At 38.7% G+C, this 277,360-nt stretch overlaps 2 protein-coding genes and 1 long non-coding RNA gene across 3 annotated transcripts; 1 reads left to right on the top strand and 2 right to left on the bottom strand.

The window, feature by feature from the left end:
- Positions 1-1,984: 1,984 nt before the first annotated feature.
- fgfr4 (fibroblast growth factor receptor 4) lies at positions 1,985-29,409 on the bottom strand. Its single transcript, XM_028812887.2, has 20 exons — positions 28,514-29,409; positions 22,709-22,884; positions 18,784-18,974; positions 18,124-18,268; positions 15,797-16,051; positions 15,434-15,523; positions 14,625-14,791; positions 14,058-14,181; positions 12,325-12,515; positions 12,068-12,206; positions 11,588-11,781; positions 11,278-11,423; positions 11,071-11,192; positions 10,859-10,969; positions 10,587-10,777; positions 6,890-7,012; positions 6,005-6,075; positions 5,377-5,514; positions 5,184-5,289; positions 1,985-4,300 (listed from the first exon to the last, which is right to left on the bottom strand). The coding sequence occupies exons 2-20, from the start codon at positions 22,791-22,793 to the stop codon at positions 4,139-4,141; spliced, it is 2,751 nt and encodes a 916-aa protein (XP_028668720.2). The 5' UTR covers positions 22,794-22,884; positions 28,514-29,409; the 3' UTR covers positions 1,985-4,138.
- On the top strand, positions 27,235-69,897 carry LOC127529638 (uncharacterized). Its single transcript, XR_007936259.1, has 3 exons — positions 27,235-27,533; positions 35,256-35,322; positions 69,494-69,897. It is a non-coding gene; the product is annotated as an uncharacterized LOC127529638 (long non-coding RNA).
- LOC127529636 (uncharacterized) lies at positions 56,199-228,188 on the bottom strand. The gene is made up of 2 exons (XM_051933848.1): positions 227,560-228,188; positions 56,199-56,404 (listed from the first exon to the last, which is right to left on the bottom strand). Exons 1-2 carry the CDS (start codon positions 228,067-228,069, stop codon positions 56,216-56,218), a joined length of 699 nt encoding a protein of 232 aa, XP_051789808.1. The 5' UTR covers positions 228,070-228,188; the 3' UTR covers positions 56,199-56,215.
- Positions 228,189-277,360: the final 49,172 nt, after the last annotated feature.

Genomic DNA, 277,360 nt, shown 5'->3' on the forward strand with positions numbered 1-277,360 from the left:
AAAGACGAAAACAAAGACTAATGTCTGCGTTTTTAAAGAAAAAACTACTAGTGTGGACATTGTGGATGCAAAGTCCAAGAGGCGGCAATGCTATTCATTGTATGTAAATAAATTAATAAAATACTTGAATCTTATTTGTGAATAAACAAGACTCCAACACCTGGCTAGGCTATAACATGAATACTAAGGTGCACCATGCGTCTCGTTATAGAAGTCTTTCTATTATCAGAAAGTTATCAAAAACATACAAGAAACTAACCACTAGGAATGTCATATAGTGGCAAAAGCCAAAAAACAGGAAAAGTAACTTCTGTAAGCTAAAAAAAAGACAGACAAACTAAAACAGCACCATTCGCTTTGAGACCTCTCTTACATGTACCTGTGTCACACTGATCCTTACAGAGCCAACATGGAGGCATGTGGCCTACTAATGTTATCCCCTTTAGACATTCTTCTCACTTACTAAAATTCTTCATATCCATTTGCTGCTGTGAAAAAAATACATTTTGATGGTGTTAGTTCAGCTAAACGTTTTTTAAGACGGACCTAAACACAGAGGAATTCTCTTTCTTGAAAGAGATTACTTTAAAATTTATACTAAAGCAATACATCAAGTTATCACATTGGATTCAATTGTTATTGCCTTCTCAGGCTCATAGAGGATTAACTTTACCAATTAAATATGCAGTTTTAGAGAGAGAGACAGAGATTTCACATTAAAAGGGATTCAAAATAGAACCATATATTTATATTTAGTAATAATTAAAAAATGAAAAGAAAGGCATTTACACTCTTCTTGTGAGAGCAGCTCACCCTATTATGTGCTTAGGGAACACAATTCACTTTTTTAAGATAAAAGCAGCTCAACAGCTGCAACACCATTTTATTTATTTTGCTCAGTAACAGGGGGTAGTGAGGACTCAAAAGATTAAAATTGAATAGCATGCATTCACTTCCTAGCCTAAAGCACAGGAACTATTCAGTTACTTGGCAAATTTGCTCAATGATCTAGTTCTAAAAAGAACTGTGAGACCTCAAACACAATTCAAGGAACACTGAAAATCGACAAACAACTCGTGTCAAATTACTATATGCCTGATAGTGAAGATTGAATGATATTAAGTAAAAATATCCTGCACTAAAAAGCAACCACATACCAAAACTAAACAGCATTAATTATAAATCTTCTATAACGGGGTCATAATCAAAATTTTAAACATGATGAAAATAATATAGACAGGAGAGCTTTTTTGCAGCGTATTAAAAACTTTTAATAACCAAGTCCATCAAAAATCTGACCACGGTCTAAAGTAACAAAGTTGTATAACTCAAAGCAAAGCTCTTTTATATATGGAATATTTACATGAGGACTTATAATGACTACAGCAGCACCACAGCTCCAGACTCCTCGCTCTGAGCCCTGGGTCTTCATGGGTTTTCTCGAAGTATTCCTAAATACGTGTGTGTTAACTGACAACTATAAATTGATCCATTGTGTGTGAATGTGAGCAAGTCCTGTGAAGGAGGGCCTCACTATGATACTGGAATGAAAAAGGGCTTAATAATGGATTTATACCCCCCCCCCATACCTTAGTAATGCAATATAAACTGTGCACCAATGGCTGACATACTGTAGATAGATACTGTAAAAGAAAAACTTAATTTCAATTCAAATCACTTTACATTCAATATATACCTAAACTTTGTTAATTTACTTCTAGAACATTCTTGTTATAGATGTATTTGTACCTTGTTAGCATACTTAAGTCTATAAAAATTCTTGTTACATGTGTAATTTGTGCCATTTTTTTGTCTCCTACTGTTACATTGAAATTTCTTTCAGGATTAATACAGTTTCTATCTAGCTTGTATTTTTGTCATTTTAACTTAAAAAAGTTTTTTTTTTTTTTTAATAAATTACATTTGCCGAAGAAGGAAAAAAACACAGACATTGAATTATGAAATAAAATTCAACTACAATATATTATATATATTTTTTTATCAAAACAAATAAATTAGGTATAACTCTAGAAATCATTTTAACAATATTCTCAAAAGCACAAACAGAGCATTAAGAATATTCATTAAACTCAAACATGGAATGTCATTTGGGACAAATTTAGCTTTAAACATTCTGAAACAGATGCATAAAAAAACGAAATAAAAAATCAGGCACTGACCATCTAACAGTTAACAAGTAAAATATGATAATACATACAGTATTACAAAACAAAATAGCATGAGTTAATGAAATTACAGCTTCATACCTATAACAATGCTTGTTTACAGTATCTGTCAGAATTTTTATACTTTAACAAAATAAGTAAATTTGGTTCACAAATAAAAAGTGGCACAGAATGAGTGAGCCCAACTCACACAACTTACACTAACAAGTCAGACTAAAAGCACTGTTGTATCAACTGATGATAGAATGGTAGAAAATTGCAAACTGGGAGGGTGTTTTACCTCAACTTTTATAATCTAACAGAATATCCTGGTTTAACAAAGACCCACTGTGTGATTTAACACTGTGGCCACTGGCAATATGTAAGTAGGGCTGAGTGCTTGCTTAAAAATGTCTATCCTAAAGAAATTAAATGCTTTATCATTTGTATGTTAAACAGGTGGATAAATATAATGGCAAGCTGTGTTTTTAAATTGCATATTAAGGTCAGAGCATTAGCATACAAGTACTGCAAAGCCCCAGTTGAGACGACACGCCCAGAAAAGCTTTTGCATTCAATTGTTTGTAGGCACCATTTTCACCTGGAGCACAAACTCCATTGGGAGAAAGATTACATGAAAACAAAAGATTTACATTTTAAACACAAAAATAACAAAGCTCCCTGATTGATTTAATCGGTTTTGGTAATGCTATCAGTTGATCATACCTGATCCTGAAAGAAAATAAAAGGTAATTCTTGCTTGGGTCATGTAATGTATTAAAAAATACATACACTTTGGCACTTTTGCAAAGGAAATAGGGTTACATTCAAATGAACTGCATTTAGAAAAACATGTGACTGTTACTTTAGCAATAAAATGCAATGTTTCCCATTCATTATAAATTCACAAGCTGACAAAACTGAACACTGTGAGCTTTGTATATGGTGAAAAGTTATGGTGTCAAAATATTTTGGCAATATCTGCATATTTTCTCATGCTAACATAATATGAACTAAGTAATTGACAAGGCTGGTGAAATATGTAAAAATATTTACTTGTATTTCTCAGCATTAATGATAAATGGGAGAAGAATTTTGGTCAAAATGTATACTGTTGCATTGCATATAGTATTTCTGTTGAAAAATATCTCCTTTCAAAATGTCGCTGACGCACACTAAATGCAAGCTTTATTTTGTTGCTGCAAAGTTAAAGCTAAGTTTTGTCATATTACAATCTCTGCACTTATTTTCAGATTCTTCAATTTAATAACACCTTCTTCATTTAATTTCATTCAAAAATAATTTAGAAAAGGATACAATTGAGTCTTTTTTAAACATATGTACATAAGAAACATTTATATTTGCTATTCACAAAAAAGTTTAAAAATCAGGCACTTTGCTGCCACAACAGCAACTTACAAAAGAGTCCTGAGAGAAGATGATCTTTAAAACATCATACTGTAAAATACAAGTATAAAAATTCATAAGGACTTCCATCTTACATCAAATATGATTTCTTTTTCCTTCTGTTGGTATTTTCAGCAAGACAGTAAAATGGCTACCAAATGTGACCTCCATTTTTGGCAAAGTCTTCCATTTTCTTAGTCATGTTACTCCACTGGGCAAGAGCCAGGTGACTTTATAATTAAAGGACATCTTCTTCAGGCTGATCCTTCACAAGAACATTCCAGAGACAATGCCCCAAAAGAACTTTCCAAACTCAAGACAACCATATTTGTAATGTTGCATTGAGAAGATAAAAAAACAATGTGATATTTTGCTGAAGCTTGTAGGGGCAGAAAGTTTTGCTTTCCACATCTTTTATGGCGCACCATTTTGCATTCCATATTTTTCACTTTGAAAAGGGTTGTGCAATATTTTTGTTTGAAATGTTCAAATTTATACATTTTTATATATTTTTATATATAAATATTTAAAACATATTTACATTCACACAGTAAATAAGATTATAATTAAGGCCTTATTCCAGAGCTGACATTGTGATATCCAAGAAGACAAGGATCTGTGGACATTGTATCATGGGTAAATACAGAGTCATTGTCCGAAGAGCAGGTGCTTGAAGTATCCTCACAGGAGGGCGAATATTGCTCAAATGGTGTGGACAAGTCCAGGTACTGTTGGTATAAATGAACAAATAAATAAATAAATACCCTATAATAAACACAGTTAGATTTAAGTATTCTGTGATTTACAAAATGAATCTGCAATTGTTAGCACAAAATCTATACATATTTAAAATAATATATAAATATGGGAAGTGATTCAAATTTAATTAAGAGCAGAAAAGTGCAATACTCATTTATGAACTTTCCTTTCCCAATATTACTGTTACTGTTATTCAAAACAGTTACTGTTTTGAGGTCGGAACATAATATTGATTCAGTGAGAATTAACCTCCCTGGGATTCACAGCTCTAAATTCAACCCATGTGACAAGATTGCAGTACAAGACTATATGTGGTATCATTAAAGAATTATTATCCTCTTGGTCACATATGTGTGAATACAATAGTATTTTGCATGTTCTGACAGCTGAAATATGTGCAATGTGAGGTCTATAAAAGAGACTACTTCTAGTGCTATAACTGTGTAAAAGAGTGAACATCTGCTGCCAAAGCAGTGGATAGAGGAAGTTTAGGGACTATGAATATTTTTTTGTTGTTGTTGCTCTAAGATTCTTTACACTACTTTTTTGCTGTCTGGAAGGTTGTAGGTTTTCTGCGTGAAAAGATAGCCAGTACATGCATTAAAGATTGTTTCATATTAGTTTTGAACATTTTTTTATTCTCTGAGGAGATATTTAAGATGTTTTCAGAAACTCTTATAAAGCATCCAATGCCACCTCTAATTTCTATGATGATTCCTACCTCCAGTTACTCTGCCTGCAGACAAGAGGTCACATTATATTGCAAGATTAAAGAGCAAGCCTGCGTTCTTATTTTGGCTTTTTGTCTAAAGTTTACAATTGTAGTACATTTTTAACAGCTATGATTCATACCTCATCAGAAACAGAGGCAAGTACTCGGTCAAGCTCTTCCACAAGGCGTTTGAATGTTGGCCTCTGTAAAGGTACTGCATGCCAGCATTCAGTCATCAGCATGTACCTTTAAGTAAAACAAAAATGGTAAGACTGTTCAACTTCAGGTCTATTAGCAAGTACTATACTTCAAAATAATTAGGAATGTACTCACAGCTCATGTGTGCAATTTGATGGCTTATCCATTCGATGTCCTTCTTTTAGGAGTTTAAATAGTTCTTCAACTGGGATTCCTGGGTATGGAGAGCCCCCAAGTGTGAAAATCTCCCACATCAAAACTCCAAAAGACCACCTGTTGATGGAAAAAAAAATAAGCAATTTTATTCATACAAACATATTTTGAAATTTACTGTAGGTGAGGATACAGAACATCATTTAGCTTCATTGATTGATTCCTGTTATAGTCTGAAAGGGTACAAAGGAAAAATTCATGGAGGTTTTTCTAGGTTTTCAAAAGGCTGAAGATGGATGCACTGGGCACCCATAAATTACTGTGAACTGTATATGCTAAGGAAAAAATCAGTAAGTGAGAAAAAACTAAAAACATGATTGTTTGCTTGTAATTGATGAAAGACAGAATTGTTAGTAAGGGCATTAAACTATTAACTAAATAAATTAGCAAATTATTACTTTTTTACATCCTGTGCTGTGATGTCTCTGCTAATAAAAGACAATCAGGGACTTTATGACATGATTAATTCTGTATAAGTGGAACAGAAGGTTGTGTTATAGTACTAGATGGTGAACACTTTCAGCCTTCCAGAATGATTAGCTTTACTTACACGTCACTCTGGTGTGTGTAGACTCTGTCAAACAAAGCTTCTGGTGCCATCCATTTCACCGGCAAGCGTCCCTGCAATTAGCAGAACAGAAAAAGATTTTGAACAGACAGTTAATAATGGGAGTCGACAGCCCCCCCATTTAATGCAGACTATGCCAATTAAATCGTATCAAACATCTTGTCAATCACTGGCGAAACATCAAACGGCTGTTTTTAAAAACGTTAAAGCTGCAAATCCCACTGGCATTAGATAATGTCATCTTGTCTTTGCCATGCCAATCTGCTTTCAAAGGAATCAAAAACTGGGTAAAATGTGCCCAATTTAGCCATCTTCCCTTCTTGTCTCCAAACCGAGCTTTCAAACAGCCAGGCTTCTAAGATCTTTTTTCATTTCGTCTTTTTTATTCCAGTTTTAACACACTGCTGCTGTTTCAGCCTGCTATTCAAAATATACCAGTTGGTGATCTTTGTGTTATGTTTTTGTCCCAAATAGTTCCTGAATTACTCTTAAAGCTCTGATAACGAAGAAACTGGCAGAAATAAACATGCAAGGACAAACTAGAGGTCACTGCTTTGTAATCATGGACTTCTGGAGATTCAATATCTTTTTGTGGAAATATTTTAAATTAACAACAAAATCCATTCACTACATTATAATAATGCTAGTTATTTTCTATTGATGTTTTATTTTCATGTTTATAAACAAAAAATGGTAGGTTTTCATTATTCTTACAATTAACCTAAAGGGCACTGACTAATTGAAAAAATCATGTTCTAAATTATTACATGCTCAATAGTAGTTTAAAATAAGCAAACATCTTTTCATTCAAAACATGAAGAATAGCATATATCGCTGAATTTTCCCAGGTCTGACAGGAGCACTTACATTAGTGGTTTTTTTGTAGTAATCAATCTGATGGACCCCTCGTGCTAGGCCAAAATCTGCAATCTTCATTACATTATCCTCTGTTACCAAGACATTTCTGGCAGCTAAATCTCGGTGAATACACTGAGAGACAGAGAGAGAGAGAGAGAGAGATGATAAGAAACATTACACAAATAAACCAAAATCATGAATAAACTCATAGTCAATATTTTCTTGATAACATATTTCTTTTTGGACAGAATGGATGTCATTTACTTTTTCTATCATAAACGTCTTTTAGAGCTAAATAATTATTTATTATCATGGCAAAGAAATAGTGGCTGTGGCTTCCTGCACTAAATGTGACCAATCTCAAGTACTCTACTAAATTATCACAGGAGTAATGGAAAGGTTCTAACTCCCAAATAAGCTTTACTTCAGAATGGAAATGAAAACCACAAATGGGAGGAAAAGCACACACACAAAAACAACACAAATACAGAGATGAAAGCGATCCCCAACCCCAAAAACATATCATGTTACAGAGATTAACTGAAGATATGATTCTGAGTCAGACTTAGGTTCGATGAGAGAAAATGAAACACTGCTTGAATACTTAAAATAGAATTACAGTGTAACCTCGGTTCATGACCATAATTCGTTCCAAAACTCTGGTCGTAAACCAATTTGGTCGTGAACCAAAGCAATTTCCCCCATAGGATTGTATGTAAATACAATTAATCCGTTCCAGATCATACGAACTGTATGTAAATATATATATTTAAGTTTTTAAGAACAAATATAGTTAATAAAACCATTGAATGCACAGCGTAATAGTAAACTAAATGTAAAAACATTGAATAACACTGAGAAAACCTTGAACAACAGAGAAAACTAACACTGCAATAGTTCGCACTGTAGCGCTACCAACCACTGGCTAAAAACACTTTTTTTTAATGAGTTTTAAGCACAGGGAAAAAAAATGAACATTTAAAAAAAATCCGTAATTTAATAAACTACCAAGAAAAGTAACATTGCAACAATGCAAACTACGAACCGATCGCTGTAAACAGAAGTGAAAACAAAATCAAGCCCAGTGCATTCTTTAACTGCCTTCCTACCTTATGCGTCCAGCTCTCTCTCTCTCGCGCTGCCTGTGTGTGTGCGTCTCTCTCTCTCGCGCTGCCTGTGTGTGTGCGTCTCTCTCTCGCGCTACCTGTGTCTGTGTGTATGTCTCTCTCTCTCGCTCTGCCTGTGTGTGTGCATCTCTCTCTCGCGCTACCTGTGTCTGTGTGTGTGTCTCTCTCTCTCTCGCTCTCTCTCTCTCTTGCTCGCTGCACAGGAAATGCACAGGGAGAGACTGAACATGTACAAACCGAAAGGGAAACTGGCTTGTTCGTATACCGAGTGTGTGGTCATGAACCAAGGCAAAAGTTTGGCGAACTTTTTGGTCGTAAACCAATTTGTACATATACCGAGATGTTCGTGAACCGAGGTTCCACTGTACAGGAAATCACATAAAGAATTGTTATCAAGAAATGTAATTTACTGTACGTTTCAGCACAAAAACATTCATTGTGCTACCTCAACTACTTCAAGCTCAAGACTGGACTTTCAGGCAGATGATTCCTTAGAAATGTTTTCTCAAGCAGTTACACACTACACTTCATAGCATGATCTACCTGGTCCACGGTTTTTGAAAACAAATATTTAATCCCTCATATTTCAGTTAGTTATTGAAATAGTCATATACCATGAAACTCAGTCTGACACAGCCACTCATACTGGCAAAGAAAATAAATATTTACATATTTGTAGGTCTGAACCGCAGTCTGATTATTTGGATGGTTACCTCGCCTCAGGCGCTGACATCCCTTAAGGGGAAGCAAAGGTGTGTACACCTGATGAGCCCCAATTAGGGCAAAACATGTGTTATGTACTCTTTGTATTATATAGCAGGTACTGTATGTCATACACACACACGCACACACACACACACACACACACACACACACATATATATTACATTCATTGTATGATGCTGTACTCAATCTTTCTGCTTCTTGTTGGTTGTGTATTACTGTCACTGCTGATACTCTGAGAAAGACTTTTATTGTATTGTATACACTTTGCAATAAGCTTGAATTTAAATGAGTTGGCATGTGAATCTCTTACTTTCATAATATAAAGTGGATACTGTTCTTCATAAAATGGAATAAATGCTCTCCATAGATTGATACTCTGTAACAACGACACACAGTCCAGAGCAGATTTGAGGATAACAAAATATAAATGGACATATCTTGGGTACAACATATCTTGTTTGTCTCAACAAAAATACAAAGGCCATCACTTCACAGTTGAACTACTTAAAATAAAAACTGAGGCTGGATTTGTGGCTTTTACTTCAAACACAATGTCTTTTTCAGAAGTAATCTCAACAAGCTTACACTCTATTAATTTTTGATTATCTTTTAAAATATATTTAATCTCTCCTTACTGTACCTGACAACTTTCAAGGTACATTTTCATCCTTTGCAATAAAAAAAGAAAAAGTGCCAGCTACATAATGCTTCTAGTTCATTAGTTGTCTGCCTTGGGGGAAAGGGGAATTATGTTATGTTAATAGCATTATAAGATGATCTGAAATAATGAGACTGATATTAAGGTGAATTTTACTGTAAAAACTATTATGTTATTACATGTTGGTCCTTCTGCCACTAGAAATGTTTTTGAAAAAACTGTCTTTTGTGATGTCTGTCAGTAGAGTAGTTATGGCTCTTTGGATGTGTCGTTAATTTCATGATAGATGTTGTATGACTTCATAACCACCTTATTTTCTCCAAACTGAACAAACATTTCATAACTGTATGCAAGATGCAAAGAAAATGACATAAAGGTCAAACACAACTGCAGCAGAAAAAACAAAAAAAGAGGGGTTTTACCTAAAATGTTTCCCCATGTATTACATGTTAATGTCTATTTTGTCCCCTTTAAGTTCTATACAAAGGAAAATTTACACAATAAGATTTTTGCTGTTTTATATAGGTCCTGTTGTTGCAAAAAGAAAACACTGTGCTCACTGTTTAATAAAACTGGTCAATGTTTAGCTAAATAATGTTGTTAATTTTGCGTGTGTGTGTGTGTGTTTATGGTATGCAGTTTTTCTTTTAATGCCATATTTAGAGAAAGGATTAACCCTGTGTCTTATAATGCTAGTTTTCAACCATGTCACGTGAAACTACCAATTGTATGAGAAAAAACCTTCCGAGCTTTTTGAAGATTATTGATCAGGGTTGGCAGGCAAAGCAAGTACAGCCTAAGACCCTGGTAATTATCTAAGTACTAGTAGTTTAAAATCCTCTAGAAAATATGCCCCTACACTGTTGAGAGAAAAATAACATCTTTATGGAACACAAAAATGAAAGCTTGTTTTGTCTCCTAATAAGTACAACGATTTACATTGTGCTTATAACATTGCATTTTTAAAATATTTTTGTTTTAATTAAAACCTTTTACATAAAGATAAGCAAGGCTCAGTTTTCTGTTGGTGGTTTTATTCTTAACATGTGCACCGGATCAAATTTTATGTAATGGGATTATGCAGTATATAGTTGGGCAGATAATAATGATACAGTAAATAAAATTCACATAGGCATTTATCTGCTTATCGTTAATGGGTGGTATTTACAAAACACTCAGCTAAACAAGTACTTACCCTTTTGGATGCCAGATACTCCATTCCCCTAGCCACTTGGTAAGCACAAGACAGAAGGTCTTTGAAAGTGAGTTGTTCTTCAGGGACTTTGGTGATATCGAATGTATAATCCATACCAGGGGGACGGCGTGCCCGAAGATACTCACGCAGACTGCCTTTTGAGGCATATTCAACAATAACATATAGAGGACCTGCAACACATTGAAAATGGGTTAATTTTAATTAGACCACAAAAAGAACAAATCTAAAAAATAATAATGTGCTTGACTTACCATCTTGTGTGCAAACCCCAAGGAGATTAATGATATTTTTGTGCTTGTCCATGATTTTCATCAGCTCCATTTCGGATATCAAGTCTGCTAAATCTTTATCTGTTGCATCATCTATGCAAAAAAAAAAAAAAAAAAAAATTAAAAAATTAATCAAAAACAAACATCACAAAAAAATAAAATAAATAACTAGCTTTTTTTTTTTTTTTTAATACCTTTCAGCATTTTGACTGCTACAGTACATGCGTGATCAAGATTTTCCTTGTTCATTCCATAGGCTTCTGCTCTGACCACTTGACCAAAGCATCCCTCACCAAGTGGCTTACCAAGTACTAAACTAAAATAAAAAAAAATGGTTAAAGTGAATATTAAACAAGTACTATAACAATACTTTAGGTACAGAAAGCAAAGAGAATACTTACTTGTCCCGTGAAAACTCCCAGTTTGGGTCAAGAGGCAGTTCAAGCTCCATGACTCCCGGTAACATAGGTGTACAGCTGGAGGAAAGACGTGCAACTCTCATCAGTGAGGCACTTGACTTTCCAGATGAATTTGAATCCAGAGAGTACTGTAGAGAATAAGAACAAACAGAAAATAATTCATATTTAACATAAGATGCACTTAACATGTTTAGAGAAACAAAATGTGAAAGAAATTAAATACATTAAGTTAGTTTAATAAAATTTCTGTTAAATGTATGAATTCCAAGTTATTTTTCAATTCCAAACATACCTGTCTACGAAGAGGGAACTTAGACAATTTTTGAACAGGCAAGACATCAAAGGGCTCCTTGGTAGGTGGGGACTGCATACGACAAAGCACGACAATAACAATTGCCATCACAATGGCAAGTGAGCCAGAGGCATATATGATAATATCTGTATACTTTGTTTCATTGATGTCTGCATCACGGACCAGATCTTCTTCTGAAAGTAAATACAGAAAACATTCTAAGTTTTATGAATTTCTCCTCCAAAATCTATATAGGATAACATGAGGCATCCTCAAAAGCAATATATCAGCATGATATCACCTCTAACCTCTAGGCTTTCTTGTAATGATTCAAAGGTTCAGAAAAAAAATTACAACTGGAATAATAAACTATATATAACTTTTAAGGATACAAGCATACAAGACACTGAACAATTTGACAGTAAATTACATCAGCACATTAATACGTCATAATGCTGTGAGATGACCAATGTGTCTTACCCGGAATAACAGTAAGCCAGGCAGACTGAAAGGAGATTCCAATGGAATTCCCAGCAAGACAAGTATACTCCCCAGCATCTTCAAATTTTACATTTGGCAAGTACAAGACCTCTATTTCTGATACATTAATACTAGCCGTCTGTTGAGAAAAAGGAAAATAAATGAATGAATGAAATGCATATTCATTTGGGAAAAAGTTATTTAGTATAGATAACAGCAGCAGAAAATGCTTTATACACTTGGCATCATCATCTAACCTTGAGTACTTGTACATAAGGAACACCATCTGGCCCATAACGGCTGCCATTCTTTTCAATGTGTTTGAGCCACTGGATGTGCGGCTGGGCATCACTGTAGACTTTGCAGTACAGCTCCACATCACTGCCGATCACTGCTGTTGTGTTTGCTGGCAAACCTGCTTGCAGGATTGGACGATGTGGAGAACGTTCTGTAGCAGGAGAAATAAATAAATAAACAATGCCGTTTAAAAAGATCTGCTGAGACAGATAATGGTGTTAAAATAATAATAATAATTCTTTGCATTTATATAGCGCTTTTCTCACTACTCAAAGCACTCAGCAATTGCAGGTTAAGGGCCTTGCTCAAGGGCCCAACAGAGCAGAGTCCCTATCGGCATTTACAGAAATTGAACCGGCAACCTTCCGACACATTATAGCCAAATATAAAGTCACTGAAATCTATTTTACAACAACCTAATTAAAAAGGTTGGCTCAGTTATAGGACCCAAACTCGATCCTCTGGGGGTAGTAGTGAAAAACATAATAAAAACAAAAGTAAGTACTGTTATGAACAACCCTGTACATTCTCTTTCTGACACACCAACATTGATGACTTTTAGCCAACAAACTATTCAGCAGAAGTGTGTCAAGAAACACTACTGGGGCTCCTTTATACCAATGGCATTATATGCTCCTCAGTGAAACTGTTCTTTTATTCTTTAATCAAGTCAGAAATTGTCTTTTTCTTTTCAATAGTTTTGGTGTGTATTTGAGGAGGATTGTTGTTTGTTATATTTATTTATTGAGATTCTCTAAAAAGCTAACAAATTCCCTCTCGGGACAAATAAAATTCTATCTATCCACAAACCTTGATAATGCATTATTTTTATGATTATAGCTATTGCATCTACTAACTTTAACTATGTCTCCATGAAGCTCTGTTCGTCAAACATATTTATTTGTGGCATATAAGAGACAACCTGTTAGCAGATGATAGTCAAAGCAACAGTAGAGTTCTTTCCAGTAAGATAGTGGTTCTATAATACTACTATAGTCTCAGGTGCACTGCTAAGAAGCTTATGTAGGTGGTAAGACATTTTGGGTCTGTTGAACATATGCTAGAACCAGTAGGCCAACAAAATGCTGTTTTTCTGCAGTTTTAAGTAATACTGGAGTTTGTATTCATCTTCTTTAGTGCCCTCAAACCCTTAACGTTATGTTGTGTATTCATAAACCAGGACTTTTTTTTTTTTTTTTTAACACGGTTTTCTTTTTATGCCAAATTATAGTTTTAATGCTTGTGGTATGGCCAGTGTTCTACCCCATACAATATAGGTAAAAAAAAATATTTAAAATTAAATTCTAAAAATAAAAAGAACACACATTATTACATTACTGCATTATTCTATTTATTTTACTGTTAAGCACTGAGTAATATTTCAGGCTGTCTTAGGTTATAAGTAACTGATATAGTTTCACTTCAAAATGACTAATAAATTCTAAGAAAACTAAACCAGCCAATAATTACCTTTTATATAGTTTCATTTGACAAAGAAATAATGTAAGCTGTATTTAAAAGCTGCCGTTCTTTCATGCACTATTTCAGCCCTGTGCAGTTGTATTGATTTTTTTTATTATTTTAAATGTAATTTTATTTGGTCTTTAAAGTGTCTAGTGGTGGTTATTTATAAAATAAAAATCAATTAAGTGACAAAAAACTCACTCAAGTTAAAAGAATAAATTAGTCTTACCCAATACATCAAGAAGATAAGTGTGGCTGATAATGCCATATTTATTTTCCACCAAACATGTATAGTTTCCCCGATCTGATGGCACCACACTTTCCATGACTAGACTCCAATGTTGATGTCTCAACTAAATAAATGAAAAAGATATTAATAACGCTAGATTACTCATTTCATATTCTATCCATTTTTATCAGTGTTATCCATTATGTGGTCATAGGAATGTTTTATAAAACAAGGTTGAAATCATTTAATAAAACTTTAATTCAAAGAAACTTTTCTACTAATCAATTTTTGACCAGTTCAATAACAAACACTACAACTAAGTGATTGAGGCAAAACAAATTAAGTGTTAGCTCTAGAAAAGTCATTACAAAAATGTTTCTAGTCAAATTTTCAGTATGTCTTTCTTAATATATTCAGATCTATACAAAATAAAAAAATTGTGACACATCTCCTTAACTCTACTAGGTTAGTAAAACAAGGGAACAAATAGTAAGTACTGAGTTACATTTTAGAAAATCAATGTATGTTATTTAAAGATAGTAAGAATGTATATAAATGCTCAGCTACCTTGATACCACCAATGCGGTGCTCTCCCCTGAACTCACGCCCATTTTTCAGCCAGCGGATAGTGGGTAAGGGACTACCCATGGCAGGGCAACGAAATTTGACTGTGTTTCCTGCTGGCACAGCATATAATTTCTTCTCCATTCGCTGAGTATGAGTCCAGTAAGGTGCTGTCATGAAAAATAGCGTAAGGAGTTTAAGAATGTAATATTAAAATTACTAAGGTAATTGCCTTTAAAATATCTAGCTTTAAAATGTTTAAAAAGCAATCCTACTATAAGAAAATAAGGCACTTTACCTAATTTAAATGTTAATACTTAACTAAAGAGCACAACAATACAACTTTAATATCTCACAACTTTGGCTTTTTATAGTTGCTTTGGGGTAGGTGGTATGAAAGACAGAGAAAGAACTTTTATAATATCAAAAATAGTATTTTACAAGGAAGACCCAAGTATACAACTTCAGAAACAAATATAGTTTACTAAGAAAAAAGGAGAAAATAAATGATAAAAGAATGCTGACACAACATCAAGTAAGGTCAAAATAATAACTAAATGTTTACTTGCACAGTGAGGAAAATATAGCTCAATGTAGCTGCTTTAAAGCCATTTAAACAAAATGCTGACCTAGGGACACTTATTAATTATTATTAACTGCATCCTATTGGTTCAGTAAAGATGTATTCAATATATAATTACTATTTACTAAATCAAACAGACAAAAATGGGACAGAAAATATCTAAATGTTCTCAAGTATCAATAATGTAAATCTTAATTCGTTGGGAAAAGGAAAGTGGCAATAGGTATACCTCTTGTGAAATAAACTCTTTCATCTTCCACTTCAGATGTTGTACCATCTCCTCCACTATCTTCATCATCATCTCCTGAAGCTAATGAATCTAAACAAAAAATGATTAAATGATTTTCCTTGTTTACACACAATCCTTTAAATCCACATGAAATTAACATTGACCAACAATGCTAAGAGAAGACTGAGGCAACTTGCTACACACTATTACCCAAATTTCAAGGGAACTGGATACTCGACATTTTCTTTTTCCAAATTTTATACTGTGCCTTAACGTACAGCACATTAGCCAAGGTATTTATTTATAAGCAATATTATACATATCTATTGAATGATTAATTTTGGAAATATAGTAATGACTCACCTACAACAGTAATTGTAAAGTTCCGAAGTATCTCTCCTGTACCCTGAACTACACACAAGTAGAGACCAGAGTCCTCATATGTCATGTCAGAGATTTCCAGAACATTGTGTCGAATTTGCACCCGTGTGCCAGACAAAATTCTGTTTGCCTCTTTATACCAATTAATTCCAGAAGTGCGGTTGGTGTCACAGGTTAATTTAAGCACATCACCAGGATCCAAAAGAAGATGTTCTGTTGTCTCTTCAAATTGATCTTCTATAAAAAAAAAAAAAGAAGAACCATGCAGTAATACTATAAAATTAAGAAAAAATTATTCTCAAAACAGTTTACATATAATTATAGAAAAAGAATATATACAGGATACTCATACAAACATATATAAAATAAAGGAAAGTGAAGTGATGAGAGAGGGGGATTAAGAGAAAGCCATGCTATGTTTGACATCACCCCACCCCCCATTCTTTCTCCACAATTCTCCACTCTTAAGTATAGGACAAACAGCTATTCTCAGTGTTATGGACACTCCTTCTCTTAGCCACTGCCCTCTGTGGGGGAGCTAAGGATTTAGATACTAGTGATAAAAAAAAAAAGGCCGACAAGCTAACAAAAGACATAATGAACATATCACAGCATGATAGGACTCCAAACATTTAAAATAAAACTCCCTTCTCTTTGCCATTGTTACCCCTGCCAATTTCCCTAGCCTTTGTTAAAGGACGAAAGAAACTTTTCAATTGTGGTTTGTTTTTTCCCTTTTTTTGGTGAGGAGATTGATCAGGATGATGATCACCAAACAGAATGATAAGAAACAGCTTTATTTTTGCCCTTCTAAACAGATTCTGTGGGAAAGAAAAGGTTTATCTTGCGTAATATATTATGAAAAATAAATTAGGTGAATATAGCAAGTAGGTTACTTTGTATGGTCTGTTCGTTTATTGATATATCCTGTCAATTTGTCTTTACTTAATAAAGAGTTGGCAAGTTCACATTGTTTTTAGTTGGAAAAAAAAGGCAAATCCGACAAGATTTAATTTAATATTTAAGAAGAGAAGAGTTTGCCTGATTTAGCAGCGCCTTATTTTTGCAATCTGAAGTATGTACTAAAAGTAACTACATGGGTATCTGATCTGATCTAGTAAAACACAGTACTGTAATTCTTATGGATATATAAATTTAATCCATGTAATTCAGTCTTTAAAATCTCTACAACATATGTAACTTTGTGTGGTTCTTCCAAAATGCACTGTTTACACATGTAAAATTTGCAACACCACAATTTGTTTTACATTGAACTTAATGAAGATTTTTGTCTGTATGCTATAAGCAATATGTTTTTATCACTATAAGGAATACAATACAATTTATTTTTATATAGCCCAAAATCACACAAGAAGTGCCGCAATGGGCTTTAACAGGCCCTGCCTCCTGACAGCCCCCCAACCTATGACTCTCTAAGAAGACAAGGAAAAACTCCCAAAATAAACCTTGTAGGGAAAAATGGAAGAAACATTGGGAAAGGCAGTTCAAAGAGAGACCCCTTTCCAGGTAGGTTGGGCGTGCAGTGGAATCATTTTATCCATTGTTTTTTAAATGTAGGGCAGTTTTAAATACCATATTTACCATACACAGGAAAGTAAAATTATTACACTAAACAATATTTGAATTAAAAAAAGAAAAATCTTATTTTGTTGTTTCAGACTTTTCCTCACAGATTTATTTCTTAACAATATTATAACCTCACTTTGTAATTATTGTCAGACACGCAAGCCTGGGGAGCAGGCATTGGTTTGGGGAGACAAGGAGGGGAAGGACGAGGGTGAAATACTTTTACTAACATGGTTTCTGTTTCCTGTAGAATGTACAGAAGTATTTGGAAGCCAACTGACATCACTTGCTGCACAAATGCGGCAAGACCTGCCCTTTCTGCTCACAAGCATATTAAAACCTCCGCTTACCCAGAAGTCTCATTGACTCTTAGACCTATTTTGCTCAGAATCTGAAAGTGTCTTTTTGTTCAATTGTCAGCTCAGAGGAGTAGCATTAACTTCAACAGATGTCAAGGTTTTGGTTTCACTTTAATTTACTGGACATTACATGCCATGTCCAGATGGAGCCCCAACTCTTTCCTTGTTCTAGTCCTGTTTGACATTATCTTTTTAACCACTTCCATTTTTGTACATGCTCTTATTTGGTGTGACTTGAAATTAAAACAGACAAGTATAAGAAAATGCTATAAGCTGAACATGAGTATTTCAGAAAAAACAGACCTGATTTTAGACTGTATTAGACAACTCTAGAACTGTATGCTCCAACACACTTATATATACCTGGCAGAACTGTCAGCCATGCCGTACCAACGCTGTTTCCAGCTCTGCAGCTATACTGCCCAGAATCCTCAAGGGAAACATTGGATAAAAGGAAGACATCAACTTTAGAATTTCCAAAGTCGCCAGAAAACTTTAGTACATTCACCTACAAGAAGAAGTATAAAATGCAAGTTTAGCATCCGATACAATACTTTATTACTAGTCTTAAATATTAAGTCCACAAGACAGCACATTTATAATTTGTTTGTAAACAAAATGACCCTTTCTTTATATACTGTAATAATCCCTGAGGGAAAATTCTCATTTTTGCATACCCCAACTTACTCAAGAGTTTTAAGGGCAGAGAGCGGGGTTAGCTATTTGTAAAGTGCTCTGGGAGCACTTGCAGATTAAGGGTCTTGCTCAAGGGCCCAACAGAGTAGCATTCCTTCTGTAACCGCTGGGATTCGAACTGGCAACCTTCAAGTTACCAGCCCAGATCCTTTAGCCACAGAGTCACCACTCTGGCCAAATACATTGATTCCTGCCACAAACTAATTTTTTAAGAAGTTGTTATCATGTGTCACTTGCTGAATTAAATGAATGTATTTACAATGATTATATCAACAGATACAGCGTGCAATTGTTATTTCCACCAAGGTCAGAAACAGACTTGCCTACCTTTAGTACATGAATGTATGGTTTCCCATCTGTCTTATGATGGCTGCCATTGACTTCTATATGCTTAAGCCATTGTACATGAGTGTCAGCTGAAGCGTAGATCTTACAGTAGAGTTCCACTTTGCTGCCCACAACTGCGGTAGTGTTTGATGGGAGGACAGACTGTACAACAGCTTGGGAACCAGAATGATCTAAAAATAATGAAAAAACAAAATATTAAGCTGTATTTACACATTGTTTAGGCAAGTATTTTCAGCATAACTGGCAGTCTCTTCATTGTATTTGCATAAACAGAACATTACCATAAAAGACATCTTCCTACATAAAAGTACACTTTGAATCAATTTCCTTGCAAATTGCTTCCTGTAGGTTTTCCAATTAGATGCAATCAAAGTTCTCTAACCAGAGACAAGACCTCACTCTCCCTTCCTGTCCAAATTAATAAGTAAATAAACAAACAAATTCACTTTTACAAGTCCTATGCTCTTTTTTAAATCCTAATATAACAGATCAAAAGTAAAGAGCATAATGCTTTAATGATGCAGTGTATAGGCAATAAGAAGCTAAAAGGTAAATAAGGACACTGGAAAGGTTTTAAGTAGCGCTGGACAAAAGCAGTACAAAGAAAAACTATATATAACTTTTACATTAGCTGTTCTATTAAAAACAAACATTCGGTCACAAAATACTCAAAAAGATTGTCACCCAAAATGCTCGAAGGCATGAAAAACAGTTGCGCAGCTCTTCACAAACACTTTAATGAATCTGTCAAGTCCTAGAATGGAGCGTAACCTGCCTATGACCTTTAAGAAATTTGTTATTTCTCAGCATATGTGGAAATTATAATCACGCATTTGGGGAAAGTCAGGTTTAACACTGAGCACAAAACTAAGACTTTTATTTTCAATATAATTTTTTTTTCAAGATACAAATATCAAATGTATTGTATACTCAAACAAATCACTCTAAAATATCATTTAAAACTCTTTGTCAAACTAAGCACTGACCACTGGCTCCCACCAAAAACATTGCCAAAAAAGATTTTCTTTTTCCCTTGTAATATACCTTACATGTATTGGGTCCCATAACATTCCACATATCTCGTAAAGCAAAAATGGTGCTTCGACAAAATAGCACATTTGTTTGATCGCAGACAACATTGCTCCTCAATGGAATCTCTAACACATACTATATTTCACAGCAGTAATTAATGATACCTCACATGTGTGCTAAACAACTTCAGTTTTTACAATACAATATAAAGATGACAACTAAATTGATCTTAAACATTTCCTGTTTTTCAGTCCAAAAAAAAAAAACAGTTTAGTTTCAGAAGGGCCATTAAATACCACATTATTTGAAAACGGGAGAAAAAAAAATGAACCTGTATAAGTTGTTCTGCCTTTACAATTATTACCGTCCCCAAATTGCTTTAATTTCTTTTGGCAAAAGTTCAATGGCACATTGTTTTTCCTCCTGCTGTTACTTGAAACCTCCCTGGCTCCTTATGCTTCATAACAGTGGAGCCAAGTTTAATACTCTTGATTAAAGAAAAATTATAATAAGAAAAAGCACTACAAAAGGCTTTTGTTAAACCAACAACTACCTTATCAAATTTGTCCTTGCACTTATATTATAAAAAAGGAGGGTCCTTTCATCAACAAAGTTTTGAATTTCTAACTTATTATGTTTTTCCCTTTCCAAACATTGACAAAAAGGGTACGAGAATAAAAAAAGGAAAGGTCTCCCCCAGCTATACCAGAAGTACTATTATTAAGTGTCACTAAAGGGTGACAATATCTGGCTCAGTTATTCTGAACCCCCTTCACCTGGTAAGCGTTTATGTGGCTAGAGTTTTGCTATTAGAGGTATTGAGAACTGGAGATCCTAAGCGAATGAGCTACATCATTTTTCTTATAGCTCAGTCACCATCTACATCTGTAAAGAAGCCAATATGCCTTAAAAGAATTTTCCAACAAACGTTTCTGGCACCTCGTGCAGAGGATGGTATTAACATTCCCAAACAATCATGATGCTTGTTTGAAGTCAAAGAAATACTTGCACAATGGTGGTTATGTGGCATATTATTTTAAATGTAATATATATACACACACACAATACATCCACATGTTCAATAAAAGGCAACTCTTTCCATTATATGCAACCAGTTTCTCACTCCTGACCTAGCCACTCTCCTTGCTCAGTCTGTTATGTTTCTAATCTCAGCCTATGCATTTAAATTAAGCTATAAAATAAAATGTAGCATATACTATTGGGGCACTTTGGTTTATAAGAGTACATTCACTCTCTAACTGGATATTTTTCCATTTTTATACTTCCAGCTGTTTTTAGTACTCTTGTCTTTAACTGGCACCAATTAAACTGTTCAGCAAAATCTGATATAACAACACTTCAAGGCCAAGAATCATTTCTGGCTTAGACTCCTTGTAGCTGGGCAAACTTCTGACAACCTACAACTATGATAAGGAAGAAATGGGTCCAGAAAATGGATGAATGAACACCATGCTATGCACCTTTCCAGATCACTTTACAAGAGGCAATATAAACATTAACAAATTTAAGAAAAATGTTACAAATGCGAACTGTATCCTTAAGCTAAGATAACAGAAATCATTACAGAATTCAACAATTACACCAAATTAGCTCATCAATCTATGGTTCCTCTCTGGCAAATTATCAAAACATATACATACAATATCAGTGTTATGTAGTATGATTCAAGACTAGACATGAAGGGAGACAACTGAACACATCATATACTTCCTTTACTGGCTTTTTCTTCTATTAATTTCACAAGAAGCTAGAGTCTATAACAATAGCAATAATCAACTCAGCCTGAGGAAGACAATCATCCACATTAGCATAAACTCTTGGTCCAGGAGAACTCCACAAGTTGGGGAGCAGCTTTCAAGGGTATGAGAATGTATATAGTAATTATAATGTCGGCTTTGATCAATCAATTGGAACTGCCATGAAATTTATTTTGGGGGCAGGTGTGTGTTCAGGTAGTTTAAGCTCAAAATCCCTTACCCCCTTCAGCTTCACCTATGCCTGAGGCAAACCTGCAACTAAGAGACACACTAAATGCCAAGTAAGCATTATTTAAAAAATGACAAACAATATCTGCCTCTGATTAGTGTAACTACCTGGCAAACCATCCCACCTTGCAGCTCGTAATGCTAGGACTAGCTGTAATACCTAAAAACTGACAAAAAGATTGCACATAATTAATGGATAGATGGATATTAACAGAAGTAAAACAGTCACATTTAGGAACTATTTACCATAAACAGCATTTGACAAGCTTTAAAGAGACCAGATACAGCTATTCTTGAACATTAATTGTGTTTTATAAAATGTCTAATAAAAGACAAAACACACTGTGGGGTGATTCACATTTATACAAAACAGTGCAAAAACTGGAAAATAATTGATCTAATTAAACAAGGAGATTAATCAAAACAGTTGCTTATTAAAATACAGTACCGGTAGTTACTTATTGATAGATTAAAGAACTAGTTGCAAACAAGCAATTTGAAACCCTAGTTAAATAGTTGTGAACAAAATCATTAATAATAAATCATAAATTGTTCATTTTTCTCAATATTTCAAAATACCTGTAAGATCAGGATCATTTTTCACAGGAGAATCATTATTTATATAAAAGGAATAAAGGGTTTACAGATCAGTTTAAAATATATATTACAAATTAGTCTGCACTGAATTCGTACACAGAGATTTAAAAATAAAATATCCTGTTTTACACAAATCTCACTCTTTTGCATATTCAGACCAATCAAACTGCCTTCGGCATGATTTACAATATGTAAGTGGGTATAAATATACCACATCAGGCAATTATTACACACATTTTGACATAAAGGTAATCTCTGCTAAAACGTACCTTTAATTGTGTCATCTTCTGCCACCACTATCGAGATAACAAACAAAAACAAATGAAAGATGTTTGCCTTGCAAATGTGCTTCATCTTCAAAAAAGGATGGTTGCTAAACTGTTAAAAAGGTGTCTTCAGTTAAGACACGCAGACATGGACACACTTCCAGTAATCCTCAAGAAACCTAGAAAAAACAGAAAAAATATAAGAACTGCTCATTAAATATGGGAACAACTTTAAACTGTATTATAAAATTAGTATGAATTATTTTTAAACATCAAGTAAAAGAATGGATATAGTAAACACCAAAAGTAAGACTGAAACCAAAACTGTGTGGAAATGTACTTTATGGTATCTAACATGCCATACCCATCAAGTGATCCTCAGATGGATCAATGTGAATGATTATATAGCCAAGCACTTGTTTGACATGAGATTTAAGGCAGAAAAGCACTTTAAAAAGGTGGATCTCACCCTAGATTCTTTTAGCATTGAAAAGTTCATCCCCAATCCAAACACAGAATTCCTCAGGCTCAACCAGAACAAACACAAGCGAAAAAAATGCAAGCACATGCTTAAATGATCTCAACAAATTATCTGGTGTGAACAAATACAAAAACAGGCTATGAAATCCACAGATCATATCTACAAAAATGCAATTTTAATTTCCTGGAATATAACTTAACTAGGAGGTTTAATTGTGATAAGCTTTGTTAATTTCTTAAATGAGATTAACACTTGAAATTCCATTTTGATACATTTTTTTTTACTTTTATATGTGAATAGTCAGAGGTTTCCATGAAATTCTGTTCTTAACTATTTAAAATAATTTCAAAAACCCAATTAACTCACTATCAATAAAATAAAATGGAGCACATTACACCTTTCCAAATATGGTACAGAGATTCAAAAGGGGGTGGGGGTGGCACAACTACTAACTTATCTTTCTTTTTTGCAACACCAGTGTCAACCCTAATTCGCTTGTGGCAATCACCATCTGTTTCCATCTCTCCTCAATTCCCTCTGCCACCCCACTGCCTTCAACAAAGACCCTCTTACTTTCTTCCATTAGCTAAGCCCAGCCCCCCACTCAAAGAAAAAAATTTAGATTGGCCTTGTCAGGCTTGTTTACATCGTTCAGTTGTCTCCAGACCTCTCAGCGTACATATTGTCGCCTTTGACTTTTGATGGCTAAAAGCAGCAAGAATGAGGATCTGATGAACCTAGAGTTGTTTAAAATTTTCTTGTAGGTTTACTGGGACATCAAGATTAAGCAGGCTTTAAAAAATGGTATGGTATGGTACTTAATGGAGCATGCATGAAAATCTAACACTCCACAACATTCACAGGGAATTAAACCTGGATTGCATATGGCAGGGATTGTTAACATAAAAGTGCACACAAAACACAACATTTAGAATGAATCCCAAAGGGTAAGATTTTAAAGATCTTGATAACAAGAGGGTAAAGGGCCAGAAAAATGACTAAGCCTTTTAGGTTAAAGGTAAAAAAAAATGTAATATCTAATCTGTGCATTTCTCTGTAATTTGTCTATGATTCATCGCATTAGGAAAAATTAATTACCAGTACAACTTCTTCCAAAATAAGTAAAAAAGTCTTACGGTTCTGGAATAGGAAGTATCAGGGGGAAAAAAATAATGCCATTAATATACTTAGTGGTATTTTGTGTACAAAGTCCAAAATTTAGTCATCCAAAAAGCATACCTCAACAAAAAGTATGAAAAATGTTTTGTGCAATTATCAAAAATCCCAATAAATGAAGACAAATACATGAAAAATAACAATGGGTAGAATTTTTAACACACACCTTATCCTTTCACACATTTTTTTGAATATACCATTTCTATTCCTGAAGCATGATGGTATTAAATGAACCAACCCTGCCACAGACTGGAGCAGTTTAGAGCTGCTGATGAGCCAAACAACTCACCTTTAGGGTTTGAGAAAACCAATATGCAAATTCTGCGCAGGCTAGTCTAGGACATGAACCCATGCCAGGGGCATGACACTGCAGTTGTGCTAATGATGCTTTATAAATTGTAAAAACTAATCCAATAATTTAATTACATTTTAACATATGCTCTGTCTTACATTGCTTTACTAGAACTACTAAAAATAATTTAACATTTAACAGAAAATTACATTCTGTTAGGGTCTGGTTTCCCTACACTGATACAAATTCTGGATTCCCCATAACCATGGTGAAAGAAGATGGATGAATGGATGGATGGATGGACACTCTCACAAGGCTCTTTAATACAGGAGAAAGTAGGATGAAATTACACCTTTTATTGGCTAACTAAATAGATTACAAATGCAACACTCTACTGCTAAGGCTCTTTAATGACAGACCCATAATATTCAATAAAGCCCCTTGCTACCACTACACCCTCAAATAGTTAACTAACGTTAAGAGAAGTCAATGCAGACTAAAGAACATACACCAGCCTTTGGTTGATACTTTTATATCATCATACTTATATTTATCTGTGAGTGCACAGATGCAGGGTACAGGACTACAAATCATCCTCTTTGCATAAATGCTTCTTTCTGATTGGGCACACAAATCATCCATTCATTTGCCACTTGAACTAGGGGATTAAAATCTGGTTGGGATGCCAATTCATGACTAGGTCCAATGTTTATTTTAGCAGTAACTGGATCAAGGTTTTGAACCATGCTGGATGAAACATCAATCCAACATAGCCAACATTAACAGACCAGGTAAACTGAAAGCCACCGATGTTAGATAATGTTACTAAAACTGCCTTTGGACTGTGGAAGGTACAAGACAAAACTCACACAAAGAAAGAAGGAAGCAATGTTAGGGGTGCAAAACCATGACACTCCATCCATCCATCCATCCATCCATTTTCCAACCCGCTGAATCCGAACACAGGGTCACGGGGGTCTGCCGGAGCCAATCCCAGCCAACACAGGGCACAAGGCAGGAAACAATCCTGGGCAGGGTGCCAACCCACCGCAGGACACACACAAACACACAGCAAGCACACACTAGGGCCAATTTAGAATCGCCAATCCACCTAACCTGCATGTCTTTGGACTGTGGGAGGAAACCGGAGCGCCCGGAGGAAACCCACGCAGACACGGGGAGAACATGCAAACTCCACGCAGGGAGGGCCCGGGAATCGAACCCAGGTCCCCAGATCTCCCAACTGCGAGGCAGCAGCGCTACCCACTGCGCCACCGTGCCGCCACCATGACACTCTTTTATCTAAATAAATTTGATTGGTATTCACCATGAATGTTACTATACATAGCATTACAAAGTATAGTTTAGTATGGCACAGCACAATTTACATACTTGAGCTGAAGTGCAGGATGGGTCTCAAACTTATCTGATTAGGGTTGATGAGGGGGAAAATGTATTGGGATCTGAACTTGCAACTATGTAGCCTCAAGTCCATCTACACTACTTTACACTGCTTATTCCAAAAAAGAATATTTTTCAGAACACATGAACAAATTGTAACAGAAAATGTTTGCGACTATGAAAATTAAAATTCTAACAAATCACGTAGATGTAAATATGTAGCTGTTTCATTTCTATCCACTTAAAAGGCACTGTTAAAAAAAAGTTTAATTTCTGATTGTGCTTGTTTCCATAGATCCAATGTGAGTTAGAGCCAATCCCAGGAACCACAAGTGCATCTTTATTGAGCACACATAAATGCCCACCCCTGTTAAATTAAGAGTACTTAGTTAATTATCTCTCACCTTTCCATGGATGCTGATGTGGTTTGAAGGCAAACATGCAACCTCCAACCAGCTGTCAAATATGAAATATGGACCAGTGTAATGTATACTTTCATACTTTGCTAGAATCTGTTTTTTCACCTTTCTTTAAAACACTGAGCACATGAGCCATTCTGAATGGAACAAAACACTGGACCATCATTTGCTGACATTATTTATAGTCCTCAATTAACATAAACGTTAGCCTTTGGTGTAAAAATTGACCTACGCTAGAAACAGCATAACATACAAACTCCACACAAAAGGTCATCCAACTAGCAAAATGAAACTATGACCCAAATGCGATGCATCATTCCATCCATCCCTTTCCTGGGCACAAAATTGTCATGGGTATAATTACAGTTTGAACTGACAGTCCCATGCAACACTACAAGAATCTCCAACAAGACTAAAATTGCATTCAGTACCTGAAAAATTAAGTACTTAAAAGTCTTAGACGATATCAGGAACTACACCCCAATACCAATCCCACCAGTTCAATATTTGCATTAGTGAAGAAAGTACCGGTCGGGATGCCAATTCAAGAGTGGGTGCAATGCCACATGCCACTTATCCTTATACCTAAACAGCTTATCTGTGCGATCTGGGAGAAAAGCCGCCTGTCTTAAACAGTAGCGTTTTACATACATCATGCTGTATGTGTCTCCACCTAAACGTGGGACAGTTCTGAACATTTTTACTAACGGATTTTTACACCGAACCAAAACAGAATTTCGCAGGATCCACCGTGAAAGCATTTCGTATCTCGCGCACGTTAACGTCGCTATTCTGATAATTAAAAGACGGCCACACTCTTCGTGTTTTCTGTCAGCGGAATATTAATTCCAACAACATACGGAACGAAGACGGGCAGGCTTCTCGTTTTATTTCACTTGGTGGGCAAACTCTTCATCACGGTGGAGTCGAGTCTTTCCACGTCTCGCGAGGCCGTGGCGTCACCAGTGGGGTACGAGGGCGAGCACGAGCGCGGGAAGTGAAGACACGCACCTGTTCGGTACAAGGTCACGTGTGTCAAATTTTAGACGCGAATTGCTTGTATATAGAGTATGAGAAACGCAGCATTTGTTCAACTGACAAGTATTCATTCTATGCGCAGTTTGACAGTCACTTGAAGGGTCGGATGCATTAATGCATATTCTAGACTTAAGAATGTTTAAAATGAATATTTTTAAATATGTCTTAACACTCTAGCCCGTAAGATTCAAAAGCAATTTAATGAAGAAAAAAATCAAAACTTTGCGCGTTATGGGGGGCGATCCATGACTATTTCCAGGTAAAACATTTTTTCATCCTCCATGCATAATGGTTTTATTATGCTGACGTTTGATGTAAATTGCAGTTCTGTGCACAACAAACGAAGGACAAAAAGCTGCTACGGTAGGTGTGTTTCTGGCGTAAATAAATAGTATGCAATATAAAGCTACATGAATGTTTGGTACACCAAGTGACAGAAACACGCCAGCCGGGAGAGATGACCTTTCACCGGGACTGCCAGCGTCGCCACAGAAAAAGGAATCACCTTCACGGCTTTGGCTAGCAACATAAATCAAAGTCGAGTCCAGTTGAGTTACACTTTAAACAGTGCTTCAGTTACAGTTTAACTTCACCATAAAGAAGTCAAGGGCCGCCAGCGACTAGGGGAAGTGGACATGGATATCCCCTACCGCTAGCTTGAGAAATTAATGGGAGACTATGTCGCTGAAAATGCTATAACGTTTAGTGTTACAATAATAACTAAGAAATATACATCATTAAAGTAGCTATCACTCGATTAAACCATCGAACAGCGAAACGTCTGAGCTTTTGTGAAGCGTTCAGAAGGGGCGAATAGGACACTGGGCTTTCCTTGGAACTATACAAATCGTCCACAGTGATTTGGAATTTAAGATACGATATATCTACGTGACGGCTTACCAGTTCAGGCACACGTCGTTGTAAATACCCAGAGTTTTGCAGATGGTGTTAATAATAATAATAATCATCACATTCACAGCGCAAAACATATGTGGACTTACCTAATACTCCAAACGCAGATCTAAATCAATAAAAAATTAGAAGAGCCGCTTTCCCCATTCGTGTTCACGCACACCATTTAAGACGGAGATGAAGGAAAACTTAATTTGCAGCGGTTCCTTATTTGTATCTTCGGTGCACCCTTGTTTCCGATAAATAATACACAATTTCGCTTCACTGAAGTAGCGGACACTTGAATGAAAAAAGCAATATTATTGTGAGGATGAACACTCGGATCCCCCGTATAAAAGAATAGTAAACAGTGCTGAAAAGTAAATCGGGCGCAGACTCATCCACAACAATAGCTCACGGCCCCTGCGTGGTGTCTCCAAGGAAGCCCGGGGGGTGTTTTGCTGGTTGGAAAGGAGCAGCGCAAAGTCCACTTTTGTCCTATTGTCCGCTGTTTCTGTTTCTCGAGAACATGTACAAAATATTTCCGTAAGTGCTTTTCTTTTATTGTATTTAATGTTGCTTTCCTTATTAGTCGTAGTAATCGACCGCAGTGCCACAATAATTACAATAAATCCAGTTTTGATCCAGACTAAATAATTGTGCGTCTTTTCTATTCACTCGTAAGTAAATAACAGAATTCCATCGTGTTGAGTCCCAAAAAACATAATATACTTTGTCCACGGCTGTTGTTGTACTTGTCAGCTTTACACATATATAGATGTGCTTTTTTTCATTTTGGTTAATTTGTAGAAATAGTCCGGTGCTGGTGACTGACTCTCTCTCGTTCGATGTCTCGTCCTGCTTGCTCGCTAATGGCTTGTCCTCCAAGGAACCTGAAGCATTTACAAGTCTCAATTAGCGGCTCTCTAGTTACACTGAAAAGCTGCCGCGAAGCTTTTACTGCTGATTTTAGCCCGGGGCTGTGAGTAGTGAAGCAATAACAATAGCCTAAAAGAGAGAGAAGGAGAGAGAGAGGACGGTCAGGGATGATGCTCCTCCCTCTTCCAAATAAAACCATTCTGCCTCGCAGATCATTCCACCCACTGCCCCCACTCTTTCTTACTGTTAGCGCCAAATCCAAATCAGGATTTCTTATACCTTCTGGGATCATTTCACACCGATTAAATGCTTTTCGTTCAGGCTGTTCTTGTAAAGACAGAAAACACTGAAGTCGCTGTTTTCTCGAGCCAGATAATTCCAAGTAGTTCTGCAAATTACCCCAACCAACCATCAAACCTTCGTCCTCTTTATGAATCTGAGTCTAACAGTAGTTAACAACGGACGCAAAGCAGAAGCATCTGGCACAGATATATTTTTAAGTAGTTAATTTCTTTAGAGAATATGTTTTACATCTGTACATACTTATAAACATTACACTTGCCTGCACATAGCAACCTTCAGTCGCAGTATATCTTTTTTTTGGGAGGAATTTCCCCAAGCTGAGTTTAAACGATTTTAAGCGACTCTGCTTTAGTTAGTCAAAACATCAAACAATCAATAGTTTATCTTATATAGCACCTTGTATTAACTGAGCCATTGCAGAGAGTGTTACAAAGTTTATAAGAATCCATTTCATCTTTGGAAGGTAACAAGATGCAATATTATGACCACTATAATATTATACTATTATTATAATATATTTCTTCAAATATTGAAGGAAATAAGCACTAAGAGCCCTACAAGTCTAGACATAAAGTTAAAAAACTTATAGTACATAAAATAAAAGTGCATTGACAGTAGAGTCAACATCATTTTTATAGATACAGAAGAGCCAACTGGAAAACAGAAATGGCCAAAGAAAATTTAAAATGAGAAAGGTGTTTTGATTTTATCTGGAATTGTATTATATTTTTATTTTATATTTGGGTGATACCTTTATCCAAGGCAAAGATTTTTGGCAGTTACAGCACACGTGGTTAAAGTGATTTTCTGTAGTTTACACAATAAGTCAAATACAGTAATTGAACTGGCAGCCTTGCATTTTTAAATGTAACATCTCAGCTACCACATACATCTATACTTACATCATAAAGGAATCTTCAGAAACAGATCTAAAGAGAGTACCATAGAATACGAGCCACAAATATTGCATAAGAAGTAGATGGACCTGAAATAATGTAAAGTTAGTTCCGAACTGCTGTGTTCAAAAATGGTATGAAAACACAAGTTCTGTTTTTTAAAAATATTATTGTCATATGGTAAACAATTTAATTCTTTAACAGCCACACACAACATATGTTAACATTTGCTTTTTGAAATTTGGCAGTTATCTTTTTAGGGTTCTCCTATTATACTATCCTTGCTATATTTTTTTATTTTTGTATTTGTTATGTTGATGGTATTATCCATATCAGTCTTTGTATTTGGAAGTGTACTGTAATGGTGTTAACTCTGGAGAGAACGTAGTGATGGTATGTATGGTTAATAGTGCTATATAAAGATAGAGTTAAGGGACTGAGGCTACTTGTTTTAAGATTTTTAAACAAAAGTGAATATATATATATATATACTGAATACAGTATATTAGATTTTAATCCCTAAAATATTTACTATTGATTATAATTCAGTAATATTCCATGAGGCTGTACCAAGTTACTTAACAATTAAGACCTTCACCATGACACCATTTAAGCTCAAGCCTAATGTGCCCTCATAAAACAATTCACGTCCGTAGCTTCCATGCTGTTCTCAGTCCAACACTTGGTCACACTTAACACTGATGTAGTGCTGTAATCACTGACTTCTCCCATTGTAGTTAATTTAGGTGATTATAACCTTTTGCTTAATTTTATGTGTGTGTGTGTAATTAAAAAATAAAATAAAAGAACTGTGCCTGAGTGGCTTAAGGTTTTGAAAGAAGCACTGACATACGGAATTTGAAACCTTCCTTTATTAAGAACAGAAGAAAATTAAAAGAAAAGATAAGCCTAAAATGAATTTTTAGCCAAGCCAAGTACTCGAGACAGTCCAATAAGTAGGGATTATGTTGCCAAGATCATGAATGTTGTTTAATAAATTGAGTTTTTTTCCCTTCAGTAGTGCTGAAAAGTGTCTTGTCTGCCACAGAAAAGAAAGCTTCTACATCTCAGCTGGAATGTATTGCTGTGAAAAATGCACACTACTCCTAGTCTTTCTTAAGTTCTTCTTAATGGCACTATAAGCTGAGGCCTGGTCTAATGCTCAGGCAATTGTTCAGTGTGATTGGCAGCAATGTAGTGACTCTTGTTACTGTATACATTAACATCACATTAATTTATTTAGCTGACAATTTTATCCAAAGCATCTTACAAATTACAAATGCTGACGAGTGTGGAGTTGCTAGTTATGTGGCTTAGTATGGTTCACATCATAGGTCAGTGGGTTTCGGAATTTAGTAGCAGCATTGTATTGTATAAAGAAAGAATTTAGCCACCCACAATGAATCTGCCAGTACAAAAAAAAGAGTAAGAATATGATTTCTTTCCAAATCTGCCACTATTGCAATACATTGAAAAAGAGTTTGCTATGCATACCATATAAAGCAAAATCTAAACTACTAATTTATTGTGTATTTATACCAAAAGGCTTTTGCCTTTATTATCTTTAACTGAGTAACTTTAAACTCTATTAAGTCATTCAAGACACACTTTAAAATTGGATTTCTATATCACACAAATCAGCAGGTACTGCAATTGATAAAAGGTGTTGTTTATTGAACTAATGTTGAAAGATCCAGCCAACATTTGGAGGATATATAATCCTCTTCAATAAGTATATTTTAACGTGATAAAATTCTGTAACGAGCAATTTAGACAAAGGCAGCTAGTTCAGCTATTGGCAAATAAAATCAATACATCCATTCATCAATTATCTAACACACTTGGCCAGTTAAACATCATGGGGATTCAAATCATATATTTGAAGTTCAAGGTGCAAGGTGGAAACTAATGCAGGGTAGGGTGCCAGTCCATTGTAAGACAAAAATATTTACATGATTATGAAAATAGTCATAAGTATAAGATTGTTTATTGAGCCTGTGATTTACACAAGATAGCTGGCTCTGCAAATGGCAAAAGATTCTAGTTATATTTAGAGACTCTGGTGCTTTTCTTGCTTAATATCATCACAAGTGTAAAAGTTCTCAGTCAACCTTCAATTCATAAAGAAAGAGACTGATCACAAAACATGTAAGAGATTGTATATTGCCTTTTATCATGGTCACCATTACAATGGTAAAATGGTTCCTTCATCCTCTGATTTGCACAAAGTGTGTGCCTGGGGTAATGATGAAAGGTGATCTTTACAGATTCTAGAGTACTTTCATCAGGAACACTTTCACAAAGGTAAAATTGTTCAGCCTCCAGCTTACACAAAGGCAAGAGGTCAGAATAATCACAAAAGATACAAGAGATTATATGATGCCGCAGAGGTAAAAGTGGTCCACCACTCTTTGATTTAATGCTTCTTTAAACCAATCATTAAAATTCAAGAGCAGTATTTTGATTTAGTGTAAAAGACTTTCCTTGCATCCTTGCTATTCCCTCATTATTGTCACCCACATTTTGAGATCAGAAGTGCCATGAAATTATCACCTTTTCTTTGTCTAATCCTTTAGGTTTTTGAAGACTGCTTTGATCTGCCAGAACTTTATTTAGCTTTTTTTGTTCCGTTGTGCATTCTTAAATAATCATTTGACTCGTGCTATTGTTTTTCTGTAATAATATCATCTATACAAATTAACCTGCTGCAAAAGGCCCATGTAAAGATCATAGCTCTGTTTTATTTATCTTTTCTTATTACTTCATTATGCCTTGTGGCATTTGTTGTACTGGAGGAAAGGCTTCTGGGCTAGAAGAAAACAAAACATTTGAAACAGTAAATAAATGATACTGAAAAGACTGCATCATTCATATAGTTTACCATCATTTAAAAGACTGTAAAATCATAAAATGCTCACAGAAGACCAAGGTCTGGATGTAATATCTGTCATATTTCATAATTACATAATGAAGTATTATGCTGTGAGCATGCACATTCAAAATTGTGTTTGCAAAAAATAGTCAATTCTCTGCTGTGCTGTACTTAATTTTTTCAGTTTTGCTTAAGGCCTTATTTGTTGGTGCCTGGGGCAAGAGTAATTTCAGTAGTCCTCTCAGAATATTATGTTGCTAGGTGTCTAGCTGATATTAAAAAATTAGCACATAACTTTTTCACCTGTCCTTGTGTATCAGATATTCTTCAAAGTTGAGTGCACACATCGTGCTGGAAAGAATCTGAAATTTCAAACTGATGACAGGAGAGGAAGACCTCACCCAGCTATGTGAAATGCAGTGATATGCAAAACTAAGGGCTCAAAGTCAAGGGAGCAAGAGAGCAAGGCATAAAATTAGTGTTGTTGAAGGTGGAGAATTTTTTTCTTTTATGAACTGACACAAAACTGTTTAATTTGCTTATGATTATTTTCATACTGCAGTGAAAATGACCACCAAGCCACAAGTATATTAATCTTTTTTGTGTATAGCAGCATACATCATGTTCTAAAGTTTTCTCTACTTTTTCTTCTTTGTGTTAAATAGCAATGTGACAGTCTTTCTAGTGCAATTAATAAGCATTTTAAATAAACAAGAGTGTAGGGTTTTTAAAAATAATGAGGCTAGTAATGTAATGGGTATATGGAAAAATAAAAAAGGTATGCTCTAGTAGTAGAAATTACTTGTTTTTGTGGTACCTTACAGTGATGGATTAACATTCACTATCTTACTAGTACCCTGATTTTCCTGATTAGATTCAAGGAGAGCACTTTAACTATTTTGAAATAATTAACATTTTAAAGATAGAAAAAGAAAAAAAAATAGAAATACAAGAGTGATAAAAAACAAAAGCTAAGTAATTATGCGCGCACCAGTAAAAGAGAAATCATATTGTCTTTCAGATGTACAGTATACGTGACAGTGATACCAAGTTTATAAGTTTCAAGTATATTGTGTTTACTGTTTATCAAGTACAGATAAAAATAATCAAAACAGCAACATTCCTCTATAGCTGATAAAAGAAATAGGTCTGAGGTGATGGTGATAGGCATTGTTCCCTGTTTGCTTTGAAAATTCTATTATGTTCAGTTGTTAAGTGTTCTTGAAGTAGATGTTCTTCAGCCAAGAGGTGACCAGCCGCCATGTTGATAATGACCCTTTTGATATTACCTTAAAGGATATAAACAATAACGTTGACAATTTAATTGATTGTAGTGTACTTTTTGAAATGCCAATTTTCATCCATCCATCCATCCATTTTCCAACCCTCTGAATCCGAACACAGGGTCACGGGGGTCTGCTGGAGCCAATCCCAGCCAACACAGGGCACAAGGCAGGAACCAATCCCGGGCAGGGTGCCAACCCACTGCAGGACACACACAAACATACCCACACACCAAGCACACACTAGGGCCAATTTAGAATCGCCAATCCACCTAGCCTGCATGTCTTTGGACTGTGGGAGGAAACCAGAGCACCCGGAGGAAACCCACGCAGACACGGGGAGAACATGCAAACTCCACGCAGGAAGGACCCGGGAAGCGAATCCAGGTCCCCAGGTCTCCCAACTGTGAGGCAGCAGCAGCGCTACCCACTGCGCCACCGTGCCACCCACGAAATGCCAATTTTTTTAAAATTTAATATTGGTAAATATAATCAACTCCAGGCTTTGCAGTAAGTTTTACAAATGTCCTCTGTCAACTATATAACTAGTTTAGGTATGCTATAAACTAATATTCATGGCTTGTTACAAGTTGCAATCACTTTTTTTTATTATTTACAGCATAGGTTTTGTGAAATGAGTGGCTGATAAAATATTACAAAATCCTGGGACAGTCTCTGCCTGAAAGGTATTGCATCTTTTATTTATTTCCATTTTTTATTCAGGTGTCATACTGTACATAAAGTATATGGCCAAGTAAGTCACTAAAGTTCGATCAAAAATTTACCTGTTTAGGTAATGCCCTTTAGGATGCAAGAACTCCTGTTTAGCCATATCATATACTGTAGTGGTAAAATAGCTTCAGTTTTAAAATGGCTTTAAATATATTTCTTCACCACAGACAGCCTCACATTTTTGTATGCATTTAGCTTGCTTAAAATTGCAAATGGCAAATATGTAGAAATGTATGATTGTTGTTGCAATCAGAATGTGAGATAACAGCAGACATCCTATGTGTTTTAAGAGAAAATGGGATGGGAGAGGATGTAGCAGTGACATCAGCAAAGGGATATGGAGCATAACTTGGGTGTACTCCTTAAGGTGGTCCTCATGAAGTCAAGGACAAATACTGCTTTGGGAACTTCTATGGACCCCATTTCTCCAATTTGTGTGAACCTACACCTACATTCACTGCACATTCAAAAACAGTACTGGCCTGCACTCTTTGTGAAGTATGGCAGTTAAGTCCTCACTTTAGTTTGGTCTGATAAGTTGATCTCAAACTTTAAGTTAAAGAGAATGAAAATAGTGAATAAATTAGCAATGTATATTCTAGTTTACAAAGTTGGCTTATAATATGTCCAGCTTTTAAATTTAGCTAATCTATGGATGCTATCTGAAAAAAACAGAATATGAAATATTGAGTAAATATTAAAATAAATTAAGTAAAGCATATATAAATTTTATAAGCAACAGTAGAAATGTATTTATGAACACCCTGTTTTTTTTTAATACTTTTGAATCACAGGGATTCTTCTAAGACTTTGCTCAAAGTTGTTAACAAACACAACATAAAATAATATGAGAGTAAATCAAAAAGTATTGGTAATTTGAAAATTACATGGTAACCGCAACAGTTAGAAGCTGATGCAATACAACATGTTCGAGATGGCTCATTGGTAGTTCAAACACTAAAAACGCAGAGCTCTGCCATTAATCTTAGTTGAAGCCAAGGTCAAATGAACATGGATGCTCTGGTATGAGATTGCACCATTGTTGAACAATCCGCCATAGTAAGATTTCTTTGGGCAGATAGAATGAAACCTGCTGAAATTCACTGAAAAATGTTGGCTCAGTAAGGAAGTGAAAACAGCTTGACTCACTGAAAAGTTTATGAATGGGGTTAATGGTTTAAAGTGGGAAGAACAAGTGTAGCTGACACAGCTTGATCTGGTTGGCCATCAACATTGCGCACACAAGCGTACATCGGCATGGCAATCTGACATCTGTTGATTTACCCTCATAAATAAATGAGGCTCATGCTACTCCAACACATATCATAGTCAGTTATACCAGAACTTTGAGCCACCTCATCTGTGGAATCCTGGACAATTGTGCAGTTTGTCAGTTTGTCCACCCATAATGTGTTGTTTGTTGCAGGATGACCAAAACCGCACAAAGGAATCTAATCTAATCTAACTAAGGATGTAGCTCAATATAACCCATAATAACCTTTTCAAATCTTGCTTTCTATAGGTCAGTGTCACTCATGTTTTGTTTATAAATAATATTCCTTTTACTTTCATGTAGTACTTTGAACTTTTTTTATATGATAATGCATATTCTGTTGACCCTTTTTTGAGGATTGTCAGGGTGTTTTTAAGTTATTTTTGGCACCTCCTTAAATTTAGGCAGCCATCAGTTTTGTTGTCAACTACCAGGTCTTACAGCTATACTCACTAGATGAAAATAAATCTCATTAATATTACTTAGAAGGCATAATCAGTCCAAAGATCCTGCTCTGGCCTCACCCCTCTTGAAGAGTATTCTCTCTCCTCTTGTATATTTCATTTGTCTCTTATCTATTAAGTCATCTTGAAATTTTTTTAAGTTTTCTTTGCTGCCAAAGTCTTATACTTTCAGAAATGATCTTCAATAAGTAAATGTCAAATTAAAAGAATGAATAAATTAACATGTTTGCTTATTCTGCTACTTTAATTGCTTAGTGAAAAATGTTTAATAGATTGGTTTATATTGTGGATATATATACAATAGCAGATACATGCATACATGTGTATTGTATATAATAATAACTGTGACAGCATTCTGTCTGCCTGATTTGTACTGAGCAGATTCAGATGAGGAAAGAATATGTAATATCATGTCATGTGATAATGTGTTTTAATGTTTACCATATAGTTTAAGCTTATGTAGCTTATATTTATTTAAGTTATTAACATATTTTTTACTTTTAAATATTTTTCAAGAAATATGTCAAAAAACACTACTGGGGCTCATTTATATCTACAGTGGTACATTATTATAGTGCCTGTGACTGCTCTGTTATCATTTGTCAAGGCAGATATTTTTCTGCAATTCTTATGTGTGTTTGAGAAGGACTGTTGTAATTGTTTGTTAGAGGTTATATTTATTGAGCTTCTGTAAAAACTACTGTAGATTTCCCCCTGGGAGAAATATCTATCTATCTATCTATCTATCTATCTATCTATCTATCTATCTATCTATCTATCTATCTATCTATCTATCTATCTATCTATCTATCTATCTATCTATCTATCTATCTATCTATCTATCTATCTATCTATCTATCTATCTATCTATCTATCTAAACCCGTATTGGAAAACTCTTATTTAAATGTTTTTGGTAAAAAGCATGCTGTCCTTAAATGATTTTCTAACACTCTCATGTTAGAGATTTGTAGATTTGCAAAACATCTGATAATAGCTTTTGCAGTTCTTTTTTTATATTTTTTAAGGAAATTTTCCTTTTTTAACATATTTGAGGGAAAAGGCAATTGTTTTGAATGCTTTAAAAATTAACTGAGCATAGCTCGAAGTGAAGAAACAAACAAAGCCTTGGCAGTTAATCCAGGTATGCAGCTCATCTTTACAGCCAAATCTCCTCCAGCTGGGTACACAATGGGCAATGATTAATGACACATTTACACAGAAGAACCTGACTGCCAAACCATAATGTGGTGGTACTGTAGAATGTCAGAATCATTGAATCTTTAGTGGACTTTTTTTTCTTGATCTTGCTAAGTCTAATCAAACAAACCTGCTTAGGAACCTGATAAGGCAGTGAGGCCATCCAACAAGCCATGTTTCTTGTTATAGGGTGAAGCTAGAAAGTGAAATAAACTTCAGGAATTAATATTTATACTATTGTTTACAGTTAGGTTTATGCATTCAAGGAAGAGCTTTAGTTATCCAATTTTGTATTTTACATATTTTTTTTTAATTTCCAATATTTTATAAGCTGAAGCATGAAGACTGATGAATGCACAAAGTCTTCCAGCTGTTATCAGTTTATTTTCCTATTATTATCCTCTATTAAAAGGCTTGAGGGTGTTATAATTCTGCCATTAGACACCAGATAGCCAAAGGGTAAACATGACAGTCCATACTAATGACTAATGACATACCAAGCCCAAAGCAATACAACTGAGCATAAACTTAAATCCATACAGATTTAGTGTGCTCTTACAGGACTGCTCCTATTAATACACCACATCTTTGAGAGACTGTAATTGCTAGTTTGGACAATGTATGGGAGGGTATCCGTGTCTCACTGTGCCTGTGTGATTCTCTTTCCGGGGTTCTCACTGTCCAGACACTGCAGGAAGCCCTTGATTAAGTCTTCTGTGTTCGATGCGCTCTGCTTCAAAACAAGCTTGCATTCCAGTCCTGCTTCTGTCCAGCAAGATTTGCCCCGCTAGCATTAACACACCATGCTGTTGACACCCACAGTCTTACCCGCTGCTAAATCTAAAGGCCTGCCTTTTGTTCCAGATGCCTGAATCTGAATGCCCCATTAAAGCCTATTATCAGTGTCTCTTTTGTTACCTCCATCCCTCCCACCCATTTCTTTCTCAAAGGCTCCATATATCTCATTCTTACTGCCAGCTAAATTGGGGACCAGGTTTCATTCTGTTTCCATAAGTGGTCCCCCACCCTCCCCCCAGCAGTCAGCTGCCTATGTCCATATTAGTCTGACTCTTGCCATTGTCCACAATGTTTTTCCGATGTTTCAATCAGACTGCGCTCATAATCTTTTTACAAGATAAGGACATCAGTTTTATCTAGAATTATTATTCTTTCTATTTTATGTTATTTTTCATCACCCTCTGATTAGTAGTTGTTTACTATCTGAATATTAATGAGAGGTGTATGTTCTGAAAATTGTATCTGTGTAGACCATCTCTCGTATATTGACAGAAATATAGCCACCAATCAACAATATAATACAATTTCATATTTTGCCTTAAAACTGAAAATTTGCCTTAGAAATTTTAAATTTGATCTCTGAATTGTACAAATTGAGTAACCTTTCATCATTTAAAGTACACATATGCAAGAAACCTCAAACATTACTTTTAGATAGACTGCAGAAACAACATTTTATTTATCTTAATCTGATGGAATGTACTTTTCAGTTACTGGGGCAGTCACATATAAAGTACTTACATTTTTTCAACAATTGTTTATGCATATGTTAAATAGGGTTAAATTATTTATGCATAAATGTGTATAAATGTGTAAATATGTACGTATATATGTATATATATATATATATATATATATATATATATGTATATATGTATGTATTGTTTACATTATATTGTATTGTAATACTTTACATTATATTGTATTATATTGTACAATATTACATTGTCTATATTGTATATATTATGTATAAATATTGTATCCATATAGTGCAATATCACAATCACTGTGAAACGATGTGCAATGTTTTCTTTCATATTATATTTCACCCACTGACTGGCTTACATTTATATATAGATTTTGTTTTTATTGTTTGTACTGTGCTGCCTTGTGCTGTCTTACCTACTTTCTGTGTAAGAAGTGAAATGTTTGTAATGTCTGTATGTTGTCTTGCGTGCACTTGTCTTTTATGCACCTGTCTTTTATGTCTGCACATTGAGCCTGGAGAAACGCAATTTCGTTTAGCTATGCATCCGTTGTTGTACTGTTGTATGGTATGAATGACAATAAAGTTCACTTACTTACTTACACTTACTTATAAATACATTAATGCAATGCCAATGCAGTCATTATTTATAGTATATTACCTTTCATAATTACTTTAACAATAATGCATTTAATTAAAAAAATAGACTACAATGCGGGCGGCACGGTGGCGCAGTGGGTAGCGCTGCTGCCTCGCAGTTGGGAGATCTGGGGACCTGGGTTCGATTCCCGGGTCCTCCCTGCGTGGAGTTTGCATGTTCTCCCCGTGTCTGTGTGGGTTTCCTCTGGGTGCTCCGGTTTCGTCCCACATTCCAAAGACATGCAGGTTAGGTGGATTGGCAATTCTAAATTGGCCCTAGTGTGTGCTTGGTGTGTGGGTGTGTTTGTGTGTGTCCTGCGGTGGGTTGGCACCCTGCCCAGGATTGTTTCCTGCCTTGTGCCCTGTGTTGGCTGGGATTGGCTCCAGCAGACCCCCGTGACCCTGTGTTCGGATTCAGCGGGTTGGAAAATGGATGGATGGACTACAATGCCAGACATACATGTGGGCACTCATTCATATCTGCAGGGTTGTTCTGAAAACGAGTGGATGTCAGTTGCTAATACAGAGTTGTATGTAAAGATACAAGAGTGATGGATATTGTATCTCATTTTTTCTTTCCTAACAAACTTTTATCTACATGCTTTGTTTCTTTATTTTTTTTCCTATATATTATATCATTAAATATGCCATTGCATTGCCCTTTTCTCTTTGTTTTTCCATCCACCCATCCATTATCCAACCCGTTATATCCTATCTACAGGGTCACGGGGGTCTGCTGGAGCCAATCCCAGCCAACACAGGGTGCAAGGCAGGAAACAAACCCCGGGCAGGGTGCCAGCCCACCGCAATCTTTGTTTTTCCTATCATAGTATTCACTATGCATGCAGTATGGGCTAGTAGTTAAGGACCAATGTTTTGAACTCTGGATTTTCTGGATAATGGCAACCACCGACTTACTGTGTCACCCTTGGCAAGTCACCGCTCCTGCCAGAATGAACACAATAGAAAAACACGTTTGTAACAGACAGAGTTCTGGTGAACCAGAGATCTGAGCAAGTGATTCGAGTAAGGAGTGTGACAAAGCTTCAGTTGATCTCATATGTCCCATATGGTAAATTTATATAAAATTACAATTTCAGCAGACGGATGAAGTCTAACTGTTTTAAGGCATTGCAAGTGAGCAGCACACTCAAAGCACCTTGAAATAAGCAAAGTGACAGTGCAGTAGTGTGACTACATAATTACATAATTTACTTAATTTGAAGCAGATAGATAGTGTATAGATGTTTTTGCCTTACTTTACACTGTTTTTTTCCATAATATTATGTAACAAATGTTTAGGAGATAGAAGTATAAGATTAACCTGATGAATCGAATAATTGAACATACGTTACTCTATTTATGAAAGAATTCATTTTTGGTGAATTGATGTACAAATAACTCACTTGCAGACTGTGACCAAGTTTTAACATAGTATGGGTTAGTCCATAAGCTTCTTTTGTTTTTGAGAAAAACATCTACTTATGCAAGTATATAGAGAGAAGTGTTAATTTTTTACTGAGGCACACACTGAATTAGACAGTGCATTTAACTTTCTGGGTGTAATGAAGAAGGGATAAACATCAACAAATAGTGTAACACTGCTGTTATTCAGAATATGTTTTGGCAAAGAGAGCTGGTGTTAGTGAGAAACAGGGTGCTTATTGTTAAAAGGCAGCTGAAAATATCCAGAATAAAACCAATTTGGGGTATATATCTGAATATTTTTCCTCCTGTGCAGCAGATGAAATGTTTGGGCTTCTTCAAGTATGTTGTGAATAAATGTATCACAGTGTTTTTTTTAAGGTTTATTTTTTATTTATTTAGTTTTCTGTTTTTATTACCAAATAGCTTATTTGAAATAGTGCATTAGATTCGCATTTAATGTATAGATACAGAAATGGTCACAAGCTGATATCTGTCAACACAGATTATGATGACATAATCTATTTATCTAGAGTGGACTCAAAAATTATTTGCAGCAATCGATACTTACATCCATCCATCCATGTTCAAATCCTCTCAGGTTTGTGGAGCCTGGAACCTTTGAAGTTAACTGTTAACTTCAAGGCACCATTTTGTGACAGGACACACAATTGTAGAATTGTCACACACCTATCTATGGGATATGGAAGGAAAACCAAAAGAAATATAAATAACACTGATAATATGTTATGATTCAGTTCCCAAAAATGGGAAACATACAATCTGTTATTATAATAGTTGTTTCAAACAGTAGTTTTAAATGAGATTTTTTTCTTAAAACTATAAGTATCAAAATTGTTGGTTCTCTTGAGTCAAGTAGATGGTGAGATTTAATATGGCATTTTGACCAACAAGAATGTGTTCTTAAATGACAGCAAATTAGTGGTAGTTAGTGGGAAAAGTTTGGGCATAAACAAGAGTCGTAACCATTGATCAAAAGATGGTTGATCAATTTAGGTGAACTTTCATACATGGGAAAAAAATAAAAAACATAGAGAGCGGGATTCAGAACATGTAAGCTAAAGTAAATCTGTACCTAATTATTTCCTTTTGCATAAAACCTTTCCTTCAGTTTTTAGATAAAGTTATTCAATCCTTCAATCATGAACAACATGACGTCAGATGCATTTTCAGTTGTCATATGTGCAATTGAAAGCAGCAGGAAAGCATTCATAGAGGGAAAGTCCCATAATAAATTGACACAAAAGACATAAATAATAAACATTAATAAAAAAATCAAAGCAAAAAATACTAAAATCCAAAAAATTAGCCCAAAATTATTAGACTTCTTGATATTATGACAGACATAGATTTTACTTTAAATAATGGATCAGGAAAAAAAACAGGCCATGTTTGCATCAAAAAGAAAATCAAGATGCCAAAACCCAGAAACACAACTGAAAGTCTTAGTTAGAAGTACACTAGCAAGGAATCATTAACGGAGCAAAATTAGCAAGGAAAACCTTTGAAAAAAAAAGTCATTTGATTCAAATCTCAGACAACAGACTTATCTCTGAGTTATCTGAGACAATAGCAACACCATGGAAGCTGACAAAAAAGACAGAGTTGTAGGAAGATAAATAGATACATTAAAAGATAAATTAATAACCTTAAAGCAATATTAGAAAAAAATATAAATGAAAGAAATGCATATTCCATACTTAAAAATCCCTTAATGGTTTAGTAATGTGTTCCCAACAACCAGGAGAAAGGCTGAAAAAAAAATTAAAACAAGCTTATCATAACAAATGACATTTATAAGTAACAGCTCAAAATTTATGGCAGGAGTCTCAACAACACCCCCAAAAATGATGAAGAAACACTGGACCTTTTAGACTTCAAAAATAAAATGTACTGCATGATGTCACAATAATGTTAAGAACACCACCATGGTAAAGCTGAGACCCAGAAGGTGGTCCAAGGCCAAATGAAAGAGCGAAAAGCCAAGGGGACATACTATCTTGCTTATCATTACACTATGTAGATTTCCTTCTAGAATGTGAAAAACTAATGTAGGCTGTGTTGAAATGGTCCCACCTGTCACCAGCTCAAAGAGGGGAATCGTTCAGAAAGGTGATGCTGCTATTTTGCAACACCAGAAGAAGCACTTAAAACACCTGCCAACTGAAAATCCATGGTGACAGATGAGGCATTCGGGCAATTACTCAGGCAAAGTTGTTTAACAATTTTATGAGTTCACTAGCAAAGTGTGGACAAGAATGACACCTGGCCTACATTGTTTGACCAGGCTCTTTGCCAGAAGGCTCTCAGGAAAATTCTTCCTAGCATAAATGACCTACAAAACTCATCACTGTTCGGAGACTCCTGCATCACTGAATGACTTCAGCTGTGCCTTTGTAATAAGATCCACATTTTTAAATCATTATTCTGCTCCATTTTCAGTTCACTGGTCATTCTTCAAACTTCCTTGTTCTAGTCCAGAGTCATTGGGAACTAGAGGCATTCTAGGAAACATCAATTTAAAAAAAAGGACTAGTCTAGGACAAGCCAATAGACTTTTGCACCACTCACACTCACTCATTCAACCAACCTAACCTGTACAAATCTAAATATTGTTAAAATAAAACATAATTGCTTGGGAGACAAAAATTGCACATAACATAACATGTACACAGAATTTTTAAGGGCAAATACAAGCTTCTCAAGTTGCTGTTCCTCTTACTCTTTATCTTGACTAAGATCTTGCAGCTTTAATATAACCCTTGTAACCACCTCTTATAGAGAAATACTAAATGTTGCTGACTAGGAACCTTTGAGAAGGTGAGCCAACCATAAATTAGTTGTGTCAGCATCTCCTTTGAGGAACCTGTGCTGCCAGGTCTTCGAGAACTGAAATCATGGTCTTTAAAGCCATTTCTCTGACTACTATGACACTGGTTAGTTCCTGTCAATATCTGAATGCTCTTGAAAGATATTACTGCCATATTGCTTCTGTAACAAATGAGAGGACTGCTGTATCAATTTTAGTGTCCCTACCAAGGTAAAATGATCAGTAGTGAAAGAGTGATTACCCAGAACAATTTCCAGTGAAAGATCTACTCCATAAGATTGTCCAACTTTTGTCTCCCCCAACAAATCCAGTACTCCCATGAAGTAGTTTAAACACACCTTCAAGTCATGCCTTAAAAACAGAAATCATTTTTTTATCTAGAAATTTTAGGCCAAAATAGAGGAAGCAGCAGCAGCTTTCTCTGGGAGCAAGCAAACTCCACAAAATAATGAAAAGGCTTAGACTAGGCTGGACTAGACTAGCGAGTCAGCACTAACCACTGTACATTTTGCTAGTGATATGTCTTAAACATGGACTGAAGCAGCAAGTTAGCATGTATTGCTAATAGTTTCTGTTTAAACATTACAAATGCATTCTATTACAGGCTGAAAAGACTTCCTGTCCCATCCCTATTTTTATATAACAGATGTCTTTCTTTGTTTTGAGGATATTCTTTTTCTAGCATATTGGCTCTATTTTAATCCGTGATTTCTTCAGATCTGTCGTCTTCCACCAATCTTGTTCAGTTTAAAAAAAAAAGAATACAGCCATTGACGATGATCAAACCTACTTAATCTTGTTAAAGTTAACTGGAGACTATCCTGGCAGAACTGGACACAAAGCAGAAACTATTCAGAAATCGCACCTGTCCAGGGACTTGAAAAACTGTAGCGACTGGTAAATTATTTGCCTTTTACACATGTATGCAACAAAACATAATTTGGATGCATATGGGTAAGCAACACAACCAGTTCCATGGAAAGCAACTCCTGTATGTCCGCTATGTTGGAATATGCCTTTATTTCATGAAGGGTGACTAATCAGGTAATGAGACATTGTGATGAGCAGGACCCAATCAGGGAAGTTCCAATAGTAAGTGCAAACCAATCAGAGCGTGATCTCAGTGTGTGTTTTTCAGCCCTCCACATGCAGTGCTGAGGCTGCATTTTCAGTATATGGCTCTGGGGAACATTTTCAAAAGTATCCATTTACTTGGTTTTAGAACACAGGGGTTGTATGGATGAAAGGCAAAAACTGAAATTAATGTCTGCGTTTTTAAATAAAAAAGTAGTTTGAACAGGGCCATAGTGTGGGACTGCATATCATATCTACAGCTGAGAGACAACAGCCCTAACCACTGAGCCTCTGTTCCACCCTGTTTATGAGCAATTATCTGAAAACACTGTGAGCTTCAAGTCCACAGATAAGAAACACTGCATTGCTTTATTTGGGCTATGCAAAGAGTTCTGCCAAGGCCACAGTGTTATGATAAGAAAGAAAGCTTCAGTACTACAGTGTTATTATAGGTAATTGTTGTGTTAATCAGCTGCAGATGGGTCAGCATTTTAAACCATGAGAAGATGATGAGCTAGTCAATGAGGCACATTGACCGCCAGAAACAGTGTTGCTAAATGCATATGAATGAACTGGGGGTGAGGTTTCTTTACTCAGTTGTTTACAATATAAATTAAAAAGGCAAATTGAGAACTAAAATCTTTACACAGAAGTTTGATAATATGTGAAGGTAAGTCAAACCTTAGATGAAACATATCAGAAGTAATACAAATGAAATTTAATATAAGCGGTTATACGCCACAAAGATGCTAATTCAGCTGAATGTATGATCCTGAGCAAAACAGTAGTTTTAAGTATGAAAACATCTGGTCACTTCAGAAAGGCAGTATATACAAGCATAGGTTTGCCATTTTTGTACTTACCGTCTCATTTTGGGACCCTGGCAGAGACACTAAGTCAGAACACTGAATACAGAATTTTCAAACTGTTAGACTGCACATGTTAAAAGAAAAAAAAACTTGAGAATGGTGCTCATTATAGAATGTTGATATATAAAATGAACTACTGAAGGCCGTGTGGCCAACTAGTTAACATACTGTGCTGAACACCACAAAGAATCAATCCCTAGCACGGTAAGGCCCTGAGAAAAACACTTAACCCTTAGGTGCTTGTGTTGTCGTTATATGAAAAACAGCTGCAATGTATGTATAAAATGCTCAATACAGAAATTTTGTCCTATCAAAGAACATTTTGTGACCCTGAACAAGTCACTTAATGTGCAAAAGCTCACTTTGTAGAAATACATGAACAGCTGTAATGCTAAGCTGTAGACACCTTTACCTAAGGCAATGCTCAAGGTTAGGATGATTTGCTTATGGCAGCAGACTCTGGACAAACTAGCATATTAATTCTGTTAGACCTCAGTGCAGCATTTGACACAGTCAGACATGACATCCTACTGTCCAGAATGGAGAACATGCTGGGTATCTCTGGCACTGCCCTCCAGTGGTTCAAGTCCTATCTGACTGATAGGCAAGAGTTTGTTAGTCTTGGCAACAGCAGATCCAACTCTGTGCCAGTCACACAAGGAGTCCCTCAGGGCTCTGTCCTTGGTCCTCTGCTTTTCTGTATTTATATGCTTCCCCTTGGCCATATTATCCGTAGTTATGGATTGGGTTATCATTTTTATGCAGATGATACCCAGCTCTACTTCAATGTTAAAAGTGGAACTTCATCAGAGCTTTCTCAGCTCACAACCTGCCTTAGTGAAATTAAAACCTGGATGGAGCAGAACTCTTTAAAATTAAATTGCAATAAAACTGAACTCCTGCAAATTGGGACTAAAATGCAACTTAATAAAATGAGCTCCTTCCCAGTCCATCTTGGCAGTGATCTCATCAGACCTGCCTCTACTGTAAAAAATCTTGGTGTCATTTTTGATTCCTCCCTCACTTATTCCACCCACATAAATCACATTAAGAAACTTTCTTACTTTCACCTCCGTAACATATCCCGTGTTCGCTCCTTCCTCTCCTTCTCTAATGCTGAGAAACTTGTCCATGCTTTTATCACATCCCGCATCGATTATTGTAATTCCCTACTGGCAGGTGCCCCTTCTAATCTTATATCACAGCTCCAGCTTATTCAAAACTCAGCTGCAAGAGTCCTTACTCGAACCAGCAGCAGCGAGCACATCACACCCATCCTGCTCCGTCTTCACTGGCTCCCTGTGTCCTACAGAATCGAATATAAAATCCTACTAATAACCTACAAAGCTTTAAATAACCTCGCACCAAACTACATCAGTGACCTCCTCCATCACAATGTGCCTGCCTGCCCACTAAGGTCCTCTGATTCTGGTAATCTTGTTGTGCCCCTCACTAATCTACACTCTATGGGTGACAGGGCCTTCAGCTGTATAGTGCCCAGACTCTGGAATGACCTACCGAAATTAATCAGGTCAGCTGACTCCATGAATTCTTTTAAAAAACAACTCAAAACTCATCTGTTCAGGAAGGGTTTTAGCTCTACTTGACTTTATTACCTTTCTCTCAGTTTACTTCTCTGTCAAGATGCTAATGTAACCTGTGTGTGTGTGCTAGACCATTAATTATGTTGTCTGTTTTTTTCAGAATTTACTGTCTTAATCTTCTTTATTTATTTATCTGGTTTGTACAATGCTATATACTGTATATTCTGCCGTTCTTTATTATATTCTGTAAGTGCCTTGAGCATGGGAAAGGCGCTATATAAATAAAATGTATTATTATTATTATTATTATTATTAGGATCCATTACTATATTCAGTATACTGTATATTTCTACCATTGGAACATGGGCAGTTTGAATGACTTCCTTAAAATCACAAAATTATCTGACATGGGGAATAAACCGTCAGTCCTCTGGTTTAAAACCTATTGCCCTAAGCACTACACTGAATTACCTACGGTGGATTTACCTTCACTTTCTGCACACTTAATTATACTATCCATTTTAGGTGGATAAATTTACCATTTTTTCCCTATCAGTCTAGCAATCGTGACAACTTGAAAACATGCTTTCAGAAAGAATTGCAAATTTATTAAAAATTAAAAACTGAAATCTTTCATTCATAGATGCAAATTTATTAAAATTAAAAACTGAAATCTCTTATTCATAGACGTATTCAGCCAGCCATGAAGTCTAACATATTCTCTGTAGAACCCTGCAATCAATTTGTGGTGAGGTATACAGTATAAGTCAGGGCAATCAGATAAAACCATTTCTAAAGTTTTGAGTGTTCCCAGGAGCACAGTGGCCTCAATAGTTGTGAAATGGAAGAAGTTTGAAACTACCGTGACTCTTCCTACAGTTGGCCGTCTGGCCAAACTTAGTAACTGGGCAAGAAGGGCCTTGGTCAGGGAGGCGATCAAGAACTGATTGGTCACTCTAACAGAGCTCTAGAAGTCTTTTGCTGAGATGACAGAACCTGTTGGAAGAACAACCATCTTAGCAGAACTTCATCAATCAAACGTATATGATAGAGTTGCTAATTCTGAACCCTTTGGGCACAACTCCAAGAAGTATGTCTGGCAAAGACCAGGAACTGCTCACTGCCGACCCAATAAACATCATTATGGTGAAGTGTGATGGTGGCAGCATCATGCTATGAGGGTGTTTCTCAGCAACAGGGACAGGGAGGGAAACAGGGAGACTTGTCAGGTGGAGGGAAGGGAAGGGTGAATGTAGTCAAATACAGAGCAGTCCTTGATCCTACTCCAGAGTGCATGTAGCCTCAAAATGAGGAAATAGTTTACCTTTCAACACATCAATGACCCAAAGCATACAGGAAAGACAATGTTGGCATTAGGACAAGTTTCTGACTGTTCTTGAGTTTCCCAACCAAAGCCCAGACTTAAACCCATAGAACATCTGTGGAGGAAGTTTCTTCTTCTTTCAATATAATGATGCTTGAGAGGATCTGCCAGGGAGAATGAGATAAAACGCCCAAATTCAGATGTGCAAAGCTTGTGGAGACTTGCCCACAAAGACTCAAATTTGGAATACTGACAAAGGAGCTTCTACAAAATATTTGAATGCGAGATTTCAGTTTTTGATTTTTAATAAATTTGCAAACCTGCTTTTCACTTTCATCATAGATTATTGAGTCTAGATTGATGAACAAACATTGAAAATGTATTTATTTAAAATTAAACCTACAACAGAGTAAAGTGTGCAGAAAGTGAAGGGGTCTAAATACTTTCTGAATCCACTGTATATGTCATATTAAATCTTTCTTCAATCCAATATCACATCTGCTTAATATAGCTGATGCTTGTGGGGCATCAGGCACAAAGATGGAAGCAAAAGCAGATGGCTGAGCATTTTAATTATTTTAATACACTAAATCATTTCATCCATCCATTATCCAACCCGCTATATCCTAACTACAGGGTCATGTGGGTCTGCTGGAGCCAATCCCAGAGCGCAAGGCAGGAAACAAACCCCAGGCAGGGCACAGACACCCACTAGGGACAAGTTAGAATTGCCAGTGCACCTATCCTGTATGTCTTTGGACTGTGGCAGGAAACCGGAGTACCCGGAGGAAACCCATGGGGAGAACATGCAAACTCCACACAGGGAGGATCCAGGAAGTGAAACCGGGTCTCCTAACTGAAAGGCAGCAACGCTATCCACTGCACCACCATGCCGCCCTAACTCATTTCAGGTTTGTTTAATTTAATTTTTTTGGTTTGCTTCTTAATGTGAAGTGTTTTTGAGTTCCTTGAAGTGCTCCACAATTGAAATATTAATTTTAACATTTAAAACGTTTTTATTTAAAGGAAACTGACGAATATAAATGATCAAGGTTTAGCTTTTAAAAGTGAAGATGCAGTGCACAGAAAAAAAGCATAGCTGTATATTAATATAAGTAAACACATGACAAAAAATGCAAGAAGAGGATTCTACAAGCAAAAAAGAATACAAATACCATCCATAGGGAAAAAAATGGTTTGGGCTATACGCTTTCAGGATCTGAAGCTCTTTTTAACATAGACTTATTCATTTCTAAATGTTTTATTTTCAAATGCATTTTGACCCCTTGACCAAATATTGGTTGGATGCAGAGATGAGTAAAGGGATAGATAATATAACAATACAGGTCTTGACTGTAAAGAAATCAGGCTTCTTTAGTGGTATAAAGAAAAATTAAACACTATAAGAAGTTTCAAAAGATTGCTTTCCCCACTTAAATATGTCTTTTTTCGGTTAATATTTAAAAAGACGTTCCTACAATAAATTAATTTCTGAATCTTGTTAATGGCAATCATTTTTTCATTCTGTTTCTTTATTGTTTTTGTTCTTTAAGCTTTATTAGTAAAATAAGAGATGTCTATATCGTGTGCTTAATGTCCTAGGGTTAGGCCTCATTTGTCACAGTCTGAAAATGCTTGAGAAACCCTAAATACCAGGGGAATGCTCATGTTATGCATCTATTAATCTGCTAACAACAAGGTAGATCATTAGCTCGGTAAATTATTGTTCATTCCCTTAATCTTCTGAAGATGTGCTGTTCCCCTTTGGATGAGCTGGTGTGAATACAAGGTGGGGCAGCTCACACGTTAACCACTGTGGCTTATTTGCTCAAGCCCATTTTTCTCTCCATAGTGTTAATAATTAGTTTGACCAGGTTGTGTTTCAGGGCCACGGCTTTGTAATGCAAGAAGAGACGCCACTTGAAAGCAAGGCTCTCTTTAAACCCAGCAGCTTCAGTAAAATTGATCAGTATCTTTAGCTGATTCATCTGGTAATGGTTTGAAGGTGGGGGGGCAGGGCTTCATCCAACAGTCCAGTCAAATTCATTTGAAACAATCAGTGATTTGCAATGGAGGGGGTGAGTGGGGAGCCTCACAATAGAAGCACATTTACACCACTATGCCATATGGAAAGTTCAGAGGGCAAGTATTGAAAAAGTCAGTCCTGAGGTCAGAAAAGTTAGTTGAAAGAAAAAAAAAAAGACAAAAAAGAAAAGTTCCATGCTGTTCCTGCGCAATCTGTCACAGGATTAAAGGCAACAAGTTCAGAATTTGTTGTTTTGTGATTTGTTTTTTTTTTTCATCATTGCATTTGAAGATATTTCTGGCTTGTTTTATATTAAATAAAAGATGGATCAATTTATTGTGGATTTGCATTGTGTGATCTTTGACCTATACAGATTGCACTTGCCACAATTCCAGTCTTAGTATCACAGGGATCAGTAATTTAAATCACCAAACAAAAACTACTATATATCTGTTAAAATGGTAAGGTAAATTAATTCAGTGATTCTGCTGGCTTCTGCTTTTTTGCAGATTTGTTCTAGCCTATCCAGCCAGTCATTAGCTACAGATAACCACATTTTAAGTAACCACCTGAACCAGTCCTCAAGCAATGGGAGCAATGCAGAAATTATCCAAGTACAAAACATTGCTCCATTATAGTTTACACTCACATCTCGTCATATTTCCTCTGGTGTTAGTAGTAGAAGGAACAAAAGACTTCCACGGCTAACTTGGGCTAAATGTAGCCATCACCTGACACATCAGCTGAATGAACTGACTGATTCTCTGTCACATATAGAATCATGTAGAAAATGTATGTATAAAAGTGTAAAGTTGTCATGTTCAGGACTTTAAAAGAACCTGTAAGTCATAGGCAGTAAGGAGGCAATTCTACCTTTAAAGAAAAAAAGCACATGTGGGCAAGCAAGCTTGAAGTTGCACTAAAGCACATAAGATGTTTGACAAACAGCATAAGTCCATTTAGTCCATCAGACTTGTTTGACTAGGTAATACCTGATTTGTTCCAACATTTCATCCTCATTCATTTTAAAAAATTAACAAGGTTTGTACTTCAACTACATTGTTCCATAATTACTGTGACCCTTTACAAAAAAAAATAAACATTCCTAATTTCTGTGTTGAATGCACTGCCCCTTAATTATTATGGGTGTTCTCATATATGTTATAGTATAGTAGATACTTTTAGAGCAACAACAGGTAAGAATAAGCAGTATAGAAGGAGATGTAACTTATCAATTATAGAGAGATCATTCTTGATATACTATAGAGCTTCATCCCTACTGTGATGAGTTGAAATCCATAGTGGAAAGTTTCAAAGAAAGGATTAGCAGAGAGGTGTGGAATCAGATGTGATGAAATAATGACAAGACAGGGAAAGAAGATGAAAGGGGAGGTAAAAGTTGGACAGGACCTATGGTTTGAGGTTTGGTTTAGTCAGAACTCTGTGGATTATGGACTGAACCTGAATGAAAAGAGAGATTGAGAGTGTGTAAGCGTAAGGGTTGTGGACAGGTAGATCAAATAGTGGACTTACAATTAGAAAGAAGGCTGGAGGCATTAGACTAGACCAAGTTACAGGAGAGGGAAGGGGATGAAGCAAAGAGATCTACAGTTGGAAATTAATGAACAGAGAGCACTGATCTTGGCTTACAAAATGGAGGTGGTCATTTTGGGTTAGAGAAGATAAAGGAACTATCATTTGTCTTGGGTATAGGATATTGGATATGTAGGCAGCAAGACTTGTGGAGAGGGCCTAAAGATCTAGTGATTGCTTTCACAAGCTTAATATGACAAGTCTTATTATAAAACTATTAAAGGTCTAGTGTCTAGCAAGTTGAACTGACTCCTTAGCTTTAAATTGATATGCATAATTCTTTTACATGTGTACTACCCTTCACCCAGTCCTTCTGGGGCAGACTGTGGCCCCGGTGAACATGAATTGGATTATGATTGATTGAGAATATTGCATTATGTTATGTCAATTACAATTACAAGTTAATGTTAGAGCACCTTTATAAAGCAGCACATATAAAAATATGGAATGGGAATTGATATAAAATACATTCTAAAAAAAATAAAAGTTGAGACCAACTTGTAAAATTTTATTCTGCCTATATGGTGCATAAATTAATATGATGTAAATTCCTAAGCACATACAGGTTGAGCCCAACTTCTAGAGCCATGTTCTGTCTATTGGGGAACTTGTTGTATCATCAGTACTAGTTGTCAAAAAGTAAATGAATCCACCAGGAACTATGTTCCTGATCTGTATTTCTTTAGACTTTTTTTTTCTAATGCTGTATTCAGTCACTCAGCTGAGTCCATCTCACTTAACTCCTACAGATGTGCCATATTAATTCTCAACAATCCTAATTTGCAACAGTAGAACATTTTTGTTGCTCTTTCCGGAGGTGCACTTAAAGCCGGTTATTAGGGGGCAGAGGCAGTGTCTACTTAGGGGCTGGCCATCCCAAAGGCAAGCCATTTCTGAATACAGGGTTTTGATCCCATTTCCATACTAACGGAGTAGGAGATAAACATCAGCCTACCCCCACTGAGATCTTCTCTGGGGTTTCAAAGACCAGGAGCCAGCTTTAATTTAACCACATTAATCCCTCGGTTAATTAAGGGTTTTGTCTGCACACCAGACTCCCAGCTGAGCTGCAGTATCTGAAACAAACTGCCGTACCTGCTAGCCAATACCAAGACCTTACCTTCCATTAATCCCCTTGACCAAACAAGGGATCAGGAACAGCATTGTTTGAGCAGATTAAAAGGTTTTAATACTATCCAATCCTTAAAGAAAGAAAAGAAGAATTGAAGACCCCTCCTTTCTTAAAGGCAAATTGATAGATCATGGATATTAGATTTGTTAGAGTAATGCTTCATATTTTAAATTGCAAGTTTTAGCCTTTGGCAGCACAAGTGATTATTACAACTGCCCCAGAGCTCAAGAAACCTGGGTTCAAGTTTTGGCTAGGCCACCGTATGTGGAGTTTGCACATTCTCCATGCATGTATTTGTTAGGCTGATTGGTAGGTGTATACATGAGCATGTTCTGCAATGGATATGTGTCAAATTTAGGGTTGATTCCTGCCTTCTGTCCAATGCTGCTGGGAAAGGCTCATGCTCCTCATGAGTGTGTAATGTAAAGGTTCTGGAACTGATGAATAGAAGGTTTAACTTTTTTATAGTCATATAAGTATTTTTTTTGGCCTCTAAAATGGCATAACCAATGCATAGAAGTGTACTAAAAGTCTTAGGCACTTGTAAAAAATACTGTAAAGCAGGTGTGCTTTCCAAAATAATGCCATAAATAGTTTCAATTAATCAATAAACTTTGTAAAAAAATGCAGTAAAAAAGAAAAAAACATAAATTAAATCAATAGTTGATGTAACCATCCTTTGCCATAAAATCATCAGCAATTTCCTTAGGTCCACTGTCATACAGTTTCTGAAGGTCCTCATGTAGTCTGTTGTTCGAAGCCTTGTGAAGAACCTGCTACACTGCAGACTTTGGCTGCTTTACTTGTAAACCCAGACTGTCTTGGTGATGTTGAAATCAGGTCTCTGTTGAGGCCATACCATCTGTTCTTCTTTTTAATGTATATAGTTTTTTATGATTTTGGCCATGTGTTTGTGGTCATTGTCATGTGGTAGAATGATGCTGGGAGTGATCAGATGGTGCTGCATGATGAAAAAATGGCTGTGCTTCTCATCAGTGAGGAGAGCATCAATTTTGATGAAATCACCAACTCAGTCTGTGGAAATATAGCCTCAAACCTACAGATGACCTTCAATGTGTTACATTGTTACTTGAAGACATTCATCCATGTACCGTTCTCTAGCCCTTGGCAGACAAACTGCCTTCTGTTACAACCACACTTTTTAAATTTTGATTCATCAGTCCTGAGCACCTGCTGCCATAACTCTGTACCCCAATACTTTTTTGTTTTCTTGTGTAAGTGAATCATTGGGCTTTATTTTCACCTCGGAGTAATTGGTTTTTAGAATCAACTCTTGCATGAAGACTATTTTTGATAATACTTCTCTACACTGTAGATGGGTGTACAAGAGTCCCAATGGTTTATGCCTGTTGTGAGCTGATAGTGGTGCTAAACATCTTCCAAACTTGAAGGGAAGTAAGGATGATGCATTTCACCCTTTCTTTGGGCGTCTGAAGCAGAGCTTGAAAAGCACATCAGGAAACATTGGTCTGACATGACATTTCTGCCTGGGAGGACTTTAATGATACAGGTGGATCACCTTTTGTCTTGTTGCTATGCATACATTGCCATGGCATATAATTCACTGGTTAAACTGTCACATCTTAGTATGGTTATCCCTTGGACAGTTTTCTTCTTTCTACACTGCTGTTTATGTTTCAGTTATTAATCACTTTGGTTCAACATACACATTATGTCACTGATTATTAGCACCAGTTTGTTTATTCTGTGTAATCAAGCAATGCCTGCAAAGAGGTCACATTTTTCAACTAGGAAGTGGTCCATTACTATGTTAGTTTCTTTTTTAAAAAAACATTCAAATATCGTATTGTGCTGCTTAACTTTTTGCAAAAGATTGTTTGGAACTACAAAATATGACTTACTAATCCAGAAAGCATAAAATTATTATCCATCCATCCATCCTCTTCCGCTTATCCAAGGTTGGGTCGCGGGGGCAGCAGCTTGAGCAGAGATGCCCAGACTTCCCTCTCCCCGGCCACTTCTTCTAGCTCTTCCGGGAGAATCCCAAGGCGTTCCCAGGCCAGCCGGGAGACATAGTCCCTCCAGTGTGTCCTGGGTCTTCCCCAGGGCCTCCTCCCGGTTGGACGTGCCCGGAACACCTCACCAGGAAGGCGTCCAGGAGGCATCCTGATCAGATGCCCGAGCCACCTCATCTGACTCCTCTCAATGCGGAGGAGCAGCGGCTCTACTCTGAGCCCCTCCCGGATGACTGAGCTTCTCACCCTGTCTTTAAGGGAGAGCCCAGACACCCTGCGGAGAAAACTCATTTCAGCCGCTTGTATTCGCGATCTCGTTCTTTCGGTCACTACCCATAGCTCATGACCATAGGTGAGGGTAGGAACATAGATCGACTGGTAAATTGAGAGCTTTGCCTTATGGCTCAGCTCCTTTTTCACCACGACAGACCGATGCAGCGCCCGCATCACTGCGGACGCCGCACTGATCCGCCTGTCGATCTCACGCTCCATTCTTCCCTCACTTGTGAACAAGACCCCGAGATACTTGAACTCCTCCACTTGGGGCAGGATCTCGCTACCAACCCTGAGAGGGCACTCCACCCTTTTCCGGCTGAGGACCATGGTCTCGGATTTGGAGGTGCTGATTCCCATCCCAGCCGCTTCACACTCAGCTGCAAACCGATCCAGAGAGAGCTGAAGATCACGGCCTGATGAAGCAAACAGGACAACATTATCTGCAAAAAGCAGTGACCCAATCCTGAGTCTACCAAGCCGGACCCCCTCAACACCCTGGCTGCGCCTAGAAATTCTGTCCATAAAAGTTATGGAGGGGGTGCTAGAGGGCATACCTTCTGGGGACTCCCTCGTACTGCTGGGAGACTTCAATGCTCACGTGGGCAATGACAGTGAGACCTGGAAGGGCGTGATTGGGAGGAATGGCCCCCCCGATCTGAACCTGAGTGGTGTTTTGTTATTGGACTTCTGTGCTCGTCACGGATTGTCCATAACAAACACCATGTTCAAGCATAGGGGTGTTCATATGTGCACTTGGCACCAGGACACCCTAGGCCTCAGTTCGATGATCGACTTTGTGGTCGTGTCGTCGGACCTGCGGCCACATGTCTTGGACACTCGGGTGAAGAGAGGGGCGGAGCTGTCAACTGATCACCACCTGGTGGTGAGTTGGCTTCGATGGTGGAGGAGGATGCTGGTCAGGCCTGGTAGGCCCAAACGTGTTGTGAGGGTCTGCTGGGAACGTCTGGCAGAGCCCCCTGTCAGAAGTAGCTTCAACTCCCACCCCCGGCAGAACTTCGACCATGTCCCGAGGGAGGTGGGGGACATTGAGTCCGAATGGACCATGTTCCATGCCTCTATTGTTGAGGCGGCTGATCGGAGCTGTGGCCGTAAGGTAGTCGGTGCCTGTTGTGGCGGCAATCCCCGAACCCGTTGGTGGACACCGGTGGTGAGGGATGCCGTCAAGCTGAAGAAGGAGTCCTACCGGTCCCTTTTGTCCTGTGGGACTCTGGAGGCAGCTGATAGGTACCGGCAGGCCAAGCGGAATGCAGCTTCGGTGGTTGCTGAGGCAAAAACTTGGGCATGGGAGGAGTTTGGGGAGGCCATGGAAAACGACTTTCGGACAGGTTCGACAGCTTCGAGGAGATTCTGGTCCACTGTCCGGCGTCTCAGGAGGGGAAAGCAGTGCAGTGTCAACACTGTGTATGGTGGGGATGGTGCGCTGCTGACCTCGACTCGGGTCGGTGGGGGGAGTACTTCGAAGACCTCCTCAATCCCACTAACATGCCTTCCAATGGGGAAGCAGAGCCTGGGGACTTGGAGGTGGGCTCCCCCATCTCTGGGACTGAGGTCACCGAGGTGGTCAAAAAACTCCTTGGTGGCAGGGCCCCGGGGGTGGATAAGATACGCCCGGAGTTCCTCAAGGCTCTGGATGTTGTAGGGCTGTCTTGGTTGACATGTCTCTGCAACATCGCATGGACATCAGGGACAGTGCCTCTGGATTGGCAGACCGGGGTGGTGGTCCCACTCTTTAAGAAGGGGGACCGGAGGGTGTGTTCCAACTACAGAGGAATCACACTCCTCGGCCTCCCTGGAAAAGTCTATTCGGGGGTTCTGGAGAGGAGGGTCCGTCGGATAGTCGAACCTCGGATTCAGGAGGAACAGTGTGGTTTTCGTCCTGGTCGTGGAACAGTGGACCAGCTCTACACCCTTAGCAGGGTCCTGGAGGGTGCATGGGAGTTCGCCCAACCAGTCTACATGTGTTTTGTGGACTTGGAAAAGGCGTTCGACCGTGTCCCTCGGGGAATCCTGTGGGGGGTACTCCGAGAGTATGGGGTACCGGACCCCCTGATAAGAGCTGTTCGGTCCCTGTACGATCGGTGTCAGAGCTTGGTCCACATTGCCGGCAGTAAGTCGAACCCATTTCCAGTGAGAGTTGGACTCCACCTGGGCTGCCCTTTGTCACCGATTCTGTTCATAACTTTTATGTTCATAAAATTATTATCTAAGACAATTTGTTTGTGTATTTTCTAAAGTGCCTAATACTTTTGCACAGTACTTTGTTTATGTGACATTGTGAGAGAGTGGCAAGTGCCAAGGACATTAGCGTGTCACATTCTGAAGGCAGCCTGCACATTTTACCCTTGTATTATATATGTTGGTTTCCTCCAGATGTTCTGGTTTAAAATATTCCAGTTTTTGAAACAGAAATTATTGTTGAGGTGGAAACATTGACATCCTAGCAGATAGATGAGCTTGAATTGACTCCTCTTGTTAATCAAAAATCTTAAATTTTTGTGTTTTCTTCCATATGTCATACACATGCAGTGTTAGTTTAATTGGCAGTTCTAAAACTATCCTAGCATAAATCAGTATATGTAGGTGCATGAGTATGTCCTCTGGTGGACTGGTTTCATATCAAGGGATTGCTCTTGCCTAGCATCGAGTTCAAAGTTTCAGCTCCCTGTGATCCTGCGAAAATAGCGAATTCAGAACATGGGTGTAAATATGCAAATATAGGCTATAAAGTGGGACAGTGATTTGTGAATTGACCTCACACATTAAAAGACTTGAGTTCACTTCATAGCCTGGTCAATTACTGTTCAGACATTCTTCCATTTTCATGTGGGATTTCCCTGCATACTCCAGTTTTCTTTGGAGTGAGCAAGCATGGGAATGTGTGTTCAAGGATGCTGTTGCATCAACTAATATCCTTTTCTTGTTTGGCTCCACCTTTACGTCTAATTATCAAGGGAGAGGCTCCCATCTAAACTCTAAATGGTTGATGAATTGATGGATGGATGGATGTGGATCTAAAATTTGTGTATACAGTATGTATTGTATATGCAATCCTGCATAATCAACCTGGAGATAAAATAGTTTAGTTATGTAGTCAGAAATAAAGGTTGTTTAAACAATGAACACTAATGTTAGGGAAAGTTAAAATTAACAGAAGAAATTGAGACATATAGTAAGTGTTGAAGATGCTGTAACACATCCACAAATTGAAGGATATCCTCACTGACAGAAATATTTTGCAGGCTATTCAAAGAGATGGGAATATCTACATGTTATATAACTTACACCAACCTGAATTAAAAATAGCTGACAAACAAACACTATGATGCAAATGCACCTTGTTTCCTGGCTGGTTACTTCTGGGATAGGTTCCATCTGCCACCAATTACCAAATACTGGAAAAGCAGGGTTAGAAAATAGAGAAATGAATTAACCAAAAGACACAGCATGTGGGAGGGATAAATAAACAGAGTAAACAAACAAAAGACTACACTGGCCCACTGAGCCTCACCACACAAGTTTTTGTTGTGGTCCAACAGGTAGAGTGGCTAACTCACTTCCAATAATACTGGCAAAGTACTTCCACTCACCTCCCATTCTTTTGCTTTCAGTCTTTCCCAAATAATGCTGGCAGCTCCACCTTACTGCTAGTGATCCTTCACTGAAATCCTAAATGAGCCTTTGCAGTAGACAACTATTTACATCTGCCCCAATCAATTACTTCCTGGCCAGCCACTGAATCTTTTCTGAATACACGAGAATCAAGAAACTGTTCATTTCCATACCACAGTAGATGTTGTCAACATTGCAGATTGTAGGGAAAGTCCTTGTAAGTTCACAGAGTGATGTTGTGTGATGAAGGTGATGTTAACATGTACTTCACGATTTTCAGACTCCTACTGCATGCAACTGCCCAGTACAATTACAGCCAATCACAACACCTATTGCAATACCCTCCATCTTTGCTTTAATGCATTATTTTACACCACTGATTTAAATTTGATTTCATCTTTACTTTTCCTGTGTGGACTTTCCCACCACACCCCAAAGACATGCAGTTTAGTCTACCGGTACTAGTGAGTCTACTAGTGTGAGTAGCTTAGTGTATTTGTATGTATATGTGAATGTGCCCTGCAAATTGACTGCTACCTTATCCTGTATTACCTTTGCCTTGCATGGAATTCTACACAGGTAGCCTCCAGGTTTCTCCCACATAACCCTAAATTTGATTGAGTGAGTTTGAAAATTGATAACTGGGGAGTTTAATATTAACAAAAATGGAGCCAATCTGCCTGTCCCTTTTAGGGTTTTTACCCTTAAAAAATAAAATCTTACTAATATAACCCTGGCTGTATAGCAGGAATAAATTGTGGTGTAAATTAATATATTCTCTGTAACACTGGAGGATGATATTAATATAGCAACTAGCAATATTTTCTTTAGGTAGAATAGTTGCGCTTTTGGCTCTCATTATGGCACCTCATCCATTCTTATTCATCAGAACATTTCAGGTCTTAGTATTGAACCCTTATGTAAGTGATGTCTGAGTTCTTCAAAGAGTGACAGAAATATGAGGGTTGTGATGGTATATATTGTTAGTAAGGGAATTTGGCATCAGCCATGCTGCTAGTACAGGTAATTGGATCTCCATCTTCCTCCAGAATCAGAGTAAAACTTTCAGAAGGCACTAAACACATAATAGGAGAGTAGGGATAACTAGATAAATGAAACCATGTGTAAACTTGAGATCCTTTGATGGTAGTTACAGGCTCCAGGAACTAGAGCCCAAAGTGACCTAAACTATGGACAGGCATTTGACAAGAGGCAACATAGTGCTTCTTCCTGGGAACAGGGAGAAAGGCAAAATACTGCTCAATCCTGAGAACATAACATTGGGCAACTGATAAACTGCCTCTTTGTAGTAGTTTTGTGGCAGCTCGTCAGACACTTTCAGAGGAGCGGCAGCAACTTTGGACAAGTTTGGAAGCTCATCCTCACTCTCAGAAGACTTTCGAGTACTGTTGTCCATTTCCAGAGGCTTTCTGTTTGTGGCACATTTGGGCAGTGAAAATATGTCTTCATTGAGCCGACTGCTGGAAACTACAGGCACAAGTTCAATTAAAGCAGTTATGGTTGATCAAAAATAAATAAATACGTAACAGCAGGGATCAGAGTTGGTGAGTGGATGGTAGCAGTTACAGTGGGTTGAAATGAAAAGTCAGTGCTTATAGGGATGATTTGGTCTTTGAAAGTAGCAGCAGAGATCAGAATGAAATAATCAAAATATGATAATGGAATACCTTGAAATGGGTGGATTGATTGTAGGCATAGCGAGAACTGCAGGAGGTGAAAGGGTTAAAGCTGCAGCTGCAGGTTTACTGGTGCGGCGGTGCCAATTTCCAGTTTGGCTTTTCGTCGGCTCTTGATGGCTCTGTGAGCATATTGCATTAATAGGTACTGTATATTTGTCTGACAAATTCGTACACATTCTTCCAAATCAGAAAAGGGTCATCATTTTCCATATCCAGAATTCTCTCCGGGAATACTGAGGCTGCAAACAGTTTGTCTTTGTTATCTTTAGATGGTTGTAAGTCTGAAGGCATACACTCAGGTACAAAAATACTTTCCAGGCAAAACAGTAATCTCAGAAGTAATCATTCACTGAGCCGAGAGATTTTTTCAAAAATTGCAGCACTGCAAAGGGAATATTTTCTTTATATTTCTAGAGGTTCATTCTGTTTTGAACTTGGGAGAACCTTAGAATAAAGTCCTAAAAAGTTCCAAAAAGCAGAAGGATTTGTCAACTTTGAGCTTGTAGACCTTAAAGGCAGATGAAGGTTATTTATAAATAAAAATATTTATTCCACAAATGTCTTTCTTAACAAAAAACAACAAGGAGCACGATTGGCATTTCAGCAGTTGCCTGAAAGGCAATCCTAAAGTAAACAAAGTCCCACAACCACAAATCCAGCAAGAATGGTTGAAAAAATAGAATATGAAGCCCCCCAAAAAAGAACAATAAATCTTTAGAACTCACCACAACCACCAAGCGAATCCACCAAACCAAATTTGACCAGTGGGTCTTCTCAGTTCTTTATTAGGGTGGTGTGTTCCAGTCAGAAACAGACGGGTGACCCCGCCTGTTGGGGGACCACCCACAAAACACCAAGACCATAACAGAGCATGTGACAAATAGACATAGACACTAATTAACACAATAATGAAAAATTATAAACAAAACTAAAAATATGCATGATAAACATATGAAACACACTTTAAATTACACAAGGTAGACACAAAAAAGGAACTGAAATGATGAAAACCACAAATAGAATCATGAAATTAACAGTCTTTGAGTTATAGTTACAAAAACTTTAAAGATCTGTTCAATTTCACTTTTTGCAAAATCGTGGAAAACCTCAAAATGAATGCTGTTAAATTAAAATTGTCTCTAAGTTCACATATCTTTTTTAGAGCATCCATATTTGCTAATTCTTTTTCCAAAGAATTACAGTTATTACTTTGTTCATTTAGAACACAAAAGATCTATATGTAAAAGGGACAATTTTGAAAAAACCTAAACCAGAGAGGAGCATGGCACTGTCTAATTTCTAATTTAGTTACTGGGTTGGAACCCCTAGAATGCAATACTGTACTCTGATCTTCACCCTACCACATAAGCGAACCAGCTACCGTGGCGCAACATCAGAGGCTTCGAGTCAGACGCTGAAGTCTGAGGTTCAATCCCTGCAAGGGGATGCAAAAGTGCGTAAACCTGATGAGCCCTGATAGGGACAAAACATGTGCACTTTGTATTATTTGGCAGATAATGTATCACATACCTATGAGCTGCTTCTTGTTTGCAGACTGGCCAATCAACTTCATGTTAACCTGGTAGGTAACCACCTAAATTATCATATTGTGATTCACAATTAAGAATGTAATGCTGTACTCCGATCTTTACCCTGTCAAATAAACAAACCAGCCACCATGGCACAATGTCAGAGGCTTTGCCTCAGGTGCTGATGTCTGAAGTTGTGCAGAAATGTGTATACCTGACAAGCCCCAATAAGGGCAAAACACATGTTATGTAGTCTTTATATTATTTGGCAGACACTGTATCATCTATATGTATACTATATGTCTTTCTCTGTACTCTTGCTATTACTAATTATTACCAGTCTGCCTGGATCAAGTAGTGCAACTAGGACATATATTTTTGGAATGCCCCACACCCAAGTAATATTGGGAAAAAATCTTTGTTTGTTTGTCAGAGAGTTTGGAATTTATAATGTTTTTATAATTTTGGAATAACACCAGATGAAACAACATTCTGTCTTACACTACACTACTCACTTAGTATTTTATATTACAAACTGAACAAATACTGTTCTTCCCTCCATAATGCATTGGGTCAAGGAGGTCTTATTTTACTTAGAAAAAAATTTAATGTTCTCTGTGAGAAACAGTCCAAAGAATTTGTTGATACTGTGCTAATTTAAAAGAATTGTGCTTCTGTTAAGTTTTTTGATATCTCCAACAATATAGTATAATATAGTATATGAAAGCTTCTACATATTGGGACTTTTGTTAACATAGTTATCCAAACTGGGTATGGAAGATTTGCTGGTATTGATGTAATTTAATTTGATATGGAACAAAAATGTAAAGAAAGTAGTATTGATGGTATCTTTGATTGTTGTATGCATCACTCAAGTAAATGTGATTCATAGAAAGAAAGCAAGCCCAGGCCAAACCATAGCACATGCAAATATGAAAATGAAACTTACATGATCCAAAAAAAGTACAAAGCCTTTAGATCTTGATACTTGCAAGTAGCCGCCACAAGCTATGACCTTTCGTTATCTTACTGGACAGATAATGTTGTTTAAATGGCAGAACTCCAAAAATATTTATTTGTCTCCATACTAAGGCAGAGTGCATCAGATCCATCCTCAGGGACAATATTCCATTTCTTGGAGTCCTTTGGCCTAGATTGTTTCTAAAAGAAGAAGAATATTTGGGTAATTATCTCTGCCCTTAGAGGTCAAACACTTGAAGATCAAAAACTGTAATGATGTAGTGATGATGCCATGACTCATATAAACACTCCTGTAACACGATCTCAAATAAATGCCCACTTGGTCTATTCAGTCATATTGGAGCCATACATCATTGAATGAACATCAAGCAACCCCTACTGTAAGGGATATCTAATGATGACAAAGCTTTGTTGGGACCCATTGGTTTCTTGAATGTCCTTAACATAGACCAGAAAGGTTAGCAAAACATAGTATACACCAAGATGGAATCATTTTCTAAATCACCATGCCATTCAGTCAAAGGCAGGGTTAATTTGTGTTTCTTACCTGATATGGCTGGCCCTTGCAACCTTGAACTGGATTAAGTGAGTGCGATAATTGATTGATTTGACTTTTCTTTTAAAAGTTTCAACGCCAGGCTTCAGCTTTTACTGAATACTGCATTGCCTTTGTCTGTCCTGCCAAGATGTCTTTGGAGTCCCAATTTCAAATCACCAAGTATCTACTCGATCAGGTGGATGGCTAACAACAATATGGAAAACAATATGCCTTCAATAAATAATTCAAAACAAAAACATTCCCACCTGGACGGGGGTGTGGAAAGATAAAAACTTTATTTGGAAAGAGGTGTTGAAAACACTCTGTCTGCATATTTAGAGAGTCATACCTGAATTTCACAAGCATGAAAGACTCTGCTTTTTTTTTTCTTTTTAAATAAAATGGAAAACAAAGCTTTGCCGTGGAAAACAAGCTTCCTTCCTCAATTACTATGGAAAAACAAAATAAAGCAAAACGATTGAGACCCATTTGTTTTTGTTTCATTCAAGGGCAATCTAACAAAAGACTAAAATAGGACAGAGTCTGCCTGCTGGAATCTCTCACTCTTCAAACTGGATTGCAGATCATAGAGCCACCTGTATGGAGCAATCGGAGTAGTAATCATGTAAAATGGTCTTCATTCATCAACCAGCAGTCTTGGGTGGAAAGTGTGAGGGAGTCTTTTGTGTAAACAGAGCATGAATCCAAAAATATTTTAATTATAAATACTCTTATGGTGTGACCAGCCCAGAAGGTGAGACCAGAGTGCAAAGGTGTACAATGGCCCTAGATGGTTCAGTAAAAGTGAAAAGAAAAGGTTAGTACCGTTATTAGAGTTAGGCTAAGGTCTTATAAGAGCAAATCACAAATGTAATGCAGATAGAGCAGACAAAAGGTCTAAGAAATTAACAAACCAAAACAAATGACTAGGTAATTTGGAAGTAATAAATAAAACAAGTGAAACCAAAAAATCTAAAGAAGATCTTCCATTTGACACAAAGGTCAGTGTTTTGCCACAAAATGAAATAGAACAGACAGTAAGTTAAAGGTTAGGACTAGGGAGTCATTTGTAGCCAATAACAAAAAACGAGGTAAAAACCAGGAAGACAAACTATTTTTCAAACAAATCCAGTATGTAAACCAAGTCAAAATTAACCCTAGGCAGATGTCAAAATCCAAAGGAACATTGAAAAAACACACACAAGTAGTCTTTGAACTAGTATCTACAATCATGAATGGTGTGCTAACAGCAACGACAACCTTTATACTGTTGCACATATGACATCACCAGATGTGACCTCCAAGAACATGTGTGTTATAGCAAGTATTGTCCAAAATGGCAGTACCCACCAAAAAAAATAGGCCAAAACTAAATAAATAACTCTTAAACAAAAATATAATTATCAAATACAGGGTGAGTCAAAATTATGTTAACACTAATGGATTATTTTTATCTCGACCACACCTTTCCAGGTTAGGGTGGACCATTGCCATGGCCTCCACACTCCCCTGATTTGACACCCTGTGATTTCTGGTTATGGGGTATGGTGAAGGAGATCGTGCATACTTTGAAAGTTTGTGATATCAATGACCTGAATGACAGAATACTAAATGTGTGCCTGGGCTTTAAATGCTACTATTGCTCGTTGGTTTTGTGTGTTGAACATGATGGTGAACATGTTGAGACATTCCTGTAAATCATCTTGCACATATGAAGCATGTTTTGTGAATAAATTGTTTCCGCCATTCAAATGTTAACATAATTTTGACTCACCCTGTAATATTAAATGAATAATTTATTTTTCCAGGTATTAGGAAAAGAATAACAATGATCCTAAGAAAAATATATATAGTTCAAAATAAATTTAAGTAGTGAACATGCTCATTACCAGATCATACCAGGTGGAGAATGATTTTGCATGCATGCACATTTGACCACTCTCCTTAACAACACGTGGCATCATCAAAACCAAGATGACAAAACAAGGACATCCTCATTATGTGTCACTCAAATGGCAAAAAAGCAAACACAAAAGTTACACTTTCTATTACACTTGAAACAATCATGATAGACCATGTAGAAACTGCATGCAAAGTCATGCTACATCTGTTTTATCGCCTGAGGATCAAAGGGTAGGGAAAGACGAAGAGGAACACCATAGATTGGCAAGGTCTGCTCTGCATACAATGCAAACCCATGGAAGCCCATATGAACTGTTCTTGCTATAGTATAGGCCTGGTGGCAAGGCAGTACTTATGAGTGACTGGTCTTATAAATTCAGGACTGCATATTTAAACTTACACTGAAATGTGATGGTTGACCAAACCTGACTGATGATTTGAAATAACCTTTAGGTGAAAGAAGAGACGTCATCATATAGACAAAGGTTATTAAACAGAATCAACATACAGTACATGACAAAACAAGATCTAAGGCAACAAAGGTCAAAACCAGTAGAAGGCCTCTTGACAATACATGACACTTGAAAACTGGAGAAGAAAATAACATCAGGAAAACATAAACATTTCCAGCTTGTTTTAAAATCTCTGGAACGCAGACTTCAAGTGACAGAATAACTAGAATGCAGCATAAAATTATTCCCTTGCAACCCGTAGCTGCTGAGAAAAGGAGAACAGCTTGTACGCCACACACCTGGAGCAGTAACAGGGTTCTCTGTTAACATTTTTCCAGGACTATGTAAGGTACCCTTTTGACCCAAAAGTAAATGTCAGCATGGGAAATAAATACTCACTCCCTGCATGTCAGGATCTGCAGCTGTTTAACTTAATTTTAGTGTGTTTTGAATGTTTCTGTCTTCTTTTTCTTCTTTGGAATGAATTTTTATTTATATTTCACGTTCTTTCCATTGTGTCATTGATGATGTAATTTAATGCTGCTGGGGATGGCTTCCCGTTACAGGGCTGCTGGTGCATACATGTGTTCATTTGTGACATTGTAGGTACCAGGTTATTTAAGAACAAGGGTCTGCCTTTAGCATATTTTTGTGAAAATAAAGGAAAAAGTAATATTTAAATCAAATAAAAAATTTCAGTTTCTAACTTTGTTGGTTCTTGTTAACTCCTGTATACATTTACAAACGTTTGCCTGATCATTTTGACTCACGTTTAATGTGTATGATTTCTGGTTAGCGATTTCAAAACTCTGCCACTTGGTTCACTATCAGCAAATACTGTTTTTTAACACTAGTCTCACTACCAGAATGCTTGTGGCTTGGAGTTGGGAAGTCAAATCTATACGAGGAGCAATTGACATGGTGTTGATAGGAAAAGGGAGCTTATTTTGCATTAATACCTTTACAAGTATTTGAAGATTCTTTGGGGCAAGTTAGCTAGCTGCCAAAGAATGTCGACAAAATAGATGAGAATGTATATTAATCTATTTGTTATCACTGTCCAAAGGTTGTAAAACTGATAAATTAAACATTATTCCTTTCTTAAATTTTTTAAAGTTGATTAAAGTGAGGGTACACATAGCTAAAATCTTTTAAAAGGTATTTAAGTGCCCAGTACAAAGGTAATGTATGTCCTTAAACAATACTGTAGAATACAGCCTATTGTTATTACTTGTGTGGCTTATGCACGCTCTCCTGATGTTTACATTTTAGTTGTCACCCAACAGATGTGCATATTAGGTGTATTTCTAATTCTAAACAAGATTCAGTGTGCGAGTGTGCCCAGTGATGGACTAGTTCCTCTGGGGTTGACTCTTGCCTTATACTGTACCTAATGTCGATAGGCACCGGTGGCTGTGATCTAGAACTGGATTAAGTGGGCTTAAAAAGGAACAGATGATGGTTAGTAATTAAGGTAGACCCATTGACTGATTTATAGGTAGTTTGAAATATATTTGAACTTATTGCTATCTTGAAATCTTATCCCAAATAGATACCAATCCTTGTTGTTTGGTGAAACTCCCAAGGCCCTTATTGGAACCTATTGTTTTAGTGTAGATAGATAGATAGATCTTTATTTGTCCCCAAAGTGGAAATATATCTTTTTACATAAGATCTTTAAATAAATAAATATATACAGTATACACACTATGGTCTGAACACACAACAGAATGACTGAAAAGGAAGAAAATTTATAAAGAAAGAAAACTTTTGACTTGGCAGTCCCAGCCCCAGTAAGGCATTATTTAGGAGTATTGCTGTTGGTATAAAGGAGCCCTGGTGTGTTTCTGCTTCTGCTGAATAATCAGTTGGCTGAAAGTTCTCAGTGTTTGTGTGTCAGCGAGAGGATGTGTGTTCAAATTGGAAAAGATGTAAATAATGCAATAATTTTTCTGTTTAAAGTGGGCTGGAAAGATGTTCTTAAGTTTCCTTGCTAAACCAAAACTAGACTAATAGGAGTCCTGATCCTTAATTTTTGGTTAGTTGCTAGATTAATTACATTTACATGGTTTCCTCTTTAATGGTCTAAAACCTGTGGGTGTTGCTGTCTTAATTTTTGGTTAATTGCTAGAGTAACTACATCTACATGGTTTCCTCTTTAATGGTCTAAAACTTCTGGGTGTTTCTGCCTTTTATCTGCACAGGTGATGATGTCATGCTAAGAAGAGTGCCAAAAGTAAGCAGCCAGCATTGAGTACCATTATAAACAACAAAATGGCAGTGTCCATGAAAACAGCATCCAAAATGGTGGCACCATGAGAAAACAGCCATACAAAATAACAATACAACGACATCACTTTAATAATAATGAAATATGTTAAAAATAAAAATAAAATGAATAACTTTTAGAAAATAACAGGCTTGTGTCTAACATGTTCCTAATAGTAGGAAGGAAAGAAAGGAAAAAAGGTTGCTGTTGAAAATGTAGTCTGTCACTGGCTTTAATTACCTGTCATCCTGAGGAGTTATAGTTCAAATCATGAGAGAAAGAAAAAGAAGAAAAGCATGTAAAAAAAGCAATGTGGAGTGAAAAAACTCAACTGTTGTACATCACACCACCCATGTCTAAATTCACATGTCTTTGTTGGTATGCCATCACTTTTCTTGTTATTAAAAATTCAAATACTAGTGTTCAGTATTGAGCCAAAACTAAGTGCATGCATTGGCTTGATGTGAGGCTTAGGAAGTGTTTTATGCCTTTTAGTAGTAAAGATAGAAATATTTTTAAATGGGGACCAGAAGATGAAATGTAAGTCTAAACTGAGCAAAAGTTCATAACCAAAAATCAATCGTATCTTTCATCAAAGCCCAATCAGACCAAAAATCATTTCTAAGAAAATTAAAGCAAGACATCTACATTTTGGAAAGTCAATGTGAGCATAAAGCAAAGCACATGACATGTAAAGTATTTTTATCTATCACAGATAATTAAAAAATACATAACCCTTTACCTTTTTACCCATCTACTGTATTCAGTGATATCATGGGCTGTGACCACTGGTTGTCTTTCATAGCAATGTGGCTAGCTACCGTGCACAAGTCCAAAATGGTGGCACCCATCAAAAAAGTCATCATAGCCTTGGAATAATTGAATTGAAAAGTTATGTATCAGATTGGATGGTCCAGAACAGACTCTACTATAGAATTCCCAAGGATGGTGTGCGGCTAGTTAGCTAAGATTTCTAAGGCTCTTCCTTTGTCTGACTTTGTCTTTTATAACTGACTGTGGACGCTCCAGAGGTTTTGTTTTCCACTCCTCTGTTGTCAACAGGCCATAGCTTTAAAATCATTTAATGGGTAGATATTGTTAAGTTCCATTAATACTTCTCAGTTTTGATCTACTTTGATTTAGTATGTGGTTAAAAAAAAGTCTGTGTCTTTATGTGTTTGAATTCTGTATTTAGGGATTTGTAAAATTTTTCCTTGCATTTTACCTAAGAACTTCTCCCTTCGCTTTGTGCCTGCACTCAGTGAAGAGCACTATACAAAAAATATAAACAAAAGGAACAAGATGGTATAATGATAAAACATTAAAATTAATATACATCATTAAACATGTTTCAAATACATTTTTAAAGATCATAATCATATTCAGCACATGTCAAAACTCTTACAGTAATAAACACATTTCAAATAAAGATGCATAATAAGCCAGCAAAAAAAAAAATAGAAGGAAACCAGATCATAATAGGAACTACTTATCTTTCTTCATTTGTCATCTTAAGATTTTGAAAAAAGTGTGTATTTTTAAATTTGTATATTGTTCCCATATAAAACCCAACCTTCATTTTGAGCTGGTTGCAAGCCTGGATAAATGTGGAAGGTTGGTATTAAGAGAGGTATCCAGCTGTAAAAAGGACAATGAAATTTATTAAACATCAAGAAGTGGGAAAAGATGAGGAGGAAGAAGAATAAGATATTGTTGCCATATAAGCAAATGTGTGACTATGTATGACCATGTACTATGTATGCTGCAAACCTCAAATGAATTAATTTTGTTTGTTAATGGATTAGCAACACAGGGAAAGAGCTAAGGGTTCTAGAACAGAAAATCATGTTAAAGTTCTTTGATAAGTAGGGCATGCAAATACACCTCCAGCATTGCAATTTCACACAAATAGCTTAAGGTTGGGAATATGCACTGATAACATGTTGCCGCGCCTGCTACACAATGAACTACCTGGATTGGGACCTGAGTGCAGCGGGTAACACCTTAGCACCACACTGGAAAAGTGTGAGGTTTTTTATGAATGTCTGGAGTGCCAATCCGGCCATCAACCCCCAAATTTTCCACCAAAGAATAGTTATCTGTTAGTGGTCACAGAGGACTTCCGAGTTCTCTGGCTCTCCTTTAAAAAGGCAGTTGATGTGCGGAAAGAACACAGGTAGACAGAGTGGTTGAGGTGTCATGGTTTTCTTCTAGGTTGGTTTCTTTAGAACTAGCCAGAAAACAGATAGATATGTCAGACCTTTGGTATTTTCAATAACCCTCTGCCATGATCACAACGAACCCACCCGGTGGGTCTATACAAAAAATTATGTCCTTAGCAACAAATAATAAAATAATTCATTTAAAGAAGTCTAATTAAATTTCCAACAAGTCTCATTTATGCAATGTAAACTATTTTGGAATGAAAATTAAACATAATTTGTACTCTATCCTTCCCCAACTCCCAATAGCCCAATACTGAACTAAGCAGATTCAGAAAACAAACGGGATAGAGCGAGCACCACATTTACTTTTACACTTTTGAACATAACAGTAGTCATTTGTTATCAGATTATTCTGATACAGAATGAAGTGTTTCTTTTACTTAAACATGAAAACTTAGGCACCAAAACAAGTATTGAATACAACTCATCTCATTCTCACAAATGCAGCCGTATTAGATACACCCGGTTTTCACTTTATTGTTTTTCTTTCCATGCCAAAGAAAATTCAAAGTGCTATCACATTCACGTTCAATCCCAATGGCAGTTGTCAGTGCAGATGCGCTGTGTTTTTGCTTTTCATCCCATCAGTGATGTTTGGCATTTCAGAATTGCAGGCGGGATCAAGTTACATGACATTAGTGGTTCTGAGAGCAACACCTTCTCATAGCATACAATAGCATGTAAGGATTAAGTTTCAAGAGGTGCTAATAAGTAGAGCAAGATTCTTCTAAATAGCTGACAGTCACTGACAGTTTCTGTCTTGCTGTAGGCGAGGCATCCATATTTTATAGAGAGGCCCAGCTGGCTGGTGTAATGCATGCTTGAATGTAAAGTATAATAGCACATAAAATGACAAATTAAAAAATGAATGGCTTCACTTAAGATAAAAAAAGGCAAACAAATCGGCTGTGTTGAAACTATGCCAGAAAACAATACCACAGAAGTACAAGAAGATGTCTCACTGGTATTCAAATAAAAGGTTTCAGTTCCAGAAATTGAGGTGTTAATTTTTTTATATTTTTAAATTTTTATTTAGGTAAAAAATATATTATAAAAAAATAAGAATACCACATTTAGTTATGAAAGCCCTTAAATATTTAAAATTGTATTTCATGAAGACTTGTTAGTGTTTTTGTTATGAAGCTTCCATGATCTAAGTATTACATGATATTAAATCTTTGCTGCTAGAAAGTTTCATTAGGATATAAAATTATTTTTTTGTCAAAACATTATTGATTCTGTTACTATTGTCTTTGTGAAATTTTAAACATTCAGATGCAAAAACTTAACTTTATATAGCACCTTTCTGAAATGTAGGCCACATCAAAACTCTTTTCAGGTAAAGTATAATCCAAATACTCACATATTTTACAGTATGAGCTCTTCTAGGGTAAGTAATTGAATTGGCAAGTTTATTGTTTGCAATCAAATCTCTTAGCCATTAGCCAGCAGCATTAGTGAAATAAGCAAACAACAGTGCAAACTTTTACTTTATCTTTTTTGTTCTGAATTTTGTAGTCTATACCAGCATCTGACATCTCTGCTAATGACAATCCAAAAAATCTGCAGTCTTTGCACTCCAAGTGAGCTTTTTCAGCATATTCAAAAAAGCTTTAATTAAAATTGATCAAAATCTGTCCAAGAGCTTATACATTCTCGTTACATCTACGTGGATTTTTTTTTACTGGGTACTCAGACCTCCCCAGAAATATGCAAGAGAAGTTAATTACCTCTTTCAAATTGTCCAGAGTGATTGTGATTGTGGGTGTGTGCATGACTGAGTCCTACATTGGACTGGCACATTGTCTATGGCAGGAACCTTGAAACCCTGAAATGAATTGACCATGTTTGAGAATGTTATGCTGTATTAAAATTCAGCCAACCATCTGAAATCCCCTTAATCCAAGCAGAATCATGCACAGGTCAGGAAGCAACTCCAGACAGTATTCCAGTCCTTCACAGGGCACAGTCACACATACACACACTGAGGGATTTAGAAGGGAAAGTACAGTATCTTGAGAAGGAATTTCACAGACACCTGGGTAACAAACATTGAATGGGAGTCGGCTGCTAATCTAATTCGGGAATGTTTGACTTAGTGGGACCAGCAATATTGATATACCCTTCCTATATTCTTGTATCACATTTAACTAATGCTATTAAATCACTAAACCTTGAGTGTGAGCTGGAGCAGCTCCACCAAACCTAAACTGCAACACTGGTAGCAAAGATATAAAAGTAATATCATTGGGTAAATTAATATTCATTCATTTCTGAAAAAACAAATTCAATTTTCACAGTAGCAGAAAGCCAGAGTATATCTTGGCAATGTCTGGTGAGAAGCAGGAACCGGGCTTGCAGTTGATTATAAAGTAATGAACGTCTGTCCTAAAGGTCCAATAATTATAGGTGGCAAGGGCTTTTTCTTTTCCTAATCAGATTTACCTGTTGGTGCAGTAAATCAGTCTAATCCTTCACCAAATTGCCCCATAAGAAAAATTAAAAGGCTAAGCAAAGTCATTGTAAATGTTCAAGCCAGATATCAGTAACCAGTAGTTTGGTAAAATATTATAAATGTTTTTACTATCAGGTAGTGGTGGCAGGTGAAAAAAAATTTGAGGGAACAAACTAAAGCAGCACATATCTATTATATAGTGCCTTTCATATCTATCTATCTATCTATCTATCTATCTATCTATCTATCTATCTATCTATCTATCTATCTATCTATCTATCTATCTATCTATCTATCTATCTATCTATCTATCTATCTATCTATCTATCTATCTATCTATCGTGCATCCGGAAAGTATTCACAGCGCATCACTTTTTCCACATTTTGTTATGTTACAGCCTTATTCCAAAATGGATTAAATTCATTTTTTTCCTCAGAATTCTACACACAACACCCTATAATGACAATGTGAAAAAAAGTTTACTTGAGGTTTTTGCAAATTTATTAAAAATAAAAAAAATTTTGGAATAAGGATGTAACATAACAAAATGTGGAAAAAGTGATGCACTGTGAATACTTTCCGGATGCACTCTATCTATCTATCTGTCTATCTATCTATCTAACTATCTGGTCATTCCACATGCTCTCATGGTCCTCATCATCTGTCAATGCACATATTGGCATGTCCAGTACCACATCCATCGGATAAATCCAGACTAAAATATATTATTCCTTTTCCATCATGCTGCCCAATCTGATGCCAGCTTTCCCATTTCTTTTATGCTCTAAGACTTAAGTCCGCAACATCTGTAGTCCCCTTGTCCTACCCATAATTTGCCCTATAGATGTGGAAAGTAACAGGTGCACCTGCCACACAAACTATATACTACACCTGTCTCTAAATTGGCAAATCCTCTTCCAACTTGTCTAATTCCCCATTTTGCCAAAAACACACACCATAATGCCCACACCCCCACCTCCGTAATCTTCTAATAGCGTGGCCTATAACACTTCCTAGCATAAATCCAATCCAAATGTTATTCTGCCTCTTCTAATAGAGTACCTACCCAGTCCTTGGCCATTTCCACTGTTTTCCACCAAATCAACATCATGCAATCACTAGTCCTCTAATTTTTGTGATGTCTTACATCCCAGTTTATCATTTACCATATCCACAGAGTCATTCCTACACTAATTTTATTCTGCACTTGCTGCCAGCCTGCCCAGTCCAATGCAAGTTTGCCAGGCTTACCTCACCTGGACACAAATTCACATTGTATGATCCACAGACCCTATCTTAAGACATAACTTGCTCCCCAACCTGTCTTGTACTACACCCATGGGACAAGTCCAACCTAAATCTTATTCTGCCTTTACAACCAGAATACCTGTATTTCCTTGAATATGAATTTTGCCCTGCTCTCCTTCAGGCCTGAAAATTTCTCAGTTACTTTCTGATTAAATTGAGTCATTTCACTAAGTCTGCCAAAATAATTAGCCACATACTATTGTCTAGAGCAGTGCTTCCCAACCTTTTTTTCTGTAGTGGCATACTTTTTATTACCAAAATCATCAAAAGGCACAGCACTATTGTATTAACCACAAACACATATATACAGTATCTCATTTGTTATTCTGGACAGGATGTGTTGATTTGTAGTCACCTCTTTATTGTGCCTTCTAATGTCAATACTGTAACCATTCATTTAGCTGTTCAGCAATGCTAAGCGTGCCAAAAAAATTAACCTCATGCTATTATCTAGATGACTGATGCTACATTAATGCCTTTTGCATTTTTCAGAAAGATGTTTTAGATCTTATACCCGCGTCACTGTCCACACTGTTTCAGTACCAACACTTTGAAACAGCAAACATGGAAAGCAAAAAAAAGGCATTACTTACACCACACCCAGTTAGCCAACTCAGTTTGTCACAACAACAGCTGGTATAAGTCTGCGTCTGAGCTCATCCTTGAATTCTTAAGTCAAGTCAGTCCGGTCCATGCTCCTTTATCTTCTTTTTTTTCTTCAAGTGAACAATTTATGAAGGTGTGTTTCGTTAAAGAAATAACTGAGTTTTTTTTTTTAATTTTTGATGTTCCACTTGAAGTGGCCATCAAAGTCTCATTCACTCATCTGTAATTATGTAACATTAAAAGTGGGTGTGAACTGTGAACCATTGACTTCAATATGAAATAGTGTGTCGATGATTGTCCAATCACAATAGATTATAAAAACATAAACAAATACTAATTCATTACCAATTGAGTGTCTGTGGCACAGAGAGCTGCATCCCTGGAAAAATCTGAAAGCAACTAATTAAAGAGCAGCCTCAGGTCACCTGATTGCCAAAACATCAAGGACTTACATAGACACTTATTTGGCCAGTGCCCTTCACTCCGGAAATATAGTTATTCACACAAAATTTTTTTTATTCACACAGAAATTAAACAAATACAAGTGTGAAATAATTTTTAATGGATGTTAACATGTGCTGACTCTAGGCACGTTGATGCTAATAAACAAGCTTATTTCATGATTATTTCACATTACCTAATTATTTTAAGTATAGTTTTTAAAATAACTGGGGGGTGGGCAGCACCCAAGCACCCCGCATTACAAACCGCCACTGCTATCAAGGTTGATGAAGTTTAAGCACATCTTTTTGGAAAACTGCACACGCAAACCAAAAGGTCTCTTCCTGACCATGTACCAGCATACACATGACACCACATACAACACAATAGTCATGTCATTAAATTATGATTAATACACCACAAAATGTAAACAAATGTTAAGATTAATTAAAAAATCATTACAGCATCTGATTTTATTTAAATTACTTGGTCTTTTAAACCAAAAAGTGGGTAGCCCCACTAGACATTTTACCATCTGAATTGTTCTGATTTAATAAGCCTATTATCATGTTTTTATGCTGGTGGAAAAAGGGGAAATAGGAGCTCCTTGGTAGAAAATTTCATGTAATAGCTCTCAGTAAACTTTTTCCTTATAATATGTTTATATATGTACAGTGTATATATTTAAAATCACTGCTCAGCCAGGTTGTGTTGTATATGGATTGAAGTGATATCAACATTCCATGCTTCATTTTCTTTTTTATTTTCATGAAAAAAATAAAGCTAGTTTTTTATTTTTTTTGTGTGGATGGAGAAACAAATTAACAATGAACTTGGCATTTATCCCAAATAGCTGACTGGAAAGGCATGTGAACAAAATTAAGTGAAAATGTGTAATGCTGCATATTTTAAGCTCTGAAATTTGCTGTAACAATATTAATCCCCAGTACTATTACGCAATTAAAATAAGCAGAAAAGTAAGATCAATAAACTGTTTTTCTATTCATCTGACAGAAAATCTGGATAAATTACAGCTATACAATTCCAAAAAGCAGCTTCTCAAATTTAACTCTGATCATACCTTGAGCTTACACATTTCTTACTTCCAGTAAGAACTGCAGTTCAGAATTGCATTTATTCCTACAATTCCAAGCAAGATCCACAAAACTATCGGTCACTTTATAGATCTATCTATCAATCTGGTCATTCCACATGCTCTCATGGTCCTCATCATCTTGCACATTTTGGCGTGTCCAGTACCACACCAATTGGACAAATCCAAGCTAAAATGTATTATTCCTTTTTCACCATGCTGCCCTATCTGATGCCAGCTTTCCCATTTCTTTTGTGCTCCAAGACCCCTTGTCCTACCCATAACTTGCTCTATACATGTGGAAAGGAACAGGTGGCACCTGGCACACAAATTTTATACTACACCTGTCTCTAAATTGCCAAATCCTCTGCCAAGTTGCCTAATTTCCCATTTTGCCAAAACCCACACCAAATTCTACTTCTGTGCTGACAGAAATAAGCCAGAGGAACAGTAATGGCCATTAGTGTGGTGGTCCCAGCAGTAATTAAAAAAAAAACTTATCAAGACAAGAGTGGAGAAGAAAAGGAGAGAAGGAGAAACCTACCCTTCTCAAACTCATTAAATTCATACTCAAATTACAGGAGCTTAACAAATCAGCACTGTCTACAGAGCAAGAACCAAATCATTCCAGTGCCAGTTTAGCATTATAATTATAATTATCCAGATAGACACGAACAAGAAACACATACAGAAACATTTGCATCATTCAAAAATCTTAGTCTTGATGACTGCTTCTGACAATAGGAGTTTTCTTAGACATATTCACCTTACATATGAAGACACTCTTCATCCTTTAAACTTTACAGCTTCTGATATTTTTGCCAAATATCTCTTTGGTTTGGCACTGCGGAAGTTGGTGTGGTCTTAAAGTCCACTGTTCTTCCTTATTTACTGAAGACAAGTGCTACATTTGATGACTATCTGTCATCAGCTGGAATGATTTCCAGTTTCTTCCCCGTCATGTTGTGACACATACTTATCAAGTTATTCACATCTGCTCCAATAATCCTGGATGCATGTTTAATAACTTTTTAGAACTTTTTAAAATTTCAATTGTTTGAAGCTGACAGTGATAGCTGACTGGATCACACTGGGTTACAAGGACAGTGTGAGGCCCCAGTCCACTTTTAAGTGTCAAGAGTTTACACAAGAGAATATATTATTTGCACTGATATTCAAAATTAGATTATTATTATCAATGTACGTTCCTTGAAGTTTATATTCAGTCATCTCTCCTAGAAAGACAAGCGGTGAACATATATATATATCGCTGCCTACTAAAGTCAAAAATCAATTTATTATTCTTTTTGAAACTCAGAAAAAGATAGTTATTATTCTGATGGTCTTACGAAAAGCCCACCCGAAGTCACAGCCACATAAAGCAAGGCAGATGTTAGAGGAAAACCAGTAAGAATGGGTGAGGAGATTACTAAGCATCTGAGGACAGGAGGCGCCTGGCTGCCACTGATGCTGAGCTCAAGGCAAACCTACTAAATGAGGCAGAGTAGAGTGGAGTGAACAGAGTCCAAGCAGTCTGCATCTGTTGTGTTTCAAATCAGCCTTTGACTTTGTAGTGTATGATGGCCTCTGTTTGTTTGTTTGCCTCTGTGGTTTTCTAGGCTTTCATTTGAAGTTTTCTTTAATGATTTGCACATTTTCTCAAATAATGTCCAATTGCTGTAATTAACACAACAATCAGCCACAACAGCTTGGCATCGGCCTAGAGGATTTCAAATGAGACCACAGTTTGATGGAGGGCCATAGGCCCTTCTTATTAATTAAAGTTAACGTCTGTGGACTTTTGCTAGTGCAGGATGACTTCAGGATGATAAAAAATCAGTAAAGATACTCTGCTTTATTCAATTAATAAATAAACCAACATTAATTAAGTATTATGGGGCAGAATAGAATATGTACAGTGTAATCACTTGTACAGAAACACTTTAAATGCATCGGAGAAAAAATTAACATGAAGCCAATAAACAGATGTATGACAAGTGGTGGGTAGTCACTCCACTTTTTGTTATTATCAGGTTGTCAGTGCTCTTATGAACTGATCCAACAGTGATCACTGGCATGGCCTTGAATATTTCTCTGTCAAGCGTGATACTATTGGCCCCTTCTAAATCTTGGCTTGTGGTCCATTACTGGTACATACAGGTAGGTGTGAAGGACAGTAGTTATCCCCTAGTGGATTAGTGTAAAATGCTGCACCTCAAGATCTTGACGACAAAGGATGTTGAAAGAAATTGTGAGACTGACTGTCAAAATGGCAGCACTGCTACAGTGGTGGGTCTGTTATAACAGATCACGATGGCACACTGGGTACTGAATTCAAGGAATGCCTCCAATGTAACCTTTGGTCATGAATTATGTATAATGTTAGAAAGAATTATAAGTTGTAGCAATGCATCTGTTATGAATGGATAATGTTTTCAGATTTTTTCCTTGCTATGAGTAACTTATTTTTAGGATTTTTTGATATTTACAAACTGTTTTATGGCATTTGTTTTTATTTTTGTTTTGTTTTACTATAGGTAAAAATATTGTGAGTTTTCTATGGATGCCACCATTTTGTGATGTTGCTACCACAAAATGACAGTGTTGAAAATCAGTTGGGAGTGTGCAGCAAATTACTTCATCACAGCTCCATGCCATACACTCCTTGATCATCTGAGATTGCAGATATTCAAAGGCTTTGCGCATGTTTTCATACTTAAGGTATTCCTGGTTAAAGACTCTTTTTCTCTGTTTTTCCAATCTACAGTTCTATTGTTTTGACTTCATTGTTAGATTTTTTTGTCCATTATTTAAGAATGCACTTTGTCCATTTTTTTAGACTTCTATTCTGATCTTCCACTCCCTCCTCACTCTAAAGTATTTCTTTACACCTTTAAGCAGTATAGTATCTTTTCCTTTGAACTGCATTTTTGGCATAGGAGGATCCTGTAAATGTTATGTATTTCTGCCAAAATAGTAAAATAATAATTAATTTTATTTATGTAATGTGTTTCTAGCTACTCAAAGCACTCTAGCTACTCATGCACTACCAATGTATAGCATCACCTGGATGACGCAACAGCAGCCACTATTGCACGAGTACACTTCACCACTGTCAGGTGGTGAAGGGGTGAAATAGATAGTTGGCCAGTTAGAGATGGGGGGTGTTTAGGGGCACATTGTTTGAATGTCCTGGAAGTGTCTGGATATAACCCATAAATCTCTGGAGAAAGTCGCCACTACATGGCACTACATTTGTACCGCAACTATCACTAAGAGATGAAAGAAAATAATCCATCCATCCATTATCCAACCCGCTATATCCTAACTACAGGGTCACGGGGGTCTGCTGGAGCCAATCCCAGCCAACACGGGGCGCAAGACAGGAAACAAACCCTGGGCAGGGCGCCAGCCCACTGCAGGGCATGCACACACACACACGCCCACACACCAAACACACACTAGGGACAATTTAGGATCTCCAATGCACCTAACCTGCATGTCTTTGGACGAAAGAAAATAATGATGATGATAAATTAGATCACCAGAAAAAGAAAGAAAATGATGATTCCCAGTTCATGTTAAAGTAGAACATTCACTTTACTCCCACGATACTCTTCTCCTTGCCTGAAGTTAAAATGTTTCTTTGTATTCTGGCAAAAGTATACCAGATTTGGCCTTAGTGTCATTTTATACAGTTTGAGTATAATGCCTCTTGTAATTGTTAAGTTTTTTACTCATTTTTTCCAGTGCAAAATGGCAGAAAAACAATATAACCATTTTGTTTTTCAATTTTCTTCCACATTGCTTCCCATTTTATGTAGAATGACCTCATATTTGCTTCTTATTTTATCTTCTACTCATTTTAATTGCTGTTTCTTTATGATTTGTGAGACATAATCCCCAAATGTTCAAATTAATTAAAGCTAATTGCATATGTACATTTTTATACAAAAGCTGTATAGTAAAGTTTGCTGAAGGGAAGTCATCTTTGGCATCAAGTACGCTTAACATCAACAACAAACCTCAGGTTCACATGTTCCATATCATTCACTCATAAACACCTCTTATTCATTTAAATCCTAGCAACACAATACAAGGCCATGATATTTTGTCTCTTATTAAGCAGCTGATATCAGTAATATTATCAAACACTTAAAGCCAATATAGGCCCTTAACATAATGAACAGACACAAGTGGTCAGCTGGGGCTGTAAAAGTCTTTGCTGCATTACACATTTCCTTGACCCTCCTGTTTTTCAGTTTCACTGATGAAAGATATTTTTCATATTTAAAAGTGCTTCACTGTAAAATAGACAGATTTCAATAAGTATGAGTATGTGAGTAAGTGTGCCCTGCAGTGTGCTGAGTCCAGATCCAGGGCTGGTGCTGGCCTTGTGTCCACTGCTGCCAGAATAGGCAGTGTAAATGAGGCACATGTGCATGAGCGAACACATGGACGTGCCTGAGTATGTCTCAGTTCGGGACCCATGGGATTCCGTTCACTTTAATTGCTACCTTTACTTTCTGCAGGTATTTCCCCTGTAGGCTGATATGAGTGACAGGTGGTAACAGTGTCAACAGAGCAGTGATCTGAAAATCAAGATGTGGTCCATTTACTCTACAGATTCTGAAAAACAGATAAATTCAGGAAATTGGATAATTTATTTTTAATGATGATTAAATTACAGATTCTTTAATTACAGCTGCAATATAAATTAAGACACACTGTGTTACAGCAGTGCAGCTCCAGTAGTTAATGAGACTTTCAAAATTGTGAGCACATAAGAGCAGAATTGAATGCTTCTTTTTTGGTAGAGCTTTATGCATTTTATTGGCCATCCCAGCTGTATAGAGAAATTACAATTCTTTGTAGCTCAGACCTGGCCTTTTCACCCAAAGTGGAGTGCTGCAGGCAGAAGGGTGACTGACATGCAATTACTCTCTGAGGAGAATGGCAGTTGTACCAAACTCTGCTCTAGAGCTTCGCCTGAGGTGCAAGATGTCTATGTGGTGTATTTTCAGAAATTATGAGTCATTATCACTTTTAATGACCTGTGAAATGGCTCCAAATGAGGGTTCAGAGGGCATAAGTACAAAACGAAGGTCATTGACTATTTTTGCTATTAATTTTTTCTTTGAACATACAAAGAATTGAACATTTTGTAGATGATATTTTTTAACGTCTTTAGAACAGACCATTCAAATATATTCTCATTAAAAAATCAAATCTCACACTAGGTGAGGTACATATAACGCTGGTCTGCACCAAAATCCTCTGTGAGATATTGGATTCAGTAACAAACACTACTTTGAAAAAAAAAAGTTAATTGTTTAAAACACATTACATTTGTTTTATGGCATGAGTATTTTTCATTCCTTGAATATTATTTAAAGTATATTTTAAGCTGAAAAATAGCAATTTTTCTCATTTTTAATGTTAGTTAAGGTGGAAACAATGCAAAATCAAATATTTGCTACATTTTCTCTATTCTTATTCCTTTAAAATGGCTAAGAATTTATATTTACAAAATTAGAAAGATGCCCTTTTTATAGTCCAGATGAGAGAAAGCTGTTGTTAAAATGGTTCCAGAAATATGTGAGGTTAGGTTGATCCATTCATTGTCCTGACGAGATAAAAAAAAATACACAGCATTCCATTATGTAAAATACAAGCATGTGCCACAATTTTCTTTAGAACAAAATGGCAGAGGAACTACTTGAGGAGTTTCTCTTTTCTTAGCTAGCAACATGCTGGACGGATTACATTGGGTGCAACGTGTCTTTAAAAATCCATTTCCTACATTCTCATTTGGTTGAAAATAGGGAGAGAATCCAACAGGACATTGCTCAGATGGAGAGATATTAGAGTGGAAAGTGGAGTGGGTCAATGTTAGTAGGCATCTGATGGTCATTCCACCAAGAAACACCTTCAGTGTATTATAAGAGAAAAAAAAAACACCACATGACTAATTTCTGTTATAGTTACTGTATATTTGAAACAAATAATTGTGTAGTTTATCATTTTATGAAGTATAAACTAGTTTTAAAAATATTAGAATTTTTCCTCTAAAATAGTGTTTGTTTCATTTTAAACTTTCATCTCTCAAAAACTGGAAATGATAAGAGAAATTATGTCAGATATGGATTCAGCAACCTCAAATCTATAACAAACACATAAAATGTTTGATACGAGTGAAGAAAATGTCTTTTTTAAAGTAATTTAAGCCAATATTATTATTTTTCTGTGCGTGTTAGTTATGTAAAAATCGGCCTATTTTCTGATTTCCAGTTATAATAAACTGTTAGGGCTGAGAAAATGTGGTACAGTGGTTAGTGCTGAAGTTCAAAGCTTCAGAGTTCTGATCAGTATGGTGTTTGTATTTTCTCCTCATTTACATGTCAGTTTTGTGCAGGTTCTCTGGTTTCCTCACACATTATTTAATTATTTATAGATTTGGTTGAATCCATAATCCAATGTGATTTATGCAGGGTGGTCCAGATGTAATTATGCAACTGTCTCCCCGCCATTTTGGAATGCAGGGCAGGTGCTGCCATCTATCAGCAACAAAAAGAATTTTAAGTGAAATCTCTATGTGCAGGGCAGGTGCTGTGAATTCTCTATGTAATAAACTTAATAAGTTATAGCGTAATGAAAATTGCATAATTAGATCTGGACCACCCTATAGGTTTGTACATAGAGCATTTTTTACAATTAAAGAACAAGCAGGTTAAGTGACATACTCAGGGTCACACAGTGAGTCAGAGACAAGAATTGTACTTTGGGTTTGTATTTCAATGTCTTAGCCACTACACTGGACTGCTGAGACGACAGCATGAAGTTTAGGTTGACTCAACATTGACTCAGTATAGGTGATTATTGAATGTGAGAGTGAATAAGTCTTGAAAGGGACAGGCATCCCATCCAGTGTTGGTGTTTACTGTGCATCAAGTAACGCCAACATATCTTCAGGCCCCTAGAACCTAGAATTAGAATAGGTTGGTTTGCAAAATAAAACAGTAAATGAGTGCTAAAAGGGTCATGTGCTGCCCTCAGAAATTGCTTATTGTAAATGTAACATATAAGTCAAAGTCAGAGGAGAATGTCTTGCCCACATAGGCTTGGCCAGTTTTTATTGTCTGAATTTGTTGGTTTGGAGGTATTCTTCAACATCACAAAGACATACATGTTAAGTTAAATGATGCCTTCCTGATTTTATAGTTTCATTTTGTCCTGCCAGGATGAACCCCAAAAGCAAACAAAGCCTAAAGTATATCCAGAAAATGTCTGGATGTTTTTTCCTTAATTATAGTAAGTAATGCTGCAGTTTAATCATAGCAAATCGTGTAAAACAGCATGTTAAGTGTTCTCCAGAAAACACTCTCACATTTGAAATTGCAATAAATAATAAAATATTACTTTCTGGAGTGACTAATAATACAGTATTTATGTGAATAAATTTTCTTGGCACTTGATTTGAAAGGACTATTACCACCAAGGAAAAAAAAAGTTGTTTTGATAAGGTAAAGTAGATAAGCTTATGTTTCAGTACAAATTACAGATTTGGCATCAACCCACACCATGGTAAGGAATTTAATAAGCATATCAGAACAGTTTTGAGGAGCTGAAGATCCCCAAAGCTCCCCTATCCACTGCTTAACTTAATGAACACTGTTGTCATAAAGGGGGAATTCCCAGTCTACTAATTTATTGTTAATCTTGTTTAATCCATTTCAGTTTTTCACAGGGCACATTCATACCTCTAACATAAAATGAACACAAACAAACAGAAAATGTAAGAACTATATACAGATGGTGATTAGGCCACAAATTGAACCAAACGGCAGTATAGTCAACCACAGCACTACAATGCCACCAATAAGCATACTTAAATATGTGAATCTGAAAACAAAGAAGCTGATTAAGGAATCAGTATTCCATAAAATGTGCATCTAGTTTGTCTTGACTATAGAAGCTTTCCTTTTCTATTAAGAGGGATGCCCCATATCAGTAACCCAGGTGGCACACTTTTCATTGCCGATCAGCCTTGAAGACAAATAACTCAATTCCTCTGCATTTCAAAACACTGCTCAGTGAACAATACAGATGCTTCCGTGAAAGCCCTCTTCTTCCACTTTGCTGCAGGACTGTCAACAGTAAGTCTTTATGACAGTTATACAAAAGGGGAAAGGGAGAGTTGTGCTGGAGCTTGTGGCAAATCGCTCATCGAACCTTTAAAATCCCGTAGAAATTCCTGAAATAAAAAAGAGAGCACGAGCCGATACAGACACATACATCCCCTCCCTTCATCCGAGCTGTTTTATAAAAAAGGTGATGAGAAACTCCATGTAACTTTAGAAGAAACCTCCTTCACCACCCACCCCAAATATATCCCAAAGCTCCGCTGCTGGCGAGCAGTGTTGGGCTGCCACATGAGGAGGATTAAGCTGACAAGGTCTGACATGCAGTTACACCTCAGAGCTGAAACTGCCACTCATTTGGCATCACTTCAAGTTTTGTAAAGAATGCTGGCACTTAAAACTTTTTTTTTAGCTAACCGTTCTCTTTTGAGTGCTTTTGTATTATACAATGGGCTTCTCTGGTGTGTATTCTCTATCTCTCTCCCTCTCTTTCTGTGTATATATATATATATATATATATATATATATATATATATATATATATATATACATATACTGTATATATATATTTATAAATATATATACATTTTTCTGTTATACAACATTGAATCACAATGAATTCAACTTTGACATTGATCAACAGAAAGTGGCTCTTTAATGTCAAACGAAAAACAAATTTATACAAAGTGGGTCTAAATAAATTTCAAATTTAAAACAAAAAATAATTGATTACTTTAGTATTCACCCACTTAACACTGCAATTTTTCTCCCCAGATTTCTTTGCTAAGCTACTCAAGCTCTGTCGGAATGCATGGGGAGCATGAGTAAACAGCTTTTTCATGTCCAGCCATAAATTCTCAACTGGGTTCAGATCTGGACTGTGACCCAGCCACTCCAGGACATTAATGTTGTTGTTTTTAAACCACAGGATCTACAGAAGTGCCCAGTTTGTGAATTCTGACCACAGACTTGTTGTTGCTAATCTGAAGATCTAGCTTAGGTCCAGTAGGCTACCACCTACTATGAGAATGAGGCTGGACCTGGCCAGACTCCAAGATCAGCCTGTTTCTAAAGAGTTTGCATGCAGTTTGTGGGTGTGACTGTCGATCCTAATGTGATGTGGGAGACCTTCCGTGACAACACCCTGATGGTTGCTGATGTTTGTGTTGGTGTTGCCGGTGTTCCCAGAAGGAATTGGTTCATCTCACAAGGCACCCTGGATATCTTTGAGAGGAGTAGCAATGCGCGGCTTGATGGCAACTCCGGTCTGTACCTGAAACTGAGAAGGACAGCTCCGAGGGATTTGAGGGCATTAAAGGAGGCGCTTGTTAGAGGAATCTGAGAGCAAGTGACCACCATCTGTAGTCTAGTGACCCATATCCTGCTTACAGAGGAATCGAAGCATTACGCACATCCAAATTTGTTCCTTGGAGAGTCGCAGTCAAGGCAGGTGATTTAGTGGTCCTTATGAATGACACTGCAGCTTTGGCCCACTGGTCTGGCTACTTTGAGCAGCTGTCTAAAGCTGAATCTCTGGCTAGGACGTTGAACATCTTTGGGTCCACAGTTCTTGTGGCTGATCTTCCAATTAGCTGTGAACCTCCCAGTTTCACTGAGATTGCACAGGATGTGTACCAGCTTGAGGGTAGGGAAGGCTGCAAGGATCTGTGGTAATCGGGGTGAACTTTTCCAGGATGGTGGTAAGGGTATGCTCCTTGCATTGCAAGCAATCTTTGCTTCCATTTGGGAGATGGGCATCATCCCAACTGACTAGAAAACAGGACTTGTTGTCCCTATCTGAAAATTGAAGGGTAATCACCTGGATTGCGGCAGCTACAGGGGGATAACACTGCTGTCTGTGCTGAGTAAGGTCCTTGCTAAGGTCATCCTCAATAGGATCCGTGATCGTTCACCTACCAGTGACCAGAGCAGTCTGGTTTTACACATAAGAAGTCTACCATCGACTGCATCCTGGCATTGAGGGTCCTCATGGAGTGCAAATGTGCACATCGACAGAGTTCCTTTGCAGCCTCTCTCAATTTTCGTAAAGTGTTCGACTCAGTTGTTTGATCTGCCCTGTGGGACATACTGAGACTTTGCAGGTTCCCTCCAAAGTTGCTGACCAGCCTGTATACTGGTTCTGTGAGTGCTGTGCGGAGTAGAGGCAGAACCTCATGAGGTTGTTGGAAAGGGGTATGGGGCACTCCTGATATATTTGCAAAAGGACGAAGGTCCAAGTCTTTAGAACCCTGTTTTGCTATATGGTTGCAAGACATGAATGCTATCCAGTGACCTGAGATGAAGAGTGAACTCCTTTGGTGCTGTGTCTATTAGGAAAATCCTTGGATTGCACTTTTTTGACTTTGTTGTGAACAAGCAGTTGCTTACAGTCCCAGATGAGGCACATTACCTGCATTGCCTGAGCTGTTTTGTCGTGTGGTGAGTTTGTACCAGTGCACGCTCCCTGACGTAACCCGAGTGTCAAAAAAGCCAAATTAAATCAACTGTGCTTCAATTTTACACTTGAGTCTAAAGTTTGTGGTCAATAAAATATCTCAAATGAGTCCATGAGAATTGGACAAAACTTCATTTCCCGGAGAACTCGAACAACAAAACAGTTTTGCAAATCCTAGTAATGGTGCTTTAGGACACCAGGCACTCCATGAAGCAGTGCGTCTTGTACGATTCAGTCTCACCATCCTCAGAACGAGTATTGGGAAAACTGGCTAAATGCAAAACCCACTGTATTTTGAAAGAGAAGTGTCTCGTAAAAATTATTCCTCCTTGTGAGCACAATAAAATAAAGCAACCATTAATTAAAGCAAGCAGGTGCTACTGAATTTATTTATTGTGAGAACCTGGTGATCCACAGCAGAGTAACTTTATTTCCAATTACAGTATAACTATTAACAGAACTTATCAGTTAGGTATTTGGCTTTTTGGTGAGAAACCTTATATTGTGGTGCTCATTCCTTTAGGATGAACCAAGCAAGTGTCCATCCTTTTTGTTGCCATTTCTATCTATCTAGAGATGTACTTTTAAAAAAGAATATAATCATTTATTACTTTAAATGGGTGCTTAGTAGAGATGGGGCACTCTTATATTTTTAATCTTTACACCTGTCCAGTCTCTTAGTCAGAGTTCCTTACTTGACGCTGCCACAATTAGGAAAACTATTTCTGTCTGTTCTTGTGTCTTTTTTGTGACTTTTAGTTGCATAACCTATAAGGGGAGGTTCCAGTTTCTGGTCGTAACCTCAGCTCCTTGGAAGTTACTGTTCCCTCTGAGACATTTCCTCCTTTAGACTCTAGGTTCTATACTGAAAAGGGTGAAGAGTGTACTTCCTTGTTTTACATCTTATGGTTCTTTCTGTGTTTCCAACTTAGTTCTTGCATGGAAATGGAGTGATATAGAGTTGAGTTTTCCTCCAGGTAGTTCTGATTTCCTCTACATCCCCAAAGATGAGCAGTTTAGGTTGACTGGCAATTCCAAATTTTAGGGCTGTTTCCTGCATTGCACCCAGTGTAGAGGGTATGTTAGCCTCTATCAAGTGAACCTGTATTAAGTGGACTTGAGAATTTATGTTATTTTGTAAAAAAAAAAAAAATAATAATAATAATAAAGCTGCATGGTTATAATTTTTTTTCTGTATGGGAAACTTTGAGGCAGGAGCAATTTTAAATTTTGTACCTAATTTATAATAATGTTGCCTTTTTTTCAAAATGCTGTTATCCTGAAATACACATAATCTCGGAAACATCAGATCCAAGCTAGTAATGGGTAGCCAGTCCATCATAGCACACATCCATATGCCCATAGTCATTCACAATGGGTCAACAGAATCATCAAACAACGAAAAATGCATGATTCTGGGATGGAGAGAGCAGAATGCCTGAAAATAAAAATACAACAAAGTAAACACCTGATCGGCATGCCATAACCACAGAGATTGTGACTGGGCTAAGATTTGAACCCTTTTCTGAGGAGCTGTAAGGCAGAAGCAGTAAGCAATACATCATTGTGCCACACCTAAGTAGTAAGAAATAATTGGAGTTTTATTCAAAGGACTTGTGATGTGTGTGAGCACAAAATAATGTGAAACAATTGCTGAATGACAAGAGACATGAAGTGCACTGTTGCCCCATCTGATGCTTTCCTTATATTTGTGTCATATTTCCTATGTTTATTAGAGGCCAGGGAACATTATGCATTTGGTTCAGTTTTATATCATGGAAACCGAAGTAGTGCTGTGATAGTAGGCTACAGGTATCTGACTGAACCTTAACTAAAAATCTTCTTTTTGTGACAAATGTCCCAAGTTTTTTCCTTTGCATCTCATCAGTTCATGGGATTGTCGTGCTGTAATGAGTAGACTGTTATATAACCAGGACACTACTCCATGAGCCTAATGTACACTACCTATCTTGGCTTTCTTATATTCTTATAAAGAAGAGAATCTTGGCTGCTTTCCAGAATAAAAAGCTTATCTGGATATTTGATTGCAGAATTTAAAGTGTGACCAGCAGGCTTTTCAAGATTGCTCTGTAATTGATAGTGAACCAGTGAATTGAAGATAAATATGGCGTTTGTCACCATGGTCAGCATAAATATGTCACCATCAAAATTTCCATGTTCCTCTTGGGCAAATCACAAGAGAAAACTGAAATGAAGTCATCCCATTGAGAAGTAATTAATCACACCCATGAAATTATTGCCACTTACAAGTGACTATAAAGATCAGAACCAGGCATTTCAGAGGCTTCACAATGATAGTAGATATTTAGATAATAGGAGACTTGCTTTTGTAACTAAGTTCTTTTAATACAGGAAGCTCTGCTGAAGTGAGATAATAAGCAAGTTGTCCCGCTAAGAAAAAAATTAAACAATGTAAAGCACAAAATGTGTGTTTCACATTATCTATATATTCATTTGACTGTGACTTGTGAACAAAGCAGATTAAAAATCATTTCTTCCCAGAGCTCTTACTATGACAGATTTTTATCAAACAGATTGGAATCCTCAATATTTTGATTTAGAGTCTAATAACAAATAAGTTACAAAATGAAAAAAAAAAACAGTTTCATCAAGTAAACTGCATTACTGTATGCCACTTTGCCACATAAACCCAGGAATGGGAAGAAATGATTGCATGCTTAAGGAATGAATGGTTAGGGTTCATAATGCAGGTTTAACACCCATCCTACAAATAAAAAGTAATCCTTCATCCAGAGCAGCTGGAATCTGAAAGGAGGCAAATGTTTAATGTGTGCATACGTGTGTGTGTGTGTGTGCGCCTTTGTGTTTTTTTCTCTCCATGTGGTGTGAAATTCCAAGGCTCTTGTTGAGGCATGGAACCTGAAACAATGAATGGGGTGGTCAGTAACCACTGCATGCGAGCAGAGAGAGAAATATAATTGTTCTGTCTTGAGTGTATTGGTGTATGATGGTTTAATGCTGAGTAGACTTCAGTTTCCTCTGGTCCTGTATTATTGCAACATTCAGAAGAGGCTCAAAAATAGAGAGACGAGATTATCAAAACAATTTAAAATAGTCTATATGTATTGGAGAGATGTACCTCATTTTATGTCTGAAGCCATCTAAGCCATGTTTAAAGCCATTAAGTAAACACATTGTAATTTACAGCATACACACTGTGTACTTAGATTACCAGACTGTATTTCTTTTTCCTGAAATGTGACCTCCAAATGATACATAGCTTACCCATATTATACATCTTTATCATGAAGTTTGAATATCTTGTATGTCACCTTGGATATAGGCATCTGCCAGAGATAATGTAATATTATTATTATTATATAACAATAGTAACACTAACATCCTGGAGAAAATGCTTTGTATCATCTATTTAAAAAAAATGTGATGAGACCGTTCATTGCATTTTCAGTGCTTGTGAAACATTGACCAGTGCTTACTTTTCTATGATGTCACAATAATTTGCTAAAATATATTCTCTAGACCCTAGTCAATGACAATAATTTCCAAGTGCCAAGGCAGTGATGGAGAGGGAACATGGAGGAGCATAAAATTCTGGAAGATCCCTGTGCAAACCTATGTCATGGTTAATGCCAGCCAGCCAGATGTAATCTATATCAACCCATCAACTAATAAAACTTACCTAGTAGATATATCAATGCTGTCAGACTGTTTATCGGTCCAAAAGAAGAACATAAAGAGCACTAATGAGATTTAAAGAATCTGGGAAATAGATGCTGAAGTAATACACAGTGTATGTGCTACTAGAGTTACTGCTAAGTTCCTCAAGTAATATGCTGAAAAGATCTTGCCAAATATCAACATCTCTGTTCTAGAAAATCAAGTCGCAGTATGCACAGCATCTATTGTTAGCAGAGTCCTTGACATGGTTAGTAGTATTTAATACAAGACATTTTCCTTTGAGCTAGCATTGATCAACTGCCCCTTACCCTGAATTGACCTAAACTGTGAAATAAACTCCTACAGTCCATTTTAGGGCTCCCTCCTAGGACCAGCTTGGAATTGCCAGTAATCTTAACCTGCAAGATTTTAGGGATGTGAGAGGAAAACCAGGGAACCCAGAAGAAAAGTTATGTACAAGTTAAGTACAGCAGAAGAGTATGCAAACTGTACACAAAGTCCAGTCATGGAAATCAAACCCAGTATGCTGCATCGGTGAAGCGTCAATACTAACCACTACACCACCACACCACTCCAGAAAATTAAATCAGTGCATTTTTATGTCAATAAATGGCATAAAGGGCAGAATGATAGTGCAGTGTTTAGGACTGTTGTTTCACTGCTCCTGGTGACTGGGTTTGAAACTCAACACAGATACCATTTGAGTGTACTTACTGTACGTGTCTGTTTGGGTTTCTTCCATTTTCCTCCTGTATCTCAGACAGGTTTCAGATTGGTGTGGTTCATAAATCTAAAATAGCCCACATATGTGAATGTGGCTCTATTAATGAGTATATCCTGTAATAGACTAGTTTTCCACTCCAGTGACCATACTGTATAGTTGAATTAAGCAGGTTCAGTAAACAGATAGACAGAGAAGACATTAAATCAAAAGCAGTCATTGACCTTCCTTATAACCCCATCTAGAAGTTTCTGAGAGTCACTTTAACTTTAGTCTGTATTGACCAAGTCTTTAGCATGGGTGTTTTTGTCTTCTGTTGGCTATGACTAAAAAAAAGATGGAAAAGAATGATACAGCCACATATAAGGAAATATCTTTTTTATGGTGTGGCCAGAGTGCTTTTGAGAAGCCTCGGATGGAATGTTTTAGCTCCGCGATCTGCACAGATCCATTAGGGTCCTCCATACAGCCAAACTTCAGATGCTCATTCCAAGCGAGCAGTTTCTTGAAAATTACTGCTTCTCAATTCTTTGCTTAGAGCAATTTCGGTCATTCTGAAAAGCTCACTCTATTTTCTTTAACTGGTCAGCTTCCAGACAGAGAGCTACAGTGTAACTGAACCCTTAGAGGGATAAATGGCACCATTGTTTGCTCAACAGTGTCTTTCTATTAAGTGTGTGGGGCAGAGAGGCAAATAAATAAATATTGAGTCGTTATGTATATAAATTATACACAACTGGAAACTGAACAAAAAATAGAAATGTCTTTGGTACAGAAATGCATTGAAAGAGGCTAGCATATATGAGATGTCATTGGGATAAAGGGTCAGTTGTACAGTTCTGTATTTATACTACTATTTTTAATACACAGATGTGGCTTTAGTAGCAGATGGTTTCTAAGAAAGGCTTCTTTACAGACAGAGAGTACTTTAGAGGAAAAAGAAAGAAAGAAAGAAAGAAAGAAAGAAAGAAAGAAAGAAAGAAAGAAAGAAAGAAAGAAAGAAAGAGAAAGAAAGAAAGAAAGAAAGTTTAATTTGTTTGTTTTATGACTTTTTTATGTACTAAACAGTATATAGTGGATTGCCATTCATTCATTCATTTTCTCAACCCGTTTACTCTAAATTATATTTATGCATAAATGCAGCATGAGGCACAGAGTAGAGCTCAAGCCTGCGTGAGTCACTAGTCCATTGCAAGGAACAATCACATACACATGCATGCTGTCAATGCTAGGTTAACACCCATCCATCTATCATTTACTGAATCAAGTTATTTCGGTTCAGAATTGAAGGGGCCTAACGGGAACATTGGACCAAAATTAGCCCTAAATCCACCACACATACACTCACACTCACCAAATACAGAACTTCGAAATAGTTGCCTATGAACCAGAGAACATAACATGGACATATCTGAGGTATAGTAGAAACCCACTGTTCTTGGGGAAAATCTACACAGTCATAGAGAAAGAGTTGACTAAAAGAAGATTAACTTTGTTAATCAAAAGTCAATTTATGATATTCTATGATAAATACAGTAATACCAAACAAGCACAAATTAGACAACCATAAATACAAATTTCATGTCAAATCTTAGATAAGAAAAGCACGTTTACCTTCAGTAATTGTGCAAATTTCCTTATTGATGATGCAACCATTTCAAAAGTATCCAAAAGACAGATCAGTTTATAAAAATGTAATCCAGGTATAATCAGCTCACAGTTCTTTATCTGATGTAATTTTTTAGTTTTGTTTGTTTATTATAATATTTATATATTTTCTTGAACTTCTTGAAAATTGTAATTTCCCCTTGGGGACAAAAATCTGTCTATCTATCCATCCATCCATTTTCCAACCCGCTGAATCCAAACACAGGGTCACAGGGGTCTGCTGGAGCCAATCCCAGCCAACACAGGGCACAAGGCAGGAACCAATCCCGGGCAGGGTGCCAACCCACCGCAGGACTCACACAAACACACCCACACACCAAGCATACACTAGGGCCAATTTAGAATTGCCAATCCACCTAACCTGCATGTCTTTGGACTGTGGGATGAAACCCACGCAGACACGAGGAGAACATGCAAACTCCACGCAGGGAGGACCCGGGAAGCGAACCCAGATCTCCTAACTGCGAGGCAGCTCACCTACATGTTTTATAACATCAGTTACATCACCATCATAAATAAATCCATAATTATTAAGAACAGATTAAGAACATTAAAAAATAGATACTGTATAAAAAAACCTAAAACTGGCACCATTCAAAAATAAAAATTATATCCATGAAAAGTTGTTTCTCTGTCCTTACAAAATGGGAATTTGTCAGAAGCTGAAGGACTAGATTGAGTGAAGACATAATCATTAACAACAGCAATGCCATGGAGTGACACACCATTGCAGATCACCATTCCTTTTAATAAATAGTGGCTTAAAGAAACTTTTCCAGGCAGGGGTCATTCTCTCTCCAAGTATAGAGTTTTTGGTCAGTTTGTCCAGTAGCATGTCAGCACACACGCTCGATACTGGGTTTTTCCTGAAGCACCATCTAACTAAATCAATCAACAGTTGTTAAACCCTGGCGGACCTGGTTCCAGCAAAGCCTGCAAAACTGCATTCTCTAGAGCCTAAAAAAGAGTGACTGATCTCCAGTTAATACGGGACTCCTGCAGATTCCACAGCCTCAACAAGCTGTAACTGAAAAAAGCAATGTTAAAAACAGAATGGCCAATCAGCCATTAAAAAGACCACCATGTCACGTTGCAATGAATCCACTCTTCCTAGAAAAACACAAGCCAGTGACTTCCAGGACAGAGCCATTGAACCATACAGTAGCTTTTGGAGTGCTTGTATCTGAAAAGCATTCTGTCAAGCTGCACACATTAATAAGCCCCTGTCTTCCATCTTCTACTGGTGGATACAGCGCACATTGTCGTAGCCATTGGACTTAACATTGAAACACTCAAGTTAATATTGGTTGTCAGTTTTATTTGCATACTTATATCAAAGAAAATGTGAGCATTCAACCAATGAACTATTTATTTAAGTATTAAATAAAGAAATTAAGCTCAGCATTGTTGTAAGGAAAAATATAATTGACTATAAGTACAAAACTAGTACAAACTATGTTTAAATTATGTTAATTAATATAAATTAACTTATTTTGAGAAAAATTGTTTTTACATTTACTGGAAATTCTTGCTTGCTCACAATTCAAATCTCTTCTAAATTCTACTTGGTAACACTTCATTGCAATTAGACCTCATAGGGATTTTAGCAAAACTGTGGTTTAGTACCACATCCTCTCTGAAATTAACACTGGCGCTATGCTGGCCACTTGGCTGAAGGACTACCACAGTGTGCTTTCAGCTCAAAGTGAGTCGAGCAGCAGTCGCTACTGCCAAATGTTATTAGGTGGCACATGTCTAGTTACATGGAGGCCTTAAATGTTATGGTAAAACAAATGAAGTGAACCTGTTCTTGACCAGATGATGAAATAACTACACCCAGAATAAATGGAAGAGAAAGGAGAAAAAATCATCTATTCCTTCTCAAATCTGCTCAGTCCAATTCAGGGTCATTTGGTGGAGTGGGGCAGTCTATCCTAGGTGCACGTTACACAAAGTAATATTCAACCCTGGACAGAGCAGCAGTGGAAGAAGAAAAATTAAAGAAGGACCCTTGAGTGACATGGATTACTCTAATTGTTTTGGACCCTCATTTAAATGAAGTGTCATCACCATGGCCAAATTAGTTTCAGTAAATTTTCTGGAATTTATAATATGCTTTAAATTTACTTATGGCAACATCAGGTTTTAAGCCCAGGTTCCAGGAGCTTTTAGAAAGCAACACCAACCACTGAATAACCTTCAATACCCTTCTCATATTATGAACAAGGCCTTCAATCAAGCCAAGAGTATGCCTCCTAACATAAACTCTAAGAGGAGATCCAATAATGAAACCCAAATCCATGTAGTCCTCTCATGTCACTCTTACACTCTATCCCTCTCACAGGTCATCAAACAAAATTATCCCATTTTGCAGACTGATCCTTTCACAGGAGCTTTTTTCCTTCATTCTCTCATGACCACCTAACCCATGCAAACTTGTCTGCAGATTTCTTCACAGAGGAGAGCCACAACACTCACCAGGGGTTAAATTTATAAAACTTGCAAACATACTTTTCAGGCCACTTTTTGTGCCTACACAACTTTTCACACCAAAATCGGGATAAATGAAAGAAAACCTGATGGGAAAACATACAGTGCATCCGGAAAGTATTCACAGCGCATCACTTTTTCCACATTTTGTTATGTTACAGCCTTATTCCAAAATGGATTAAATTAAATTTTTTCCTAAGAATTCTACACACAACACCCCATAATGACAACATGAAAGAAGTTTACTTGAGATTTTTGCAAATTTATTAAAAATAAAAAAATTGAGAAAGCACATGTACATAAGTATTCACAGCCTTTGCCATGAAGCTCAAAATTGAGCTCAGGTGCATCCTATTTCGCCTGATCATCCTTGAGATGTTTCTGCAGCTTAATTGGAGTCCACCTGTGGGAAATTCAGTTGATTAGACATGATTTGGAAAGGCACACACCTGTCTATATAAGGTCCCACAGTTGACAGTTCATGTCAGAGCACAAACCAAGCATGAAGTCAAAGGAATTGTCTGTAGACCTCCGAGACAGGATTGTCAAGAGGCACAAATCTGGGGAAGGTTACAGAAAAATTTCTGCTGCTTTGAAGGTCCCAATGAGCACAGTGGCCTCCATCATCCGTAAGTGGAAGTAGTTCGAAACCACCAGGACTCTTCCTAGAGCTGGCCGGCCATCTAAACTGAGCGATCTGGGGAGAAGGGCCTTAGTCAGGGAGGTGACCAAGAACCCAATGGTCACTCTGTCAGAGCTCCAGAGGTCCTCTGTGGAGAGAGGCGAACCTTCCAGAAGGACAACCATCTCTGCAGCAATCCCACCAATCAGGCCTGTATGGTAGAGTGGCCAGACGGAAGCCACTCCTTACTAAAAGGCACATGGCAGCCCACCTGGAGTTTGCCAAAAGGCACCTGAAGGACTCTCAGACCATGAGAAAGAAAATTCTCTGGTCTGATGAGACAAAGATTGAACTCTTTGGTGTGAATGCCAGGTGTCACGTTTGGAGGAAACCAGGCACCGCTCATCACCAGGCCAATACCATCCCTACAGTGAAGCATGGTGGTGGCAGCATCATGCTGTGGGGATGTTTTTCAGTGGCAGGGACTGGGAGACTAGTCAGGATAAAGGGAAAGATGACTGCAGCAATGTACAGAGACATCCTGAATGAAAACCTGCTCCAGAGCGCTCTTGACCTCAAACTGGGGCGACGGTTCATCTGTCATCAGGACAACTACCCTAAGCACAAAGCCAAGATATCAAAGGAGTGGCTTCAGGACAACTCTGTGAATGTCCTTGAGTGGCCTAGCCAGAGCCCAGACTTGAATCCGATTGAACATCTCTGGAGAGATCTTAAAATGGCTGCGTACCGACGCTTCCCATCCAACGTGATGGAGCTTGAAAGGTGCTGCAAAGAGGAATGGGCGAAACTGGCCAAGGATAGGTGTGCCAAGCTTGTGGCATCATATTCAAAAAGACTTGAGGCTGTAATTGCTGCCAAAGGTGCAGCAACAAAGTTTTGAGCAAAGGCTGTGAATACTTATGTACATGTGATTTCTCAGTTTTTTTATTTTTAACTAGCCAACCCGTGGTGTAGCATAAGCCGCATAATTATGTATTGATGGGGGAACACTTCCTGAAAGACACAGTTGTCCAAATGGGGTTGGTTTGAGGATACGACTGTAGGTGAATGAAAAGATGTAACTCTGGAGAGGGCAACATACAATACAGCGTTTTACACGCTGCATACAGCGATTCACATCGAAGTATAGACACTGCTAAGACCATGGAATACCCCTCACAAACTGTTTTACACGCTGCATACAGCGATTCACATCTGCGACAAACAAACTGTTTTACACGCTGCATACAGCGATTCACAACCGCGACAAACAAACTGTTTTACACGCTGCATACAGCGATTCACAACCGCGACATGATTTTCTTAGATGGTCTTGTCACGTCCACCCTCGCACTCGAAGCATACACACTGCCTGGTCATGTGCCCGGTCGCAAGAGCAACTGACAGAGACCCGCCCACCAACTCTAAGACCATGGGATACCCCTCGGAAACTGTTTTACACGCTGCATACAGCGATTCACATCCGCGACAAACATGCCTCTTCTTAGATAGTCCTGCCGCGTCCACCCTCGTTCTCAAAGCTTACACACCACCTGGTCATGTGCCCGCTCGCAAGAGAAACTCACGGAGACCCGCTCACCAACTCTAAGACCATGGCGTGTAAAACAGTTTGCGATGGTGGACGCGATTGTGTGTCATAACCGAAAAGAATACAGTGGAACCTTTGGTTCACAACCATAATTCGTTCCAAAACCGATTTGGTCGTGAACCGAAGCAATTTCTCCCATAGGATTGTATGTAAATACAATTAATCCGTTCCAGACTGTACAAACTGTATGTAAATATATATTTTAAGTTTTTAAGCACAAATATAGTTAATTAAACCATAGAATGCACAGCGTAATAGTAAACTAAATGTAAAAACATTGAATAACACTGAGAAAACCTTGAACAACAGAGAAAACTAACACTGCAATAGTTTGCACTATAGCGCTACCAACTGCTGGCTAAAAACACTTTTTTTTTAATGAGTTTTAAGCACAGGGAAAAAAATGAACATTTGAAAAAATCCGTAATTTAATAAACCAAAAAGAAAAGTAACATTGCAACAATGCACACTACGAACTGATCGCTGTAAACAGAAGTGAAAACAAAATCAAGCCCAGTGCATTCTTTAACTGCCTTCCTACCTTATGAGTCCAGCCCCCCCCTCTCTTGCGCTGCCTGTGTGTGTGCGTCTGTCTCTCTCTGGCACTGCCTGTGTGTGTGTGCGCGTCTCTCTCTTGCGCTGCCTGTGTGTGTGCCTCTGTCTCTCTCTAGCGCTGCCTGTGTGTGTGCCTCTGTTTCTTTCTGGCGCTGCCTGTGTGTGTGCACGGCTGTCTCTCGCGCTGCCTGTGTGTGTGCCTCTGTCTCTCTCTGGCGCTGCCTGTGTGTGTGCACGGCTCTCTCTCGCGCTGCCTGTGTGTGCCTCTGTCTCTCTCTGGCACTGCCTGTGTGTGTGCACATCTCTCTCTCGCGCTGCCTGTGTGTGTGCCTCTGTCTCTCTCTAGCGCTGCCTGTGTGTGTGCCTCTGTCTCTCTCTGGCGCTGCCTGTGTGTGTGCACGGCTCTCTCTTGCGCTGCCTGTGTGTGTGCCTCTGTCTCTCTCTGGTGCTGCCTGTGTGTGTGCGCGGCTCTCTCTCTCGCTCTGCCTGTGTGTGTGCGTCTGTCTCTCTCTGGCGCTGCCTGTGTGTGTGCGCGGCTCTCTCTCTCGCACTGCCTGTGTGTGTGCGCGGCTCTCTCTCGCGCTGCCTCTGTGTGAACCGAGGTTCTACTGAGGTTGACTAATGAAAAGTCAACGTGGCTCAGAGGTGCATGTGGAGTCTAGCAGAGACGAACGTGAATGACGCCCGGTGTTGTGATTTGCTGCGTCCGAGTTGGTGGGCGTGGCTCTGCGAGTTGTCGTCGTATCCAATGGTCTTAGAGTTGGTGGGTGTGGCTGTCTTGCGTGCTTTCCATGGGTGGCTACTTGTCGGCGGCTTAGTGAATTATATACGGTGGGCGTGGCTATCTTGCGTGCTTTCCATGGGTGGCTACTTGTCGGTTCGTGCTTTCCATGGGTGGCTACTTGTCGGCGGCTTAGTGAATTATATATATAGATAAATTTGCAAAAACCTCAAGTAAACTTTTTTCACGTTGTCATTATAGGGTATTGTGTGTAGAATTCTGAGGAAAAAAATGAATTTAATCCATTTTGGAATAAGGCTGTAACATAACAAAATGTGAAAAAAGTGATGCGCTGTGAATACTTTATATATTTATGGTATCTCTGACCCATGCATACTCAACATTTTAGAGAAACTGGGAAATGACATCCTCCTTCTTGTAGGGAAATCCAGTCAAACCAGCTAAATGACAACGCACATGCACAATTATTCGTATCAATGACCTGGGGCCTCATGTATAACGCTGTGCATAGAACTCACACTATAACATGGCGTAAGTACAAAAGCGCAAATGTTCGTACACACAAAATAATCCAGATGCATAAATCTGTGTGAACACCAACTTCCACGTTCTTCCGCTTTATAAATCCTGGTCAGTGTGAAAAGTAACGCACGTGCACGCACCTGCTGTCCCGCCCCAACTCCTCCCAGAATTACGCCTCTTTGAATATGCAAATCAATATAAATAGCCCTTAAGATCAGCCTTCTGTGAAAAGATAATGGCAAAAGCACAAGGGAAAATAGAAGAATTTCAGCGAATACCAAGTGGAGGCAAGGAAAAACGTACTATTTGTTGGTTTAAACAGTGGTATAAACAACAAAAGGAAGTTGATCGAGTGACATAGCGTGTCGGAGAAACTCGAAAGGTCAAGTTCACAAAGTCACACAGTGCCTGAAAAAAATGTAAAAATTGGCAACATAAAAAGGCAAGTGTAAGCTTTTCTGAATTGACTGCACTCATGTTGTAATAAGGCCACATAGCGGGAATGAAGCTTCTTTTGTTAATCATAAGCATTGACACTCTTATTAATGGACAAATCATCTGTGATGCAAGATGAGACTGACAAACATTGTGGCTCACTGGCCTGGGTCAACCTGTGATTCATTTATTTTGAGGCAAAGTAGCATTGGCAGATGACTTTCTTGTGATGCTGTACATGATGACTGGCTTGTCAGTAACATTACTGGCTGAAAACTCAGTTTTTCATATGGCCTGTACTATTCATTGAAACAGCAATTATGTCATTATATGTGCCAGGTGATAATGACTACCCACTCAGACACTGGTACCTTGCACTTTTCCCCAATTGTAGAAAACAGGCACTGTAATGCTTCTGGCTTTATATTTTTTATTTTATTCTTGTACCAAATGACTTGTTTGGTTCCATTTATTTGGTATTATGCATTTTTAATGCTTTTTTGTTTACCATAGGCATCATCATTTTGTCTTTTATTGACAGAAACAGGACTCAGTTGCAACCATGTCAATGCTGCATCTTGAGACATCCTCTTCTGGCAGGTATTTAAGGTGGTGGTGCTGTACAGTCAGTGTCCAATATTCTGGACTCAGTAACAAACATTGTTTGCGGTATTGGCTAGCACAAGTGAGATCTTTAGGTAACAAGACTTGCATGTGTTTTTTGACTTTCATTTTGGCTTGCATATTGGACTTAGTTATTTTGGTACTTTGGATCTCTCAGTTTTGACTGTTGCACATCATTTTCACAATGCCCTTTCTCTTTTTGTTCCCCTTGTTTATTTCAAACATTCTTTCTGCCCTTTTCTCACCTACAGTTAGATAAATTTGGACTGACATCTAACCAGCTTTGCCCTCAATGCTGTTGAACCCTCTACCAGGACACTGAGTTTGATTAAGCAGGTTTGAAAATATTATGTTAGAATACAAAAGCATTAATAAAACATTGATCCTGCCTTAACGTCTTAATTAACATTTTCGTTTTAAGAGGACCATATTTGTATGACCATTTAGGGTTAACAAGTTGATTTTAAAGATAAGAACACATGAGCAGATTCCACAAATGGCATAACTGAAATGGATGGTGGCTATAAAGTGAACATCTGATGATGGCTGTTATTTATCTTTGTCATTTTTACCCATCAACTTAATGATAAGGGCTTAATGACTTGATGAGTAATTCTGAGAGTTAAAAGCCACAGAATTCCCAGAATAAAAGCAAAGAAAACATAATACAATTATCAAGATTTTTTATGTGATCAACAAAAGTATCACAAGTATAATATATACAGTAAATGCGGTAACACTTTAGTTTAGGTGCAAATAAATGCATCTATTTCTCATTTACTATTATGTAATAAGACCTTAACAAGGCTTCTTTTGGCCGTCATAGCACTTATAAAGCATCAGTAAAGTGTTTATTCATTTCTGCAATATGATCTACTAATGATCTACTAATAAAACTTCACTTTGGGTGGTCTGAGCTGTCTTTACTGAGACATGTTTCTGTTGAAATTACATATTTAGTATACGACCTGTGAAACCTTCATATTAACAGGTAATTTGACCATCATGTCAACATGCCATACTGCAAAGAGATGAATAACCGGTCTATTGACGTTATATTAGTGTTATAAAGACCAAAAGATGCGTTTGTTAAGGTCTTGTTACAAAAGAGTAAATGAGTAATAAATGCTTTTTTATAGTACCAAGTGTTACCACACAGTAAATACAAATGCTTATAGGCCTTGGAGATCCACAACTAGAGTTACAAACTTACATAAGTACATACTGTAATTAATTATAAAATAGGTAAGATCAAGTTTTCCCAGAACCCAAGTTTGTCATTCATCTTTTCAAAGGCAAATCTTGCTTCCGTCTTGCTGGTTAACATTATACAGTAGCTGAAAACAAGACGAGCGCTGTTCCTCTTGTGAATTAACATCTGAGAGCAGGTAGAAGAATGCTGTCCCACAGTCCTATGGCGAATGAGATGATGTTACAAGTTGATGCTGCCAGTTAGCTGAAAATAGACACAACTGTCAGCGTGTGCCTTCCTTGTTGAAAATTCCACACCCGAATCTGTTTCCTTTTTAGCTAATTCACAATGTGTGGGATTTTTTTATTTATTTCTCTTGCCAGGAAAATGAAAAAAAAATACAAATTATAGTTCAGTTTAAGTCATGTTGTTGACTTTAGGCTTATCCAGAAAACAGCTTCAAACCACGAGTTTCAGGGATTTGGCCTCCCTTGTGTACATCTGCAACTAACTCGGTTGATGAAAAATGCAAGGAGATGAGAAAGGAGTTTTCAGACAAAGACTGTTGACTTTGTTGAGGATGAGTTTGTTCTCAAAGTGGATTGACATTTAATTTTCAATAAAGCTGTATAAGTATACCAGGAAAGAAACACGTAGTGATCCTATGTTCCTAACAAGGGGTGTTACACTGTGGACATGGAGCTTTATGACATCCATCCATCCATCCATTTTCCAACCTGCCGAATCCGAAACACAGGGTCACGGGGGTCTGCTGGAGCCAATCCAGCCAACACAGGGCACAAGGCAGGAACCAATCCCAGGCAGGGTGCCAACCCACCGCAGGACACACACAAACACACCCACACACCAAGCACACACTAGGGCCAATTTAGAATCGCCAATCCACCTAACTTGCATGTCTTTGGACTGTGGGAGGAAACCGGAGCGCTGGAGGAAACCCACGCAGACACAGGGAGAACATGCAAACTCCATGCAGGGAGGACCCGGGAAGCGAACCCGGGTCTCCTAACTGCGAGGCAGCAGCGCTACCACTGCGCCATCGTGCTGCTCGCTTTATGACATCCATCCATCCATTTTCCAACCCACTGAATCCAAACACAGGGTCACGGGGGTCTGCTGGAGCCAATCCCAGCCAACACAGGGCACAAGGCAGGAACCAATCCCGGGCAGGGTGCCAACCCACCGCAGGACCACTTTATGACACCTTACATTAAATTATTCATTGCAATGGGAAACTCCTGTAGAAGTATTAGGCTGTACCTAGAAGCAGTAATGGATCAGGGCTTAGTGAACCAAGAGGAAAAAAAAGCAGAGATAAGGTGATTTGTGAATGGGGTGTCAGGCCATTGTAGGACACGCTCACTCAAAAATACCTACACTCACTTGCAGTATATTGGGTCACTGATGAACCTAACCTGCTTATCTTCGGGGTTTAAGAGGAAGACAGAGGTACATTGAGAAAGCCTATGTAAATATGGCCCATAGGTAGACTCTAAAGCAGGGGTCTCCAACTCCAGCCTTGGAGAGTTACTGTGGCTGCAGGTTTTCATTCTAACCCATTTCTTAATTAGTGACCAGATTTTGCTGCTAATTAACTCTTTGCCTTAATTTTAATTAATGCACAACTTAAGACTCAGCCCCCTTAATTATTTCTTTTTTCCTTAATTAGCAACCAAACAATATTAAGACACAAAATGTACCAACACATAAACAACTACCTGCGTCCATCACGCAATAACTGAAAATAAAGAAAGGTGAAGGCCTCAGTAATGTTGATCTGCTGAGGTCCACAAAACATTTTGACAGCACTCTTAAAAAAGAAAATCAACAGTTTTGGAAATGTCTGCCATGGCAGAATGAGTGCCATGGAATTAAATAATGGGTTTAATTAGCAACGAGAATTGGCTTCAAATTAAGAAACTGAATGAAGTGAAGTTGGTTGGAGTTTGAGGCCCCAACTTAGTTGCTCATCTGTTGGCTCACTTTACATCAAATTGATGTTTAGGTGCTGTTTAAGGAAAAAAAGAATCAATTCAGCAGTCAGAGTCTAAAGAAAAGTCAATTAAAATAAAGGGAAATAATTAATTAGCAGCAAAAATTGGTCACTAATTACGAAAAGAGTTAGAATGAAAACTTGCAGCCACAGTAGCTTTCCGTGACTGGAGTTGGAGACCCCTGCTACTAAAGCAACATGATTAAGCACTCTTCCACCTCATAACCAAACTGTAAAATAGATTAACAATAAAGGTCAATGATTAAATATTATGTCTTAAAATTATGTCAATGTCTATTTTTCTTCAGCACCTTGTGCAAAGCACAGTCATGGTGGTTTCAAAGTTGCCAGGAGAGAACAGAGTTTCTTGTCCCTGGCAACAGTTCACATTTTGTGCTCAGATAACTAGCAGTAATCAGTAATTGAACATAGCCTTTACCCTGAAATTTTTATTGTCTAAAAATACATAGCAATCAAGATTAAAGCAGGCCTGAATGCTTACATCACTTTGATTGCCAAATGTTGTTCAGACACTAGTACTTTTGAAAAAGCCCTTACTTACCAACCATTTCAACAATAAAATGTTGTGGGATATGTTGTGAGTGTGGGATAATCTGCCATATACACTATGGAAAAATGTCAGTTTGGTAAGCATTGTCTAGTTTGACTGTAAAAAAAGGGGGAGCAGAAAGAACTATCTTTAATAAACTGGAGAATTTGGCCACAATGTAAACCCCAATTAAATGTTTTTGTAATAACGAAAGGAAATCACAAATTTGGAGTGTTAAACAATTTATAAAATGACATAGTGGGTTTGTCCCCAGTCCTGTCAGTGTCTTGTGGCGTTTGCACATTTCCCCACATCTGTGTGGGTTTTTTATCATAAATGTATCTGAAAGTTGAAGGAGAATAATTATAATCAATGGTGAGCTCTTTTACTGGATGGCACATAGGTGTGTTGCCACTTAAGCGATCCTGCAGCTTTCATCAGAATATCATCTGTGTGGAGGTTTCAATTCCTCCCCATGTTTGTTTGAATTGACCAGTTTTCATCCTAAATTCCCAAAGAAGTAAATGTTGGGTTAAATTATATTTCCTATTTGAGTGTGACTGTGAGTGCTTGTGTTTTTGGGCCCTGTGCTAGGTTGGAGCCCTCCCCAGGATTCTTTTTGGTCTTTCATCCAGTGCCCTTCAGCTAGGCTCCAGTCTCCCATGACCCTGAATTGGATTAAGCAAGATTCAGTGTGTTATGGACCATTTTGTTTCTACAGTCTCTGTTCAACAGATTGTACTTTACCATTGAGTAGCAGAATAAGGGAACAAATTAAAGAGAATTCAACCTGTAGCTTTAAGAGAGTGAAATAACCTGTAGCATTAAGACTGTGTAGTGAAGTGGGGGCACAGGACTTTTTTACAAGGATGATGGGAGTAAGGGAATAGAGTTTACAAGTGAAGCAGATTGGCACACTCTGCTATTTCCCACAAGCCAGGAAATGCAGGCGTCCATAAATTGCACTTGTGGCTTCTCTTCTGTATGATGATCTGCAAAACCAGTTCCGTTTTTGGAAATAGGATAAAGAGCTTTGTGATGGCGTGAACATTGAATGTATAAAGGGAAAGAAATGAACACATGGCAAGGACCACAGCTGAAATGAGGAAAACAGGGGAAATGGGAGGATGTGCAGAGGAATATAAAATTTTATTTCAGATTTATTTTTGGCTTAACTGGAAAAGTGCACAGCAACTTTACTTAACAGGCCCATTTCTCAATTATAATTTTGCAATCCAGGCAAACTGAATCTGTCATCATGCCAGTACCACATTTTAGGAGATTTTGTATACAGGATGACTGTATGCTGCATGGCCTGTAATGATCTCATACCAAAAAAGTAACTAATGCAAAAGCAGATTTTTAGTAATTATCTGGAATAACAAGGAAGCTATAAAGAAAGGAAAGCACTGGTTGAATTTGGTCTTGGGGTATAGGCTGGTGATTAGCTCTTGAGAGTTTTCCCCAACTGCCATTAGTACCAAAGGTTGTACACATTCTTGACTTCTTGGTCTTCATGGTACAACTTCTATCAAACCCTCTAGACCAGAAGTGGGAAAACTCTTAGCTGGTGGGCATAATTGCCAATAATGACTCATTGACAAGAGAACAACTACAAAGTAAATTGATTTCTCTATGACATTGTTCTAGTCATGAACATGAAAACTACTTGCACTTGAACTAACTTAATATCAGCTGAGATGCTAAATGTTGAAACAGTGAATTAATTATTAGTTTGCTTCTATACTTGCTTTTTGTCATTTTCATTTGTGAAAATAACCTGCCTGCAACTGTATGAGCTTCCAAATCATTACACCATGTGCTCTGCACTCTTGCAAAGCCTTGGAAGCAAATCCTGAGTAATGTACAGTCTGTGAAAGTCAAACAAAGTTACTTCTGTAAACTTATTTTTAAGTTCACTATTGTACTGGAGTTTAATTACTTCCAGTTGAAAAGCCAATGCCCACATTAAAAGCCAAAAAAAAAAAGAAAAAAACTGTGTTACATATCCCCAAAAGTGAGATTTGAATTCACAATTAAGGATGGCAACCTGAGCTGCATATGTGGCAAAGTCTTCACTTCTGTCTGAACACTGATCCTTAAAATTGAGAAAATGAGCACGTTTTACTTGTTTGACTCATGTTATTGCAAGGTTTGAAGAATTATGAGCTCCCCTGGAAAACTGTAAGTACCCTCTTTTTCTGACTGAAAAGGATGATAAACAACTTGAAAAATGTATGAAATAGCCCAAAAGTACAGTTGGTATACTGCTGCCAATAAGGAAATTTTAGTCTTTGTTTCATCAAGAATAACAGAAGCACATGCACTGTCCATTTTGGCTGATCTGCCATGAGAAAATAATTCAACTTTTTTCACATTTGCAAATGATGCTCTTTATACTGGTCTGTGCATGGACCCAGAGTCACTCCCAAAGTTCTGCCTTCAGGGATGCAGCTGCCATATTTACCCAGGATATCATGTGCATTGATTCTCTTTGACACTCTTCATTTAAGCTCCAACCGGCAAAGCACCCAGACAACAATTATTGTCTGCATAGACTCTCCTGTCTCAATCACTGTAACTTGTCACTCCTTTAAAATTCTCATAGGTCTCTTGGTGACCTCCCACACTAGTCTTTTTCTTGCATGATCATTCAGCTTTTTTGAATAAAAAACTGCTTTAGACAGATTTCCAGCTGTGCTGTACTATTTCCATTTCTTAACAATTGATGTAACTAGGAAAATGAGACTGGACTTGGCCAGACTCCAAGATCAGTCTGTGTCTAATGAGTTTGCACGCAGTTTATGTGAAAAACTTGCGTGATTTGGGTGCGACTGCCCATCCTAATGTGATGTGGGAGACCATCTGTGACAAGACCCTGAAGGTTGCTGAGGATTGTGTTGGTGTTACTGGTGTTCCCAGAAGGAGGTGTTTCATCTTGCAGGGCACCCTGGATATCATCGAGAGGAGTCACAGTGCACAGCTTGATGGCAGGTACGGTTTGTACCGGGAACTGAGAAGGATGGCTACGAGGGCTCTGAGAGCAGATAATGATACGTTTGTTAGAGGAATCTGTGAGCAAATGACACACCATCTGTAGTCTAGCGACCCACGTCCTACTTACAGTGGAGTCGAAGCATTATGCACATCTGAATCTGTTCCTCGGAGAGTCTGCAGTTGTGTACCTCCTGGGCTGGCTACTTTGAGTAGCTGTTCAAAGTTGATCCTCCTGCTAGGATGTTGGATATCTCTGGGTCTACGATTCTTGTGGCTGATCCTCCAATTAGCTGTGAACCACACAGTCTCACTGAGTTTGCACAGGTGGTGAACCAGCTGAGGGAAAGGCAGGCTGCAGGGATCTGTGGTATCCGGGGTGAGCTTCTCCAGGCCGGTGGTAAGGCTGTCCTTCTTGCATTACAAGCAGTCTTTGCTTCCAATTGAGAGACTGGCGTCATCCCAACTGACTGGAAAACAGGACTTATCGTCCCTATCTGGAAAAGGAAGGGTGATCGTCTGGATTGCGGCAACTACAGGAGCATAACACTGCTCTCAGTGCCGGGTAAGGTCCTTGCTAGGATCGTCCTCAATAGGATTTGTGATCACTTGCTCACCTACCAGCGACCGGAGCATTCTGGTTTTATGCCTAAAAAGTCTACAATTGACCGCATCCTGGGATTGAGGGTACAAACGTGAATATCAACAGAGTATCTTGGCAACCTTTGTCGATTTTCATAAAACGTCCGAAGGTCTGTGGGACTTCCTGAGGGTTCGCAGGATCCTCTCAAGGTTGCTGGTTGTTAGTGCTGTGCAGATTGGAGGCAGAACTTCTGTGTTTTTCCCAGTTGATTCTGGGGTTCATCAGGGATGTGTGTTTGATCCTACTCTGTTCAATGCTTGTATGGACTCGGTATTGGGCAAAGTTGTGGGGTCCAGTGGCTGTGGGGCATCTGTTGCTGAAGAAAGATTCACTGATCTTGACTTTGCTGACGATGCTGTGATCTTTGCGGAGTCAATGGAGGCACTGATTGGGGCTCTAGAGAGACTGAGCTAGGAGTCTGAGTGTCTGGGCTTGAGAGTGTCTTGGACAAAAACCAAGATCCAGGCCTTTAATGACCTCTTGGGCACACCCATCAGCAGTGTATTTGTCTGTGGAGAGAGTGCCGACTTTGTCGAGAGGTTTATTTATCTCAGCAGTGACATTCATGTCTCTGATGACTCTTACTATGAAGTCAGAAGACGGATTGGGAGAGCATAGGTGTCATGAGGTTGTTGGAAAGGGGTGTATGGCGCTCCCCATATCTATGCAAAAAGACGAAGGTCCAAGTCTTTAGAGTCCTGGTGCTTCCTGTCTTCTTATATGGCTCCAAGACATGGATGCTATCCAGTGACCTGAGACAAAGACTGGACTCCTTCAGTATTGTGTCTCTTTGGAGAATCCTTGGGTACCGCTGGTTTGACTTTGTGTCAAATGAGCGGTTACTCATGGGGTCCCGAATGAGGCACATTACTTGCATTGTGAGGGAGCGTCAGTTACGGCACTATGGTCATGTGGTGTGATTCCTCAAGGGTGATCCAGCTCGCAGGATCCTCATTGTTGAGGACCCGAATGGCTGGACCTGGCCAAGGGGAAACCCACGTAACACCTGGCTGTGAAGATAGATGGTCATTTCCAGAGGGTGGGACTGGACTGTGTGTCTGCCTGGGGAGTTGCCAAACAGGATCCCGAGCTGTTTCGTTGTGTGGTGGGTGCAGCAACGCACTGTACCAGTGCATGCTCCCCAACCTGACCTGAATTGATGTAACTAGACTCTAATGGATATTTAGTGACTTGGATATTTTCATTTTCCATCCCATGACTTGAGCTGTTTAATCCCCTTTTCAAAGAGCTGTTTAGAGTGTTTTTTGTCTTTATTGTGTAAGTTAGGCCACCATACTGACTCGCCACAAGTTGGCTCTTCCACAATCAGGTGAATTAACACTACAGTTAACTGAAACCTAGACAGGTGATATTCATTGAACTATTTAGGTGCATTCTAAAACCAACTGGGAGCAGCAGTGGTGATGATTTAAGTGTGTCATATTGAAGGAGGTGAATACTTATTGATTAGTTATTTTGTGTTTTCACTTTTCACTTTGACATTAAAGAGTCATGATCAGATCAGAAAAGTCAAATTAAATCCAATATGATTCAATATTGTATAACAGTAAAATTTTAAAACTTACAAGATGATGAATACTTTTTAAAGGCACTGTAGATAGATAGATAGATATGAAAGCAATCTATAATAGATAGATAGATAGATAGATAGATAGATAGATAGATAGATAGATAGATAGATAGATAGATAGATAGATAGTAGTGAAAAGCACAATATAATACAGAGCTATGAAAGGCACTGTATAAGTAGATGTGAAAGGCATATAAAATAAATATTCCTTTGATTTCAAATTAACATCTACGGTTCCTCTATATTAACCTAGTGTGTATGCATGTGTGACCTGGTATAAAAATGTCTTTGAATGTTTGCCATTATGTATCTTGTTGTACTGGAATTGCCTCTGCATTCACAGCACCAGCTATTCCTTTAAAAGGAAAACCACCAGGCAAAAAAAAAGAGATAATGATCCTGCAGGGCCATAATAAGAAAGTCATTTGAGTTTATGGTGTTATAATTTGGGTGTAAAGACAAGACTGCCTGTAGTTCTTTAAGAATGGAGCCGCTGATTCTGTCTCAGTGGCTGCCAGCTAACAGGATGAATGTTATTGGGAGAGTTTGGTGGTGATTAAGCTATAAAAACATCTGGCAGTGTAATGGCAGCTGCTGTGTGTGCGTGTGTGTGTGTATGTTTATATGTGTTTTAAAGAGGGGGGATGATTTAGTGAAATAACCATAAATTATATTTTAACGCACTTAGCTGGCAAGGACTGATAGAGAACATACCACTCCTTTCAGTTTTAAATAAAGCTGAGAAAAGAAAACATTGGGCACCTTGCTCTGTCCTCATGGACTTAAGAAATTTGGGCCATGAAGACAAATTATTAAAATGATTTTTTTAAGTTAAGATACATTCAAGTAAAAGTGGAGCAAATGTTAACAATTAAACACAACACAACAGTCAAACACGTAATACAGTTGTCCATATTTTTTTTAATTCTTGAAACATAAAATCACGTTGCCTTTAATAAAACTTCTTATGAGTTATAAACCATTTGAGAAGTAATGGAACTGAGTGTCTATAAAGGAACATCATGTTGATGAAGTGATTAAGGCCACTGTCTCAAAGCTCCAGAACTGAAGGTGCAGATTCAGGTTCATTGTTACTTGCACAGATCTTACTTGCACATCTGAGCAACATGTCACCACTTTCAGTGCCTTGATGACCAAATATTACTAATCACAGGAAAAGACCATTTTAAAGCATGAGTCTTAGTTCAGATACCATTTTGGGATATGTGCTCCTGTGGTGTGCATTTTATGTAAATTGGTGATTCTAAATTGTCCTGGTATTTGCCCTGTAATGGACTGGCATTCCTGCTAAAGTTAGTTAATGACATGCAATTGGATATCCTCCAGCCCACCTACAACTCTTGAGTTGACATAAGAGGGTTCAGAAAATGAATGTACCAATAACCTAAAATAAAACAAGTGATATGATACTAAAACTGGTTTTGCCAGTTTTTCTCCTTTTCTTTCTTCACAAATTCACAATATAGTATCACTAAATAGTCCAATCTAGTTCATGCTCAGGGCTGGCTCTACCTTTGGCAAATTAGGCAGACACCTACAGTGATAAAATCCGCATTCAGAATTTTGTTTTTAAATATTGACCCAGACTTATGGACACCCAGACTAAACACAGCTCTCCAACTCCCCTTAACTCTATTACATTGTTTTTAATACTAGTAATAGCTGACCTATATTTTTTACATTACCACAATGTTGTATAATTATTATTATTGTAGCAGACAGCAGAATAAAGTGCTTATTAATCACATAGGGTCAGGTATCTGCACTGTTAACCACATGGGGAGTCTCCTAGTTGACAGAGAATTCTCTAGAAGTGTTCTGTCAGCTGCACAGCTTTTGTGGTCCAGATTATTCAGGAGGTCTGGTGTTTCTGGCAGTAGGACATAATGGAGAGGAGCTTTCAGAATTCACATTCAGGAAAAGAGATCGCTAATGGGTGTCAACAAGTCAGCAGGAGCACTGTGAAGAATGGCTGACAATCATTGTGAGTATATCTGTGCAGTGAGGACAACGTGAGGTAAAGATATGTTTAACAGCATATTGTTTCAGTGGCGTTCCCCATGCATATTAGCGCTATCATAGTATTAATATGAACTATCTATCTATCTATCTATCTATCTATCTATCTATCTATCTATCTATCTATCTATCTATCTATCTATCTATCTATCTATCTATCTATCTATCTAGCATCAGGTTGCCAACACAAGGCAAGGTGAACACACACACACACACGCACGCACACGCACACACACACACACACACACACACACACACACACACACACACACACACACACACACACACACACACAAACAAGTTACGGCCAGTTTAGCTTTACCAATCCATATATATCCTGCATGTCTTTGAGCTGTGGGAAGAAACTGGAGCATCATATTTATACCTGGGGAGAAAATGCAAACTCCACACAGGAAGTACCTTCTTACTTGCATTTGCTAATCCATTTACAACATGTAAATACTCTGTGGCACCACGATTAGCGAGTATAAATCTTTCCTCAGAACTTCTGTCTTACTTAGCTGAAATATCTACCTTGTTAAAGTGTAGTTTTTAGAATAAGGGAAATGTCCAGCTGTATAATATAATTCTTTATTGCTTGTGTTTACACATTTTGTAAATGAAATATACCCAATACTAAAATTTTAAGTCAAATTTACATTCATTTACATAATATCTGTAGTAAACTTCTAGTTTTCTTTGGCGTCATTTATCAAGAATTATGAAATTCATGAAAACAAATATAACCCTACAGTCCACATAAATTGCATAACTGAATGTAAATATATGTATCAGTTCATAATACATTTACGATACCAGATTACAATCAGAATGTTATATGGGTATTCATATATTAATAGGTAAAATAGCAATAATCCTACATTTATGAAATTCTTATGTCATAGATCGAGTCATATGGGGCAGGGGGATATTGGGGAGCGACATCATTAACAGCTTTGCCTAGGGCAGCAAAAGTGCTAGAGCAGATCCTGCTTCTACTACATAATAAACATACAAGAATATTCTTTTACAACATAATAAAATAACACAATAATAAATGTTTTTCCCATCCATTTTTCTGAAAAATGAAAAGGTTTAGGAAGTAGAAACCAAACAGTAACATTTTATAACTGCTGTGGAAGCTGAACAAGAAAATTCTATCCAATAATGGATGCCACAGCTTCTAAAATAGCTGTGTTGACCCATATATTAAGTTTTATGTTTTCCAATTTCTGATAATAAGACGTATCATTGGAAATACTAGGTATTGCTTCCTGGCTTGTGCAAGCCTCACAGTGCTGATGAGTATGTTAGATAATGGGTGTGCAGACATGAATAACTGGCTGTCCATGAAATGTTAAAGCCCTATGGGTGTCTTCTTTGTATATAGCACCATTCTCATGACCTGCGGTGGGCTGGCGCCCCGCCCGGGATTGGTTCTTGCCTTGCGCCCTGTGCTGGCTGGGATTGGCTCCAGCAGAATCCCGCGACCCTGTGTTAGGATATAGCCGGTTGGACAATGGCTGACTGACTGACCATTCTCATGACAACATCTTGAACCATTCGTTGATTGATTTATACATCTATCATCGAGCAGGTCAAAGCACTGTAGGTAAAGCTCTGTGTTGGTTTGTGTCATTTTTAAACCAGGTGTGGTTGTGTGTATTAGTTTTATTTTGGGCCACACTTGCTTATTTGTGCAAAGTACAGTGTCAAGTGTACTCAAACTATGACAGTGTGTAACATAACTTAAAAACTTTGACCCACAGAAGAAAGTGGATAAACAAACTGAAAGAAATTGGTGATGTGATGAGTGTAAAAAAAAAAAACTTGAACTGTATAAAAATGCAGCAAAATTTAAAAATACAAAAATGAATTAGCACATCTATGATTTCCAGTCCATGGGTAATGTGAATGAAACAAAACATAACAGAAAAAGAGTTGAATCCATCAAATAACCTTTTTAATGTCCAAGAACTATAAGATGCTTGTACATACAGTGCCCTTCATAATGTTTGGAACAAAAACACATTTTTTTCTTGATATAAACCTATGTTCCACCGTTTAAAATTACAACTCAAACAATTCGGACATGATTATATTGCACATTGCAGACTTTCATTTAAGGGTATTTGCACATGTTTCAGTCACACCATGTAGAAATGACAACACTTTTTCTGCATGGTCCCCTCATTTCAGGGCATCATAATGTTTGGGACAAAGCAATGTCAGGTATAATAAAGCAGTCATATTTAGTACTTTGTTGCACATCCCTTGCATGAAATGACTGCTGCCGCTCCAGCTGTTTAGGTTGTACGCTGCCTCTGTAACAGCTCACTGCAAAACAAATACTGTACTATGAACACTATTTTTGCTTTTCACCTTTTTTCATAAAAGCAAAAATTATATTTGGATTTCTTTAAGTTAGTGAAAACAGTTATTAGTGACCTACTAAAGGTCTTTTGTAAATGCAAAGAGGTGTAAAGCGAACTTTTGAAATGCGAGGGATATCTCTACTGGTATGACTGCTAACGAAAGTTTAACAATCGTTTCAAACTCCTTTCCCTGGAACTGAACTACGCATCTCAGCATCAAGCCTCCATAGGTTTGAGCTGTGTCTCTGAGCATCTATATCTTATCTTGATTTATTTTGTCCATCTGTTGGCAAGATGTGTTCTAAGGTATCAGAAAAGCCTAAGAGAGCTCATAAGGGTGTTATGCTTAGTGTAAAACTGGACAGAATTAATCCTCACAGGTGGTGCAGTGGTAGTGCTGCTGCTTTGCAGTAAGGAGATTGTGGGTTCGCTTCCCGGTTCCTCCCTGTGTGGATAGCGCTTTGAGTACTGAGAAAAGCGCTATATAAATGTAATGAATTATTATTAAATGGCATTTGGAGGAAAATGTGTCCCTAAATAGTGAATGATTTTAAATGCTTCCAAGCAACAACAATTCACTTTGGCTAAGGAGACTTCGTTTATGGAAAATGACAAAGTTGATGTTGAAGAAGTTTTAGCATCCTATGACCAAGAACTGACAGATGAACAGTTGATGCAAATGCAAGAGAGAAAGATGCAAATCAAAAACAAATGCAATAGTGAATGGCCCTGAAAGTGAGGTCATCCAGAAACTTAACATGAAGCACATGCGTGAGATTTAGCCTGGATAAGCCTTTGAAGGTTTGTTAATTTAGATGCCGATATATATAAAAAGAAAAAATCAGTTCTAGACCAACAAGCAAGGATGTCTTTAGGAAATAACAAACTTTTACTCAGATTTAACTGAAATCATGCAGTCAGACAGAAAATCTATTAGTCTATTAATCATGTTTAATGTAATCATACACACAGTTCAGTGATGTTACAAAAGAGGATCCTTTTCCAGCATACAAGGTAATATCTTGACATGACAAGCTTGTTGTCACAGTAGATTTAAAACAGACTGCAGGCCCACCAGGAATATTTGATGGAAAAGCAGGAGTAGAAATTTGGGATATCAAGTACTCAAAACAGTTACTTTAACAGAAGCGGCCTCTGTGATGTTAACCTCCCACACAAACAGACACTTTCTCAGACTGCTTCAGCCTCTAATATGACGGGTTCGGAGGCTGCTTGTTTTTGGAGGGAAGAATTTAGGGTAAAGATTTGCTTATTTTAGTGGCTGTGCTCTGGAGGAGGAATCCTTCTTTTTGTTTGTTTTTAATTTACTTTGAAAGGCTTAGGTGCATATTTTTTCTAAATAAATTAAATTAAAGTTTATCAAGTTACACAGAAGGTGAGTATTTGATCTTGAAGCAACACTGAAAATGATTTTTACTGTTTAGAAGAATAGTATAACAGTAGTATAACAGCTATCTCAGCCCAGTGCTTATGTCAGTTAAAGAAACTTCACACTGAAAGATGTCAGCATGATGGCACAGGAGTTCACACTACTGCATCAAAACTTCGGAGATTAGGGTTCAGCTCTATGAGTGTGCTTACCAATATACAGTATGTATGAATGATTAAATAGTAAATAGTGATGAGTGAAGTGGCAAGTTTTGATGCGCATATAGTTTTCACAAAGTGACACTAAAATTTGGTTTTTTGGGTTGTTAAGCAAGGAATACTACCTCTGTGTTTATTTCTGTATCTGCATAATGCATGAAATCTGTTGCACACCAGTAAAATCAATTCTTTTTATGTCTTTCGTTCATATTGCTGCAGAGGATTGCAATGCTTTGTTTAAAAAAATGAGATATGCTTGTGCACATTACTGTGTTTCTTCACAGGAAAATCTAATTATATGGGAAGCACTCCATTCCTCAACTTCCAAATTCTTTATCCCCGCAGAAGAAGTTAAGGGTATGCACTTTCCAAGCTCTAGAGAGCTTCAAGTTTCTTTTTGGTCTCCAATACATGTTTAGAATTGCGATCACCAAGATTGTCATCATAACTGACAAACACCAGAACACGACTGGTGTCTCAACAAAATGTTTACATGCGACAGGAAATTAGTCCAGTGTTGTTGTTTTTTTTCATTAGAGATCTTTATTTAATGACAGGGAGATGTATGCATATTTAAAGTATGTAAATACTTCCAGACAGCACTAGACATCTTTCTTCTTTTGCCTTTGTATGACAAAAAAATTAGCTAGAATTACATTTGTTTTGAGAAGTGTAATGTTCAGTTTTACTGCAAGATTACTTTTACAAAAATTGTATTGTTCATCGCTATCAATGAATTTCAGTTGATGAGCATTAGTCTATATCTGGGCTGTACACTTGTGCAGCTGTTAACACTGCTACCTCAGAATTACAGAGACCTTGGACCGACCTGGGTTGATTTTCTTCCCATGTTCAAATGTTTTTCTCTGGTACTCCAGATTTCATCCCTATTCAGAACACATAGGGTTAAACTGGTGATTCTGAGTGTGTCTCTGGATGTGAGTGTGTGTGTTTGTGTGTGAGTGAGGGTGGATTGATAAAAACTCATTCCTTGTGCTTAGGTAGCTGGTATAGGCTTCAGTGCTCCATAATCATAAAATTAGATTCAAATTGTTTTATAACATTCATAAAACTTCAAATGATTTCATTTATATAAATTAACTTAAACATAACTGTTTTATTTGCATTAAATTATATTTTTTCTCCTAAAAGTTAACTTAATTTCTTTTAATAACTTGGTCACCAGTTGAAGGATCAAATAACCTCTGACATGATATAATATGTCATTCTCAAACATACCTAATTTAATTCAGGGTCTCAGAGAAATATGATATGACTATGCAGATTAAAGTCAACTAATATTAGCTTGAATGCTTTAATTATAACTCCATATAGTTTCTAATTTAGAGTGACTTACACTTTATAAAAATCTGATGAATATACTGTATAATCTCAGTTCATTTCCCTAGGCGGCAATAGCCAGCTGGGGCACATGAAAACCATAAGGGGGAGTGTGAGGCACTGCAGATGAGGAAATACTGTCCTCTCTTTTCTGTGTCATGCAGTAGTCAGGTCTATGAAGTTCTCCAGAAGTACCAGGGGAGATTGTCTTGACTGAATCGGCTATGATGAAGTATCATGATTTTCTCTTGCTTGGATGTTTGTTTTTTTTTTTTACATCATTTCAAGTTTATCTTGATCCATTACTATTTAGTGAGCTCTTTTTCTTGATCGTGTTCATATTGTTTTGCCATTGCTATGGCCACTGCCTGCCATCAGCACCTCCTGCCTATAAAAGATTGCTTGATAATGAATTTCTTTGATTGGATAATCATCATGCCTCCTTTGTTTAGTTTATTCTTTTGTTTACTCTTTCAATAGTGATGTACGTTTTATCATAGTTCTCCCAGTCTCAACTCCTTACTCAAGATTGTCCTTGGAATATTTTTATGTGGCGAAGCTTCATTTCAGGAGTCAACATTATGGGTACCCACCATGTACAGACCTTGCTCCTGATTAATTGTTCACCAAGAGTGGCTTTTTGCAAGTTGCCTGAAGAAGGGGCCAAAGCTGCATCAAAAGCTTGTATATTATAATCTGTTCAGTTACCCAATAAAAGGTGTAATTTCGCTTGACTACTCACAGACTTCATAGGTAATTCCTCAATTGTCTGTTATCTCATATACCATCATTCTTCCATAATGGTGACATTTTCTTCTTTGTCGATGGCCATTTTTGAGAGACATCCTGCCATGATAGAATTTTGCATGCTATCTTTTGAATGTGGCATATAGTGTAAACTTGCACTGGTACATACAATATTCAGTATGAGAGAGTAAGTCCTCATCTACGCTACTACATTTTAGATTAAAAACACAAACATTACTCTCCCTTTTTGCCTTTCATCCACACTGTCCAGCTGTTTTCAGCTGCCAAAAATTGAGACTTTTGAAAATGCTCTCCAGAGCCATATACATTACTCCTGAAAAGGCAGCCTCTGCATTGTAATGTGGACAATCAAAACGTAAATTTTCGAAAATGCAGGCTCTGATCGTGCTTGGACTTATTTGTGCTTATTACATAGCCCTTCCTTGAATGGTTTCTTTTCATTGAAATATGTATTACTTCAGCTTTCTTAAGTGATGTGAAAACGTTAGTGCAGACGGAGATCATTTTCATTCGAAAACATAGTGTTGTGTTCTAGCATTAGAGCATGATACTTGACTTTACAGTTTTTGGCATCCGTACTCTCTTAATTCTGAGACTAACAATTTAAACCACAAATGTTATAATCTTATAATTTCCAACTCTTTACAGGTTCAGGTTCAAAACTTTTTAATGATTCCTTATAATTCAACAAGAGGCCTAACTATAATCTCGCATGCTGTTAGTGTAACACTGGAACTGTCATCATTAGTTTGTAGGCATTGTCCAGAAATACTGAAAGCAAAGGCCTCACACTATGACATGTGGGTCTGCAAGACATTCAGATGCCCCATATGTGTCTTATCAGATTAGCAGAAGACAACGTAATTAGAGAAAGTCCAGAGTAAAGTCACCAGACTCATTCCATAGTTTAAAAGTAACAGTTATCTGCAAAGACAGAAAGAATTTAGTCTGCCTGAGCCAAAGGAAAAGAGAAGTAAATGGGAAATTAACACAAGAGCCCACATTCAAGGTGGGAGATTATACACAGTATGAAGAGCTCACTTTTACTTAGAGAAAATGACAGGCTCACATATATATTAGATTTATACCCCCATCGTTGTTTGGTATGTGTGATTTGAGTGGTGACACTGGAAACTGAAATGTGGCTGTATTGACTCTACAGTTGTGCTAAAGATGATGATTCAAGGGGCTGCATGGTAACACAGCTGGTAGCCTCAGAGGATTTGAACCCCTAGCCAATTCCTGACTGACAAGCCCTCTTTGTGGAATACAAATGATTTTGTAATCTTTTTTATAATTTAGCTTTAGTTTTTGCTCCAAAATATATTTTGTCTTTTGTTACATTTTATTAAATTCATCTATATTCATTTTACTCTAAACTAAAATAGCTAAAATCAGGTGTAGTTTAGTCTAAACAGCTTTCTGTTAGGCAGTGTAGACTCAAAATTGATTTTCTGTTGAGATTTGTTTTTAGTTAGTGGTTGTAAGATCGTCTTATGCAGAGGCTACCACTGCTGTGTCTGTCACAGCTGCAGAAGCCTCGGTTCATACATATCCTGCACAAGTCACTGACTATGTAGGATTTTCATGTTCTTTGCATGAGTTTTTCACCAAGTACTCTGTTTTCCCCCTCCAGTCCAAAGGTGTGTGCTTGTTTTGGAATAGTTGTTAAGACTACAGTTGGTCAGTTTGAGTGAGTGAGCATAGAGGTGTGCAATGGACTGGTGGATCATACAAGATGTGCTCATATTTTACTTGAAATGTTGCGAAAAAAATTTAAAAGTGGGCAAGCCAAAAGGAAATTATTTTTAGTTCTTGTAAAATTATTTTTGCCCCTTTTCTACTAAAGATGGTTTGGGAAGGTTTGGGAAATGGATGAATGGAGGGTAATATACTATGTATCATTTATTCAGTGTTTAAGGATCTGCAGCAGTAAACACAGAATCAGGTGTTTCTTTGCTTTGCCACTTTAAGTTCTCAAGCAGACATCAATACAAAGAGAATCAATATTTTAATAAATAATTTAATAATATTACACTTAATATCCATCCTTTCAACCATGCACCCATGTTCTTAATCACTTTGTCCAGTGCAGGTAGCCAGTGTTCATCTCATCCATCCATTTTCAATAACTGATTTTTTCATTACATGACTGCTGGGAGCCCGAGTCTATCCTGACCACACCAGGTTCCAATCATAGGCAGCACACCCACACACACCCTCATTCCTCATTCATCCATCCATCCATCCATTTTCCAACCCGCTGAATCCGAACACAGGGTCATGGGGGTCTGCTGGAGCCAATCCCAGCCAACACAAGGCACAAGGCAGGAACCAATCCCGGGCAGGGTGCCAACCCACCGCAGCACCCTCATTCAGACTGGGACAATTTAGTCATCAATTATCACAGCACAGGGTTTTTTGAAAATATAGGAATAAACAGGACCCCAGGGAGAAAGTGCATGCAAACATGGACAGAGCAATAATAATGAGAATTCAAGAGTTGGGCTCTTATTAAAATGAATTTGGTTTAAACGTACTTATTCAGCATATGAAAACAATGAAACCCACAGGCGTACATGCTTAAAATGTAAAAAAAAATTGGTATATATCTACAAAGCTGAACATGGAAGGTTATGCTTTCCATTATTTATTCTAACAGTAATCTTCAATGTTGCGCCATCAGCCTACCAGGAACTGTTGTGAGTGTACTTACTGTAGTTCAGCTTCATCATCTCATGTGACAACACAGGCCTGGAATGCAGGAGGTCATCACTTTTTCAGAGGAACTAGAAACATATGAGATATGGCACATCAGGCAGATTAAATCAAAGCATTAATGCCCACCAAGCAGGGCCAGGTGATCTGGCCTGGCAATCTGACTTCAGTGATTAAAGATTATTACAACTGTCTATTGTGAACAGTAGTAGTGAGGCCATTGACTAATATGGAAAATATACATACACAACACATTTTTTTCGGCAGTGAAGTGTATGAGAACCAGCCATAAATCTAGTCATTATCCTTTGCATGATCACACAGCTCTGGACACACAGCAGATTGTGGTTGATAGAAGGAAAGCAAAAGGTGTGCTCGATGGCACCAAAAAAAAAAATCAGGGTCCTTGACTCAGGAATCTTTCTTAGATAACAAAACTCATTACAGTCACTGTGGGAACGAACTCTCTCCTGCAGTACATTTTTGTAATATGTGACGGTACTTCCATGAATCATGGAAATATTAGCAGAGAGACAAGTAGGGATGGAGTCAATTGCTCTCACTGAACATCATCTTGGCACTGTGGAGGTAGTAAAACAGGACTAGGTTAGCTCCAGCACCCCCTTTCAACCTGGGGTGGTAGTACATACCTCAGAAAAGCCCTGAGGATAACCCATTGTCATGCATGCATGACATGATACAATCCCTACCAGAAAGTACACTCATACATACACTTGGCCAATGTAAAACAAATGTGATATAACATAAAATTCCATTCTCAGATTCACTCAGATTTCAGGGTCAATAAGAGTAAAGTACAGCAAATACAATTCATCTAACTATCTGTCTTTGTAATGAGATGATCCTATAGTTTAAAAACATTGAATATAGTGTACACAGCATCCAAAATAGGCAGTTAAAAATGGGCTGACACAACTTGTATGTGAGAATGTCAGTTGTAGAATCTAACAAGAAGACAAGGAGTCTGTACACAGAATTGACAAACCCGGGGAGTACCACAGGAAAAATTCCAAAGAGTAACACCACAGAGTTGTAAAAGAAATCTTCAAATATATTGAATTGCTTTTATGCTCTAGTATCACTTATCATTGTTCTAAAGCTACTTCTTGCGAACAGTGAATTGATTGTGATAACAATTTACTTTAGGCCTCCTTGAACAAAATGCATTCTGCCTTTCAGCTTGTGATATTTCATATTACAGCAGAATGCAGCATCCTCAAACCAGCTTAATTCAATTAGAACATTAGAACACTCTAGACGAGAACAGGCCATTCAGCCTAACAAAGCTTGCCAGTCCTATCCACTTATTTCTTCCAAAACAACATCAAGTCAAGTTTTGAAAGTCCCTAAAGTCTTACTGTCTACCACACTACTTGGTAGCTTTTTCCAAGTGTCTATCGTTCTTTGTGTAAAGACAAACTTCCTAATATTTGTGTGAAATTTACCCTTAACAAGTTTCCAACTGTGTCCATATATTCTTGATGAACTCATTTTAAAGTCACAGTCTTGATCCACTGTTCTAATTCCCTTCATAATTTTAAACACTTCAATCATGTCACCTCATTCAAGTTTGTGGGGTTCCGAAGCCTGTACTGGTATCATCTGGCACAGGCAAGAACTGGCCATGAACCGGGGGCCAGTCCACCACAGAGATAACCAATGTATATACTAACACTTTCACTCAGGCTATGTCCACACTACTACATTTTCACTTAAAAATGGTGTTTTAAAACAAAACCTATCTCTGTCCACACTAGCATTATTACATGGTTTACAAAAGTATCTCCCTGCGCACTAAAATAACTGAAAATGCATATAACCCTACACTGGGCATGCATCGGCAAAAAAAAACCCTTGAAAGGAAGGTAATGCCGCTGGCCATGAGATTTCTCTCAGAACTTTAATGACCTGTAAGTTATTGGCCTTTTGTGCATTCATGCAGGATGCAAACTGTACAAAACACAATTTAGATGCATACAGGTAAGCAACACAACAAGCGCTATGGAAAGCAACTCCTCAATGTCCACTTTGTTGAAGGGTGACTAATCAGGGAATGAGTCTTTGTAATGAGTAGGACCCAAACAGGTAAGGGCTACTGTATGTAATAAGCATACACAAACCAGAGTGAAATTAGAGCCTGCATTTTTGAAAGTTAATGTTTTCACCTGTCCACATTGCAACACTGAGCCACCATTTTCAGAAGTATGCAGTTTTGGAGAGCATTTTCAAAAGTCTCCATTTTCCAGGGTTAGGAACACCATGGTAGTATGGATGAAAGGCAGTATCTGCTCTTTTAAATGAAAACGTATTAGTGTGGACATAGCCTTACATTTCCAACTTAAAATAACCAACTAAATGTCTGTAAGATAATTCATCTTTGAATCTGGCTGACTGTTTAACTTTTTATCTTTTTATACAGGACCATTCACAGTGAGCAGCACCATCACAGGACATTTTTCAAAGGAAGCAGATATATAATATAAAAACAACACAAGATAAGAAGTCAGAGTTATGTTTATTTATTGAATATTCATTTAGCAGGACCAGACTTTTCTGTTTAATGACAATCTGTCAGGAACTGATAAGAGTGCAATTCCCTTTCTTTGTCAAGATTTACACTTCAGAATAACCAGGAATTCATCACACAGACGTGCTATCTCATAACTTTCCCTAGCATTCTTCTCGCTCCATTCTGAATACTGGAGGATCATCTCCAGTGTGACCTTAAAAAAAGACATCCTCGGCCTAACGGCTTGACTTTTAACCTTCTGATACACCATAATCTCCTAGGAGAGAGATTGCCCCAGCAAAACAAAAAGAAAGATCACCGAGTGTGGGACTATGTCTGCTTTTGATCAGACAGTCAGTCAATGTGGGAGTCTGCACGGCGGGGGTTCAGTAAAACCAACTTGACTAACACTAAGACAGAAAAATATGCTGTGGCTTGATTCATCAAAGTGTGATCCTCCAACATCTTTTTTGAACTATACTTGCAACCTGAATATTCTATAAAGAAGCAATACTAATTATCTAAGTTGCTCAGCAAGGTGGCATGATGGTGTGAGCTACTGCTTTGTAACTTTAATATAGTGGGTATGAATCATGTCAAGGGAGGCCATGCTAGCTGTGTAGAATTAGCATACCCTTCCCTTGTCTGATTTGTGAACATTATAGTATAGAAAATAGGAACACAAGTAGAGCTTCTCAGAGTGAGGCAAAATGGCATAGCTGCTTAAGAGCCTGCTCTAGTCAAAATATTTTGTGGAATTTCTATCAATATCTGCATTAAATTACATTGTGAGGTATAATGATAAATAAAAGCACACGTTTGGCATACTGGGGCAGCTTCCACTACAGCACACAAAGTTTAGATACCAGATTTGACCCCATCAATGTCTGCATTTCATTTTATTGTATTCTACCTTATAATACTGAATAAGCTCCTGGTGGAGTTGGAGCAGTTTCCACATTTTCTTACTATTTGTATTTAGCTATATTGTAATGTATAATAATTAATAAGAACACAAGTCTAGAGTGTGGCAAAATGGGACAGCTGTCTTATGACTCCGTTATACCGTTCTAGTCACCATCTGTGTGGGTTTTTCTACAAGTACTCTCCTCACATCGAACTGATGCACCAGGTTAGATGGTCTACCTGCCTGAAGCTAAATTGGTTCCTGCCTTAGGCCTGATGTTGCTGAGATAGCCTCTGGTTCCCACACCTCTTAACTACAATAAACATTTTTTAAAAATGGTTGAATGGATGGATACAAAAGTTGTAAGACATAATAATGTAGCTGTGCATATTTTGAGTAATCCCAGCAGCACAAGCTGCAAAAAAGGAATCCGCTCTACATGGAGTACAGTACATCAAAATGCATAATCACAAAGGGACATTTAGTCTGTTAAAGAGTTTGCTTCACATCTGTATGTGGGGAATGTAAATGGAAAAAGAGTCACAGAACACAACCCATAATTAATAATAATAATAATAATTCTTTACATTTATATAGAGCTTTACCCATTACTAAAGGCACTTTTTATAGTGAGTGGGGAGCTACTTCAACCACCACTAACCCAGAAGATGTGACAGCAACCATTATTGTACACTCACCACACATGAGCTATTAGGTGGTGAAGTAGTGAGAGAGATAGCCAGTCAGCAAAGGGATGATCAGGGGACAGAATGACTAGGCCATGGAGGGTAATTTATCCAGTAAATAGGGATATACCCTGCTCTTTATGAAAGATGCCCCGGGATCTTTTATGACCACATAGAATCAGGACCTTGGTTTTATGTCTCACCTGAAAGACTGCACCATTTTTACAGAACAGTATCCCCATCACTGCACTGGGGAATTGGGATCCACATTCAGACCTCAGGGCAAGTGCCTCCTGTTGGCCTCACCAACACCTCTTCCAGCAGCAATCCAAGTTTTTTCTAGTTTGTCTCCCATCCAAGTATTTGCTGGGCCTTAACATGCTTAGCTTTGGGTCGCTGACCTGTTCTGAAGTGCATGTGGTATAGCTAAAAAAAACCAAAAACTTATAGGACACCGCATCCAACCAAAGGCATTGAATATGTACAAAGAAGGATCTGTGCTGGTATCCAGAAGGTTGCCGGTTCGAATCCCTGTCACTGCCAAAAGAGATCCTACTCTGCTGGGCCCTTGAGCAAGACCCTTAACCCGTAATTGCTCCAGCGGCGCTGTACAATGGCTGACCCTGTGCTCTGACCCCAAGGGGTATGCGAAAACTAACAAATTCCTAATACAAGAAATTGTATAAGGTGAAATTAAGAACAAGAAAAAAGCAAAATGGCATTGCAGAAGGTGAGAAGAAGACAGTGCAGTTTGGTGGTTAAGGCACCATACTATAAAATACAATGTAACCATTTCTACAGTATATCTTTCATGAAGTCCATATGTGACCCAGAGCAAGTTACTCTATCTATCTATCTATCTATCTATCTATCTATCTATCTATCTATCTATCTATCTATCTATCTATCTATCTATCTATCTATCTATCTATCTATCTATCTATTTTCTCGACCCATTACTGTAAGGGATTTCTTTGTATACCACAGTTCATACTCGCATCATATACATGTGCATGTTAAATCAAATGTTGGTTCTAAAGTTAGCTGGTGTGAGCCCTGTGGTGAACTAATGTTCCTTCCAGGGTTGACTTTTGTTATGTGACTGATAATGCTGAGATTGTCTGATTAATAATTCTGAAAATCTGTTGACATTCTGAAATTCAAAAATCTGCTTATAAACTATAGTCTTTTTGAATAAATGGAACGTTTTTACTCATCCACCCCATTATCAAAACTTGCATAATTTAGTTCAAGCTCAAGTAGATAAATATGTAAAAGGAATTATATTAGATAGACAGACTGATTAATTGATTGATTGATTGAATAGATTTTTTTCATTTCAAAAGATCAGTGTGCAGTAGTGGAGTGATGTACCATGTTAGCCAATTATAGATCCAATGAAAAGTGAACATAATGACATGTTTTTTGGCTAATTGGCTTTCGAGACCACTCAGGCCCCTTCTTCAGACAAGGAAAGGAGGGTGGAAGGCGTTACAAGAATGAATGCCTAAAAGGCTTGTTAAACATTCTATGTCTACATCCTGTTAGAAGACAGAGGAACCCTCTTGAATATAATGGTCAGGAGTTTCTTCTCTGATTGAGTTTCTAGTTTGTGACCATTATTGACTTGCCCTTTCATCTGACCAATCTCCTGTTTTCAGCCTCTGGGGTCACATGGCAAGAAAGGGCAGTCCTCTCGTTTTCCTTTTTGTTACTTTTGGGTTGAGCTGGCTCCCAGGCCCATGGGATATTTCCTTCTGGGTGTATTCAATTTGACACACTTCTGATCCCCATACTTAAATAAAGATAAAGAAAGACACCCACCACACACTTCTAGTACAGTTTGTTCAGGGAGGCAGACTGAACTGTGACTACATACAGCATATGAGAATGGAAATGTCAACATGTCTGTTTGCATTCTTTCCAGTGGATTCAAAGACAATTTCAAAGCTTTATTTAACTATCTTGGGGTTCTAAATTTTACAAGAAAACTGTTGACTATATGTGCAAAAAATCCTCCTCTCTATGAACATCTAGTCAATTGCTGTGTTTCAATGTGTCCTAAATGTCAGTTAATAGTTTTTTTTTGCTTTTTTAAACCATACCTTGATAAGCAGAGCAGACCTTTAAGCAGCACTGACTTTAGAGTCATAAATGTCTCAGGGAGTTTTATGGACTTTCTTTATATTGTGAGCAGAGCTTATCAATTACTGGGTTTTGGGCTGGTACTGGAGCCACAAAGGGGCACAGGTTATCTCAGTATACTTTGTCTGGGCTGTTTGTTAATGTTTACTTTGATAAACTTGCCTGAGCCAGGGCGACTTTCTTGTGGCCTTGCCAGGTCACCTTTCATGCTGCCTCACACGTGAGAAAACTTGTTAGAGAGTGTATGTTTGTTTAAAGTCCTATCAGTAAAAAAACTCACCCTGTGATTCTTAAATGGAGCAGCTGCCGTACTTGTAGATAGTACCCAGACTGGAGGACTTAGCACTTGGGCTTCCTGTTAGCAAAGACGGTCATTGTAATTACTCTGCTAGTCATGTTACTTATTCTCCTATCAATCTCATACAATTGTTAGATAGGAGAGGGTGAAGCAAAGGACAGGAAATCTCCAAAAATGTTCTGACCTCTTTAATTAGTTTTATACCATTGTTCTTGATCAATGTTCAAAACACAACACAGCAAAATCTCCAAACTTAAACATACAACATGTGAGAACATTCCAGTAAGTGTTAATTCAGCACTGTTAATCTGTTGTGTGTCAAGTGAAAGGTACTAACTTTAACTAATTTAACGAGAAAGTCCATTTGATTATGAACTAATTCACAAAGGAATGTAGTCATTAGCTCTGAAATATACAGAACAAAATACTTGTAACTTTACAAAAAGACACACATTTCTGAGTATAGATTTTAAACAGGTGAATTGCAAGCAAATGCTCCTGTTCCCGCCTCAATACCCACATAACAGATTATGAAATACTAGCCGATGCCTGCTGTAGCATATGGCGGTGTAAGAATTGGAATGGAAAACGGTGAGAAAGGAATTCAGAAATCAAGAAGAAATAAATACTTCTTGAAAGACGCAGTTGTGAATAGGTGTTTTGGTGGAGATGACAGATAATGAGTCAAAAGATCTAACCCCACTGGAGTGAAAAATACTAAATGTATTCCTCATTGATAATCTGTATGCATAAAACAGGCATTGAGTAAGCCTGATTCAGTTGGCAGTTCTTTTATCGGGAACATGTTGTAAATCTTTGTGCAAGCCAATGTCTCCGTAAGGGAATAAAAGTGGGTAAACCATAGGATCACAATTCATATTGAGCGTGGAAATCTGTTTACAGGAATCGCGTCAAGGATAGATGCAAATGTCCCTTTCGGCAGGGGGTTCTCCATCTTCTCCGACGAAAATCGTTGCAACATCGGTGTAACATTTTGGGGCATTGTATCGTCCTAAATCCTGCCCAGGGTTTTCCTTGAAAACCATTCGTACAGATGCTGTTGGATTGGACTGAGCGATTTCATGCATGTGTTTGTATGATTTAGTGAAGGAGTTGATGGTTCTGAGCATGGAATCTAGCCGGAGAAGTAAATTTTCACTGCATGCAGAGTTTTTTTTTTTTTTTGTTATTTATTTTGCCTTATACAATTTCTTGTATTAGGAATTTGGTAGTTTTCGCATACCTCGAATGTGTTCATGATAATTTTTACTTTCTGATGTTTGCTGTGCAGCACGGTGGCGCAGTGGGTAGTGCTGCTGCCTCGCAGTTGGGAGACCTGTAGACCTGGGTTCGCTTCCCGGGTCCTCCCTGCGTGGAGTTTGCATGTTCTCCCCGTGTCTGCATGGGTTTCCTCCGGGCGCTCCAGTTTCCTCCCACAGTCCAAAGACATGCAGGCGATTCTAAATTGGCCCTGGTGTGTTTGTGTGTGTCCTGCGGTGGGTTGGCACCCTGCCCGGGATTGGTTCCTGCCCTGGGATTGGCTCCAGCAGACCCCCGTGACCCTGTGTTTGGATTCAGTGGGTTGGAAGATGGATGGATGTTTGCTGTGTAAGAAACTGTTGTAAAGACAGTAAATGATACTGTCGTTCATTTTGTAACAAAGGCTTAGGAAACAACCGTCGCAGTGTAACGAAAATAGCAAGGTGTATGCGAGGCCGCAGGCAGCGTGGGGAAGGGTTTGGAAGAGGACGAATAGGAATCGAGAAATGCTGTGTTAGCTGCGTGTGGGCGGGACTGGTTTTGAAGTGGAAGCAGGACGAACCAGAAGAGAAATATATATAAGAGATTAGGGAGAATGCATCCCAATATTGTCTGCTGAAAGAATGTACCTGGTCCCCAGATCCAAAAGCATTTACAATACTTCAGATAAATGGGCTTTTTTGAAATGTATCTTGCAGGGAAATCTATTCCAAAAATTTTCTTTTCTTCATTGTTGTTTCCATTATAGAATAATGGAGAGGAGTGGCAAGGTGACACCGTGCCAGCTACTGCTGCCTCACTGCTTTGTTCATTCAGGGCTTGAATGTTCATGTTCTACTCATATGGGTTTCCTGAATTCTGCCCACAACTCCAAGATTGCATTGTAGGTTAAAGGGAAACTGTAACTTGGACCACTAGGAGTGGACGTAAGTGTGAAATGGACTGATATCCGATTTAGACTTGCTTTCTGCCTTGTCCTAGCTGGTGATGTGATAGACTTTGGATCCTGAGTAACTTTGTGCTGCAAGAAGATTGTTAAATTTGAATAGCTTGTTGCAAACCAGTAACCAGTAGACAGCACTTGCACAAGGACAATTAAGAGCTACCCATACACCTAAAATAACATCTATGGACTATAAAAAAAAAATCACAGAAACATGGAGAGAACATGCAGGTTCCAGATACAAAGCACTCCGCTGGGATGATTCAGACTGCATTTCAATATTTTTTGCATACAGTTTCTTTTTCCCATTTTTCTTCAAATGATGTCTTGATTGATGTCACTAAATATATATATATATATATATATATATATATATATATATATATATATATATATATATATATATATATATATAGTATATATACTGAGAGAGAAAAGGAGAGAAAGAGCATACGCACTTGTACTATGTAATATACATATATACTGTATATTGTGAGAAGACACCCCGGACACAAACAAACGGACACCGGCAGTACTAAAAACACACACGTTTATTATACAAGGTCCCCAAAGTCCATGTCCTGCACACACATCATGCTCCAGCACCAAGCACCCTTCAATTCCTGGGCCTCTCAATGGTCCTCCTTGGGCCGCCTTACCACCTCACTCCCAAGCATTGCCTTCTTCCACCCGACTATGGCCCCTCAACTTTAGGAAGGCGGCCCCTTTTATATTCACCCAGATGTGCTCCAGGTGCTCCCTCACATCCTTCCGGTGGCACTTCCTGGTGTGGCGGAAGTGCCGCATGAGCACCCAGAAGCACTCTGGGTGACCCTGGAATTCCTTCCGCCAGCACTTCCTGGTGTGGCGGATGTGCTAGTTTCCAGGGCTCTAGGATCCTCCGGGCACCCCCTGGCGGTGGCCACAGGCCCCAGTAGGGTTGAGCTTCCAAGCTTGGTTCCTTTGGCCCCCATACTAACCAGGGCGGCTGCCATCTCGTGGCCTGAGAGAGGTATAGTCCTTCTCCCGGTCCTTCCTGGCATCCCACCTGCCACAATATATATTCACACTGCATATATATATATATATATATATATATATATATATATATATATATACAGTGTGTATATGTGTGTATATATATATTTCCATTATAATTAAAAAGCTGTAATTTGGCACAATGGTACATTTAGGGCAGTAGATATCAATAAAGAAAAGACATTTCAATATATTAGTATTTACAGGTAAAAAAAACTACAATAGAAAAACAACATACCCTAAAATCTCAAAAATTCTTTTACTGATTAGGCTGAAAATTGGTGAAGATGCAGAAAAATAAAATTAGTTGACGTGTTCTTTTATGTGTTGATAAGATTTTTGTTGATGTTTATTAATATTATGTTAACTTACATGCTTTTTGTGGCACTAACAGAAAGCTTAATGCAAATGAGCGACACAGCAGAAGCGACTGACTACAGCACTAGCCAATATGGTGAATGGGTAACTGAAGAAGAGGCGGAGTCTTGGACTGGAAAATCTGGTAAACTGGTAAAAACTCTAGGGTGAAGCTGGGAAATGCAACTATGCACCAATCAGCCACAGTTTTAAATTCAACAGCCTAGTGCAGGTCCTCCTTGTACTGCCAAAACAGCTGTAATCCAATAAGGCATGGACTCCAAAAGATCTCTAAGGGTGTCCTGTAGTATCTGACACCAAGACATTTACAGCAGATTGTGAGGTGGAACCCTTCATGGACTGAACTTGAGTTTCTAGCACATTCCACAGATGCTTAAGCGGATTGAGATCTGGGAAGTTTGGAGGCTAAGTCAAGACCTTGAACACTTTATTATGTTACTCAAACTATTTCTCAGCAATTTTTGCAGTGTGGCAAGATGCATTATCCTGCTAAAAGAGCCCAATGCCATCAGGGAATACCGTTTTCAAGAAGAGTGTGTGTGCAACAATCTTTAGGCAGGTGTTATGTGTCAAAGTAACATTCAGATGATATAAAGTTTCCCAGCAGAATGTTTCCTAGAACATCACACTGCCTCTGTTTGCTTACCTTCTTCCCATAGTGCATCCTGCTGCCATCTCTTCCCCAGGTAAATGGCACAACTGGCCATCCACAATATCTAAAAGATTCATCATCTCAGGCCACCTGCTTTCCTTCATGGTCCAGTTCTGAAGCTCACATACTACTTGTAGGTGCTTTCAGTGGTGGACAGGGGTCAGCATTCGAAGCCCCATATGCAGCAAGCAGTGATGCATTGTTTGTTTAGACAACTTTCCCTTATGGCTAGCATTAAGGTTTTCAGCAATTTGTGCTACAATAGCTTTTCTGTCGGATTGGACACTATGGAAATAGAGTTTTTAAAATTATATATACAATATACTCCTTAAGGATGGTAATGTAAATAAAAGAAAATAAGATAAGCCAAATGAATGCCAGTTCTAAATGGACATTTTATCAGTAACTGTTTTTGATGAATCTGCTTTTGATTATATAGCTCATCCTGGCAGTGAGGAGCACAGGCAGGAACCAGTCACGGAGGGAGCCCGGTATATTACAGAGCATTAACAATCTATGAATTGCATTTTACAATAAAAAAATAGTATTAAGAAAAAGAGGATACTAATGCAACTCTTCATGGGAAGTGAATAACCAAAATAAAATCTTGAGAGAACAGCTGAAAAGGAATTGTTTTATCTGACCACAGCGGGGTAAGTAATATCCAGCTTTATCTGCTTTCATTATCTGTTCCCTCCTGTCTCACTCTCCCTAGCAGAGAGGAGAATAAACTCGTATCCTTCCAGTCTCCAGACACCCCTGAACAGCAGATAAAGTTGGCTTTGATGTAGGAAGTGGGTGGGGAAGCAAGAAATGACAGAGTGTGAAAAATGACAGTTCATGGGCCTTGTGTTTCCACATGTCTTTTCTTTTCATGACCAGAAAAAGTAATCCTCTATTTGACATTTTTAGTCTAATGTTACCTATTTTGAGCCAAATCGGGACATTTTTTTAAAAATTTATTCTGCAGACCTTATTTAGATCATCAGAGTTCATAAAGAATACCTCAGAAACCCTCATAATATTTAAAGAAAGGTTCCAGACTTTGCACTGTGCTTTGCTTAATGTCATTAAATTAAAAGATAAATAGATTTTTTGGTAAAATCATTGGAAGAGTAACACTTGTGAGATGTTCAGCCCAGACACAACCAAACGGAAACCGACAGTCCATAAAACACATGCTCTTTATTAAACAAGTGTTCCCAAACACAAGTCCCACACACACACAGTGCTCCTGCACCACAACATCCTTCCTCAGGCCTTTTAGCATCCGTGGGCTGCTTTTCTTCCTCTCGTCACTGGAGCTTCATCCACCTCCAGCTGCCGACTCTAGTTCCCCGACTGTAGGAAGGTGGCCCCCTTTATAGTTACCCAGACATGCTCCAGGTGCTCACTGATGCTTTTCCGGCGGCACTTCCTGGTGTGGCGTAAGTACCGCATGAGCACCCAGAAGCACTCCGGGCATTGCTGGAAGATCCTTCCTCCACCTTCCCAGGTGTGGCGGAAGTGTAGATCTCCCAGGCTTTATAAGACTTGGGGCGCCCCCTGGTGGTAGCCACGGGCCCCCACGGGTTTGAGCCTCCTGCTACTTCCCCGTGGTCCCCTTGCTATCCAGGGCAGTTGCCCCCTCGTGGCCCGGGGGATGTATAGATCCCCTTCCGGTCCTTCCAGGCATCCCAGGTGGGTCTAGCCCCCAGCCTCCTGCCACACAGTATAATTGTATTGTTTGCTGTAGCTAAGTTAAGATAATGGCTGGGCCACTATCAGTGTGGAGCCTACTTGTCCTCCTTTTGTCAATGTGGATTTTCCTTCCACACAAACTAAAGCATGCATACTAGATTAATTGGACATTCCAATTTTTTCCAATGTGTGTCCCAGTGCCCTCTGCAAAGAACTGACACCCAAATCCCAGCGTACATTGCACCCATTTTTGCTAGGACTTCAGCTCCCAATCTGGCAAAAGTTTGTCAGAAAATGAATGAATGATTCAAACGTTATTACTATAGTTTTATAAATATAAACCAACTGCTGGGTGCAAATTATTTTTTTCTTTTCCAAATCAGAGAGTATGTATGAAAGAAATGTCTGCAGGAGGTGTTCATCTATCAGTTTCACCATGAGACAATGAACTGAACTCTATTCTAAAAGCATCACAGGCCATACTCACTAATACCAAACAAATTTAGAGGCACCAGTCAATCTGAACAGTGACATGTAGAAAAAAACCAAAGCACCTGAAGAAAAACTCACTCAGGCACATCAAGAATGTGCAGTCTATACACAGAGAGAAAAGGCTGGGCCACCATGCTACAATCTAGAACAGCATTTTTCAACCTGTGGTCACTGGATGCCCCGGTTGGGTCATCAGCTTATATTTAAAAATATATATATAGGGAGGCACGGTGACGCACTTACCGGGTCCTCCCTGCGTGGAGTTTGCATGTTCTCCCCGTGTCTGCGTGGATTTCCTCCGGGTGCTCTGGTTTCCTCCCACTGTCCAAAGACATGCAGGTTAGGTGGATTGGCCCTAGTGTGTGCTTGGTGTGTGGGTGTGTTTGTGTGTGTCCTGCGGTGGGTTGGCACCCTGCCCAGGATTGGTTCCTGCCTTGTGCCCTGTGTTGGCTGGGATTGGCTGCAGTAGACCCCCGTGACCCTGTGTTTGGATTCAGCGGGTTGGAAAATGGATGGATGGATATATATATATATATATATATATATATATATATATATATATATATATATATATATATATATATATATATATATATATATATATATATATAGTGGAATAAAGGACAAACGCTCATAAAGTTTTTGGGTGTTTATCCCCGTATACTGCAAAGCAAAAAAGGTCAAATAACTGTAACAAATTATCAGACACAAAAGGATGGGTGGATGGACATTTTAAAGAGCTGGACTGGAAATTAAGAACGTGGAATGCTGGGAAGGCATGGTGGTGGATGGATAGTAGACGTCATCAGTGGGGGACCAGAGAGAAAGGGACCTGGAAGTGTTGTTCTCTTAGGTGTCCGGATAGTATTATGGCAGCGGTGCTTTGTCTTTTCTACAGAGAGAGAGAGGTTAGTACCCCGCCATTGTCCCCTGCGCTTCGGGTCCTTAAGCTGCTCCCCATGTGCTTGTGTGTGACAATATATATATATATATATATATATATATATATATATATATATATATATATATATATATATATATAAAGCACGGAGTCCTACAAACTATTGAAACTATTGAAATTATCAGAAAAAAAATTGAAATGTAGAGAAGTCAGGTTATTCAAAGGAACTACTCTGGGCATCTCTCTCCTAGGAGGTTTCATTTTGCTGACATGCTCACCTTGCTTGTGTATTAGCGATGGGAGGAAAAGTAAAAGGGATACTGTTTTGCCAATGTGCTTGCCACGCTTTTGTAATAGCGGATAAGCGAGTGACTCTCACTTCGGATGTTTTGTTTTGCTGACGTGCTGGCCTTGCTTCTGTATCCACATATATATATATATGTGTGTGTGTGATATATAGTAGTATATATAGTATATATATAGTATATTAGGGCGGAGTGGTGGCTCTGAGGCTAAGGATCTGCACTGGTATCCCGAAGGTTGCCGGTTCGAATCCCCGTCACGAAAGAGACCCTACTCTGCTGGACCCTTGAGCAAGACCCTTAACCTGTAATTGCTCCAGGGGTGCTGTACAATGGCTGACCCTGTGCTCTGACCCCAAGGGGTATGCGAAAACTAACAAATTCCTAATACAAGAAATTGTATAAGGCAAAATAAAGAACAAAAAAAAAAAAAATAGTACCTGCCAAATAATACAAAGAGTACATGACATGTGTTTTACCCTAATTGGGGCCCATCAGGTGTACGCACTTTCCATAAAGGAATTGTGTTAAAAAAAATACTTTAGTTGCCTCACATTTTTATGCAATCGTTTTGTTCACCCCACTGAATTAAAGCTGAAAGTCTGCACTTCAACTACATCTGAGTTGTTTCATTTAAAATTCATTGTGGTAATGTACAGAACCAAAATTAGAAAAAAGTTGTCTCTGTCCAAATATTTATGGATCTAACTGTATATCATGTCTACAATCTGCTTCTTGCAACTGAGAAGGCATGGCGGATATCAGCCGGCTGGCCAACCAACCACAAGGGTTACCTGGTAGGTGACCACCCAAATATCAGATTGTGATCAGACCTATGCATATATATATGTATGTATATATATATATATATATATATATATATATATATATATATATTCCAGTTTACAGAGCAGAGTGGAACAATGGGCAGCAAAGACACCTTATGAATACAGCAACCTGAATTCAAATCCCACACTCATTTATTGTCGGTTTGAAGTCTGCATGGGTTTTCCCTGTGGGTGCTCCGGTTTTCCACCCATATGCTGTGTCGTGTGGACTTAAGATTCCATCTGTCTTCTCTGTGCATGAGTGAGCCATGGTATGGACTTGTGCTTAGATAGGCTCCATTACCCCGTGACCCTGAATTGGGTTAGATAGTCTGAGAATTTTATCTTATGTTTTACAAAACACAATGTCCACAGGAAGCTCTCTCAACGGTTTATTGTCACCTAGCTTATTTTATGTCCTATTGATGACTGCACTGATTTTCAGTAGTTCTTCTCGTGTCACTAATGTTAAAGGGTTAAAAGAGACTAAATAGCACAGTATTGTGCTCCATTGTTTTTCTTCCGTTACACAGCTGAACGAATATAAACACCTTGCACAAGACTCTATTTATTGTAACAGCACAGCTTCCAGAGGCTTCATTTGGAATCCTTTTTAACAGCTAAAATAGTGCAAAACCTCGCCTAGTAGTGCAATGGCAGGCATTGGTCTGCACTAGTAAATTGTTAAGGGAGTACAATCTCCCTCCAATTTCTTGCTGAAACCATTAAAGGAATTTCAATAAACTACTGTGCCATCTCCATAAGAGCAGTTGTAGGATGGCATCAGTACTTCTGGGTTTCCTATTTGATCTTTGTTCAGATCACATTTTTGCACTTGCACTTTGTGGGTAAGAATACATTAGTTTTCAACTTTGTATTCCCTGGTAGTCCAATAAGAATGATTGGTTTCTGGAAGTTTATCCGTCTGATTCTGAAAATGAAAAGAACATTTTTGTCTCATGACCTTTGCTGGCACTGCTTCTGTTCCTCAGCCTTTGGAGTCATTCTTCTGTAAATTATTTTCTAGTACATGAGAGAAATTAATGATGAGGGGGCCGCCTGCTTTGCTGCAGTACTTGGTCAACAATAGCTGAGCCCCACTGTCATAAGCAGAGAAAAGCTGGGATTTCAGTAAGAGTGCAAGTCTGTTGTTATATACTCTGTTCTCTTTGACAATGCTTTGAAAGCTTTAGCTCAGTCTTCACTCTAAAACAGTTTATGCGTCAATTATGATTCATCCATGCATTCAGCTCATTTTCAGATCACTTCTCCTGCCAAGGTTTGCGACCAATCCTAATCATTTGAAATGATTTCCATCTTACAACATGCCTCTGTTCTCTTTATGCTTTTGATTTACTGCTGGTTCGTACCCCCCAAGTCATGTTCTGCTTCTTAGATAACAATTTAATCAGACTGCTGAACCGGAGTAAGTGATGGGCACTATATTAAAGTGATCTTAGCCTTACCTAGCTCAATGACTTCTTTGTTGTTTTCTTTATATTAATGGAAGAGAGTGGCTGCTGATGGAGCCAATTTCAGGAGAGTAATTTCCTTCAGTACATGTGCAAGTCAATAAATTCTGATTTACGTGTTCCCCTTATCAGGCAGGAACAAGAGACTCAGCTGCTTGTTTGGATTTCAAATGTATTTTCCTGTTGCCTTCTATAAAATGCATTGCGTGGCACTTAATTCCAGCCAGTTAACCAATATTAACAGTATAAAGCTCGAACAAGGGCAGCTACCTCACAGCTCCTGAAGACCGGGTTTGGATTTCCTCTTGATCACTGTCTTTTTTCAGTTTACATACTCTCCCAATGTCTCCATTTTTTTTTTCCTTTGCACAAAGTAGTCTCATTTCCTCCAAAATCTCAGTAACTTACAGATGTAGTCAATTTCTGCCTTAGGCCCAATGTTTCTGAAATGGATTCCAGCTTTACATGTCCTTGTAGAGGACTGAAGAGACTTTCAAAAAGGATGAATGATGAAAAGAGTTGACTATGTGATACTTTGCAAAAGCAGTGCAGAGGTTAGCACTGCTGCCTTACAGCTAAGAAGTGCTGGGTTCAAATCCCAGCCTGGTCACTTTCTGTCTGAGAGTGCTTATTCTCCCAGGGTCTGTTTGGCTTTTGTCCAGCTGCATTGATTTTCTTTGACATTCAAATGACATGCAAGTTAATTTGATTGGTAATGCTATGCTGGCATGGTGTAAGTGTAAGGGACCTGGATTTGTTCTTATGCTGTGCCTAGAGCTGTCACGACTAGACTCAAAGAAAAATGAGATATATTAAACAGATTGATATTAAATAGAGAAGTATGGCAGCACAATGAGCTGAGTGATAACCTTACAGCTCAAGGAACGCAGACTTCATTGTAGGCTTAACCACTGTCTGTGTGGAGTTTGCATGTTTCTGATATATTTAGTTAAACAGCATCTCTGAAGTGCCCCATTATGAGTAATTGTGTGTGTGTGTGTGAGCTGTGATGATGATCTCCATTTGATCAGCATCCCACCCAGAGTTGTATTCCCCCAGTACTTTTGGCACAGGACCCCATGACCCTCTAGTGAACTACAGAGGATGACTGAATTATTGGAAAGGTTAACTATGTGGTTAGCACTTCTGCTTCAAGGGTGCAAGTCTTTGGTTCAAATCCTTGCCTAGTCTCCATTCATATGAGGTTTGTATTCTTCTTGCATATATATAGTAGATTCAGAAAATATTCAGACCCCTTGGTCCTTATGTATTACACCGTGTGTAGAATTCACACTAAAACATGGCGTACAGACAAAAAGTGTAAGTGTTAGGGTTAGGGCTAGTGTGAATGTGAATACGGACAGAAAAAATTTAAATGCATAAAACTGTGCCCCCTTTATAAATGTTAACGCACATGCACGTGCCTACAGCCTCACTCTGACTTCTCCCACAATTTTGCATATTTGAATATGCAAATCAATATAAATAGCCCCTTCCGTTCAATGTTTTGTTAAAAGGTAGGGCTAAAAGCACATGTAAAAAAGAAGAATTTCACCGAATGTGAAATAGAGCTCCTACTATTTAGTGGCTTAGGCAGTGGTATGAGGAACAAAAGGAAATTGATGGAGTGGCGCTAAAAAGTTATCACCACTCAAATGGTGAGTATCTGAGTGTCATACGGAAGCATATTAGGGCCACAGAGAATAAAAAAATAGGGACAAAGTGAGGGAAAAAAAGTCCATGTCGAGATTAAAGTCGATATGTCGACTTTAATCTCAAAATTTCAACCTAAATCTTATCATTTTTTGTCATTAAAGTAGAATGTCGTAAAAGTTGATGTTTAAGTTACTAGAGTTTCTCAAATCCCATCATAATTAAAGTAGCATGTTAAATACTTTGTATTCTATGTGTTTCCCAACATAGTCGTTAATTGCCTCGTGCTTCTTAAACGGGCTTTCTCATACACCGACAGGAGCATTGCCACACAAAATACATTACATTCATGATATTACAGCTCTCTGAACATTTTATAATACTAAGATGTATACTTGATATAATTTCATGAAGAAATGCATTAAAGCATGTAATAAACATGTGGAGACACGGTGGCGCAGCGGTAGCAATGAGCTGGCACCCTGTTAGCATCAAGTACGAGGCACAAAACAATCCCTGGATGGGGCGCCAGCTCATCACTACCGCTGCGCCACCGTGCCCCACATACTTAATTATTATCAGTATGAATTATTTAAATGAAGTTAACGATTTATCTGTAAAATATAATATGGATACTTTCATGGATTTCATCATAAAAATTATATCAAGTATACATCCTAGTATTCTAACAGCACAGAGCTCCAAGAGGATAGCTCTTGGTAATCTAAATCGACTTAGAAGGCAGTCATAATCATCTGTAAATATGCGCTCACTTCTATTGAATTGAATTGAATTCCTTTATTGTCATTGTATGGTATAATGAGATTCAATATGCTTTAAGCATGCTACTTTAAGCTAGAACATGGTACCAGACAAGGATGTCCCTTGTCGCCACTGCTGTTTGCAATCGCCATTGAACCACTGGCGGTTCACTGCCGAAATTCTTACCAGATAAAGGGGATTATCAGAGAAGGACTGGAACAGAAAATTTCTCTATATGCAGATGATATGGTTTTATATATATCAGACCCAGAAAACACTGTGCCTGCAGTTTTAACAACTCACAGAATTCAACTCACAGAATTTCAAAAGATATCTGGTCTTAGAATTAATCTGAATAAAAGTATACTCTTTCCAGTGAATTCACAAGCATATAATATTAGATTGGACACCCTACCTTTTACCATAGTAGATCAGTTTAAATACCTAGGGGTAAATATCACAAGTAAACATAAAGCTCTTTATCAACAAAATTTTGCCGTCTGTATGGAAAAAATTAAGCAAGACTTGCATAGATGGTCAACCCTTCATCTCACTCTAGCCGGAAGAATTAACGTTGTTAAGATGAATATCCTTCCTAAACTTCTCTTTTTATTTCAAAACATTCCAATATATATCAATAAATCGTTTTTTAAACAGTTAGATTCAACAATAACCTCATTCATTTGGAACTCAAAACACCCATGTATCCGAAGAGTGACCCTACAAAGACCTCAGGCAGAAGGTGGCATGGCTTTACCTAATTTTCAGTTTTATTACTGGGCAGCAAACATATAAGCCATAAAAACCTGGACACAAATAAATGCACATACACAGGCTTGGTACGCAATAGAAGTAAAATCCTGTAGTACTTCATTATACTCCCTGCTCTGCACTCCAATAAATGCAAGTTATCGCAAATATACTAATAACCCAATTGTGCTTTACTCACTATGGAATATGGAACCAACTTAGAAAGCATTTTAAGATGGAAAATCTTTTATCCGCGGCACCTCTGCAAGAGAACCACCTCTTTCAACCCTCGCAAACATATCCAGTTTTTAATAACTGGAAAAGTTTTGGGATTAAAATGCTCAGAGATCTTTATATAGACAACATATTTGCATCTTTTGAACAATTACGTTCCAAATTCAACCTCCCAGCTACACATTTCTTTCACTATCTTCAAATTAGAAATTTTGTTAAACAGAAACTGCCCGATTTTCCTCACCTCGTACCCTCCACCATGCTGGAAAAAATACTGCTCAATTTCGAGGACTTAAACACCATTTCCACATTATATAAAATCTTATTAGAGTCCCTACCTTTCAAAGACCCAAGAGGACATTGGGAAGAAGATATCTTAATCAATATATCAGAAAAGGAGTGGAAGGTTGCAAAGCTGAGAATTCACTCGAGCTCCATATGCACAAAGCATAGAATTATTCAACTAAAAATTGTATATCGAGCTCATCTGTCTCGCTTAAAACTGTCCAAAATGTTTCCAGGGCAAGATCCAAAATGCGAACACTGCAACCTTTGGGCCTGCACCAAACTAACATCATTTTGGACCAAAATTTTTAAGTGCCTTTCAGACAGCCTTGGGGTCACAATCCCTCCTAATCCATTAACAGCTGTGTTTGGTGTTCTTCCAGATGGACTTGAAGTGGAGAAGGACAAGCAAATGGTGATTGCATTCACTACACTTTTGGCATGCAGACTTATTCTGTTAAGTTGGAAGAATCCTAACTCTCTTCTGATAAGTCAGTGGGAAACCAATGTTGTATATTATTTGAAATTGGAAAAAATGAAATTCTCAGTTAGAGGATCTGTACAGAATTTTTTCAAAACCTGGCAGGATCTAATCAATATTATTTTAGAATAAGAGAAATAACTATTACCGCATTTATTTCTCTTCTCCAATTTTTATTTACCTATATATATATTTCTTCCCTTCTTTTATTTATTGTTGCCTTATTAAAAAGCCCTAAGCAATTCTCCTTTGGCTAAGCTCTCCTTCTCAGGGGTGGGATTTGATTTGTCTTCAATTTTTTTTTGTTATAAATTGATCTATTTGTATGGAATGATTACAATAAAATTAATAAATAAAATTAAAAAAAAAAAAATGAGATTCAATATGCAAATCCTCCTTAAACTTATTTTCCTATAAAATGGTAAAATAACAATGATAATAATAATACAATAAAACAATGAAAAATATACATTTCCAACCCGCTGAATCCGAACACAGGGTCACATGGGGTCTGCTGGAGCCAATCCCAGCCAACACAGGGCAGGGAACCAATCCTGGGCAGGGTGCCAACCCACCACAGGACACACACAAACACACCCACACACCAAGCACAGACTAGGGCTAATTTAGAATCACCAATCCACCTAACCTGCATGTCTTTGGACTGTGGGAGGAAACCGGAGCGCCCGGAGGAAACCCACGCAGACACGGGGAGAACATGCAAACTCCACGCAGGGTGGACCCGGGAAGCGAACCCGGGTCTCCTAACTGCGAGGCAGCAGCGCTACCACTGCGCCACCGTGCCGCCCTATGAAAGCATAAGTACAATATACATGTACATATTGTGCAGACAGTCCAAATGGTTCACAAAGTGGCTCAGGTTGTGCTAGATTACGCTTATAGTGCAAGTTTACAGTGAGGTAATTGTAATTATAAGCACAACCAGTTCTTCTTTCAAGGTCCATGCAGGAAAGGCTCAGAAACGTTTGCCAGATGGTAGAAGTTCAAATAGTCTGTGTCATGGGTGAGTGGAATCCATGCAGATGCTGGTGGCTTTCCTGAGGCAGCGTGTGCTATAGTTGTCCTCCTGGGCTGGAAGCTGTATCCCGATAATCCTTTGCGCTCTCGACACAAGCTGCTGTAGAGCTTTCTGATCAGCTGCTGTGCAGTTGTGATACCACACGCTGTTTACTCTCAGTGGTGCAATGTAAAGCAGCTATGGTATTTGGAATAGTTTGTCCATTCTGTACAACATTATATTGTTACATAATGATTAAAATCAAGTACCTTAAATTTATAAATGATGTGCAATTAATTTCTGTGTATCTGATAAAGCCCGCGTCATGGATGTGAATCTAAAAAAGAAAGGGAAACCACACAGAAAGTGTAGCACTGATTTGACGCTGGGGGCTGCCCATCTGCAAAACCGAGCAGAAAAGTGTGTACCAATGGTGTGAGGCTGCTGTGAAATTTTAGAGAAAAACCAAGTTTAGTTTTTATACATCTTGAAATGAGCGTGGAAAGTAGTGTTCACAAAATTTTTGTGCGTTATGCACCACTTATACATGGGGACCCTTGACTTTTTGCTCATTTTACTTTGTTGTAGATTTTTGCTCATCAGTCTACACTCAAGAACATATCATGACAAAGTGAAAACATAGTTTCAGAAAGATATGCAAATATATTAAAAATCAAAAACTGAAATCTCTCATTCATGTAGATATTCAGACCACTTGCTGAAGCACTCCATATTGTGGTCAGGTACATTCTGTTTGTTTAATTCTTCTTGAGATGTGTCTAGAATTTGATCAGAGTCGACCTGTGTCAAACTAAATCGACTGGACATCATTTAAAAAGGCACACATGTACTTCATGTAATTCACACTTCGTGTCAGGGCAAAGACCAAGCCATGAAGTCCACGGAACTCTCTGTAGACATCTGCGATAAAATTATGGTGAGGCATAGACCAGGGCAAGGGGTTAAAAAGTGAATGCTCCCAGGAGCACAGTAGCCTCAATAATTGTTAAATGAAACAACTTTGGAACCACTAGGAGTTTTCCTAGAATTACCCATCAGGCCAAAGTGCATAACTGGGCAAGATAAGCCTTGGTCAGGAAGGTGAACTCAAGGCTCACTCTAACAGAGCTTCACAAGTCCTCCACTGAAATGGGAGAAACTGTCAGAAGGACGACTATCTCAGCAGCACACCATCAATCAGGTGTCTATGACAGAGTAGCCAGCCCACTTGGAATTTTCCAAATGGCATTTAAAGGACTTTGAGAAAAAGATGAGATAAAAATTGAACTGCTTGGGCAGAACTGCTTGTACTTTGTCTGGGGAAGACCAAGCAGTTCTAATCACCTGCCTAATGCCATCTCTATGGTGATGTGTGGAGGTGACAGCGTCATTCCATGAATGTGCTTCTCAGCCACAGGGGCAAAGAGACTGGTCAGAATTGAGGGAAGGATGAATGTAGCAAAATACAGAAAAGTCCTGAATAAAATCTGCTGCAGAGTGAATGTGACCATAGACTGAGGCAACTACCTGAATTCACTTTTCAGGACAACAATGACCAGAAGCTTACAGCCAAGACAATACTGGAGTGGTTTCGGGACAAGTCTCTGACTGTCCTTGAGTGGCCCAATCAAAGACCAGACTTAAACTCCACAGAACATCTTTGGAGAGACCTGAAAATTGTATTCTACCAGGAAGAATGGGATAATCTGCCCAAATCCAGGAGTGTAAAACTTATCGAAGCTTACCCAAAAGAACTTGAAGCTGGAATTTCTGCCAAAGGGGCTTCTACAAAGAAATGAATATAAGGTCTAAGTACTTAAATGAATGAGAAATTGCAGTTTTTGATTTTAAATAAATTTTTAAATAAATCAATTTAAAATTAAATATACAAAACAATAAAGTATGCAGAAAATAAAGGGATCTAAATACTTTCTGAATCTATGCATGTGTATACCTGAATGTTAGACTGATGTCTAAACTGTCCAGGTGCATGTGTGCATTAATCTGCCCAGTGATGGATAGGCACATTGTTCACCCATTTCAGGGTTGGCTTCTGGATTATCCCTAAGCTGCCAGGAAAGACCTTGAACAGCCATATTGAATCCATATTCAAATAATTAGATTTCAAGACTGAATATAGACATTTTTAGATAGATAGATAGATAGATAGATAGATAGATAGATAGATAGATAGATAGATAGATAGATAGATAGATACTTTATTAATCCCAAGGGGAAATTCACAAATATTTTTATTTATATATATTTTATTGGTGATTTCAGTTCCCCTAATGATAATTGTATTCAATTTCTTTCTAATTTTTTTCTTTTTTGCATCCGATGGTTCTGGACATTTATCCATGATGGGCTACACTTATATGAATCAGTCAACATGAATCAGTCAACATTAGGTTGTAAATTAAAGTAAATAAATTGTTAAGGCATACTTGTGTGGAGTGTTCACATTACCCCCATGTCTGAGTGGGAACTTCTTAGGATAAGCCAGTTTTGCTCCCACATCAAAAAAACTTGCAAGTTAGGTTAACATGTAATGCCAAGACAGGCATTTTTTGTGCCTTGCAATGGACTGGCTCCCCTCCAGGGCTGGTTCCTTCCTTGAACCCAATGCTGGTAGCATTTGCTTCTATGCTTAGGACCCTGAATAGATTAAGCAGGTCTAAAACTGAATGAATAATTGAATGATTGTTAAGGTAAGATAACATGTTTCCTACAGATTCATGGCACGTACTGTTCAGAGAACATGAACAGGATGCAGAGGGAAGATATTCAGTTTCAAGAAATAGGCAAGAAGCCAACCTAGGCTAGGAAAAAGTATTTAAAGATCACACAAAGGCAATCTGTCCTTCACATCTAGGTACCCAGTCTTCACTGGTTGGCCAAATTGGTTCAGTGAGCAGTAAATCTTAGCTGACCCACAGTGATGAACTGATACATCCAAAGTCTGGATAACCTTGGATTGATTCAGGAGAGTTTAATGGACAAGAGCGGGGTAGAGTTTGGATAAATAATAAGAGTACTGAATTAAAACAGTAAATCAAGGATTGCAATCAAAGTAGCAAAGAAGACTTTCTGATCAAGACTTTTCTCAAAAGACAATTGCTAAGTAAAGCCCTGCAATGGATGCCTGTCCTTTCCAGAGCAGCTCCCCACCTTGCAACCAGTGCTACCAATACACTTCACCTACATCACCACTACTGCATTTTCATTAAAAACCATGTTTTCCATCCACACTAGTGTTATCACATTTTTTACAAAAGTGTCTCCGTCCACACTTAAACAACCAAATAGGCATATGATACAGATGTTCACCTACACTGGGCATGTGTGCATTAGCAGAAAAATCCTTGAAAGGTCAGTAATAAGTCTGGATCTATTGCACAACTGTAGCAAACCTTAAATTATTTTCCTTTTGTGCATGTATGCAGCATACAAACTGTACAAAACATAATTCAGATGCATACAGGTTAGCAACACAACAACTGCTATAGAAAGGAGCTCTTCTACAGTATGTCCGCTATGTTGGATTATGTTTTCCTTCCATGAAGGACGCTCAATCAGAGAATAAGATGTTGTAAAACTGTCTTATTAAGGAGAATTTCAGGTATTCCTTGTATGATTTTGGGCTATACATAAAAATAAATTGTAGTTGTTGTAATTATCCTGATCCAGTCATGAAAGGGCTATATAATAAGCACAAACAAATCAGAGCGTGAGTAGACTCAGTGTTTTCAGAATTCTGAATTTTCACTCAACCACATTACAATGCTAAGTCTATGTTTTCAGAAGTATACAACTTTGGAGAGCATTTTCAAAAGTCTTTGTTTTCAGAGGTTGAAATTGCTGGTGTAGAGTAGATAAAAGGCAAAAATCAGAATCAGAATATCGTTATTGTCATTGTAACAAATACAACGAAATTAGGTGCAGTCCCTGCAGTGTGAAAATATAAATAAATATAATTAAAAAAAGGATAAGAAGAAATAAGGTAGAACACAAACATTCAACATAAGACCTTAAATGCACATGAACACTATTGCACAAGATGTCATCAATTGCACTGCTGCATTGGAGGTGATGAGGTGGCAATCAGTGCCCTAACAGCAACAGGGTAGAAACTGTTATTCAGTCTATTAGTCTTTGTTTTGATGCTCCTATATCTTTTGCCTGATGGCAACAGTTGGAATATGTCATGAGCGGGGTGTGAGGAGACGTTTGAGATGTTTTCTGCTTTCCTGAGGCAGCGAGAGCTGTGCAGTTCATCCAGAGAAGGTAAAGAACAGCTGATGATCTGCTGAGCAATCTTTATGATCCGCTGAAGTGTTTTCCTCTGAGCTGTTGTGCAGCTGGAAAACCACACACAGAGGCAGTAGCACAGGATACTCGATACAGCAGCGATAGAAGGACACCAGCAGTTTTTGGGTGATGTCTGAGATTTTTAAACAAAAATATTGCAGTGTGATTGAGACCTATGTTCTTCATCAACCCTGACGTAGATAGAGCATGTTTTAGAAAGTTATAGTAAATAAATGCTAAGAAAAGAATCATGCATGATGGCTTTTCAAGGCTGTGAAGACCACCAGTCATCATCAGGGTATGGCACTTATTAAATCATGTCTGGTTTGAGTGATGAGTTACCAGGGAGCAACAGCTAAGAACCAGACTTGCATCTCACTGTCCTGAAATTATATTTGAGAATCAGGCATCTAATGTACCCTTGGAAGCCAGAAGGGTCTTTTCCCTGGGGGCCTCTGAAATTTTAGCATGACTTTGATTTTGACCCAAAGTCCATATATCCACTTACTGGCAGGAGATGCTAAAGTTAGAGCTCCCTGCTGAGAGTAAGAGTAATAAAACAACTGAATGGATGTTGGTGTCTAGCAGATGTTTCGGACATGAGAAGATAGCTAGTCAGTTAGTGCAGCAGTGAGGTATGTGCTGTGTTCCTCTCCTTGTGATCTCGCTAGTTGTGTTGTGTGTTTAAAATAAAACCCGTATTTTTACCAAGATGGCGTTCTGGTGTATTGTTCAGAATCCTGGCTGGCGCCGTGACAACAGACATGTGGTAAACATTGAAATAAAGTTAATAAAAACATCTAGGCCTGTGAACGCCTCATGCTGCTTTGAGAAATGGTCATCTCTGTGACAGGGATCATGTTCAGCTCTGTTAAGTCAGACACTGATTGAAATCAGCTACAAGTTTTGTTTTCATCTGTGCAGGCTAATCAAATTACGCTTGAGATCCAAGCAGGGCCAGAAAGTTATTAGAGAAGGAAGTCTTTCATTAAGGCAGAGAACAGCAGCTGTCTGAATGAGATTCAAATCATTCAAATCCCTGTGAAGAAGCCCAGGAAGATGTGGTCAGAAAAATCATCACTCAAAATGGAGTTTGCAAATATTTTTCCACCACTTTATGCAAATCTTGCATTATGAGACAAGTCGGAAAACAGTGAACATAGGAGTTTAACAAAGAATATAGTTAAAGGACCTCAGGCAGTCATTAGGGTGTTGTTTTACAGTGTGTAATGTTCATGGCAAATAATTACAAAATGTACCAATCTCACCCTATCACCTCAAGAATGTACAAAAGTGAATCACTGCCAAGCAGCAAAATGTACAGAGTCCTTTAGAAAGTGCACTGATTTTAGTGTTTTGGGGGGAACAAACTACTATGAGCAGCATGGCGGTGTAGTGGTTGGCACTACTGTTCAGTGCTCCAGGTTCAAATACTCCTGCATCTGATCACAGTGTGGAGTTTGAACACTTGCCTTAGTACTGTGTTCATAAGAATTACCTGCTTTGAAATCACTTTTTTTGTCTGGTACCTCCATGAGAAAACCCCACATATGATATACTGTTTGACTCGCCTTGATGTCTAGTTATGCAAGACATTAAACATTTTGGGGTCAACTCCCTATTTTGGGTCCTCTAGCCCCAAGGAACACTCATTTTAGGCCATATTTTGTGCATGAAAATAAAACCCTTATAATAAAGAGTAAACCAGTTAGTGTCCGCAGCAAAAATAATTATAAGTACTTGAAGTTGTGTGTACCACATCACCCGACCCCAGGCGTTCACCCCCTAATTGAATGAAAGGGGTCAAAGTTACTCCTTTTCAGAAAACTTTGAAAAAATGGGTGTCAGTAATATAAGCCTGTACAGTGTCGTTTTATGATGTTTCTGTGTTGCTGATCACTAATGTGATATTTATATTTGTTTTTTTTGCAGTGGCCTTAGTCCTCAAAGAGCCACTCCAAAAAGGTTAAAAAAAAAGCAAAAAAAATGAAATATGTGAGGTATTCCTTTAGATTATTTCAAGGCTAGTGATTAGGAATATGATATTATGTTTGATTTTTGATTCTTTGCTAGGGATCTAGCCCTCTATGGACCTCATTCAGAAGGTGAAAAATGACCAATTTCTATTACAATCGAGAATATTTAGACTTTAAACATTTAAATTGATGCGCACATTTTAATATTTCAAATATCTGATGCAACTAGTCTTGTTTATTATGTACTTCTACCTCATAAAGTAAATCACTACATTTCTTATGGACACCCTGAATCAGAGCAGCATATGTTAATTCAGACTTTTTTCTTCCAAAATACTCCAGTTTCAGTCTCACTTTCCCATACATGTGTGTTTTCGACTAATCATCCATTTTCCAACCTGCTGAATCCGAACACAGGGTCACGGGGGTCTGCTGGAGCCAATCCCAGCCAACACAGGGTGCAAGGCAGGAACCAATCCCGGGCAGGGCGCCAACCCACCGCAGGACACACACACACACCCAGACACCAAGCACATACTAGGGACAATTTAGAATCGCCAATCCACCTAACCTGCATATCTTTGGACTGTGGGAGGAAACCGGAGTGCCTGGAAGAAACCCAAGCAGACACGGGGAGAACATGCAAACTCCACACAGGGAGGACCTGGGAAATGAACCTGGGTCTCCTAACTGCGAGGCAGCAGCGCTACCACTCCGCCACTGTGCTGCACTTCGACTAATCAACAACTCTAAATCAAATCCATTTCAATGTGAGTGAGAGCATTGCAGCATTGATTCCTTTCTTGTACCCAAAGCCTCTGGGACAGGTTTTGGTTCCCATGACCCTAAACTAAATAAAGCAGGTTTGATAATAGCAGTGCAGAGAGTCCAATTTAGTCTCTTAACACAATGTCACTAAGTGATCTCTTGTGAAAGGAAGATTGTGATGAGATAAGGTTGGCTTTTATAAACAAGGGACAGTAATTAATCCAAACTATTTGTTGGGCTGGATGCTTGAAGCTGTCTTTACATACAGTATATATAGGGGTGAGGAAAAGTAGGTTTATAGTTGTTCATATAATGCATATAATGTACTGGTGAGGCCTCATCTCGAGTAGTGTGTGCAGTTTTGGTCTCCAGGCTACAAAAAGGACATAGCAGCACTAGAAAAGGTCCAAAGAAGAGCGACTAGGCTGATTCCAGGGCTACAGGAGATGAATTATGAGGAAAGATTAAAAGAGTTGAGCCTATACAGTTTAAGCAAAAGAAGATTAAGAGGTGACATGACTGAAGTGTTTAAAATTATGAAGGGAATTAGTCCAGTGGATCGAGGCTGTTATTTTAAAATGAGTTCATCAAGTCTGCTGCACTCAAGTACTCTTTAATAACAATAATAAGAAGACAATAATACACATAAATAATACAATAAGTAATAAATCAATAATTATACAAGAATAAACTCAGTGTTTCAGATACTCACAACTGTAAACCTACTTTTGCCCACCCCTGCATAGAATAAAAGAATAAATGAAATTGTACTGAATTGACCAAATTTACACTTTCATAAATCCATACTATAATGTAAGTTACTCTTAACAAACTACTGAGATTACATTTGAGATTCACATTGAACCCACATAAGGTATTGTAATGACACTGACAAGTTGCATCAGCCAGGGATGAGTCAACCATAGTATGAGCTGGCATTCCATCACCAGCATCAGGGGCACCTGTGAAAACAGTAAGCCTGTCAAGTTGCAAACAGAGTACCACCGAGTGTGGCAATGATGAGCAGTACTTTTAAGGACGGCGAACCACCTAAAAGAGCTATGGAAAGAGCAAAAGGATCCATATCGACACTCAGCGCAGGCACTGCAGAATTAAGAACAGGAATATCATAAAGATTATTGAGATTTTTTGCAGTATGGCAGGAACTTCAAACAGCTGTTTAAAGTATGCTTGCTATTAAAATGGAAACAAATTAAATACTTAATGTGTAATATTTGTTTCTTGATACCACACAAAACCTCTTAGTAAACACCAGTAACTCTGCAGTCTTTGTTTCGTACTGATAAAGTCTCTCCAGATATCTTTGTAAAACAATTACCATCAAACTTTGTTTTCTCATTGGAGGATCCAACAATCCAGAGACTGTAGGCTGCCTTAGCAGGAGATATTTATCCATTCTTTCTAAATGCTTCATCTCAATCAAAAGTACAAATAAGATGACATCTGGTCTAAAGGCCATATCACTTTAGATGACTTTTGCAGCAGTTTTTAGTTGTAGCCTTCATTTACATAATGTTAGCGAGTCAGAAGAATGTGGCAGCGTGCTCCTGTGACGTTGACTCACTCAGCCTGGCAACTCATTTCAGCTAGTCCACGACTTGCTCCTACAAAATCAAACCAGTTTCATTTCACCTTTAGTCATAGGTGTGAGCTATGTGTGCATGATAGCTGACAACCAATGCTTATCTGTAATTATCTTCTTATATAATATGTTACTGTGGCTGTCTGTTTGTCTGTTCTGGATTTTAAATCACCTGTAGCTCGCAAACCGTTTGAACTATTGACCTGAAATTTGGTACACATATACTACGTGACCTCTACTATCTGATTTCTGGGGGATGATTGACCTCCAAGGTTATTCCTCTTTTTATTTTATTCTATTGTAGAATCAACTCTCGGCAGCAGGGTGACAATGTGGCACATATGTACGGGCGCCATTCTCATTCCCTACCATCTTCGCCGTCACTTCCCTTACCTCTTCATATCTTAAATCATTCTTGAGGCAGATTGAAGAGTTAAGTGCCAGCTTAAGTGAAAAAGTAATTGCAACACAAACACTGACTTAATCAGTTTTAACTCGAAAAGCTGCCGATTAGAGAGGAGAAGAAGCGGGCCACTAGGGTGGAGAAAAGAAGAGCTGCTCAGGAAGCAGCAAGCGCATCAACCTCTGAGCAAACGAATGCTAAACGTACAGAGAAAAAGTAGGAAAGCTATGAAAACTCAAGTCAAGTGTATTCACTGCACTTTATCGTGTATGCAGTGCGCCGTTACTGGTAATGCATATAATACAATGATGAGAAATAAAGAATGCTTGTGCTTTGGATCTCATAGACAGAAGAGAAGCTTGTCTGTCTGATTTTTCGTATTTTGCGTATCATGACAAAATTGAAAAAAAATAAAAGGCCATGCCTGTTAACCCCTTTTACAGTAAGGGCTCTATCAGCAGCATACTATTAGCAGTCAAAACAAGAGACGAAAATGATGGTCATCATACTATTACCAAATCCAACATGTTCAGCGATTTTATTTTTGAAAATCAACATGGTCTGTTGACAAGACTAGCAACTGCAATCGGCAAGTCTGACATACTAAGTGACTGGATGTTGCATAATGTGGCATCAGCTTAATATTGTAAAACAAGCCAATAATGCATCTTTATTTTAAAACAGCTTTTCGTATGCAAGGGCAATGGGTTCAACACCTGGAGGGAATTATGGCAGTCAGTCACTCAAGCTTTCCTTTCTTCACAGAGTACAACAACATATTTTGCTTTTGCAAAGCAAAAAAGTACAATTTAAAATTTGAAGTGAAAATGCACAAAAATCTAAAAATAAGTATGGATGTGTTCAAAGTAAAGGACTGGTGCACTGTCTAGGGTACCTTCCTGTGTTGTGCCCAGTCCTGCTGGGATATTCAGCTCCCTGTAACACTAAATAGATTAAAACAGGTTGAGGTAAAGAATGGATGGATACAGGGATAATTACTCATTACAAGAAAGCTGTAAATGCTAGTCAGGGCAAGAAGAGGGTGTGAAATTGTGTCACATTAACAGTGCAATGGGAAAGTGTGAAATGCAACAAGGTACCTAATGTCTGTTAAAGTGGCAGAGAAGCTGAAGGGCCAGTAGGTGGGGCTGCGGCTGGTCAATCAGACACATTATTCGGGAACACATGCTTCCTCTTCTCCTTACACCAAAACGTTTTCATTTCAACCTGTCCACCTCAGTGTCTCCTCACAGCCCTCTCGCTGGGTAAATAAACTTGACCCAGAGGTCACAGCAGGTTCCTGGGGAGGTTAACCCCTCACAGCCAGCCTTGCCACCTCCTCTTCTTTTCCCTGCATTCCTGGGAAAATCACAACAACTCAAGGAGACCCACTGCCTGTTTATCCAGGTGGAAAGGCCACTCACTCCACAAGAAACCAATTTAATTCATTAGCTCACATTCTTGGGTCCTGGTTTGAAAAGTAAGTATTGGAGCTGAAAAGTAGCAAAGGTGTTTGTAAAAGAATTGGCGGGATATTTTATTTTTTGTAAACACAATTGTTGTTGTGCTGTATTTACTATATGTGTGATACTTTGACTGAATTTTATTTTGCTGTATATCCTTTATTATCTTAAATAAATTATTTAAAAAAATAATGATTGAGAACAGCCACATGATATTGAACAATCCTTATTCTATAAATTGCCTTTCAGTTGTGTGAAAAGCTATACAAACAAAATTAGTACCAGACTGGCAAAGTAAAATAATGCTTTAATATTACTGAGAGAACATAAGAATGTTAATTAATAGAGTTGCAATTTGCCAGCAGGCTAATTGCTAACAGTAAATGTGTGTGTGTGTGTGTGTGTGTAGTTAAATGTGCCTTGTCCTGCCTTAAAGTAGTCTTCTGTTACATGCAAGGCTTCCTGGCATCCACTGCCTATCAGGATATGCCATCTCAAAAGCACCTTACAAGTACACTAAAATTATTTAAATTCTGAGTAAACAAATCCTCCTTTACTTTTGTTTTATATTTCCAAGTGTGAAGCAAGCCCATTATGAATTGAAGACCTACAGATAAAATCTCAAAAGGCTGGTGGAGGAAAAATTTTCCTTTAATGTGACTAGCCAAGTGGACTGTTTCCTGTATGATGAGAACAACCCAAGTTTGCATTTCAGAAGGAGAGCAACTCATGAGAGGGACAAATTAAGTTACTATGGGCCATAATTGGTAGTCTAAGGCTACGTCCACACTATTACCTTTTCTTTTAAAAACGCAGACATTTACTTTTTCACCTTTCATTCACACTACCCCATTGTTTTAACTCCCCTGAAAACAGACACTTTTGAAAACACTCCCCAGAGCCGTGTACTTCTCAAAATGCCAGCTTGGCATTACAATGTAGATGGGTGAAATAGCTGACTTTTAAAATCCTAGTCTCTAATCGAGCTCTGATTTGTTCATGCTTATTATGTAGCCCTTTCATGATTAGAGCCTGCTTATTACAACGTCTCATTCCCTGATTGGTCACAGAATAAAATCATATTCCCACATAGCAGTCACAGACAAGTTACTTTCCACACCACTTGTGTTACTTACCTGAATTCATCTAAACTGAGTTTTGTACAATTTGAATACTGCATACATATGCAAAAGGCTGTTACTTTAATGGTCACTATAGTATTATAATAAATACTTTGATCGACGCCATTACTATCCCCTCAAGGATTATTCCGCCGAAGCGTGCATGCCAAGTGTAGCCGCGTGACACGTTTTTGATCATTTTAGTGTGGACAGAGGTACTTTCATAAACAATGTGAAAATACTAATGTGGACACAGATTGCTGTTTTTAAATGAAAATATAGTAGTGTGGACATATCTTAAGAGAGTCTAGAGTGAGATTTGCTGGTGAGCACCTTGTGGCCAAATGACCCACCTAGCTCAGTTATGCATCTCCTGAAAAACTTGTGCACAGCTGCCATGCAGGCTGACCACCCAACAGGTGAAGAATGGGCATCTGGTATAACACTGGTCTGGTGACAGGCACAGATTCAGGTATGCTAGCAATGAAGCATTTAAGACCTAGTCTGTGCTATCACAGCTAAATTTGAAAACAAATGCTTTTTTTGTTCATTTTGACCCTTCATCCACAGTGAAACTGCATTTTCAACCAGTGAAAAGTAATTATTGTGAAAATATAATGTAGAAATTTGAAAATGCTAGGTCTTGTGTACCAATGTGGATGGAAAAACAAATCTTTTTCAAAATGCTAAGCTGTGAATGTCATTTGATCAAGAACTGACTTCAGTTTTGTTGTGATGATGCCCGTTGTGATCTCATCTTTACTATTTACTATTGTGCCTTCAAACACTTGAATATTCTACAGCATTTATTTTGGCAGGTCAGGAGGAGGCCCCGGGGAAGACCCAGGACACGTTGGAGGAACTATGTCTCTCGACTGGCCTGGGAACGCCTTGGGATTCTCCCGGAAGAGCTAGAAGAAGTGGCCGGGGAGAGGGAAGTCTGGGCATCTCTGCTCAAGCTGCTGCCCCCGCGACCCGACCTCGGATAAGCTGGATGGATGGATGGTTATATTTTTAAGACTTTGTCTACCTTATACTCATTTGTAACCTTTAAAAGCCATAGTACTTCATCTTCTGTCTAAACAAAGTATGGTTTGGTATTTCCTTCATATGCTGTTTGTTTTCCTCATTGTTTCAGCATTTTGATTTATTTCATGTTTACTCCATAAAGAAAATCATTCTTGGTTGACAAACCACAAATATCCAATACAAAAAGCTTTAGCTATTTCAGTGAGGAGGGTTAACATGTTAGAAAATGATCTTGCATGAAGGTTTATTTTGCTCAGTTGGGAACAGTCCCAATCCACTTTCTGTATCTCACTGGGAAAGTCATGTTTTCTATTATCTCATATTGGAAAAAATGGAATTCTGTTTACGAGGACCTGATTTTTTTTTCTGAATTTGGCAAGAACTACTGTAATTGATTCTTAAATAAGCATGTTATGCTTGTGATGTGTGGAACCTTCTTACTTTATTTTCTGTTTTACCCTATATAAAGAAAAATTAGATGGGGCTCTCATGTCATATAGTTCTCTAAGTCAGATGGGGCTTGAGTTTCATAGATTGTATGTTTTCATTTGACTGAGTGGTGTTTTATTATTTTGTTCTTTCCCTCAAATTGAATAAAAAAAGAAAATTCTAGTGTGGAGGGAAAACGTTTGAAATCAAAATGGCATTTTCAGATTAATACATGTTAGTCTGGACTGTGCCTTAGTCACGTAATAGTTCAACTGGTAAAGACGGTTGCTTTATTCTCTTTGTGTGGCATGCAGGATCTGAATATGTTTGCCAAAAATGGTGGGTTTGGGGGGGGGGGTTTTGGGGGGGCTTCTAGAAACCACAAACTAACTCTATTGGGCAGGGGCCACCATTCACAGAGCATCTATTGTTTAGGTTTTAATTTTTAGATATTCCTTTTTTGTTTTCTTTTAGATCTTTTCATAATAGTGAACTACCTTATTTGGCTAAAGTGTCTGAGATGCTGGCTTTTAGGTTTGGGACCTCAGGATCACATTTTGGTAAAGGAGGAGCTCCCAGCAAGACCACCATGTCTATGCATGGCCAGTTTGGGTGGTGGAGTTTTCCTTTAGCTTAGTTAGGTAAGAAGATGCTTTCACTTTCCATAAAAAGGTAGTATGTGTGTTTGCATCTCTCGATCAGAGTGTCTTACTGCTAGCCACAATAGTTATAGTGGTTCAAATTCCTCAGATCAGTGGTGTGAGAGAATATAATATGAGTACAAAAGCTAAAGTAGTCACTTGTTCCAAAGGGGCTCTCCTTTAGATCAAGTAAATGGGAAGCTGCTATTCTAAGGACACAAATTTGGATCTCGGTAGAAGATGAACTTGGGGTGGGAACCTTGTGTACTAATGTGGTACAATAGCATCTGATTGGAGTGGGAAAGTTATTATTGTTTCTTATTTAGTTGGCAACTGTATCGAAGGCAACTTTCAGAATTTGAGATGCAATTAGTTACATTTCTTTTGTTTTTCCAATTGGAGCACAAGCAGCCTCAGTAGGATTTAAAACCTGCATCCTCAGGGTTTGAAGTGCAAAGCCTTAACCACTAAGCCACCTTCTTCTCCTTCAGTTCCATTAACCACAATTTCTTCAGAACAGATCAACAAACACAGGCTTTACCCTTAGATTCAGAACCTGGTGCTTTTTTACATAAAACAGAATGAATGATTTAAGCAAGTGATAAGATATGTAGCCTGAATGGTATGAGAAGGGTGGCTTGGTGGCACAGTGGTAGCACTGCTGCCTCGCAGTAACAAGACCTGGGTTCGGTTCCCGTGTCCTTCCTGCGTGGAGTTTGCATGTTCTCCCACAGCCCAAAGACGTGCAGGTTAGGTGCATTGGCGATCCTAAATTGTCTCTAGTGTGTGGCCTGAGGTGGACTGGCGCATTGCCCGGGATTTGTTCCTGCCTTGTGCCCTGTGCTGGCTGGGATTGGCTGCTGCAGACCCCCATGATCCTGTGTTAGGATTTAGCAGGTTGGAAAATGACTGACTGACTGACTGGTTTGAGTAGTAAGTGTACATGGCCTTAAAGAAAAATTTAGACCCAGATAGGTTTGTCCTGAAGATGTTTTAGATGTTTTTCATCCTTTCTTGTTGTTATACTAGTACTGAAGTGAGAAGTGAACTAACTATGTTGTACCGTATGTCCAGGTCAGTATGCAGGTACTGTATTTATAAAAGCAAGAGCAAAATCAGAGAAAATAATTAAAAAGTTTAAATGCAAGGCATATACTATAACTTGAATGCAATGTAATGGATGGCACGTGTAGGCTGGCGTTCCAGTTGGGATGGAATATGGAGTCTTACCTGACCGGGAGGCCAATATAGTTGAAGGACTGGGGCAGACAACAACATACGACTACTATACTATATGGCAGCATCCCTAAGTAATGATCCCCACACGGACACCCACAGCACATTTTGGGACTTGTAGTTCCATGGGGTGCCCTACTGGGTTCTGTGGGGTAGCTGCTAGGTTTCACAATGCCTACTTTCAGGGACTTCCATTTGATCCAGAGGTGCTTCTAGCATGCTATGCCTTAGCACTGGAAGTGAAGTGCTCCCGGATTATAGGTAAAAGAAGTCGCTCGACCTCATCCAAGTAGGTTGGAGTCAGGAGCGGAGGTTGGAAAATGCTCATATGGGAGGAGTGGAGGAGAAGAAGAGAAACAGGAAGACTTTATTGAATTTACAAGAAGCCTATACTTGAAAGGTATTTGTGTAAATAAACCTTTTACTTAAACTGGGACTTGTGTTGGTGAGATTGCATCTGGGGTTTGGGGCGCTGCAACACACCTTACTGGTCACAACAAATAAAGGACACCCTAACATAGTAATGAGGCTACCTCTGGAGTTTTGTGTGCAGTTTTGATCGTCATTTAAAAAGAAATAAGACAGCAGTACAAACTGTGCAGACAACAACAATCAGTTACATCCCTGGACCAAGAGAAAAAATGGAACTGAACGGCATTAGTCTGGAACAGAGGAGGCTACATGTGGACCTAATGAAGGACTTTACAATCCTTAAATGATCAAGCACAGTTCTTTCACTTACGTAAATAATGATTCACATACTAGACATCTAATGGAAACCAAGATGAAGCATATTTCATTTTATCTCATTATGGTTTGTGAAATATGGAAGAAGCAACCTGATCATGCCAATGAAGCAAAGACCCTTTTAAAAACACCTAAATGATATACTAAGACATGTTTGATAATCAAACAATCTCAGTGCAATGAGTGATCTCCTCTTGTTTGAAATTTTTTACATTTTTCCAATGGTGTAGCAGGGCAGACAGATGAAAAGATCTGTTATTTTATATACTGTAAAAATAATTCATGATTTACCAAAAACTCCGCACACAGCAAATATAGTTCAATGATGTTGTATTTATGAAACTTTAGAGGGTTATAAAAATGAATAATGGCCTCTGGGTGTTAGATAAATATTCATGATGTGCATTGTTGGTGAGGCATTGTCTGAGTCTTGGAGTTATGTCTTTCTGAGTACCCTAATGAAAAATCATTCTATGTTTGTTCAGAAAGTGAGCTAAAGGGGAGTGCTATTATCCAGTAAGATAAATTGCTGAACTCCCAAGAGGTCAGAGGTGAAGGATGTCATAAGGCTTAGTGAGACTATCAGTCCAACAGCCTTGTCTACTCTGGCCTCACAAGCAATATTCCCACACACTAATTAGCCTGTTCCTCCTTCATGGTCAATCACTTTGTGGCCTGACTGAATTTTAGAAACACATTTAAAAGCAACACATTTTGAAGTTATTTGACCCAGGCCAGTTTGGGAAAGAAGCTGCTATATTCTGTACTCAACAGGTTACACACGAAAATCATTTACTCCTGCCCTTTGTGTGCTGTGTACACATGATTACAGTCAGATGTTATGCTCGTTTTGGCTATTTTGTTTTTTATCCTGCTACTACCTTTCAAGCACAGGCATTATGGTGTCCTTGACATAACTGCCTGTGTCAGCCTTACCTCCACAATGAGCCCTTTCTCCAAATCTGTCAGACCTTTCTCTCATCCTGTCCAATTTTCACGCTTGTTGGGCACAAGTCGGTGAGGAGGCCTGCTATTTTGTGTCCTGTACACCTGTCACATGATTTCAAAGCCAGCTGGAACTTGTCAGGGCTCATTCCCATGGACCTAGAGGGGCAGACATTGCCAGGGGCCTGACAAAGCACTTGCTGTATCCTTTTATGGGAAGGCAATCTGTGGCATTGAGTTTCTATAGGAAAGCAAAATGTATTTTCCTTCTGTTACCAACAGGTTGTTATCTCCTTTCCATTCCCCTACAGGTTTTAGTCACACATTCTGTTTGCAAACAGAAGAGAAATTAACTACTATGGAACCAAGCCTGGCACAGAAAGGAGCATGGCAGTAGTTATGAGTAATGGTGAAGGGCCATGCTGGCATTAGATAGATAGATAGATAGATAGATAGATAGATAGATAGATAGATAGATAGATAGATAGATAGATAGATAGATAGATAGATAGATAGATAGATAGATACTTTATTAATCCCAAGGGGAAATTCACATACTCCAGCAGCAGCATACTGTTAAAGACAATATTAAATTATAATTAAATTAAATTATAATTTACATAATGTATAAGTAAACGTTATTTTCTAAAAGGTTAGAGACACACAAGTATTTCAGCTGTATAGCCTTCATCAGCTTTAATGTTATGTTATGTCTTTTTTTTTTATTTTTATTTTTATGTTTAAGTTTTATTTTTGTTATTTTTGTTTGTTCTTTTATCATATGTGATGTTAACACTTTTTCAAATGAATCTAATTTTTCATAACATTAACAACATACAATATGTTTAGTATCAGGTTCCAGTAATAAATAAGCCTTGTTTTGCATTATTATTTTTATGAATTATTTGGCTATAAATTAGTTTCTATTGTTCTTTTTTTTTACATTTTGATTGTGAGTGCAGAACAATGATGGCATCAGCAGCATGACCTCTAGGCATAGGTAAGAATGAGTTGTCTTGTGACATCTAAAGGTAGCTAGTCTCATATTGCCTAATTAATCTGTAAGTACGTATCACTTATGTAAATTAATTATTATAACTTTCAAATTTTGGCTTCTAGTAACCTCAAATGTTGGCTTATCCTTGTAATTTGATGACAGCTTTCACTATTTTGCTATTAAATATAGTCTGGAATTACTAGCCATGATTGTTCCCAGTGCTGGTCACTGCCACTTACAAGTAATGAACAGCACTGGGTTTGATCATTCAGTTTTTTTGTGAGATACATCCAGTCCCACTCTCCAGCATCAGAGGTAACCTACAAAAATGAATCTCAGGTTGGATAATTGACAGAAGATAAAGTGCAGATGAGAGAAAAATGCTCCACGTGAAGTGAGATCATTAGTAGTGTTCCTCAGAGGTCTGTCCTTAGACCGTTTCCTTTTCTAATTTATATTAATGACATAGATTCCCATAAAGTTAGTAAACTTGTGAAATCTGAGATGATACTAAAATTGGAGGGATAACAGACACTTCGTTTTCTGATTAGATAGATAGATAGATAGATAGATAGATAGATAGATAGATAGATAGATAGATAGATAGATAGATAGATAGATAGATAGATAGATACTATCTTGCCTGAAGAAGGGGCCTGAGTTGCCTCGAAAGCTTGCATATTGTAATCTTTTTAGTTAGCCAATAAAAGGTGTCATTTTGCTTGGCTTTTCTCTAATCCCAAGGGGAAATTTACATACTTCAGCAACAGCATACTGATACAAAAAACAATATTAAATTAAAGATTGATAATAATGCAGATAAAAAACAGACAATAACTTTGTATAATGTTACCGTTTACCGCCCTGGGTGGAATTAAAGAGTCGCATAGTTTGGGGGAGGAACGATCTCCTCAGTCTGTCAGTGGAGCAGGACAGTGACAGCAGTCTGTCGCTGAAGCTGTTTTTCTGTCTGGAGATGACACTGTTTAGTGGATGCAGTGGATTCTCCATAATTGATAGAAGCCTGCTGAGCGCCCGTCGCTCTGCCACAGATGTCAAGCTGTCCAGCTCCATGCCTTCAATACAGCCTGCCTTCCTCACCAGTTTGTCCAGGCGTGAGGCGTCCTTCTTCTTAATGATGCCTCCCCAGCACACCACCACGTAGAAGAGGGCGCTCGCCACAACTGTCTGATAGAACATCTGCAGCATCTTATTGCAGATGTTGAAGGACGCCAGCCTTCTAAGGAAGTGTAACTGGCTCTTTTTATTATCACTAACCTTTGGGCAAAGGAAATTTTTTATGACTGTATAATTGCCTTTTTATCAATTTTTTTGATATTTAATTAATATACTAAAAGGAAGTGTCGTCTTCCAAAATGCACAACTATTAGGAGTGTCTGGTGTTACTGAATTACAGTAAATTTTAAGAAATGTGTAACATGTAAAATAATATTTTACATTTAACGATGTGTTTTTCTTTTCCTTCAATTTGACTATTGTCTTATGATGGAGTAAAAAATTATATTAACCATAATCTCTGGGTATTTTCATTGACCTTTTTATTATCTCATTAAAGGAATACAAAATGCAAAAATTATATTTTTTCTTTATACTGTATATGTAGGTTTTAAAATAACCCTGATTTAAAGCTTGACAAAAAAGTGACATAAAAACGTCACATAAAATTGTTGCACAAAGTCATTGCACTTTTAGGCTTAGGATTTTATATATAGAGTAGATAATAAAGTTAACATTTTATAAATATAATTTTCAGGCGTAATTGTTCTCGACATAAAACTCAATAATGTTTTTAACATTAGAATGAGAATTGCTCACTGAAAGCTGGACTCCTCTAACTTTTTGTGCTCCCATTAGTGATCCTGATTAGCCATTCGGAAATTAGTGTTGCATTGGCTGAAAGGGTTCTTCTTCAATCTCAAGGCCCCATGTTCAAGTCCAGCTGCGATTGTCTCAGAGAGCGGAACGTCACAAGGAGTGAATTCCTTAGCACAGACAATAGAAAGTTTGAATGTTTTTGAAGATTGATCTAGGCCCTAATTGCTCCCTAGTCAGAACTTAGTACTCACTCTTTAGATGGCATCCAATTCTAAGTGAGCATACAGGTCTCTATAAAATGAAAGGGAATAAAATGTGGTAGCAGTGTTGAGAAAATGCACATTTCATAATGGTCAGCCATCAAAAAATCAGAACGCTAAATAGACAGCAGTAGAGCAAATGGAGAAGGAGTGGTCACAATTAGGTTCAAGTCAAAATGACTAGAAAAAGTAACTGAAGAAAATTGCCAACATAATGATTTTGTCAAAAACACTATATAAAGTAAAGTTCAGACACTTGAGAAAATTGTGCAAGAAATGAAAGAGGCAATCATTTCAAAGCAAAGAAAGAACCCTATATAAACATGTTTGAAATAAACTCAGAAGATCTACAGATGACCATGAAGTAATCACTGTTGGCAGCCTTTGGCATCCAACAGGAATGGATAAAAGGATGGCCAGAATCGAGACTGCACCAAATAGATCGCATGACTCTAACATACTTTAGGAAAAGAAAGTATGAGGGCAACTAACAACGGCATCATTAGGTAAATAAGGTAAAGGTTTATATGAGGACATCATGGAAAGAGAAATAAACTAGGAGAAGCAGGGTAACTGGATGACTCAAAACTCCCTTTGGCCAAACAGGGACCCTGACCTTAATGATGATTCCAGTAATCGTGTGATCATTTAGTTGTGCATGCCACTGATTTTTACATTAACCATATGCAGTTTTGTCATCTCCTACTGTCATTTTCCTAAATGCCATCAATTTTCTCTTCTAAATATTTCCTATATGGTTACATCTGCACATTTTATTTCTATTTCTATCATATCACCGGGGCAATAATTAGGAAGAACAGATGGATTCTAACAAAAATAATTGCAGCTTTAGCATATGGCTTTTTTTGTACCACATATAAATAAAGGATAAATGCTCAACTACACACAAACCACTGAAAAGCAGGCTCACAGGGCCTAACTGCATAGCATTTCATCCTCTCTGAGGCTCTGCCACTTACCCCATAAATCACTCTGTCTCAGCTAAATTTTATCTCTTTCCTCCCTACTCTAGTCATATTTTTCCCTAGCAGAGAGACATTGCCTTTTTATATTATTACTCTCAAGGGAACATTACAAAACTTTATTTGAAATATACAGTACGTCAGTCCAGAGATATTCAATATATATACAGTACACCTGCGATAGACCTGTGTCCTCCAGGGATGGTTCCTGCTTTGTGCCTGATGCTGTTGGGATATGCAGTGGCCAGCCAAGACCCTAAATTAGATCAGGAGAATGTTATGCTATCTTATGACATACAATATATTGGAATGTACAGTGCCTTTCCGAAAGTAAATAGGCACCATCGCTTTTTCCTAATGTTGTTATGTTGAAGCCTTGTGCTAAAATAATTTTAATTCATTTTTCCCCACATCAAAAACACTTAATACCCCAGAATCCATCCATCAACCCACTGAATCCGAACACAGGGTCATGGGAGCCAAACCCAGGAACCAATCCCGGGCAGGGTGCCAACCCACCGCAGGACACACACACCAAGGCCAATTTAGAATCGCCAATCCACCTAACCTGCATGTCTTTAGACTGTGGGAGGAAACCCACGCAGACACGGGGAGAACATTCAAACTCCACGCGGGTAGGACCCAGGAAGCGAACCCGGGTCTCCTAACTGCAAGGCAGCAGCGCTACCACTGTGCCACCGTGCCGTCCATACCCCAGAATGACAAAGTAAAAACAAAATGTTAAACATTTTTGCAAATTTATTAAAGGTAAAAATCAGAAACATCACTGTACTACAAGTATTCAGACCCTTTACTCCGTACTTAGTTGAAGCCTCTTTGGTAGTGATTACAGTCTTCTTGGGTATGACACGGAAAAGTGGCACTCACTTGGATTTGGGGATTTTCTGCCATTCTTCTCTGTAGATCATTTCGAGCTCTGTCATGTTAGATAAAGACCATCGGTGGAGCTATGCCAGGTCTCTTCAGAGATGTTTGATTGAATTCAAGTCGGGGCTCTGGTTGGACCACTCAAGGATATTCCCAGAGTTGTCCCTAAGCCAATCGTGTATTGTGTTTTTTTATTTTCACTGTCCTATTGGAAATTGAACCTTCATCTCAATCTAAGGTCCAGAGTGCTCTGCACCAGGTTTTCATTAAGGATATCTCTGTATTTTGCTCCATTCAGCTTTCCCTCAACCTTGTCGAGTCTCCCAGTCTGGGACCTCTAAATAACAACCCAATAGCATGATGCTGCCACCACTGTACTTCACCTCTGGAGTTGTATTGCGCATGTGGTGAGTAGTGTCTGTTTTTTTCCAGATGTGATACTTAGAATTGAGGCTAAGTGCAGTAGTTCAATCCTGGATTAATTAGACTTTTTTCTTGCAGTCTTTGGGGCCTTTTTTGCAAACTCTAAGCAGGCATTTACATGTCATCTGCTCACTCTGTCATAAAGCCCAGATTAGTGGAGTGTGGCAGTGGTGGTTGTCCCTTTTGAAGTTCCAGCTATCTCTACACTGGTTCTCTGGAGCTCAGGCAGAGTGATCATCACGTTCTAGGTGACCTCTCTTTCCAAAGCCCTTCTCTTTCAGTTGATCAGTTGGACCAGAAAGACAGCTCTAGGAAGAGTCGTGGTTGTTCCAATCTTATTCCATTAATAATAACTGAGACCGCTGTTTTCTAAGGAACCTTCAATGTTGCACATAATTTTTGAAGCGTTCCCCAGAACTGTGCCACAACACAATGTTGTGTCTAAGCTTTGCAGGCCAATTATTCAATCTCATGGTTTGTTTTTTGCTCTGATACACATTGTTGACTGTGGGCGACCTTCTATAGACAGGTGTGTGCCTTTCGTAATCATGTCCAATCAATGGAAATGACCACAAATGGCCTCCAAACAAGGTATTGTGACAACTCATCGATGATCAATAGAATGGGAAGAAATTTGTAAAACTTGCTACACTCTTGCTTTTGTTTTGTCAAACTGGGATATTGGTGTTGCCTAATGAGGAAAAAAAAAACAAATTAAATGATTTTAACATAAGCCTGCAACATAACAAAATGTGTTTAAAGTGAAGAGGTCTGAATACGTTCAGCAGGCACTGTATGTCTCCTATGGAGAGTAGTTGATGATAGAAGAGTAACACAGTGTTTCATTATGGCAAGACACTAAAACAGCTACTGCTAAGGGACAGTACAAAGTCTCTGAATGAGAGTAATCATACTGTGTGATACATTTTAGGCTGCCATGGTGACTTAGCATTTTAAGGGCTTGGTGTAGGGGCACAAGTGGACGCTAGTGGGAGCTCTGACTTGATTTCCCTGTCCCCATAAGTTACCTGCAGAGTAAGTCTAAGGCCATGCCATTCCAGAGCCTTATGGAATCTAGAATTGTGGGGAGTTGGTGTGAGATGGGGAGAACCTAGATCTGGAACTCGAGAGGTTCACAACCACAAGGGTACAGAGTAGTGTAAATCTGATTTATTTACCTGTGCCTTTAGTACTTGGCATACGGATAGTCCATAGTGCTTTATGTTTTTATTTAATGTTATTTTTTATGTAATCACATTTGTAAATGTGGTCTGAGTAGAAAGTGTGCTATAAAAAGTGTAAGGAATGAATTGAATTCCATTCCTGGTTAAAGCTTATAATTAATAGTCACTTGCCTGGAGGTCATGTGACTTAAATCACCTGAACCTACTTAAGGCAGCAATGTTGCACAACATCCTGCTTGCCCAAGCACAGCATTATGTAAGTGTCTATTCTAATTATTGTTCATTTATTGAATAATTAGCTGTGCTAACCAACTAAGATGGATTGAAATCTAAGTAATCAATGTAGACCTCAGCGTTGATGTTTGCAGGGCATCATCTATTGGAATATATTTTGTAATGCATGTAGTAAGAAATTGCATTGCATTGGTCATTCCAACAGGTGGTACATCCCAAACATTTGTAGTAATAAAATGCATTTCTACAAATGTTTGTGGTGCGCCATCTGTTGAAATGACAAAGGCAATGCATATGTCTCTGTTATATTGTATGCCATTTGGTATGGGATTCATGAAAACAGTATTAATGTTTGTGATGTGTCATCTGTTAGACTGAGAAATGCAAAGCATTTTGGAACTACAGATGCAGAGACATAGCAACTGGACAGACACAAAGATACAAAAACATGTATCTGTCTTTTTTCAGCCAGGACTACTCCCCTGGCTTGTGATCAAAGTCTTGTTTCGTGTCTTCTTTGTTCACTTTTGTGCATTCTGTTTATATTAATGTTGCTCTTATAGATTATGTGTATTTTTCTTTGTTTTTGATCCTGCCCATAAGCTGCCTGTGTTATGTTTCGTGTGTTTCGTGGGAGGTGAACACCACCAGGAACGTGCCTGGGACTGGTGAGTTTACTTGTACCTTTTTTGTGTTATTGTGAATTAATGGATTTTCAACCTGTTTGCTCTGTTTTTAAATTTGCCTTAGATTTCTATTTTAGGACTTGTTGACCTTGTTGACTTCCCTTCCCAGCAATTCCATTTTGCTTATTGTGCTCTACGTAGCTTCATGTTTTTCTTTTGAAATACACCTTTTTATTTTAGATTTGGTGCTTATTACTATTGGGGTTTGAAAGTGATATTCCTCTCTAGTGCACATTACGGTATTGGAAAAGCTTTTGGAACTGATTGGGATTTTTGTTTTGCTTTGAGACTCCTAGTCTACATCAGTATCCTTTTATTAAGCTGGATGGTGAGCTCAGTATTATCATGAATTTCAGTGTTTGGGTCCCTTGCTTTGTTTTTATATCATTTTGGTTAATTTGGATTCATATTTTGTATAGCTTTTTTTTGATTTGATCATGATTGAGGCTCCATTTTGATATATGTTTCCTGGCTACAGGTGTGTTTTTTTAGCAATAACGTCTTTTCCAGTCGTGTGTTTTTGTTATGTTGTTACATATGTATTACCATTAAACTTATTTAAAATACCTATGTGGTTTTATTAGTATCCAAATTTTGGATTAAAAATTAAACTGCAGATTTAGTTTCAAGGCATTATTAACTATTATGGGAAAGGATATTTAGGTAGCCAGAATTTTTGCTTCCTTTTTGATTTTGTGTTTGGCTCTGACATTACTGAATTTCCGAGCTTTGATCTTTTGGTTTACTCCTGACTATCCTTTTGTTTTGCCGCCTATTAACAGCTTCATTTTCCAGTCCATTTGCTTCTCAACCATAATTGCTCATATGAGCTTCCATCTGCTTTTAATAATTATCTTCAACATTGCCAGCATATTCTAGGTTACTGTTCCATGCTTATTTTCATGACCACTCCATCCATGGACCTAAAGGAAATGCCAATGCTGTGGGCACCACCATCAATTTCAAGATCACAAGACACATTGAAGTCACATCAAGGAGTTACGAAGATGGTGAAACAATTGTGAAAATTTCCATATTTTGCAGGATTTCTGCTAGGGTTCAAAGACAAGTGAATATTTTGTCCACATGTGGTTATCCTTTAGTGTAGTATAATATATCACCAGTGCAAACAATGGTATTGTCAAGTGTATAGAGCACAGTGAAATCCTTACTTATTTACCTGGTTGTCCATGAAATTGTCTAATCAGCCAATCACGTGGCAGCAACATAATATATAAAATCATGCAGGTACAGGTCACAAGTTTCAGTTAATGTTCTTAAAAAACACCAGAACAGGGAAAAATCTGATCTTAGTGATTTTGAATGTGGCATGATTGATGGTGCCAGAGGCGCTGGTTTGAGTTTTTCTGTAACTGCTGATCTCCTGGGATTTTCACACACAACAATTGGTACAGTTTACATACAATAATAGTATGTAGTACTAGGGTGTTAGCCATTATGGATGTAATGACAAGTCAAGAAAAATTACCCCTTTTATTGGCTAACTAAAAAGATTACAATATGCAAGCTTTCGAGGCAACTCAGGCCACTTCTTCTGGCGAGATATGAGCCAATAAAAGGTTTCTTTTTGCTTGATTTCTCATTACATACAATGGTGTGAAAAACAAAAAACACTCAGTGAGCAGCATTTCTGTGGACAGAAACACCTTGTTGATGAGAGAGGTCAGAGGAGAAGGGTCAGACATGTTTGAGGTAACAGAAAGTCTACAGCAACTCAGAAAAATAGTCCGTACATCTCCAGTGAGCAGAAAAGCATCTCAGAATGCACAATACGTCAGACTTTGAGGTGAATGGGCTATGACAGCAGAAGACCACGTCAGGTTCCACTCCTGTCCGTGAAGAACATAATGCTGAGGCTTCATTAGGCATAGGCTTACCAAAAATGGACTTTTGAAGACTGCTCTGATGAATGTCGATTTCTGCACACATATTGTTGGGTCCAAATTTGAAACCAACAGCATGAATCCATGTACCCAACCTGCCTTCTGTCAACAGTTCATGGTAGTAGTAGTAGTGGTGTAATGGTGTGAGGACTGTTTTCGTGGCACACTTTCCATCAATCAGTCATCACTTGAATGCCATGACCCATTTGAGAATCGTTGCTGACCATGTGCAGCCCTTCATGGCCACAATATACCCATCTTCTGATGACTACTTTCATGATAATGCACCATGTCTCAAACCAAAAGTCATCTCAAACTGGATTCATGAACATGTCAATGAGTTCAGTGTTCTTCAGTGGTCTTGCCGGTCACTGGATCTGAACCCAGTATAACACCTTTGGGGTGTAGTAGAACAGGAGATTTGGAGCATGAACATGCAGCTGACATATCTGTAGAAATTGTGTAGTGCAATCATGTCATCATGGACCAGAATCTCAAAGGAACGTTTGTCACAAAACGTTCAAAGCAAAAGGAGGCCCAATACAGAGTAAGAACTAGAAAATTGCCCAGTGAGTGTAGTACATAATCTACATAGTTCAATAAAATTCTCCCTTGCAGATGACAAAAATGCAAAACCAACAAAGACACACACACACACATAACATATACAGTAAGTACAATTACAGTCATTAAATACATAATGTCATTTTAATATGCACTTTTGTTCGAAGGTGCTTCTCTTAACAATGTGGCAGACCTCTGTTTCAGTTTGCTAGGGAACACAACTTCACCTTATTAAAAAACAAAACGATTAATTTTTCCCTCACAAAAAAAAACAGGTCCTTAAGCATCATAAATGTGATTGTGTTGTTGGACATTGGAAAGTGCTAGGCGGATGTAAGGAGCTTCTAACCTACAGAAGCAACATGTTTCTCCGATTAAATTCCTCAGAGAAATAAAAGAAAAACAGCGCCTGTCTAGAAGCATGCCGGGTGGAGTGCAGACACATGGTCCCAATTTCTTGGCTGACAATATTACAGCAAGAACAGGATGTGGGGGCAGGAGTAAGCATGCAAGCTGAAGATATTATTATAACCGTATCAGTCACATTTGTTTAAAACAAAGGATCCCACACCCCACCAATCAGTTCAAGCATTTCAAGACATTTGCCTCTGTACTGAACATGTCTCTAGCCTTGGCAGATATATTGTTTTCCTATTTACTTCTGAAAATATATATTTAATGATTTAGATTAGTATAGGGGGACACAGGTTATGGTAGTTGGCTTACAGTGCCTGGGCCCCAGTTTGATTATTGATTGCCAGTCAGAACCAGTTGTGTGTGGAGTCTTCCTTCAAAGGTTTTGTTGTCCTCCCATAGCAGAGACAATTAAGACTCTTGGCCTGTTGACAGTAAATTTGTGTTGGCATGAGTGTGCCCTATAATGAATTGGCAGACTTGTGTCTAGCATTGTGACTTTGGCTTGTGAAATGGTGTCTAGTTTACCCTCTTCCTGCACTCAAATCTTCAGAAAATTGGTTGATGAATGTTTATCAGGGTAATATAGAGGTACCATGTTTATTATGCAACTGCACCTTGCTGTAGTGTCTTCTGTGTGCTTCACAGACATTTTGCACTGGTGTGGGTGTATGTGTGCATGGGATTCTGTGTTCAAAGGGGTAGACTACCATCCTGTCTATGGTTGCTGCCTGATTGCTGTTATCAATGCTATGCTAGACTCCAATTCCCTGTGGTTATTAGAGATACTGTTAGGGAGTACTTTAACAATTAAACAATTAATTGCTGCAGAATTTTAAATGGTGACGATTGGCATAAAGTGGCACAGTGCCAGTCAGGACCAATCAGTATCAGTGAGTAGAAGTGGGAAAGAGACATTCTCTGAAAGCAGACTGTGATGTTGGCCTACTTAGGAGTCCACCAAGTTTCATGTTTCTGGAAGGATGATGAATGTGTGGAGTAGGGTCAGAGACAGGCCATTACCAGGATCTCCTTTACTGTAAGAATCTATCTATCTATCTATCTATCTATCTATCTATCTATCTATCTATCTATCTATCTATCTATCTATCTATCTATCTATCTATCTATCTATCTATCTATCTATCTATCTATCTATCTATCTATCTATCTATCTATCTATCTATCTATCTATTGTCACAAACATGACCAAGAGCCATAGCAAGGTTTGGGGCAGCCACCCATATATTATTTTCCTGGCTGCAAAAACTGATGCAAGTGATAGCACTGATGTGCATAAACCAGAGTCCAAAACAGAACTGAGGGGATAGGGGAAAGATGGAGGTGCTTTTAAAGGCCAGTTAGGAAGTGACGTCAAAGGGGCTGGGACTGGAAGGGTCTTCATCCATAGGCTTGGGCCCAGAAATGACATCATAGGGGCTGGAACCAGAAAGGTCTTCATCCATAGGTTTGAACCCATAAGTGACGTCAACAGGATCAGGCAGAGTTTCCCATGAGCGGTCTGCAGAAAGCGAGAAAAAGAATCAGTGCACTCTGCCACATCCCGGTCTGGCACGGAATTTCCCTCATTCAAGCCCTTTAGCTGCCTCCCATGCGCACATGTGTGACACTATCTATCCTACTCATTAAAGGGTCAAAGTGCCCAGTCTCTGTCCCTTCAGCATCGGGTACAAGTCAGGAACAGACCCTGAACAGAGTTCCACTTTTACTGAACTCAGCTAAATTACTTGTAGTATCACAGAAAGTCAGAGCCTATATCCGGAGTACTGGGCACAAGGCAGTAACTAACACTGGAACAAGCCCCAGTTTTGTTGAACATTTTTTCATTCAATTTTCAGGTCATAAGGAGCTGGTGCCCATCCTTGCAAAATCGGGCCCAAGGTAGAATCCAGACTTGGACAGTTCATTGCAGGGCATTCACACACACACACAGATGCACTCAGTCACTCATTCTGGACTAGCTTCAAATTGGCAGTTAATCTGACCTTCATATATTGGGGATATGGAAGGAAAACCAGAATACTTGTACAAACCCATGCAGACACAGTGAGATTTGCAAATTTCACATAGACAGTGACTCCTACTGGGCTGTCAAAGGAGTTAGAGGATTATGACTGGGCTCATACCAGTCCTTCGGAGCCTCCTACTTACAAAGGTATTACAGTCAGAATTCTCCTATTTAGTTACTATTTGCTCCTCCTTATCAGCCCGTTGTTTTCTGATCTCTCCTTCTTAGCTTTCTGCTGGAATTAATGTTGTCTTCCTCACAGCACAGCCTTCTCTTTCTGCTTACCATTACAGGGTTAACCTCCTCCTGGTGGTGCCCTTAACCTGTAACTGGCAACTGACTTTAAACTGAATACCAGTCAGCATTTTCTTTGTGTTTTAGTCTCTTACCCCAGTACCTGCTTTGTGCCACCTTCTCTTTATCACATTATTGTAAAGTCATTTCTGTTTATTCCTTTAGTGTAGGAACATTGGCAGCATTTACACATTTAATGTGGCTCACTTCAAAGGTAATATGCCAATATTTTTTTTAATTTGAGGTTTAGACATAACACACTAAATTAAGATGGGTCTCAGATCTTACTTTTTGGACAAGTCTTACATGTGGGCAGTTGCATTCTCTAACTATATTCTATAAGCAATGGTTTAATAAAAACTCTAAGGGGAGCTTATAACACTAAGTAAATGCAACTGGCACAATCTGGACAGTTTTAAAAAACAGATTACCTGGTCATTGGACTATCAAATCCTTTGAAGTAGTGAATGCAATTGACTTTAACAGTTGAGTCCAATTTATAAGCCCCTAATAATGCTGCCATGGGTATTCTGTACAGTATATTTCTTTATAATAATAAACAGATGGAACAGCATAGGGTCTTGTCTATAACTAAAACACTCATTCAAAAAGTAAATTATACCCTGACAAGAAGGTTAAATATAAAGCCTTCTCAGTATAATGATATAAACATTTATCATTATATTAATAATTGTAGGCAAGACAGAGTTGTTTAAGAGCCTGGCTTTAAGTAAACCTAATGGTGAGTTAATGAAACGTTCATCTGTTTTTCTCATTCCCGGCTTGTCAGGTCATTAAAAACATGGAATTATTTTTCATGATGTGGCATGTGCCACTGAATAATTATAATATGTTCAGTTGAATTTGATTTTAAATAAATTAAAAGTAAAAAACGACTGCTTTGGGAAGGCTTATAGTAGCTTTTGCAGCCTAACAGCATCCTGGGAGCAAACCCTGCACCTGGTCATTATCTGAGTGGAGTCTACATGTTCTCTTCATAAGTGGACAAAGATGTGCAGGTTAGATAAATTGGACAATGAACAGGAAGAAACAGAAACTCCGTTCAGTGTTGGTTTCTGCCTCGTACAGAATGAGGCAGGTCTGAGAATGCTGTATTACATTGTTTATTTAATGAAAAAGTGTGATTACAGATTTTGGCTTATTTGCTATAAACTTTCAAGATTGGGCTCTGTAGTCAAGGAAGGATTATTCCAGGACAAAGTGTTACCATTCTTAAGAATTCTTAAAAAGTACAGATCTAGTACTAATAATAAGCATTTTGAACAAATTCATCTGTTCAGCAGGCTTGTAATGGCCAGCCCAGGGAGGAAAAGAACTGAAATCGCTGCCTACCAACTCTTCCCTGGGATGTGTCTTTCTTCTTCGTCTATACTCCAGGTTTCCCGCCAGCTGAAAAAATGAAAAGACACAGGACCCCACACTGAGGGAAGACGCGTCACATCTAAGCAGGGTGCTAATTAAAGCAAAATATGAGCTTTTTCTCACTGTCGCTTTGTTTGTTTGCTTTTGCTGCAGTTGCATTCAGCCAAGCAAGCTGATGCAAGTCCCATAGGACTCCTGAATGCTGAAGGGTTTGATGAGAAATTCCCTCAGCATTAAAAAAATTGAGTTTCTTCTAAGAGCAGGAACAGTAAAAAAAAAAATCTATCCAAGGTTTTTTAGGGAATCTGTAAGCCAGGAAGAGCAAACTCATTAAAAAATAGCAGTTGAATCTAGCACTGTGACATTCTTTTAAACTCAAAGCCACTTCTTTTTCTAATTAATTTGATTTTTTTTTCCTTCTGTAATTCAGCTCATTCCTCTTTGTGGTTACCACAGAATAATTCCAGTTGTAATAGTGCTGAGCAGCAGATTCAAAATGCCAGGGCTGCTCAGAGGCCATCTTCGATGTCATTGACTTTAGTTTCAAACAGTTCAAGAAAGAGGAGGCCAATCAGGCTCCTTTGATTAACTAAAAACTGTATTTCTGCCATCATTTCATTCAGGCATTTTGTAAAAGCCATTAAGGCCATATTTTAAAGTAATTTGATCCTGATTCAGTTGATGCTTAGTGTAGAGAAATGCCTACTGAGTTCTATTGTAATGTTTTTCTCATTACTCTCTACTAGGTGTCTTCAAGTATGAGATTTGCTATTTATGTAACTAACAGAATTCTTCTGGATCAACTTTATTGATATCATGGAGGAGTTTTATCACCGCATAGCCTTCTCTGTTAACAGTTATAGAAGTTAAGTTCCTGTAGCTGGTTTATCTCCAGGCTTCAGTCCCAGCCCAAGCAACGTTTGTGTAGAGTTTGCGTATTTGCCCTGTGTCTCCATGTTTTTTACAAATTGTCCATAGCTCCTGCCACATCCCAAGACATAGTGTAGATTGGTCATTTGTGATTAAACAGCTTTGAGAATGAATTAATACATGTAGGTCCACTCATCCATTTTTAACATTTGCTCAATCCAGGTCATGGAGAGCAAGAGTTCACCTTAACATCACCACCAGACTAAAACGCGCCAACTAAACCTAGAGCAGTGAGGCAGTTTTGATAAACCCAACACCGCTGTGTCCCTAAAGAGTAAATTACCCATTTCAAATCGACTTATTCCACCTTCAGTTTTGCACAAAGTCAGAGCTTGTTTCAGCTGCACCAGTGCAAGGCAGGAGAATACTTGGACAGTGGGCCAGTTCTTAGGCACACTCACTTAATCAGACCTAATGCTCTTGTCTTTGAGATATGACAAGAAAATCCATGCAGACAGAGAAAAAAATGAAAACACCACACAAACTGAGACTAGGATGGAGTTACAGCACTAACCTCTGTGCTACTGAGCAGTCGCTCAATGTATACTAGATGTAAGATGCTATTTCAGTAATTCAACAGATATTCACAAAAAAACTAAGAAAAACTTTAAGTAAAAAAGTAAAAAAAACTGAGTAGAAGCATCACTCAGACAACCCAATTCCTATTAAATACTAGTTGAAGTAACAATCTGACTGCCACTGTTTATAGAACTTACAGTCATACATACTGGCTAACTTGTAAAACTTCATTCTTACATTCATCAGTCTGTTATTAAAATAGCTTAATCCAGTTCAAGATCACTGGGCTAAAGGCAGAAACCTCTATCCCTTGATGGTCTCATTAATGCACAGACCCACACTCACTCATGTGGGGTCAATCTAACCTACATGCATTTGGGATATGGAAGGAAAATCTGAAAATCCACATGAAGCACAGGGAGAACATGTAGATCTACACAGAAAATAACCAGGCCTGGATGCGTCTCCTGCAACTATGAGTCACTGATGCTAGACAATATTTTTCCACCATTTTAATATCTTTGTTTAAATAGAGTATTGGGTATAACTATTTATTTCATTGTTTAGATATGAAAGATGTTTTTGTGCATAGCTGACTGTTATTATTATATGTGGATTGCTCTAGTACCTTATCTATCTATCTATCTATCTATCTATCTATCTATCTATCTATCTATCTATCTATCTATCTATCTATCTATCTATCTATCTATCTATCTATCTATCTATCTATCTATCTATCTATCTAATCAGAAAACGAAGTATCTGTTATCCCTCCAATTTTAGTATCATCTCAGATTTCACAAGTTTACTAACTTTATGGGAATCTATGTCATTAATATAAATTAGAAAAGGTAACGGTCTAAGGACAGACCTCTGAGGAACACTACTAATGACCTCACTTCACGTGGAACATTTTTCTCTCATCTGTACTTTATCTTCTGTCAATTATCCAACCTGAGATTCATTTTTGTAGGTTACCTCTGATGCTGGAGAGTGGGACTGGATGTATCTCACAAAAAAACTGAATGATCAAACCCAGTGCTGTTCATTACTTGTAAGTGGCAGTGACCAGCACTGGGAACAATCATGGCTAGTAATTCCAGACTATATTTAATAGCAAAATAGTGAAAGCTGTCATCAAATTACAAGGATAAGCCAACATTTGAGGTTACTAGAAGCCAAAATTTGAAAGTTATAATAATTAATTTACATAAGTGATACGTACTTACAGATTAATTAGGCAATATGAGACTAGCTACCTTTAGATGTCACAAGACAACTCATTCTTACCTATGCCTAGAGGTCATGCTGCTGATGCCATCATTGTTCTGCACTCACAATCAAAATGTAAAAAAAATAGAAACTAATTTATAGCCAAATAATTCATAAAAATAATAATGCAATAATAATGCAAAACAAGGGTTATTTAATACTGGAACCTGACACTAAACATGTTGTTGTTAATGTTGTGAAAAATTAGATTCATTTGAAAAAGCGTTAACATCACATATGATAAAAGAACAAACAAAAATAACAAAAATAAAACTTAAAGATAAAAATAAAACTTAAAAATAAAGACATAACATAACAAAGCTGATGAAGGCTATAGAGCTGAAATAGAGACGGTACATGATTTTCTCAGAGCCACTTTAACGTCCTGTGAGATAAGGCATTGAGACAAAAGGACAGCTGCTGTACAGGCTTTCAAATGATGGAACATGCAGCTTGGCAGCAGCAGCAGGAGCAAGCTGGCAGCTGATCCGACCACATCTCCTTAGCGTGTTTTCAGCCCCCTTCTCACCCCCCCCCCCCCACCTTCACAACTCGAGCGGCAGAGACACAAAGTAGCTGGAATATAGCACGTCCCGGAGGGGAGGGGGTGGGTGAGTGAACCGAGCAGGAGACAAGGCCCCCTAGTCAATTATAAATACAACATGAGTGACACTGTCAACCTCTGGCAAAAGATTTAGGGGATTTTTGGACGCAACATTTTCATCATATTAACAATGTGCAAAAGCAAAAAAAAAAAGGTAGATCATGGAGTAAAAACCGTGGAACATAAATCAAGGGACATTATGTTCAGACTATAAAGAATAATGTGTGCACTTCTAGAGCTATAGCAGCAGATGAGGATGTGCCGAGGAAAGCAACCAGGTACATCGTAGGACTTAAGGACTCAAAAAATTAAACCTGTTTAGTCTCAAGCAGAGGATATTGCATGGGACCCTAATCCAGGTCTTCAGTTTCCTCAAAGGCTTTGATATGGTAGATCCAACAGTATTCTTTCAACTTAACAGTGAATCACGTACTCGAGGACACTGTGGACATTAAGGAGAAGTGTATTTAGGACTGAAGCCTGAAAGTACTTCTTTACTTCAAGAGTTGTGGGAACCAATTTCCAAGACATGTAGTTGAAGCAGAAACATTGACAACCTTTAAGAAGAATCTGGATGAGATATTGGGACAGCATAGCTATTAACTAAACAAACAAGCTTGATGAACTGAATGGTCTCCTCTTGTTTGTGAAATATCTTTTGTTCTTATGTTGTTATGTATATTGTGCACGTGTTTCTTTTTCTAAATGCAATATAAATGTGCAGCATGTTTCCAGTTCACAAAAATCAAACCCTTCTACACATGTGCGGTTCCTCTAATTCGTCAACACAATGGAACTATGCTGGTCCTTGTCACTCAAACTGTCCTGCACAGCAAAACAAGTTAGAAGAAGACTAGCAATAAGGAAACTGTGATCAATGATGGAGAGCCAGCATGTAATGACAGTAAAGTTGAGCAGTTTAGTTCATAAATTCGAATGCAGCTCGTACATTTTCAGACTGACAAAGTAATCTTTTGAGATACCCATGGAATGTAGATCAACTTACTTTAATTGCAAAAAAATTAAATAAATGCATATACATGGACTGGAAATCAGCAGTGCAAACTAAATGCAAACTGGTTAATGAGGAATTCCATTACACTTCCATAGGGAAAACAAGGTGAGTAATGTAGTAGATGAGAAAATAGCCCACAACGCTTAGTGAACGTTTTATTTTTATAGGATATTTCTCCCATCAAGGTATTTCCATTTTAATAGACAGGTTTGAACATAGGCATAAGAAAAAAATAAAAACAAAAAAAAAATGATGAAAGCAATAGATAGAAATAGCTTGGCTTAGAACAGAAGAAATGTAATCCTGCTTTTTTCAAAGTTCCACTGACCTCCAGAGGTTTTTTTTTCTTCTGGACTGTTAACTTTTGTTTGAGGAGTTCTCTGTCAGCATGTTTTCAATGACAAATTATACAAAGTTTGTTTTTCTTAGGAGATTACTTAATAGTGTAGTGGCCAGAGTTACTGTCTTAGAGCTCCTAGGTTCAAATCTGAGCCTTGGCACTGTGTGTGTAGTTTACATGACCTACCTGTGTCTGCATGGTCTACAGTTTAAGTGCGCCTTGTGATAGACTGGCTCCCCATCCAAGGTTGGTCCCTGCATTGTGTTAATGCAGGTCTGACATTGTGGTCAGCAGCACAGGAGCACCTCAGTGGACTGTACTTTCTCCGGTCCTGTTCAGCCTATATACATCAGACGTCCAATACAACTTGGAGTCCTGCCACGTTCAAAAGTTTGCTGACGACACTGCTATCGTGGGCTGCATCAGGAGTGGACAGGAGGAGGAGTATAGGAACCTAATCAAGGACTTTGTTAAATGGTACGACTCAAACAACCTACAACTGAACACCAGCAAAACCAAAGAGCTGGTGGTGGATTTTAGGAGGCCCAGGCCCCTCACGGACCCCGTGATATATCAAAGGTGACTGTGTGCAGAGGGTGCAGACCTATAAATACCTGGGAGTGCAGCTGGATGATAAACTGGACTGGACTGCCAATACTGATGCTCTGTGTAAGAAAGGACAGAGCCGACTATACTTCCTTAGAAGGCTGGTGTCCTTCAACATCTGCAATAAGATGCTGCAGATGTTCTATCAGACGGTTGTGGCGAGCGCCCTGTTCTACGCGGTGGTGTCCTGGGGAGGCAGCATAAAGAAGAGGGACGCCTCACGCCTGGACAAACTGGTGAGGAAGGCAGACTCTATTGTAGGCATGGAGCTGGAGAGTTTGACATTTGTGGCAGAGCGATGGGCACTGAGCAGGCAGCTGTCAATTATGGAGAATCCACTGCATCCACTGAACAGTATCATCTCCAGACAGAGGAGCAGCTTCAGTGATAGACTGCTGTCACTGTCCTGCTCCACTGACAGACTGAGGAGATCATTCACCCCCACACTATGTGACTCTTCAATTCCACTGGGGGGGGACAGTAACATTTTACAATGTTATTGACTGTTATACCTGCCTTGCACTCTCCACTTTGCACTTTTTAACTTGCACTGTGTTTTTATCACTCTTTAATTAGTATTGCTTTTATCAGGATGCTGCTGGAGTATGTGAATTTCCCCTTTGGGATTAATAAAGTATCTATCTATCTATCTATCTATCTATCTATCTATCTATCTATCTATCTATCTATCTATCTATCTATCTATCTATCTATCTATCTATCTATCTATCTATCTATCTATCTATCTATCTATCTATCCAATGCTGCCAATAAATCACCAATTTCAATCGACTTAGAACCGTGTTTCTCAACTACTGGGTCACAGCCCACTTTTAGTTCACTGTCTCTGGATCTCAAGTTCATAACAAAAAAACATTTCAGTGGTTGACTAGCTCATGTTTAGTCCTTCACTGTATGTGCATTCTACTCATACAATAATAAACACAATAATTCTATTTTGTTAGTAATTGCATTAATTTAACCAAGGTGGACCTCCCTCAGCTCATCAATACTTATATTTATACCATTTATTTTTGTACTCCCATTTCAAATGACACTCATTTGATTTGTTCCAACATGGAAATTTGGCTTTTTCCAGAATCTGTTTCAATAAATAAATACATAAACAGATAGATGAATATATACACACACACACTATAGTTTGAAACACACCAGAATGACTAAAAAGGAAGGAAATTTTAAAAGAAAGAAAAGAAAAATAACACAACATCCCAAAAAATGTTATATTTTAGGGCTACATTCCGCATTACACGTGTCACTCTTGCTGCAGCTACCTTTAAGTTTAGAATGGAAGAAAATGAAGCCAATCAAGTTTATAATGAGTCGCCTTGGAATGTATGATGCTTCCTGTGCCTTTGTACTTGACAGTCAGACAAACTAATTATCTATAGACTGAGATCAAGACGGGAGAAGGCAATGACATGGAAGTGCTGCAGAGAAATGGCAGAGAGAGAAAGGAAAATAGGGAATTAGTCAACTGACACAGAGACAGTCTGTCTAAATGGCTGCAGAGGTGCTGTGGCTTTAATGAGGGGTTTCAAGGCAAAATGCTTTGGTATTGTGGCTTATTTCTCAAAGCTCATAAAGAATGCACAACCTGCATGCTAACACTGGGTCATCTACACATTTGATTCAGATTTATTTTGTCAGAAATCACTCCAAATAAATTAGATTCAGCAAGGGAAAAATAGCCACAGGATACAAGTCAAGCAATAGTAATACTCCAGGCATGCATAAACATTTTAGAACATTTTGTAATGGCGTATCTAACTGCCATGGACTGGTATAATTTTGCAGATATTTGGGGGACAGTGTAGGACAGGTGTTACATGACAAGGATACAAAATTGATCGTCACAAGTGAAGAGCTCAAAACAAAATACAAGTGAGTTACAGTATGTAACTCACTTGTATTTTTAAAAAGCATTTGAACACTCAATTATTTGGTGACTTTCTACCGAACAGCTAACATCAGTTAGACAGAAATTGACCGAATAATAGATAGAGTCTTCAAGCACTTCTTGAATACATTGAAGGAGTCTGAAATTTGAATGGAGGTGGACAGCTTTTTCTAGGCAGATACTGAATGCCACTCAGGAGCAAATAATTCATGACTAATTCATGTCTGTATTTTAGACAGGTGACAAGTTGGAGCAACAGTTAGCACTGCTGTCTTATGGATTCAGCATTCTGAATTCAAATTCCGTGGCACTGTCTGGGTGGAGTTTCCATGTTTTTCACGTGTCTGCATGCGTTTTTCTCCACAAACACCAATTTCCACCCTTATCCTAAACACCTGCATGTGAGTTTAACTACCAAGTTAGACAGTTAGTGACAGTATGCATGTGAGTGTGCCCTGCAATCAACTGGCATTCATAGCTGAGCTACCTTGTTTCCCAAGCAGCTGGGAGATCCAGAAAGTGAATGAATACAATAGATAAATAAGCCACGAACAGTGTTTCTAAATTAATACCATACCATACCATTTTTATTTGTTGAGCGCTTAAAAACACAGCATTACAACTGACCGAAGCGCTGTACAGTTAAAACAAGCAAAACTAAAAGCAAAATATTAAAAACAAACATTAAGAGAGAATTAAAACAGAGACAATAAAAACAGGTCAAGGGACCCAATAAAACAGAGAAATAACAAAAAGCAAAAGGAAATAAGACAGGTTAAGAATTAAAAGCCAATGTAAAGAAGTGCGTTTTTAGGTGTGATTTGAATGAGGCGACTGAAGCGGCTTGCCTAACCACTAAAGGTAAGGAGTTCCAGAGCTTGGGTGCACAGACGGAAAAAGCCCTTTCACCACGAACTTTAAAACGTGCCTTGGGAACGGTTAGAAGCAGCTGATCTGCGGATCTAAGAACACGAGGGGGATTGTGACGATGGAGCAAGACACTCAAATAGGCAGGGGCTAGACCATTTAGTGCCTTATAAGTTAAGAGGAGTATCTTAAAATCGATTCTAAATCTAACCGGCAGCCAGTGTAGGGTTTTTAAAATCGGTGTAATGTGTTGGCTTCTGCTGCTTCCAGTTAAAAGCCTTGCAGCCGCATTTTGAACCAATTGGAGTCTCGAAAGAGTGGCTTTACTAATACCATATAGGCAGGAATTAGAATAGTCGAGCCGGGACGTAATGAATGCATGGATTACTGATTCCAGGAGGTGGTAAGGCAGATTTTGTTTGAGTTTGGCAATTCGCCTGAGATGGAAAAAGCAGGATTTTACTGTGCTATTGACTTGAGCATCCATTTTCAGGACCATATCCATTTAATATAATATAAGGACCTGTTTTCTTTAGAATTAATTACTTTTATAAATTTAGCAAATTATTATTTAAACTAAACATAAGAGTAACTAATCCTGTAGAACGTTATTATTAAACAGATGGAGTGCTTCCCATGGAGACATTGCCTTATGTAAATGGGTTGAACTATGGAGCTTGTTGCTGCTACTTATCACGCCGAAATGTACATGGCACAGTGGTTTGCACTTATTGCCTTACAGGCTGTTAACTCTCTCTGTACTTCAGTTTACCTCTCATATCATTAAGGTGTGCCTTTTAAGTTAAGTGGTGAAGGAGTATGTCAGGTAGTTATTTATTTTAATATATCCTTGTGTATCATGGCACCATAGAGTGTTGATGTTTTGTATTTTAGTCAGACGTAAGTAGGAATTTCACTGCACTCTGTACATGTAGCAAAACTACTTTTGCTACCTTTGCTGTTAGCACTGATTAGTACTGAAGGTGTTGTGTGCAGATGGGTGCAAAATTGGCTTCAACACAGGAAGCAGAGGATTATGGTGCGAGGAACCTTATCAGAATTGGCTGAGGTAAACAGTGGTATTCCACAAAGTCAGTGTTAGGGCCGCTGATATTTTAAATACAGTATACTGTATATAAATGACTTCAATGTAAGTGTCAACCTTTGCAGATGATACCAAGCTAGGTGGATTGGCAGATATTCTGGAATCTGTTGAATCATTACAGTGGGATTTAGTACACAGCCTCGGGCAGATGTGTGCAGATGAAATTTAGTGTACGAAAATGTAAAGTATTACATGTAAGGTTTGAATACGCAATGGGGGGCGGGGGGGGGGGGTTTGAAAATCGAAAGTACACCTTGTGAGAGGGATTTAGGAGTCATAGTGGACTAAACACTATCAATTGCCAGACAGTGTTCAGAAGCCATTAAAAAGGCTAACAGAATGTTAGGTTATATAGCATGATGTGTGGAGTATAAGTCCAAGGAGGTCATGCTGAAGCTTTATAACACACAGCTGAGGCCTCATCTGGAGTACTGGGTACAGTTTGGGTCTGCAGGCTACAAAAAGGACATAGCAGCACTAGAAAAGGTCCAGAGAAGAGTGACTAGGCTGAGTCCAGGGCTATAGGGGATGAGTTATAAGGAAAGTGTAAAAGAGCTGAGCCTTTTCAGTTTAAGGAAAAGAAAACTAAGAGGAGACATGATAGAAGGGTTTAAAATTATGAAGGGACTTAGTACAGAATGTTGAGACTTTTATTTTAACATGAGTTCATCAAGAACACGTGGACACAATTGGAAACTTTTTAAGGGTAAATTTCACATAAACATTAGGAAGTTTTTCTTCACGCAGAGAACCATACGTACATGAAATAAGTGACCGAGTAGTGTGGTAGACAGTAGGACTTTAGGGACATTCAGCACTTGGCTTGATGTTATTTTAGAAGAACTAGGGGGCTTTGCCCCCTGCACGCTTCGCTTGCCAACACCCCAACATGCGCTATGCACCAGCCACTTCCCATCTCTGCCGCTTTTGTATGTGGATTTCACTTTCACCAAACAACAAATCTTTTAATTCCAGCGGATAGGCCTCTTCACTGGGAAGAAAAACTACTTTTCCCTGTTGGCAACACGAATTAGACAATCTACAAGTCTCCAACTTAAACTTTAAAGCCAAACAATATCTACATACTTCTGTCATATCACCTGTGTCCATATATTTGATCTCTTTTCGCGGTTCTGTTATTTCAATGAGTAATAATTTCTGTTTGTTAGCACTAATGCAATCTTTACTATCAGTTTTTTGAGACTTTCAAATTTTAGTACTTTCATAATCTCTAACCGCTCTGTATGTGTATTGGGCCAGTGTTTTTGAACCACTTTACAACGTTCTACTTTGTCTTCTACTCTTTGACTTTTATTTCCAACCCACTTGGAGCTGAGAGAGCAGGAACTGTGTCTGACAATAGCATTCACACGAATGAGAAGTGATTGGACCAAGGGTGTGGCTGTCAATGTTTGAGAGGAGGGCAGGACTTGTCAAAATCTCTTGGCCAAAATCTCATCTCGTGGCACCTGAAATTATCTCTCGCGGGAGTTGAAATTATCTCAGAGAAAGTCTCGTCCCAGGATTTCCTTTTATAATAGAGAGATTAAGTGGAAAATACTGGCGAGCTTTGTTAGGCTGAATGGCCTCTTCTCATCTAGATTGTTTTAAAGTTAAAAAAGCATTAAACTGACCTAGCATTAAACTGATCTAAACTGACCTCAGTGAATAACTGTGTGGCTGTGTGCCATGTACTAGATAGGCATCCCGTCTTGGTTCGTTTCAGCTATGTGCTTTTATTGCTGAGATACGCTCCAACATCCAATATCATGAATTGATTCAATCATTCTTAGGAAATACATGGGAGGACAGGCTTTGTTCAGCATACATTCCCCATGGATAGCACCCTTCTATACTTTAGGCTGAGCTCTCGAAGTTATGATTTACCCATCTTATGCTGGACCCACTCACACAAGCCCACACAAAGTTAATTTTTAGTCACAAATTAACCTAACACACAGATTCTTGGGATGTGGTAGGAAAACCAACATATATTGCATGTGGAGTACACAAATACAACAACCGGGGGCAAGATTCAAACCCAGAAGGCTGGGTCCATGAGGCAGCAGTGCTAACCACTGTACCACAGCCTCCAATACAAGGATCTTGTTTCAGTTATCCAGTTCAAATGAATGCATCAAAACAACTGGCTGTATATTCAGCAAAAACTCTCTCAGCAGTATATCATATACCATATAATATTAGGGTAGGGAATATATAGAAGATGAACTGATTTTAAGTGGGATAAAAAGAAAAACATTCTGGATTGTTGCAGGCATCCCTTTTAAATTTCATGCAAACAAAATACTCTTTATAATAAGAAACACACATTGCATTGACGGAAACCACACGCTTCTTGGAGACACTCTTTCTCTTGGTTTATTCAATTTCCACACTCCTTCTTTTTGTTATCTATGTAAAATTACCGCATATTGGGCTCAGGGCACTGCATGTGGTTTGGATCTCCTGGGTTTTGGTTAACCAACTGACTCGCTGAATGGCTGAACTTAGCAGAACTGTATGACTAAATATAGATTACCAGTAAATCTTTGACAGGCTTCTGGGATGAGGGGGTTTAGCAGTGTCCTGGCCCGGGGAGCTCTGGAGATTTAAGGAATATTACATAGAAACAATGAAAAGGAATCTAAATTAAAAAGACAGCTTCTGCTGTGTAATTATCTAAACATACTTGACTGATATTGAGGAATTCCACTGATGGAAAGAAGAGTTTTCTTCTTCTTTCTCCACAAGGAATAGTCAATCAAGGCACACTTCACCAGGGAGCAGCGTATATTAGCTCTTAGCATGCAGCACAAGGCTTAGCTTCTTATTTGGAAGTGTTTTACATGTGAAAGGTTCCTGCATGTCTAATAAAACATAATAGTGGCTTGAATCAATTAACTTCCAAGGATATCTTATTTCTGTGGCCAGCTTGGGATTTACCATATATAGAGTAATAAAAATCCCAACCGGAGACAGATGCTAAAAGCCTAGAATTTATTCAAGGCACTAGATAATAAAAGGCCCAGCTACACACTTCTGTCATTTTTAAGGTCACTATCTGGACAGGGCAGCAGAGTGACACCGTGGGGCTTCAACAAGACTCGGTTTGAATCCCAGAAGACTGGAGTCTGTCTGAGTGTGTGCAACTGGAGCTATTTTTATGTCTCCACTGCATACCCAAAGACATTCAGGTTAGACAAGTTAGCCCTGTATAGGTTCTTGTACACTGGAAAGGACTGGCGGTTGTCTTTGTTTAGTTTCATCCTTCACTTCAGCTCCCCACGACCATGAACTGGATAAAGGATTCACATAACCAAATTCAAGGATGGAGTAAATGGATATGTGCAGCTGTTCCAATATTGATTATGTTTAAGACTGCTGCAAGACCAGCAATGATGTATGAGAATGAAGCATGGGCAGTAAGTGGAGCGTAGGAGAAGAAGTTAGATGAAGCAGAAATGAGAATGTTGAGATGGGTATGTGGAGTTACCAAAAAGAACAGAATAATAAATGAGACAATCAGAGATACAAAAAATTGGGAGAGATATCTAAGAAAGTACAATAAAGAAGGTTGAAGTAGTATGGGCATGTAGTGAAGGGAGACAATGACTTTGGGCAGTATAGTGATGGGAGTGGAAGTACAGGGAAGTACAGGGGTAGAGAAAGCAAGAGAGGCCAAAGTGTAGGTGGATGGATAAAGTAAAAGAAGACCAGAAGGAAACGGGCTTGACTGGAGAGGAGGTGCAGGACTGAGCTGTATGGAGGTTGATCAAGCACACCAAATGCACATAGGAGTGGAAAAAGACAAAGAAGAAGAAGCACATTTCAACGTTGACTATATTAAACTTTAGAAAACATTCATTTTCTAACTTTCATATCCAGTACAGCATTGTAAAAAGGCTATGTCTATACTCATTTGCACTGGGTGAGGGTAGCACCATGCATAACATCTTGCAGACCTTCAGTTAATGTTTACATCAAACACCAGATCTCAGTGATTTAGGCCATGACATGACTGTTGGTGGCACATAGTCTCCATAGTTTACATGGAAAGAAGCAAAAAACATCCAGTGAGCAACAGTTCTGCAGACAAAACCCCTTGTTGAGGAGAAAGGTCAGACTGGTTCAAGCTTGTACAAAGTCTACGATAACTCAGATAACCACATCTTACAACTGTAGCAAGTGAAAAGCATCTCAGAATGCACAACACATTGAACCTTGGGGCAGATTGGCTACAATACTGTTAGACCATATTTGGGTTCATTCCTGTTTAACAAAAACAGAAATCTGAGGTTGCAACCAGGCACAGGTTCACCAAAAGACTGGATAAACATAGCCTGGTCTGATTAATCTCAATTTCTGCTGAGGCATACAGAGTATAAGATCCAAATTTGGTGACAATGACATGAATCCTTGAACCCAATCTACTCTTGTGTCAACAATCCAGGCTGGGGTGGTGGTTTAATGTTATAAGGAATATCTTCTTGACACACTTTGGGCCTGTTAATATCAATCAATCATTGTTTGAATGACACATTCTATTTCAGTATTGTTGCAGATTATGTGCATCCTTTCATGTCCACAATATACCAGTGTTCTAATGGCTACTTCTGGAAAGATAAGGCACCATGTAACAAAGCAAAAGTCAACATCTTGTGGAATCCATATTGTGAAGAGCTGAGGCTGTTTTCAGAGCCAAAGTAATCCCTACCCAGTATTCGTAAAGTGTTAACTAATAATTTCTCAGAGAGTATATACTAGTGTGTCCAGCAGGAACCCTTAGCTCCGGAAATGGACCAGGTTCACTATTAGAAAATGCATCGTAGAAAGGTCAATTCACTTCAGTACCTTTGCAGTACCACAATTGCAGCAAAATAACAACAATATAAACCCTTACTAATGTAAATAATAATTTTAGATGCAATTCATATGGAATAGTCATTCGGAGAAACGTATCTGCCAGAAAAACTGGTTGAATTATTATTGGACTTTATTGCTACTGATAAATTGTGATCATTTTTGCTTATCATGATGCTCATAAGAGTACAAGAGTAATTTAAGCTAAAGGTCGGTGATCCACTTGATAGCTGTGTCATCTGATCTGTTAACTGATCACCACTTGGTGGTGAGCTGGCTCTGATGAATTGAGTATCCTCTGGGCAGACCTGGAATATCCAAATTGCTAGTGATGGTATTGTGGGAATGACTACCAAATGTCTCTGTTCTGAGGGAGATTCTCTTGCATGTCAGACACAGAGTCAGAGTGGACCACATTCTAGATATCTGTAGTGGAGACAGCAGCAAGGAACTATGTTCAGAAGCATGTTGAGGCCTATCATGGTGACAATCCTATGACTCACTGGTAGACACCAGGGTTGAGAAAAGCTGTTAATTTGAAGGAAGGTCTTCTAGGCAATGTTGCTAGGGTGGTCTCCATATATAAATGGCCCAAGACTTAGCAGCTACAGCAGTGGCCAAAATGAAAGTCATGTATGATGTCCCCCAGGTTGTTCTCAACAAGAATAAAGAATTGTTGGCTTTAAATGGTAATATTTCAAAGGGGTGGAAGGAGAAATTAGCATTTGCTGCAGTGTCAGAAGGATTATTTGAGTTTGCTTCCATTGCTGTGGCCACTACAGAGATTTAAAAGCTCTTTAGCACTGCAACCAGAAGAGTGAATGAGATTTACTACGAATGGTGAAAGCCCTGGCTATTTTATGGATGTTTTGAATAATATTCTTCTTCAGTGTTGTATGAAAAGCAGGGTCAGTGTCTCAGGAATAACAAATTGGAGTGGTGGTCCCTATTTGGTAGTCCTCAGACCAGAAGACCTATACCAGGGTACTGGAACAGAGTTTCCAGTAAGAGTTAAATTTCTGATCCATCTTGGCTGTGGAATTGTGGGTCAACTTGCAGAGATATTTTAAGGGTCATAGCAATTTTCCAATCCTATCTAGGTTTACTTTGTAGATTTGGAAAAAGATGATCAAGGTGCTTCAAAAGTATAGGATTCCTCAGCTGCTATGCCATGCTGCCTCTGTACTTACAAAGTGAGAGTTGAGATTGGTCATTGTGGACATGGACTTTGAACTCCATCAAGGTTGTGTCTTTTTTCTCCTGATTAGAATCATGGCACAGCTGAGATTTCATGAGTATTTGCTGTTTATAGGTGGCCTTGCCCTTTAGGCCTCATCTGACAATAAGCAGTTCCAAATCTAAAGTCATGGTCCTCTCCTATGTGCAGGGTGAGCAACTTCCTAAGTGGAAGAGTTCATATGCTTCAGGTTTTGATTCAAAAGTGCAGAAGGAGGTCATCATGAGATTTGCCAATGAATCAGTGCAGATGTTTTGCTGATGTTCTGCTGGTCTATGATAAGGAAGAGTGAGTTAAGTCCTCAGGCCATTCTGTAGATGCATATTGGGGATTTAGGAGGAAAAAAATCGGTCATGAAGAACATCCCACACAGACCAGGTTAAACATGCACACTTCTCACAGACCAGGCCAGCATTTGAATACAGGACCATTAAGCTGTGAGAAAGTAGCATTAACTGTTACTTCACACTATAATAGATTATGCTATTCAAAGAAAAGTTAATAAATTAACTTTCGATAAAACAATAGGCTTGGCTAAATATTTAACACAATTTCATCAATGTATCCTGCCAAGTTTGCATTTCATATATAAGATCAGAGGTTCTCAACTCTTTTTGTTGTCCCTAAATTGACAAGTACTGAGCTTTTATTGGGAAAAGCTATACTGTAAGTGATATTTACTAAAGCAATTGTATTTGGGAATTGTAATATGGTGTTACTGCATGTGTGCATTTTCCTTATATAAGCCTAATGCTTTTTTCATTGATTGTTTTAAAATGTAGAAACAGCAGTGTGGTTTCATATGGAATAAAAGGTAGAAATACAAAAAAGTATGTACTCTTAATGTATACAAATTTTACAGTTAGATATGAATTCAGGTCAAAAAAGAAGATAAATAAGTTACACATTATATGTGATCAAAAAACAAAGAGGAAAAAGAGCTCACAACTGTTTCTAAGGCAGTGTGAAGCCTGAGTCTTCTTCATGGCACAGAGGGGCTTTATGTCAGGTTCAAGTTTTGATGAGTTCATGAACAGATCTGCTTCTACACTCTTAAAAATACTGGTTCTTTAATAGTACTTTATGGCTTTTACTGGGTTGTGTGGTTCCTTGTTTAAAGATCCTAAGATTTGCATTGGGTGTGACGAGGATGGACAGGATCAGAAATGAGTACATTAGAGAGGTCAGCTCAGGTTGGATGGTTGGGAGACAAAATCAGAGAGGCGAGATTGCGTTGGTTTGGACATGTGCAGAGGAGAGATGCTGGGTATATTGGGAGAAGGACGTTAAAGGTAGAGCTGTCAGGCAAGAGGAAAAGAGGAAGGCTTAAGAGAAGGTTTATGGATGTGGTGAGAGAGGACATGCAAGTGATGGTGTGACAGAGCAAGATGCAAAAGACAGGAACTTATGGAAAAAGTTGAGCAATTAAGTCAACCACAAATGATCATTCTTTTATTCTCATTTTTATTCATGCCAGCAGCCATACCACCTGCACTTCAGAACAACTAATTCACCTGAAGCTAAGCATGTTTGGGCCCGTCCAGAACTTGGGTGAGAGAAAACTAGGAAAAATTTGGTTTCTACCAGAAGAGGTGTTGGTGAGGCCATCAAGGGGCACTTACCCGATGGTCTGTGTGTGGATCCCAATGCTCCAGTGCAGTGATGGGGACACTGTGCTATAAAATGGTGGCATCCTTTGAGCAAGACATAAAACTGAGGTCTTAACTCTATGTGGTAATAAAAGATCCCTGAGCATCTTTCGAAAAGACTAGTGTGTATCCTGAGGTCCAGGCTAAATTGCCCACCATGGCCTTGTCCATTCTGTCCCCCTAATCATTTCCTATCTCTGATTAGCTAACTATCTCTCTCACCTCTTCACCACCTAATAGCTAATGTATGGTAAGTGTACCTGGCTGTCACAAGAAAGGCTGCCATCGCATCCTCCAGTGGCTCCCCTACTGTCAATGTAAAGCACTTTCAATGTTTAGAAAAGTGCTATATAATTGTAACTTAATCTGTCTGTTCTCAGTTTACATGTAAAACATAAAAAAACATTCTTCAATCTGCTGATTTCAATTCAAGACTATTGGCAATTGAAGCCTATCTTGGCAGCACTGAGTAGAAGGCAGGAGACAGCCTGAGACAAGGCAACTTTCCTTTAGATGGCCCAGTCCAGGGTTGCCAGATGTCCAGATTTGAGCAGGACTGCCCAGAGTTAAATAGACAAATCTTGAGTCCCACATTGCCTCTGAAAATCCTGATTGAACAAAAATTGTATGTAGAAAACAAATCTTAATTCAATTTTTATATTGAATATTTACTTAAAGACCCTTGCTAAATTTTTGTAGATAGCCTGGCGCACCAACTTTTATGAATAAAATTTGTAGCTGTCAGCTGAATCTGAGAATTTGAATGGTGTGTGTTTCTATACGTCGTGTGCTTATGTCGTTGTACATTTCTTGTAATCACCATGGCTGCTTGTGCTCGTGTGTAATTCATTTTGAAAGTCAAGTGATATCCCACAGTCCAAAGACATGCAGGTTAGGTGCATTGGTGATTCTAAATTGTCCCTAGTGTGTCCTTGGTATGTGTGTGTGTGTGCCCTGCGGTGGGCTGGCGCCCTGCCCGGGGTTTGTTTCCTGCCTTGCATCCTGTGTTGGTTAGGATATAGCGGGTTGGATAATGGATGGATGGAAGTTAAGTGATACTGATGAAGACTTTTCAACTAACAAGTTAGGCCGTATCTACATATCTGCATTCTATTTAAATATATTGTGTCATATTATATGAAATAGTAGCCATCCACTGTAGCTCCACCCGCATAGAAGTGAAACAGGACAGCAAGGAGGGCCCTGCCCAGCTCCCTACTCCTGACATCATGCTTCCCCCTCTCCTCGGCCCACAGCCTCTGTCTCAGATTAGCCTGAATATATTGCTCCTGCAAGCGAACTATGATTCTTAGCGCGATGAGAGAAGTCGCTAAATCAACCGGAATGTTCAAGCAAATTCTAGAAAAAAAACAGGTCTAAATTCGTTAAGTAGTGTGGAAGAAAGAATTGTTGACCCGTAAAATGGAAGGAGTCAGAGTCTCACACCAGAAGAAATGTTCATAAGCTTTCTTTTATTCTTGCATACCTAGACTGGAGTCTCAGTAGCATGCGCGCTGACAGGAAAGAGTTCAGCTCTTTTATATCAGCTGATTGTGTGCAAACTTTACAAGTTCGTATAAAGGCAGATTAATGCATGAGCCTTTTAGGGCTTAAAATAGACGGCGGGTACAGATGAGTTCATAGCTTAGCTTATTCGTAAAACAGGAAGAACAGTTTATAAAAATACATTTCTAGTAAAGGCAGCTTTCTGGTAAAGTCAGATTCTTTTGAACTGCTCACACAGGTCAGCATCAGTAATATATGTTAAAGGTCACATATACAGTTTCTGAAAACTGTCAAGTACACATTTTTTCTTTTTAAAATATAAAAAGGACAGTTATCTGTAAACTGAAAATTTCCATTCCACAGTAGTTTTCTTGTTCGCTAGCTAAGCGGATGTAAGATACGCCCTGAGGCTGGAGCGTGAGTGAGGAGAACCCCACCCCTCTCCCCTCGGCCCGCTGCATGTCTCTGGGATTCGCGCAAATAAATACTACAAGCAAACTATAATACTTAGCAGGTTGAGAGAGGTTGCAAAATCAACTGGAATGTTCAAGCAATTATAGAAAAAAAACCCCAATCTAAATCCGTGAAGTAGTTCTCTCGTGAAAAGTGGACAGACATACAGATAGACATTGGATTTTAGAGGGAGAGAGATAAAACATGTTACAAGTTATGGTGGCCTGTCCCGATTTGTGCTTTTAGAAATCTGGCAGTTTGGAATTGGCAATCAACCTCACAAACACACACAAATATACATCTATGGGGATATGGAAAGAAAATCTGGAACCTGTAGGTACTGTTCTTAGTTTATATAGTTAATAACTAAATTCATTAAAAAAACATATTGAAAAAAAAATACTAATGTGAAGTAAAATTGGAATAAAAGTCTAATAGAATTTTTAGAGAAAGATTTCAAGAATGACAAAAAAAATCATTTCTCACTAATATTTAACGCATTCGCACTTAATGGAATCCAAGAAACATAACTACCCTTAATGCAGCCGTACATCTTTTTACCAGTGATGTTCCTAGGTGTCCAGTCTGGAAATGATCTCCTGAAGTCAGATTGTCGACAATGACAAGGATCTTCTTTTTACAGGAAGGAATGCTTTGCTAAGATGTTCCTGGAGAGGTTAAAAGAGCACATTTTTAATCGTTTCCCAAGTTCCAAAGTGTGGCTTTCAGTGTGGGAAACCCAGCACAGGAAGGGCTGGGCTCTCACAAAGACTGAGGGCAAGGCCAAGGGTCAGCCCCACACATCAACAGCCCTCAGGTGTCGATGACAGCTCCCTCCTTTCTCCAGAATGGAGTTTCCGGGGAGCCAGTAAATCACAGCTTATTGTCTCCCCCTCCTTTTCCACCTCTGTTTCATTCACACAGAGGATGCATGAATGAGATCATACTTATAAAGGAGGGGCTCTAATTGATTGCTCTAAATTAGGGATTTTTTTTTTTTGCACTTGATAAACTCGTTTGCTTCACAGCTCATGAAAGGACTGGAGCATGACAAAGAAAATAATGTTTATAACCCTGTTACCGCCCAATCTTTGTATTTTTTTTACATTTTTGGTTTCTGTTATTTTGTTTATAAAATAAGCTGTTCTACATGTTTTATCAGTTATAATTTATTAAGAGGTTATCTGTGTTTAAATATCTGCCTACTTCGAATGCATTTCAGCCTGAAGGTACAAATACTGTAGATTATTTAGGGACCTTCAAAGTGACATTTTGGAATTTACTGGAGAACTTAAAGATCATTCTGTATATAGTATAGCTTCTGTCATGTTAGTACAGCATAAAAATAGACACATACAGTATTTATTATCAGAGCTTCAAAAAAAGCACTACTCTGCAAATAACTGCAATGGGCTCTGATGTTTTAAGACACATTAGTTCATTCAAAAATTATCTATGGCGTGATTAAAGAACAGCATTGAGCATCATAACATATTGTGGACCAGGATTAGATAAAGGAATTGGCTGAGTGGCTGTCTCTTTGGGCATAGCATGAAAATGCAAAAGTCTCAAGGGGAACAAGTCTATGTGCTACATTCAAAAACACAGATGTACTGCGGCCTGCTGGCTGAGGGCTTGGAATGGCACCTGCAGGGTCAGAGGTTACATTTCACCCCTGTCTTATCACATGATCCTGAAGTGTGTGTGTGTGTGTGGGTGTGTGTGTGTGTGTGTGTGCATAAGACATATTAGCAACAGGCTGCACTGTTCTTTATGCTCTTCCAAACATAGAATTAATCGTTTGACTCATTTTGATTGCTCTTTTATTTTCAGACACTGCTCATTTAGTGTATTTGCTATTGTACTGTGATCTTGTTTGTGATAATGCATGTTGTTAGTTAATATTATATAAAATGAAGATTGAGAAATCATTTGATATTGTTTTGTCAACATGGATAAATTGATTTTTTGATATTGTTTTGGAGTCGTTGCTTGGCATAGCACCTCGTGATGGTGCATACTGTGAATGATGGTAGAAAAAAATTTCACTAATTACACTGGCTTGGATAAAGAACGTTTTTTGCTCCCATCAAAAATTTTGTATGTTCATTATATATTTGTGTGTGCTGAATCCAAAATTGCCCTATCACATCTAGTTTTAGAGTGTTGAAAATGACACATGTAACTGTTTAAAATATACTTATTTCTTACAAAAGTATTCACCTGATAGTGTTTTCCTCTTATAATCTTATGAAGGTGTGTCATGTATAGACGTTGGAGGACCTCCTTGCAGGCTCAGTCGAGGTATATAGTAAGCCGCCGAGACGAGAGGTGCTATGGTTGCCATCTCCTTCTTTTCCAACCCTTCCGAGAAGCCACCCAGTGAAGGCATTTGACCCCACCCTTTCTGATCCAGCCCCCAGAAAACCCTAGGGATCCTGGAAGGAGGTGTCATGTCTGGTTAGAACAACCCATCAGATGGAGCTCCGCTAACCCCACAACTCTTTGTTTAGATGAATTCCCGCATTTCGGACATACTCTAAAGAGTGTCACTTCTCTTGTTTATTTATCTGTTGACCACGGACAATAAAAGGGACGACTCGGTTAGTGTCACAAAATTTCCTTGATGTCTAGAGACCTGTCATTCCTGCATGTGGCCACAGGTGTTTCACAGTGGAATGACCAAGAGACAACTCACTCTCAGGGGCGTTTTATGGATCTGATGGTATGAGGGTGAACTGAGGAAGGTGGTTTCAATTGTTAAAGTGATGTGTTTGAAATTTTTCATACATTCTTATGTGAGTGTCTATCAAGTTGTTATACGTATGTATATAAAAGAGCATGGTTTCAAATTCCCTGACATAAATATAAATCCCCTGTAGGGTTTCAGCACTTTTTTACTGAGCAAGGGGGAGTACCTCCTTGGTGTCTTGAGTTTGGTAATATATATATATATATATATATATATATATATATATATATATATATATATAAAATAAATTAAATATATATATAACAAACAAAAAGATGTGGTCCTTAACACAATATGTCAGGTGCTTAAACTTCTGAAACCTACCCCTTCTTGATGCCACTCCACACTTCACTTTCCACTATCTCTGCATTTGAGGGATGTCCTGGTGGAACTTCTCCCCAAGCTCAAACCATTTAAACTTTTTCTCTTCTGGACAATGCAAAAGGAAGGCATCTTTCTAACTTTCTAAATATAAATTCCTGACTATTATGAAAGAATAAGAAGAGAAAGAAAAAAATACTGATTGACATCAAAAAATGTGTATTTGACTCTGGGTTGTTTCCACCACCACTAATGTTAAAAATGAGAAAGACTGCCATTTTTCAGCTCATAATTTGTAATTTACTAATTGCACATTTCTTTTGCTATTAACCAAATTATTTTTAAAAACAAGCTTCTTTTCAAAACAGTATTTTTCATCAAATCTGATATCTCACCGAAACAGTTTCATAACTGGTGTCTGGTGCCATGTGATTAACCAAGTTTAATAATTTATATGTTATGTTAATTATTTCATACTCCATTATGGACTTGTTATCGAGAATACTGTTAATGGTACAGTCAAATTCTTTCTTGCATATCTGATAATCTTGCACACATCAGCTCTCTCCTGTGCCATAATAAACAAGAATGTATGAAGTAAACATTTGCTCTGTCAGGAACATTGCGATGGTGCATGATATTAATGGTGCTTTAAAAACAAGTTGACTAAGCTCTGCAAGGCTACTCGATTTGCCAGCTGGTGCTTCTTTAAATAAAAACTGATTGATAATACATCCATTTTCTAAACCTGCTTATCCAGAGCAAGGTCATAGAGAAGGTGAAGCTGATCCCAGCAAGCAGCCAGTGCAAAGTAGAAACAATCCCTGGGCAGGACGCCAACCCATCACAGGATGAACATGCACATCATTGCCAGTCCACCTAACTTGCCTGTCTTAAGAGAGACACAACCTGCAAAGAGTTGAACTCAGATCTCCTTGTTGCAAAGCAGCAGTGCTATCGGTGTGTACCCCTGACTGATTATTTGATACTCTATTTGTTTACTGTAAAATTCAATATTAAATGATTCACACTGTTAATGACTTTATATCAAAAACAGTTTGTTTAATTATTTGATGCTGTATGGTAACAGCTTGCTCTAAAAAGCACTTTGTAGTATGCATGATGATAAAAATTCTATAAAAATAAAGTCTGATTAATTATTTTGTCCTGTTGTGCTGACTTGCAGCAAGCAGATTTAAGGATGCAATTATTTAGTATGGACGGCACGGTGGCAGAGACAAGTCTACTATTTTGAACCTGATAGCTCCCTGCATTGAGTGTACATGCTCTCCCCATGTGCACCTTTGTTTGCTCTGGTTGGAGGTTAGGTGGGTTGGTAATGCTAAATTGGCCCCTGGATGTTTGCCCCACAATGGCCTAGCACCATCTCTGGGGTTTGTTCCTTGCTTGTGCTCTATGCTTGCTGGAATGGGCTTTGGCGTTCTGTGACCCAGCTCAGGATACAATGAGTTTGGATAATGGATCGGTTATTTAATAGTCTTTATGCTTATATAAAGCACCTTGTGAGGATACATTATGTTAATATCTCTCAATTATATAAAAAATCTTGGGACGAGACAAGACAAGACATTTTCAGAGAGATAATTTCATGTTCCATGAGACGAGACTTTGTGCCAAGAGATGAACTGAAAACCTAACATGTCCAAGCGGGGGCAGAAATAACAGACAAACAGTAGAAGAAGAAACGACAAAGAGTAGAAGACAAAGTAGAACGTCGTAAAGAGGTTCAAAGACGTTGGCGCGATACACATGAAGATCAGGTTAGAGATAATGAAAGTGCTAAAATTCGAAAGTCTCAAAAATCTGATAGTGAAGATCACATTAGCGCAAACAAATGGAAATTATTACTCTGTGAAGAAATGGAACAGCGAAAAGAGATTGAATATATGGACATAGGTGATATGACAGAGCTACTACTAATTTAATTTAAAAAAAACACAGTTCGGTCAGGTTTATATTTATGATCACGGAGAAGCAATGAAACATAGCATCGAAAGAGTTAAATGATCGGATGTATTAGAAATTCTACAGCCAATAATGGATACAAATCCATACATCCAAAAGTATCACACTTTACACAAAATTTGTCAGAAAAACACAGACAAAGAAGTTTTCTTGGATTTCTATATCAATCCGAATGATCACGCTCGCATATACTGTATAATAAACCAACATGTGACGAATTGTCAGCGATAGCAGTTTCAAAAGAGGGAGATATCAAAGACAGAGTTGATATTCGTTTTTATCCAAAAGCACAGCACAATTTGTCACAAGTAGCAGATCCGGGAAATGATGAGCGCATAAGGCCCGCACAGGGGTTGGCAAGCATAGTGAACCAGGGGGCAGAGCCCCCCTAGTTATTATGTAAAATAAAGACTGATTGATTTTAAGATGCAATAACTTAATCTTGATTGTTCTACAAAATGTCTTGTGAATGTGTATGCTGCTATTGATACTGTAAAATACTGTAAGACTTATTATTTAAGACCATACTGTAGTTATTTTGCACTGTAAAGCATCTTGAGATTGTGGAAGTCATTAACGGTTTATCATTAGATAAACATTGATTGCCTCGCAGTAAGGAGACCCGAGTTCGCTTCCCGGGTCCTCCCTGTGTGGAGATTTGAATGTTCTCCCCATCTCTGCGTGGGTTTCCTCCCACAGTCCAAAGACATGCAGGTTAGGTGCATTGGTGATTCTAAATTGGCCTTGGTGTGTGTGTGTGTGCACACCCTGTGGTGGGCTGGCGCCCTGCCCAAGGTTTGTTTCCTGCCTTGCACCCTGTGTTGGCTGGGATTGGCTCCAGCAGACCCCCGTGACCCTGTAGTTAGGATATAGTGGGTTGGATAATGGATGGATGGATGGATAAAGATTGATTGATGATTTGATATTGTATTCTATCTATTTACTTAATAAAGTACCTTGAGATGGTACAAACTGTTAAAGGTACATTTTACAATAAAGACTGAAACATTTTTAGATACTGTGTATTATTCTTAATTGAATCTTGTGATTGTGGATGTTGTTATAAAAATAAAGAATAACTTATTACTATTATTAGTTTTAATAGTAGCAGTATTGTCACAGCTACTTTATTTTAATCTTCTTTGCCCTCTAAACACCTTGCCATGGTCGACGCTATTAGCAGTGTATTGCAAAGAAAAAAAATTAATTATTAGATACTGGATAGTAACCTGTTTTTTTTTTTTTAAATGTCCTTATGATGATGAATGGTGTTAATGGCGTCATATATAAAATGAAGATTTATTGTAAAGTTCTTTCTGCAAGTACTCTCTATTAAAGGTGTTATATAAAGTGACAACGGATCGCCTGATGAAGACAAGGGAAAAATCCCTAACTAATGACAGCCCATAAAGAAGTCATGAAATGCTGCAAAGGCCGTTTTCTGCAGTTTCCCAACTTTGTTGTATAGCTGACTGTGTTTACTGAATGTTACGAGTCCCACTCTTAGCCTTCTGTGCCGAATCAGAGACCTTACACTAAATGAGGCGTTCTTTAATAATAATACAAATTATTCATTTTGATCAGAAAGCATTATTAAATACAAATGTTTGGTCTAAAATGCTTTCAGTTAATAAAATACTTGTAATAAAGGTCCTCGATGGTTTCAGTTTCAATTGTGTAATCATATAGGAGGTTGTACTGTATTATTATTTACCATTTGGCTGACACCTTAAGCGACTCTGGATAACTTACAGTTATTTCCTTTCATTTTTTAAAATAGTGGAAGCCAGGGCAGGTTAGGCGCCTTAATCTTTTAGTCAAAAGCAGGCTTTGCACTGGCAGCCTTGTAAGTCAGAGCCCAATGCTTAAGCCACAGTGCCCCATTATATGAAATGCCCACACACTGACAAACCAGAGCTCAGATAGATGCTGCATTGTGAACAGCCCTCAGTTCAAAGACAGAAGACAACTTAATAACTTAAAATGGTTTGATTTACACTCGAAATAGGCTCCTAAGTTCTGCTTACTAGGGTAATACAAAAAAGTATATATTACTTATATAAACAATTCCATTTCATAAATATTTCTGTTAAGCCATCATTATCCCAGTTATCAAGGGTTTTCACATACCATAACAGAATGCAACCAGTGCCAAACTAAAAGCATATTGGACACTATTTAACTTAATTTTTGCCTATTTTTCTCTTTTAACCACACAAAGTCAACATTGAGCACCAAAGCCAAACATGATGTGGGTCTGAACATATTTTGTTTCATGTCTACAAGAGAATTTTGTGGTAAGTAAAGATAAAAGCATTAGCTGGGAATGCTTCACTGTTCTCTATATTGCCATCATCATTTCCTAAGGACAGAGGCAAATCTTACTGGTCTGATGTCTGTTGAAGTGAATTTAGATCACACTGCAAAAAAGGAAATCTAAGCAAAGTGAAAAATATTAAATCATGACATTAAATCTATTTTTCTTTATTGTAAGAATTACTGACTTTTCTATAAATTTGTATTTATGATTATTTAGTTTACTTTAAGAAATGTTGTCAAGTAAATTTTCCTTTTTTTTGCTTAATTCAAGCAAAACAACTCCCATTTAAAGTTTTGGTGTCTAGTTTTTGAATATGCATTTTTTGCAGTGCATTTTATTAGTGGATGACATAAAAAAAAGAAAAATAGAAATGATTGTAAGTTGAATTCACTTGGCAACACACAGAGGGGTGCGTTGACTGAACCTGGGAAATTTGTTCTTGCAAGTCCTTCAGCAGCTGGTTATTCATGAGACTCTGCACAAGGACGGAGCACAGGGAGGATCAAGTGGCGCTTCACAGGTTCACACTTGAAAGCAATAGCTGAGTCGAATCTTGGACAGGGGACCCTCCAGTGTCAAATTCTTTCCTACTTGGAGCAGTCAGTCACCTCTGAAAGAGAAGGTGACCAAGGAGGGCCGTCAACGGGTGTGCAGCAGGATACCTGATCACCCTTGAATTCAGCAGTAGAGATGGGGTTTTAACTTAAATCCTTGAGGTCACACCTGCACTTTTGATACACTACACTAGCTGGTATTTAACCTTTTATGGACATCAGTACCCACTTCCCAACCAAAATGACTCCAAGCTGCCCAGATGCCAGCAAGACAACATTCTTACAAATAAAGTCATCAAAGTGATTTTTCAGACCAGTGCCATAAGGAACCCATTTTTGGTTTTCAAAAAAACCTTCCATATGAAGATTCCCAAAGGGTCTTTATTTATTCACTTAGACATTGTCATAAAGTGACCAGAGAGACAGATTAAGGGTTGGGGAACCATCCCCTTATACTGTAGGTGAAACAAAATATTCACTTTTTTGTACAGCACTGCAAGAGTTAGCATATACATTTGCCTTCTTTACTTTTTATCTTTGCTTTCTTATTTTTTCTTTATCTCTCAGTCCTTTTCTTTTCTCCTCCATTCCTCCTCCTCCTCCTCCTCCCGACTCTGGCTTCTGGAGTACTGCTTGCTGGCCCCTTATAGAGGTCACCCAGAAGTGCTCCAGGTGCTCATTGACCTACTTCCAGCAGAACATCTGGGTGTGGTGGAAGAGCTGCTCTCCAGGCTCAGCACTCCCTGGCGGTGCCCACGGATCCCAACAGGGCAGCACCAAACTCCCACTCCCATGGAGGAGTCCGGGGCACTGTTGCAACCCAGGGGGGCTGCCATCTAGCATTCTCGGGGAGGTAACGTTCTGGCCATGCTCGCTCCCCTGGTCCTCCACAGCATATAACAAGTTCTGTAAGTGACTATAAGGAGATGACAGCAGATTTATCAAATACCAATGAGTTTCTCATTTAAAAAGAGCCCTTGCTGCATATAATAACATAGGCCAAGTTCAGGTTTTCTTGGTCTGTTAGTATCCTGCTAGGTAGCCTGAATTAAACGTTCTGTTTTACCCACATATTAGGGATCTTTTCAAAGCCATCCATCCATCCATCCATTGTCTCCCGCTTATCCGAGGTCGGGTCGCGGGGGCAGCAGCTTGAGCAGAGATGCCCAGACTTCCCTCTCCCCGGCCACTTCTTCTAGCTCTTCCGGGAGAATCCCAAGGCGTTCCCAGGCCAGTCGAGAGACATAGTCCCTCCAGCGTGTCCTGGATCTTCCCCGGGGCCTCCTCCCGGTTGGACGTGCCCGGAACACCTCACCAGGGAGGCGTCCAGGAGGCATCCTGATCAAAGCCCAAAAACTCAATTTCACATACGAGGAACCTATCCCAGAGTTCTACAATGAACCATACAACTGACGAAAGCAGCATTAAGGAACCATTATTTTTAAGAGTGTAAGTCTGCCACCGCACATCACACCATTCATAACCCCATGCCTGCTGGGTTCAAACCTAATTCATTTCAAATCTGTACTACCTTTGTCACGATTACAAAATGCTGAAAATTATTCACATCATTCACTTGTGTTCTGGACTCATTTATTTTAATACAGGGTCACAGTTTAGGTTTAGGTTTAGGTTTCTTTATTTAGTCATGTTTACACAGGAAAACATGAAATTTGCCTTCTCAGTTGCATCTAATAACAGGTAACAGACAGAATGAAATAAAACAGACAAATAGAAATAAGAAAGGTTAAGGTAAGGCAGTTAGATAAAACATATTTACACCAAAAAAAAAAAAAGGTAACAGGATATATATCAAAACTTTAAACATTATCTCCGATATTTCTTATTGAAAAGTCGTATGGCACTAGGAAGAAAGGAGTTTCTGGAGCGATTTGTGTGGGTTTTCAAAGCAACTATCCTTCCTGATTTACTGAAGTTTAGCTCTACATGTAATGGATGTCTGTCATCAGTTGAGATGATTTCCAGTTTCTTTAGCATTGCCCTCTGACACACACTAGTCAAATCATCTACATCAGCCCCAATAACTTTAGCTGCATACTTTGTAATCTGCTGGAGCTTTTTTGAGTTTTGGTTTGTCAGACTATTAAACCAGGCAATGAAACTGAAAGTGATCACAGACTGGATCATACTACGATAGAAGGACAACATGAGGTCCTTGTCTACTTTAAATAGGTTGAGTTTATGGAGGAGAAATAAGCGCTGGTTGCATTTAGAAAATAATTTTTTTGTATTTGTATTCCAGTTAAGATTGTTATCTAGGTAAGTTCCTAAGTATTTATATTCATTCACTATTTCTACCTCCTCTCCCAGAACTACAATAGGTGAACATACAGATTTCTGTCTCTTAAAATCAAATATCATTTCTTTGGTCTTTTTTACATTCAGAGTGAGAGAGAATTCCTCGGGGAATCCTGTGGGGTGTACTCCGAGAGTATGGGGTACCGGCCCCCCTGATAAGGGCTGTTCAGTCCCTGTACGATCGGTGCCAGAGCTTGGTCCGCATTGCCGGCAGTAAGTCGAACCCGTTTCCAGTGAGAGTTGGACTCCGCCAGGGCTGCCCTTTGTCACCGATTCTGTTCATAACTTTTATGGACAGAATTTCTAGGCGCAGCCAGGGTGTTGAGGGGGTCCGGTTTGGTGGGCTCAGGATTGGGTCACTGCTTTTTGCAGATGATGTTGTCCTGTTTGCTTCATCAGGCCGTGATCTTCAGCTCTCTCTGGATCGGTTCGCAGCCGAGTGTGAAGCGGCTGGGATGGGAATCAGCACCTCCAAATCCGAGACCATGGTCCTCAGCCGGAAAAGGGTGGAGTGCCCTCTCAGGGTAGGTAGCGAGATCCTGCCCCAAGTGGAGGAGTTCAAGTATCTCGAGGTCTTGTTCACGAGTGAGGGAAGAATGGAGCGTGAGATCGACAGGCGGATCGGTGCGGCATCCGCAGTAATGCGGGCATTGCATCGGTCTGTCGTGGTGAAAAAGGAGCTGAGCCGCAAGGCGAAGCTCTCAATTTACCAGTCGATCTATGTTCCTACCCTCACCTATGGTCATGAGCTATGGGTAGTGACCGAAAGAACAAGATCGCGAATACAAGCGGCTGAAATGAGTTTCCTCCGCAGGGTGTCTGGGCTTTCCCTTAAAGATAGGGTGAGAAGCTCAGTCATCCGGGAGGGGCTCAGAGTAGAGCCGCTGCTCCTCCGCATCGAGAGGAGTCAGATGAGGTGGCTCGGGCATCTGATCAGGATGCCTCCTGGACGCCTCCCTGGTGAGGTGTTCCGGGCACGTCCAACCGGGAGGAGGCCCCGGGGAAGACCCAGGACACGCTGGAGGGACTATGTCTCTCGACTGGCCTGGGAACGCCTTGGGATTCTCCCGGAAGAGCTAGAAGAAGTGGCCGGGGAGAGGGAAGTCTGGGCATCTCTGCTCAAGCTGCTGCCCCCGCGACCCGACCTCGGATAAGCGGGAGACAATGGATGGATGGATGGATGAGTGAGAGAGTTTTTATTGCACCAGTTTCCCATACAGTCCACTTGATTTAGATAGTGGCTTTCATCCTCCCCAGATATGCATCCTATGATCATGGTGTGATCCGCATACTTAATAATGGAGCAGTGGCCATTGTTCTGTCTCAGGTCACTTGTGGGACTAGTGTCAATGTCAGCAGTATACCGAGTAAGGCAGGAACCAGCAATGGAGGCAACACAGTCCACAGTTATTACACATGGCTACTTAAGAGTGACCAAATAAACTAAGTTGTTGTATCTACTTAGTGTGCCATAAAAGACTCTACACACATAACGACTTGGGCAGGATTTGAACCCAAAACGCCGGCCCCATAGAGCAGCAGCAGTGCTAACCACTGCATCAGTGACACACTCTAAAAAGTTCTGGCTGGTGACAGACTTTGCCTGTTTGAGGGTTTATTGACCTTTTAAGAAAACAGGCTTAAGAGATCTAGCCATTTAAGGGCTACCTTGAGCTTAGGCATGCAAGGACATCAGAGGCTAGTAAAGGGGCTCTAGGTTACTGTCCTTGTAGCTTCACAGGACTGCTTCTGACCCTGAAGTTAGCCAAGGACTGGGTGCGTTTAAAAGCTGTCACCTCAGGAGGTATTGCATCTGGAACTGGGAGAGGAGTATCAGGTGGGAAAGGTGGGAGAGGCTGTTATGATTTGAGGCACTTTTTAAAGGTATTTTCTTCCAGCTTTTGAAGGTGGTGTGTTGGGAGGAGTGGATAATGGAAGTTCAAATTTCATCCATTCTAGGATGTATATTTAACAATGTCTTTTTTATTCTCATTAAATTTTGATGTTTTCCATTTAGTTTTCTTGTGAAAGAGGTGGAGATTCAGCATATTTGGCTAGGCCCAGAGAAGTAAAAGGAGATGTATTTGTTTTCTGTTTGCTTAGATAATTCAGTTCTTTATGTGCTGATCTGAATGTACACCTTGTGTTTTTAGTATATACAATGCTAATAAAACATATTTGCACCTAGGAGGTTTTCACATTTTATTATAAGACAACATCGAATCACAGTGGATTTAATTTGGCTTTTTTGACATTGATCACAATTACAAATATAAAACACAAAATAATTGATTGCAAAATTATTCACTTTCTTTAATATGTCACACCTAAATCTTCACTGGTACAGAGAAGCATCCACATAGCTGGATGCTGCAACTTCCATACTTCGTAGCAGGGGTGGTGTGTTTTTAATAATGTGGTGTTCAAAAGAGGCGTTTAGTTTGATAGCCAAAAAATTCAATTTTGGTCTCATCAAACCCCAGACTTCTGGTCAAGCTCAGGCTGAGATGTCATCAGAGACTTTCACTCTACTGCTTTCTTATAAAACTACATCTGGTCAAGCTCATAGGAGATGTCTGCAAGGTCTCTCTAATTTTGGGCATCATAGCTGGTAACTGCTTCGGAGTTCTCAAACTTTTCTAGGTGGCCACCCTCACTTGTCTTCTTCTTGCACAACCATTCAGTTTTTGTGGACAGCTTGTTTTAGGTGGATTTATAGTTACGTTCTTCTCTTTTCATTCCCTAATCATTGATTCTACTGGACTGCAAGGCATACAGTATGCAATGACTTGGATATTTTCTCATCTCCATCCTGCTTTTCAATTACCTTTTCACTGAGTTTCTTCGAGTGTTCTTTTGTCTTCATGGTGCAGGTCAGACCACCATACTGAATCATCACAAGTTGGTCCTTCCAGATAAGTTGCATATATACTGCCATCAGCTGAAACCCCACTCAGGTGAGCTCCTTTGAACTAATTATGGAACATCTGAAAACCAATTGGCTCCTCCAGTGGTGATGATTTAAGTGTGTCATATTAAGGGGGTGAATACTCATGTGATCAATTATTTTATATTTATAATAATTTGCCCCACTTTCCAGAGTCTTTTCTGTTGATCGGTGTCAAAAAACCCAAATCAAATCTGCTGTGTTTCATTGCTGTATTATAATAAAAGGTGAAATCTTCCAAGAGGGTAAATAATGTTTACAAGCACTGTAATAAAAGAGCAATGCAAAAAAAAACACATTAAAATAACTGTATATATTTACATAAAAAAAATAAGGTTAACAATTAAAAATATTTTTAAATAGATCAATGCATGTATATTTAGATTTAAGCCTTGCTTATAGCTACTAATATCAAGTTTTTGTTTCAATGTGCAATAATATTTTATGTATACATATCTGTTGTATTGTCAAAGACTCAGAATAGCGCCGAATTAAAACCAAATGTTTGCATTTTAAATATTTTATGTAACATGGAAATATTGTAGTACCATATTTTCTCTAAAACATCTGCTCCACTGCATTTAGTTATGTTCTCATATTGTACTTTAAAAATATACATTTTAACAATGAACTTTTTCCAATTTTTTAATAAGTGGATCTGTGAATATAAAAACACTGTTACAAGTTGTATATTGATTTTAAAATGTAGAATTTAGTTAAATGTAATGATTACATAGCCAATATAAGTAGTTTACCCCAAAACAATATACCTTTATTTTGAGGCTTCTTGTTCTGAAACCATTGTAAAATATATGTTATATGTACAGTTTAATTGAATATTAATGATAAGAGCATTTTAATTGTTCATTGAATTTATTTTTCTCTTACAAACAATACAGTTGTCTATGCTTCTGATCATTTTTTAATGTTAAGTACAGTAGTTGTAATGAAAAAAGGAAACAGATAAAGAGTTGGGGCACAGTGGTGATCCCCATATACAGTAACTGGCAGTTCAAAAAATAAGCACAAATTGCAATTTTGGGTCCTTTCAGATGTGAGTCTGTCTGAATGACTTCAAGTGGGCGATGGTGCTGGGGGACAGGAAATGGTGAGTTCAGGTAGTTGGGACCTAGAAGTGACGTCATTCGGGATGCAACTTTTAATCACTACTTCTGAAGAGGGGGGAAGAGTAAAGGCATTTAGGCAACAGTGCCACCCCACTGTTTGGGAGGGTAATTGTATTTATATGAACCTTGAAGTTGTCTCTCAGCGTCACGTGTGGCATGGTTAACTGGTAAACTTTCTTACAGCTCATTTTCAGCAGCTTCTTGGTATTATTTTAGCTACCAGGGCTACCCATGGATCTTTACCTTGTTACATTTATTAATATTCTGAACCCATTTCTGTCAATCCAGTTTGAGAGGGTGCAGTATATCTGAGAAGTGGGGTGTCAGTCCATCACAGGACTAGTGCATCCACAACACTCAGCGATTCTTTATCAATGAAGAATTGTCAATCAGCTCGCATGTCTTTGGGACAGAGGAGGAAATGGAGAGGTGCAGAGACCCCACACAAACATGTAGAGAATCTGCATACAACACATAGAGAGTGATGCAGTTTGAACCTTTGTTTCTGAAGCTGTATGTCAACCAACAGAGCATTACATTCTCAGTCCTGCTTAATTCAATGCAGCATCACCGATGACTGTGGGCTATCTTAGAGGCACTGGGCATAATAATATATAGAGTAGATAACACCACAGCAAACTATCGGATCAGGACATAATTCAGACAATCCTGGGCAAGAACTCCTCCAGTTTGTTTAAACTTGTCTGAAGCAACTTTAAAAAGTATACTGGAAAAATTCAAATATGGAAATCCTGAAAGCCTCCAGCATTTGGATTACTAAAATTTACTTTGAATCTGATATGCTTGTTGCGTGAATGTGTTGTTTAGAATAGATGATGGGATTTTGATATAGTTTAATGAAAATGTGAAACAGAACAATTTGAGGGTTGTTAAAGGAAGTGATTCCCAAAACACGACTTTGATTCGTTGCATTTGCCTATTTTGTTAATGTGTCTCAATTTGCATGCAGCATCTGAAACAATTAATCCACTTCCAAATCTCTTTACACACACACACACACATATGCACACACACACACACACACAACAGAACATATCTACTTTAAAGCCAGAGAAAAGCCAAGCAAAATGACACCTTTTATTGGCTAACTAAAAAGATTACAATATGCAAGCTTTCGAGGCAACTCAGGCCCCTTCTTCAGGCAAGATGTAAGAAGGGGCCTGAATTGCCTCGAAAGCTTGCATATTGTAATCTTTTTAGTTAGCCAATAAAAGGTGTCATTTTGCTTGGCTTTTCTCTACATTCATAACGGCTAACACGGTACAACACCCTAGTACTACTTTAAAGTCAGTAAGGCGACTTGTTGAGCATCATGCAGTGAGTAAGTAGTGGGATGTCCTGACAATCAATGGCTCTGTTTTTAAGCTGTAACTTGATATGAGAACATTTGTAGGCTCCATGCAGAATCTGAAGTTACTCTGTGTATTCCCATACCTGCATCCAGTTTATAAATCTTTTAATCCATCCTCTATCACTCACACAGAGTCATATAAGAGGTGCCAGTTAGTCTAACTTCCAAACAGATTATCCACACAGACACAGGAAGAACATGCAATGCGTACAGTGTAGGACTATGGAGCTGTCAGGCAGCAGCAGCACAGGCTTTCTGTGTCACAGTAGTCAACTTTGATTAAATAATTAGCATTTGAGTGTTTAAGGAGTGATTTGACAAGATATTAAATCCACATTGTAAAAGGTGGAATACCCAACAGTGTGGCACGAATAAGTTAGTTATTACCAGCTTACTTGCTATCAGGGATTCCCTCCCATCTTGGCAACTTCAGCTTGTGGTCTTATGTTCTTCTGCCTTCATTTTACTGTATAGCTTTTATCCTGTCAAGGCACTTGTGGTCTATTTAAAACACCTTCTATTATTCACTTCAAAACCAACAATTATAGTTGTCAGTTTAATATGTAGAAAAGTTTTTTCTCTGCCAGCATACTGAATTTAGCATTGTTAATAGCTGTACCAAAATTTTAAAAAATGCTTAACTGATTCTTTATGATTCTTTTAATGAAAGCTATGTTCATTTCAATTTTTTTCTATACAGTGGTAGCACAGACGAGTAGAGGGGACCTCAGTATTAGGTCACGGAATCCCTCAATAAAAGGACCCGCTATTAGGTAGTCAGCAGCTATGACAGGCTTCACCTCACAAAGCTGCTATTCAGCCTGACATCTCAATGAGCAGCCAGCGCCAGCCTTTTACAAGGACCATTTCACGGCTGATGTTTTTGTCCGTGGCACCCCTCTGGGCTGCTCCCGTGGTGCAAGGGTCCCAGAGCTGAGGGGGGAAGGACTTTCGTCACGGCCCGCTGCCCCTCAATTGCAGTCTGGGGTTCTTCTACAAAACAAGCTCACTCCAAATACTGTCTGTTTGCATATGAATGGGCTGGCCATTGTCTCAGTCCGAATGCATATTAATCTTGTCTGGAAATGAACGAAGGAGCTGAAAAACCTCTCTGCCTAATAAACTAATTAATCAGAAGGTGGGATGGGATTGAAAATTCTGATATCTGTTCTGTCAGATACTCCTCAGTTAGAGTAACTGCCTGATAAATAAATGTAGACCACTACAGAATATTACTTTCTTCTGTGTATCCTAACAATACAACAAATTCTATTAAGTGAAAGAGCTGGGAAGTAGGTAATATCATTACTGGGGAGTTAGACAGTATCTCCTTGGTTAAAGATGACATTGTACAGATCCATTTTGAGAAGATCAATTTATAAATTAAAAATCAGTAAGTGTAGCCATACTTTTTTCAGAATGTACAGTCCTTAATTAAATTAGAACAAATCGATTCATTATGAAATCGGACATTGCTAGATGTGATTAAAACATAGGCACGAATTTATCACAGTTAATGTTTTATTAATATTTTTGTATTAAAATTTTGAAGTTAAAGTCATCTATTACAAGAGAAGCATATGGAAAAAGTACAATAGTAATAGAAAATATTAACAATGCAGATAAAAAGTATTCCACCGAAAGCTTTCACATTTTCTTATTACACAACATCACAGTGGACTGAACGTGGCTTTTTTGACTATGATACATAGTGTAATAGATGGCCTGCAGCTCATCCCAGCCGTGGGCACCACCAGGGGGCACTGCGGGAACCCAACAGGGCTATGCCAAACTCCAACTTCCATGGAGCCCTGTGGGAATCAGAGGCACAGCTGCAACTCAGGGGGTCTGCCATCCAGTGCTCCGGGGGAGGCAGTGCACTAAAGAAACTGCCCTCCACTATCCTTCCATTCCTTGGGCATCCCAGCCGGGATGGGCTGCTGGCCATCCTTTACAGCAGAAAAAGACTCTATGATGTCAAAGTGAAAACAGATCTGTGCAAAGCGATCTACATTAATCACAAGTGTTAAACACAAAAATGACTGATCGCCCCTTAATATGACAGCCCTAAATCATTACTGGTGCAGCCAGTTAGTTTAAAAGTCACCTAATTAGTTCAATGAAGATCAACTGCCTGGGGTTTCAATTGACTGTAGTTTAAATGCACCTTATCTGGAAGTGCCAGCTTGTGGTGAGTCTAAGCTACACAATGAAGACAAAAGAACACTCCAAGTAGTTTCATGAAAAGGTGGTTAAAAAGCACAAGTTAGAGGACAGAGAGAAGAAAATATTCAAGTCACTGAATATCACTTGGAGTTCAGTTAAATCCGCCATTAAAAATGGAAAGGTATGGTACAGCTGTAAATCTGCCTAGAGAAGGCCATCCATAAAAACAGAGGGATCATGCAAGAACAAGACAAGTGAGAGAAGCCACCAAGAGACCTATGAGAACTCTGAACGGCATTATAAGCTATAGTAGCTAAGATTGGAGAGACTTTGGAGACAACAATTGAGCGACCAAGAGACCTCTGAGAGCTCTAAGGGAATTACAAGCTATGATGGCTAAGATTGGAGAGACTTTGGCGACAACAATTGTGCTTCTTACCCATCAGACTAAATACCATATTTGAACACTGCACATTATCTAAACCATACCAAAACATGGTGGGTGCATCATCATGCTGTGGGGAAGCTTCTCTGGAGCAGGTCCCAGAATGCTTGTGAGAGTAGAGGGGAAAATGAATGCAGGAAAATACAGTGAAATCACGGAGGAAAACATGATGCAGTCTGCAAGAAACCTGCGTCTTGGAAGAAGAGTTGTTTTCCAGCAAGACAATGACATCAAGTTTAAAGTCAAAGCTATACAGGAATGGCTTCAAAACAACAAAGCTAATGTCCTGCAATGGCCAAGTCAGAGTCTAGATCTCAATCCAATTGAGAATTTGTGGCTGGACTTCAGAAAGGCTCTTCACTCAAGATCCCCATGCAACCTGACAGAGCCTGAACAGTTTTGCAAAGAAGAATGCAGAAAATGGCAGTGCCCAGATGTGCAAAGCTGATAGACAGAGAGACCTGTGCACACAGACTCAGGGCTTTCATGCCTGCCAAAGGTGCCTCTACTAAATACTGACTTGAAGGGGGTGAATACTTAAACAGTCATTTATTTTGTGCTTTAAATTTGTAATTAATTTTGATCAGTTTTGTCAAAATGGGTCGTGAACCATGAACTTATGATTTAGACCACTTAGCAGAGATGTGTTTTCACTTTGACATTAAAGTGTCTTTTTCTGTTGATCAATGTGAAAAAAGCCAAATTAAATCCGCTCTGATTTATTTAATATAAAATTAATTATTATTAAATTAATAATTTAATAATAAAATCTGAAAATTTTCAAAGTGGTGAATACATTTTATAGGCAGTGTATGTCCAACCAATACAGAACACTTTCTAGCACAAGGATAAAGATTATTAAAATATATTAAAGAGTATTAAAATATATCTTTATGTTTCTGTTATATATGTATTAAAATATATAACTTCATTTTATTTACAGTAATAGAAAAAACAAATCAGCTTGGGTGTTGTGAAGGAAATAAAAGCAAAACAAAGATCCTTTATAAATAAAGAATTTATTAAATCTCTCTATTATATAAAAAATCCTGAGACGAGACGAAACTTTTTAGCCTGGGACGAGACAAGACTTTTTCAGAGAGATTACTTTCATGTCCCGCGAGACGAGACTTTGTGCCAAGAGATTTAAACACGCCGGGGGCTGGAACTCAAAGACAAAGAGTATATGACAAAGTAGAACGTCGTAAAGAATTCAAAAACTTTGGCACAATACACATGCAGAGCAGGTTAGAGATAATAGAAGTGCTAAAATTCGAAAGTCTCAAAAAAATGATAGTAAAGATCGCATTAGCGGTAACAAATGGAAATTATTACTCGGTGAAATAACAGTGAAAAGAGATTGACTATATTGTTCTGATTTAAACTTTAAGTCGGAGACTTGTAGATTGTCTAATTCATGTTGCCATCAGGGAAAAGTAGTGTTTCTTCCTAATGAAGAGGCGTATCTGCGAGAATTAAAAGATTTGTTGTTTGGTGAAAGTGAAATCCACATACGCGAGTAGGAAGAGACGTGAAGTGGCTGGCACATAGCCCAGGCCGGGAGGGGGGTTGGCAAGTGAAGCGAGCAGGGGGCGAAGCCTCCTAGTTATTCCAAAATTTAAGCATAATCAAGTAGTATGAAGAGTTCACTTGCTTTTCTCCAGATTAATTAAAATATGCCAACCTTTTTGGAGGGATGACTTCAAAACATTTGTTTAAAAGAAATCCAAGACAGTGTGAATAGTTTTGATAAGCACCGTATAACTATACAACTAAGTATGAAAAAGCAGCTGCTGGTTTAAAACATCAGAAAATCAGATGTAGACAGAAATGACGTCCTTGTCAAAAATGTAAAGACAAAGTGATTCAAAAAAACCCAAAATGTAAGACAAAAAAAAGAAGTTGAAACACATGCTGAACAAGTTAAAAAAATGCCAGAAAAAAATCAGAAAAGTTTATATCCTCAGTCTCAGACAGAGATAAGGCGTCAAGGATGAACGTGTATTCCGTCATGTTACCTATGTCACATGCTGTGAATTTCCTGCAGAAAAAAACATGGCAACAGGTACTCCAAAACGCACAAGATAACAATGCTTGAGACAGTCCCAAAAAGGCATTTGAAATGTTTCAATTACATTTTCAAAATTATAACAACAAAAAAAGACAGAAAATGATTTTCAAAATAGACTCTACAAGGATATAAAAGCCCACAGTAAATTAAAAAAAATAATAATTAAATAATGCAAGAGTGAAAACCCAATACAAATTAAAACAAGAATATCACACATCAGTAAGCCATCATCGTTGCTCAAACACTCCTGGCATAAGCTCTGTTGGCGTTGAACTGTATGAAATGAGTTTTTAATGGATTGAATGAGAGACCAAATCAGATCCATTCCTTCTGAAATCAGGTCAGTTATGGCTCCACACTTCACTAACAGAAGTATTCTGCTGAGGCTGCATTCACACTCTGATGAGCTGGGTGCCCTCCAAGGCTAGTATTCATATAGTTGAGACGCCAGTAAAACTTAACAGTTCCAAACAACTTGGCTACTGACTAATGGAAAAGCTCCTAAAGAAGTTGAGAATCATGTTGAAGATCCACAAGAAAATGAGTCTTTAGAGATTCCAATAGATACTATGCCAACAGGAAGAATCCACACTCAGCTGAGGTTTAATACAAAATTCATAAAATTTGTGCCGCTTAACAGGTACCAATTCAACTCTCAGATACTTATAGACATTTTCACCTCTGAAGTGTTTCACTAAAGACTAAATTGAAATGTCACCTAGCTGGCACCTAGCTGAGATGAGAGACACTTTTTAAGAGGACTCATTTAACATGGAACATAGGGACTGTCAAATTAGTGATCTTAACACCAGCAGATCAGAGATTAAAACAGAGGAAGCCGTGGCACCTGCTGTAATAATTCATAAAATGATTTTATACATGCATGTTAATTTAGAAGAGATTTCCCCAAAATGCCACTTTTGTATTAGGAGTTTCTGCTGCGACCCAACTGATATAGTCAAAAGAGTAATGCCATGTCTAACAAAGCTTATTTCTGTTGACAAAATTTTGTGAAAATAATGAGGCATTGGGTCGAGGGCAACTTAATGGATTGCACTTTTGTTTTAAATTTGTTGTTTGTCCTAAAAAGTCCATCCATACGTCAGTTTGTTGAACATGCTTCATCCAAAGCAGCATGTGATGTAATCTTATGAACACACACTAACCCTCACTCATTCATAGGTGGCCTGTTTAATCTAACACTCTACTCTTTATGTACAATGTGTTAGGAACCCCCACATATCCACAGAGAAAACACAGGGACAAAACTTACACCCAGTGTGTTGTAACTGAGAGTCACCCATGCTGACTGCCGTGCCACCATATCGCCGTTCTTAAAAAATCATAGGTAATCACTCACAAGGAAAAGAAAAGGGTTAAAGGGGTACACATAAACAATAATTTGAGGATTCTTGAGCTGTGTGTTCAGGCCAATGTACAGATGTACCACACTAGATGGGAAAGAGATTTTCTTACGCTCTTCCTTAATCATTGTTGTTTTTAATTTTGTTTTACTCATGTTTCACATTTAATTTAGATTGCTTAATTATTTCCTCTCATTACACAACAGTTGGGTGTTTGAAAAGCTAATATGCCCACATAGCTGCAAAATTTAATTCCTGTCATATTCTGAATGAAAAACTGCCACCTACCTTCTACAGTAAGTCTTGGTTTAAGTGACTCTTCTTCTTTACCTATTAATGCATACTGCAGAAATTCTGAAAAAACTTCTTATCAGTTTTCCATTTCAGACAACTATACTTAATTACCTCCCAAGGTAAGGCTGGTAAAATTGGACTTACCTGCATTTTATGAAGACTGTGGGCTTAAGGCTTACATTCTCAGGATTCTGTGTACACTGAGGTCAATCTCTTCTCTGTTAACTTTAGCTTAATACTATTTACACTTTATCTCCCAGTTATATTATTACAAATCTGGAGGTTTATATACATAAATGTGGATAGATAGATAGATAGATAGATAGATAGATAGATAGATAGATAGATAGATAGATAGATAGATAGATAGATAGATAGATAGATAGATAGATAGATAGATAGATAGATAGATAGATAGAGTAAGCGAGTGTGTGTATGTATGTAAGTACAGTATCTGGGAATGGACTGACGCCCTTCCCAGGGTTTGTTCTTTCCTTGCACTAATGCTACCAGGCTGCAGCCCTTACAGCCGTGACCTGACCAGAACAGATTCATTAATGAATGGATGGATCTGCTCCAATAATCTTTCAAATGTGTGATGTGCTCTGAACGGGTAAATGAGAAAGAAAAGATCACAAATGCTTTGCTTCCAACTAACAGTTTGGTTGGAATTGGCATAAGTAGTCATCACAACCATTCAACATATAAGAAAAATGAGTAAATAAACATGAAACATTATACAACATATGATTTATTGTCTCTTGTTCTATTTCAAAGCTTTGTATATTTTGCATTTATCCTTACTTAGTGTTTTATGCCAATATTTTTTTATCCAATTTTTTTTGTGCTCCATTGTTCTTTTTGAATTTCTGTAAAGTGTTTTAAGCATAGGAAAGGTGTTATATAAATAAAATGTATTGTTATTAGTAGTAAAAGGACTTAAAATCTAAAGCAAAAGTAACACACAGCTAAGGGCAATCCCTGATAGCTAGCAGCCTTAAAAATACAAAACGAGATTGTCCAACATCTAGTCCTGGAGGAAAGATGGCCCCTTTGTTGAAGGACAGTGATGGACTGGTGTCCCAACCACATTGGGAATTGACCCCTTGCCAGGAATGGAAGGTTGCCAGTTTAAATCCCTTAAACACAAGAGGAGACTCTACTCCTTTGGGCCCTTGAGCAAGGCCCTTAACCTGTAATTGCTTTGTCCTAGGTATGACGTTAATCTGCATTCATCCCTGCAGGTAGGCCCTCCAACTTCCAAGGAAATCTTGGAGGTTAGTGGCAGGATTAACACTCCAGCCACCATAAAAACCTCCCACTGTTCTAGTGGGGTGCTGAGGTGTACTCGAGTCCCATTCCAGGTGTTTCGTCGTGAGGTGGGTGTGGCAACATCCTATCAGCGCATGCTCTGAATGTCTCTCTCTCTCTCTCTCTCTCTCTCTCTCTCAGGAAGGTAGGTAGGTAGGTAGAATAATGGAGATTCCAGGAGAGTTAGCTTTTCTGGTGTATTTACTCCTATGACATGCTAGTGCGCATTGCTCTTGTGTCACTGCTCCCATTTTCTAGTCATGTACAGTACGATTTTCTATGTTGTAATGTTCTGGGGTGGTAACATCATTTCAGGAAAGTCCCAACAAGCTAATTAAAAGGGCAAAATCAGTTATGGGATGCACTCTGGACCCCCTGGAGGTCGTAGCAATAGAGAGAATTAAAAAAAAAATGAGTGCCATAATGACCAATGCTGTTATCCTCTCTCTGACATACTTGCATTGAGGACGTTCAGCCAGCAAATTATTCAGCAGAAGTGTGTCAAGAAAAGCTACTGGGTGCTCCATTTTTACCAACAGCAATATGCTTGTGTAATACCTCACTATGACTGGGACTGCCAAGTCAGATGTTTTCTTTCTTTCTAATTTTCTTGCTTTATACTCTTTGTGTTGTGTGTTCAGACCAAAGTGTATGTGTATATTTATTTATTTACTTACTTATCTACCTATTTAAAAAGCTTCTGTAAAAAGCCAAATTTCCCCCTCGGGACAAGTAAAGTTCTATCTGTCTATCTATGTTGGGAACTGTAGTCCTGTGGAATAACTGTGCTGCATGCCATTGGTACCAACAGGGGGAGCTGCAGGGATAAACCGTCCTTACTTTGTAAAACGTCCACCTGACCCGGAAGTGCTTCCTTTTGGACTTGGATTGAAGACCAGGATCCGTTTTAAAAGGAGCCCTCTGCCTGAGGGAAGAGGAGTAGGGAGGAAGAGGAAGGATTCACCATCCCTGTATGTACTATGCTGTGTAAAGGTATTTGAAAGAAATAAGTATTTGAACCCATAACTGTGTTAGTTGTGTTTAGGGTTTGGGGCTCCATGACACCCTTTGTTGTCTATACAGTTAAATAATAAAACAACAGAGTTAAAACTACATACAAAGCTAAGCCTTACTGCCAAAAAGACCTAAAAGTACCGGTATGTGAATAAAAATAAGTTTTTAACTGTGAGTTGTAGATAGATTTGGAAAATGGCAGACATATACCGGGATTACGGGACTACTTTGAAGCATTATTTTGTATTTGAATCTATTGGTGATGGTATGGTGCCTGTCCAGAGCTGTTTCCTGCCTTGCACCCAGTGCTGCCAGGAGGGGCTCTAACCCCACAGGACCCAGAAATGGCTTAAGCAGTTTAAGAAGGCATGAGTGGAAACAAAAAGTTTATTTAATATAAAAATATTACTTTCAAACTGAAAAAGTAAATTAATTTTATTATTCCTTTTTTATGTGTCTATGTAAATATTAGATCCAACAATAAACCTGTGCTCTAGAGTGGTTATCAGAATGAAATTTTTGTTTAAGGCCGACAGTTCCCTTTTCCAACATCTGTTACCTTATGTTGTTCATTTTAGAGTCAGTCCATAAAGTCGTGACAGACTGCAGCATCCTAGAAGTTTTAAAACCAGAAAATGACCAATCTGATTATGACATTGAGCTGATTAGACTTTTCAATTAAGGAAGATGTCATACCCAGACAAAATGAGACGCTAATCACTTTGTTACAATGGTCAGGTTTTCTGGAGTAAGCAGTCTGACAACAGATTTGCTCGGTTCATCTTGTAGTAGCCTAATTCATGCTAATCTACTTTGTTTATGTCCTTCTCTTCATAGATTTGGGCAGTAGGTATTGTTTCTTTGAAATCTAAGCAGTAAAGATGTGTCATGGCGGCCTTCGAGCCTAGCTGTGGACAATTCTCGCTCTCAGCGCCTCTCACACAGGACCCTCTTGGAGGGAGGGGCTGGAGGAGCTCTCATCTCAGATGCTTATTCTTTTAATTAGACACTTAGAGAATTAGCCCCCAAGACTGTATCTCTCTTCATTCTGCATGCCTGCTCAATGAGGGGTATTACAGACAGAAGAGCCGAGACTTATTAGCATAATCCACCAGGTTCATTTGAATGGGATTTTAACTCTCTGTACCCTCTCTCTGACCACAGCTCAAAGGGAGTGAAGATCTGTGGAGTCGGGGGGCCCAGCGATCCGAGTGAGAAAATTAAGACCTCTGGTCCCCTTTAAATCCCAAGGAATTTCTAATTAAACATGGTGCTTAGGCTTTTGCAGAGATTCTTGAAGTTGCAATCTGTCCCTGCAGAGGAACTCAAGTGGGGGTAGGGGGTATAAATGCCTGCTATTTTTCTTTATTCTTTCTTTAGATCTCTACTGTCAGAAGAGGACAGAATCCTCTCTTTGGCAGATGAAAGTTGACAAAACCTTCTTGAAGTCAGTGAAATAAAAAGAATGTTCTATTCTTATATATGCAGTAGGGAAAAAAATAGATTAAAATATGCAAGGCTTTCAAATCAAGTACATAATACACTGGCTGGATAGCACACTCGGGCTTTACTCAGGAGTTCTGTGGGAATGCCGGAGATTTATGCATGTCAAGCTAGAGTAATATTTCTTTCTTTTGTGCTTTAAGCACCATCCTTTTTAATTCATGTTATAGTGCTACTAATGTTTAGGCATAAAATTCATTTCCTTACAGAGTTATCCTTATCAGATGAGGTGGTCTGACATCGCTAAAGGTAATTTGATTTTCAGAGCTTTGTCGTCCTGCTCGTTTGCTTCAGTTGATGGCTTGCACAGCTGTATACAGTGCTTTATAATAGTGCTGACAATAAAATGATTTATATGTACAATATGATGGAAATCATTTTTAAATGTCTGTTATCCGAAAGAAATTGTCATTGTTTGCCCATGAAAACTTTGAATGTTCTGAAAAAATATGAGTAATTAATACTTGGCATTTTACATTTACGCAGATGCTTTTTATCCAAAGCGACTTACAAAACAGGTCAACATAAGTAAACATGAAAGTTTGAGAGACTGTTTGGGAACAAGTGTTACGGGACAAGGGTACAAGAAGTGAAGAGCTCAGAACAAAATACAAGAGAGTTACACTTCCTAGATCAGTGTTTCCCAACTTTTTTTTTCTGTAGTGGCACACTTTTAGCAACCAAAAACATGCTAAGGCACAGTACTATTCAACTAACCACAAAGACATATATCTCATACACATGCTCAACTGTTCAAAATGGTGGCATTACCGGAGATGCAGATAAACAGGCAGCTCTGAGATCAGTGTTGGCAGACATGACACTTTGTGAGCACTTTGCTGGCATCGCTCGGCTTCTTTGTCCTTTTGTTCGCCCCTGTCTGCCTGAGGGGCAACTCGTATCCCCACTGTCCACCAGCACTGTGATGCTTGCTGGCAACCATACACCATGCAGATGAACTCTAGCATCCTGGAGACACTTCTGAGGTGCTCTAAATGCTGTGTATGCAACATAACGATCACAGAGCTGCTTTTATGCCAGCTTCTCCAGGTGGTCCTGCCCTCCTCCTCCTCCCAAGCAGCTTGTCTTGCTCAGGTTCAGACCCAGGTGTGCTACACTGTTATTTCCATGGTACATCTGGGTAGCTCTCATAGTGCACCACTCTGCCGCGCCAGACTAGTTGAAAAACTACTGTCCTACATAATAAAAACCCAAATAAGAGTCTTTGAATGCTTCTTAAACACATTGAGAGAGTCAGATTTTTGAATGGAGGCTTGCAGCTCATTCCACCAGCAAGGAGCTACTCTACACTACACTGAAGTGTCTGGATGATTGAGATATGACACCACACAGAGGTGGCATCATCAGACCTTAGTGGTCAAGAAGAGGCATAGGACCTCATATGTGTCTCCATATATATAAGTGCTGACTCATGAACTGCTCTGTGCTCTGCAATTAATACATGTTACTACAGGGAGTCAATGTGGTGATCAGCAAAGAGAAGTGACGTGTGCCCACCTTGGCTGGTTTCGTTCCAGATATGCTACTGCACTTTTGCTGGGTGGCACACACTGGCAGCAGAGAGTTGCAGTAATCCAAACATGACAAGACCAGAGTCTGGACCAGGAGTTGAGCTGCATACTCGGCCAGATGTGGTCTGATCCTGTGGATGTTGTATAGAGTGAATCTGCAAGAGGAAGTTAAACCCTAGTGACATGGTCCTTATGCCATTTTAGAATGAAAGGTTTAAATGTTTGTAGGGTCATTGTTGTCACACGTACAGAGGACAGTGAAAATTTTACTTGCATGTACTAATCAACAAGCCCCACCTCACCAGTCTCTGGCACCATGATCAGTGAGTATTTACCTAGATAGGAGGTGAAAAGGAGACCCAAGAAAGAGAAAGTACAATTGCTTAGTAGTTAGTACAAAGTTTGTACAATTTGGTGAAACCTTTCTTAATTGCACTCTTGTGTTTCTCTGTTATGGCTCCTTGTGTTTATTTTTAAATTATCAGGAAAATTTATGTTTAACTTCCAGCAAATGATGACTTGTAAGTAGAAAATGGGAATCACAAACATGTAGTGGTATTATTTTAATTCATTAAATTCATAATAGTTGTGAGGAGAAACGTGGCAGTACAGGGTAAAGTGTTAGGGTCCCAGTGAGATTCCCGTTTAAAAGCGACAAAGCTAAGTTAAAAAAAAAATGGCAAAAAAAGCCAAAAAGGTGAATGGTTAATGTTCACTGATTATTAACAGTCATATGTTATTAGAACATTACAACAATCTACATGAGAACAGGCCATTCAGACCCACAAACCTCACTGTTCTTAACCCCTTAATTCTTCTAATGAAGTCGAGTTTTGAAAGTGCCTAAAGTCCTACTGCCTACCACACTTACTCTGTAACGTGTTCCATGTGTCTATGTTCTCTTTGTGAAGAAAAACTTCTTAATGTTTGTGTGAAATTTACCGTTAACAAGTTTCCAACTGTGCCCCGTTGTTCTTGATGAACTCACTTTAAAGTCACAGTCTTGATCCACTGGACTAATTCCCTTCATAATTTTTAAAATTTCAATCATGTGTCCTCGTAATCTTCTTTTGCTTCTTTTGCAGTCTGGCTCTGATAGTCGCAGTCTGTTGAGTAAACGCTGACTTCTGATTGTGTTATTTCTTTTATAGCAGGGTGACTGGAAGGAGCAGGGATTTCATGCGGTCCTCTTCCACACTTGGCCTGGAAGAGGAAGAAAGGTTAGTAGCTGAGTCTCACCCTCACCTGTCCTCCAGTCTACTTCATGAGTTGAGCCTCCCACATGCTTCTCTAGCATGAATGTCTGACATTGTACACAAATGAACAGACAAATTTATAGAATATTAATGACATACTTATGAACGAGTGATAATTTTAAACTCTGACATGTGCTCAAATCACAGGGCACCAGCAGAATTTAGTTAGGAATGTAATTGGAAGACAAATCATGACCAAGCAACAAGTGGTGAGTTGTAATCAACAAGTCAAAAAAACAAATAACTAAAGCTCAATATGTGTGACAGAAATCTTAGTCAAATAGAGATGGCAGAAATTCGAAAACCAAAATGTTAATCTTAAATCATAGTCAAAAGGCACAGCCAGAATTTGTTAACCAGAAACATTTCAAAACAACAAAGGGAGAAGCCTTCTTTGCATTAAGTTTTCCCCTGAAAAAACAAACCAAAAAAACAACATAGAAACACAGACTGGATTGGTCTGCGAACACAGATGTCCTCTACAGGAAGGGGCAGAGCAGAAAACTCAGATCATTCAATATATGTGAGGAAATGTTCTATCAGTCATTGGCCAGTGTCCTCATTTTTGCTGCCTTTTGTTGGGGAGGCAGTATGACAGATAAGAACACTGAGAGGCTGAACAAGCTGGTGAAGAAGGCTGGCTCGATGCTGGGCAGGACTGTGAACTCAATGGGAACTGTGGTAGAAAAGTGTATGGGGAAGAAGGTGCGGGCTATCTTTGACAGTAGCAGTCACCCTCTCCGTAACATTTAGGTGCGTCAGAGAAGTAAATGTAGCAGTCGTTCCTCCCCCACACTATGTGAATCTTCAGTTCCTCCTGGGGGGTAAACGTTAACATTATTCAAAATTATTGTCTGTTATACCTGCATTTCTATCACTCTTTAATTTAATAATTGTTTTTTAATCAATATGCTGCTGCTGGAGTATGTGAATTTCCCTTTGGGATTAATAAAGTATCTATCTATCTATCTATCTATCTATCTATCTATCTATCTATCTATCTATCTATCTATCTATCTATCTATCTATCTATCTATCTATCTATCTATCTATCTATCTATCTATCTATCTATCTATCTATCTATCTATCTTTTGTCATGGGGGCCCCGGCCAGGACACCTCTGCCTTGGAAGGACCAGGGGAGCAAGTGTGCACAGAGCATCACCTCCCCCTGAGCGCTAGATGGCAGCTCCCCTGGATGGCAGCGATACCTTGGACTCCCGCAGGGCTTCATGGGAATTGGAGTTTGTTACAGCCATGTTGGGACCCGGGGGTGCCGCCAGGATGTGCTGCAACTGTCCCCGGTCAACGAACACCTGGAGCACTACTTCCTATATAAGGGACCAGCAGACACTACTCCGAGAGCCAGAGTCGGGAGGAGGGAGACAAAGCTTGCCATACAAAAAGTATTATGTGTACTTAGTGCTTGTTGGGACTGTGTTGTGCCTGTGGGAAACGGGGAAGGCGTTACCCACAGGGGAAGAAAAATAAGAATAAAAACTGTTTTTATTAGTGTGCCTCCTGTGTCTGTCTGTGTTGGGTCAGGCGCTGGTATAGCGCTTTTGTTACAGTATCTATCTATCTATCTATCTATCTATCTATCTATCTATCTATCTATCTATCTATCTATCTATCTATCTATCTATCTATCTATCTATCTATCTATCTATCTATCTATCTATCTAAAATATTTTTTCACCAACAATATTTTAATACCAAAACTTCAACATAACTAGAGTGGGAAAACTATGTCTAGTGTCCAGTGCTGTCCTGATGTAGATTTAGTGCAAGTCCTTTGTGTGACATGTTTTGAAAAAGTCACCAACACACAACCCAATATCACAATTGGAACAGTAGAAGCATGTTTCTTTATGAACTTTTCTTATAATATTTTTTCTGGTGCTGTGCATGATCCGCATGATAGGCACAGCCCATTGTGTTATTGTTGGCTACGACAACACAAGACTTAATGACTTCTGCATTTAGCAGTGCTTAGGGGGCTAACATCTTTCTTGTCCTTCCATTTGATCAAAATAATTTTGCCTTTTTTGCCATACACCTACTTGCACCACAGTGAACCTTCAGTTGAGCAAATTCACTACACATCTCATGGTAGTTTGGTCATACAGTGTCTTGTGCATTAGTTTCACTATCAATGTCAACATCTGATGGCCAGTTCACATTGTCATCCCTATCGCTTGATTCAACTAATGTTCCAGGTTCAGTTTGTTCTAAAACTGGCTTTACAGCTTCTCATTTAGACATCACTGTTTATTTTACTTGAAGGTTGCGCTCCACTCATGAATATTGATGAGTTGCCATTTGGTGGCAAAACACATAGAAATATTCATGATTTTTTTTCAGCATGGTGTTATTTTATCCAAAACACGACAGCAAATTACTGTTCTGAATGTTATTGTGGGTTGATGCTGCATTTTGGATTATAATAGCTTTTCAAGATAGACACTCAAGGTTAACCATTTTTACATAGAATTCCAAGCCCAAGAGAGGCTCAGGGGTAACACTAAAGAATTTAAAGTTTTAAGGTTTGGGCTGAATGCAATCAAGGACAACCAGGAAACGAATGATACAACCTTTATATTATTGTTATGAGCGGAACAATTCTGGTTAATCTTGCCTAGCAATGACATAGCAATTGTCTACAAGCACTTCCTATTAATGATGGCTTCCATAGGAAGAACAAAATGCTGAGAATGCTACTTATTTTAAACATACTTAAAAACATATCTGTTATACTCCTCCCCTGGCATGCTGTTTTTTATGTTTATTTTCTTCAGATTTTATGTTAACAGTGTCTTTATGTCAATTTGTTTTCTGCTGTGTTCCTTGTGGTTTCTGGGTGCTTCACCAAGAGGCGGGTGCCATCTGCCCATCACTGTCAAAGAACTGTGCATTTTCCTCAGGCTTTATAGTGTTTTTGGGTTTTTTTGCTTGCATTTTATGATGTTTTTCTGCTTATTGCTTTATGTATTGTCGCAGACGGCTGGGGTCCTTATCTTCACTGTATGGACTGGGGGAGCAAGCCTGGTCAGGACAGTACCTCCCCCGGAATGCTAGATGGCAGCCCCCCTGGGTTGCAGTGGTGCCTAGGACTCCCGCAGGGCTTCATGGGAGTTGGAGTTTGGTGCAGCCCTGTTGGGATCCGTGGGCGCTGCCAGGGGGTTCAGTAGCTGCTGCTGAACCCTACAGAGCAGCTCTTCTGCCACACCCAAAATGCTGCCGGAATTAGGTCTTCTATCACCTGGAGCACTTCTGGGTGCCTTATAAAAGGAGCCAGCAGCCACTACTCCGGGAGCCAGAGTCGGGAGGAGGGAGATGAAGCTTGCCGGAGAGGAGTGATGGAGAAAAGGAAAAGATAAGAATTACTATTGTGTGGTATTGTGTTCTAGACTGTGTTTTGTCTTTGTGGTGACAGGGAAGACGTTCTCCACGAGGGAAGAAAAAGGAAAATAAAAGCCCTGTGTGCGTCTGTCTGTGTCAGGGCTGGCCTTTACAGTATACTGTATATTGCATTTCTTTTTTATTCTAGTTTTTCATTCATTATGAAATGAGCTGGACATTTAAGTAGAATTTTTCTAATAAAGTGTAAATGTCAGACTGGATGGACTGGTATCCCGACTAGGGTTGGGGCTGATTCTCTGGCCGGGAGAACATAATGGATTTAGCACAAGAATGGAGACACAGCTCGGCTGGAATGTTCCTCAGTTTCTGTCCCAGTCAAGACAATCGCATAATGGATGGATGAAGGACAAGTGCATCTTTTGAACAATTCATCTCCCAGCACAAGAGGTGGCAGTGCTCCCCTGGTTGGAGCCCAGTATGGAAACCTGCAGGATTGCCTTGGTATTGGAAGTATAGAAGAGTGAACCTGTTGGGGCCCTGGGGTGCTGTAGGAGGCCATTGTAAAGAATGAAGCTCCCTTTTTTTTGGAGCTTCTTTATGAAGTGCTTCTGGCATGCTATTCCATGACACTCCTGGGTCCAGCATAAAAGGAGCCACTCTGCCTCATCCTGCTGATTCACAATCAGGAGGTAGAGGGTGAAGCTCCTGTGGAGGAGTGGAAGGGGATGAAGGAGGAGAAGGAGCGTATTTAATGACAAGTACATTGTTGGATTGATCTTAAAAAGCCTGTGAACTTGTGTCTGGGTAATAAAGACCTTTTATTTTATCCCTAACTGTGTTTTGTGGAGTTTTGTCTGCTGTTTGGGCCTCAGTTGCACCACCTTGTGGTCACAAAGGATAAATTAAATTCAACTACATGAGCAAGGTGGCCTGGTAGTTTTGCACTTTAGATGATGCCAATCACTAAAGTATATAAAATAAAAATTATTTTATATAAAATCTACACAACATGACATTATAAAAGAAACAACACATGTAAAGAAAAATATTTTATCTCTTATGACCACCATGAATATAAAAAAAATAAATTTATATTTAATAAATTCTATGTGTGGTTTTATTTATAATAACTAGGTTTACAAATTCTTCCAGAAAATGTTTTACTTTATATAGACAATTATTGACAAAAAAGAATGCGTAAAAATTGTCGGGCACAGTAATTCACATCAGGATAACTAAAGCCAATTACACTAGCTGTCACTCTTGCTTAAATAAAAGAAAATGAGCAAGTATACATTTTTACGGTAATAAAATAATCGTGCAACTTCAGGTAGTTCATGAAGTCACTAACTAAGCAAAGACCAAAACTCGTTTTCAATATTCAAGGTGTTGCATATTTTTAAAGCGGTAATTGCAGTGTATTATGTGCCTCTCTGGGGCGGCACGGTGGCGCAGTGGTAGCGCTGCTGCCTCACAGTAAGGAGGCCTGGGTTTGCTTCCCGGGTCCTCCCTGCGTGGAGTTTGCATGTTCTTCCTGTGTCTGCGTGGGTTTCCTCCCACAGTCCAAAGATTCTAAATTGTCTCAAGTGTGTGCTGGGTGTGTGAGTTGTGCCCTGTGGTGGGCTGACGCCATGCCGGGGAGTTGTTCCTGCCTTGCACCCTGTGTTGGCTGGGATTGGCTCCAGCAGACCCCCGTGACCCTGTGTTCGGATTCAGCGGGTTGGAAAATGGATGGATGGATGGATGGATAATGGATGGATGGATGTGCCTCTCTTTTTGAAAGATATTATATTTATAAAGTTTATTCTTTAAAGTGGACTAATCAAATACTATCCAAAATTCACTCTGTATAGCTAGCAAGGTGTAATGCATCAATTTTGTGAATTTTCTGGGTTTTTTTTATTAATTACTATTTTTCATATTTTTATGTAATTTCTTTTATGTGTGTCGATGGTTTAGCATTTATGTACTGTTTCTTAAATATGCAGTCTTTTCATGTGTTGTGTATGTGGAGCCCAAGGAGGCGGGCCACCCTAGTGTCACTGCGGCTTTGTGTTCACACAGGAAAGAAAGCAGTGGAGCACTCAGTATGTATTTGGACTTTAAAACCAAGTATTCCCACTTCTGGAGTTTTCTTTTTCTTGGATTTTTTTGGGCTGTTGTTTTTTGGAATGTGCACTGGGAGTTGTGTACTTTGAATTGGCTTTATCCATCCATCCATCCATTGTCTCCCGCTTATCCGAGGTCGGGTCGCGGGGGCAGCAGCTTGAGCAGAGATGCCCAGACTCCCCTCTCCCTGGCCACTTCTTCTAGCTCTTCCGGGAGAATCCCAAGGCGTTCCCAGGCCAGTCGAGATACATAGTCCCTCCAACGTGTCCTGGGTCTTCCCCGGGGCCTCCTCCCGGTTAGACGTGCCCGGAACACCTCACCAGGGAGGCGTCCAGGAGGCATCCTGATCAGATGCCCGAGCCACCTCATCTGACTCCTCTCGATGCGGAGGAGCAGCGGCTCTACTCTGAGCCCCTCCCGGATGACTGAGCTTCTCACCCTATCTTTAAGGGAAAGCCCAGACACCCTGCGGAGGAAACTCATTTCAGCCGCTTGTATTCGCGATCTCGTTCTTTCGGGCACTACCCATAGCTCATGACCATAGGTGAGGGTAGGAACATAGATCGACTGGTAAATTGAGAGCTTCGCCTTGCGGCTCAGCTCCTTTTTCACCACGACAGACCGATGCAGAGCCCGCATTACTGCGGATGCCGCACTGATCCGCCTGTCAATCTCACGCTCCATTCTTCCCTCACTCGTGAACAAGACCCCGAGATACTTGAACTCCTCCACTTGGGGCAGGATCTCACCACCAACCCTGAGAGGGCACTCCACCCTTTTCCGGCTGAGGACCATGGTCTCGGATTTGGAGGTGCTGATTCTCATCCCAGCCGCTTCACACTCAGCTGCGAACCGATCCAGAGAGAGCTGAAGATCACGGCCTGATGAAGCAAACAGGACAACATCATCTGCAAAAAGCAGTGACCCAATCCTGAGCCCACCAAACCGGAACCCCTCAACGCCCTGGCTGCGCCTAGAAATTCTGTCCATAAAAGTTATGAACAGAATCGGTGACAAAGGGCAGCCCTGGTGGAGTCCAATTCTCACTGGAAACGGGTTTGACTTACTGCCGGCAATGCGGACCAGGCTCTGGCAACGATCGTACAGGGACCGAACAGCCCTTATCAGGGGCGCCGGTACCCCATACTCTCGGAGTACCCCCCACAGGATTCCCCGAGGGACACGGTCGAATGCCTTTTCCAAGTCCACAAAACACATGTAGATTGGTTGGGCAAACTCCCATGCACCCTCCAGGACCCTGCTAAGGGTATAGAGCTGGTCCACTGTTCCGCGACCAGGACGAAAACCACACTGTTCCTCCTGAATCCGAGGCTCGACTATCCGACGGACCCTCCTCTCCAGGACCCCTGAATAGACTTTTCCAGGGAGGCTGAGGAGTGTGATCCCTCTGTAGTTGGAACACACCCTCCGATCCCCTTTCTTAAAGAGGGGGACCACCACCCCGGTCTGCCAATCCAGAGGCACTGTCCCTGATGTCCATGCGATGTTGCAGAGGCGTGTCAACCAAGACAGCCCTACAACATCCAGAGCCTTGAGGAACTCCGGGCGTATCTCATCCACCCCCGGGGCCCTGCCACCAAGGAGTTTTTTGACCACCTCGGTGACCTCAGTCCCAGAGATGGGGGAGCCCACCTCTGAGTCCCCAGGCTCTGCTTCCTCATTGGAAGGCATGTTAGTGGGATTGAGAAGGTCTTCGAAGTACTCCCCCCACCGACCCACAATGTCCCGAGTCGAGGTCAGCAGCGCACCATCCCCACCATATACAGTGTTGACACTGCACTGCTTCCCCTTCCTGAGACGCCGGATGGTGGACCAGAATCTCTTCGAAGCCGTCCGAAAGTCGTTCTCCATGGCCTCCCCGAACTCCTCCCACGCCCGAGTTTTTGCCTCAGCAACCACCAAAGCCGCATTCCGCTTGGCCTGCCGGTACCTATCAGCTGCCTCCAGGGTCCCACAGGACAAAAGGGACCGGTAGGACTCCTTCTTCAGCTTGACGGCGTCCTTCACCGCCGGTGTCCACCAACGGGTTCGGGGATTGCCGCCACGACAGGCACCGACCACCTTACGGCCACAGCTCCGGTCAGCTGCCTCAACAATAGAGGCACGGAACATGGCCCATTCGGACTCAATGTCCCCCACCTCCCTCGGGACGTGGTCAAAGTTCTGCCGGAGGTGGGAGTTGAAGCTACTTCTGACAGGGGGCTCTGCCAGACGTTCCCAGCAGACCCTCACAACACGTTTGGGCCTACCACGCCTGACCGGCATCCTCCCCCACCATCAAAGCCAACTCACCACCAGGTGGTGATCAGTTGACAGCTCCGCCCCTCTCTTCACCCGAGTGTCCAAGACATGTGGCCGCAAGTCTGACGACACGACCACAAAGTCGATCATCGAAATGAGGCCTAGGGTGTCCTGGTGCCAAGTGCACATATGAACACCCCTATGCTTGAACATGGTGTTCGTTATGGACAATCCGTGACGAGCACAGAAGTCCAATAACAAAACACCGCTCGGGTTCAGATCGGGGGGCCCATTCCTCCCAATCACGCCCTTCCAGGTCTCACTGTCATTGCCCACGTGAGCATTGAAGTCTCCCAGCAGAACGAGAGAGTCCCCCGAAGGTATGCCCTCTAGCACCCCCTCCAGGGACTCCAAAAAGGGTGGGTACTCCGAACTGCTGTTCGGTGCATACGCACAAACAACAGTTAGGACCCGTCCCCCCACCCGAAGGAGAAGGGAGGCTACCCTCTCGTTCACCAGGGTAAACCCCAATGTACAGGCTCCAAGTCGGGGGGCAATAAGTATACCCACACCTGCTCGGCGCCTCTCACCGGGGGCAACTCCAGAGTGGTACAGAGTCCAGCCCCTCTCAAGGAGATTGGTTCCAGAGTCCAAGCTGTGCGTCGAGGTGAGTCCGACTATATCTAGCCGGAACCTCTCAACTTCGCGCACTAGCTCAGGCTCCTTCCCCTTCAGAGAGGTGACATTCCACGTCCCAAGAGCCAGCTTCTGTAGCCGAGGATCGGACTGCCAAGGTCCCCGCCTTCGGCCACCACCCAACTCACACTGCACCCGACCTCCTTGGCCCCTCCCATAGGTGGTGAGCCCATGGGAAGGGGGACCCACATTGCCTCTTCGGGCTGTGCCCGGCCGAGCCCCATGGGTGCAGGCCCGGCCACCAGGCGCTCTCCATCGAGCCCCACCTCCAGGCCTGGCTCCAGAGTGGGGCCCCGGTGACCCGCGTCCAGGCAAGGGAAAACGCCGTCCAAAATTGTTTTCCATCATAGGAGGTTTGTTTAACCGCTCTTTGTCTCATCCCTCACCTAGGACCAGTTTGCCTTGGGTGGCCCTACCAGGGGCATAAAGCCCCAGACAACAGAGCTCCTAGGATCATTGGGACACGCAAACCCCTCCACCACGATAAGGTGGTGGTTAAAGGCAAATGTTTTTTACCTAGTTTTCCCCCAGTGTTCTTTTTTTGTTAATAAATTATTCTTTGATAAAAATTTCTTGCTTTGTATCTTCTATGCAAGGCAGTTTTCTCTCCTATGGAAGACATTTTGATATATTTTGGACTTTAAGCATATATTTTTTTTAACTTTCAATACCAGTTCCCCATTTTATGCCTGTGTAAGCCAAAGCCTATAGGTAGCAGTTGGAAGGCTGGCCGACGTTGGTTGAGCCTCTTCTGGCCTGGCCAGTGAGAGTCCTGACCTGATTTTTGGGCTTACTTTGGAGGCCTCCCACCCTTTTTGACATGTTGCAAACACAACAGATTTATAAACGTGCAATAAACCAATTCATAAATAACTTAATATTAATCCATCCTACTTCCACACCCAATTATCCAAAGGAGCGATAGGGGGTTACTGGAGCCTATCCCAGAAAGTATCGGGCAAAAGACAGGAACAATACCTGGAGAGGGTGCAAGTCCATTGCACACACACCATAGGGCCCATCCACCAAATCTGCATGTCTTTGTACTGTAGGAGGCAACCTCAGCACCAGGATCAAACTCACATAGACATGGGGAGAATGTGCAGACTCCACACAGAAAGCACCTGAGGTGCCAGCCCTGGCCTTCTTAGCGCTAGACAACAGCTCTGCCATTGTGCCACCCAGAATTTAATATATGCTCTGAATATAAAAAGCTAGCATTGCATTGGCTGTTCTAGGGAGTATACTTTGTAATGTGGCACACGATGAAAGGCACTACATAACCTAATTAGTTAATTATATTTACAAATAAATGATCATTTATTTAGAAGTACATCCTGATACCATGTAATTTGTTAAACATCTTTACAATTTAGAGGCTGGTAAATGTCCCTGCAGAATCTCTGCATGTTGGGGCTTAAGCGTGAGGGTCCTGCTCAATGTGGCCCCCTACACTGATGTAATGGTTACTACACCTCCTCTTTAAGTGGTAGTGACCAATTATCTCTTATGACAGGATACTCTGAAGCTAGTTTTACAATCTAAATGTAGAGATCGCCCTTAAATCTCTGAGTTTGAAAATACCATCACTCTTTTAATATGGAAGAAAAGGTTCACTGTGAGCTCTTATTTGTAGCTTTACAAGGAGTGTCATCACAAAGTGGCATAGCCAACGTGCCCGTAAAAATCAGAAATACTCTTCTGGCTCCACAAAATCAACTAAGTAGCATGATAGTGCTGTGGGTATCACTGGGTCTGTAATCCTAACCTGGGACCCCTGTAAGGAGTTTGTACATTCATCTTGTGCCTTTTTTATTCTCAAAGTCCTATAGCCTTGATTTTCAAACAAAATCAAAAGAGCTGACAATCATGCCATACTTCCAGACTTGATTAAAAAAAAGAATACTGAAAGCAATGACATTATATAGTGGCTGATGTGGCCAAGTGCACTGTACTGTACTGTATTTCCAGCTCTCTGACATGTCATGAAATTGTGAATCCCTGGAACAACACACAATAAAAAGGCACAACAAATGATAAAGCATAAAAACAGTTTAAATAAACTTAATCAGCAGTAAAACTTAACACTCCACCTCATGCTGTACTGCTCATTTTATTAGATCAGCATAGTAGGGAATGAAGGAGTTGGGGGTATCACAGGAATGGTACACATGTGGACACCACTTCCATTCACTTTTTTGCAGAGAAAATCACCTTTGTAATCTCTCAGTCTTTTTGTCTTTTTCATTTTTTGTTATTTTTAATATGTATCCAAAGTCCCTTATTCGTTATGTCTGATTTTGCCCTGTTCCTTTACCCAGAATTACTTGTTTAGGGCTCAATCATAGATTACCTGAGAGCACTTTGTAAGGCATCTTATTCCTCAGATGCTTACTGTAGCTGTGACAGCAGTATCTCAGTGTGCCTTGACTGATTAAGCACAGAAAGAGGTGAAAACATTTAAAGATACAAAAAAACTAATAAATATGAACTAAATAAGAAGTCTTACAGAAAAGAAAAACTAAACCTCTCAATGAAACAGGTGAATGTCCTATGGTTGCTGTGGGATTGCATGGGAGCTCCTAGATTGTTCAAGTTTGGGTCCAGTATCAGATGCTGGTTTTATGGAGTCCCACCTAGAAAGGGTGGGGCCTGCTGTGGGTGGGTAAGGTATCATCGCATGGCCTCTTCTTGGAGCTCCACATGGAACAGAAGAAACACTTAGTGTTAGCTCCCTCTCTCTTATCCCAGTAGTGGTACTGTCCTGAGCTGAGTCAGGAACGTGATCCCTAGATGCACATGCATGACTTACTGTATATATGTATACGTTGTAATGGGAGGCCGGGTCCCATGCCCGGCCGGGATGCCCCTGCTGCATATGTTCCAGGTGAGCAGCCATGGGTTCCTCAGTACCTCCCCCGGGACGCTTGGTGGCAGCCTCCCTGGGTGACGTTGGTGCCTCAGTTTCCCGCAGGGCTCCATGGGAGATGCAGATGGGAGATGGAGTTCTCCACAACCCTGTGGGGATCTGGGGTGGCCGCCAGGGGGTGCTGCATGGATCCCGGAACCATTGTGGACACCTCTACAGCCCTGCCTGGAAGTGCAATTAGCAACAGGTGATCAAGCACCTGGAGCACTTCTGGGTGGGCTATAAAAAGGACCAGCATCCACCACTCAGGAGCCAGAATCGGGAGGAAGAGGACGAGGTTGCCTGGGAGGAGGGGTGGTGCCAGAGGAAGGATTGGTTTGTTTGTGCTTTATTTGAAGTGCTATGGGACTGTGTATTGCCTGTCGGGTTCACGGGGAAGATGTGCCATACAGGTGAAGAAAAATAAAAAGTCTTTGTACTTTTACACATGCCTCAGTGTGAATCTGTGCTGGGTCGGGAGCCTATTATAGCTCCTTATTTCACAACGTATGTATGTATATATATATATATATATATATATATATATATATATATAGACTAGCTGTTTAAGCCTGTGCTGTAAAAAGGCTGGGCTCCTAAAAGCTGTGCATTCTAGCACTTCAATTAATCAATCGCATCGGTCGTGTATCAGCAGCTAAGTGCGGTTTTCTTTCCTTGGCAGTTTTGTTTTGCCGACGTGCTCACCTCCATTGTCTATCAGCGGCTAAGCGAATTTCTGTCTTCTCGGTGGGTTGGTTTTGTCAATGTGCTCGCCTCGCTTGTGTATTAGTGGCTAAGCTTCTCTTTTTTTGGCAGTTTCACTTTGGCGACAGAGTCAATTTCTTTGAACTACATCCTGTACTCTCGCACTTCCAGGTCAGACAGACACACACAGACTTCCACGCATAGATGTTTCTATATAAGATATATATTTATATATAAACTGCTCAAAAATCATGCTGGATATCTCTACTGATATGGACTGGGTAATGTGTTAGGAACAAAAGGATGCCACATCATTTGATGGAAATTAAAATTATCAACCTACAGAGGGCTGAACTCAAAGACACCCTGAAAATTAAAGGGAAAAAATGATGTGGCAGGCTAGTGCATTTTGCCGAAATTTCATTGCAGCAACTCAAAATCATACTCAGTAGTTTGTATGGCCCTCACGTTCTTGTATGCAGACCTGACAACATCGGGGGGGGGGCATGCTCCTAATGAGATGACGGATGACATCCTGGGGGATCTCCTCCCAGATCTGGACCATCACTGAGCTCCTGGACAGTCTGAGGTGCAACCTGGCGGTGTCGGGTGGACCGAGACATAATGTCCCAGAGGTGTTCTATTTGATTTTGGTCAGGCGAGCGTGGGGGCCAGTCAATGGTGTCAATCCTTCATTCTCTAGGAACTGCCTGCATACTCTTGCCACAAGAGGCCAGGCATTGTCGTACACCAGGAGGAACCCAGGACACCACTGCACCAGCATAGAGTCTGACAATGGGTCCAAAAATTTCATCTCGATACCTAATGGCAGTCGAGGTGCAGTTGTTTAGCCTGTAGAGGTCTGTGCATCCCTCCATGGATATGCCTCCCCAGACCATCACTGACCCACCACCAAACCAGTCATTCTGAACGATGTTACAGGCAGCATAACGTTCTACATGGCTTCTCCAGGCCCTTTCACCTCTGTCACATGTGCTTAGGGTGAACCTGCTCTAATCTGTAAAAGCACAGGACGCCAGTGGTGGACTTGCCAACTCTGGTATTCTATGGCAAATGTCAATCAAGCTCCACGGTGACGGGCAGTGAGCACAGGGCCCATTAGAGGATGTCGGGCCCTCAGGCCACCCTCATGAAGTCTGTTTCTGATTGTTTGGTCAGAGACATTCACAGCAGTGGCCTGCTGGATGTCATTCTGTAGGGCTGTGGCAATGCTCATCCTGTTCCTCCTTGCAGATACTGGTCCTGCTGGTGAGTTAAGGACCTTCTACGGCCCTGCCAGTTCTCCCAGTAGTGGCACTGACTGTAGCCAAATGTAAAACTAGTGACAAAACAGTCCGAAAAGTTGAGGAGGGAAAAATGTCAGTGGCCTCCACCTGTTAAACCATTCCTGTTTTGAGGGTCGTCTCATTGTTGCTCCTCTAGTGCACCTGTTGTTAATGTCACTAATACCAAAGCAGCTGAAACTGATTAACAGGCCCCTCTACTACTTAAATGACCAGATCAATAGCCCAGAAGTGTCATTGACTTGATGCTATACTCAGATTAAAAAGTGTTTATTTAATTTTTTTTTGTGCAGTATATACAGTATATAGGCAGGTGGAACCCCATTGTAACAAAATTCATGAGACCATAAAAATATTTTGTTATAACAGAAATTTCTTTATAACAAATATAGGCAAAATACGCATACTATTGTAACCAGGGTTGCCAGTGATTATCCATCTCTAATGGTAGTGGTGCAAGAACAGCTCTGTAGCTGCTCTGCAGTGTCTGGTATACAGTAAACCAATGGGAAAGAAATTGTCCTCTGCAGGATCAGGCTTACCACATAAGGTGCTTGTCACACAATGTTTAGAACATTTAACATCTGGCTTTGACCTGCTCTTCCTCACAGTCTCCTGGTCTGCCACAGCAGTGATTCCAAGTCACAGGTGTTCTTCTAATCTGAGATGGGAGCTAAAGCAGGACGATTGCCCCCGTGTCACGGCTCCTATCTCGTGTACTGAAGTAACAGCTCCTATTTTGAATTAAGACTTGGGACTGTACCTGCCATCGCTATACAGCACTAAAGTTACTTGTATATTCCTTGGAAACCTGAACTCACCTTCCTGTCTCTCATGCAACTCTGTGGCCCAAGCTTGACAATACCATAATTAAAAAAACAGTGCTTTTTAAACTGTAAAAATATATTTTATTTGAAAATGAGATGTTAGATCTAACTTTTTTTTAATGAAAGTACAGAATAACAATGAGACGTTAGATGTAACGTTTTTTTCAGCGTAAACTGATGCTGTTTCTCACTTTTTTTTCATTGCAAAGAATACTTTGAGAAGCGCTATGAAACTTGAGCAGTACAGTATCTGCACCCGGCACAACTACCCACGTGGACGCTCGGTGGAACACTGACTCAGAATTCAGCTCTACTTGTATAATGTCGTGCCTACACTCTCGCAGAGACTGCATTTTGCAACAGATTGTCATTTTCTTTTGGTCTAACAAGAAATACACTGCCTGTTGCAGTCTCCACAAACACAAGTCAGGTTCAAAACTAGAAATTTTATTTTACAAAATACCTTAAGAGCTTACTTTCCACAGATTCAGAAAAATAATACAGTTCTACCTCTTTTCTCTTCCACTTCTCCCATATTAGTGTTGTCCATCTCCTCTCTTGACTCCGACTCTCCGGGTCATGGGGAGAGCTTTCTTTTATCTTTAGAAAGCACTTACAGGTCAGGCAGAACTTAGGCCTTCACTTCCCAACAGCTCCCCCTAGCAGCTCCCATGGAATCCAACAGGTCTGTCTTATGGGACCCCGACTCTCATGTTTCTCTATGGGCATCCATATCAGGGTTTGACATAAGGAACAGTGTATGCAGAAGGCAGTTTCACATTGTCCCATATATGTGGTCTTCCGACCAGGAAATAATCCATTACTCATCCCAGTTGGGATGCTCCGTCCATTTTGTTCTTCCTATACAGTAGAAATCCAGCTTGGTATGTGATTCCCATCCATGGCTGATGAGATTCCAGTCCTGTTGTGCTTTTCTTCTGTACTATTCATTATGGTGGCCTCTCGGCAAGGTTAGGAAAGGGAGTCCATCCCGGCTGGGATGTCGGTCCATCCATTATACTTTCAGTGTTGGCTAAATCTGATTGGCACTATATTTTTGTAAAAAGCGAAGGTATATTTGATGACAGAGATTTTGTGGCCAGATTTGTTGCTGTTTAAGAACAGTAATGCAATATGAATTTGAAAAACAGAGCCTGAATTTCTTTAATAGAGGTTTTATTATCATTAGGTGATCCTACAGCAAATAATATCAATTACTAGTTTATATCTACCATGTACAACATCTTAACCTGACATCCAGAGGCATAAAACAGGACTACAAGCATACAATCAATTCAGGACAAGACTATAGACAACAATGCCCGACCACCTCATTCCCAGCAAGTACACACATGCTTTGGGGACTTCCTTTTTGACTGTCTTGTAGATTTTCTTCTTTAGAGCTCCTTATGGTAGAAGTGCTCTGCTTACTCCTAAACAGAGTTCCTCCTGTAGAGTTCTTGTTGTCACCAATGAGAAATTTTAACTAAAGTCCACTCGGGACGGTTAGAAGAGAGACCCAGCCAATCCATTAGGCAACATAGGTGGCTGCTGTGGTACGTACACAAAGGGGCTCCTTTTGTGTTTCGGAAGGACGCATGTGCTGTGGACACTGAAAGGGGGAGGTTGTCGAACTTTGATGATACTGAGTGGGTACCATTACCTGTTGGGTGGCATTCATGAAAGTAAACGTGAGCATGATTAGTACAGCAAGGGATGTGCATTCCTTTAATAAATCCACAAAGGGATGCCATTTGTACTATTGAAGGGGTGTGCACTCCTGACAAAGAGGGGAAACATTGCTTAGAGCTTCAAGTGGGCTTCAATTGGCATGTACTTCATATGCCTACCAACCATGCAATCCCAGTGACCAGACACACAAAATGGTAGCCCCAAAGGAAATCAACAGTACAAAATCACAGCACCAATACAAGCAAGAAACCTAAAATGGTGGAGGCCATTAAAGTAAATCATATAAAGTATTATTTTCACTAGTATAACATAAAATGTTTGACGTGGAGTGAGTTCATCAGTGAGGGTTCAGGGGTATATGGTGACACAACATTTTTATCATCTGAATTTTCAACATCTTCTCTCATTTGTCAAATTTCTTATGTTCTTATTTTTTAGTGTGCTGTGGCTGTGGGGTGACAACACTAATCACTGTGGCACAGTGCTGCCCCCATATGATACTTGAATAATACAACCAATAAGACCTGTAAGAAATCATTTTGGACTATGGCACTTTATTTGTTTAAATAATTATTTATCACAGTTTTTTAACTCTTAAAATAGATTAGACTCTTAAGATTATGTTTATGGTAGATGTGCTGAAATTTGGCACACCTGTAAGTTACACAGTCAAATGTGTTTTCTAAAATACGAATGCCTAAGGGAAACCTATACCTTAAAGACCTCGAGTGACTTTCGTTGAAAGTGTGCCATATAAATAAATGTTGTTGCTGCAGTTGTTGTTCATTGTCATTTGGTGGGTATGTCCTCAGCTAATACTGTAAATGTAAGACACCTCCGCAAATTCTGACTAACTCGGTTATTTTGTGTGGGTGTTTGGATGACTGGATTTGTGCATTGATACAATATATGGATGAACTGCATTGCTCTTTGTTGACTGGGGTGGAATGGAATGAAATGAGAAAACAATCAGTTGCTCACTGCATTAAACATAAAATGTAAAACTGAACACAAGCAGCCAGTGTCCATATTTGATTGGACTTACTTCATGATGGAAAGAGTGAATTTGAATTAAATATTTGTTAACCTCTTTTATTGTTTGCAGTATATACAGTATACAGTATATGCACCTACTAATTCAATATGTTTAACTGGGGGACGGTTCAAGTAAAATTCAAGGCTTATACTAAAAGTGTCAGAGAACTGGCTGAATCATGGCTAACCAATGAAAACGCCATTAACAGACATTTTTAGATGAACCCAGCATATGCAAGATTGAAAAGAAGAAATGCACAAAATAAGTAAGATCTCATGACCAACACCCCCTCAAGTCCACTTTATTATTCCACCCCTTCTGCCCTTCCTCATTTGCTATATATTACCTTTGATTCCTTTATGTCTAATCATTTTCCTCTGATGACTCCTGGTAGGGGTTAAAAGCTTAGGAATAAAAATCTGATTTAAAATATGTGACTCCTTTTCTCTCTTTGTGGATTTCTAGGTACAAATATGCAAACCTTATTACAGACCTTCGCTTATATACAGTATATACGGTGGCGCAGTGGGTAGCACTGCTGCCTCGCAGTTAGGAGACCTGGGTTCACTTCCCAGGTCCTCCATGCGTGGAGTTTGCATGTTCTCCCCGTGTCTGCGTGGGTTTCCTCCGGGTGCTCTGGTTTCCTCTCACAGTCCAAAGACATGCAGGTTAGGTGCATTGGCGATCCTAAATTGTCTCTAGTGTGTGCTTGGTGTGTGTGTGTATGTGTACCTTGCAGTGGGCTGGTGCCCTGCCCGGGGTTTGTTTCCTGCCTTGCGCCCTGTGTTGGCTGGGATTGGCTCCAGCAGATCCCTGTGACCCAGTAGTTAGGATATAGAGGGTTGGATAATGGATGGATATATATATATATAGGTTTAGAACTCCTCAGCTCTTCCAGGTTTTCTTCAAATTTAATCAGTTGAAATGCAATGAATGATCTAAAATAGTGAAAAGGTAAGCAGTAAACAGCCAGATGTTAAATTTAAAGTTTAGATTAGCAAAAATGCAAAAAAGGGACTTTCAGAATATTACAAATGGGCCTTCTTCAGGGAACAACTAATAAGTTACAGCCTACTGATGTTCTGCAGCAATAAAGTAAATTAAGCCATGCAAGTTGAAGGAAACAATTTGCACAGGTGTCCCAACTTCTGTTGATTACTTAAAAACCCTCTGTCTGTCTTACAGCAGAGTTGGAACAGACTACACCCATGAAGTACTATTTGGACAATGTTACACTGTAGAAAGTTGTAACTTCCAGTGATAATGGCAAGTAAACAACAATTAACAAATTAAACGAGACGGAGCATTATTGCCTTTAGAAGTATAGGCCTTTCATTTAGAGAAATTGCAAAAAATAAATCAAAAGTGTCAGTGAGTCCAGTGGTGTCCTACACAGCCAAAGACAATTGGAAACTGGAAAAAACTCTGATAGAAGGAGATCTGGCAGAGCCAAAGTCACCACCCAATCTAGAAGACAAGTTTCTGAGGGTCACCAGCTTTTGTGATAGGCGCCTCACAGCACAACAACTTCAAGAAGAGCTTAACAGTGGTCGAGAAAAGCAAGTGTCAGTTTCTACTGTGAAGAGGAGACTTTGTGCTACAGGTTTGACAGAGTGAGTGGCAGTAAGAAAGCCATTCCTTAAAGGACAAAATAGGGCCTTGAAATACCGGCTGGTGACTACTGCAGATTGGAAGAAAGTCTTATGGACTGATGAATCAAAATTTTAAATCTTACGATTCATCACGCAGGGTGTCTGTTCGCCATCAACTTGGTGAAAGGATGGTTCCTCAGTGTGTGACACCAGCTGTCAAACATGGAGGAGGAAGTGTGATAGTCTGGGATTCTTTTGCTGAAGGCAGAGTTGGTGACTTGCACAGAGTGACTGGCATTCTGAATCAAAAGGGCCTCCACAGTTTGGCTGTTATAACAGCAAAATGTGGCTACTTTGATTAATCAAATGATTCCTTTGACTTATTTTTGTTTTTGCCATTGTTTATTTGTTCTATGCTTTAATTTAATGAAAAATTAAGACATTAAACTGCATGACTTTCCATAAAAAGTGAAGAATTCTAAATCTTTTCACCGGTAGTGTATATGTACAGTAAATAGTGTATAGCTGAAGGTAATATTCTTTTTCATAATTTTCAGTTGTACAAGGGTGATCATGCTACTTTTCCTTGCGTAGCGCTCAAGTTATGGAACACATTTCCTCCTGTCATCAGATCGGCCTCATCAGTTACGCTTTTTAAACCTGGATTGAAACTCTCTTTGTTTTCTTTGGCTTTTCTATGATTTGTTAATGTGTTCCTGTATTGTTTTCTTAATTTCTATACTCTTGTACAGCACTTTGGTCAACCTTGGCTGTTTTAAAATGTGTTTTATAAATAAAACTTACAGACTTACTTACTTACAACTTTAAAATGTTAAGCACTTTGTATGTTTCTACTCACATACTTATTATGGGTGTCTCTTCAATATGTAAAAGAAATACCAACACTAGGGTGGCACGTTGTTAACACTGCTGCCTCACAACCCTAGAAACACATTTTATTATCATTGTGTTTTTATTTTTACAACCTGTGGATTTCTACTATTTAATTATAATTATCAATAATGCAAATGGCAATTAGGAAGGTTATGCAGGATAGTCAAAAATAACAACCCAGTAATCCCTTTATTGGTATAATGTGTGTTTAGTGTCTTGATTGATTTGATGTATAACTTTATTGCTTCTACACACATTTACTTTGCACATTACAAGTAGCTTGCTGTAGCAATAAGAGAAAGGGATCCTACAAATAAGTCAGCATCACATTCACATCACTGATACAACCTACTAATATATAAAAATGTTCCTGTATGTTGACAGTTTGTACATGTTAAAATGCCCTATTTAGCAAGGTATCAAGTTATTTTAAGTTCTTTCTGTGTCTATATTAAAGATCACGTTCTCAGAATAAAAAAAAAAAAAACTGACTGCAGATCAGTGGCCACGTTGTTTTCAGTGGAGTTTTGCTGCCCTCTGCTGATTACAATTAATATGCACTGCATATAAACTACTCACCCTCCTCGGAAATGTTTATTTTTATTGTTATACAACACCAAATCACAGTGGATATCATTTGGCTTTTTTGATACTGATCAACAGAAAAAGACTTTGAAATGTCAAAATGAAAACATATCTCTTTAAATTGGTCTAAATTATTAACAAATATAAAACACAAAATAAATGATCCCATAAGTAGTCACTGCCTTCAAGTCAGTATCTAGTACAGGCACCTTTGGCAGCCATGACAGCTCTGAGTCTGTGTGCCCAGCTCTCTCTCTGTCTATCAGCTTTGCACATCTGGACACAGCCCTTTTCCCCATTCTTCTCTGCAAAACTGTTCAAGTTCTATCAGGTTGCATGGGAATTGCAGGTGACTTGCCTTTATCGAATCCGGACAGAAATTATCAATTGGACTGAGATATGGAATCTGGCACAGCCACTCCAGGACATTAACATTGTCGTTTTGAATCCATATCTGTGCAGCTTTAGCATTATGCTTGGGGTTGTCGTCTTGGTGGAAAACAAATCTTCCCTTCAGGTGCAGGTTTCTTGCCTCAGGTTTTCTTCTAGGATGTTTCTATGTTTTGCTGCATTCACTTTACCCTCACAAACTTTCCAGGGCCTTCTACTGAGAAGAATCCCCACAACCTGAAGCTGCCACCACCATGCCTCACAGTGTGTGGTGTGTTTTTAGGTGTGTTTGGTGAGAAGGACCTATTGTGATATCCATGTCTGTCAGTTCCCATAGAACAACTCAGCTCCCTTGAGGATGAATTTTGTTGAAATATGACACAATTAATCTTAAAGGATGTTCTTCTACTTGAAATTAAGAAGCATTTCATGCGGCTTCAACTACGACTTAGTTTATACTGTTTCAATGTTACCTTGACAGTGGTTACACTAACTTTGATATTTTGCATATTGTCTTCTTTTGAACCTCCGATAACCAGTACTGATGGCAAAAAGATCAACAATACCGGTCTACTGAAGTACCAGCAGACTGCACATGCGGGTAAAAAGTTGCGGTCACTGGCTGCTTGGGCACTCGGGATGGCAATCCTCTGTCAGCAAGGGCACCTTGGCGCATGCTTGGAAACCTTCGTATCAGCGAATTGTTTCTGCTTTATGAGGTCTTCCCAGCAATGACTTGTACACAAGCAGAACAGTAACAGTGCATCAGCACCTCAGTCTCCATGATGCTTTAAGTTGTAACGGGTAAGTGAATTGATTTTCCTAACTGTAAAAGTATCAAATGCAAGCAAGGAAACCTAAAGGCTATCTAGATATGAATGAAGTACCCTGTGGCATTGTTGACAAGAGTAAATAACCGATGACTCAATACCTTACACTAAAGCAAACTCGCAGCACCATTGTCTTCAGTTAATAATGATTCACTATTTTACTGACACTTTCAATTGCTAGGTTTTACTCAGGGTTGCCAGACATCCCAAGTTGACTGGGACTATCCCAAGTTCAACAGACAAAACCCGAGTCCCGCATTGCCCCTGAAAAGTCCCAATTGAGCAAAAATTGTATGTAGAGAAAAATCTTCAGTTTTTATACTGAATATCTAGTTAAAGAGGCTCGCTAAATTTTTTTATATGCAGCCTGGTGTACCAACTTTTATGAATAAAATTTGTAACTATCAGCTGAATCCAAGTGTTTGAATCATGTGTGTTCATGTAAGTTGCGTGCTCCTGTCGTTGTTCATTTCTCAATCTTATCATAGATGCTTGTGCTCATGTGTAATTCGTTTTGAAAGTGAAGTGATACTAATAAATGGCCTCATGTATAAACCTAGCAAACACACAAAAATGTTGTGTACTCCCGTTTCCACCGTCACTTCGAGATGTGTAAAAACTAAACTTGGTAAAGCCACACACATTTTCACAGTAGCCATACTGTACATACACACTTTTCTGCTCGGTTTTGCAAACTGGCGGCAGCTAGCGTCAAAGCAGTACTACTGTTTCTGTGGTCTTTCTTTTTTATGTTCACATCCATGATGAGGGCTTTATCAAATACACGCAATTAATTGCATATTGTTTACAAATTTAAGACACTTGATTGTAATCATTTTGTAACAATATGAAAGTGCACAGAATGTCCTACCTATTTCAAATACCATAGCTGCTTTAGTGTTGCTACTCTCAGTGCACTATTGAGAGCATTTTAAACTGTTTATTGTATTTGTGTGTGGTATCGCAATTGCATAGATTGGGTCAAGAGTGCAGAGGATTATCGGGATGCAGCTTCCAGTCCTGGAGAACATTTATAGCACACACTGCCTCAGCAAAGCTACCAGCATCTGCATGAACTCAACTCAGCCATGCCACCATCTATTTGAACTTCTCCCATCCGTCAAACGTTTCAGAGCCTTTCTTGAACAGACCTCAAGGCTCAGAAACAGTTTCATCCCAAGAGCTATAAACACACTCAACCACTCGATCAAATACTCCCGGTAGAACTGCTTGTACTTATAATTACAATTACCTCACTGTAAACTTGCACTACAGCTGTAATACTGCACATCCTGAGACACTTTATGGACCATTTGCACTAACTGCACAATATGTACATGTACAATATATTGTACTTATGCTTTCATATTATATATTTTTTCATAGTTTTTTTATTATGTCATTATTATTATTATTATTTTTTATCATTTTATAGGAAAATAAGTTTATGGAGGAGTTGCATATTGAATATCATTGTGCCATACAATGACAATAAAGGAATAATTCAATTCAATAGAAGAGAACGTGTGTTTATAGAAGATTGGCTTCTAAGTCGATTTATATTTCCAAGAGCTATCCTCTTGGAGCTCTGTGCTGTTAGAAGTATGTCTATTGCATTTTACAGATAAATTGTTAAATTCATTTAAATAATGCATACTGTTAATAATTAAACAATAATTAAACAATCCCTGGACAGGGCACCAGCTCATTGCTACCACTGCTTCACTGTTCCCCCACATGTTTAATACATGCTTTAATGCATTTCATCATGATAATGATATCAAGTATACATCTTGGCATTCTAAAATGTTCCGAGAGCTGTAATATCATGAAAGTAATGTATTCAGTGTGGCAATCACTGCCTGCGCACCTCTGTCGGCGTAAAAGAAAGCCTGTTTAAGAAGCACGTAGCGATTAACAACTGGGTCAGGGAACACTTAGAAAATGAAGCATTTAACATACTATTTTAGTTATGATGACATTTGAGAAACTAGTAAATTAAACTTCGATTTTAAGATGAAGTTTACAACATTTTACTTTATTATTAAAATATACTATGAGATTAAAGTGGAAATATAAAGAGTAAAGTCAACATTTTGATTTTAATCTCAATATAGACTTTTTTCTTCACAGTGTCCTTCTTCTCTGTGGCCCAAATGTGCTTGACACTCAGATACTCGCCTTTTCACATTGACTTTGACATCTGGTGCTTCTTTTCTCTGAACTTGAACTTTTGAGTGACACTCCATCAATTTCCATTTGTTGCTCATACCACTGCCTAAGCCACCAAATAGTACATTTTTCCTTGCCTCTGCTTCACTGGGTAGGACCTCCATTCCACATTCGGTGAAATTCTTCTTTTTTACATGTGCTTTTACCACTGTCTTTTAACAAAACATTTATATTGATTAGCATATTCAAATATGCAATATTCTGGAAGGAGTTGGGGTGGGGCTGTAAATGCATGCATGTGCATTAAAATTCACACTGATTGGGATTTATAAAGGAGAAGTGCATTTTATCCACTGAATTTTTTTATGCGTATGCACATTTCTGTGTTTGCCCTTACTCCTTGTGTGAATTCTATGCATGCCGTAATACGTGAGGCCCAAAGACTTTTTGAATAGCAAGGTAGGTCGTATCTGAATATCTGCATTCTATTTACATGTATCATGTTGTGTTACATAAAACATAAACCATGTTACAAGTTAAAGTAAACATACCTGTACCGAAATTATGAATGAAAAAGAAATAAGTGAGAAAATATGTTCACTTCTATATATGTACTTATTTACATATAATTATCCATCCATTTTCCAACCCGCTGAATCCGAACACAGGGGTCTGCTGGAGCCAATCCCAGCCAACACAGGGCACAAGGCAGGAACCAATCCTGGGCAGGGTGCCAACCCACCGCAGGACACACACAAACACACCCACACACCAAGCACACACTAGGGCCAATTTAGAATCACCAATCCACCTAACCTGCATGTCTTTGGACTGTGGGAGGAAACCGGAGCGCCTGGAGGAAACCCACGCAGACACGGGGAGAACATGCAAACTCCACGCAGGGCGGACCCGGGAAGCGAACCCAGGTCTCCAGGTCTCCCAACTGCGAGGCAGCAGTGCTACCCACTGCGCCACCGTGCTGCCCTACATGTTTATATATCTATAATTATAATTTAATTAAAATGATGTATTTTTTTGTCTATCTTAGCTGATTAACATTGTTTTTGGCTGCTCAAATTGGTGGCTCTCCCAATCTGTGATTCTGGAAATCTGGCAACCCAGGGTTTTATAGATGTCCCTGTGACAGTGACAGTCCCATTTTCATTTTGTGCGTCCCTATAACTAATGAAGGATATCAAAATGCCCCGATTTTAACAGGCTTCCCATTGAATAAAACATTGCTCTGCAGAAACAAACCTTCTCACAATATATTTAGAACAGCACGTAAGAAACTTAGAGTTTAGAAGGTAAAGCCCATACATACCCCACCTTTATCCCCCATCCCTCCATTCTCTCTTTGAAGTAATATACTTATAACAGCATGGTCAAAACTCCCGAGGAGGAAAGGTTGATTGAGAACTTGGGTTAAATTTGAACAGCATCGCAATGAGCACCAAGAACTAAACAAAGACAGACAGCACAGCAATTTCTTTGTTTCTACTTCAACTACTGTGTGGGATCCTATGTGTTCATTTGTGAAAGTGTTTTGTTTTAATCCTGTGCCATGATCTGTCTGTGATGATGATAATGAGATGAAGCAGGCATTAAATAAACAAGGATGGGACTTTGAAAGTCTGCTCACTCTATAATTTACCATCAGAATGCCACATTCGCCTGATATCTGTAATGGTGATTTGTTGTATTAAACTTTGTCTTTCACTGCTGTTATTCTCTAGGCCATACTGTTTCCATTTCTTAATGAGTGATGTTAATGGACTCCAACAGATATTGAGTGACCTGGATATTTTTTGTTTCCATTCCCTGACTTGTGCTTTTCAAACTTATTTTCACTGACCTGCTTGCAGTGTTTTTTTGTCTTCATTGTGTAGGTTAACCACACTGACTCATCACAAGATGGACATTAAAGATAAAGATGTATTTAGATTACAATCAGCTGAAACCCCAGAAAGGTGATCTCCTTTGAATTAATTCTGTGACTTTTAAAACCAATTGGCTGCACCAGTTGTGAATTAGATATAAAAAGGGTGAATACTCATATGATCAGTTATGTCGTGTTTTATACTGTATTTGTAACTAATTTAGATTACTTTGCAAAGATTTGTTTTTCACTTTGACATTAAAGAATCTTTTTCTTTTGATCAATGTCAAAAAAAGCCCAAACACTTCCATGGGCATTTGACCATTTATCTTCCTAGGTCCACATTGTTTTTTCCCAGTACATGACACTTTAAAGGTTCTTTTCTTTTTTTCAATTATTGTTTCCATGGAAGGAAAGGGCTGACTGACTTTAGAGATTTAGTATTATGCATATTTTTTTTTTACAAATATGACAATTAAATGGATTAGCTGGATTAGCTCATGCAATAAATGAATAGACCAAGAATAATACGTTTATAGTTATCATTGACATTACTGCTTTTCTTTTAAGCAAATGCCGAACACAAATCATAAGGGCAATTTTGAGGCTCATACCTGCACTGCTGCCCCTGTTTTGTGAGTTTCTGTGTCTTTCTTCTCAAGTGAAGGACTACCCTACCCTGGTGACCTCTGCAACCCCACACATGCGTCTATAAGAGCTCACTTATTGGCAGTGTGGTTATCTCTTTATTGTGAAGGTCTCAAGCAAGACTGTCCCCTGCTAACCTAGTGGTCTACTTGCCTGTGGCCACCTCTTGAAAACACACATTGCTTCTCAAAACATAAAAAATTTCAGATCAAAATTATTTCAAATGTTATTTAAAGAAATTTACAACATATGTGTGTAATTTTAATGCAGAGGTGAATAGTTCATAGGAATTTAATATGTTCTTCTGGAGATGCAGATACAGATTTTTCTTTCCTTTTTTTTAGGATAATCTTAATTTCAACACATTTATCCCAGAAAACTGGTGCATGTTGCGAGCAAACAAAAATTCATGTACCTATTTATATTATAATACTGAGCAACCCAGATCATCTTCTAACAGATCTGCCCCTCAGCTGAATTAATTATTTGAATACATCCTACAAAGAAACAGCATCGCATCCAGGACTACTCTCTACCTTGTACTTCATGCTGCAGATATTGGTTGTGTGTTCTTAGAAGCTAAAATGGACAATTTGAGGTCAAGTTGTAGGATGAATGCATTCTGCTGTGTATTTCCTGCCACCTTCTGGAAAATTAAGGTATTGCAGTAAGGAGAGGTAAAAAATTTTGAGAAAGTGCGACCATAAAATACAGTACAGTATAACATAATGTTTTTAAAACTTCCTAATCCAATTTGGTGTTGTTATGAGCCAGAATCAATCTTGAGAGCATCAGGCTCTAGGATGGAATCAGCCCAGAGCAGGACATGTTCACATACACATTCACACAGGGTCAAGATGGAGCCAGCATGTCTTTGGACTGAGGATGGGAATGTTTCAGATTATTGTTGAGATTCTTACATTCAAGTTTCCCCAGATTAATGACAATAGCTTCATCACACAATCAATACAGCAACATACATTTTATATAAAAGGAATGTAATAAAAGGTGCTATATAGCACCCGACCCGACACAGATTGGACAATAGGATTAAGGTCCTTAAAGGCGAGTTGTTCATCAGTTACCACTCCAAGGTTGTGAAAAGACTTGATGGGTATTAGAGATCATAAGCCAAACTGAACAGAAATGAATTGCTGAAATATGCAGACGAGCTAAGATAACAAGAAGGTCCATCTTTGCCAAGCTGAGCTGCAGATTTGAAAGTAACTTATGTTTCATGTTGCATTAGAGTTTTTCGTTGTCTAATACGGTTTTGTTCTGTTTGGCTTTGAAATTAACATGCAAATACTTTTTAAACTTACACTTTTACTATAAAACTTCAGTAAAATCAATTTTTTTTTTAATTAAATTTACTTCAATATCGCATTGAATTTTGATTCTGTGTTTGGACTTTCATTGTGACAACGCAGTGTATAACTGCCTGTAATTGAATTTCATTTGTTTCTCTCTATTACATGTAAAAAAAATGACTTTTTCAAATGTCTGGCTTTGAGATTTGTTAATTTTCTTTGCAAAAGCTATTCTAATGGGAAACTGTTAATGTTTTAATACGAATGGCATATCAAGTTCTCCTTTGTTGTGTAATGTTATCCCCTGAAGATGTACTACATTACCTTTCTTGGATACATCCTTCTTTCTACAGTAATTCGTGCGGTAGAAGACTGGATGGTGTTAACGGTTGTAGATATTCTTCGGGATATTGTAAGTTGATGTTTTCATCTTCTGCACGATCACCACCGACTGTTTCAGCATAGTCTATTGATACGCATTTAACCAATTTGCTGTGTAACTGATTGTCGTTTTTGGCGTTAATTCGTTTGACTTCATCGTTTCTCAGTGCTAGGATTTCCCGTGTACTCATTTTTATGTTGATAATAACCCTTTGTGATGAAATTCTTCAATAAGATTTTAACATTATACGTCTTCTTTAATTGGAAACTTAAAGTGAGGAAAATGTAAAAATTTATAAGAGCTGAGAGAGGAGAAACTGTGTCGGTCAAAAGCATTCACATGAATGAGAGGTGAGAGTACCATGTGTGAGGCTGAATATGAGAGGAGGGTGTGACTTGAAAAAAATCTCATGGCCAAAGTCTCATCTCGCGGGACTTGAAAAAATCTTCCAAAAAGTCTTGTCGCGTCACAGGATTTTTTTTATATAATAGAGAGATTTCTTTTGATAAAATTAATGTAATTATAACTAAATAAATGAATAAATCTGCATTTGAAATAGTGCATTCCATGAAAAATGAATAGATACACCATTTCCATCTGTGGAAACATTGCATTCATCTCTGGCTCCAATTGCTGGCATTTCCTACAGCTGTCTAGCAGTCTCTGACGTCACCTGAGAGAAAGTTTTTCCCAGTCCTCCATGCAGAATTCTTTCAGCTGTGTGATGTCCAAGGGTGTCTTGCATGCACAGCCCATTTTAACTCCCCCCATGGCATCTCGATGAGATGCAGATTCATACATTGACTTGGCCATTCCAGAACACTCCATTTCTTTCTTTTCAGCCATTCCTTGTTGGATTCACTTTTATTTGAGCTTCAGTCTTCTGACAGATGGTCTCACATTATCTTCAAGCACCCCCTGGTATAATAACCAGTCATAGTGAATTCTATAATGGTGAGCTGCCCAGGACCTGATGCAGCTAAGCAGCCTCATACCATAACATTTCCACCACCATGCTTTATAGTTGGTATTAGGCTCTTCGGGTTAAATGCTGTTTTTGGTTTTCATCAAACGTGTCTTCTAAAATTATTATCTTTTCCTCGTCTGTCCAGAGCACATTGTTACAGAAGTACTGAGCTTTGCTTAGATATTCATTATCAAATTTTAGAATTGACCTGATGTTCTTTCTGGACAGCAACATTGTCCTCCTAGCATACTACCCATGTAGATTTGATTTGAGCAACCTCTGTCTAATGGTAGATTTTGACATCAACAGTGGCTGGGCTACCTGTAGCTTCCAAGATGAAATTGTGGAGTTCTTACATACTCTCCAGACAGAGGAGCAGCTTCAGCGACAGATTGCTGTCACTGTCCTGCTCCACTGACAGACTGAGGAGATCGTTCCTCCACCACACTATGCGACTCTTCAGTTCCTCCTGGGGGGTAAACGTTAACATTATTCAAAATTATTGTCTGTTATACCTGCATTTCTATCACTCTTTAATTTAATAATTGTTTTTTATCAATATGCTGCTGCTGGAGTATGTGAATTTCCCTTTGGGATTAATAAAGTATCTATCTATCTATCTATCTATCTATCTATCTATCTATCTATCTATCTATCTATCTATCTATCTATCTATCTATCTATCTATCTATCTATCTATCTATCTATCTATCTATCTATCTATCTATCTATCTATCTACTTTTTTCAGCATCTTGCATTCTGCTCTCAGGCTGAAGTTGCTGTGGTGGCCTGACATGGACAAGTTGGCAGATGTTCGAAATCTTCTCCGCTTGAAGATGATCTTCCAAACAGAGGGGTGATTGATTTCTAGTCGTTTGGAGACCTTTTTAAATTCCTTTACAGACTCACAATCATCTATCACCTTCTTTCTGAAAGCCTCAAAGAGTTGTTTCGATCTCGGCATGGTGATAACATGCACTTCAACAGCACAGAGCAAACCAAACTAAATGTCTGTGGCCCAAAGAACATCCCCTTTAATGGTGTGCTATTCTTCTGCACCTGACTCTAATTTTAGGTATTTTAGGTATTAATGTGAAACTTACATATTTGTTTATTAAAATTATACAAATGACTTTAAAATGTAAATTTGGTTTGATGTTTGTTATATTATTTCACCTTTATCTATAGGTAAAGTTTAAATGAAAATTAAATGCAAAATGCATGATACCTTTATTGTCACTGTACAATACAATGAAAAATTGTTTGGAGCAAGCCTATAGATGCCTTAGCTCAATGTTTAGTTTATTATCTACTCTCAAATACTTTTATCTATGAGAAGGGCAGTTACTATTAACAGTTCCAAATATACACAGAGTAAAAGTAAAGGTAAATATGTAAGCATAGATGGAAAAATAATAAATGAAGTCACAGTGAGAATTACAGTCAATGTAATGGTCATGAGTTCTACATGGGTCATATATTAAGTGTGTGACTATGTGTGGTTGGTGCAGATGTTCAGTTCAATCAGTCGTGCTGTCTGTTATAGGAAGGGACAGAGATCTCTGTGCATGTAACAGGCTGATTGCTTTGGGGTGAAAGCTGTTCTTCAGCCTGGTAGTGCGGGCATGCAGGGCTCTAAAGCGCCTGTCAGAGTGCAGAGGAGTAAAAATATAGTGGAAATTGGATTGGATCTCTGCAAATACTCTTTGTTCTTCTCCTGCGGTGGGTAGTGAAGATATCTTCCAGTGATGGTAGCCGAGTGCCTCTGAGCTGTTTTGGTGATAATCTGGATAATCTAGACATGTCCACATATGCTAAAAAAGAAAAAAACATTTTCATGAGGTGAACTTAGTGTTTTCACATGATTGTATGCATACCAAATAATCAGAAAGACAGACCATTATAATAGGGTTGGGGTAATGGCCAAGTCTCCATATATTATAGAATCATCTGAATAAACCTGAAAAAATATTCAGTGTACAATGCTCTTTGGACATTTTTTCTCTTTCCCTCTGTTTTCTGCAGGGTCTACTTCCATACCTCTAAGATCATCACACTGCCACACCTACTCCATACAAGTGGGTTTTTAAGGATCCAGGTGCTTCATGGGAATGATGTTTTCTTTTTTGAAGATGGGTGGAGGTCAAAAATACATTTTCTGTCAATATTTATCAACCGTTGAAAGTATTCTCCATACGAGATGAAAGGTGGTAATCACTGATCATATATGCAGTATATATATTTCTTTGTAAGTACAAAGTAGTGGTTTCTTGAATATTGGATTTTATTTTAATTAATCAATGTTTGTTGCATATAAAATTGTTTACTCTTATAAGTGGACATTTGTTTCACATAAATAAACTGACTTATACCGAGTGACCATAAGTGTTTGATAATTTGTCCTTTGGTCACATAGCTCCAAATAAAGCCTGAAAAAGCTGTAGTGTCCAGTGACTCTAAAATTAAATTAAGGAGGGATCTTGTATTTCTTGATGGTTACTCAAAATGGAAATGATGCTTGTGAATAGTCCTTGTGTTTAACTTTAGACTGCCAAGAAGTTGAATCTTTAAACCACAGACCTTGGGACAGTGGAGTTAGAAAATTCCATTTTTGAGCAGCCTCTGCAAATCTGGGTTCTAGTATCTCTTCTTCTGTCACTATCTTTTGTCAGCCTCTTTCGAGATGTGGTCAGCATCTTTGTGAGTCAAGTGTTGTCATAGTGGTAACACCATGTGTAGCTGTGTTTATCCAAAGTTACCAAAGTTCTTCAGCTTGAGTTTGTTTCATGGGATTCTGGCAATAGTGTTAAAGTTTTAGTAAAAGTTCAAAGCAAAACAGTGCAAACAAAACTAGAGAAAAAGTTGATATTGCAAAGTAAAGAAAAGTCCTTGTTTACAGAAAACGCTGTTTAAGGCTTTTATCTTGTTTAATTTCTCTGCGTTTGGTCACACAGTTGATTAATTTCTAAATGGTCAGAAAACCGTATGCCATCCCATTTACAAACTGCAAATGAGTCTATCAGTCCATGCTAGCAATGAGTCTAATTCCAAACTGGCTTATTTATCACTCGTATGACATTGTATAGCCAAGAGGTTCTATTTCACGTTAACTACAGGGGGTAAAAGGCTACACCATACCAACAACAACAACAGCATTTATTTAAATAGCACATTTTCATACATATAATGTAGCTCAAAGTGCTTTACATGATGAAGAAAAGAGAGAAAAAAGACAAAGTAAGAATTAAAATAAGACAACACTAATTAACATAGAATAAGAGTAAGGTCCGATGGCCAGGGAAGACAGAAAAAACAAAAAACTCCAGATGGCTGGAGAAAAAAAATAAAATCTGCAGGGGATCCAGACCATGAGACCGCCCAGCCCCCTCTGGGCAATCTATAATCTATAGTTATGACAGTAAATTCTATTCTATTCAAATTAAGCAAACACTTAAATGAGTTTAACTTAAAGCATTAACTTTCTAAGATTTGCTCTTACACTGTGTGTTTACAGTCTCTCAGCTAGTGACACTCATCTGGCCATCTGTAAGGTAGCGTCTGGCAATGTCCTATAATGGCTTCTTTGGGCCATCCTAGGTTTTCTAAACTTGGCTCAGATGAGAGTACATCACTTGCTTGGCACCCTCCAGCCATTCATTTCAGCATATTGGCTTAAAGCTCGTAGAACCCTGCATGGGCATTAATCGAGTATGATCAGCTTTAAATCATTCAGGTTAACTGCTATTTAATTCTGACCAGTTTAGAAACACTAACACTTTGAGGACCCACTTCAACAGCTTGGACCACTTACACAGATTATTTGTGCTTCAATAATCTATTTTACCAAGTGTGAACACAGGATCTACTATAACCAAAACCAAAGATTTGTTTTTTCTCCTTATTTATTCATATCAGAATTATCATTTCATCTGTGTAATTTTTTTCATGATTACTAAACTTACTTACTGTTTACTCATATATTAAATTTCACTGTAGAGTGCCTTGTGTGATCCCAATTAAAATAAAAAAGAATAACTAAATTAACCATTTTGCATAATACCCAGAATTCAACAGTTAAAACTTAAATATTTAAATATAAAGGGGACATGAATTACTATATTCTGATCAAAACGAGTGAATCATAGATAAGATTTATGGTGTCTTTTTTTATAACATATTAAACTTAATAAAAGTAAAAAAGATTAGCGAGTTTTAACAATATCCCCTCCTATGTTCGTTAAAATTCTTCAAAAAGGGACTAAAAGAAATGCTAAAGCTATTCACCAACTGGTAAAAACGAAGTGTGTAAACTTTGGAACAGCAACTTAACATTGTGTCCACTAGAGGGCCCCAAACTCCCTAAGTGAGTTTGTTTTAATGCTACTGGGCATGAGCCGATTGTAAATGGGTGGAGCAAAGCATTCAGTGGGTAGAAATGAGAAAGAATCTATGAAGTGCCAATGAAAGCTGCACAGTTTTAGAAAGAAAAGAGGTTGAGAATTGTTTATTTATTTATTAGTATTCAACCTTTCTTGAGAATTTAATCAATCATATTATTGTTATATTATGGATACAGAGCCTGTTCTAACAATATATGTATTATGTTGTATTTTAAAATTAAAGGAACACCTTGAAAACAAATCAGATCTCAATGGGAAAAAAAATCATGCTGGATATCTTTACTGATATGGACTGGGTAATGTGTTAGGCATGAAAGGATGCCACATCGTTTGATGGAAGTGAAAACTGTCAACCTACAGAGGGCTAAATTCAAAGACATCCCGAAAATCAAAGGGAAAAAATGATGCTGCATGCTAGTCAATTTTGCTGAAATTTCATTGCAGTATGGCCCCCACGTGCTTGTATGCATGCCTGACAACGTCGGGTCACGCAGGATGTTGGACCCTCAGGCCACCCTCATGAAGTCTGTTTCCGATTGTTTGGTCAAAGACATTCACACCAGTGGCCTGCTGGAGGTCACTTTGTAGGGCTCTGGAAGTGGTTATCCTGTTCCTCCTTGCCTAAAGGAGCAGATACAGGTCCTGCTAATGGGTTAAAGACCTTCTATGGCCCTGTCCAGCTCTCCTAGAGTAACTGCCCGTCTCCTGGAATCTCCTCCATGCCCTTGAGACTGTGCTGGGAGACACAGCAAACCTTCTGGCAATGGCACGTATTGATGTGCCATCCTGGAGAAGTTGGACTGTGCAACCTCTGTAGGGTCCGGGTATCGTCTCATGCTACCAGTAGTGACACAGACCGTAGCCAAATGCAAAATGAGTGAAAAACAGATGAGGATGGCAAAATGTCAGTGGCCTCCCTCCACCTGTTGAACCATTCCTGTTTTGGGGGTCGTCTCATTGTTGCCCCTCTAGTGCACCTAAACAGAGATCAAAAATACAGTCAATAGAATAGCATCATCAACCTTCTATTTGGAAGTAGTGGTTTATGATTACTCCTTCAGTTAGGAAAGTCAAGTCAGTGTTTTCTTTGGGATGAGAGTACTGAGCATGTTACTAAGTCAGATCTGTACATCCAAATTCTTGAAAAGATGTATATGTGTTTAAAGGGAATTGTAATTAATAAAAATGAGACTGAAATCCTTCTTTGGCACAACCCTGCATGACCACACAGAAGTTTGAAAACTCAGAAAACAATCAAAAAACTCAAGCAGATCATTCTTTACTATTCACCCTACAGTCCATATTTTTTTCCTCAGATTTCCCCCTATTTAGAGCGTTCAAAGCTCTGGGAGTAATGATAAGGTTATTAAAGAAGTGGTTGTTAGTGCAAGAATTCAGACTGGTATAAAAGGGTGATGCAGGCTCTGGTATCTCACTTGCGCAAAGCTATTAAAGTTAATGGAAGTTATGTAGAAAAATGATGAGTGTAACAAATACATTTAATTGTACCACCCAATGTTCTGAAAGTTCTTTTTTTTTTTACTAGCAACAAATTAATTCTGTTAACTTTATGGGCAACCCTCCTATAACAATTTTTACATGATGTGTATGCTTTCAAAACCGATAATAATGCAATAAATACTTTATCTAAAAGTGCATACTTTGCCTTAGATTAGTAAAAGTTGTCTAGACTTGTATGTTAAATGAACTGTTAACAATGCATGAAACAAAAACTACATAATGTATACTTGTTCAGTGAATTGCTTGTTGTAATTAAAGTATATAAAGTCCAGGACATACGTTATGCTTGATGGATTGTAAATGTGGCCTGCAAACCACTAAGCTACACTGCTTATCAAAAAAGAACTGTTAAGAGTATTATCTAATTATTTCATTTTATGAAGTGATATTTTAGAGTGTGTGTGTGTGTACTGATCTTCAGTGTTAAAGTGTACATTTACTTTCAGTGTTAGGCATTTGATTGATGAGAAATACTTTTGTCAAAGAAAACACGACCATATTTTTAAAACTTACAATAGTTTTTTTTTTTATCAAATAGTCTTTTCCAATATACTAAAAATGATTTCCAAGTGTATTCACTTGTTTTCCACCTAATGTATCCAGGGCAAAATCTTAAGAAAAAGCATCTAACAGGCAATAAGAATTCACAGCAGGAAATATTCCAGGACAAGACATCAGGCCTGTGCCAGTTGCAGGAAAACAAAGCACACATTCTCAACCCAAGGTGACATCGGGAACTGCAACTGACCTGACTAAATGTCACTGAGCTGTGGATGAATACCAGAAATCCTAATAACTAAAAAACAAAACAATGAGATGACAAGTGAAAAATGTAAACTCTTTATATATTAATTACATCATTATGCTAGCTCTTGTATTTGAGAATGCTGTAATAAAAATAGGGCGGCACGGTGGCACAGTGGGTAGCGCTGCTGCCTCGCAGTTGGGAGACCTGGGTTCGCTTCCCGGGTCTTCCCTGCGTGGAGTTTGCATGTTCTCCCCGTGTCTGCGTGGGTTTCCTCCGGGCGCTCCGGTTTCCTCCCACAGTCCAAAGACATGCAGGTTAGGTGGATTGGCGATTCTAAATTGGCCCTGGTGTGTGGGTGTGTTTGTGTGTGTCCTGTGGTGGGTTGGCACCCTGCCCAGGATTGGTTCCTGCCTTGTGCCCTGTGTTGGCTGGGATTGGCTCCAGCAGACCCCCGTGACCCTGTGTTCGGATTCAGCGGGTTGGAAAATGGATGGATGGATGGATTCTAACATCAGAGGTAGAATTTCTCACTGGAACTAAGGAGGGTCATCCTGGTCAGCTTGCTACAATTTAACAATATGTAATGATATACACTCCAAAATAGAGATTATGCAGGTCAAAAATCTGTACAGATACCTTTGTGAGGGAGCTGTTAAAATCAAAAAATGTTTAGAAGCAAGTGGAGATGTCTTTAATAAAGTAATGACAATAAATTAAAACCTTTACATTTTCCTATGATGAGTGACATGCAGGGACCAATGCATAACGACAATACCAGTTTCTTGCATAATAAGAGTACCATGCCTTCGGTACTTACAGTGGTAATAGAAACTTTTTTTTATCCTGCAATGGAAAACATCCATTAGAATCAGTCAGTCAGTCATTGTCCAACCTGCTATATCCTAACACAGGGGTCTGCTGGAGCCAATACCAGCCAGCACAGGGCGCAAGGCAGGAACAAATCCCGGGCAGGGCACCAACCCACCGCAGGGCACACACACACACACACCCAGCATACACTAGGTACAATTTAGGATCACCAATGCACCTAACCTGCATGTCTTTGGACTGTGGGAGGAAACCCACGCAGACACGGGGAGAACATGCAAACTGCACGCAGGGAGGACCCGGGAAGTGAACCCATGTCTCCTTACTGCAAGGCCACAGTACATTTTCCCTTTCTTGCTCAAGACAACTTTCACTTGGCCATCTGAAATCCTACACTCTTTACTTGTTAAAAATGTAAAACTATCAGCTGCAGTGCACATTTCACAGCACTGACAGTGAACAGAACAGATGCAAGTCACAATCTTTTTTTTCCTGCACTGTCTGAACGAAGAAAGCCTGCCCTTCTTGGACTACTGACCAAAAGAAAAGGAAGCTTATGAAGTAAACATCAGGGAGGTGGCTTCAGCTTGGCCATTCATTCCAGTCACTCTGGTTTCTGAATGGCAAGCTTTGGGACAGAGCGGCTTTTTCTAGAGCCAGTCAGAACCACCAGGGGGAGGAAAAAAACAAGTCACGTAAGTAGATAAGCACATTGTTTCATTATTGATGCCCTGTGCTTCTTTCTGTTTAGGTAATGATCCCATCCAAATACTACAGTGTCATAATATGTGCTTTGTTGGCAAATATTATGGACTGCATTCATTCAAGTATATCGTAAACACAAAAATGTTAACCCATTAACCTGTTAATCTGAAACTGCACTTTGGCTTAAGGGAAATTGAGTTTCAACACAATATTAAATGATAATCCTGGTTCTAGGAAAAATCAATCACACCTTTAGCTAATGATTTATTTTATTATCACCTCTTTTCTAAAATAAACATTTATCATTACAGTATTTACATTTACATATTTGGCCGACACCTTTATCCAAGGCAACTTACAACATTTATGATACAATTGATTGCATTTCTTTTTGGTTTTCCATTTGGAGTCCAGGTCAGTCAAGTGACTTGATCAGAGCCACTCAGTGTTAGTAGCAGGATTTGAACCCACAACCTCAGGGTTTGAAGTCCAAAGCCCTAACTGCTATACCGCACTGCCTACTCTATGTTTAAAATTAAACTATGGTAGTCAAAAGCCCCTCTCCCAGCCTCTTACGTCCTGCCAGGACAATTAGAAGAATTAATGTTATTTTCATGGCATACATAGTCTATTGTTTCTTCTCTTTAAAATAACTTTACTATTTAAATACTCAAGACAAATGCATTAAGTATTATACTTTACAGCAATTTCAACCACATGGTTTGTATTGGTGCATCCAAAAATAATATATAGTTAGGGTTGACAGATTAGAAAATTAGAAATTCAGGACACACTTAAAATCTCTCCCTCTATTACTATATACATAAATTTATACATGCCCCCTACACACCCAGACCAATATATTATATAAAAGTACAGACATAAGTTAAAAACATAAATCAAGGATATTAATGGGTTATGAGGAAAACAAAAGTAAAATCATTTGAAAATTATTTAATACAAGCTAAAAAAAAATTCTGTAAAAGTGAAATCATTTGAAAACATTTATTTAATACAGACAACTGAGAAATATTATTTAATACAGGCAGTTAGAAAAAAGTGGGCCGTGGCAAGTAGTAACAACACACTTTGTTGACACTGTATGTTGCAATGCTGATACAGAACTGCACAGCAGCGCGGCGGGAGAGCAAAACAGTAAAAGTGTCGCTGTCCTCAGCCAACCACATCAACTGAACAAGTTGCAAACTGGCAGCAAACACTAGTTTGCTCATTACATTTGGGTTATTTTCATCAAGAGAATCTGAGAAAATAAATAAAAATAAAGTATAATTACTTATAAAGTTACAACTAAGTACCGTAAGAAGGTAGTAAAAATATATTTTTATTATGAAATTTGAAAATGAACTAAATACGGGACATTTGGGTGTCCCTGAAAGGTCAGAACGGGACAAAATGATCAAATATGGGACGTGCCCCATATATAAGGGACATCCGGCAACTTATGTAGTTCATTATTAGAATGGCCCCAGTAAGCATGTCATTGCTGTCTTTGTTCAGTCTGATATGAGCTACAGAAAACAGCCGAGTCATTTATATAAAATCAGAAGAGTGTTGCCAATCAATTTACTGTATTTAGATCCTTTGCACCCTGTAAATCGACTCCACTGTTTTACATTGGGTTCCTTCCACAGCATGTAAACTTACAGTCAGCTCCATCCAGGACCCCTACAATTGCTGTCCTGAAGTTATTTTCTTTTTTGACTAATACTTTGTGAAAATGTTACGCCTCATGTATGAGCAGTTTTCCATCACACAAATATGTATTATACTTAGCCAAACTAGAGCAGACACCCATCTTACCCATTCTATTTCGGACTGCCTTAATCAGATTCAGGTTCAAAGGGAGTTTCTCTCCTTTCCAGTAACATCAGTCGCAAGGCAGGAAACAAACTTGGAAGGAAAAAAAAACCAATTACAATGAAACCAGTTTGCACCTAAAAGTGTAGTCGTGCCATGTGTATGGGCGACTCCTTCAAAAGTATGCCCTCTTCAGCTTGATTCATTTAGGGTTACATTTACTCAATCAGCTGATGCCTTTACTCAAGACGCCTTATGACATTTGAGATGCAATTGGTTACACTTCTTTTCTTTTTTCTCTCAGTTGGGGCACAGGCAAGTGAAGTGACTTGCTCAGAGTCACCGAGTGTCAGAAGCACGATTTGAACCCACAACCTTAGAGTTTGAATCAAGTGAATGATATAGAAAAGGCATGCGAGAATTCCACTGTACTCTGTACTTATTAATATAATGACACAACAAACCTGTAAAGAAGAATAAAAGACACCAGCAGGCTGCGGCAAGAACAAAAAATGTAATTGTATGCAAAAGCAGCAGAGGTCATACATTAGCGTACGCACACATTGGCTTCTCTTTGTTCTGCCATCTGGATGAAACTTTTGAAATAGAGCGGTTTTTATTTCATCCGTGCTTAAATATAAATATCCAGATTTACGTACTTGCCCCAAATATGCTATTTTGGACATTTAACGCATTTAATTAACGCGTGCATCCCGCAGTGAAAAACAGACAGATAATAATAAACCAGAATAGCGCCAGGCTGAAGATGTCCGCCGCACGTGAGAAGCCAGTCAATCACCTCGGAGACGTTTTACATTCGCCTTTGAACAATGCAGATCTCAGCCCGGCTACTACCCGTGTGGAGTCTGCAAGTTCTCCCCGTGTTTTCATAGGCTATGATGTGCAAGTTTTTGATTAATGAAAGTAAAAACCAACGCCAGGCGACACGCGATCCTCGTAAAGGTCATCGATGGCCGGCGGCAGGAGTGGCAAAGTCGGAGTCGGGCGTTTCTTCTTAGTTTCGCCGAGCAGCTAATTGCTCTCCGGGTAACATTCCAAGATGTCTGACGTCAGCGTTAAAAGGGCCACTTTCCCCCAATGTTCTTGTTGTTATTCACAAAATGTGTAATAAATAATGAATGTATTTTAAGATGAGCGTGGGGTGTTATGGGGAAACTGCAGCTACAATGTTAAGTGGACTGCGCTAAAGAGCGAACAAACAAGCCGCACAGAAAAAAAAGAAATATACAGAGATAAAAACTACGTAGCAGGGGTCCGCTAACCAACGCTGTCGGTATCCCTCATGTTTTGTCACATTTTCTCCGACGACATGCTCACTGTTCGCTACATCTCTGGTAGCGATCTGCGTGACGTGGCCACGGGTGCTTTGCGCGACCCTCCTCGCGGGTAAACTGGCGCAAGGCCCCGGCGCTGCAAGCACGTAACCCGCAGGACGTAGGCAAACATCATCCGACTTTGTAACCTTAAACACGGTACATTTCTTTAGTTTATGTGATTACAATCCCACTGTATATACTTCTGTATTGGCGTATAGCTGCAATTAGTGTCTGGCAATTAAAGCGGCGCCTCCTAGAAACACCCTTGTTTACACCTGGACGCCATGATGGGGCAGCTAGTGCGTCTGGGATAAAAAGAAAGTGCGCCTTGGCGTCCAGCGGCTCGCGTCAATCTGAGCCTCGGCGGTCGTGATAACGAGGGGGGCACGGCTGGCACTCGCTGAACCACCCTCGAGACGTCTTACGAGTACGTTTTTGTTTTGTTATGTATAAATATGCAGTGTATATATATAAATGTGTATAAAATATTCGTGTCCAGCAGACCACGTGGGTGAGAATTAAACACGCATCCCCGGTTCTTGCAGGATATCGATGATTATATGGCAAGTAATAAACATTTTTATATTTCATTCTTCAGACATAATTGCAAAAGAAACCTTATACCAAATTCTTAAATAACACCAGGGTGTCTGTGTACAATTATTTAAGAATATATAGAAACAAGTTTTGATTTGTTTGCAACGCTTTATACAGTATGAAGACATTGAAACTGTGGTTAGGGTGGTTGCCTTTCAGCTCCTGAGATCAACTAGTGTTCACATTCTGCATGCGTCAATGTCGATTTTGCTCTTGCTATCTTCTTTTCTTTTTTCCCCTCCCACATCTCTCAGACCACCATATTACGTTAATTGTCTCAAAACTGGACCAGTCTGAGCGAGTATAAAAGTGTGGACCAGCGGATGCTGCCAGGTCAGACTCCGGCGCCCAAGACTCGGACCTGGATGACGCAGGTTGGTAATGAATTGGAAAGGTGGATGCTTGGATGGATGGAAGGAAGGATACGTGAAGATATGGTGGTACAAATCCTGTGCTGGTCAGTCTTTGTGCAGCGGACGTGACCTCGCAATTCCCCATCGAATCCTTTGCATTCCATCCACATGCCATACACAGTCGCGGGTGTGTGTTCTGTTAATTGGACTCGAACCATTTTTCTCTTTTAATGTGATTTAGTAAGAGAATACTGTATGCACTGATCCACAGACGGCCTGGCCAGACTGTCTTGTTGATGGTGCTGCTGCTGCTGCAATTGCTTTTAAAGAAGTACATAAAATGGGGCATTAGTTCTTACATTTTTGCATGTTATCCTCAGCAGTGACGTTAAACCTAACGTCATGACTAGTAAATACACATGAAAAAGCTCAGTTTCTTTTGACATGAACATTACCTCATATTTCTATATACCGAGAGAAAACTACATCCTCCGATTACTTCTACTAGATCATTTTAGTATTACTGTTTACCTCGTATGTCCAGTACAGAAAATCTCATAAGGGCATAGAGAAAATATGCACACTCAAACTATGTAATGACAAGGCTGAGATTAAAACTTGAGTCCATTGCCTGCAAAGCAGCAGTGCAAAATCCTTCACTGCAATGCTGGTCATTTAATAGCAATACTTTTAGTATTGTCAAGTGTGTGGAGAAAACTCACATGAAGAGTCTAGGATGTTAGGATGACAGACATGAATACTGCACAGAAAGTATCAAGAGTGGGACTTTGAAGATGAGAGGCAGCAGAGTTAATCATCTTAAAAGTTGAATGACGTGCATTTACCTAGTAAATTATCAATGGCTTAACACGTTTGTAAAGTATTTGTAGTGTTTTTAGTAGCCAAGTTAGTATTAATTTTGATTGTCATATATTTATATGTATGTTTAGTAGCTGAGTTTGTCCCAAATTACAAAAGTTATGCAGCTTTTAATTCTTCAGTTTGCATCCTAGTGTAGTTCTGACAATAGTGTGATGTGTGTTCAAATAATTCCACAGACCAAAGATCTTCGTTTTAAAAGTTTCAGTAAAACTTCAAGGCAAAACAAGCCACACAAAAATAGAGAAAAATGAATATTAAAAATGTTTAAGAAAATTTCTGATTAAGGCTTATGTCATTTCTCTAAGTTTGGTAATACAGTCGTTAAGCATGGTTAGAGAACTGTATGCCAATCTATTAATTGCAAACTGCATAGCAGTGAGCATGTTTCCTAACTGGTTTAATTAATGCTCTGTTTTACAGATCTAGCTAAAAAAGTTCAATTTCGTTTTAACTTACAGGAGGTATAGGCTATATCATATTCTGAGTAACTATGAGTGATAGGGTGTTGTACCTTGTTAGCCATTTACTGGCTAACTAAAGAGATTACAATATGCAAGCTTTCGAGGCAACTCGGGCCCCTTCTTCAGGCCGTTTGTAATCAACTGACCAGAAGATCTAAGCTCTCTGTAGATCTAGGTTCTGTCTCAATCAAGTAACAATGAGAAACTGACATTCTATAGAAATTAAGCAAACATATATTAATTTAACATTAAACATTAACTTTCTAAGATGTGAATTTGTTTCCCTTTTATATGCATAAAACATGGTGGTGTTCAACCATAATTTTAAATGTATGATTTTTTTTTTTTGGTTTCCATGTATTTTATTTGCAAAGTCTATTGCAGACCTATGAAAACTATTTAAAAATAAATATGACTAACCCCTGTTTTTATTGGAAAAAATAACATTGTAAGAAAAATATACATTTTTATTCCACTAGGAAACAAAATGATTATATCACTCTTGTGTTTTAAGTAGAGTTAAAATATCCTGTATATCATTATAACTTCCGGGAAAGCAAGCACAGATGTATGTGAAAAGTACCTGGACAAATGGCAATGTGCCATGACCTCTGAATTCACATAATGCCAAAGTCCAATCTTCTCTCTATTGCAGCATGATATTAACATTTCCCAATCATCTTCAATTTTGGGGCCAGCATGGTCACAATGAGCACCAAACTTTGAAATGCATTGTGCGCTGGTGGTATAGGGGGTACAGAACGTAATCAAAGATTATGTGTACAGTACAGAAATGGCGTTTTGTTGTAAGAAAAAGATTAAGACTATAGTGATATTGTTCACAGAATCTGAAAACAAACGGGTTTTTGAGGAGGTGTTAGCATTGTTATGTTTTAGATAACTTTCAGTATAGTCCCAAATACATGTCTGACTCCATGCTGGAAAAGAGAGTTCAGGTGATTGTGTATGGATATTTGTATAACCCCTTCTTTAAATCTGCCTTGTATAACTCAGGATGGCCTAGGCCTATTCCTGCAGTATTGGATAAAAATCTCAGAAATCAATGCTACATGCATTATCAGGTCATTGTAAACTCTCACTTGAACCGGTCAGGTCTTCATTTGCCATTAAACCTGATATTCATGCTTTTTGGAATGTAAAAGGAGAAAAATCTCCAGACACAGAGAGAATTTGTAGTCTCTACTCTGATAGTGATCCGACTGGTATATGTGTCCATTCTTCTGCAATTGGGAAGAAGCAACATTAATTTCTTTGTAGCTGTCCAAACATCTATTATGTTTATAACTATAAAGAAGTTGTTCCCTGTATTGTGATAACATAATTGAGCTTGTTTCTCTCCAGTCCTTCCTTGCTAGTGGGATAATCATGGTTACTCCACATTCTATTTGAACTAAGAAAGAATATCATACAAGGGTATAGTAAAGTCTAGGTGTCATGGTAGAGACTAGGCAAGACTTAGCCATGACTTAATTGCAATAATCATTCAAGAACATATCTGTTATGTCAGAAACTGTTTAATAATTACATGTAGAACTGCCACTATAATAAGACTACAATATTTTAAGCATATCTGCTATGTCTTCAGAGATTTTCTTTGATCTTATTTGCTTACATTTATTCTGTCCAGGTACCATGTTTTCTTCCCACATTTGGATGGCTTGCAAGGTAGGATTCTTAGCATCTTTAATGGATCAATTATGGCTGAGTATGGGTATGTAATGTGAGTATACTTAGCAATGAACTGAACCTCTTTCATGGTTGCCTTCTGTTCCAGGATAGTCTGTAGTCCCCTGTGACGCAGTACTGTGCAAGGCAGATGCAGGAACTGAATAAATGGATACAAATTAATGGCTTTTAGTATTTTATGTATTAATTGTGCTTACAGTATATAAAATGAGTATAAATGTCAAAAGGAATGTTCACTCATTCCTTCAGTTATTTACTAACACTTGTGCACACACATTAGTATGAATACATTTAGATTTACCAAGATATATTAATAACATGCACTTTATGTATTTCACTTTGCACTTTTCTGTGTATTCAATGTCATATAAAATAGTTGTATATTCAGTTGCTTTTCAAAATAAATCTGATGAAACATTCAATTTTCAAATCATCTTAGGCACCCTAGAATATTTATTGAACTATCTCAAGAGTGAAACCAAGCCTGAGTGGAATAACAGTGTTTCATGGGTCCCACTAACTCTCACACAAACAATGCCCCATTTTGTCTTGCCTATCACTGAGCCAATACGCTGCATATGATTAAAATATATACAGTACTGTGCAAAAGTTTTAGGCAGGTGTGAAAAAATGCTGTAAACAAAGAATGCTTTCAGAAATATAAATAATGATTGTTCATTGTTATCAATTTACAAAATGCAAAGTGAGCGAACAAAAGAAAAATCTAAATCAAATCAATATTTGGTGTTACTACCTTTTGCCTTCAAACCAGCATCAATTCGTATACGTACACTTGCACAAAGTCAGGGATTTTGTAGGATTCTAGTCAGGTGTATGATCAACCAATTATACCATACAGGTGCTAATGATCATCAATGTCACACGTAGGTTGAAACACAGTCATTAACTGAAACAGAAACAGCTGTGTAGGAGGCTTAAAACTGGATGAGGAACAGCCAAACTCTGCTACCAAGGTGAGGTTGTGGAAGACAGTTTCATGTCATGGCAAGATTGAGCACAGCAACAAGACACAAGGTAGTTATACTGCATCAGCAAGGTCTCTCCAAGACAAAGATTTCAAAGCAGACTGGGGTTTCAAGATGTGCTGTTCAAGCTCTTTTGAAGAAGCACAAAGAAACGGGCAACGTTGAGGATCGTAGACGCAGTGGTCGGCCAAGGAAACTTAGTGTAGCAGATGAAAGACACATCAAGCTTATTATCCTTCGAAAACAGAAGATGTCCAGCAGTGCCATCAGCTCAGAATTGGCAGAAACCAGTGGGACCCAGGCACACCCATCTACTGTCTGGAGAAGTCTGGCCAGATGTGGTCTTCATGGAAGAGTTGCAGCCAAAAAGCCATACTTCCGACGTGGAAACTAGGCCAAGCAATTCAAGTAGGCACGAAAACATCGGAACTGGGGTGCAGAAAAATGGCAGCAGGTGCTCTGGACTGAGGAGTCAAAATTTGAAATATTTGGCTGTAGCAGAAGGCAGTTTGTTTGTCGAAGGGTTGGAGAGCGGTACAATAACGAGTGTCTGCAGGCAACAGTGAAGCATGGTGGAGGTTCCTTGAACGTTTGGGGCTGCATTTCTGCAAATGGAGTTGGAGATTTGGTCAGGAATGATGGTGTTCTCAATGCTGAGAAATACAGGCAGATATTTATCCATCATGCAGTACCATCAGGGAGGTGTATGATTGGCCCCAAATTTATTCTGCAGCAGGACAACGACCCCAAACATACAGCCAAAGTCATTAAGAACTATCTTCAGCGTAAAGAAGAACGAGAAGTCCTGGAAGTGATGGTATGGCCCCCACAGAGCCCTGATCTCAACATCATCGAGTGTGTCTGGGATTACATGAAGAGACAGAAGGATGTGAGGAAGCCTACATTCACAGAAGATCTGTGGTTAGTTCTCCAAGATGTTTTTGAACAACCTACCAGCCGAGTTCCTTCAAATACTGTGTGCAAGTGTACCTAGAAGAATTGATGCTGTTTTGAAGGCAAAGGGTGGTCACACCAAATATTGATTTGATTTTAGATTTCTCTTTTGTTCATTCACTGCATTTTGTTGATTGATGAAAATAAATGATTAACACTTCCATTTTTGAAAGCATTCTTTGTTTACAGCATTTTTTCACACCTGCCTAAAACTTTTGCACAGTACTGTATATATTACAAAGTTTATTTGTCAGCTATTAAATATTGGATTTCCTAACTACACTATGGAATTCAGCATATATAAACCAACAAAATGTCCAGTGTCTGTGCCCAGGAAACTATAAAGCCAAGATTACATTTTTATGTTCTCTTAATAAAATGTTTTTGTTTATTTATTTACAGTATTTCTGTGTCATCATATAAGCAATAGTCTAACTAAAGATTAGTGTTACTCTCAAAGTTTGCTATAGCCTCACTTTGTGTAATTTAAATACTACTTTGTCTTATTTATCCTCACTGACAGGATTAATTAAACTATTAATTTTTTTTTTCTGAAGAAAAGATTAACCTTATTTGTGTTGCTACAGGCTATGGACATGGTATCTAATACTGCCCATAGGGAAAAAAATGAGGGTTACATTAACATTTATTGTAAGTTTGTAATGAAAATTCTTAGTTGGTTCAGAGCTGGCTTGTAAATTGAAAGTTGTCTTCTCTTTATAAAGCCAGAACAATGAGGTCAACTTTTAACAATTGAAAAATTAGGTAAAATAAAAAGATGTTCAATTAGATCTATCCGGTTTAAATCCTTATTGCATTTCAATTTTTATTAAGTGTTGTTTGTTGTTTTTTTGTGCAAGTAATATTTTTTTTTTTTAATAGTACATGAGTCATTTCCATGTTGTATAATTGAGAAGATCTTGAAGTACAGTGCAATGCCAATGAGGCAGTATTTTGTATTGTTGCCTCACAGATCCAGTATTCTGTGTTTAAATACCGTGCACAATCGATGTCCGTATGGAGTGGTGTGTTTTGTGTTGTTTTTTTTTTTTTTTTTTTTTATGTTCTCCCCATGTCTGCAGATTTTTTTTTTTTCCCCCAACTGGCATTGTATGAGTATGTTAATGAGTGACCTTTGGTGGCCTATCATAGGCAGATTTCTTGACTTGTGTCTGATGCTGCTGCAGTCAGCTCCAGGTCTTTGAATTGGATCAACTGAGTTTGGGAATGTTACATTTTACATGTTCTAAATTATGTGTTATGCTATTCTTTATCTTTACATTGTTAGTAGATCCTGAAGCATTTGGTAATTTTCGCCAGACTTCTCCATTGCCATTTTTGGCTAAAATATTAGAATTACAGTGCATCTGGAAAGTATTCACAGCACAACACTTTTTCCACATCTTGTTATGTTACAGCCTTATTCCAAAATGGATTAAATTCATTTTTTTCCTCAGAATTCTACACACAATACCCCATAATGACAACGTGAAAAAAGTTTACTTGAGGTTTTTGCAAATTTATTAAAAATAAAAAAACGGAGAAATCACATGTACATAAGTATTCACAGCCTTTGCTGAATACTTTGTTGATGCACCTTTGGCAGCAATTACAGCCTCAAGTCTTTTTGAATATGATGCCACAAGCTTGGCACACCTATCCTTGGCCAGTTTCGCCCATTCCTCTTTGAAGCACCTCTCAATCTCCATCAGGTTGGATGGGAAGCGTCGGTGCACAGCCATTTTAAGATCTCTCCAGAGATGTTCAATCGGATTCTAGTCTGGGCTCTGGCTGGGCCACTCAAGGACATTCACAGAGTTGTCCTGAAGCCACTCCTTTTGATATCTTGGCTGTGTGCTTAGGGTCGTTATCCTGCTGAAAGATGAACCGTCGCCCCAGTCTGAGGTCAAGAGCGCTCTGGAGCAGGTTTTCATCCAGGATGTCTCTGTACATTGCTGCAGTCATCTTTCCCTTTATCCTGACTAGTCTGCCAGTCCCTGCCACTGAAAAACATCCCCACAGCATGATGCTGCCACCACCATGCTTCACTGTAGGGATGGTATTGGCCTGGTGATGAGCGGTGCCTGGTTTCCTCCAAACGTGACGCCTGGCATTCACACCAAAGAGTTCAATCTTTGTCTCATCAGACCAGAGAATTTTCTTTCTCATGGTCTGAGTCCTTCAGGTGCCTTTTGGCAAACTCCAGGCGGGCTGCCATGTGCCTTTTACTAAGGAGTGGCTTCTGTCTGGCCACTCTACCATACAGGCCTGATTGATGGATTGCTGCAGAGATGCTTGTCCTTCTGGAAGAGTCTTCTCTTTCCACAGAGGACCTCTGGAGCTCTGACAGAGTGACCATCGGGTTCTTGGTCACCTCCCTGACTAAGGCCCTTCTACCCTGATCGCTCAGTTTAGATGGCCGGCCAGCTCTAGGAAGAGTCCTGGTGGTTTCGAACTTCTTCCACTTACAGATGATGGAGGCCACTGTGCTCATTGGGACCTTCAAAACAGCAGAAATGTTTCTGTAACCTTCCCCAGATTTGTGCCTCGAGACAATCCTGTCTTTGAGGTCTACAGACAATTCCTTTGACTTCATGCTTGGTTTGTGCTCTGACATAAACTGTCAACTGTGGGACCTTATATAGACAGGTGTGTGCCTTTCCAAATCATGTCTAATCAACTGAATTTACCACAGGTGGACTCCAATTAAGCTGCAGAAACATCTCAAGGATGATCAGGGGAAACAGGATGCACCTGAGCTCAATTTTGAGCTTCATGGCAAAGGCTGTGAATACTTATGTACATGTGCTTTCTCAATTTTTTTATTTTTAATAAATTTGCAAAAACCTCAAGTAAACTTTTTTCACGTTGTCATTATGGGGTGTTGTGTGTAGAATTCTGAGGAAAAAAATGAATTTAATCCATTTTGGAATACGGCTGTAACATAACAAAATGTGGAAAAAGTGATGCGCTGTGAATACTTTCCGGATGCAGTGTATTTATAATCCCTTGGTTGATCATCTTAATGGCAATTTATTTTTGATCTACCAATCTGGCTTTAGGCATTACCATGGTTTTGAGACAGCCATCCAGAAAGTATTTAATGACCTCTTTCTTATTACTGACTCAGGTTGGGCAGAAGTTTTTGTTCTCCTTGGCATTTCTGCAGACATTATTGATCATGAGATCTTGCTGTTGCTGCTTGAGTATTTGGTGGTGATTAAAGGGCTGCTCTTAACTGGTTCAAGTCATATCTTACTGGTAGACACTTTTCAGTGACTTTCAATTCCACTTTCTCGTCTACTGCTCCTGCTAAATGTGGTGTTTTTCAAAGATCCATTTTGGGTCCCATTTTATTTTCTATATACAAGCATCCTCATCCTATAGGAGCTATTTTAGGAAGTTTTAATATTTCTTTTCAATGTTATGCTGATGACACACAGGTTTATAATCCTGTGTGCAATTCTGTAATGAATCCGCTGCAGTTGTCTTGTAGAACTAAGATCCTGGATGGCTGACAATTTTCTCGATCTTAATCCAAATAAAATGGAAGTGCTGAAGTTGGTTTTGAACTTCTTGACTCTTTCATGGAGTTTTGCAAACCTCAAGTTCAGAATCTTGGGATTATTTTTGACAGTTACCTCTCTTTTGAGAAATAGATACATTCTGTGGTCAAGAGTTGCTTTTTCCAGCTTTGTCATTTGGCCAAGGTTAAGCCTTTTTTATTTCTTAGGGATCTTGATAAAGTTATTCCTGCATTTATCTTTTCTCTGCTTGATTACTGTAACTCATTGCATTCTGGGATCGGTAAATCTCTGATACGCGGGTTGCAGTTGGTTCAGAATGCTGCAGCTCGTTTTTTGGTTGGGACAAAAAAATTTGTCTTTGTATCTCGAGTTCTAGCCATTTTACGCTGGCTGCCAGTTAGCTTTAGAACTGATTTTAAAATTTTGCTGTTGGTTTTTAAATCACTACATGGGTATGCTCCTGCCTATTTATCTGAGTTTGAATTGTGTGTTATACACCAGCCATCCAGAGAGCTTCGATCTACCGGTCAGTTGTCTCTTGTTGTCCCTCATGCTAAATGCATAACCAAGGGGGACAGAGCTTTTGAAGCTGCTGCACCTCATTTGTGGAATTCCTTCAAATGAGCTGTTTAAAACTAGACTGAAGATGTATTTCTATTCTCTAGCTTTCTGTGACCTTCACTGATACTGCGGTTTCCCTCCTCTTAGTCATTTGTTTATTTCGATTTACTGCTGGTTGTACTGTGTTTTTTTTTATTTTTATTTCATTTTATGTTTTAATATAAAGCACTTTGGCTACAACATTACTGATGCTGTTTTAAATGTGCTCTATAAATAAAATGACATTGACAAATGTATTTCTATAATGCACTTTTATTGACAAGGCAAGTACAAGAAATAATTCTGATATACTACTGATGTAAGACAAAACTGAAAATTAACTCTTGAGGTTTTTTTTATATATTATAATATTTACCCATCTTGCTAACTGCAGAAACAGGGTGATGCTGGACCAGAGCCTACTGAATAGCATGCGCAGTATGCCTGTGAAAATGAATGTGGCTAGTCTAGACAGATTTATACTTAAGCAAGTCTTGCAAGCCCAAACAAAGGTATTGTACATATTGATGACATTTCCACACACCAAAGAGCACAGTATACTGAAACTGAAGCTATTATTTATTCTTGCAAATAAATGTGTATTTCTCTCTGTAAAACTTTGAGATTTTACCTCTGATGCTGTTACTTTAACAGTGAGTAATTAAAGGAGATAATATATACTTTTATGCATGACCCTTATTTCCTCTTAAATATCCATGTTTAGTTTACATTGGCCTTTTCTCTAAAAATACTTGTTACTATTTTCAAAACGGATAGTGTTTCTTATTAAAAGTATTGGACATGTTTCTGGAATAAATAAGACCCATATCCATTCATCATCTAATTCATATTTGAGGACATTGGGTGCTCAACGAGAACCAGTTCTATACCAGATGCCTTTACATAGTAGAGTACACTTTGACAAATGGTCACACTGATGAGCCAGTTTAGGTTTGCTAATCAATCTAATGTGTGAAAGTTGTTTTTCGCTCAATCATTTTGTCTTTGGTTTGGGAGCTAGCCTACTTTAAATTCATATTTGGTGCATATAAAAAGTATTTATCTCATTGGAATATTTCAAATTTTGTTATACAGCATTGAATCACTGTGGCATTTTTTTTGTCACTGACCCTTTAATGCCAAAGTGAAAACAAATCTGTTCAAACTAGACAAAACATCCATCCATCCATTTTCCAACCCGCTGAATCCAAACACAGGGTCATGGGGGTCTGCTGGAGCCAATCCTAGCCAACACAGGGCACAAGGCAGGAACCAATCCTGGGCAGGGTACCAACCCACCGCAGCTAGACAAAACAAATAAATATAATACAAAACAATTAAGCATATAAGTATTCATTCCCTTTATGACACAAATGGCTTTCATTGTAGTTTAAATGCATGTATTTTGGAAGGTCCACAATGAAGACAAAAGAACACTCCAAGTAACTCAATGAAAAAAGAGATTGAAAAGCACAGTTCAGCGGATGATACAAGAAAATATGCCCTGAAGTCCACTTACATCAGTTATTAAGAAATGGGAAGAGTATGGCACAGCTATAAATCTACCTAGAGCAGGGTGTCCACAAAAACTGAATGACTGTGCAAGAAGAAGATTAGTGAGGGAGGCCACCAGGATACCTATGAGAACTCTGAAGGAGTTACCAACTACAGTGGCTGAGAATGGAGCGACTGTACAGACAAAAACTGTTGCCTGTATGCTTCACTAGTTGCAGCTTTATGTGAGATTGGAAAAGAAGAAGCCACTGTTTTTTAAAAAAAAAAAAAATGCACATCCTGTCTTGGCTAGAGTTTGCCTGAAGGCACAAGGGAGCCTCAGAATTTGTTGTAAGAACAAATGAGATCAAAATTGAGCTTTTTGGCCATCAGACTAAACGTCAGGTATGGCATAAGCCGAACACTGTATATGATCAAAAACACATCCTCCCTTCCTTGAAGCCTAGTGGTGTCAGCATCATGCTTCAGGGATGCTTTGTTGCAGTGGGCCCTGGAAGGCTTCTGAGGGTAGAGGGCCAAGTGAATGAATATAGAAAAATGCATGTAAATTCTGAAGGAAAAATTTGATTCAATCTGACAAAGCAATGTCTTAAAATTATAATATTCATTTCCTGGAGTCCTAATCTCAATCCAGTTGAGAGTTTGTGCCTGGACTTGAAAAAAGGCTGTTCAGTCACAATCCTCCTACAACCTTGTAGAGCTCGAGCAATTTTGGGAAGAAGAGTGGGAGTAAATGGCATTTTCCAGTGCATACAGACCTGAGGCTGTCATGGCTGCCAAAGATACACCTACTAAATAGTGCATTGAAGGGGGTATATACATATACAATAAACTGTGTCAGTGTCAGAAATGGCAAATCCACTCTGACAACATGTTTTGTGACAAAATGTGACAGCTTTCAACGAGTGCTTCTATAGGCACAGTAGACTTGACTTTAGGAGTTGGAACTGCCAAAGACCTCACTTTTATAATATTATTAAATTTATTAGGTTCAAATGTAATAATTTTAGAATTTGTGTTTTAAAATATTAAGTGTTTCAGTTTGTCACTTCTTATTTGACTAAATTTAAAGCTGAAATCCTGTTTCTCTGCGTAAGATATTCTAATGTTACACTTTGTGAGAAAAACCATCCATTTTCCAACCCGCTGAATCCGAACACAGGGTCACGGGGGTCTGCTGGAGCCAATCCCAGCCAACACAGGGCACAAGGCAGGAACCAATCCCGGGCAGGGTGCCAACCCACCGCAGTATGAGAAAAACCTTTTCACTCAATTCATCCCACTTCTGTTTCCTTTTCATTGTTGACATGCATCTTAGCAGACTTCACTATAAGAATGGGATAAATTAATTATGGTACATAACAAACACTTCAATACACTGTGTAAATTTGGCCCAGGGTAAAGCCTAGTGAGATCAAACCTGATATGTGTAGTAGAACTGCCAACCAATAATTGAGATTAGGATTTGTCATATTTAAAAAATATTTGATAGTATGAGGAAGTGCATTTATAGTTGGAGTTAAATATGTTGAATATTATTCTGTTCTAAATTACTGGTCGTTCATTAACATAAAACTTGTATCTGGAAAGCAAAACTGCCATTGATGCCTTGTAATCCTTGCTTTTTTTTTTTTTTAAGGACCATAATGGTATTTTCAGTTCAGATATTTTTAATAGTTCACAATTCCACTTCACATAGTGAGGGTTTGGCCAGTTAGGAGAGGGGCAAACAAATCATAATTTAGGGATTGTGCACTTTTTTTTTTTATTTATATAATATAAAAAAAAAATCTGCAGCAGCCAATATCAGGCAGGGTCAGATCTCTAACAGTGGAGTAAGGACATTGCATTTGTTAACAAAATATAGAAATGCTGACAACTAGTGTCAACCCACACCTAGTTAAAAGAATTTTGGGATACATTGAAATTGTTTGCAGACAGGGTAAGGTGACTTTCTCAGTATAACAAAGTTAGTTGGCATTAAGGACTAAACAGGCACCACAGCATAATGTAATTTGCCCCAGTCACTATACCATCTTTTTGAAAAGTAAAATCATGAATAAAAATGTCTTAATACTGTATTTATTCTGTACAAAATATAGCTTATTAGTTACAGTGCTGTCAAGTGGTACAATAGTGCAATAGTTAGCACCATTACCTCACAGATCCAGCAACTTGGCATTGAATACCATGACTGCTCATTGTTTCAAAGTTTGCATGCTTACCCCATGTCGTGTGGATTTTTCCTTCTATCTCCCAGAGACATATGTGTTATTCACAATTTGCCCGTTGTAAGTGGTGGTATAGGGAGATATACTGTATTTGTTATTGGGCCTTGTGATGAACTGGCTCCATAGGGGGCTGATTACTGCACTGTGATGAGATATACTACGGCCACCTGTGACTCTGAACTGGATTAAGCAAACTTGACCGTGCTATTGTTATGTTCTATCCTGTATGCTTAAAAATCATAAGGCCTTGAATGTCACTTAACAAACTTAAAGCAAACTACATTCAGACTCTTCCTGTCCATTTTATATCTCTTGATTCATCTACAGTATATTTGTTTCTGAACCCATCTTAATTCAGTACAGGCACACGAAAAAAAAATTAGTACTGAACTAAACCTTGGTAGACTTAATTCCCATTACTACACTTGTACCAGGCCAGTGTAGAGTCAAAACTGTGACCCATCCTGGCAATTATTAGGTAGTGCTAACCACCCTCCATCATATATTTGAGACTGCAGTGCTAAGCATTTCAGCTGCATGGTGGCACAGTGGTAGTGCTGCTGCTTCATAGTAAGGTCCTTCCTGCTTGGATGTTTGGTGGATTGGCAATGCTGAATTGACCCATGTGTGCCTGTGGTGTGTTTGCATTCAGTTTGTTCACCCTGTGATTGACTGCTGCCCTGTTCATGGATTGTTTCTGCCTTGTACCCAATGCTTGCTGGGATAGGCTCCAGCTCCCCTGCTACCTTTTCTTACCCAGCCGGTAAGAAGATAGATGATAACCACCAATCCACACTCTGCATTACTTGCATGTGTTGAATTAAATCCAGCCATCGTTGCAGCTGTTGTCTGAATTGTCTTAATCTACTAAGCTGTAAGGAAAAAACCTACCCTATAAGTGCTGTATATAGACTGAAGGAAATAAAATCCAGGTGGTCAGTTTGGAATGGAGCATACTTGCACATATGACCACATTGGGACAATTTAGAGTTAATTAAACCTGGACATTTTTGAGATGTGGGAGAAAACTAGAGTCAAAGAAAACTGAAGCACAAAATGTGTGTGTGTGTGTGTGTGTATGTATATGTGTGTGTATATATATATATATATATATATATACAGTATATACAATTCTATACACAGAAAATGACTTGATAAGGAATGCAGTCAGTGGCCATTAAACAATGAATGCCAACCTGCATTTCCATGTGCATTCATTCATTTATTGATAGCCCTAATAATTTTGTAATATGACACTGTCAGTACAGTGCAATTAATATTTGTCTGTCTGTACGCATATTTTAACATAATTACAATTTGAAAATTAACTCATACAGGCAAAGTGAAGTAAATAGTTCATGTACTTAACACTAAGCGTATATTCCACGTATCCATTTTTTGTTTATTTTATGCCTGCATCCATCCATCTCCAAACCTGCTTAACCCAGGTTATGGTCGCGTGTGGCCAGCGCCTGTCACGGCAGAATCCGACGTCAGGCAAAACGGAAAACCAGTCAAAATGTATTCACAAGAAATGTCTTCCTTTATACATTTAACAGTTGTTTAAAGCAGCAATCTAACATGGAATTGTTAGCGGGGATAATTCTGTGATTGTTCCCCACGCACATGTTGGAATACAACGGGATCGGAGATCCGCTGTAGGTGCCCGCTTGGAGCCCGGCCGGCAGAAGCGCAGGGATAGCAGACGGAATTTTCGAGGCGTACGTAGAGTGACAGACTCGCATGCTTTCAGGAGGCGTTCATTCTGTGTCATGCTCTTTCCTCGTTCGCCTCATTTCAACGAGGGTGGAAATATGAAAGAAGCGTTGCGTTTAACTCCGTCGCATACGACATATTTTTTTAATT

Source organism: Erpetoichthys calabaricus, chromosome 11 (genome assembly GCF_900747795.2).
Source record: "Erpetoichthys calabaricus chromosome 11, fErpCal1.3, whole genome shotgun sequence".
Classification (NCBI taxonomy): Eukaryota; Metazoa; Chordata; class Cladistia; order Polypteriformes; family Polypteridae; genus Erpetoichthys; species Erpetoichthys calabaricus.

What these genes read in the sequence shown, in the direction of transcription:
- LOC127529636 (XM_051933848.1), bottom strand. Translation starts at nt 228,069, where the DNA reads ATGAGAATCAGCACCTCCAAATCCGAGACCATGGTCCTCAGCCGGAAA. An exon ending in CTGGACGCCTCCCTGGTGAG is followed by an intron (nt 56,405 to 227,559) that starts GTGTTCCGGGCA and finishes CTTCCTGGTGAG; the next exon opens with GTGTTCCGGGCACGTCCAAC.
- fgfr4 (XM_028812887.2), bottom strand. Translation starts at nt 22,793, where the DNA reads ATGAAGCACATTTGCAAGGCAAACATCTTTCATTTGTTTTTGTTTGTT. An exon ending in CTTTACAATTACTGTTGTAG is followed by an intron (nt 15,524 to 15,796) that starts GTGAGTCATTAC and finishes TTTTTTGTTTAG; the next exon opens with ATTCATTAGCTTCAGGAGAT. An exon ending in TCAAATTGCACACATGAGCT is followed by an intron (nt 5,290 to 5,376) that starts GTGAGTACATTC and finishes TTTTACTTAAAG; the next exon opens with GTACATGCTGATGACTGAAT.